The sequence below is a fragment of the Tricharina praecox genome (assembly GCF_024521635.1).
Source record: "Tricharina praecox strain CBS 144465 chromosome Unknown BZA05scaffold_33, whole genome shotgun sequence".
Classification (NCBI taxonomy): domain Eukaryota; kingdom Fungi; phylum Ascomycota; class Pezizomycetes; order Pezizales; family Pyronemataceae; genus Tricharina; species Tricharina praecox.
In genome coordinates this window covers 12,589-272,611 of record NW_026250435.1, presented here as the reverse complement: position 1 = coordinate 272,611, position 260,023 = coordinate 12,589, and the positions used below count along the sequence as shown (strand labels likewise).

At 54.1% G+C, this 260,023-nt stretch overlaps 69 protein-coding genes and 3 non-coding genes across 72 annotated transcripts in view; 35 read left to right on the top strand and 37 right to left on the bottom strand.

Annotated features, from left to right (window-relative positions):
* The window catches only part of BZA05DRAFT_183016 (armadillo-type protein), a 4,033-nt gene extending 1,122 nt beyond the window's left edge, over window positions 1-2,911 (top strand). Inside the window, exons 4-7 of the mRNA XM_051479328.1 lie at window positions 1-28; window positions 84-2,038; window positions 2,095-2,289; window positions 2,350-2,911. The exon at window positions 1-28 is cut by the window's left edge and continues 157 nt beyond it. Coding sequence (XP_051335580.1) covers window positions 1-28; window positions 84-2,038; window positions 2,095-2,289; window positions 2,350-2,519 — 2,348 coding nt within the window. The 3' untranslated portion in view covers window positions 2,520-2,911. The remainder of the gene's footprint in view (window positions 29-83; window positions 2,039-2,094; window positions 2,290-2,349) is intronic.
* Window positions 2,912-12,428: 9,517 nt separating this feature from the next.
* On the top strand, window positions 12,429-13,777 carry BZA05DRAFT_477207 (uncharacterized protein). Its single transcript, XM_051488295.1, has 4 exons — window positions 12,429-12,606; window positions 12,694-12,939; window positions 12,996-13,386; window positions 13,453-13,777. Exons 1-4 carry the CDS (start codon window positions 12,485-12,487, stop codon window positions 13,768-13,770), a joined length of 1,077 nt encoding a protein of 358 aa, XP_051335579.1. The 5' UTR covers window positions 12,429-12,484; the 3' UTR covers window positions 13,771-13,777.
* Window positions 13,778-14,446: 669 nt separating this feature from the next.
* Window positions 14,447-15,517, bottom strand: BZA05DRAFT_410806 (Snf7 family). Its single transcript, XM_051484939.1, has 5 exons — window positions 15,477-15,517; window positions 15,341-15,418; window positions 15,059-15,274; window positions 14,781-15,004; window positions 14,447-14,724 (listed from the first exon to the last, which is right to left on the bottom strand). Exons 1-5 carry the CDS (start codon window positions 15,510-15,512, stop codon window positions 14,691-14,693), a joined length of 588 nt encoding a protein of 195 aa, XP_051335578.1. The 5' UTR covers window positions 15,513-15,517; the 3' UTR covers window positions 14,447-14,690.
* Window positions 15,518-17,982: 2,465 nt separating this feature from the next.
* Window positions 17,983-18,808, top strand: BZA05DRAFT_182923 (zinc finger domain-containing protein). Its single transcript, XM_051479327.1, has one exon. It carries the CDS (start codon window positions 18,221-18,223, stop codon window positions 18,650-18,652), a length of 432 nt encoding a protein of 143 aa, XP_051335577.1. The 5' UTR covers window positions 17,983-18,220; the 3' UTR covers window positions 18,653-18,808.
* A 122-nt stretch (window positions 18,809-18,930) lies between these two features.
* Window positions 18,931-19,933, bottom strand: BZA05DRAFT_448758 (uncharacterized protein; the record flags this gene model as incomplete). Its single annotated transcript, XM_051487286.1, has 2 exons — window positions 18,931-19,628; window positions 19,708-19,933. The coding sequence occupies 2 exons, from the start codon at window positions 19,931-19,933 to the stop codon at window positions 18,931-18,933; spliced, it is 924 nt and encodes a 307-aa protein (XP_051335576.1).
* A 246-nt stretch (window positions 19,934-20,179) lies between these two features.
* BZA05DRAFT_410803 (uncharacterized protein) lies at window positions 20,180-21,497 on the top strand. The gene has a single exon (XM_051484938.1). The coding sequence runs from the start codon at window positions 20,235-20,237 to the stop codon at window positions 21,390-21,392; it is 1,158 nt and encodes a 385-aa protein (XP_051335575.1). The 5' UTR covers window positions 20,180-20,234; the 3' UTR covers window positions 21,393-21,497.
* Window positions 21,498-25,798: 4,301 nt separating this feature from the next.
* Window positions 25,799-26,324, bottom strand: BZA05DRAFT_182897 (uncharacterized protein). The gene has a single exon (XM_051479325.1). It carries the CDS (start codon window positions 26,212-26,214, stop codon window positions 25,948-25,950), a length of 267 nt encoding a protein of 88 aa, XP_051335574.1. The 5' UTR covers window positions 26,215-26,324; the 3' UTR covers window positions 25,799-25,947.
* Window position 26,325: 1 nt separating this feature from the next.
* BZA05DRAFT_182898 (uncharacterized protein) lies at window positions 26,326-27,182 on the top strand. Its single transcript, XM_051479326.1, has one exon. The coding sequence runs from the start codon at window positions 26,456-26,458 to the stop codon at window positions 26,972-26,974; it is 519 nt and encodes a 172-aa protein (XP_051335573.1). The 5' UTR covers window positions 26,326-26,455; the 3' UTR covers window positions 26,975-27,182.
* Window positions 27,183-28,603: 1,421 nt separating this feature from the next.
* BZA05DRAFT_182837 (uncharacterized protein) lies at window positions 28,604-29,342 on the bottom strand. Its single transcript, XM_051479324.1, has one exon. The coding sequence runs from the start codon at window positions 29,213-29,215 to the stop codon at window positions 28,769-28,771; it is 447 nt and encodes a 148-aa protein (XP_051335572.1). The 5' UTR covers window positions 29,216-29,342; the 3' UTR covers window positions 28,604-28,768.
* Window positions 29,343-29,828: 486 nt separating this feature from the next.
* On the bottom strand, window positions 29,829-30,802 carry BZA05DRAFT_343776 (uncharacterized protein; the record flags this gene model as incomplete). The annotated part of the gene is made up of 2 exons (XM_051481095.1): window positions 29,829-30,588; window positions 30,693-30,802. The coding sequence occupies 2 exons, from the start codon at window positions 30,800-30,802 to the stop codon at window positions 29,829-29,831; spliced, it is 870 nt and encodes a 289-aa protein (XP_051335571.1).
* Window positions 30,803-35,845: 5,043 nt separating this feature from the next.
* Window positions 35,846-36,447, bottom strand: BZA05DRAFT_410791 (uncharacterized protein). The gene has a single exon (XM_051484937.1). The coding sequence runs from the start codon at window positions 36,403-36,405 to the stop codon at window positions 36,094-36,096; it is 312 nt and encodes a 103-aa protein (XP_051335570.1). The 5' UTR covers window positions 36,406-36,447; the 3' UTR covers window positions 35,846-36,093.
* Window positions 36,448-38,398: 1,951 nt separating this feature from the next.
* Window positions 38,399-38,876, bottom strand: BZA05DRAFT_182808 (uncharacterized protein). Its single transcript, XM_051479323.1, has one exon. It carries the CDS (start codon window positions 38,730-38,732, stop codon window positions 38,433-38,435), a length of 300 nt encoding a protein of 99 aa, XP_051335569.1. The 5' UTR covers window positions 38,733-38,876; the 3' UTR covers window positions 38,399-38,432.
* An 8,296-nt stretch (window positions 38,877-47,172) lies between these two features.
* On the bottom strand, window positions 47,173-49,681 carry BZA05DRAFT_182681 (THO complex, subunit THOC1). Its single transcript, XM_051479322.1, has 5 exons — window positions 49,343-49,681; window positions 48,411-49,283; window positions 48,140-48,295; window positions 47,775-48,091; window positions 47,173-47,714 (listed from the first exon to the last, which is right to left on the bottom strand). The coding sequence occupies exons 1-5, from the start codon at window positions 49,583-49,585 to the stop codon at window positions 47,402-47,404; spliced, it is 1,902 nt and encodes a 633-aa protein (XP_051335568.1). The 5' UTR covers window positions 49,586-49,681; the 3' UTR covers window positions 47,173-47,401.
* A 330-nt stretch (window positions 49,682-50,011) lies between these two features.
* Window positions 50,012-54,730, top strand: BZA05DRAFT_359323 (P-loop containing nucleoside triphosphate hydrolase protein). Its single transcript, XM_051481467.1, has 8 exons — window positions 50,012-50,336; window positions 50,392-50,492; window positions 50,552-51,773; window positions 51,830-52,193; window positions 52,245-52,322; window positions 52,374-52,574; window positions 52,624-53,568; window positions 53,620-54,730. Exons 1-8 carry the CDS (start codon window positions 50,104-50,106, stop codon window positions 54,631-54,633), a joined length of 4,158 nt encoding a protein of 1,385 aa, XP_051335567.1. The 5' UTR covers window positions 50,012-50,103; the 3' UTR covers window positions 54,634-54,730.
* On the bottom strand, window positions 54,714-56,586 carry BZA05DRAFT_410780 (transcription factor Tfb2-domain-containing protein). The gene is made up of 5 exons (XM_051484936.1): window positions 56,447-56,586; window positions 56,369-56,387; window positions 56,213-56,297; window positions 56,073-56,160; window positions 54,714-56,020 (listed from the first exon to the last, which is right to left on the bottom strand). Exons 1-5 carry the CDS (start codon window positions 56,467-56,469, stop codon window positions 54,808-54,810), a joined length of 1,428 nt encoding a protein of 475 aa, XP_051335566.1. The 5' UTR covers window positions 56,470-56,586; the 3' UTR covers window positions 54,714-54,807.
* A 46-nt stretch (window positions 56,587-56,632) lies between these two features.
* Window positions 56,633-57,875, top strand: BZA05DRAFT_410777 (putative tRNA-specific adenosine deaminase subunit TAD2). The gene is made up of 2 exons (XM_051484935.1): window positions 56,633-57,030; window positions 57,103-57,875. Exons 1-2 carry the CDS (start codon window positions 56,794-56,796, stop codon window positions 57,583-57,585), a joined length of 720 nt encoding a protein of 239 aa, XP_051335565.1. The 5' UTR covers window positions 56,633-56,793; the 3' UTR covers window positions 57,586-57,875.
* A 163-nt stretch (window positions 57,876-58,038) lies between these two features.
* On the top strand, window positions 58,039-59,522 carry BZA05DRAFT_182604 (uncharacterized protein). The gene is made up of 2 exons (XM_051479321.1): window positions 58,039-58,878; window positions 58,930-59,522. Exons 1-2 carry the CDS (start codon window positions 58,139-58,141, stop codon window positions 59,321-59,323), a joined length of 1,134 nt encoding a protein of 377 aa, XP_051335564.1. The 5' UTR covers window positions 58,039-58,138; the 3' UTR covers window positions 59,324-59,522.
* A 71-nt stretch (window positions 59,523-59,593) lies between these two features.
* BZA05DRAFT_343738 (uncharacterized protein) lies at window positions 59,594-60,030 on the bottom strand (the record flags this gene model as incomplete). Its single annotated transcript, XM_051481093.1, has 2 exons — window positions 59,594-59,709; window positions 59,778-60,030. The coding sequence occupies 2 exons, from the start codon at window positions 60,028-60,030 to the stop codon at window positions 59,594-59,596; spliced, it is 369 nt and encodes a 122-aa protein (XP_051335563.1).
* Window positions 60,031-65,717: 5,687 nt separating this feature from the next.
* BZA05DRAFT_182583 (uncharacterized protein) lies at window positions 65,718-67,675 on the top strand. Its single transcript, XM_051479320.1, has 5 exons — window positions 65,718-66,154; window positions 66,237-66,341; window positions 66,433-66,821; window positions 66,881-66,954; window positions 67,019-67,675. The coding sequence occupies exons 1-5, from the start codon at window positions 65,897-65,899 to the stop codon at window positions 67,378-67,380; spliced, it is 1,188 nt and encodes a 395-aa protein (XP_051335562.1). The 5' UTR covers window positions 65,718-65,896; the 3' UTR covers window positions 67,381-67,675.
* Window positions 67,676-68,186: 511 nt separating this feature from the next.
* On the top strand, window positions 68,187-70,022 carry BZA05DRAFT_410770 (uncharacterized protein). The gene is made up of 3 exons (XM_051484934.1): window positions 68,187-68,729; window positions 68,821-68,969; window positions 69,035-70,022. Exons 1-3 carry the CDS (start codon window positions 68,560-68,562, stop codon window positions 69,652-69,654), a joined length of 939 nt encoding a protein of 312 aa, XP_051335561.1. The 5' UTR covers window positions 68,187-68,559; the 3' UTR covers window positions 69,655-70,022.
* A 213-nt stretch (window positions 70,023-70,235) lies between these two features.
* BZA05DRAFT_319736 (3-hydroxyacyl-CoA dehydrogenase) lies at window positions 70,236-71,151 on the bottom strand (the record flags this gene model as incomplete). The annotated part of the gene is made up of 2 exons (XM_051480426.1): window positions 70,236-71,045; window positions 71,110-71,151. Coding segments are annotated over 2 exons (852 nt in total), but the record flags the coding sequence as incomplete, so codon positions are not given.
* Window positions 71,152-71,638: 487 nt separating this feature from the next.
* BZA05DRAFT_343644 (glycosyl hydrolase family 76-domain-containing protein) lies at window positions 71,639-72,963 on the bottom strand (the record flags this gene model as incomplete). The annotated part of the gene is made up of 2 exons (XM_051481091.1): window positions 71,639-72,528; window positions 72,585-72,963. 2 exons carry the CDS (start codon window positions 72,961-72,963, stop codon window positions 71,639-71,641), a joined length of 1,269 nt encoding a protein of 422 aa, XP_051335559.1.
* Window positions 72,964-74,152: 1,189 nt separating this feature from the next.
* BZA05DRAFT_321457 (uncharacterized protein) lies at window positions 74,153-75,438 on the bottom strand (the record flags this gene model as incomplete). The annotated part of the gene is made up of 3 exons (XM_051480451.1): window positions 74,153-74,552; window positions 74,628-75,224; window positions 75,287-75,438. Coding segments are annotated over 3 exons (1,149 nt in total), but the record flags the coding sequence as incomplete, so codon positions are not given.
* An 819-nt stretch (window positions 75,439-76,257) lies between these two features.
* Window positions 76,258-77,469, top strand: BZA05DRAFT_477191 (uncharacterized protein). Its single transcript, XM_051488294.1, has one exon. The coding sequence runs from the start codon at window positions 76,545-76,547 to the stop codon at window positions 77,322-77,324; it is 780 nt and encodes a 259-aa protein (XP_051335557.1). The 5' UTR covers window positions 76,258-76,544; the 3' UTR covers window positions 77,325-77,469.
* A 788-nt stretch (window positions 77,470-78,257) lies between these two features.
* BZA05DRAFT_477190 (uncharacterized protein) lies at window positions 78,258-80,515 on the top strand. Its single transcript, XM_051488293.1, has 2 exons — window positions 78,258-78,563; window positions 78,614-80,515. Exons 1-2 carry the CDS (start codon window positions 78,408-78,410, stop codon window positions 80,138-80,140), a joined length of 1,683 nt encoding a protein of 560 aa, XP_051335556.1. The 5' UTR covers window positions 78,258-78,407; the 3' UTR covers window positions 80,141-80,515.
* A 2,178-nt stretch (window positions 80,516-82,693) lies between these two features.
* Window positions 82,694-90,692, bottom strand: BZA05DRAFT_182489 (armadillo-type protein). The gene is made up of 7 exons (XM_051479319.1): window positions 90,446-90,692; window positions 90,291-90,355; window positions 88,883-90,226; window positions 88,621-88,821; window positions 84,621-88,570; window positions 83,133-84,570; window positions 82,694-83,074 (listed from the first exon to the last, which is right to left on the bottom strand). The coding sequence occupies exons 1-7, from the start codon at window positions 90,487-90,489 to the stop codon at window positions 83,055-83,057; spliced, it is 7,062 nt and encodes a 2,353-aa protein (XP_051335555.1). The 5' UTR covers window positions 90,490-90,692; the 3' UTR covers window positions 82,694-83,054.
* Window positions 90,693-90,978: 286 nt separating this feature from the next.
* Window positions 90,979-92,356, bottom strand: BZA05DRAFT_448740 (uncharacterized protein; the record flags this gene model as incomplete). The annotated part of the gene is made up of 7 exons (XM_051487285.1): window positions 90,979-91,199; window positions 91,258-91,477; window positions 91,531-91,876; window positions 91,936-92,103; window positions 92,163-92,193; window positions 92,256-92,276; window positions 92,335-92,356. 7 exons carry the CDS (start codon window positions 92,354-92,356, stop codon window positions 90,979-90,981), a joined length of 1,029 nt encoding a protein of 342 aa, XP_051335554.1.
* A 547-nt stretch (window positions 92,357-92,903) lies between these two features.
* BZA05DRAFT_448739 (HotDog domain-containing protein) lies at window positions 92,904-93,538 on the bottom strand (the record flags this gene model as incomplete). The annotated part of the gene is made up of 3 exons (XM_051487284.1): window positions 92,904-93,339; window positions 93,404-93,444; window positions 93,503-93,538. The coding sequence occupies 3 exons, from the start codon at window positions 93,536-93,538 to the stop codon at window positions 92,904-92,906; spliced, it is 513 nt and encodes a 170-aa protein (XP_051335553.1).
* Window positions 93,539-93,940: 402 nt separating this feature from the next.
* Window positions 93,941-96,024, top strand: BZA05DRAFT_410748 (Glutamyl-tRNA amidotransferase subunit A, mitochondrial). Its single transcript, XM_051484933.1, has 5 exons — window positions 93,941-94,246; window positions 94,334-94,430; window positions 94,488-94,613; window positions 94,672-94,847; window positions 94,895-96,024. Exons 1-5 carry the CDS (start codon window positions 93,976-93,978, stop codon window positions 95,797-95,799), a joined length of 1,575 nt encoding a protein of 524 aa, XP_051335552.1. The 5' UTR covers window positions 93,941-93,975; the 3' UTR covers window positions 95,800-96,024.
* Window positions 96,025-96,344: 320 nt separating this feature from the next.
* Window positions 96,345-98,298, bottom strand: BZA05DRAFT_410747 (nucleoside hydrolase). Its single transcript, XM_051484932.1, has 4 exons — window positions 97,875-98,298; window positions 97,717-97,818; window positions 97,485-97,654; window positions 96,345-97,421 (listed from the first exon to the last, which is right to left on the bottom strand). Exons 1-4 carry the CDS (start codon window positions 97,910-97,912, stop codon window positions 96,475-96,477), a joined length of 1,257 nt encoding a protein of 418 aa, XP_051335551.1. The 5' UTR covers window positions 97,913-98,298; the 3' UTR covers window positions 96,345-96,474.
* Window positions 98,299-98,518: 220 nt separating this feature from the next.
* BZA05DRAFT_461439 (serine carboxypeptidase S28-domain-containing protein) lies at window positions 98,519-100,458 on the bottom strand (the record flags this gene model as incomplete). Its single annotated transcript, XM_051487680.1, has 6 exons — window positions 98,519-99,008; window positions 99,074-99,539; window positions 99,598-99,878; window positions 99,945-100,062; window positions 100,129-100,222; window positions 100,288-100,458. The coding sequence occupies 6 exons, from the start codon at window positions 100,456-100,458 to the stop codon at window positions 98,519-98,521; spliced, it is 1,620 nt and encodes a 539-aa protein (XP_051335550.1).
* Window positions 100,459-101,544: 1,086 nt separating this feature from the next.
* Window positions 101,545-101,631, top strand: BZA05DRAFT_t278. Its single transcript has one exon. It is a non-coding gene; the product is annotated as a tRNA-Glu (tRNA).
* A 97-nt stretch (window positions 101,632-101,728) lies between these two features.
* BZA05DRAFT_410743 (uncharacterized protein) lies at window positions 101,729-102,944 on the bottom strand. The gene has a single exon (XM_051484931.1). It carries the CDS (start codon window positions 102,798-102,800, stop codon window positions 101,955-101,957), a length of 846 nt encoding a protein of 281 aa, XP_051335549.1. The 5' UTR covers window positions 102,801-102,944; the 3' UTR covers window positions 101,729-101,954.
* Window positions 102,945-102,948: 4 nt separating this feature from the next.
* BZA05DRAFT_182235 (uncharacterized protein) lies at window positions 102,949-104,273 on the top strand. The gene is made up of 4 exons (XM_051479317.1): window positions 102,949-103,290; window positions 103,348-103,775; window positions 103,974-104,059; window positions 104,121-104,273. The coding sequence occupies exons 1-3, from the start codon at window positions 103,034-103,036 to the stop codon at window positions 104,018-104,020; spliced, it is 732 nt and encodes a 243-aa protein (XP_051335548.1). The 5' UTR covers window positions 102,949-103,033; the 3' UTR covers window positions 104,021-104,059; window positions 104,121-104,273.
* On the top strand, window positions 104,004-105,563 carry BZA05DRAFT_182311 (uncharacterized protein). The gene is made up of 4 exons (XM_051479318.1): window positions 104,004-104,059; window positions 104,121-104,298; window positions 104,353-104,863; window positions 104,933-105,563. Exons 2-4 carry the CDS (start codon window positions 104,168-104,170, stop codon window positions 105,161-105,163), a joined length of 873 nt encoding a protein of 290 aa, XP_051335547.1. The 5' UTR covers window positions 104,004-104,059; window positions 104,121-104,167; the 3' UTR covers window positions 105,164-105,563.
* On the top strand, window positions 105,047-107,222 carry BZA05DRAFT_182233 (uncharacterized protein). The gene is made up of 7 exons (XM_051479316.1): window positions 105,047-105,488; window positions 105,542-105,626; window positions 105,686-105,922; window positions 105,975-106,117; window positions 106,191-106,313; window positions 106,373-106,684; window positions 106,762-107,222. Exons 1-7 carry the CDS (start codon window positions 105,180-105,182, stop codon window positions 107,089-107,091), a joined length of 1,539 nt encoding a protein of 512 aa, XP_051335546.1. The 5' UTR covers window positions 105,047-105,179; the 3' UTR covers window positions 107,092-107,222.
* Window positions 107,223-108,729: 1,507 nt separating this feature from the next.
* Window positions 108,730-109,932, bottom strand: BZA05DRAFT_448733 (uncharacterized protein; the record flags this gene model as incomplete). The annotated part of the gene is made up of 1 exon (XM_051487283.1): window positions 108,730-109,932. The coding sequence occupies one exon, from the start codon at window positions 109,930-109,932 to the stop codon at window positions 108,730-108,732; it is 1,203 nt and encodes a 400-aa protein (XP_051335545.1).
* A 772-nt stretch (window positions 109,933-110,704) lies between these two features.
* BZA05DRAFT_410733 (uncharacterized protein) lies at window positions 110,705-112,140 on the bottom strand. Its single transcript, XM_051484930.1, has 2 exons — window positions 111,476-112,140; window positions 110,705-111,419 (listed from the first exon to the last, which is right to left on the bottom strand). The coding sequence occupies exons 1-2, from the start codon at window positions 111,702-111,704 to the stop codon at window positions 111,043-111,045; spliced, it is 606 nt and encodes a 201-aa protein (XP_051335544.1). The 5' UTR covers window positions 111,705-112,140; the 3' UTR covers window positions 110,705-111,042.
* A 336-nt stretch (window positions 112,141-112,476) lies between these two features.
* On the top strand, window positions 112,477-116,331 carry BZA05DRAFT_379293 (timeless protein-domain-containing protein). The gene is made up of 5 exons (XM_051481883.1): window positions 112,477-112,642; window positions 112,693-112,842; window positions 112,905-113,022; window positions 113,082-114,351; window positions 114,398-116,331. The coding sequence occupies exons 1-5, from the start codon at window positions 112,556-112,558 to the stop codon at window positions 116,268-116,270; spliced, it is 3,498 nt and encodes a 1,165-aa protein (XP_051335543.1). The 5' UTR covers window positions 112,477-112,555; the 3' UTR covers window positions 116,271-116,331.
* Window positions 116,332-117,033: 702 nt separating this feature from the next.
* Window positions 117,034-120,742, bottom strand: BZA05DRAFT_422129 (sexual differentiation process protein isp4; the record flags this gene model as incomplete). Its single annotated transcript, XM_051485775.1, has 6 exons — window positions 117,034-118,321; window positions 118,388-118,547; window positions 118,607-118,760; window positions 118,820-118,939; window positions 119,056-119,295; window positions 119,378-120,742. The coding sequence occupies 6 exons, from the start codon at window positions 120,740-120,742 to the stop codon at window positions 117,034-117,036; spliced, it is 3,327 nt and encodes a 1,108-aa protein (XP_051335542.1).
* A 1,054-nt stretch (window positions 120,743-121,796) lies between these two features.
* BZA05DRAFT_182114 (putative serine esterase-domain-containing protein) lies at window positions 121,797-125,732 on the bottom strand. The gene is made up of 2 exons (XM_051479315.1): window positions 125,258-125,732; window positions 121,797-125,188 (listed from the first exon to the last, which is right to left on the bottom strand). The coding sequence occupies exons 1-2, from the start codon at window positions 125,560-125,562 to the stop codon at window positions 121,993-121,995; spliced, it is 3,501 nt and encodes a 1,166-aa protein (XP_051335541.1). The 5' UTR covers window positions 125,563-125,732; the 3' UTR covers window positions 121,797-121,992.
* Window positions 125,733-127,276: 1,544 nt separating this feature from the next.
* Window positions 127,277-128,334, bottom strand: BZA05DRAFT_343734 (phosphatidylinositol transfer protein SFH5; the record flags this gene model as incomplete). The annotated part of the gene is made up of 4 exons (XM_051481092.1): window positions 127,277-127,348; window positions 127,408-127,480; window positions 127,541-128,055; window positions 128,110-128,334. Coding segments are annotated over 4 exons (885 nt in total), but the record flags the coding sequence as incomplete, so codon positions are not given.
* A 6,270-nt stretch (window positions 128,335-134,604) lies between these two features.
* Window positions 134,605-135,834, bottom strand: BZA05DRAFT_316440 (uncharacterized protein; the record flags this gene model as incomplete). Its single annotated transcript, XM_051480388.1, has 1 exon — window positions 134,605-135,834. A coding segment is annotated over one exon (1,230 nt), but the record flags the coding sequence as incomplete, so codon positions are not given.
* Window positions 135,835-137,501: 1,667 nt separating this feature from the next.
* Window positions 137,502-139,338, top strand: BZA05DRAFT_427382 (peptidase S8/S53 domain-containing protein; the record flags this gene model as incomplete). The annotated part of the gene is made up of 2 exons (XM_051486054.1): window positions 137,502-139,220; window positions 139,285-139,338. The coding sequence occupies 2 exons, from the start codon at window positions 137,502-137,504 to the stop codon at window positions 139,336-139,338; spliced, it is 1,773 nt and encodes a 590-aa protein (XP_051335538.1).
* A 1,268-nt stretch (window positions 139,339-140,606) lies between these two features.
* On the top strand, window positions 140,607-141,747 carry BZA05DRAFT_182028 (uncharacterized protein). The gene is made up of 2 exons (XM_051479314.1): window positions 140,607-140,988; window positions 141,050-141,747. Exons 1-2 carry the CDS (start codon window positions 140,803-140,805, stop codon window positions 141,593-141,595), a joined length of 732 nt encoding a protein of 243 aa, XP_051335537.1. The 5' UTR covers window positions 140,607-140,802; the 3' UTR covers window positions 141,596-141,747.
* Window positions 141,748-141,916: 169 nt separating this feature from the next.
* Window positions 141,917-143,786, bottom strand: BZA05DRAFT_359259 (tRNA modification GTPase GTPBP3; the record flags this gene model as incomplete). Its single annotated transcript, XM_051481466.1, has 1 exon — window positions 141,917-143,786. A coding segment is annotated over exon 1 (1,767 nt), but the record flags the coding sequence as incomplete, so codon positions are not given.
* A 326-nt stretch (window positions 143,787-144,112) lies between these two features.
* On the bottom strand, window positions 144,113-145,122 carry BZA05DRAFT_448722 (uncharacterized protein; the record flags this gene model as incomplete). The annotated part of the gene is made up of 3 exons (XM_051487282.1): window positions 144,113-144,427; window positions 144,482-144,994; window positions 145,054-145,122. 3 exons carry the CDS (start codon window positions 145,120-145,122, stop codon window positions 144,113-144,115), a joined length of 897 nt encoding a protein of 298 aa, XP_051335535.1.
* Window positions 145,123-146,242: 1,120 nt separating this feature from the next.
* On the bottom strand, window positions 146,243-149,414 carry BZA05DRAFT_427379 (glycosyl hydrolase family 65 central catalytic domain-containing protein; the record flags this gene model as incomplete). Its single annotated transcript, XM_051486053.1, has 3 exons — window positions 146,243-147,538; window positions 147,591-149,018; window positions 149,136-149,414. The coding sequence occupies 3 exons, from the start codon at window positions 149,412-149,414 to the stop codon at window positions 146,243-146,245; spliced, it is 3,003 nt and encodes a 1,000-aa protein (XP_051335534.1).
* Window positions 149,415-155,509: 6,095 nt separating this feature from the next.
* Window positions 155,510-156,970, top strand: BZA05DRAFT_410697 (uncharacterized protein). The gene has a single exon (XM_051484928.1). The coding sequence runs from the start codon at window positions 155,668-155,670 to the stop codon at window positions 156,556-156,558; it is 891 nt and encodes a 296-aa protein (XP_051335533.1). The 5' UTR covers window positions 155,510-155,667; the 3' UTR covers window positions 156,559-156,970.
* Window positions 156,971-157,803: 833 nt separating this feature from the next.
* On the top strand, window positions 157,804-159,983 carry BZA05DRAFT_439186 (uncharacterized protein; the record flags this gene model as incomplete). The annotated part of the gene is made up of 3 exons (XM_051486529.1): window positions 157,804-157,830; window positions 158,088-158,138; window positions 158,849-159,983. The coding sequence occupies 3 exons, from the start codon at window positions 157,804-157,806 to the stop codon at window positions 159,752-159,754; spliced, it is 984 nt and encodes a 327-aa protein (XP_051335532.1). The 3' UTR covers window positions 159,755-159,983.
* Window positions 159,984-160,541: 558 nt separating this feature from the next.
* BZA05DRAFT_359245 (uncharacterized protein) lies at window positions 160,542-161,886 on the bottom strand. The gene is made up of 2 exons (XM_051481465.1): window positions 161,770-161,886; window positions 160,542-161,720 (listed from the first exon to the last, which is right to left on the bottom strand). The coding sequence occupies exons 1-2, from the start codon at window positions 161,826-161,828 to the stop codon at window positions 160,688-160,690; spliced, it is 1,092 nt and encodes a 363-aa protein (XP_051335531.1). The 5' UTR covers window positions 161,829-161,886; the 3' UTR covers window positions 160,542-160,687.
* Window positions 161,887-163,475: 1,589 nt separating this feature from the next.
* Window positions 163,476-164,089, top strand: BZA05DRAFT_181961 (uncharacterized protein). Its single transcript, XM_051479313.1, has one exon. It carries the CDS (start codon window positions 163,559-163,561, stop codon window positions 163,952-163,954), a length of 396 nt encoding a protein of 131 aa, XP_051335530.1. The 5' UTR covers window positions 163,476-163,558; the 3' UTR covers window positions 163,955-164,089.
* A 135-nt stretch (window positions 164,090-164,224) lies between these two features.
* Window positions 164,225-165,259, top strand: BZA05DRAFT_422117 (uncharacterized protein; the record flags this gene model as incomplete). Its single annotated transcript, XM_051485774.1, has 1 exon — window positions 164,225-165,259. The coding sequence occupies one exon, from the start codon at window positions 164,225-164,227 to the stop codon at window positions 165,257-165,259; it is 1,035 nt and encodes a 344-aa protein (XP_051335529.1).
* Window positions 165,260-165,737: 478 nt separating this feature from the next.
* Window positions 165,738-168,121, top strand: BZA05DRAFT_379261 (actin-domain-containing protein). Its single transcript, XM_051481881.1, has 3 exons — window positions 165,738-165,882; window positions 165,981-166,435; window positions 166,505-168,121. The coding sequence occupies exons 1-3, from the start codon at window positions 165,853-165,855 to the stop codon at window positions 168,012-168,014; spliced, it is 1,995 nt and encodes a 664-aa protein (XP_051335528.1). The 5' UTR covers window positions 165,738-165,852; the 3' UTR covers window positions 168,015-168,121.
* Window positions 168,122-171,275: 3,154 nt separating this feature from the next.
* Window positions 171,276-172,186, bottom strand: BZA05DRAFT_422115 (uncharacterized protein; the record flags this gene model as incomplete). Its single annotated transcript, XM_051485773.1, has 2 exons — window positions 171,276-171,572; window positions 171,842-172,186. The coding sequence occupies 2 exons, from the start codon at window positions 172,184-172,186 to the stop codon at window positions 171,276-171,278; spliced, it is 642 nt and encodes a 213-aa protein (XP_051335527.1).
* Window positions 172,187-173,665: 1,479 nt separating this feature from the next.
* Window positions 173,666-173,737, bottom strand: BZA05DRAFT_t277. Its single transcript has one exon. It is a non-coding gene; the product is annotated as a tRNA-Gln (tRNA).
* A 1,919-nt stretch (window positions 173,738-175,656) lies between these two features.
* On the top strand, window positions 175,657-177,509 carry BZA05DRAFT_410685 (soluble quino protein glucose/sorbosone dehydrogenase). The gene is made up of 4 exons (XM_051484927.1): window positions 175,657-176,087; window positions 176,164-176,213; window positions 176,290-176,770; window positions 176,837-177,509. The coding sequence occupies exons 1-4, from the start codon at window positions 175,782-175,784 to the stop codon at window positions 177,401-177,403; spliced, it is 1,404 nt and encodes a 467-aa protein (XP_051335526.1). The 5' UTR covers window positions 175,657-175,781; the 3' UTR covers window positions 177,404-177,509.
* Window positions 177,510-179,535, bottom strand: BZA05DRAFT_439181 (uncharacterized protein; the record flags this gene model as incomplete). Its single annotated transcript, XM_051486528.1, has 3 exons — window positions 177,510-178,812; window positions 178,867-179,325; window positions 179,374-179,535. The coding sequence occupies 3 exons, from the start codon at window positions 179,533-179,535 to the stop codon at window positions 177,850-177,852; spliced, it is 1,584 nt and encodes a 527-aa protein (XP_051335525.1). The 3' UTR covers window positions 177,510-177,849.
* Window positions 179,536-181,792: 2,257 nt separating this feature from the next.
* On the top strand, window positions 181,793-183,554 carry BZA05DRAFT_181905 (uncharacterized protein). The gene is made up of 2 exons (XM_051479312.1): window positions 181,793-182,087; window positions 182,142-183,554. The coding sequence occupies exon 2, from the start codon at window positions 182,145-182,147 to the stop codon at window positions 183,456-183,458; it is 1,314 nt and encodes a 437-aa protein (XP_051335524.1). The 5' UTR covers window positions 181,793-182,087; window positions 182,142-182,144; the 3' UTR covers window positions 183,459-183,554.
* Window positions 183,555-203,584: 20,030 nt separating this feature from the next.
* BZA05DRAFT_181826 (uncharacterized protein) lies at window positions 203,585-204,230 on the bottom strand. The gene has a single exon (XM_051479310.1). The coding sequence runs from the start codon at window positions 204,111-204,113 to the stop codon at window positions 203,703-203,705; it is 411 nt and encodes a 136-aa protein (XP_051335523.1). The 5' UTR covers window positions 204,114-204,230; the 3' UTR covers window positions 203,585-203,702.
* Window positions 204,231-204,846: 616 nt separating this feature from the next.
* On the bottom strand, window positions 204,847-206,336 carry BZA05DRAFT_315718 (XPG domain containing-domain-containing protein; the record flags this gene model as incomplete). Its single annotated transcript, XM_051480373.1, has 2 exons — window positions 204,847-206,026; window positions 206,089-206,336. Coding segments are annotated over 2 exons (1,428 nt in total), but the record flags the coding sequence as incomplete, so codon positions are not given.
* Window positions 206,337-208,831: 2,495 nt separating this feature from the next.
* On the top strand, window positions 208,832-211,165 carry BZA05DRAFT_410668 (uncharacterized protein). The gene is made up of 2 exons (XM_051484926.1): window positions 208,832-209,098; window positions 209,177-211,165. Exons 1-2 carry the CDS (start codon window positions 208,961-208,963, stop codon window positions 210,731-210,733), a joined length of 1,695 nt encoding a protein of 564 aa, XP_051335521.1. The 5' UTR covers window positions 208,832-208,960; the 3' UTR covers window positions 210,734-211,165.
* Window positions 211,166-216,050: 4,885 nt separating this feature from the next.
* Window positions 216,051-217,594, top strand: BZA05DRAFT_410657 (chaperonin 10-like protein). The gene is made up of 2 exons (XM_051484925.1): window positions 216,051-216,224; window positions 216,285-217,594. Exons 1-2 carry the CDS (start codon window positions 216,147-216,149, stop codon window positions 217,383-217,385), a joined length of 1,179 nt encoding a protein of 392 aa, XP_051335520.1. The 5' UTR covers window positions 216,051-216,146; the 3' UTR covers window positions 217,386-217,594.
* A 343-nt stretch (window positions 217,595-217,937) lies between these two features.
* BZA05DRAFT_181744 (uncharacterized protein) lies at window positions 217,938-220,723 on the bottom strand. The gene is made up of 4 exons (XM_051479309.1): window positions 219,797-220,723; window positions 219,639-219,737; window positions 219,178-219,585; window positions 217,938-219,099 (listed from the first exon to the last, which is right to left on the bottom strand). Exons 1-4 carry the CDS (start codon window positions 220,606-220,608, stop codon window positions 218,040-218,042), a joined length of 2,379 nt encoding a protein of 792 aa, XP_051335519.1. The 5' UTR covers window positions 220,609-220,723; the 3' UTR covers window positions 217,938-218,039.
* Window positions 220,724-222,275: 1,552 nt separating this feature from the next.
* On the top strand, window positions 222,276-222,380 carry BZA05DRAFT_t279. The gene has a single exon. It is a non-coding gene; the product is annotated as a tRNA-Met (tRNA).
* A 253-nt stretch (window positions 222,381-222,633) lies between these two features.
* BZA05DRAFT_410650 (uncharacterized protein) lies at window positions 222,634-223,725 on the top strand. Its single transcript, XM_051484924.1, has 2 exons — window positions 222,634-222,894; window positions 222,953-223,725. The coding sequence occupies exons 1-2, from the start codon at window positions 222,775-222,777 to the stop codon at window positions 223,610-223,612; spliced, it is 780 nt and encodes a 259-aa protein (XP_051335518.1). The 5' UTR covers window positions 222,634-222,774; the 3' UTR covers window positions 223,613-223,725.
* Window positions 223,726-225,112: 1,387 nt separating this feature from the next.
* Window positions 225,113-225,567, top strand: BZA05DRAFT_448697 (uncharacterized protein; the record flags this gene model as incomplete). Its single annotated transcript, XM_051487281.1, has 3 exons — window positions 225,113-225,228; window positions 225,291-225,343; window positions 225,410-225,567. 3 exons carry the CDS (start codon window positions 225,113-225,115, stop codon window positions 225,565-225,567), a joined length of 327 nt encoding a protein of 108 aa, XP_051335517.1.
* Window positions 225,568-226,758: 1,191 nt separating this feature from the next.
* BZA05DRAFT_461387 (Carboxylesterase family-domain-containing protein) lies at window positions 226,759-228,458 on the top strand (the record flags this gene model as incomplete). Its single annotated transcript, XM_051487679.1, has 7 exons — window positions 226,759-226,888; window positions 226,947-227,325; window positions 227,395-227,524; window positions 227,581-228,130; window positions 228,178-228,239; window positions 228,307-228,342; window positions 228,402-228,458. The coding sequence occupies 7 exons, from the start codon at window positions 226,759-226,761 to the stop codon at window positions 228,456-228,458; spliced, it is 1,344 nt and encodes a 447-aa protein (XP_051335516.1).
* Window positions 228,459-228,711: 253 nt separating this feature from the next.
* On the bottom strand, window positions 228,712-229,396 carry BZA05DRAFT_448695 (uncharacterized protein; the record flags this gene model as incomplete). Its single annotated transcript, XM_051487280.1, has 2 exons — window positions 228,712-228,883; window positions 228,969-229,396. 2 exons carry the CDS (start codon window positions 229,394-229,396, stop codon window positions 228,712-228,714), a joined length of 600 nt encoding a protein of 199 aa, XP_051335515.1.
* A 10,049-nt stretch (window positions 229,397-239,445) lies between these two features.
* BZA05DRAFT_181681 (alpha carbonic anhydrase) lies at window positions 239,446-240,904 on the top strand. Its single transcript, XM_051479308.1, has 3 exons — window positions 239,446-240,323; window positions 240,395-240,527; window positions 240,588-240,904. The coding sequence occupies exons 1-3, from the start codon at window positions 239,888-239,890 to the stop codon at window positions 240,820-240,822; spliced, it is 804 nt and encodes a 267-aa protein (XP_051335514.1). The 5' UTR covers window positions 239,446-239,887; the 3' UTR covers window positions 240,823-240,904.
* Window positions 240,905-250,361: 9,457 nt separating this feature from the next.
* Window positions 250,362-251,501, top strand: BZA05DRAFT_181657 (uncharacterized protein). Its single transcript, XM_051479307.1, has one exon. It carries the CDS (start codon window positions 250,660-250,662, stop codon window positions 251,278-251,280), a length of 621 nt encoding a protein of 206 aa, XP_051335513.1. The 5' UTR covers window positions 250,362-250,659; the 3' UTR covers window positions 251,281-251,501.
* A 2,002-nt stretch (window positions 251,502-253,503) lies between these two features.
* On the bottom strand, window positions 253,504-254,991 carry BZA05DRAFT_181642 (uncharacterized protein). Its single transcript, XM_051479306.1, has 2 exons — window positions 254,387-254,991; window positions 253,504-254,325 (listed from the first exon to the last, which is right to left on the bottom strand). Exons 1-2 carry the CDS (start codon window positions 254,698-254,700, stop codon window positions 253,791-253,793), a joined length of 849 nt encoding a protein of 282 aa, XP_051335512.1. The 5' UTR covers window positions 254,701-254,991; the 3' UTR covers window positions 253,504-253,790.
* Window positions 254,992-260,023: the final 5,032 nt, after the last annotated feature.

Sequence of the window (260,023 nt, the reverse complement as noted above, 5' to 3'; positions counted from 1 at the left end):
TCGCGAATCTTAACAGGATATTCGTTCGGTATGGTGCGCAATTTCGGACAGTGGATTGCAACAGTAACTAATTTTGACTGCAGTTACGGAAACCCCCAAGGAGTCACTAGCAACGACTCCTACGAGGAGTTTGCCAAGCACTTCATCGACAACTTTGCGCCCGAAATCTTGAAGGCGTACCTTCAGCAGATCGAATTATGGGTGTCGAAGCAAAGGTGGTTGAGCAAAATCTGCCTGTCCAACATCCTCGCCTTCTTGGATGAATGCATTAAGCCCTCCGCCACATGGAAGCACCTTGGCCCCCACGTTGAGAACCTGATTGCGCACGTTCTCTTCCCGCTGCTGTGTCAGACCGACGAGGACCTCGAGATGTTCCATGAGGAGCCCGCCGAATACCTCCACCGCAAGATTAACTTCTATGAGGAGGTTTCGGCACCTGATGTGGCCGCTACAAATTTCCTGATGACCTTGACCAAGAGCCGGAAGAAGCAGACATTCACCGTCCTCAATTTCATCAATGGCGTGGTCAACCGCTACGAGACGGCTGCGGATGCGGACAAGAACCACAGGGAGAAGGAGGGTGCTTTGAGGATGATTGGTACTCTGTCCAGCATCATCCTTGGCAAGAAGAGCCCGATCGCCGATCAGGTTGAGTATTTCTTTGTGCGTCATGTGTTCCCCGAGTTCCGGAGTACCCAGGGCTACCTGAGGGCCCGAGCTTGCGATGTCCTTGAGAAGTTCGCCGATCTCGACTTCAAGGATGAGAATAATGTGGTTCTCATCTACCAGAACATTCTCCAGTGCTTGAATGATCCGGAACTTCCCGTTCGGGTCGAGGCGGCTTTGGCTCTTCAGCCTTTGATTCGCCACGACTACATCCGGACGTCGATGCAGCAGAACATTGCCGACATCATGCAGCAGCTTCTCAAGCTTGCGAATGAGGTCGATGTCGACGCTCTGGCGACCGTCATGGAGGAGTTCGTCGAAGTCTTCGCAGCCGAGCTTACGCCGTTCGCCGTGCAGCTTACGGAGCAGCTTCGGGACACCTACTTGCGCATCATCGGCGATGTTATCGAGAAGGGACAGGGCAGCACTGACGAAGATACGGAGACTTACCTCGACGACAAGAGCATCACGGCCCTCGGTGTGTTGCAGACCATTGGTACTCTGATCCTTACCCTAGAGAGTACTCCGAATGTGCTGCTCCACCTCGAACAAATCTTGATTCCTGTCATCACCATCACTCTTGAGCACAAGTTGGCGGATCTATACAACGAAGTGTTTGAGATTATCGACAGCTGCACATTCTCCGCCAAGGCTATCTCGCCGACCATGTGGCAGATTTTCAAGCTCATCCACCGGTCGTTCAAGGACCGATCGGAGATCTTTATCGAGGAGATGCTTCCTGCCCTGGACAACTACGTTTCGTACGGTCACGAGATGCTGAAGCAGCAACCAGAGTATATGGAGGCCATCTTCGACATCATTCAGACCATCTTTACGAACGAGCGTCTGGGTGCTATGGACCGCATCTGCGGTTGCAAGCTTGCCGAAGCTGTCCTTCTCAACATGCGCGGACATGCCGACAAGTACTTGAACCACTTTATCGAGATTTCCATGCAGTGTTTGTTGGCGGAATGCGAGGTCAAATCGTACCGTGTCCATCTTATGGAGATGGTTATCAACTGCATCTACTATAACCCTGCCGCGACACTCCAGGTTCTGGAAAGGCACGGCTGGACCAACAAGTTCTTCAGTCTATGGTTCTCCAACATCGAGAACTTCAACCGTGTACACGACAAGAAGCTCTCGATTGTTGCCATCGTGGCTTTGATTCAGCTGCCCCCGGACCAGGTGCCCCCAAGCATCCAGCCTGGATGGCCAAAGCTCATGTCGGGCATCGTCAGCTTGTTCCAGACTCTGCCATTGGCGATGAGGCACCGCGAGGATATCTCGAAGGATAGTTTGAACTTTGACGACTCGTACGAGAGTGACAGCGAGAACGAGTGGGATGGCGATGCCGGCTGGGATGGCGAAGGTAACACCCCGTATCCATGTGACCACCTGTAGGATGAGAAATGCTGACACGAAAAGAAGGGCTTGACGAGGCGGATGTTCCCGACGAGAGCGCGGCGTACATGGAGTTCTTGAACACCGAGGCGCAGGCCCGGGCCGCCATCGACTTCACTTACGATGAGGACGACGATGAGGCGTTGGAGGAGGAGACGCTGCTCGAGACCCCATTGGATCATATCGAACCATATCAGCTGTTCCGAGGAGCGCTGCTCGGTATGTAACCCGTAAGGGACAGTTCGAGAACAGATCAGATGCTAACGGTGGGAAATGTAGGAATACAACAAGTTCAGCCACAAGTATACGAGGCCCTCACCAAGGAGCTGACAGCTGACGAGAAATCGGTTATCACGAGCGTGTTCCACGAGGCGGAGCAGAAGAAGTTGGAGCAGGAGGCACAGATGGCTGCTGCCGCCGCTACCGTGGTACTGAGTAATGGGGCTTAAGTAACCGGTGGGGTGGTGGAGGTGGAGGGCACCGACCGACATACAGCTTGTGTGGGGGGGACCATGTGAGGTGAAAATAAAGGGCATTCTGGTGGAATGGAAACGATGGATGGATGGGTGGGATTTGTTTTTTTTTCTTCTTTCAGTTGTGCGATTCGTGTCAATTTCTAACTTAGTTTGGGTGTTGTGTTATGTTACTCTTCTCCTTTTCTTTATTTCACATTTTTCTTTCTTCCCTTTTCCTAAATGGTGGTGGTGGTGGTGGGGGTCGGGTGGATGTAGGTTGTCATAGTTGTTGCTGCAGATGGTGCAGATGTAGTGGTATGTAGTGGTTTATCGCGGTTGGTGCGGTTGGTGCTGTGCGGTTAGAATATTATTGGGAGTCTTACATTCTTTCATATCTCATCCGGGAAACTGAATACGGTACATCAGCGAGCTTGGTGAGGGTGACCATTCAAACTGGGGACACCAAAGTTGGAGTGTCATCACGCCCTGTAGTTACCAACGTCAGTAACAACCCAAGGGCGAGTAAACACCACCAGACGTGTGATGTCACATGACATGCCAGCACCTCGAGTGACACTATGTGAACCCTCCCGCATCCCCTATGCGGTGGGGAGGAAAGCTCCACCAGACCTGAAGGAGGAGGACGATGAGGAGGAGGCAAGCACCGCACCGGTGGTAGAGCAAGAGTACCCAGCAGGGGGGTACTGTGTCTGTGTCTGCGGCCGGTGCGAGGGAGTAGGAAATGAGGATATGTGGTGATATTTTCTAGGTGCGATTTCTTGTGTTATCTGTTTGGTAGGTAGGTAGCGGCGCCACATCGTGCTGGCTGGTGATCGGGTCCAAACCTTCGGCCGGCTAGAGTGGGCGGGAAAGGAGTGCGACGGTTCGACATAGTACAGATAGGCTGCATGCGAAATAAAACAGGAAGATCTAAGATCTCTCCCCTTGTGCGCATCGGCAGCACCCATCCGCAGCATCAAAACAAGCCCTATCTGCACAGATCGTAGAGATCAGTGCTGCCATCGATGATCTCTGGGAAGGGATGAGATGCAACCAACAGGGAGGGCTTGCGTACATCTCTTGCTCGACCCATCGGCGGACAGGAAGAGCCTGAACAGAGCTGAACAGGTTGATGGTCCTCGATCGAGAGGGGCTCACGCAGCTGGGGGGTCGAGGGGAGGTGGTTCTGGAAGTGCTCGCCCAGTGAGGGAGATGCATGCGGGTGGTTCCAAGGCATACCTGGCCTTTGGGCCGATGCGTACATACAAGCTGGTGTTTGCACAGATCGGAGGGCTGGCTGCTACACACAAGCAGCCTTGGGAAGAGGGAATGGATGGATGAGGCATGTATGCACGTTGAGCGGGACCAGGAATATGCTGGGCAGGGCAGAACCGATGGGTGCCGATGGGGCGAGGCTCGTGCATATTGGACGATCGGGGAAGAGGTGCGTTGCATGTTGCTATCATCTTTGTTTCTGTGTTGTGGTCCATGTCCTGTCTTCCTGCTTCTTCTCTCCCCCCTTCATCCACTATATAATCTTCGTTCCCCCCCACCTTTTTCCTTCCCTTCTCTCTCCTGTCATCGAGGACACTAGAAATATCATCATTTGTCATAGAAATCATCACTTTAATATGCTCCCCTGCTTCTTCTCTTTTCTATTATCACCTCTACTTCCATCTCCAATTCTATTTTGATTGCTCCCTCTTCCTCTGCTCCTCCCGGGCTTCATTCTCGTCCACTCTTTCTCTTTATCCATCTTCATCCATCTCACTTCACCTTCATCATCACTAATCCATCTATCTTCATCCCCTCATCTCTTACTTCTGCTCGGCCTTATGTCATGCAATCCGCTCCTCCTCCTCCAACCGCCCAATCATTCTCTTGCATGATTATGCTCACCATCTTCGCATACCCTTAACTAACATGCCAATAATGACCACTGCCATGATGCCGTTGCCGCTTTGATTAACTTCATTTTTCTCCTGGTTCAACACTGACAACTTAACGGACAGGTTCCCGCCACGACTCGCTCTCTCTCAGCCGTCGTGGTACATACAGTCGCCCTCCATAGTGTGGCCTTCGATGGCCGTCATTACTATCGTCTCGAGACATGACCTAAGATTCTCTCATCGCTCACATCCCCTCGATGGACGCCCTCTCGTCCTTCAACTCAACGCTAGCTACATGACAACAACCGACGATAGTAGCAACCAACAGCAGCAACAGGCAGCGGCAGAAAGAAAAAAAAAGTATCACGAGACAACGATTTGCATATATACCTGGAGCATGGTCCTCTCGGGACGATATTTAAGGTGGTACCTATTGCTTCCACCGATCTACCTTCTTATAAATTTCGTCGACTATTGCCGAGGTATTATCGTAAGCACCATGTAAGTATGAAAAGCTCCTCCCATATAAATGAGTAATGCTGACGTCCAACAGATTTTTGCCTTACTCTCTGGGAGCAGCGCGGTACCCTAAGGATCGTGCTCAAAGCATCGATGCTGTGTTTACAGGATAGCTCATCCAATCGAGCCGAGAAAAAAATAATTTTAATACAGAAAAATAAATCGACTAAAAACAAAAAAAAGGGAAAAGAACCCGAAAAGGGAGAAAACAAAAGCCGGAAAGGAAACCGAAAAGAAAGAAAAAAAGGAAAATTAAAACTGAAAAAAAAAAGGAAAATGAAAACGAAAACAAAAAGGAAAATGAAAACGAAAAAAAAATTGAAAAGAAAATGGAAAAGAAAATGGAAATGGGGAAGGAAAAGGAAAAGGGCGGGGAAATGGAAATGGAAATGGAAATGGAAATGGAAATGGAAATGGAAATGGAAATGGAAATGGAAATGGAAATGGAAATGGAAATGGAAATGGAAATGGAAATGGAAATGGAAATGGAAATGGAAATGGAAATGGAAATGGAAATGGAAATGGGAAAGGAAAAGGAAATGCGAAAGGAAAAGGAAAAGGGTGGGGAAATGAAAATGGAAATGGAAACGGAAAGGAAACGGAAAAGGAAAAGGTTGGGGGAATGGAATATATGCATGGAAGGGTAAGTACAAACCTTTGTTGGTCGTTTCGATGCACTGCTAATCTGTCCTAGATTTTCTTATGGAAAAGGAAAAGGGTGGGGGAATGGAAACTTCCCCGTGGGATGTACGATATATGCATGGAAGGGTAAGTACAAACCTTTGTTGGTCATTTCGATGCACTGCTAATCTGTTCTAGATATTATTATGGAAAAGCTGCCAGGTCGCGTCACGTTTTATCGACTATCTACGGTTCCAGCGGATTTTGATGGGACATTGGTGTTCTTTCCGTCTGGTTCCCAGTCACAGGCGCCGAATTCTACCGGCGGATCTGTTAGGTGTTTCTCGTCTATCCGCCCGATTCACCACTTTAGAAAAACGTTGTCGTTTTGGAGGAGGCCTCTTGCTATCAAGTGCTTGCTTGCCGTAAACGGGGATGATCCCAAGTTATGAGAAATGTAAGTTCCACCCCTTCTTCGCCTTTTATGTTTCATCTAGCAGTGGTCTGGCGTGTCCGGCAATAAAGAAGGTATGTTGTCTTGTTTTCTTTCTGTTTGATTTGAAGGAGAGGGGGAGAGTGGGTAGGTGATTCGGATAGGTGGCTTCGTACGGTGGTGAAGCTCTTTGGAAGTTGTGGAGGTAATTTTGGGAATTTGTCTTTTCGGGAATATATGAATACTGTTTTATTTTTTATAATCCGCCGCTTCAATGTGATTTCAAACTATAAGTCAATCAATTCTCCCCTCATGTTCGGCAAACTCCACGCCTTTCGACTTACACACAAGTCGTTGCTGGCCATAAAAGTTGAGAATATCAATTTCTTCCAATGCCTCGCAATCACTATCCAGCGCGGCAGCAGTCTCTTGGAAATCCGCACAATTGTCAAGATATATCCGAAATAGTCGTACACACTCGAGTTTTACGCCACTGTCCAACCAGACTTTCATCGAGCGGCCTGGTGGGGCTTTCCCTGCCCTCCGCCCCGGCCTGCCCCAGCAATCAAGGTAGAGCGCACCAAGGAAATGATACTAGGAAAATACAAAATCCGCCCCCTCTCCCTACCCCGCCTCGCCTCCTGCCTCTTCACCAGGGGATGCCGTGAAAGAAGGTATGTGTGTGTGGGGGGGGGGGGGGGGGGGGGGGACAGCGGGAGTGACCCCGGCCCCTCGACTTCAGCACCCTCCTCCTCTCACCCCAACTCCACCTCCCTTTCTTCCCGCCCCCCGAGCTTCCACTCAGAGACCTCACTTGCAGCATCTTCCTCGGCGGCCACTGGCATCCATCTGCCCACTTCAGTGGAGGAAAGGAAGTCCAGGATGACCTGACTACACCGCTCGTCTGCGAAGACGTCTCGGATCTTGAAGCGGTCTTTGCTCCTCCCCCTCCCCGTCTGCTTCCGCACCTGTATCCGCAGTGTTTTCCGTTGACTCTTCCATCCGGGGCAGTATTTCCAGGAACATGGAAACCAGCTCTCCGCTACGGCGGGTGGTTAAACATACCCGAGTGATCTCCGATGTACGCGTTTCAGGTTCACCTGAAGGCTGATATTGGACATTCCACAAGGGCCCGGGGGTTCCCCATTAATACCACTCTTTGCTTTCGTATCTTCCGTACGGCTACGATGCGTGTGGCGTGCCACGACGTTTGAGATTGGAGGCCGCCAGAACTTAGAAGCGCGGGATTGGATTTCGGTGATCGCTGCGGAATGGGAACCGGTGAGAACTGGTAGGTGATTGGGATGCTCCACAGGGATGGGGACGGGAACGGTGAAGGTGATTTGTTTTCGACGAAGAGTGGCGGAACTAAGGGTAAATGGGGGGGGGGAGTGATGATGTAGGTGGTATGGTATACAAGTCAGTCCGCTGGATACCTAGAGAAGAGCCGGCGGTCTCAGTGAGAAGCAGTTGGCCAGTTGGCCACCAGGCCGTACGTGACTCGCTGCTGAGTATCTCTGGCATAGGTAGCATAGGTATTTATTCTTGTCCACATGATCTCCTGGAAGCATCGAAGCCCGTGCCTCAGTGGCGTCTCACAGGCGACGCCGCAGCGTGCGATGGAATAATCATCCATCGCTTCGTCGTCGTCGTCTTCGTCGTTGTTGTTTTCAATCGCGGGGGCACTTACCAAGTTTCCAGCACGGAAAAAACCCCCGCGTGGTCTAGTGGTCTACTACCTAGGCAATGCAACCGGCGAGGGGAGTTGAGGGAATGCCCCCGGTTCAAACCTGGGTGAAAGCCCTGTCAGCTCTTGGGGTTTCCAAGCCACCCACCGGGGGTGGTGGTGGTTTTTTGTTTTGGGTGACGGATGGAGCACTATGTGTCACTCGGTATGGTTATGTCACGTGACATGCTTTTGCTGCCCGGTCGACGTGCCGAGTCACTTCCGCTGTTCTTCACCGCACTCTCCTTCTTGACATCTCCTGACTGAGAGGCAAGGGACGTGGGTCGGAGTGAGGAGCGGACTATATTTTTCGTAGCTTTGTTCTTTGGTGCGCTCTACAGTGGTTGCGGGTGAAGAAGAATACCAAATGGAGTTTTGTTGGTGCTTTCAGGACATCACTCGTTTTCTCCGTATTCCCAGCCTGTACACAGAGCATGGTATTCAACCTTGACTGTAGCACTGTATATAGTAGATTCTACCCTCCCCTGCCCTGCAACTTGGAGCATATACGAGCGAAGCCCAGGAAACCAATCACAGCCCAGTTTAGCCGCGACCTCAACGGCCGGGGGCGGGACACCTTCAAAGGCAGTATGATACAACGTGGAAAGTCTAAAGTCTCCTATTTCTTCACCGGTGCCAGTGCGCCGCCCACCTGTCACTCTGCAGTCGCAGTGGCATCAGCTCGCATCAGCTCGCATCAGCTCGGGCCGGGAGTGTTATGGCCGGGAGTGTTATGGCCGGGAGCGTTATGGCGCGCCTCCCGAAATCCCGTACCGCGCCGCATCCAATCTCGCTTCGGGGTCTCACCGCTGGTGACAGCCAGCTCGTAGAGTAGAGTACATACCGGTTATGGTGCGTGTGTGCGTGTGTGGGAGTGTGGGTGGGTGGGAGTGTGGGTTCGCCTAGGCGGGCAGATCCCCAGTTGCCTTCCTGCCTATCAGGGTACTCTACATGGTTGGTGGGGGTCAATCTACTGTAGAGTACTATATGCATACGCATAAACATAAGCATATCATATCATATGCTCGTCCGCTGGTCGGTCGGTGAGTAGAACGGACTGAGCCAGGCTAGGGGGGATAAGGGGGGAGACCGAGTGAGGAGTTTGTGGGGATCCGGTGGTGATCGGTCTCTCTGGCATTTTCAGAGGGCACACACGTTTTCCTCAGCTGGGTAGATGGAGATGGAGGGAAACGCCTTGTAAGTGACCTCGAAAGCGACTACAGTACACGAACGATTCGCCTAATTACCGCCCGACTCCGCCAGTTACTAAGTATCAACCATCACTCGCATCATTTACAAATGCCAATCCCGGCAAGGGTACTTTTGTAGATGCACCACCAGTGGTCCACCACCACCACCACAGTCCATCCAGATTCCAGCGGTCTATTCTATTTATATGCGTAGCGACTGCAGACAGACAGACTGGGTGTGTAGACATCTGCTCTATTAGAATTTGGCAGGATTGCCAAAACGAACGGATATTAGATACCCATGGCGACATCGCGTGGAGGGATCATCATGGATGTTCTTTGGCATGTGGCATGTGGGAGAGTGGGAGAGCCGGCGGATAGTTATGCCTGCGATGCTGCGGCCTGATATGTACTGCGATGCTGCGGCCTGATATGTACTGGTATGTACATGTGCCGACATGATGTGCGCGTGAGGCGAATTTGCCATGACCTGCCAGAGGCAGTGGTCGTTCGGGAACCGTTTCTGTGCCCGTTTCTTGCTCACTGGGGATGGGGATGGAGGATGGGGCCTTCTGAAATGATTCGAGAAGGAGGTGCAATTACATACACCGCCGAGTTGACACATGGGGGAAAGGGGTGCCCAGTCAGAATACAGGTGTGATTTGTAGCATCTGCCCGGTCAGGCCGGGCAGATGGCCGTGGCCGTGGCTGTGGCTTAAGTTTTAATCTTCCCCCGCGAGCTTGTAGGGAAGACATGTTTTCGTATCATCGTATTGATTCGCATGATACTACTAGTAGGCACATCACCTAAGTGCAAGTCCAAGTCTAAGTCTTGCACATCGATTCAGGCCGTGCGCCGAGTGCCGAGTGCAATCGTGAGGGATCGCAATCGGTGGCGCCGCGGTAGTTACGGTATTCTCGGTCTCCGGATCATATTTTCTTCTTTCTTTTCTTTCGCAACTTGGAAAACCCCGCGTAGTCTGCCGGGCCCCGGCAACTGAATTACTATACATCCAGCTATTCTTATTCCAGCTGGTAGTTAGAACTTACCGTATAGCGCACTTTGCAAGCCCTAGTTAGTAGCCAGTGAAAGCAGCTGCTGCAGAAGAGCTGCAGAGCTACAACCGAGCTGATGCTCGGCGTTCGGCCTACCTTTCGGTTCGGATTCTCCAAGGGCCCGCCGCGGTGTTTCCTCCCAAGCCGCGCTCTTATGCATACTTTCAACTAAGGCAAGCAGGCCCCAACTAGTGGCGCCCCGCTGCCACCGGAACTCCGGTTAACCATTATCGTCTCACCGCTGGAGACTGGAGCTCGCGGCTAGTTAGTTACTCGCTCAGGTGGCCTCTAGATATTCACACGCAATAAAAACGAGCTGCACCGGACGAGCCTCCAGGCTCCAGTGTTTAGTTAGCGTCGGCCACAATTCTCGCCGATGCTCGCTGCCTAGTTAGGTGACCAACTAGGGCTTACCGTGTCGACGGGCTCGGATAGGAACGTGGAGGAACCGTGGACCGTGGATTATGTTCCACTGGTCCACTGGAGATCTGGGGCACTGCTAGGCAGACGAGACGAGACGATCGTCTAAGTCAAGGCGTGCGTGCGACAACATGGTGGATCGTTGAACTACTAGTACTGGGTACCAAGTTACTTGCACATATAAACTCTATATCGACGTAGGTACTGAGGTACTGAGGCACTGGAGTACTGAGGTACTGAGATACAAAGATATATGGTACCTAATTACTAGGAATCACTACGGAAAACCTCGCCTTCTGGTTCGTGGTCACGACTCACGACTCATGATTCGCTTCAGTCATTCTGCCGGATGTTGAAATTGAGAGAAGAACTTGACTTGATTGGTGTAATAAGGATGATGAGAAAGAAGACTGCTTATAAAAGAAACGAGCTCGTGTAGACAAAGAGGAAGCCGGGCCTCAGATAGAGGATGCGACGATAGCCGTCGCCGGACTACCTAGGCTGGGGGCTTGAAGGCTTTAGCTAAAGAGGCTGACTCTGGTGAGAAGCCATGGACAATGCTAAGCAGCAAGAAGGAAATGAGGGTAGTATGCAAACGGGGTGTGGAAAGTAGCAGTGACGGTGGAAAGTAGTAGGGACAGTGGAAAGTAGTAGTGACAGTGGAAAGTGGCAGTGACACCGGAACAGGCAATAAGACGCATAATATCAGCACCGGAGTACTCAATAGTACATAGCTATTCAATCACAGTAACCCCCCGTAGGATGGAATATGAAGATTCGGAATGTGGACTGAAAACCTCGGAGCAACCCTGTGGCCCGGGGAGGGGCATGGTAGCTGTTAACCCGTCAAGCCCCAGGCCAATTTTAGGTACGTATCCACCACAATCCATACAGCAGTCACCACCACGCAGTATGAAAGAGATGGCAAGAGTAAGAGCAAGCGTGGCGACTAAAAGCATCATGACCCATGCCGGCTTTATCTGTATGATATGCATGATATGATGTATGATATGTGCACTATTGTAGTTACTACATATATCGACATTCCTACTGTAGACGCCTGACGCCACAGATCCTCACGCTAACTATGTCCATTAGTTATGACGTTCTTGGCCAGCCAGCCAGCCAGTCTCGACTGCAGAATTGTAAGTATGTACATACATAAGAATGCTACTGCCAGAAGAACCCAATCCCCTCTATCCTCTCCCGAGTGGGCCCGCTCGCCACCTAGAAAGCTGCCGGAGCGATTAACGCACGCGGCAGTGCTTGAGCGTGGGAAGCAGCCGCGGACCGGAGGACCTTCCCGACTGGCTGGCAAGGGGAAGTCTAAAAAGGTACTATTACTATGCAATGTACGCCACCTACTGTATGTATCTACGCCAAGGGCACACAATAAGTTCCCATGTGAAAAAGACGCCGAAACTTCAATCGCCTCCATAGTGCCCTAATACGGTACCGTAATAGGCCTTTTTTCTCTTTCCGCTACATGTCCGGTGTGTTTGATTGGTGATTGGTGATTTCAGCGGATTGCAATTGCAGTTGCAAGTGCAATATGCGGTTGCCATTGTGTCGTGCCGCGCATGTGTCGAGTACGAACGTACATACTGTCTTGTGATTGATGTTTCTAGCCACGAGATGGGATGTCGTTCGTGGCTTTCCGCCGCCACCGCCGTTGCCGCCGCTAGCTAATGGGATCGAAACCGGAAAATGGAGATATCGGCGGCGGCATGGCCTAGACTGAGTGTTCCGGACGCCAAATGTTCCACCGCAGCGTCAACTGCACCGGAAGTCTGGAAGAAGCAGAAGCAAAAGTTGAACAAGCTTCTTGAGGATGCAGTCCGTCCTCCCACGCGGTAGATAAGCCCCCACCTACATACCTGCAATGCATTGTCCAGCTCATTCGGCCCGGCCCCACTATGTACGAGACTTACGGGGAGAAAATCTCTCCGCCCCTAAAGCAAATACTGTGGGCTACCTATAGCATATTAGTATCTGCTTCGCCAACCACTGGATCGGATTGATGATGGGCTATATAGGTTGGATGGGTACCGCCCAAAAACGGGTTCGATACCGCATTCCATCCCGCCATACAACCGCCGTCCATCATGCATCTTCCCAGCTTCCTGACCACCCTCGTCCTGGGCTTCGCGGCTACTGCGTCTGCACGGCCATCGTCGACCTGTGTTGCGTCAAAGAAATGTACGAACCCCACCGTACGCAAGAGCTGGTACGTGAATCCAATCCGACCCAATCCAATCGAATTTTCCCCGGTCCCGGTCCGTCTCGAGGAACACTCGACTGACCACAAATACAGGGGATCACTCGCCACATCCGACAAGACCGCCTACATCAACGCCGTCAAGTGCATGATCAACACGCCACCGAAGCTGAACGAGTACGCCGCCGGCGTCACTAACCGCTGGGAGGACTTCATCTGGACACATCAGAGAGTCATGCCGACTATCCATGGAGTCGGCCACTTCCTGCCGTGGCACAGGCTGTTCCTTTTCGAGTACGAGCGGGTGTTGCGCGTTGAGTGTGGCTACGAGGGCACTATTCCGTGAGTTCCCCCTCCCGGAATGCCAACGGCGGAGTCTGATATGATATGTACAAAAGGTACTGGGACCAGAAGGCAGACAACGCCGACATCTTTGCGTCGCCCGTATTCGACACGGAGTTCGGCTTCGGCGGCAACGGCGCATTCGACCCGACCGCGTTGATCCCGTTCATCAACATCACCGCCGACGGCGGCGGGTGCATCCAGGACGGCCCGTTCAAGGACCTCACCATCCACCTCGGCTACAACAACGACAGCTCGTACCAGGAGCGCTGCATCACGCGCAACATCATCCAGGCGCCCGCGAGCCGCTGGTGGAACGCGCAGGAGGAGAACAACGCCCTCGCTCATCCCACCTACGAGATCTTTGCCGAGCTGCTGGAGGGGAACGGGAACTTTACGTTCGATCTGGGAATGCACAATGCCGGGCACATGGCCGTGGCCGGAGACGTAAGCTCCTCCCCTTTCCCCCCTCCCTCCCTCTTCGCTCACGACAACTAACGCCCCCCGGCTTAGATGCTCGACACGTGGGTCTCCCCCGGCGACCCAGTATTCTACCTGCTGCACGGCAACATCGACCGCATCTGGGCGAAGTGGCAGCAGTCCGCGAGCGCCAAGCTCTTTGCTGTCGGCAACCCGATCCGGCCGCGACTGCCCATTTCCGACGGCCTCCTGGCCACCATCCCCGAGGGCAACGTCACGCTGGATTATGTCATCGATCTTGGCCCGCTCGCCGGTGATCGCCTCAAGATCCCGGTCGCCCGCGTGATGGATCCGATGGGAACCGTGCCGAAGGGGTATAAGAAGGGGCTGCTGTGCTATGATTACGAGTAGTGGCGTGGCGTGGGGGGGGGGGGGGGGGAGGGGGAGCGGGATTCGATATGGCGATAGGTAGCCGATACTCCGGCTGTACACTGGGCTTTTATCTTTTAATATCTAATTGCAATGGACGTTCCGGCGGAAGAGACTCAGACTCAGACTCAAACTCAGACCCAGAGACGCATATTAGCAGCGTCCACTTCGCAAATCGTAAGTTGTATGTACGCATAACACGGTGAATGCTTCCGCACTGCGCGAAGAAAAAGAAGAAGAAGAAGAAGAAGAACCCCTGCGCCAACTCTTTCCGAGAAGCCATCCGGTCAGTGGTTGTGTCACTCGGAACTGGAACTCCCGCGTATTCACGACGCCGGCCGGCCGAGGGACCCAGCTCGGGATAGAGACGCTGTCGAGCCGAGCCGATATCGGGATCGCAAACAGGACTGAGGGGGGAAAGGAGGCGCCAGTTCAGTATTAGTAATTGCGATATGTAGTCGTGACAGGCGACACGCAGTTGATAACGGAACGTCCAGGGGGGTTGGCTCGGTCGCTGGGGTACCACAAGCAACAAGTAGAACGGAAGCGATCGAAGCTGCCATAATCATCCCCGAAGCGTGAGCGCATTCGAAGAGGACCAACACCATTCCCGGATTGCAGATCAGCAGAAGGAGGCGCCGACAAGTAGAACGGATGGTAGTGTATAAAAGAATTGACTGCTTTCAGATATAAACCCTATTCGTGAAAAGAAACTCCTTGAAATTTCCTGTCATCGCTCCCCGCTCTTGCTATAGTAGGTAGTAGGATAATCGAGACGAGTATGAGAAACGAGCACACAAGGGCAACCCCAAACGACCAAGCACCAACGCCTAAACGCCCGTAATCGACAACCTGGTGTTCCCAGATTTCCTTCGTAGCCTGCCAGGCTATCCATCATTGGTCTACCCCCTCAGAGCCCGCAGCCGCTCATTAAGCCTACATGTGTCCCGTTAGTCCAGAGAACCGTCCGCGCACGGAACACGAGTACATACCCATTCTCCTCCTGCTCAGTCGGCCCGACCTTGTGCTTGGTAGCCTCGGGCATGTCCTGCTCCATCTCGAGCCCGGCCTCATCCGCAATCTTCCCCATGAGGCGATCCACGTCCTCCTGAGGCGTCCCAACGGCCGTGGCAGAGCTAGTGGCATTCTCGTAGTATCCCACAGCAACATCCAAGTCCTCGAACTGCTGCTCGAATTTGTCCATCACGACCGAGATCTGTCACCGACATCAAGTCAGCATCTCACTTCCACCGTCGCACGCGTGGCTCACCCTCTCAAGATTCATCGTCTTCATGGCCGCATCCATGCCCTTGACCACGTTCGCCATGCTCCCGGAGACCTGTCTCATGGTGACAGCAGTCTGCACCCTACTCGCGACCGCATCGATGCGCGACGCGAGCCGGAGAAGGTTCAGCCGCTCGTTCTGTTTGCGGATTGCGTTCTGCGCGTAGAGTTTGGCGATGTCGTTGTTTCCCTGCTGCATCGCCTGTCGTCCCCCGCCCCACCATTAGCGCGGACGTCAAAAGTTACAAGAGGTATGTTAGAGGCGTGCCTTCTTGATCTTGGCTTTCTCGGCCGTCTCCTCTTTGCCGGCTTTCGCGGCTTGTCGGTTCAGTGACTTGGCCGTGAACTGTGCGTGGTGTTAGCCAGTGATGGCGGGGGTGGTGCACGCCCGAACGATGACGTACTTTGAGCTGGAAAAGGGCTTTCTCGAGGCCGGACATGGCTGTAGGAGTGTAGAGGTCAGTCGGACGGTAGGTTCGGTTATGTGTATGGGCGACGGATTCGTGGACGAAGTGGAAGACGAGTTGAGGTTGCTGTGGGCGGTAGACGGATTGGTAGGCTGAGTCGGAGCTGGGAGCTGCGGATGGCGGATGGCGGACTCGTGACACCGATAAGGTTAGATGAAGGAGATAAGGTCCGATGGAGCAGATATAATTAGATGAAAAACAGATGACAGATGCCGCTAGGCCGGTTATCAGATAAGATCGGACAATCACATCCTATGCCATGAAAGGCCGGGCTTCGTAGCCAAGCTACTTGAAGCGGCCGGCCGGGCTAGATATTTGCTTGGCTCAGCCGGCCACGCAGCCAGGCTTATCGGTTTGCGTGTGTGGATTTACTTGTAGAGTTATCCATACTGTGTAGTGAAGGGGGGGAGGGGGGGTAAAAAATACGCCAAAAAGCGTATTTTTTACCCTCCCCTTCACTATACAGTATTCAGTAAGTACTGCGAAGTCTCACTCGAGCTTTAGTCGTCATGACACCAGTACATACTTTGTTGTCAACTTCCGTATCACCCCAAGCTGTTTCAACCAGCCGAAGCAGCAGGCAGTCAATCCATCTTATCGACCAGGCCGGGCCACTCGCAGCTACCGATAGTCGGGCGGGGGCTGGCTGTGGACAACATGCACAGCTTCTACGTGCATATCGAACCCCCTCCGAGCCGATCTTAAAACGCCTTGAAATTGGCCCGTAAATGTCCTTAGAGTACTGGCTCCTGACTCGGGCGGAAAGCTGAAGTGAAATCCACATCACCAAAGACTCCCAAGTAACGTGGTCTTCAACCCGCAAATGCCGGGGGGAGGAAAATAATGCACTTCCCTCATCTACTGAGATACCTGCCACCGGGTATGTACGAGTTGAAAATTTAGAAAATGATTCAATTGAATAGAAAAGCAAAGAAAAGAAAAGGGGTCCATTAATGTCTGATGTGTTGAAAAAGAGACGGACCGACAAGACAAGACTTGGGATAGAAAAGCAAAATCAAAAACAGAAAAGAAAACATTTCCTGTTTAACGGCCGGACTGCATCGTGTCCGCCAGCCATAACACATACATGGCGCAACACAGAGGCGCCTTCCATAAAAGAACCCCAGAAAATAAACGCCAGCGAAAATGCCCCCAATCTCAGCGCTGAAATCCCAACAACCCTCTCCGCCCAAGTGAACCAAAATGTAAATATTCGCTGATAAACTTGATGTCGACGGCCAGCGACAAGGGCTCGGGATTCGGAATTATGCCGGTTGTCGTAAATTTGGTTCGTTTCGTAGGCGACGAGGGTGAGCGAGCGACTTTACATTATGATGCACATGAATACTATTTCACAGTAATCCTATCGTTAGCGTCCACAGCCAGAAACCGCAGAGCAGAAGGCGAAGCGGCGAGAGAAGAAGTATGGTACATACCCTGACCATTGCGCCGTCCCATATCGACCGGATCGGTGTCGATATCGTCGTCCCGCACGGCGGGTGAACTTGTCGTCGGGGCTGTAGCGATGGCGACTATGATCGTGGTGATGATGTTGTCGTTTGGCTGCATCGTGAAAACGTTCGTATCGAATGTGTGGAAGCTTTGTGGTGATGTTGTTCGATGGATGATGTGTGGAAGCTTTGTTATACTGTTCGATAGCTGATTTTGATGCTGGAGGTTATGAGTGGAGATGGAGAAGGGGGGGATGGCCCGAGATTTATAGATGTGCCCATGGTCTTCAGACGCAATCGTATGGACGGTCGGGACATTCCATGGCGTGATTGGGCTCCTGTCGATTTGGTCTGGGCTCCGATTGATTTGGCCTGGTCTCGGCGAAGACCTGCGCGCGATTGAATCTGTGGTATTATGAGATACACCAACCAGACCCACGCAATACCTAGAACGTGACGTCCCGCACACCCAGCAACTACAATTAGTTACATTCAACACCATGATCCTTTTAATTAGGTAGGTATCAGCCCTTTCTACCAGAGACTTCCTCAGTAAGTCCATAGTGGCCGTCTTGTTTCAATCTTCAGTCCCGGCTCGCTACGTGCGCAAATCAGATCGCTTCACGATATCTTCCTCGGCGAGTGATGCTCGGTGTAACTAGCGCCGTTGTTCAGACCACATGCAAACATAATCCTCCGAAATCTTCAGATCCCCGCATAGAAAACAGGACTTGGACTGGCGTCCGCTTTGCCTCCAATAAAACTCGACGGGCGAGCTGTTCTGACAATGAGAGATTGATTACAATGCATACCGTCGATAGAGTAGGTTGCGGCCGTAAGAAGTAGTAAATATAAAACCGAGTATTTATCTTTTTATTTCCCATCGGGAAATCTTCTTCAAAAACGAAAGAAAAAAGCAAACAATAGAGGGTGGCTTGTGAGGCTCGGGCGGCGGGAACTGGCGTTTACATACTCCACCTTATCGATCCAAGCTGACATGTGGCGGAGCGCCACTCAGGTCGACACCGGCCATGGGCACTAAACGCGGGGCCTAGCTCCTACTCTAATCCAACACCACACCGTCGTTACCACTGACCAGTATCATCCTACCAGCACCATCCTACCAGCACCATCCCACCACGACCACAACAACTACCACCACCCCCCTGGCCCACAACCACAACCACAACCACAACCACAACCACAACCACAACCACAACCACCCCCACAATGTCCCGCGCGACCCTCCCCCCGCCTCTAACCGCCTCCGCACGGGAAGCGCGCTTCGCGTTCTACTGCACTTTATGCAGCAAAGGGTACAGTCGAGTCCACGAATACGAAGCGCACGAGAACAGTTACGACCACCAGCACAAGAAGCGATTCCAAGAGATGAAGGCGTTACAGAAGCCGATTGCGCGGCCTCGGCGCGCGTCGCTGGAACACGGCGGGATAAAGCCCATTTCCCTCGGCGATGGCGCGGCAGGCGCGAAGAAGAAGGGTGGGTTCAGGAGTGCGTTTGGGGGTGGCGAGGTCAAGATTGATGGTGCGCCACCGGCCGCGAAGATGGAGGAGCGCGAGCGGGAGCATGAGGGCGTGGTGGAGAGTGAGAGTGAGGATGAGGGCTGGGAGAGGTATGATCCCGAGAGGCCGACGGGGGTCTGATGTGCGTTGCGTGGGGCGAACGTAGTTTATTGGGGTTTGGATCTACCCGGTTTGTTTGGGGATTGGTGTTTTATTCTTTGCCATCACGGTGCACTCGTATCCTTTAGATTGGTTCTATTACTGCTATTCTGCGCAAAGCATCAAGGCGGTCATCATCGTCATCATATCATTCGTAAAGCTTACAATGTAGGAAAGAGATCAAAAATTGACGCCGAAACCAAAAGCAAAACCCCTCCCCCCCCGCAGCCTGGATATCAAGTACATACACAACGCCATCCTCAGACTCTTCTAAAGAACACCTGGTAAAAGTGGTCATAATGTCTGCCCAGATATCCTCCAACGCGTCCACTTTGTACGACCACCCTCGACAGCCCGCCCAGCCACAGCGCCGCCGTCCCCACCGTTGCAGCACCAAGCAACTTTCTCTTCCGCTGCGGCGGTATTTTCCAGTAGGACGCGAGTCCATACACGAGATGATGACTCACGACACCCACAAAGCCAACATAGAAGACGCCACCGATCCACTTCCCCCACCGTCCCTGCCAGAACCCATGTGCCAGGTACTCCAATCCCACCTGACTACTGTCTCCATCAACGCACAGTGGGACCAGTCTCATCAACCCTGCATGAGCCGCCAGAAACGGCACTGCAATCCATCCCGTCTTCGAGACCGCGGAGAAATTTCTCCAGCGCCACGTTGACAAAGACAACGGAGCCCGGCCACCGTATCGTGCCCGCTGCGCAAAGTGGCGGTACACTCGAAGCGCAACGCTTGATGTGAGATGCAACAGCAATGTCCCCGGGATCAGCAGAAGCTCTGTGTAGGGAGTGGCTTGGTAGAAGTATGTGCGCGCGAGGAGGAGGGAGGAGTTGCCGCTGTCCACGCCGAGGAGAAGAGGCGTTAGCGCGGAGGTGCATCCGTGAATGCCGACGAATGAGAGGAAGGCGTAGGCGCTGTATTTTTGTGTTCGGACAACTACAGGGGATTGATTAGCTCGAGGTTCTGCGGAGGTGGGGAGTGGGGAGTGGGGAGTGGGTCTCCGGGGGGGACTAACGCCAGAATGCCAAACCACGTCCACCGCCAGTGCTGCCGCCGAGGTTGCTGAGATTGTGGGGGAGGGTCTGCGATTTGGACATTGTCGGCGTCGAGGGCGAAGAGTCGGTGATGTCAAACTCATCATCGTCGTCGTCATAGTCGATGGGCGAAGGTATCACCTCACGCATGGAGATGAGGGAGATTTCATCGTCATCGCGGGTACGCGGAAAGTAGAGGTCGGCCATGATTGTTGTCGATCTATGCGTCTGCCTAGAAGACAAAGGAAATGCGATACGATGGGCGATGCTGCTTCGAAGATGTGGGGAAAAGTGGAGAAGAAATGCCACCTGCTGGCTCTAATAATTTTTTTGCTGCGTTGGTCCTTGTACGTGATTCGTGGATCGGTTCTCGGCAGAAAGCGGGAGTGACATCACCGGCCAGGCCCTGGTCTTTTTCGGTCGCACGAACGGATTGGCCAACTGACGGCTTTCCCGAAAACGAGTGAAACCACCTTCTTCAACTCTAAATCCAACCACCTCCCCAAGAATGGCCTCAACACTTCGCCTCCTCCTACGGCCTACGCCAACACGACTCCACGCTACCGCTCTTCGCCGCCATGCCTCCACCTTCGGCTACACCCAAGCGAAAGCGCTGATCTTCAGTGACTACGGCCAGCCCAGCGACGTCCTGAAGCTCCACTCCCATTCGATTTCTCCCGTCTACGGTTCCGAGATCGTCATCAAATTCCTCGCCGCGCCGATCAATCCGGCAGACATCAACCAGATCGAGGGGGTCTACCCCACCAAGCCGGCAATGACCATCAACCTGGGGACTCCCACACCCGCGGCGGTCCCCGGAAACGAGGGCGTAGTTGAAGTTGTCTCCGTGGGCGCAAACGTGAAGGACTTTAAGCCCGGAGACCGTGCGATCATGAAGCACACGGCGTTCGGAACGTGGCGAACACATGCCCTCGCCTCGGATAAGAACCTTCTCAAGATCCCGGAGAAGTTCCGAGACCTGGGAGTCGTGTCCGCCGCGACGGTGAGCGTCAACCCGTGCACGGCGTACTGCATGTTGAAGAACTTCAAGCCGCTGGAGAAGGGTGACTGGTTCATCCAGAACGGCGGGAACTCGGGCGTGGGTAGGGCGGCGATCCAGCTGGGCAGGCTGTGGGGGCTGAAGAGTGTCAACGTTGTTCGCAAGCGGCCCGAGATCGACGCGCTAAAGGAGGAACTGAAGGCGCTGGGCGCGGACATGGTCATCACCGAGGAGGAGCTGGCGGACCGGACGTTCCGGAAGCAGATGAAGGAGTTGACTGGTGGGAAAGGGCTCCAGCTGGGCCTTAACTGCGTTGGCGGCAAGTCCGCAACGGAGCTGATTCGACACATGGGCGAGGGCGGGCATGTCGTTACGTATGGCGCTATGGCTAAACAGCCGCTCATGGTTTCGGCAAGCTCCCTGATCTTTAAGGACATTCATGCTCATGGATTCTGGGTGTCGAGATGGAGCGATGCCAACCCGGAGGCGAAGCGCGAAATGGTCGAGGAGATCTTTGGGATGATTCAGCGTGGAGAGTTCAAGGACGTGCCAGTCGAGAAGACGGTGTGGAACAGTGAGACCAAGGAGGATGTACTCAAGGCTGCGGTCGCGAAGAGTGGGCAGGCATATAGCGGAAAGAAGCAGGTGTTTGTATTTGAGGAGTAGGTCGTATGATTGTAGCATCGATGAATCCCACCTTAGCACAGACCTGACGGTAGTGATTCTATGACTGCAATGTGATTGTTTCTTTGATAGCTATTTGGCCAGCCCGCAATCGTCAATGACCCTTGACAAGTCCGCGAGAGCCGCACAAGAGGCAGCTTACCATATGCCAAACAGAGATGTGGATATACATCCAACACTAGGCCCGGCCCAAGGCTAGTCATAATCCATCACTTCAATTTGAAAATGGATGACAAGATTGGAAAAGCGGATGATGTATTATGAGCACGATATCTGCGTTTTGGTCGCAACCAATGCTCCGCCTAGGCAGATCTCCTGATACTCTGTTTCCCTTCTTTGTAGTGTCCAATCACCTCAGACTGTAGCTGCCAACAAGCTTATATCTGTTTCGTCGCCGGCATGTGGTACCGGTATGTACAGTGTTGGCCGAGTCTATGGAGTCCATCAGCGACCCAGCACTACGATCAAGCCGAGTGCTGCACGGGGGAAACGAACCACGGGGGCACTGAAGATTAAGCAAGGACAAGCCAAGTTCCGACATAGCTATTGAGAGACCTCCGACGGGTACAGGCAACTGGGGTGACCAATTGAATTGACTATATAGAGAGCAACAAGAAAAGAAAGCAGCCTGTGTTCTTCATGCCGAAAACCTCAAAGTATCTCCGGGATGTTGAAGCACTCCGCCTGTTACAATCCGCTCGCTCCCACTACTGCTCACTCCCTCCCATTGACACTACGGGCAGAGGTCTGAAAGAAGACAGGGAGGGGCAAAGACCGCTTCAAAATCCGGGACCTCTTCGCAGACGAGTGATGCAGCCAGGCTATCTTGGCTTTCATCTCTACCACTGATGTGGGCAGATGGATGCTATGGGCCGCTGAGGAAGATGTAGCGAGTGAGGTATCCGAGTGGGAGCTCAGGGAGCGGGAAGAAAGGGAGGCAGAGCTGAGGCGAGAGGAGGAGGAGGGTGCTGAGGTCGAGGAGCCGGGGTCACAATGTAGGTCGCATGCAACCAATGAATGAATAAAAACAAAGACACTCCCTCCCATCAAAGCCCGTCATCACAACATCCCATGCCATCATCACATCAACGACAATCGCCTCTGTCCGCCCAAGTCCGAACCCCTGGAAAAGCTGGTCCCACCAGGTCTCAACCCGGTCTCCACCTCTGGCCCGAGGGTCCCAATCAAATCCGCAGGTCAAGCATCTTGCGGCCTCGCCAAACCAACGTTCCCGCTGGGTCCCACACTATCCAACATCGCTCGGGTGCGGCAGCTGCGGAGGCTTCCCCTCGAAACCCCGTGATCGGAACGTCTACATACCCTACTGGCCATGGTGAGCGCACAAGTGACGGTCTCGTCGGGTACATACGCGGAACCTGTCTGTCTGTCGAAGCCATACAGCTGACAGCATGCTTTCCCGGGTTGCAAAGCTGGGCATGGCATTGCACTCGACATCCTCCAGAGCACGAAGGTGGATATGCAGGTGTAGTGAATGGGATATTGAATGGAACATTGCAGACAATCACGCTACGTGAGTGAAAGGGGCATTGAAAGGGGCATTGCAGACGATAGTGCCGCGTGCATGGAACAAGTAAAACGGGCCTTATTGTCCGGGCTCCATTGACGCAGAGTTGAACGGAACACGATGTAAGGTACTAAAGCGACTCGTCACACGATTCCAAGGTGTTATATTGCCTGTGAGACCCATTCAGGTTGCGACTCCCGGGCCCCATTCAGCTCTCCACCGAGGCGACAACCGTAAACAAACCAAGGAGCCAGCAGCTGCTTCTCTCACGATGATTGCCACTGTGGCAGAGCGATTGAGAAGCTGTCGGCGGGAGGAAACGAATGTGGTTAGTGGTGGGCATCAACGTTGGCGGCCATGGCGGGGTCGTCCGAATGGGTCCAGTGGGGCCGTTTCTTCTTCGTCTGCTTTTTCCTCTTCTCTCTTGATCAGCATCTATCGAATAGACGGCCAACCCCCCATCTCCTATCTCTCCTCTGTGTGCGCTTCCTTCCTCGTCGGGCCTAGAGATTCAATGGCAAAGAGCCCTCGAAAAACTGGTGCACTGACTCGGAAGGCCGCCAATACATCTTTTTCCACGCTACCTTATCGATCAGAAGTCCATTCGCTGGTGCTCCTCGAACGAGTGCGAGTGCTCGCCCGAGACATCTCCACGAAATACTTATCTCTCGTTATTTTAGGTCTCTCTCTCTCTCAGTACTCCCTTTATATTTCAAAGGAAAAGCCTTCGGACGATTGTCCTCGGGTGTGGGTGGCAAGAATAACGGGCTTCTCTCGAGATCAACCCGTGAGCTGTCTGCCCGCACCCGTTTCCCTGGGAAGTCCTACTTCCTACCCTACCTGAAAAGTAGCGTACTGACACATCGAGACTGTCACACCACCCATCTCCTTTGCGCCTGTAAGTATTATACCTCCACCGTCTTTTTTTCTTTTTTTCTTGGGGAGAATTTTGAGCCAACACGTGTGATCGCTCATGACGCTGGAAGGTCTTAGGGTTAAGGGCTTTTTTGGGAAGCCGAGTGCTGATGTGTGGATCTCAGTCGACGGCGAATGGGGTATTGAGTACGACTAGCGGGGCAGAATCGGCGGTCAACGCCCCATACATCCTCATTGTATGAAGGTGTCCGGCCGCAGCACTTTACCACTCGGGCGGGCAAAACATTGGTGGCGAAAGGGAGGTGGAAGCACTGAAAATCGAGGCACCATTACTCGCTGGATCAGCCTCCTCAACGTAGGCTCAAGTTCCTAATTGCCGAGCTTGATTCTTTACCATGAGACTACGATATACCTAGCCATACAACTGTGTGGAGATTGGTGTCACCTAAAGATAACCGAATCCTGTAATCTTGGAATCACGGGTATGAGTTTCGTTAGAGGTACCGGAGACTCCAGAGACCCATTGGTCGAGTACGTACTGACGAACCTTAGGATCACTGCTGTGCAACGCCGTCACCAAAACTCACCACCAGCCGCACCCCACCTCCGAGTGCAAACCTATGCACCGCCTTCCTCCACACCAAAACAAATCAAAATTGCGGGCATAGGCTCCGCCCGCAATCGCATGCGCCGGTCACCCCACGTCCAGCACACCGCACATTACCGAGGTTGGCTGATGTCTAGACCTTTGTCGACGTCCGTCCCCCACCCCGCAAACGTCCACGTACTTCTGCCGGCTTCCTCGACGCTTCGAATCATCAAAAAAACGTGCTCAGTCTAACGGCGGCGGGCGAAATAAAAGAAAACAACATACACATACGCCCCCCGGCACTCTTGCTGCTGCTGCTGCCGCAGACGTGTGGATCATCAACATCATCATCATCGTCATCATCAGATAACCGCATGCGCATACCATGCAGCCAGCTCACGGACGCAGCACGTACAGACGCACGCATGCCCGCCAGACGTTCGAACTCGTCTAGAAAAAGAAAAAAGTTTGGGCCCGGCCGGCCCCCAGACGATGTGCATAGACGTGCAGAAAACGAAGGCCGTATGATATTACGCACACACACACACTCAGACACTTGCACGCTCACACACCACACACCACACAAACTCCCACACACCACACACACAATCACACGCGCACCATGCCGGAGGAACAAAACACACGCAAGGAAAAAGCAAATTGAAACACAGCGATCGAACTGAGGAAGAAAAAACAACAATACTGGGACAGAAAGTATCACAAAAAAGAAAAACATGAAAGAAGCTTACAATATCTAAACGACTTTACCGAGCCTACGGGTACTATACTCTACTCCACTCTACTCTACCTACTCTACTCTACGGGCACGGCCCTGTCAACGCGACTTCTCTATCGATTATCATCACACCTGCATAACGCTGTCTATCTGGCCTATCTATCAATCTAAATGTCATGTCAATCCGGCCAGCCGACATCGACACGGACCACCCAATATCGCACGCTTGCATTGCCTGCCTGTCCCCTCATTCGTTCCCTCACTCGCGTTTTTCCTTCCTTCCTTCCTTCCTTCTCGCCTCGAGCTCGCACATCATCAAGCACACGCACGAGTGGTCCAATTCCGAATGCTTATCACAATCTGCGTCTCCGCCACTCGTGCTCAGCCACCCGCCATATCTTCTCGGGCAGGAGGTGGAGTCGGTGACGTATTGCCCGTCCCCCGCCGCCGCCCCCCCTCGCCGCCGGCCCCCCATTTCCCTCCCATTTCCTCCCGAAGACTCGATACGTTGACAGATATCGATGTTCGGTACATATATCCAGCTCCCTATGTACTCAACCACATAGGTAGCCCACATCGCTGATAGCTACAGTAGCTCTGGTCGCTGAAGTATCTCGAGCAGCGGTCGAGCTAGAGATGTGTGTGCGTGCAGGAGGCCGCGCCTCGTCTGCAACAGCGAAAGAAAAAAAAATAGGAAAAAGAAGAAAAAGAAAAAGAAAAAGAAAAAGAAAAAGAAAAAAGACCACACAGCTCGCTCCTGCACAACACCGCACATGCTGATGCTGTTCCCTGCAGCACATCCACCGACGTCCTAGCATGCTCTCGTCACGATTGCTGCGCAGACGTCGACGCAGCCGGAATCGGAATCTTCATATGAGCCACCGAGGACAGACGGAGCGGCGATTGGTCGCAGTGGGCGAGGGGGGGAGTGCGGCACTGCGGTGCATGGGCAGCAGTTGGGGCCCTGGAAAAGCAAGCTCGCTGCTCGGCCAAGTAGAGTGCACCGAGACACGCCGCCAACTGCCGGTACACAGCAGTCGAGCAGACAGATCACTGCTCGAAGACGCAATGATATCATAGTTAATTCCAGGCAGCTCACAGCTCGCAGCTCCGAGAGCTCTGCCTTCGCTTGCAGCAGCACAACGACAGCTCCAGCTCATCGCATCTCAAAGACCCCTCCTTCTGCCCCTCCTTCCCATTCCCATTCCCACTCCCTTACCCACTCTGCCCCACCACCTGAACAAAAAAAAAACAAATACAAAAAAAAAAAAAAAAAACAAAAGCAAAAAACACTCACTCGCCTACCTCGAGCTGATCTCATGCTCAGGCTCGGCCTCTGCCCGACGGATTATCCAGATTTTTTCCACAAGTCTAGAAGCATCTTGTCGCCCAGCTTTGACCATGACATCTTGACAACTCACGCAGCATCACATCAATCCTTTCGATCTCACCTCTTCCTCAACCATCTTCATTCTCACAGCCCTGGCCTACGTTCCGTTGTCTATCAGCAGAAGCGGCAGCACCACCACCATCACCACCACCACAATCATCATCGTCGTCATCATCATCGAAACACCCAGGTGTCGCGCGGCCCTTCCGACTTCTACCGTCTCATCCTGTCGACCAGCGTCTCGCCATCATCTTCTCACCGAGGGAGTTGGAGAAGGAACAGGCAGAAACCTAGGCCACCCCTCCCCAGCACCAGATCGAGCCGATTGCGAGCGTCAAACCACCACCACCACCACCACCCACCACCACCATCACCTCCACCTACACCACCTCCACCTCCACCACATCCCGCATTTCCCAGTCCCAGCGCAGAGAAAGAATCAGCGTGAAAACCGAAAAAGAAGAAAAGAAAAAAATAGCAGAAAGTGAAAGTGAAACGTGGACCCTCCAGACAGAACTGAGGAGGCCCCATCTCAATCGTCGTCATCCCGCATTTCCCTTTTCCCTCATACGATGTGCACGATACGATACGTAGCCGTGAGCGAGCGAGAGACGAGACGAGACGATACGGGGTCGTAGGGGAGTCGGGGGTTGAGGTGCGGAACTGGAACTGGAGGTAGGGAGTATCGTAGTAGAGTACCGTATGTACACACACACATATAGACTATCTATCTATCGTTGTAGAGCGACAGCCAACGTCCCTGCATCCACATCCCACATCCACCATGTCCACCACATCCGCACTCTATAGTATCACAGCCGTGCGCCTCGCCCGACGCCCGTAAGTAACCCTTCTCCCTTCTTCCTACTTCCTTCTTCCTTCGCCGCAATGCAGGGAACGAGGGTCAAGGTCGAGGGTCGAATGTGCGTGCATCAACCGCCCACCGCCCACTGCCCACTTCTCCAAGAGGATGGAGCGAGAGAAGAGTAAGAAAGATAGAAAGAGCAACGAAGCAGCTCGCGCCCGAAATAGAAGTTACCGTTCTACCTAGTAGTGTCGCCGTCGCGTAGTACTGTAGTACCGCTGTAGCACCGCTGTAGTACCCGCGACCGAGCGAGCGAGATACCCCCCCCTCCCCCCCCCCCCCCCACACACACACACCCCTTTCCCGTTATGTAGTACGTTATGTAGTACGTTATGTACGGACGCACGATATGTACGTTGCGATAGTTATGTACGGACGTACACAACGGGCAGGATGCTCCGTTTTGTCCGTTTTGTCCGTGCTGCCCGTACTGTCCGTGCTGCCCGTACTGTCCGTCCTGCGCAGACGAGACGAGACGAGAGGAGGTGGAATAATAAATAACAAAAAAACAAAACATGAGAAAAACGCAAGAGAAAAAGGCTGCCCGCCCGCCCGCCGGCTGGGAGGGAGCGATACTCCGGCCGCCTACTATTTTCTTCCTTCTTTGGGTTTTGGGTTTTGGTTTTTATCTATCACAAGCCAAAAAACGCGAGACATCTATTACTAGTACTCGATCATAGGAAAGAAAAAAAAGGAAAGAAAAAAACAAAACAACAGCCGTTTTCTTTTCGCACGTGGCGACGATGTGTTTTTGTTTTGTTTTTGTTTTGTTTTGTTTGTTTCACAGGCGCTGGCAAACACAGGCAAAAGCACGCAGTCAAGTGGCAGTGAATCTCGAATCTTGAATGTTTGATTTTTGAAAGGCTTCTTTCTTTCCCTTTGCATTTCCCTTTTCCCTTTTCCTATCCCCCTAGGTATCCCGTATCCCCAGCCCCGTGTCCGTGTCCATGGTAAGGAAAATGGCTGCGGTTGTCTATCTACACCCTCCCGAAGATTCCTGTTCCTCCCTCCCGCATAACCATAGCCATCCTTCATCCTTCCATCCATCCCCAGTCCTGTCTTGCCCCAGTCCTGTCCTGCCCCAGTCCAGTTCTGCCTTGCCTTGCCTCTAGTTCATGCCCTGTTCCTTCCATCCTTTCTCCCCACCTTGTCCAACCCCGTCCAACCATGTCCAACCATGTTCAACCTTTTCCAACCCACACCCAAGTAGAAGAAGCCCTCATGCCATATCAAATCGAATCGTAGAAAGAAAAAAAATCTGCGGTGCGAGAAGCGCAAAAAAAAAATAGACAAGAAAGAGAAAAAAAGCAAACACAAAAAAAAAGCACACACAAAGAAAAGAAAAAAAAGAACCTGCCTTTTTTCTTTTTTTCCACACTAAAAAAAAAACAGAAAAAGCAAAAACAACAAACACCATAAACACATAACATAAATACAGAAGAAGCAGACGGCAAGCAGCATAGCATAAGCATGTACTAGAAAAGTAAGAGGAAGGAAGATGAAAAAAGATGGGAAGAAAAAAAACAAAAAATAAAGTAACCTTCCCCCCAAGCTGCTCAATTCCCACACCACCACCACCACTCGCTTTTCCAAAGCTCTCAGAGTGTTGTGAAGGCGAGGGCGGCGGCGAGGTATTGAAGCTTTCGTCGTCGTCGTTCTCCGGTATGTCGATTCCCCCCGAATTTCCGAATTTTGAACGAATATGAACAGTTGAATGTCAGAAGGAAGGAAGCCGTTGAAAAGGCCGTTTTCGTGTCGTTGATTGGGGTGTAAACATGATGAGGTGCGATGGAGGAGGGGATATCTACAGCGCACAAGCGTCATCCGTCGGGCAGGATACAAACAAAACAAATGTAAAAAAAACAAAAAAGACAAACCGTAACCAACCCGCAAAAGGCCGTCCACGCCGTTAAAAAAATATAGGAAAAAAAAAGAAGGAAAAATGGCTCCCTAAAAACAAGACCCCCATTCCCTATGGCACAATGAAGTGTCTAGAACCCCACCACTTCACCGGATGAAAAAAAGAAAGAAAAAAAAACAGAAACAAGCCATGAAGTCAATTGATCTCTGTTTGACATCTCAAGGATCACGGCTTCCAATGAAGCTCGGGGGATGAGACGATGACCGTTTGCGCTGATGTCCAAACTCCCGTCCGCCCACTGATAACCTTGCCCGCTCCACCTCCTGCGGTGTCGAGCTAGGCGCATTCGGCGCTGTCGCCGATCCGAGCGAACCGCCCGAGGCCCGAGTCAAGTAAGACGAGCTGAAGGAGGTTGAATCTGCCGGCGCACTCATCTGCGGGATCTGGTACTCTTGCGGCGGAGCTAGAGGGGCAGTCGCGAAGCCCGACATGGTTCCCGAGTGAGGTGTCAATGGGGGCTGCGAGTACTTGAACTCCGACAGCGTCAGTGGAGGCGGAAAGCTTGGCCGACCATGGTTAGATGCCGGTGCCGGCGAGGGATACGGATGTGTGAAGCCACCTATTGCTATATGTCAGCACGATCGTATCGGGAGAGAGGGGCAAGGAAGGGAAGGAAGCCAACGTACCTGGATTGCTGTGCACATAAGGACTCGCTGGAGTATCCGGAGGTACACTGCGTGGCGGCTCGTTGTTGTTGCCGTTTTGGTTGTTGTACATCCCTTGGAGCGAGTATCCGCCAGGGCTGTGTTGATACTCATCGTGACCACCGTACGTGGTGCTGGTTGCCAACGGTGAACCCGAGTTCTCACTCAGACTGCGCGGAGTGTCGTGCAGCTGCAGGCGCGGTACACTTGAATGTGCCCGGTAAGGGTCGGCTGTACGGGAGAAGGGGTTCCCTCGCTGCTGGGGACCGAGCGGAGCAGTCATATATCCGAGGTAACCTGAGCGCTCGCCGCTGGTCGAGACAGGGGACAGCATATCGCCGGAGGATGGCGTGTTGGATGCGAAAGACATGCCATAAGCCGGTGTCGTCGGCGATACGGCCACATCGTCGTCGTTGCCCAGGTGCGACCTCCGCCGGAGCGGGTCCGGACGGTGGTATCCAATGCCGCCAGCCGTTGACGGGGAATAGTCGGTGGGCGAAGCTCCAGGGGTGCCCATCATCCTAGCTCCGTACGTGTGCAACGTCTGGAGGATGGGGAACTCCTCAGGCAATGCGCGGGACTTCATCATGCGCTCCCGATCATCGCTGCTCATTCGTTTCAGCTTGGCCCTCCTGAAACAAAGTACTGTTAGTCACCTCGGCACAATATAAAAAAAACGCCCCCCAGCGAAACCGGAAAAACCATGCAGATCTGTGGGAGGGATGTCATCACGCACCTATTTTGGAACCACACTTGGACCTGTCGCGGGCTCAGCCCAGGTATCTCCCTAGCCAACCGTTCCCGATGGGCTGCATCTGGATGTGCCTGTCGCGCAAACTCGCTCATGAGGAAACGTGTCTGGTTGTGCGTGAGTCTGTATACAATGAAACATCTAGAGTTAGCGAACCGTCATACAGTAGAGTAATGGAGAGGGAGAAGGAGTTGCGCCCAAAATCACTACCCCAACCCCCCCGAAGGTTGGACGGGAGGAGGAGGAGCAGTGAGGTGTGTGTGTGTGTGTTTGGGGGAAGCAACGCGGAGTGGGGTTACATACCGGAAACGCTTCATCTTTCGCTTCTCTTGTCTTCGTTCACTCAAGGACATGTGCTGTGAGTCGGAGTGGTTGGACTGGGTGGAGGCAGTCATGTCGACTGAACGGCGACTTTCAGAGTGCTGGGACCGTGGACTATCTATCATGGAGCCGGTGGAGGCTTGCGAGTGCGGCGAGCTGACCATACCATGCCCTTCGTGGGATGCCGAGGCAGACCACTCTTCGGTTTCAGAGACCGCCGGGGGCGTAGTGTAGTGGTCGTAAAGGTGCGACTGCGACGACCGATGGCCGGCCTGGTGCTCTTGTTCGGTGGAAACTCCAGACGAAGTGTCTCTCTCCATATGCTGGGAATCCCTCCAGGACAGGTGTGACGCAGTGTCGGTACCGAACTCGGACATCTCGGGAGAGGTTGACGATTTGAAATGCGAATCGTCCCCCCAAGTTCCTCCTACTCCTCCTCCTAAGCCTCTCCCTGACGGAGGCTGACTGGTCTGGAGTAAGGCAGGCACGGTGAAAGATTTCGAAGGTGAAGGGTTGAGGTTGAGTTGTGTAGCGGACACAGCAATCAATCTATGAGGTATGCAGGGTGCTATCAGTGTATGGGTGATGGCTGATGTGTGGTGGGTGATGGCTGATGGCTGATGGCTGTGCGGTGCTGTGTGGTTGGAGGGTGACTGTGCGAGATGTTCCTGATATGACGATCACACCACCGGAGCTGTTGGGTAACTTGATGGGTGGTATTGTGGTTGCTATCCGATCGAGTTATCGAGTTATTTGACGGTCAGATACATCCACAAAGGTGTTGAAGATATGTTTCTTTTTTTTCCTTCGTTTTTTTTTCCAGTTGGATTCCGGGACCGAGTTAATAGATGTAGTGAATCCTGACTTTGTGCGGGATTATATTGAGGTGGAAGGGTGGAGGGTGGAGGGGGGGTGGGTGGCTTGGTTTGGTAGTAGTAGTGGTGGTAGTGGAGGTGGAGGTGGTGTCGGGATGCGGTGTTCGACTAGCGGAAAAAGACCGCAAGCTGGCTGCAGGTGCAGTGCAGCGGATATTTAGAAGAACTCCGAAAACCTGTCGAGTCGAACAGGTGGGATCGGCAAGGTATGGGTATGGTGTTTGTCGTCCGTTCTGATGGCGGGGTATCGAAACGCGCGAAAGAGAGGAAGGGCGTGAGTGAGTGAGTGAGTGAGTGAGTGAGTGAGTGAGCGGAGTGTGTGTGGGTGTGTGTGAGGGAGTGTGTGTGGCAAAGAATCCGGTTATATATGCAAGTTGTAGTGGGTTTCCCGTATCGGTGGGGCGTGCTGTGTGTTGTTGACGCTGCTGCTGCTTCTGCTGCTGCTGCTTCTGCTGCTGCTGCTTCTGCTGCTGCTGCTTCTGCTGCTGCTGCTTCTGCTGCTGCTGATGGTGATGGGGGGGAGGGGACTTTGCTGCGGCAGTGCCTGTGCTGTGATATTGTACCGGGCCTGAAAGCGCGCTGCTGCGACTGCTGCTGCTGCTGAAAAGGCTTCCGAGGGCGAGCGAGAGAAAAATAGAGCTGCGGTGGTCCCGAAAAGCTGGCCAGGTAGGTCGGTAGACCGTAGGTAGCTAACGAGTGCGTGCTGCGTACTACGTGCTGCGTACTTTTGCTATGTATGTATGTAGCTCGAGAAGAAGCAGCTGCCGTACTATGCTGTAGGTATGGTACCTATGGGGATTGGCAGTATGTCCTGTCCTGTCCGTACTGGCCGCAGTCTTGCCGTGCGTTTCCCGTATACAATCCAGTCGGTCTGGCCGTCTGGGTCTGTCTGTCTGTCCGTCCGTCCAAATATCTGCCGAAGCCGTCGTTTTTTCTTTCGAAGGGCAAGCTATTCGGCTGGGGCTTTGGAATTCACCACCGTGCACACGAACAAAGAAGAAGAAAAAGTGAGAGTCGGGGGAAAGGGTCGTGGAAACGAAAGAACGACCAGTATGTAAGAAGGGCGAATATTTCTACTCTTTTTACTGATCCAGCAGCCAATGCGTCTAGCACAGCACAGCACGAGAAAATGCTCGGTCGGGTCGGTCGAAGATTCGGTCGGGCCTTGAAGGGAAGAAGGCTGACGGACGTACGGACGGACGAGCTATCCGGCCCCGTTGAATTCAATTCAAAAAGAAAGAAGAAGAAAAAAAGAGCGAAGGAACGACGAAACGCGCGCGGCGGTGGTGAAGAAGAGACGGACGTGGAAGGAAGAAGGCTAGGAGGGATTGATTGATTGAAGAGGGGGAGAGCCAATCAAGATATATGAAGGTATTGAAGGGCAGGCAGACCCTATGTCTGGCCCTGTCTCTTTTTTCCTTCTTTCTTCCCTTTTCTTTTTTTTTCCTGTTCTTTCTGTCTTTCTTTCCCGCTTCTAGAATATCGAAATGTATCGAATATTGAAATTATCGATCTAGGGGCAAAGAAATGCAAGGAAGCGAATGTTAAAAGACCGGCGGCCTAGGTAGTAGGTACTCTACGATAGTATGAAGAATCGCGCGCACGGTCGCTCCGAATTTCCGCAGGAAAAGCGCATGTATCTACGGGGTTTGACTTCCTTCAACTGACTGCGACTTCAATTCCGGGTCCGTTCTGGCTGTTATTGTTATTGTTTTTGGTGGCCCCCCTTCTGCGCGCGGGCGGGCAGGCAGGCAGGCAGGCACAGGCAACGTACGTACGCGGAAGGAAGCGGTAGGGGTGAGGGGGGATTGTGCGAGTGTGAAGGGTGGTTGTGGCTAGGCAGAATTCGCATGTATCATAGCGGACAGGACAGGACAGGAACCACTCGAGCTCGTTCCCGATAACTAACTGCACTACACGCCAGAGGCCAGAGCCAGAGCCAGACGGCCGGCCGGCGGATTCAACCACCGCAATTAGGCGGCATGTACGGGTACTTGTTTTGCGAACCGAGAAGACGGATGCCAAAGCGAAGGATGGATGGGATGAGAATGGGAGAGACGGACGCGATACCTTCCGGCGCGTGCGTGCTGGATTTTTCATTTGGTTTTGTTTTTGTTTTTATTCTTTTCCGTCTCAATTCACGATGGGGTCAAGCCACATTGTGACTAAAGCGAAAAGCGAAGCCAAAACGAAGCCTCAAAAACAAGGGCCGAATTGTGGGGGAAGGAAAGAAAGATAGAGTAAAAACTATCGCCTCGGACGATGGGCTTGGTGGGAGGGGTGGTGGTATGTAAGAAAAAAAAGAGCGTGGAGAATTGAAAATAGATGGGACGGGGATTCCCAGACCTGGCAGACCAGACCAACGAACGAACCATCGAACGAACGAACGAACGAACGAACGAACGGACGGAACGGTAAAGGACGGACGGCGTCAAGCTTGGGTAGCTTAACTAGCGGGCGCGCGAGAGTTTCGTCTCGTCGTCGACGACCGACCGACGGACCCCCTTCGGCATCAACCGTGGGTAGGAGATGGTTACTTTACCTAGGGTGCTCTAGTATTATCTACCGTACCATACCATACTCCAGGTGGAGAGGGAGAGGGAGGGAAGAGGGAGCGAGGGAGGGATGGATGGAGCGAGGGAGGGAGGGAGGGAAGGCTTCCGGTGTGCTGCGCCTATGCTAGGCAGTGCTACCGGGACTCTCCTACTACAAATCCACCTACGGCTCAACTACTACTACAGACTACTACTGCTCGCTACGACGTCCACGAGATGCCGACGATTAGAGTCAGCGCCAGCAGCTGTTGCTTAGCAGCCAGCCTACTCAAGTACGGTACTTACTCAAGGTACCATGCTTGGGTACTTGCGTAATCACCAAAACCACCAGCGCCGACGCGGACCCGCGCCTTACGATTGGTCGCGGTGGGTGGGCAGCGGTGGAGGAGACATGACATTGGGGGGATAGGGAAGGAAACTCCGATGGGTATCCGGAACCTCCATCATGTACTTACAATATCTACTTCTTCTTTCTTTTCGCGGCGGCAGCAATAATTATTGGGCCAAACACAGCGTCAATCCGACCAGCTAGGTAGCCGTCGCCTAAGCCCGAGATGGTAGTGATGCGAAGCCCGCCAACGACACTTGCGGGTAAAGTGCAGTGCGGTGCGGGCCACAGCAATCAAAGGGCCGCAGGCGAAGGGACGGTGTGGGGTTGGGGATTGGGAAGTACGAGTACCAGGACGCGTTTCAGGTTGAAGGCCGGTCGTGGTAGGTGCTGGTGGGTGGTAGTGGTGGTAGTGGTGGGTGGTGGTGGTATCCAAGTAACTAACACTGTGGCCTGAGTGTGCGACGGGGGGAGTGGTGGGGTGGGGAGGTCGTGAGGGGGAGGGGTGGGTGTGGCCATGAAGGGCGAGCGCAAAGCCACCGTCCACTACCTAGCATGTGGTGTACCATACATACCCTGACCCCGACCGAACAACGGCCGTCCGTTCGATTCGAGCCGGAGCGACCAAGTACCGTGGTAATTCGTGCAAGGACCCAAGCAAGTCAGTAAGGACTTACTTAGCAACCGTAGCAGTAGTAGCAGTAGCAGCAGTAGCAGCAGTAGCAGTAGCAGTAGTAATAATGGTAGTAGGACTACCGAGCAACAAACGAACGAACGTGCACCCGAACAAGGGGACACGATCGATGCGGTCTGATCTATGTATCTAGCGTATTCGTTCCGCGCAGCGCAGCTTACGATACCCCTCCGGAGTCCGCACGTAGAGTCGTAGAGTCGTAGACCCGGACGCAGTCACTTTGATCCGTCCATACATCCACTCGGCGGCATTCTCGCCATGGTCTCCACTCTACTCTCCACTCCACTCTCCACTGTGCGGAACAACCGCGACATGTGCCCGGCCGTGGGCCGTGCCGCCCCCCCCCCCCCCCCCCCCCCACCCACCCCCGCATCTCTCCGCCGCGGCCGCCGCGCGCCATCGACGACGAGGCGAGCGAAGCTCGCGAATGTTTCCGGTCCCGGATTCGGGACCGGACCGGAGTCCTGTCCTGTCCTGCCCTGCGGAGTGCGGAGTGCGGGCGATGCTTCCAATTGGCGACAGAGATATGAGCAACGGCATCATGTACGTGCGTGCGAGCGAGAGGGATTTGCGCTGCTGCTGCACTACGCTGCTGCTCCTGCTGGTGCCGGTGCTATTGTTGCTCGCTGTGATGTGATGCGATGTGAGTAAGAAATCTGTATGTGCGTACGTACGTTTGTAGATAGGGTGAATGTATGTATGTACAGTAATGCATGTTTGCTGTCGTTTCCCGGAGGAGGATGGATGGATGGATGGGCGGACGGGCGGACGGGCGGACCACGACGGAGGGGCAAGCAGATGTGTGCCGCTGCGCTGATTGACTCGATTGGATTGGACTCGACCTGCTGGAGGAGGAGAAGGAGGTGGAGCTGGAGGAGCCGGGCAGGTAGAGAAAGATGACAACACGCAAGATTACTTTGTACATATGCTACGCACCTTTGCACATACGGTATCGCATGTGTGTATGTGCATGCAACCTCCATCTGATCTTCACCACCACCACTATCTTGATGGCCACCTCCACTATCAACTCCGCACTCCATTTCCACCACCACCACTATCTCCGCCGCCACCACCACCTCCAACACTACCGCCACCACCACCATCACCAACGCCATCATCATCATCATCACCACCTCATCCTTCCATCACTGCATGAACCACTGAACCACTAAACACTCAATCTCCAATCTTCGGGCGCACAGAGGCCAGCATTGAGCGAGCAAGTGTCTTTACCGAGCGGCGGCGGGGGGGTCAGTGAGATTGAGAGTGAAAGTAAGAGTGAGACCGGGAGCAAGAGGGTATGAATGCATGCGCCTTGCTGTCGTCGATATCGACGTCGGTTCTCACCCTACACTACAACATACCTTATCCGTACCCGGGGCAAGACACTCAAAGATAGCAAACTTTAGTGCCGGGATGAGAACGAGTGGGAGGGCACGAATGAAGCTGATGCTGCAGAAATGCAGAAACGAGATAAAAAAAAAGTGAGCATCATCTCAGCAGCAGCAGCCGCGGCGGCGGCTTCAACTCCTCCCATACCGGTACATACCGTATCCCGCCAACGCCAACGCCAACACCAACGCTCTTCCCATCCTTCATCCTCCACTATCGACAAATTTGGTGAATCCTCCTAGGGCTTCAATATGGCAAGCGAAACGCCCGTCGCCCAAGTTCTAAATTCTCCCCCCTCATCGCCCAGACACCTACAGATACAGACAGCCTCTACTTTAGATAGTATCAATGTCGAGGTCTATATCTACTAGCAGTAACCTCACCTAACCTAACCTCGCCATACATGATACATGAAGAACTAGCATAGCAGCAAATGCAGTGGCGTTTCCCACGCGTGCATACATAACATGTACTTACATATGATCTAGGAGGTACATACACGACTAACGGCGGAGCCAAAAGTATGTACTCAATCCCAAGAACAGAAGAACATCTACATACATACATCTACAGCTGTGGTTTTCTGCGCGCGCGCAAAAGTCGTTTTTGTTTTTGTTTTGTTTGTAGGTGATGGTCGACGACCGTTTCGCAGGATGCAGCATGCAGAAGCTCCCTCGCTGGCTGGATGGCTGGATGGCTCGGTGGCTCGCTCATTCTTTCCCACGAGCTCCGAGCGAGGAGCCGTTGCGCGAGCGAGGATGAGGAGCCATTGAGCAGCCATTGCGCAAGCAAGCGAGCGAGCGAGCGAGGCGATGGAAAATCCTCCCCGGCCCTTACTGCCGCCGCCGCCGATGATGCTAGAGTTCTAGAGTAGGCAAGTGCGCACCCTGCCCCAATGATCTGAGATGATCTGATTTGACGGGAGCCGCCCGACGAGCCGCCCGACCAGGACGACGAGGACGACGAGGATGGGGGGAGCTTCGACGGTAACACCGGGAACTTGAAAGGGCGGGAAGGGAGGGAAGACGCTGAGGACTCGGGAAATTTGACGGAGTAGCAGACATAGCCGACCCTGGACGGAGGTGTCTCGAAGTTTTTTTCTTCTTCCCTTTCTCCTCGCTTTGGCAGCGGGTGTACTCTAGTAGTGGGTATGGCAGTGGGTGTGGCAGACTGGCAGACTGGCAGTGAGTGGGCCGGAAGGTGCTGTGCTGACTTGACGAGACGAGACACGAGACTGGTGCGATCCGAAAAGGCCGGGCGCTCCAGCGAGCAGAGCAGCGAGAGAGAGAAGCGCGCTGTGGAATCGGGTGTAATCTGGTAGGAACGCCCGCAACCGGTACGGTAATACTTATGCTGCCCGGGAAAGATCAAAGAAAAAGGAAGAAAAAGAAAAGAAAAGAAAGGAAAAAAAGCAGATGAGTTGTACAAAGTGCGGTAAATACCGGCAACTCTACTACGGTACTGCTACTACTACTACTACTATCACTACCAATCATTACTATGGTTACCACTACCAACCACCACCGGCCACCACCGCCGCCGCCCATGTACTCTACATCATTGAGTACCTAGACAGTCAGCCCTTCGAAGTCCCAAGTTCCTTTTCCTCTGGGCAGATACTCTAGTAGTAGCTTGTAGATGATTCACAATTTCAGCTGTCAGTGAAGTCAAACATAGCCAAACATAGCCAAACATAGCCAAACATAGCCAAACATAGCCAAACATAGCCAAACATAGCCAAACATAGCCAAACATAGCCAAACATACCCAAACATACCCAAACATACCCAAACATACCCAAACATACCCAAACATACCCAACCAAACATACCCAACCAAACATACCCAACCAAACATACCCAACCAACCAGTAGCCACCACTACTAACCACTACTAACTACTACACAGTACAACATCGCTGCACCTCGTGTGGCAGATTGGCAGTTCAACTCCGTCTTGCCCCGTCGTGCCCACAAGCGAGCCCAGTGGATGTGCGGAGATTTTCTTTTCTTTTCTTTTCTCTATCGACATCCACCCCCTCCCCAGTGCCCACTACATACTAGATAGGTAGGAGGGAGGAGGGGGGGAGGGGGGGAGGGTGGCTGAGATCGACGAATGGGTATGATAGACAAACGGCTACAGCCTTCATCGCTTGAGGCTTGAGGTGTTGAGGGTTGACATCCTGGCTGGACTCTGGACTCTGGACTCTGGACTCTGGAGCTGGGCTGAGTTGAGTTGAGTTGAGTTGAGTTGAGTTGAGCCGCTGCCGCCGCCGGCGTGGAGGGGTAATTGTAAGTGTAAGTGTGGGCGTGTAAGTGTGTGTGGGTCTGGGGGGGGGGGGGGGGGGTGAGAGAGTGTGGGTGTGGGTGGTTTGCGCCGCGAGGGCCGGGGAATGATTGATTGATTGCGTGTGGGTGGTTTGCGCCGGCGTGAGGGGAAGCTTAAGGATAGATTGCGTGTGGGTGGTTTGCGCCGCGAGCGAGGCGAAGGATGGCGTGCGTGTGTATGATTTACGGTATGTATGTAGATACAGTGTATGTACAGTGGATGTGCGGGTGTAGATACAGTGGGTGTTTATGGCGTATGTGTAGGGTTTACAGATAGGTATCACCGTGGGTTATCATATGGGCAAGTATATCGGTACCGGTACATATCACCACACTCAAGCCTCCTCAAGCCTCGAGCAACGTTAAGCGTGCCGGCAAGTCCCATCCCATCCCATACCGACTCTCTCTCTCTCTCGGTCCGCGTGGTATAGAGTAAGCAACAGCTTCCAGCCAGCAGCAGTAGCAGCAGTAGCAGCAGTAGCAGCAGCAGGGGAATTCCGGGACGCAAATGAAGACTTTCATATGCCATTTTCTGGAGCCGAGCACTGTTTAGCCCCGCGCTCGTGAAAGAAGGACGGGGCTAGTTGGTTGCTAGTAGTTGCTAGTAGTTACACATGCCGGATGAGGGACGACGGAGGAACTTCCCTACTCTGGAGTCTACATGTCGAGTATTTACGTTTAGGCGCCATGGACTCTGGCAGGACCGCTCCCTTCTCCCTCTCCCAGGGAAACCACGGTAGCTTTTTCAGCGAACTACCTTCTCTAGAGTATGCTACACAACGGCACGGGCCATGGAGTAAACGCAAGGCCATGGAGGGCAAGGCAAGGGAAGGACGCGAATCCATATCCCCAACGGCCGGCTGGCGGGCAGGCGCCACAGCCCATGGGCCATGGCACATTCCGGCGACTGGGGGCTTCTTCCTTCCACCAGGAAGGAAGAAGTCACTTTTACCTATAGTCAGTCAACAAGGCAGGGGCTCCAGCTTCCGATTTGCCCACAAATGCACCCGAGCGAGATCGGTAAAATTGGAGGCAAGCTCCGGCGCCCCCCTCCCTCTCTTCCCTCCTCCCTTCCCCTGACATGTATGTGTGCATGTAGGGCCGTTCACACTTCTGCAACGACGAGCACTTGCATCATCTTGTTCGTCACAAGCAGCTGGTGATTTTAGCCCGCTTTCTTATTTTTAACGCTCGTCGAGGTTTGACTCGAAGCTGCTGCCGGCGGTGCAGCAGGCTATTATGGCGAGTGTCGGGGGCCCGGGGGAGGGAGGGGAGGGGAGTGGGAGAGGTTCGCACGCAGGCGGCGGCGGATGCAGACCAGTTTGGACTTTGCGGAAAACCTAATGGCTGCTGCTGCAGCGCATGTAAGATCGGTAGCTACGGTACCTGGTCCCTATCTCACTCAAGACTCAAGAGTGTGTATGTCGGACCAAATGCCGGTGACGTCGGGCGAACCCGTTCGAGGCTGCCGCTGCTACTGCTGCCATGCACCGTACATAGCTGACTGGCTACTGGCCTTGGCTGGTTCAGTTGGGCCCCGTCGCCGAGTACCGGTAGATACTCTACTCTACCGTTGGTGAGATCGTGGTCATCTATCACGATCATTTAGATCGGGTTTCGCCTGGCGTCGCTCCTGCTCCTGCTCCTCCACCACCACTTTCTCCACCTTCTTCCTGCCCCTCGCCCTCTTCCTGCCTACCCTCCCTGCCCCTCGCCCACGCTGCCCTCCCTGCTGGGCACATCGGTCAGCTTCGGCGCGGAGCCTGTCTGTGAGCACTGTGCACTGTGTGTAACTAAGACACATAACGCCATCAGCCCCCCCGTCCACCCCGGGGGCCACCCATGCGCGCTTCTAGAAGCCTGCCCACCTCGGATCAAAAAAACGGTTGAAACTGGCGGAGATAGCAAGCCGGATGCCGAACAGACGCCCAGATACCATGATCCCCATCCGGCGCTCCCCCTCCCCCCCCCCCCCCAACCCAAACCCAAACCCAAACCCAAACCCAAACCCCAGCTAGAACTACAACCGCAACCGCAACGTACGAGTCAGTCGGTCGCGGCGCAGGGAATAATAATGAATGGCCGCCGCCGCCGGATCATCTTTATCCTGGCTGGCTTGGTGGGTGGGTTCGTGAGTTGGGGCGTTGGGGGGTTCGCACGCCGGAGGTGCGCTCGGAGGTCTGCCTCGAAGTTGGAAGGCCGTTGGGTAAGTTGCGACGTGAGCGCGCTCTTGTGGGCGAGTTCTCCTGGATCCCGAGAGAGAGAAAAATGATAAAAAGAAAAATGATAAAAAGACGCAAGAGAAAAAAGAGAAAAGAGAAAGAAAAAAAGTGAGAGAAAAAAAAAAGTGAGAGAAAAAGAAAAAGAGAAAAGAAAAAGAAAAAGAAAGAAAAAGAAAGAAAAATGAGGCAAGACATTTCAAAGTCCTCACCCACGGTACCCACGGTACCCCACGGTACATTTCTCCAACGCTCGAGCACGGCGCTACGTATCGGGAGATACACGTACCTACCACGTCTAGGGAAAGTGGCTGGCGGACAACTAGCACGAGATCCCGCCGGCCGCTCGGCTTCCAGGTAAGCAGGTACCGCTTCCTCCACCGGCTCTCGTACCTGACCTCGCCTGATCGGCCTGTTTCGAGGCGGCTGAAACCCCCTTAACGTCAGGGACGAGGTGAACAGTGAACCCACTGAATTGCCCCCATTGGTCTCTATTTGGTTTTCTTCGGCACTCGGCGGAATTCTACTCCCTCGCTACTACTCGCGTGAGCATCACCATCCACCAGGCCCGAATCCCATCGTCAGCCGAGTTTTGGCCCAGGGTGGGTTGCGCCGAGAATTGCCCAAACCTATGGCTGTGGCTCTGCCATCTGTCGTATCGTGTCGCAAGATCGAACCCCCGACCCTCCCTCCAGGGCGGAGCATCATGGTTGTGGACGACACCTCGGGCCAAGACCCGTCCTCCACGCTGCTATGCTAGTAATCACGATTACTCCAGTACTCCCCACCCCCGAGTGAGACACCTAGGCTGAACCCCCGCTGTACCTCAGATCCCGATGATGATGCCATTATTATTATTGTTATACACCGACGTACATATCGTTCAGCCTGGTACTGGGTTTTGGTACTTCGGTGTCTCAGATTGTTACCAGGAGGTCCGCCCCAGCGATCGGGTCGAAACCCATACCTACCTAGCATGCCTGCAGCCCTCACAGGCTACTACATACACATACTAGATTGATTGTTCGTTCAATCTATGTGTGATGGATCGAAACTCGCCGCCCATCCTGCCGGTGGGGCTGCATGTTGCGAATGCAAAGGTCGGTCGGCCACGCCTGATCCATCGTGAGGGGTTATTCCTCCCATCATAGCATCCGGTTTGCTCCTCGGGGGCCGCGGCTCCATGGGTGCGGGGCAGCGGCAGCTCGACCACGGGCGAAATCCCTCCGTCCGCCTTCCACTCCCCCACCTCACCATTCCTCCTCCGTCAACGTTCCCCAAACGAAAGTCAGTTCAGCTTACGGGGCGTTGTCGCCGTTCCCCCCGAAACCACCGCCCCCGCCCCCCTCCACCTGTCCCGGGTGAGCACGTACATCCCTCCTCCTACTCATACTCCTACTGCTCCTACTTCTCCGCTTGCTACGCCGGCATCGATCCCTCCATGCAACTTCCTCCTGGTGTGCCCGGCGTTTGTGCGCTGTTCCAGCTTGTCTTGATCCCGCGGCCGCCGGAGAAGTCGGCCGTCCGCCTCAAGTCCATTGCCATTCACCCGCCCACAAGGCAGGAAGAGGGGGGGTATCACACGTACAGCTGAGCTATTCCAGTAGCATCCACTGCACCCCCCCCCCCGTCCTCCGATCTTGGGGCTCCCACACAATCATCTTTTCTCCGTTTGTCGGGCACTACGGAATCAAAGTTGGAGTGCTGTATCACTGTGAATCACTCGCTAGACCTCCCCACTCCACTCCACCCCACCTTCCCTCCCCCTCCCGGACAAAATCAAACTAACTAAGGCCAGTATCATGTACTCTACCCGCCTATCTATCTATCTGTGGCTATGCGATGGTGGATTCACACCTACGAGGCCGCAGAGACGAACTCCCCATCGAAATTTACCGGGCTCACACTAATCTATCTTCCGTGTGCGCCACCACCACCACCACCAGCACCATCACCACGCCAACGTCGCCCTCTGGCATCTGTCTGCCTGGCTGGTGATGAGTGCTGCTACGGATCCTCCTAGCCACAGCACAACGTAGTAGGAGCACGACCTGTGCTTGTGTCTCCGCCAAATCATGGCACAACATGAAGGGCCGGGGGCAGAGTCAGATGCAACTGCGCCCGTCCACCTATCTCCAGCACAAACACCGAGTCGAGTCACTTCCCCATCCGGCGTTACGTGCACTGCACGCGGGATACGGTTCTGTACAACTTCGAGAGAAAAAAAAACTCATACCGTTCGCCGAGCCCTGCACACTTCCCGACACAGCAACAGCGGCAGCTTCGATGGCTCCCATACGTGTCCGCGGCACAGAAGGCACCACTCACTTACTCACTCACTACACTTGCATGAACATTTTCTACCCCCCCTCACACCACCACTACCATTACCACTACTACCACCACAATCACCGGTCAGCATTCCGGTCCTCGCCACACACTTAGCTAGGCCTGCCTGCCTGCCGGCTACAAACTGTCGACTCGACTCGGTGTCGCTTCCTGTAGGCTGGGGAATCATCTCCCGTCCCGTCCGATATCCCGCTACCACAAACAAGTCCACTCAATTCGCGCGGGGATGCTCGGATACATACTAGGGAGCAAAATGATGATGTGATATGCGGACCATCATGGAGCGAGCAGACAGACAACGAACGAACGGGGGGGGGAAGGGGGACATTGAGGGTGATCCAACGCAACGCAACGCACCTTGTATCTCGGCCAACCGCTAACTAGCAAGCAACATGTGCTGTGCCTTTACATCGGACCTGTTGGGTGCGGCGGAGTCATCGACGAGCAAGCAGCAACAGGGGGGAGGGCGAGGGGGAGGGGGAGGGGGGGAGGATCTACTGCACGAGCAGCAGAAAACATCGGCACAGGGCTGGTTGCTGCTGTGCTACTGTGCTGCACGGAGCAAACGGCGTGCACGTGCACGTGTCTGTCTGTCGTTCTGCGTTGCGTTATCCGCATCCATCCATCCATTCATCCCGGGAGGAGGAGTATGGGGGACAGGGGGTGGGTAGGATAGACAAAACTGCCCGATACCGACATGGCTAATGGTCCTCATAGGATAGGGTAGGTAGGATAGGCCATCACGCAACCCAACGCAACTGTCTTATTTTTTTTTCTCCTCCCCCTCCTCTCGAGTCTCGAGTCTCACCTTGCCAGCAATGCAGAATCATCATTCTCGGCACGCTGGAGCAGGAGATGCCGGCTCACAAAGGTCATTAAAGGATTGGGTGGAGAGGGAGGAGAGGGAGGAGAGCGAACCTAGGCAACACCTCCACCACTACCACCACCACCACCACCACCACTTCCTCCACGACCGCAAGAACGGTTATCCTGGCAATGGCGATTGTGTGTGTGAGCCAGTGTGTGTGTGTCAGTGTATGTGTGTGTGTGCACAGTGTGTGTCAAGATCCCTAGTGATGGGTGGCGGCTGGACCACCTTGCCTTGGAGGGAGGGGGGAGGTTACAGGGTTGGCCGGAAATATATTGGGGTTCATCCGAGGATGGGGAAGGGAGGGACAGTGAGAGGAGGGGGGGATGATTGCGGGTTGTCTGTACTGTACAGCACAGTACAGTGTAGTAGTGTACGCAGAGCTATAGATGATTGATAGATAGACAGATATTGAGAGGTACGTAGATATACTATAGACAGGGGGTAGTTAGTCGTAGCGGTGGTGGTGGTGCTGGTAGTGGTAGCGGTGCTGGTGGTGGTGGGCCGGCGGCCAATTCAATATATTGTCCGATCCACTCTGTCTACACCTGGGCACCTGGGGCGGGAGAAAACGGAGCTGATCAGAGCAGGGAGAAGAGGAAAGAAAAGAAAATCTCAAGCTTACCACCCCCCCCCCCCCCCCATTCTCGCCTCGCCTCCCCCTCCCCCCCTCCCTCCCCCGCCATGCTGGCTGGCTGGCTGGGGGCCAAAATCGACAATCACTCATCCACTGGTCGGCTTTCTCTCTCCTCTCAGGCACAGCTAGCTAGCCATACAGATACAGCCCACCATAGTCGTAATCTGAAGATCATCTGAGACTCGGCCCATACATCCAACACGCACACACACACATACACAGGCAGATGCTATGAATAGATGCAGATGTAGATAGTAGATGTAGATAACCACCCCGCAATTGTAAACCAAACCAGACCAAACCAGACAAAATTATGCACGTGGAATGCAGCACGCCGCACAGCACGGTGCGGAATAATGCGGGCGTTCATGGGTTGTCACTCGGTAATCACTGATACGACGAGGGTAGGAGAACGGGGGAGGTGGGGAAGGGGAGAGTGGGGCTTGGTAATCCGGCGGGCGGGGAGGCGAAGACGAGCAGCTTGGGCCGGGGGGCCGGGTGGATACGGGGTGCGGTGGGGCTGGGGGGGAATGACTAAACAGCGATCACCCCGTGAGCCGTCGTGGCGGAACGTTTAGTGGCGGACATCCAGTGGCTGGTGGCGGAACGTTGATCACGGCCGCTCGCTCGCTGGTTGAGGATGAGGACGAGTGAGATTCATCGCCATCTAGACAGACAGACTAACAGACAGGATAGCCAGTGCTAGGTAGAAAAGGTTGAAAAGGATATATAGGTGTTCTGCCATGATCTACTATGGTCGAATGCAATTATTGAACAAAAAGCCAGACAGGCAGGCAGACTGACAGACTGCAGACAACGCCCACCCCCGCCCGGTGCCCGGTGCCCGTAAGTCCTACATACATGCCTCATACCTCATACCTCATACCACTGGGCAGGTAGGCAGGTAGACAGGTATCCACTCCAACCGTCACCACCACCGTCACCGTCACCGTCACCACCGCCGCGCAGCGCTGCACAACCCCTTAATTCCCCTCCATCCAGAAAGCTTATTTCCCGCCTCGCCGTTGGCCGTTGGTTCGGGCCGACGGTTCCACTGCCACCACTACCAACACCACCACCAACACGACGCGCAGCGGCCATGGATGTGCGTATGCCTATATGTCTGTATCTGCGTGTATGTGTACCTATATGTTTGAGTGTGGGTGCCCAAACCCCCCGCGGCTGCAGATCATTCAGGTACCCGTCCGTGTAGTGTTTGACATTGGTCGTGAGGGGGGCCTCGGATGAGCTCGCGAGAGGGGGACGGCTGCACTTGCTCCCTCCTCGGGATGGCATTGTCCCCCCCTCTCCTCCACAGCCAGGGGAAGGGATGGGGATGGGGACGATAGAGTGCACACATGCAAGGTACGCAGCGGTTGAGTAGAGCACCTACCTGCCTGAGTACCTAGGCTGTTCCCCCGCGCGATGGGATCAGGTACCGGTGCCTACATACGCGCCCGCCGCCGCGGCGCCGCGAATGCTTCTTCTTCTTTCCCTTCTTCGCCAGCGAGTAAAAGAACGCGTATTGTATGTACATAGACTGAAGAACAAGGCGGGAAGAACCTTGAACCCACATAATAGCCCTCCACCCCCCAGGCAGGACTCCAGGAGCAGTTCAACCGTTCTCCCAGCATTAATTTCGGAATGTGAACCGTACGCCCCAAAATAACCATCTCCTTCCAAGTTCCCCATCCAAATCAGTCGGCGGCACTATATCTGCGACATCGATCCAACTGATCACACACGTAAGATAGAAAGAAAAGAGAATGATCACACACACGTAAGAGAGAGATATGGGAGAAAAAAAATCAAGAAAAAGAAAAAGAAAAGGGAAAAAGAAAAAGAAAAAAAGGAAAAAAAAGAAGAAAAACAGGTCTTCAGGCCAGACCAGCCGTCAGACCAACCGCCAGACCGGAACCAGACAGGAACCAGACCGACCGCCAGACGAAACGCGAGACGGGAACCAGAACAACCACCGGACGGGAAAAAGACCAACCGCCGGAAACCAGACCAACCGCCAGACCAACAACGAGGCGGGAACCAGACCCCAACCACCACACCCAGGATACGGGACACGTACCAGCTCGCCGGCCAGGCCAGGCCTAGACGCCGAAGTCATCCGCCTCCTACACGGATGTCTTCGCGCCCAGCACCTGGGCCTGAGCCTGCTGCTGGCTCGTGCGTGCCTTGACTTCCTCAAGGACCTTTGCTTCGACATCGGCGAGCATCTGAAGGTCATTCCGGGTCTCCTCTACCCTCTCGTCGAAACGATTGAATAGAGGAAACCTGGTATGACTGGCCAACCGCATAGCCTTCCAGGTTTTAGTCTGGATGCTGTTGTGGCCTTCTTCGATGTCCGCCGGGAGCATCGCGTCCTTGAGGTCCTCAAGGTCTTTGTCGACCCCCACCCGGAAGGACTCGAAGGTGGGAACGCGCCGCCTGTAGGCATTTGTGTCAGCAGGTGTATGATGTGCCAAGGATGTGTGGGGGTGTAATTACCGTTCCTCGTCCTCCAAGTCATCGAGGTGGAGGGTCTTTCCCGTATCTTGCCACAGCCGGTTCAGAGTGGGCGTGCCCATTGTGTACGGAAATGGGCGTTCTGGTCGGCAGTGGGTGGATGCCCTGGTCTTTGCACCCAGGACGTCATCCACTCCCAAAGCAGGGATGTCAAACTTGTGACATCCCTCCGCCTTCCAGAACACCCAGTTCTGCTCACGGGCGAGGACGGTGTTGATCAGTCTCATGAACAACTTGCCCGTCTGATCCGGCTGCAGGCTGGCTGAGATCTGGTTCCGTGTCTTTTGACACCACGTCTCCTAGTATTGTTAGAAGCAGCACTCGGAGTCAGAGAGTAAGGGTCATACGTCGTTGGCCTCAAGGCTAAATGCATACTGAACCGCCCTGTTGGGTGTCTTAAAGACTGCCCATTTCCCCTTGGCCGCTGGCGTCAAGCTCAGCAAGAAGTCAAGCAAGATCATTGCTTGCACCAGGACATTTCTGCGAAAGGTCAAATCGCTAATCTAATGGCCCACGTGGTCAGTAACATAGACTTCATAGATCGTCTGCCCTCAGAACGGCGAAGACTGAACACAAGCGAGCACTCGACCCGATCTTAGGGTGAAACGGAACACTTACTTCCAATTCGAATAGTTCCCTGCTTGTCAGGTACTTGGGGTTGAACCCCCCGCCTTTGACTTCGTCGGCGTCGTGGTCTCGCTTCCGCTTCGTACCTGCATGGACTGCTGGTACCGGCTTAGCGTCGGGCTTCTTTCCAGGTGCGCTACTGCCACCGTTGTTTGCGACACCCGTCGTCTTAAGGCTCTCATCATCCGCCTCTCTAAATTTCGCCATGGTAGCTTCCAGGCCCTTCTTGAAACGTTCGAAATTCTCGGGTACGAATAACCGTGTTGGATCCGCAAAATCATGCTGCATGGACCAAAACACCGTGTATAGCTTATCCATGCTCATCTGTGGTTCCGGTCGTGGTTTCTGCGAGTTGATCTGCGAATTGAAACTGACGGCTTTGCCGCCTTCTTTCGTCGTTGCTTCATTCTCGGCGAAAGCATTGACATCAATCTCCATCGAGTCTTCATCCTGCTCTGGCAACGTGTCGAAGATAGTGACGTTGTTGGTGTTGAAATCACCTCTCAGGTTCACAGCCGATCGCTCGGCGATGGGGAAACTCTTGCTCAGGAATATCAATATTCGGCCGCAGAAAATGGTGTCTTCAGCCTTCGATAGTCGACGGAGTAGCTCGTTGCATAATCGAAGTAGTATGAGAGCCTTTCCTTTCCCGCTCTCCATACCCACAGTTAGTCGCTCCACCCGGGACTCGAGGTAGTTGAATAGTCGTTCGCAAGTCGGAATGATCTGAGTATCGAACAGTTCTTCGAGCAGTGTAAATGGCATGTTGGAGTCTGCCATCTCCAATTCGGTAAAGATTAAGGCGCAATCGACGAGATTCCCGTAGGCAACTATCGTCGCATCGTCGTCTGGATCTTGTGAAACCTATGGATAGAAGTGTCAGTAGGAGTTTCGATGGTGGGCATGACTGAGGTTAGACTAACAGATATATCATAGAGGATTGCCTTGTGCGCTGTTTCTAGTGACGTCTTGTAGTAGTCATCGGCGGCGGTGGTGGACTTGATGCGCTTGAGTATTTCGGGGTCGAGGTCGGACACAGTGAGGGGCGGGTCGAGAGTAGACTTCTGAATCGAACTGAGAAGCTCTTGTAGATGCCTTTCGAGAAAAAACGGTGTCTTCAGGTCGTCCAATCCCGGCGTGGCTGCGAGCGCTATTATGGGAGACATTTAATTGAGTTGAGAATGCGTGCGAAGGAAGTTCTGGGCGGTGCGTCGTTAAGCTCGGGAAGCGGTTCGGTGAAGGAGGAGCGAACGAGTTGGGTGCGGCAACACGAGTGGAGGAGGAGCGAATGAGATGGATGCGACAACGCGAGTCGAGGAGGAGCGAATGAGTTGGGTGCGAAATGCGAGTAGAGAAGTGCTAATTGTATCGGAGCGAAGATTGTGGAGGAAGCTTCTGTCGATGGTGTCGTGAGGAGGAAGGAAGGAGGAAGGTGGTGTCGTTGGGGGAGTTTCTTAAAGCGCGAACTGAGAAGTGTAGTGTGGAGCGTGTCGCTTGTTAGTGCCCTAAGATCACGTGAAGCAGTAGCGTCATAGATGCCAAGACTTCGAGGAACACGCTAGCGCTTTTAACGACACGTCTAAGCATCAATCCACTGACGCCAAATCCATTAACCCTCGTCGCGCCTCGTTTTCCTCGATCACGGCCAATCCAGAACGAAAGAATACCTACGCAAGATATTATCATGAGCAAAGCGCCTACTCGGAATACCCTGGATACCGACGATGGACGACCGACAATGCAGGAACTTCACGGCGACGGCCATTTCGCGCAGGCTGCGCGACGTTGGTGGTTGCGGGAGAAGCCGGCAAAGTTCAATCCGGAGGTCCTGAAGACGGATTTCTACGATGTACTGGAGAAGGAAAACTTCGGACTGAAGGCGCTGTTGATTCTAGAGAACTTACAGATTTTGGAGAAGTAGGCGTGATCTCGCTAGAACATCCCCGGCAAAGCGCTGCTGACGGTTCTGTAGGTTTCTGTGGCCCAATTTCTCCGATGAAGCGTCCAATATACACATCATCTTGATCTCGTTGATGATCAATGTGAAGCGACGAGAGGGGATGCCAATATGGGGTAGGATCACTCTAGGCGAGTTTGTCGAAATCAAGCGCTATGTACTGACAACCGCGTAGAACACCTCGCATCGCCACCTGCGAACTTTTCGATCCTGTTCCGACGAGTTCTCTCAATGTGCATCGACCAGACGTTGCCGCTTTCGGTCCGCATTCACCTACTGAGCTTCGTCGTGATCGCCTTCCAGTCACTGGATAGCATTTTGGTGCGGAAAGAGTGCGCGTCGCTGGTTTCCATAGCAGTATGGAATCATCTGTCTTCCGAAGAAGTGAGGAATACACAGCTAGAAAAATATCCCCAGACAAGAAAGGCGTGGAGGGCGGCAGGAAAGCGCTTCGAAGCGGGGGATGATGCTACGAAGACACGGTTACGATTCGAGAGATCATGGCTATACCAGATGGCGCTAGACTTTCTCACCCTGCTGTACAAGCCGCTAAACCAACAGGACGACCCAAGAGAGGTCGTGATGTACTGCGAGCGCTTCGTTGAGCTGCTAACGGACCTTGAGTCTCAACTCCCGACAAGGCGTTACGTTAACTTCTTGCTGAAAGACCTCCACGTCTTGACTGTCATCAAGCTCTCTCCTCTCTACGTCAAATCGGAGGACGGTCTCCTGCGGGATCTGCACGGCCTGTTGGAACACTTTGTCCACTTCTCGATCGACGACATAACTGGGCTACAGCTGTCTCGCGAGGAAGTTCGACAGCTGCACAATGCTCAGTTGGCAAGACTGCAAAGGATTGCGTTCAAATATTTCAAAGAGAAGCTCTTGATCTTAGCGTTGGCCAACTTTGGCAACCTTGGACAGCGGGACGAGCTCGTTGGTCACCTGGCCGACCTTGCCGACGAAGAACTGATAGAATTGTGTAAGAAATTGGGATTGCGAACTTCGTATCCTAAATCTGTTGGATTCTCGGTAGACCGAGAGTTTCTGACAGAGGCGATCATTTGTGTTCATGAGCGTCGGCAGACCTTCCAAGAGCAGACCAAGTCTATGACTGTGTTGCCGAACGAGAGCACTCTGTTTGATGAATCATTCATTCGCGATAACAATTACGACGGCTCCAGGCCATTAGCTATTCCCAAGTTGAACCTGCAGTATCTCACGGTTGGAGACTTTCTGTGGAGGTCGTTTCTCTTGTATAGACATGAAGCATTCTACGGCATTCGCCAGAACATCGAAGACTCTCTGAAGAAGTTGGCTCCCAAGATTACGTATCCGTCAATGGAGACTTCTTTCCACGGCTTCTCGAAAATGGCTCTCACAATCACCCGTCCATCGTACGTATTTCCATCATTTTCTTTGGTACGTCTAGCAAAATACTCACAAGTAGCAGGATCCTAGAAGTCTTGCCCCCGAAGGTCGGAGAAGAGAAGCCGGCAGCCGTTCGTGCAGAAGTCAGCTTAGATCTCAGCCGGCTCTCTCCGGAGGTAAGGAAGGAATGGGAATCTTTACGGTCAGACGACGTAGTGTTTCTCCTGGGTGTCAAAGGTACGGACGAGAGTGATAAGATGATCACCAACGGCGGATCCGAGAAATTCAGCTTGGTCGAAAAATACGGTATCCGATGTCTTAGAGCGGCAGAGGTTGTGTCTGTGCTCGACGCTCAAGGCCGCCACCTTGGAACAGGAGAGGGCAGGGTCAGAAGTTCTGGTGGACAGTGCCGTTTGCACCTCAAGCTGGATACCGATATGTATCAGGTATGCTGTTTCGCCCTGCTACGAAGATGAGTGCTGATATGACCTTGGTAGATTGATAGTGATCACGTGAAGTCGGGAAAGCCAGACACCTACGAATCAGTCAATGTTATCATCCGTCGGAAAGGAAGGGTGGGTACTTGAATGCATCTCCTGCTGCCAGCGCGGTCTAACAGCGAATAGGAAAACAACTTCAAGCCAGTTCTCGAGTCGATCCAAGAATTAACCCAGACGGATGTACCGATGCCTATATGGCTACAGGAAGTCTTCCTAGGCTATGGAGATCCCGCTGGTGCTACCAATCTCCCCAACTGCCCCCGGAAAGTCGATTTCCGTGACACGTTCCTTGACTGGCAGCATCTGCTGGAGAGCTTTCCTGATCTGGTGAATACTATTTATTCCAACAATAGTGATTTAAACTAACAAATAATAGACAATACAGCCCGAAGACGACACGGTGGAGGGCTCAACTCCACCATACGTTCTTGCCCAGAAGTCTACCACCCCCGAACCTAAGTTGACCAAGAAGCGACGTCGTGACCAGGGTGATTCTTCACAGGCAAACAAGCCTCTCGGAGTTTCCACCTACAAGGTTCCAAACATGGGACCGTATCCAATTGATCAGCCGAAAATGAATATGACCCGATTCACACCGACACAGATCAAGGCCATCCAGTCTGGTACAAACCCGGGCCTGACGGTAATCGTTGGCCCTCCTGGAACCGGAAAAACGGATGTGGCGACTCAGATCATCAGTAATATCTACCACAACTATCCAAACCAGCGGACGTTGCTTATCGCGCACAGCAATCAGGCTTTGAATCAGCTGTTCGAGAAGATCACTGCCCTTGATATCGATGAGAGGCATCTCCTAAGACTGGGGCACGGCGAAGAGGGGCTCAATACAGCGTCTAGTTACAGCAAGCAAGGGAGGGTTGAATCATTCATGGACAACCGGACTCGCCTCTTGGCCGAGGTTGACCGACTAGCTGCTGCTCTTGGTGCTCCGGGTGCACATGGAGACTCCTGCGAAACTGCCGACTACTTCAATCAGGTTTATGTCCCTCCCGCCTGGAGCATATTTGAAGAGGCGTTGGCAAATGCTGGTGATGAAGCAACCGCCGAGATGGTTCGCGATGCATACCCATTCAGTCATTACTTCTCCAACACGTCGTCTCCCATGTTTCCCGATGGCATATCCTTCGATAAGGCGTTGGAGATTGCTCAAGGCGGCTACAGACACATCCAAAAGCTCTTCTCTGAGTTGGAAGATATCCGACCGTTTGAGCTCCTCCGGACTCCTCGTGATCGCCAAAATTACCTCCTCAAGAAAGAGGCCAGGATAATCGCTATGACTTCTACTCACGCCGCAATTAAGGTATGTTCATATCCCCCAAACAGCAATCCGCCCACGTTCTAACCCCAATAGCGTCAAGATATCACCAAGCTAGGATTCCACTACGACAATATAGTCATGGAAGAAGCAGCGCAGATCACCGAAATCGAAACCTTCATCCCTCTTGCGCTCCAAAAGCCGATCAACTCTGAGTTGCCCCTTCAACGAGTAGTCCTCTGCGGTGATCACCTCCAAAACTCGCCGATCCTTCAGAACCTCCCGTTAAAACAATACGCAAATCTGGATCAATCACTCTTCGCGCGCCTCGTCCGACTCGGCGTCCCTCAAATCAACCTCGACCAGCAGGGCCGTGCCCGCTCCTCAATAGCAAACCTCTACGCCTGGCGCTACAAAAACCTCACCAACCTTTCCATTCTCCAGCAATCCCCCGAATTTCAAACGGCCAACGCTGGCTTCGCCCACGAGTACCAATTCATCGATGTGCCGGATTACAAAGGCTCTGGCGAGATCGAGCCGACAAAACACTTTGTTCAGAATCTGGGCGAGGCAGAATATGCAGTCGCAATATACATGTATATGCGACTACTCGACTACCCGGCTGACAAGATTTCGATCCTTACACCCTATGTCGGGCAGCGCGCGCTTATTCGCGATGTCCTCGTTCGCAGGTGCAGGGACAGCCCGCTGTTTGGAATGCCACGCATCGTTACCACCGTCGATAAATACCAGGGCGAACAGAATGACTATGTCATCCTCTCGTTGGTGCGTACGAAGCGCGTAGGATACCTGAGGGATATCCGCCGTATGACGGTCGCGTTTTCGAGAGCTAGGTTGGGTCTGTATGTACTTGGCCGGAGGGAGGTGTTTGAGAGCTGCTTTGAACTACAAGAGGCGTTTAGGAGGTTGCAGGGCACCGGCGAAGGGAAGTTGGAGCTTGTCACCGGCGAAATGTGGCCGACTGAGAGGGCGGAGGGCGAGAAGTCGGAGGCGGCGACCGCAGTTATGGAAGGCGTCGAGCATCTGGGCAGGTATGTCTACGAGATGACGGTTACGAAGATGGAGAGTTTGAAGAAGGGGGCGCAGTAGATGTAGGATGGGCTTCTGTAGATAGCAAAATCAGGTGTTCGATGAAAGTGTCGCGGGTCTATGCAATAAAGCCAGTTGTTTTTCCGAACAAGAAAAAGTTTATTCAAGTGTGCTAATCTAGATACCACGAATCCGAACGCCATAACCCCAAAAACGAAATACACCCATCCAATGCTATCTCGTAGCCTGGCCCCTCTGCTTATCACGCCTGGTGAGGTAATCTACAATTTGCTCCGTACGCGTAACAAACATCAACCTCTTCTTCGCATCCTTCCACGTGAGGATCCCGTGATCCTCCGCATACTTTGCCGTATCCTCAAAGTCCCAAGCCGTCGCAAAATCCTTGAACAGAAAGCCCGTGGTAGTCTTCATCCTCTCGCCCTCGATTTGCCACAGTCTTATCTGGTCGACAACAGTGGGCGGGAGCACCAACGAGTTCTTGCGCATCACCGGGTGCGCGTGCGATTTCAGGTAGTCGATGATCTGGTCCGCCGTGATGCCGTTTGCAATTGCGCGCTGGATCGATGCGCGCGTGAGTTTTGCGGTGACAAGATTGGGGAAACGACCTCCGAGCTTGGAGAAGAGATCTAGGATCGCGATAGATAGCGGGGAATTGGTGTAGGCGTATACGCGGTAGTTGGTTTCGATCACTATGAAGCCCTGGTCCTCTGGGGCTGGTTCTGTAGGGGCTGCGCCGGGGACTGCTGCAAGGGCGTGAGCGAAGGAGGCGGCGGCGGTGCGCAGTCCGGTGACGTCGGAAGTTAATGTTGTTGCTAGCCGCGTGGGATAGAAGCGGTCAGGAGTACTTTTACGCTGATAGACCACGCCGTAGTCGCGGAGGTCTGCTAGAACTTTAATTTGCGTTTCTGTTAGGGTCTCGGTGCTGTAAGCTTGTCCCAGTTCCAGAGATCCAAGCATGAGAAGGAAATGAAGCACGTCGGTTTTCTCCATTGCCAGATTCTCACACATCTCGAGATACTGGATCAGTAGTACCCAAATTTGGGCATTTCCCTCTTGCAAGATGAACGAGAAGCCGGTTTGGGTGATCTTTGGTGGAAAACCCCTCGAGCCTGCGTTGTTGTTCATCAGACCACTGGTCGCAAGTAGCATCTTGACACCCTGATTCGGTTGCCGCGGCCCCGTTGGCTCTACCATGTAGTGCAAGATGCAGTCGAACTGGTTGGCGGCATAGCTGTCGAGGTGCGCGACGGTCACCTTCTTCTTATCCTCCGAGGTATCTACGGGTACACCGAACGAATAGTGGTTTCCGCCGCCCGTCAACGCCAGGCGAAAGTTCCGTTTGAAAACCGGGTCTAGGAAAATGTTGCCGCCGTCCTCTTGCGTCATGTGTAGTCGCCGTAGCTTCGAAAATGCATCTTCGCGTTCTCTGTCGCGGTTTTCAGCTTGGATATACAGCTCGGCGAGGAGATGGTAGCTACCGATAGCTCTCCGTCTTCACCCACGCTTGGAGTTCTGCGAGCGGGATCGGGAGTTCATTGTAGAGAAGGGTCGTCACGAAAATCTTGGCTATACCACATCAGAAATCACACCTGCCTTCAGGAAAGACGTAGGAGCCTACCGAGGCTAGGTAGCATTCGCCGAAATATTGCGAGCGCGGTGGCTGGCTGTTGATACAGCGTCTGGAAGGTTTTGGATGATAGGTTCTGGAGCGAGTTGGTCACTATTATTCGCCAGCAGAGGAAAAGCACGCGAGCAGTGGCGATAAGGTGGCTACCTGGAGATAATCATCAAAGCTATTATATGGTCAGTAAGGCGGGGAAAAAAGAGGACATGGGAGTGGCAATTATTATACCCTTTTATTGTTGTTGGTGCCATGGCGTGGTTTGTAGCTTGAAGCAAGTGTGACAGGAAGACGTGAGCTTTACTAGTCTCTGAGTCTTGAAACTGAAGCGCGGTCGCCGGGTAACTCTTCGTTGGTGCACGGACCACGAGCTTAATTTATGCCACTTCACTTTTGAAGGGTCACTCCCGCCGGTAGAGCACATTCTAGGCTTCACCTTGACCAACACCCACACCTTCCTTACACCACCATCAACCCGCCAACCACCTACCTTGAGAAGACTCCATACCATTTTGAGGGGCTCGCTCCGACGAATCTACCGTTACTCCAACACCTTCCCACTCAGTCCTTCGTTCACGATGTCTCCCGCCCAGCTCGTCGAGAGCTCTCAGATGGTCGACAGCCCTCAAGAGAAGTCCGAAGAGGATGCGATCCTCCCAGACCACGAGGACGACTTTCACCTCCAGTACATGCGTGCCGCTCTGGAAATGGCCGAGAATGCGCTACGCGGAGATGAGGTCCCTGTCGGCTGCGTGTTTGTGCGTAATGGAGAGATCATTGGTCGCGGAATGAACGATACAAACCGCTCGCTTTGTGTAACATCTTCTAGCCTCCTCCCTCTCGTAGCTTAACTTCCTGCATGTCTAACATTTATTTCTGTTCTTCAGGGCACCCGTCACGCCGAGTTTATCGCTATCGAATCGATCCTTCGCACCTCGCCCCCCGAGATCTTCGCCGACACCGACCTCTATGTGACTGTCGAGCCGTGCGTCATGTGCGCTTCTGCACTTCGCCAGCTCCACATCCGTCGTGTTTTCTTTGGATGCCTTAACGACCGCTTCGGTGGATGTGGTGGCGTCCTCCACATTCACGAAGGAAAGGGTGTCGATCCCAAGTATCCGATCCACGGCGGAATCAACCACGACGAGGCTATCATGCTTCTTCGCCGTTTCTACATCCAGGAGAATGAACGCGCCCCTCAACCCCTGGCAAAGAAGTCACGTACTCTGAAGACGGAGGTGGCCCCGTTTGGCGAAGGTATTCCCAGGGATCGCGATTGCCGCAGCAAGAAGCGTGAGATGGTCCGTGTTGTCGAGAACACGCCGCTGCCGCCTATGATCGAGGGCGAGGATGTCATCATGACGGAGTAGCACCTTTACCGAGCGAAACAGTAAATGGATGGCATGAGTGATGGGGTTGGATAGGCGTTTGGCTTCACATTTGCATTACTTGGATACTTACCTGTTTACTGCATTTTCATTTTCCTCTAGTGCTAAGTGGCCCGACGGGCTATTGCGGGGCGTGTTACGGTTTTGTTTTTTGTTTTCTTCGGGTTGTATAGGGTTGCACAGCGTTAGATGAGAGGTGTGCTGTTCGGAGGGCGTTTGGTTTTGTTTGCTTGAGTACTGCCCAATTCTAAATTGAATTGCCTCACTGCGTATCACCCAATTATCCATGATTACTCGCATCTTATTCTCACGTGAATGATTTTTTAGCTAAGCTGCATGCAACCCAAAAAACAACGTGAATGACAGCGGCGTTGTCAGCAAGAAGGCTAGAAGAGCAGGATCACCCAAAGCTTATGTTACCCGTTCTCCGCGTCACTGCCAATGCCACCCAACCGATCTTCAGTACGGAGGAAAGTCAACCAGACACAACACACATACACGAACCCTACACACCGAAACGACTACAACCCCAGCTATGCCTCCAAAAGCAGATGTCAACCGCTCCGGTCGCGAAACCGCCGACTTTCCGTCGGTCTGCGAAAACTGTCTCGGCACGAACCCTTACATCCAGATGATCAAAGAAGAGTCGGGGATGGAATGCAAGATCTGCACGCGTCCCTTCACCGTTTTCCGCTGGAGCGTCGACCGAACTGTCCGTAACAAGAAAACCAACATCTGTCTTACGTGTGCGCGATTGAAGAACTGCTGCCAGTGCTGCATGCTGGATCTGTCGTTCGGACTGCCGATCGCGATTCGAGACGCCGCGTTGAAGCTTGTCGCCCAGGGCCCCCAGAGCGATATCAACAAACAGTACTATGCCCAGAATCATGAGGGCGAACTGAAGGATGGGGATGTGCCGGAGGAGTACGAGAAGACCGATCGCGCGGCTAGGGACCTGTTGAAGAGACTGGCGAATAGTGAGCCCTACTACAAGCGACGAAAAGGGGATGATGGCGAGAGTTCGAGTGCCGGCTCTGGAGAGCAGAAAAGACTTACAGGCGGTCCGGGACCGGTGAGAAATCAGCGAGGAGGCGGTGCTGGCGGAGGAGGAGGAGGAGGAGGCGGTAGAGGCGGTGCAGGTGGACGTGGTGGTGCGAGAGGTGGTAGGGGAGGAGGAAGAGGCGGGAGATTCCCGAATGCCAATCAACTTCCGCCTGGACCTGGGGATATTGCACCACCTGAAGACCAGAGCATCACATCATTGTTCCTCATGGGGTAAGTCTCATCTCACCTAGGCGTCGAATCGGGCTGACAGTGAATTCGCAGAGTGGAAGATGATCTTGCCGAACACCACATCCGCACCTTCTTCTCCGCTTTCGGTCAGATCAAAAGCATCGTCTGTGTTCACCGTTCGCGATGTGCATTCGTCAACTTCGGTAGCCGCACCGGTGCCGAGGCTGCGGCGGAATCGTGTCAAGGCAAAGCCGTCATTGGTGGTTGTCCGCTCAGGATTCAATGGGGAAAGCCAAGACCGCTGGGCAACATCGACCGTTCGCAGGCGGCAAGTATTGGCAGGTCCTCAGGCAATAATGCGGCGCCGGTCGAGCGGGAGGCCGGGGAGAAGCCCCAGGAGAGACGCGTTCAATCATTGAATTTTGTCATTGCGAAGCCGCCAGGCGAGGAAGATGATGCCAAGTACCCGAGTCAAATCAATGCCTAGGGCGGGCGTTGAGAAGAGTTTACTATGCTGTTATATTGTATCGCGATGTTTCATGCCTGCCTGTTTGGTCTTTCATACGATAATGCTTTGGTCCGGTACATGCTTAGGTAGGGCGTTGGGGAATCGATGCATTGTCATTTAGCCATAATAGATGTAGGATACTGATGGATTCATGCAATGAAGGCTGCGCTTGATGATACCATCATATGGTACAAAATACGGTCTCCTATGACGCCAGGCAGCGTCTTATCTTACAATTCAATTTTCCCCTCATGCTGAGCAACACTTCCCAGGCCCAGGTGACCCGGGTGTCTTCCCCAATGACTGCTGTGCCTTCTTGATACTCTCATTATCCCCCTTCTCCGTAGCATCGTGTATCCTCAATTCTGAGAAACCCGTTAGCCCTCCGCAGGCGCATACCCATTGCCTCCCTTCCATAGTAGGTTGTACTCACTGTAAGCCTCCTCGCTTTCACTTATCCTCTCCCCCTGAACAACATTTGTTCTCAACACATCAGCGATTTCACGGGCATGCTTGAGATGCTCGTCCTGCTCGGCGCCGGAGACGTGACTGCGCGAGCGGAAGATGTCGCGAGACTCGGTCATTGCCGCGGTGAGCATCCGTGCATCGTTCGCGAACGTGAGCTTTATGCTCCGGAGTAGCGTGCGGTAGGCTGAAAGCGCGGCGGGCGTGGCGGCGGTCGTCATCGTGTGTCTGGATATGTAGACTCGAGCAGGGCGTGGTAAAGTAGGTGTACGGGAAGTTCCGCGGGCAGTGAGGACTGGTTAGTCATGGCTGGTTGGAAGGTTTTGTGTGGCTGGAGGTGGCGGTGGCGAAGGCGGTTGGCGCGACGAACGTGAGACGGTAAGATGATGGTTCATATGATATCATTCGCCTCTTGGGATCAAATCTCTGTCCATACAGCCGGTCTCGTTGAAGTCGCGCTGGCAAAGTCCGAAATTTCTCTCCACTGCTCTCTTCGGGCATTTGTTGAAGGTTACCAAAGCTGCAGCTGCAAACTTTCAACTCCCCTGATGACTAGTTCGGCAACCCAGATGTTCAACAGCACGTCACAATTTTTTCTGACTTCGGGGCTGCGGGGCTGCGGGGCTGCGGGGCTGCGGGGCTGCGGGGCTGCGGGGCTGCGGGGCTGCGGGGCTGCGGTGGTATTTACTGGTGGTTGTCCGTAGAGTTTATTTGTAAAGTTGTGCTCAGTCGACAATATGCAGTTTCCCGAGTTGAAGGTGGTGTGTCGAACAGTCACCCATTACCCGGAAACTCGGGATTTCAAACTGCTCCCCCTCTTCGTTTGGCCGACGCAGCATGGCCGACGCAGCATGGCCGACGCAGGGAAAAAGGGTGGCTTGGCGTGCCGGAGAGTGCCGGTTGACTGGAGCAAGTGCGGACAAGAGTGTGACTTTGTATGACCTAGGTGAGACCAGCTTTCGGGGCAATTGAGGACTGGATCGGTCTCAGCAGGGAATTGTGGGACTCAAGTGAGACTCATTACTTCGAGGCCGGATTTTGGCCGGACCTATCGAGACCAGCTGTTGCGGAGGTGATTGTTTTGATTGTTTTGATTGTTGTTGCGGCGACCTGATGCAGTGCTCCAAACGTTCTGTTCTCGCCGCTGTAACTATAAAGAGGGGCCCGCTCGCCTTCCTTTCTTCTGTTTCTCTGATCGCTACCTTTCGCCCTTTTAAGTTTTTCCTGGAATTGATCCTGATTTTGAACTATCACCTATTTTTGCGTCTCTCACCATCAACGTTGATGTCCACCACTAGCCAAATTCACCTTCTCCTCTCGCCCCTCCATCACTCCCTCCCCTCCATCACTTCATCCCCTCCACCACTTCCTCTTCATCCCCTCCACCACTTCCTCCCAATCCGATACTTCCTCAACATTCGCTACTTCCTCACAATCCATCACTTCCTCTCCTTCATCACTTCCTTTCATTCAACACTCCCTCCGCTCCACCACTTCCTCCTCTCCACCACTTCCTCCTCTCCACCACTTCCTCCCCTCCACCCACTTCCTCCCCTCGAGACAGCTTCCCCATCACTCCGCCACCCATTCCACCACAACAAGAGCATCATATTTACAGCAATGCCAATAGGCTACTCGTCGTCACACAGCTGACAAGTATCGTTGTCCTTCTCCAGCATGTAAGTATCCTTCTCCCATGCTGTCCTACAGTGTCAGGTCTGCTTCGCCGCGGAAAGTACTTCTCACTGACTTCGCCGCGGATAGCAGACTCTCTGTTACCACACACCGATCACGAGAGGGGCTTGAATCTTGAATTCCGGGCAATGGTTGTTTCTGGTTTCATTTTTTACTTCAATTTCAGAGCGTATGTTCAACTTTAACCCCCCAAATTTTGCGAGTGGTCTAATCTCTTCGCTAGATCAACAGCTCGAATTACTTAGCGAGAGAGGCTTGAATCTCGCATTTAGGGCAATGGTTGTTTCATATTAGCTCCTAAAAGCCATGTGTTATCTGTCAAACTTTGGACGCCCGGAGATGTTTGCTCGAATGAAGTTCCGCGACGGACAGTCACCGAGTCCGGCTGGTCCAATGGCCGCTTGGCCCGAGCAGCAGTCACGACCGGCAAGACAGCAAAGGCAGAACGCCAATACTGGCGGTCGTGGCCAAAACATGAATACAGCTGGTGGTGTGAACAGATATTCGAGAACTCGACTTGTCAGTGGTCCAGGAGAGCAGATGGTGGTACAATCGAGACCACCGGAGAGAACCGTCTCCCGCACGCAAGGTATTCCTCCCAGATCACTGGATTTACCGAGTTTACCAGGAACTAACAAGCTGCAGTGGGTGTGTTCATAGTCCCTCCGAACATATCACTCCCAAGGATCTGTTCAGAGATCCACGGTGGAGCTATTCACAGTGTGGTGATGAAGGTATTCCTCCTAAATCACTGTATCTGTCGGGTTTACTAGTAACTAACAAGCTGCAGTGGACGTGTTTATCGAAGGAGTCCCACCGAATATATCACTCCCCAGTATCTATTCAGAGATCAGTGGAGGGGTAATACATCGAGTTGTCAAGAGTCTGAAGTCTGTATATAAAGAGAGATCTCGGTGCTGATGATACTGCTGCTACATCGAATTGATTATCTCTACCCGTCCACCCAGATATTTCATCATTATCAGAGCCAGTTAAGCAACTGTGCCCTTTTAGAGCCTATTTAGATCCAGGAGAGATGGGAGTCGGAAGTCACCCTTCTTAGAAGAGTACAAGAAGATGCCCCAAGGCAATGCGTGACCGAAGAAATAAGTAAAAGAGATTTATCTCGCCATCCTCCCTACACTATCCAACCTCCCATCCCCATGCCGTAGATATGCCTCCTCCTCCTCCTCCTCAATTACCGCCGAGCTGTTCCGTCCACGTCCATCACCACCGGTAATTTCAGGGCTGCATTTCTACTCTCCTCTACTCTAGTTACACCCCTCGTTCGCAAAAAGCCGCACCATAAGAACACGGCTTTTCGGCGCGCCTGTTCTTCTCCTTGACCTCGACCTAAAGTGTTCTCTAGTGCCGACTTCCACTTCGCGCACTTCTCGAAACGGTGCTCTTGGGTTTGCGGTGTGTCGGACCGCTCCCACCACCGGCACTGCGCACTGGCCTGGTTTTTACGCCGCTATTGAAGATAATGGCCTGTGAGGGTGTGGCCAGACTCGAGGGAGAGATAGAGAGGGAGAACATCAATTTATTATCGCATACGACTTTTTCTAGACTATGGCGACCTCCGACCTGGTAACTAAGAGGTAGGCGTGCATTCTTTTTACGTGGTGCATCAGCGCGAGTGCTCTGCCATGAAGCGATGAAGCCTGAATGAAGATAGGTTGTCCATCACGGGTAAAACTAAAACCACTCGCGGCGCTTCTTCTCTTCGTTGCCAAGCGGGGAAGTGTCATTCGCCTCGCTTGTTCCCGCGTCGTCTGACAATAGCCTGACGATCTGCAGATTCTGCACGGGTTTGGCATCCGCGGAGAACCGAGAAGGATGCGAGATTGGGATCCACATCGATGCGGGTGCACTGTGGCGGGTCCTCCGCGGTCTGGTCTCCGACGGCCTGGCTGCGTCCCGAGTTTTGGGGCCCGATGGACTCTGCAGTCTGGAACAGTGTCGACTCTAGGTTCCTACGGTCGATCGAAGGGCTGGATTTGGGCTGTCACCTTTACTACCTACATAAGGCACTTTGGAACACTAAGCGAATGATTGGGGGCGGATTCTGAGGTTATACGGTACGTACTCTACCTACTCTGCAACAGACGGCGATGTGGATGTCTCATAGATTCCTCCACCAACGAGCGCCGTGAACAAAAGGTACTGTCAGTTGGGTTTCTAATGATATACCAGTATGTGGGGATTTATGTATGTTTATACCAATGAGACCTAATATTTGAGTCGTTCAGACCGAAGGACAACCGGAAGGGGCTTGAGCTATGTCGTCCACTTTGGGGGACTCGGATCATCTGTTTTCCGACAACCCACGCCAAAGACCAAAGCTGGAGTACCCATAAAAGTTCAAAGGCGTGGGCAACTCGGTCGAGCATCGATCGACGTGCGCTACCGGTACCTAATTCCCTCGTTGTCGTTCCACGGGATGATTTTCCGTGAACACGCTTTGTCACTCGTGATATGTTGGCCAAAACGAATTTCGCACTGTAACTTAGCGGGTCCCTCGACCCTCTGCGGAGCGGGCAGGAAAGGCTAGATAACTCGCTACTCCATAATCTACCAGTAGAAAGGCCGTATGCGGAATGAACTGATGTTCTCCCACCCCTTCTCACCGTTTCTAGGCGTCTCCAACTGCAAAGGTACTCAGACATGACTATGGTATGTAATCCAAAATCTTTAGCACAAGATTCTTGTTGATCAAGTTCGGATTAAACGGCTGTTGTTGAGTGCTTGAAACAGACATTAGGATGAACTGCTCATCCGCATCCACTACCTAGTTGGTCACATACGTCGGCCAGTCGAATCGGCATCCCGAGAACTCCGCTCCGCTACCCCAGTGCACTGCGGTTTTTCGACTGGCCTGGCCCTGCCTAAATATGTATGTATGCGGGCATGGCAGGTGGCTGACAGACAGCGGCCCCGAGAGATATCTATTAATCTGAGATGTGTACTGGCACCTTGCTCGACACTAGTACATACCACAGCCCGTATTTGACGCGTGTCTACTAGGGAAACCCTTCTGATAGGTAGAACTACTAGTTATTTACAAGGGGTAAACCCCAGAGGAAGTAGAGTATGAACCCATCGGCAAGGTACCGGTAACTAGAAATCACCGTGTGGAGTCAATAATCTGCGGTGACGAGTTGCTCCATAGTAGGTATTTGTTTTATTATGTAAGAGCTTCATACTTACATACCTATGTCTATGCACACTGCTAACTACCTGCTTCAGCCGGGCTTAAGGAAGGAATCATGCGTCGATTCGTCCGCCTTGTCGTCAAAATTTATGGTAATTATGAGTTACCGGGTGATTGCCCCTGCCCCCGCCACAAGTCATGGGAGGAAGGCTTTCTCCCTGATGATGCATACGTATCTGTCTCACCGTCAAACCACTTGACTGGATCCTGATGCATGTCCCGCCCCTGTCTTGGTGATGGATTACCGGTGCCCAAGTACCTATGTACCCGTGGGAGACGGTGTTATTGTGGGGGTATATATGAACACGCATTCCGGCACGCCGGAGTTCCGGAGGGATCTTTCTGGTTCTTTGGGGAATCACGCTGAGAGGGTCTCGGTCGGTGCGTTATGTAACCACAGCGCTATATACACTTGTAGTTATGGGCTTCTTTTACGTACCGGCAGCTCGGGCTTGCCCGTACCGTACTCGGACGTAAACAACCGAGCAGCGGGAACGGCAATTCCCGCGGCCATCAACTACTAGGTAGTACTATACATACGGTTCAGCAATGGACTCGGCTGAGTGGCTGGAAGCATTGATCGGTCGGAAGGGATGGTTCCGGTTTTCTTCGCTGATGGCAGGTAACGGACCTACCTAAAGTAATTATAGTAGTTATATCCGGGGTCCCCGTCACGTACGGGCTCGGGCTTGGGTCGGTAGCGAGAAGGATGGGCTCCCCGGAGTCCCTACTCAAGTCTCACAGTCCCACCCTTAACTATTTACAAACAGCCATTGCTTGCTCAGCGCACTCCGGCGTAAGTGTCCGCTCTACAGACTCGAATTTATACTACTCGACCGGTATACTGCTCTATACCGGAGTAGCCCGTCACTCAAAGACGAATACTATTCTACCTAGTTGGTGGGAATTAAAATCTGCAGGCGCGTGTGCCACGTCCATGGTTGGGATTTCGCTAACTACGGGGCCGTTCCGAATGTGGCGCCGATCCCACGCGAGAGACTTCGACAGGGGAAATACAAAAACGCAGCTACATAGAATAGTAACTATCACCATCCCACGAACAACCTCCAGCTCCATAGTAGTGCCTCCCTTTATATTACACCCCCATTGCCCCCCCTCCCCCCGCGTCACTTCCATGGTCCGGTTCCCATGAACGTTAATCTTCCTGACTGTCCGCCATGCACCGCTTTCCTCGCGCTGAGGATTTCAGGTTCGGTGCCGAGTCCCGGCCTGACGGAGGCCTCGGGAGACGCGACTTGGTTCCGAGATTTCCGCCCTACGATGAGCTTCCGCACGACAATATCGGTTACCGCTTGACCATCACGACGGCCGTGTTGACGTCGGTGGCTACGGTCAGTGTGATTGCGAGGATATACGGACGGACGTGCATCCTCAGGATCATAGGCTGGGATGATTACTGCATGATAATAGCAACTGTGTGTTTGCCCCATACCTATTGAACTGGTGCTTGCAAGTTGGAAAAGGGAGCTGACCGTTGATGTACCTACTCTACTATAGGTCTTCGGTATAGCAATGACTACGATCTGCTTTTTTTCCGTAAAGGCAGGAATTGGACAGCACATATGGGATCTCCCCGATTACGATCTCAAAACCATGTTGAAGGTATTTACATATGCTTGCAATCACTCGAGCACGCACACAGTTGAAACGCTGGGAAAAAAATGAAAATAATAACAATCTTGCAATATTATAGTTCTCCTACTCATGGACAGTAGCCCACATCATCGGACTCGGCTTCACGAAGGCTTCGCTACTCCTTCAGCTCCTCCGCCTTGCCCCGTCACCACGCATGCGCATCATAATCTGGTCCATCTTCTGCCTTTCCGGTTTCACCACCATTGCAACCTTCGTTGCCTGGACAGTCATGTGCGGGCCGGCCCCGGACGACTTGGACGGAAAAACCGTTCAAGAATTCTCCGGGGAACACTGCCAAGCGTTCGTGCCTCTGCAAGCCAGCATGACGAGCGTCAATATCTTTACTGATTTCGTTGTGTGGTTGGTGCCGATACGGATGGTGTGGCAGATCAAGCTGCCGCGGCCCGAGAAGACGGGATTGCTCATTGTGTTTTCGTTGGGTGCGCTGTGAGTTTGGTAGCCTTTGATGGGGACCTACATACGGTTTGCTGACACTATGTACGCAGGGTTTGGGGTGCTAGTATCATACGGCTCCTGCGCATCATAGGGACGTCGAAGGGCTTCCTGCGTGATCCACCATGTGAGTTGCTATGTACTACTTCTTCCCTGCAGGGTGCCTCGCCGCTGACAACGAGGCTCTACAGATCGAATCGTCACGGTAATCGTCTGGTCAGCGATAGAACTCCAAATGGCCATCATCTGCAGCTCGATACCCACGATACGTCCGACGCTAAGACTATTCTTCTCGGGAATTCTCGGTACCAATACCAGTGGGCACTACAGTGGGCAGTCGCGGCCCGTCCACGTTAGCATTTCGACGTACCATTCGCAGGCCGAAACGTCGCCGATGGAAATGAACGGGGCTACTGGTTCCCCGGGGAGAGAGCGGTACTGGGGCTCGGAGCCGAACTCCACAACGGATATCCTGACAGGCGCCGAAGCGGTCGGTGTGAGCGCAAAAGAAGACGAGTTGGTTGGTCAGAAGCCTGTAGTGGGGTTAGTATGATGGTTTAACGTGTATATAGTTGAACATGTACATAGTTGAGCGTGTATATAGGTAGTTTGCGATGGCTATGAAATTTCATGCCGAGGCTGCGGTGATACTCATTGAGGAGGGCGGACCTCCATAAGGAAACCAAACCATGTATCATACATACAACAAACACTCGGCCGATGGATCGGATGAACGGAAACATTCTGAAAATATGGGCAGAAAAGAATGAATGCAACCATGACAGGCGCAGCATCAAGCCTATATTCACGACATAAAGTTCGGCAATATGCTCCAGTATTGTATGTACACAAAATCCAGCATACCAAGAATATACGTCCTGGCGATCCAGGTAAGCGGGCCCACTCCCGCTACATACGAGTGTAAAGCCCAAGTAGCCAAGTAGGTAATACCTATGAGTACATACGCAATGTATCGTGATTACATGCTCCCAACAGAACAAGCCACATTCTCGAATCCAATCACGGTTCCAGACTCGTACTCTATGTACTCTATGCACATACCTGCTCGTATTTGAGGCCTGTCCAATCTGCCCTGGAACTTGACTACGGTACGCTACTTCTGTCTCGCCTATCTAGGTACACAACTCCATGGTGGCCTAGGCTCCGATTTTTTCGGTTCAGCCTTCAGGTGGCATGGAATCCTCTTTCGCGAAAGATCTCTGGATCTGCCGAGTTCTAGCGAATTGGACATCGAGGTGACTCACGCCCATAGTTAGAGTCACGAGACATCCAAGAGGACGCGCAACGGGACCTCCAGGCTCCAGCTGAAAGATCGATGATCATCCCTGGTTCGTGAAACTCATTGGTTGATTCACTGCAAGGTCTGCGGCTCTATGGTTGTACCACCAATGCTGCTCCCCGCCTTGCTATTGAGGTCGTGGATATAAACAGCCGCCCCGCTTCGAATTTTTCTTTCCCGAGTCCGTCCCCAGACATTGCCCACTTACATACCTACCACGATCATGCCGGTAACTTTCCAAGTCGCCTCTCACCCCGCGACCCCACGACCCCGTACAAAGCGGGGCACGGCCGCCCCCTCTCCGCCACCAGCTCCCTGCACCACCTGGCCCCCAAAGCCAGCTCTTCCCTGTCGGAGCTCCTCCAGACCTCCCTCACCGACTCGGACCTGCCGCAGCTCGTCGAGTCTCACAATGGCTTCGTTAACGCCTGCATGCAGGCGTACAACACGCATCAGCATTTGGTACTGCGGCCTGACGACATGTGGATCGCTATCATGTGCCAGTTCTCAAGCTTTGTGGAGGCGAATGCGGAGGGTCTGCGCGGGCATTTTGTTGCGCATGAGGGGCAGAAGGAGCTTACCATCCGGAAGAACGGGACTAGGTAAGTTTTTACCGGGGAGACAGAGAGAGAGAGTCGGTGAGGCCTTCCGTGCGTGGAAAAGCGGGAGTGGCTGATGCGGGTATCCTCGGAGGCATTTCGTGGACTGGGGAGATATCGCAGGGCAGTTTGGGGGACTGCTGGAAAAGAATGTCAAGGATCCCGAACTGAGGGAGTGGATCGTGCCCGGGTTCTCGACGACTACGGAGACCGATCGCATCGTGGGCGCGGTCGTGATGATGGGTGTGATGATTCCTGTCTCCTCCATGCATCCGAGGGTGCGAAGTTGCTGACTCGGCAGCGAACAGCGACGCTGAAAAGCTACTTCTCGTACAAATGCATGTTGATGCGCGGGATCCCATCGGTGACCCTCCTCGGCACCTGGGAGGACTGGCTCTCCCTGCAGCGCCGCCTCCAAAAACTCCAGACTTTCGTCACGGCCGATAAACACCCGCACCTGCACGCCTGGTGCTCCTTACTCACACCTCTCCTTGAGAACTTCGCGGGCGCCTTCTCCACCTTCTCCGCCGCCGCACCCAACCCGCAGCGACAAGCCGAGATCCGCGACTTCTTCGACCGCATCTGCCACCGCGAGTTTGGCGGGAGCGGGCCGAACTACATCTCGGGCTGGCTGATGTATTTCTGCGCGTTTGACATGGATGGGAAGTGGCAGCTAAAAGGCGCCGGTGGGCATAGCAAGCGGCGAAAGGTACCATTTGGAAACGATGCCGAGTGGATCCCGAGGGTGGATAGTGAGGAGATCCCAAATGCATACGTTGAGGTCGGCGTCAAGATTGACGATAACGGTGAGGTCTTGCAGAGTGTCATGGTGGCAGGGTTGGCAGGTTACAAGGTCCTGGGCGACGAGAGGGATGCGCTGCAGCCGCATGCCACGTGGTGGATCTTTACGAAGCAGGAGGGGGTGTAAGATGGAGAGCATTCAAACCGCTATATATATCCTCCCTCCTCCCAGGAAGTGGATGATCGTGGGGAGTGGGAGGTAGTTTATGAGCAAGATTCTGCTGGGGGAGGTGGGCCGGTTGATATACACGCTGTACAGGCCGGGGAAGACTGGGGGGATTTGATGGGAAATCTTCTGGTGGGAGGATTGGTTAATGTTGATATACACCCTGCACTGGTCGAGCAGGGTTAGGTTTATGAGTATGCGCCAGGCGAGGGAATACCTGATATATAGCCCCAAATGGTTTTACGAATTTGAATGAACTGTTTTTTGCTTTGCTTCGTCATTCTCGCATTCAGTCTATTTAGACTGTAGGTGGATTTGAATCACTATCCAACTCAACTTTAGTCAAGCGCTGAATTAGCTGGGTTGCCATATTTTGATTTGACAGCAGAGCTTCCGAGTGAGCGTGTGAGATTGTGAGATTGTAGATCAAGCTTAGATTGTACTTGCAAGCCCCAAAAATATCTGCCTCACCACGAAACACACCGCTTTGCTGATCCCGTCAATACTTCTACAACGACGCCCACTTCTCCCTCCCCTCACTTGTACTCGTAAAAGCCCTTCCCACTCTTCTTCCCCAGCCACCCAGCATCGACATACTTCTTCAGCAGCGTCGCCGGCCGATATTTACTATCGGCGGTGTCCTCGTACAGCACCTTCATGATTGCCAAGCACGTATCCAGCCCAATGAAATCCGCCAGCTGAAGCGGGCCCATAGGCACGTTTGTCCCGTTCTTCATGATGCTGTCGATATCATCCCTCTCGCCCACACCCGTCTCGAGGCACACGACCGCCTCGTTGATATACGGCATCAAGATGCGATTCGCGAGGAACCCTGGCGCGTCCTTGGAGACGGCGGGGATCTTGCCCATAGCACGGACGAACGCGACGGCGCGGGCAAGCGTGGCCGGCGAGGTCTGCAGGCCGGCGATGATCTCAACGCCCTTCTGCACCGGCACGGGGTTCATGAAGTGGGTGGCGACGACGCGGTCCTCGGCGCCGTGGGCGGCCGCGGCAATGCTGGTGATGGAGATGGAGCTGGTGTTCGTGGCTAGTGTGGCGTTGCTCCCCGCTAGCTCCGCGAGGCGGGAGAATAGGTCTTTCTTCAGCGCGGGGATCTCCGGCACCGCCTCGATGATGAAGTCCGCCTCCGCTGCGGCCGAGAGGTCGGTTGTTGTCGTGATCCGCGCCTGGATGGCCTCCGCCTCAGATGCCGTGAGTCGCGATTTGGAAATTTCTTTTTCGAGCAGCCGCGATAGGAAGGTTTGCGACTTTTGGAGCGAGGCGGGGTTGTTGTCGATTAGGGTTACAGGGACCTGGGCGGTGCGGGCGGCCACGAGCGCGATTCCTAGACCCTGCATTGGTTGTCATTAAAGGGTCCGTCGTCGTAGGAAGGGGAGGGGAGCGTAGGATAGGTACCATCTGTCCGGCGCCGATGACGGAGAGCTTGGATACATCGTGGGATGGCGTAGAGTAGAAACGGGCGCTGGCTGCGACCGCGGCGGGGGAAAGCCGCGGAAGAGTCGTGCGGATTGCGGGTAGAAGCATTGTGTGCGTGTAAGTGAAGATGGTGCGTTGACCGGCGGAGGAGGCAGTAGTTAGACAGCTCGGGTATGGAATGACGTCCGGTTCACATGTTGCACATGGGAGCTTGACAACCGGGTGTAGCCGACACACGCGAGATCACTCGCGCTTGACCATTATACCGGTATTTGACAGATAGGGAAACCCTAAGATCCGCAGGGACTGGGCGGAGGGCATTGGGGAACTCACGTCGAGTCAACCATGTGCAGGAAGGACAATCATGAGGAACCGGTCTTGTAACTGCCATGATTTACATAAATCAAATTTATTGATGATTAAAGAGCAAAAAAACCAGAGACCCGCATCGTCATGGTCCAGATAGGCTGGATACGCTTACAGATTAAGCAAAACTAAAACTAAAAACCTATGAGATCCTCCCGGCAATCAACAAACATCTCGCCATGCCACCGTTCCCGAGCAGCGTCTTAGCGACCCCCCTCTGCGCCACCGGCAGCTTGAGACTCTCCGCATCTTTCCACCTTTCACTCTCATCCAGTGCGGCCTGTCTGTTTGTATCCCCGGTCATCGTATGGAACATCTTCACATGCTCCATCGAGATGACATACAGCCTCAAGTTCCGCACGTACAACCCATCCTTGCCCTTTAGGTACTGGACCATGTACCTGGTGTGGCGCTTCACCTCCTCCCTCGCCTTCGCCGCGGTCTCGGGAAACTGGGATCCAAAAACCTCCACAAATTCGACGAGCCCCTCCATGAGCAGATGCACAAAGAACGTCGAATCCCACCAATACCGCACCTCCAACCTCGCCTTGGGCGTGGTCTGATCGAACAGGCTCTTTTGGCGATCGCACGCCGCCTCGGCGAGCACGAGTGCCTGCTGACTCCTGTCGTCCCCAAACGCACGCAGCTGGCAGATCGCATAGAGCACCGTGCCGGTGTTGTAAGTCCACGTGGGCCCGCCGCCAGCGCCGTCCTTGATCAGCCCGCTTTCGAGACTCAGCGTATTGACCGTCCAGTCGACACACTTTCTGGCGTACGCGAGGAGTGTCTCGGTGTTTAGACCACCCCCGCCCGCCTTCACGAGCTTTATTGCAGCGATGGCGGAGAGGTTCGTGGTGCAGGCGTTCCGTGCATCCGGTTTGGCGACGTGCCAGCGCATGCCGCCGCGCGCCGCATCCCAGCCGGTCTGCAGGAACGTCACTATCGTGGCGGCCCGAGTGAGGTATTCCCGCTTCCGCGTGGAGGGGAGCTCGTAAGCGCGGAGCAGTGCGATGGCGAGTTGCGCATCGTCGTCTACCCATTAAAAAATTAGCCTCAGGTCCCCCCACCTTCCCGAAGAAGAAACTCACCGTAGTAAACGTCATCGTTCCCCTCGAAATACACCCAAGCAGTGTACGCCCCGCTTCTCGCCGTGGATTTATACTTCTCGCACGCCTCTAGCGCTGTGTGTATCTCAGCGGTGAAGCGTCCTGGCGCCGCGGCCTCCCCCTCGAGTAGCGCCTCGATGCCGATCACGAACGGCCAGAGGGTGTAGCCGTTCCAGTCGCCGACCGTCTCGCTGCTAGCCTTGGCGGTGACGAAGTGGTTATGCCCAGGAGACCAGAAGTGGTCCCAAAAGGCGCGGCAGAGGCGGATGCCTTCGGTGGTAAATTCGTCGCCCTCGGCAGAGAAGGCAGAGACGAGCGGGGCTTGAGCTTGAGCTTGCGCTTGCGGGTTGGAGGTGGCCATGGTGGACTGAGCTTTACGTGAAATACGCGATCGAATGTTCTTGATCCAGCGGAAGGACATGGAAGATATATGTATAGGGTTTTCTTGTATTTTGAACCGCAGCAGCCAGGCCCCCACTGCCCATGCCAGGGAACCGACAGGTTTTATATTGGAATATGTATGTGCGCCGGCGCCCCGCGCTTTTTCGCATGACGCACGCACGCGGGCAGATCAGCCGAGCATGATTGGCCGCGCGCCTCAACTCAAAATATAGCACATTCCTCGTCGAGTCGTCGCCCGAAAGCTGAAAAATGTTTGGTGCCCCAGGTGATGATTGGAGCTGCGGGATACACGTAGCGTGACGGACCTCGTATCGATGTTTGGGAGCTGATGATCGCGGAAGCTGAAACCTGAGCGTCGACGCATCAGAACATACTCTAGGTTCGAGCCGGCTGATGTGTGGGCATGATTGGTCCTTGAGGCATGAAGTACATCCCTTTGCGTGAACTGTAGATCTTGGATGATATCTTTCTGTTTTTGTTTGATCATCTTTGGATTCGACCTCATTACCGTAGATCATGGCAGTTACATAACTGTTCCTCCCCACATTCCGCGACTGCTGGCCAGTGGCCGCCGGTTCCCCTGTGCCATCCGCCCGGCCCCGTCTTGATCTCACCAAGGGAAAGTACATGCAAAAAAAACGAGAGAACAGAGAATGGACTTCGATGATGTTGCCGTGATAGCTGACTTGAGAGGTAGTCTCATTTCTACTTTCTTGCGCTTGGTGAACAGGTTATTACCCAAACAGGAAATAAAACAAATGGATTTATAACTCTTGAGTGAGATGTTACAATTTACAGTTACACTCTACCACCACATTACCCCTGTAGTCAGATCCGGTATATCTGCATACATACATCAATCATACATGCCAATCCTAAATCATGACTCTATCTACTCTAACATACGATCCAATACAAACATCGCGATAATCATGGGTATAAACCAGCACAGAAACACACAACTAATCAATGCAATACCTCAGACAAAAGAAAGCTCCACAAGCCGTCGGGTCGTCGAATGACAAATGAAACTGACTAAACGAATGACCGGGACAAACCTCCACGTCCGAATCCTACACCACTGCCGGCGGCGGCACCCTGCCATCCTTATACCACCATAGCTTACTCAAGTCCCTGACAGTAGTTCCCCTCGCTCGTTCACTCTGCCGCTCCCCATCCCTTACTCCCTCCACGCCCTGGGCATCAGCCGCCCTTCCCACCACCACGCCCTCCTCCACGACGACCTCCTCATCCAAAAATGTCGCATGGTCGCCAAACATAGGATCGAGATAATGTTGACAGAAGAGATGGCCGCTCTCGCCCAGGCGCGTAAAGACCTTGCCCACAAACTCGTTCTCGCCCTGGCCCTTGACGAACCGGAGGACTCCTAGACGCGCAACGAATTCGTTGGAGTTGGCGTAGTGCTCTATTACCGAGATTTGCCGCTTGTTGCTGGGCGGGTGTCGCGGGAGCCCCGGGAGAGGGTTGCAGGAGCCGTTGTGGCATTGGATACATCGCGGTGGGTTGTTGAAGTGGTTTGCCGCGCAGCTGTGTCTCGTTAGTACCCATTCACTTTAAGTATGTACCTCAAGTATCTACATCTAAGGAGGGGGGTGAACCCACCCGAACGTGTAAATCTCCAACTTGTCAAACGCAGCCGGCGGGAGATCAGCGCACAGGGCATCCACCGCCGCGGCCACAATGATCCCGCCTTGCGAGTGCGTCACGAGAACTACCTTATCCACGTCCTCGTCCAGCAGCGTCTCCTTGAGAGTATTATACGCGATGCGAATATCATCGGTCATATACGAAAAATCCCTCTGTACCAGACACTCAAAAAGATCGAATATGAGTCCATATGTGCGGTTATGCACCCCCGTGACAGGCCGTCGGAAGATAGTGCTGATCATGTCCAGGTTCTCCTGTAGCCATCGGGTGCCCGCGCATATGCCGTTGACGAAGATCCAGCGCTCCCGTGGGTGTGTGGGATAGGCGGTGAGGTCGACGGCGCTGTGGAGGACCCGTGGGCCGTAGTTGAGGGGGCGGCAGAGTGCCATCAAAGCCAGCCAACAGACGAGGGCATAGAGGATCGTCACCCATCCCGGAAAGGCAAGAAGGATTCTAGCCCCCAGACTCAAGGCGGAGATGGTGAGGAAGAAGAGGGAGATGTGGAGGGAGATGTCTTGGAGATTTGCGCGGGTGGGGGAGGATTCGGCATAGCTGTCGGAGAGATCATATCAGCGCGGGAAGAGGTAGAGAAGGAGGAATACAGCCAAAGTTACCGGTTTTTAGAGCGGAGAGGAAGGAAGATTCCCGGAATCCAGCGAACCAACGACAAAACGAGCTTGGCATCGTCGAGTAGGAGTTTGAATGGTGAGGCCCGCAGCGTTAACGCAGCTGTAGCTGGCGCCTCCAATTGCGAGGGGATATACGAGACTGGCATGGCCGATACCGGTCCGTACGATGGGTTTGTGTGTAATAGTATAGCGAGCGTAAGTGTTTAGAGTCGTGGCCAAAGAGCGCGAGTCTTTCTGGGGGACAAAAGGTCTTTATTGTCCGGACAGGACCAGCTGCAGATGGCACTAGCCATAGGGCTGCCCAGTCATAACTTCCTACGTACCTACATCGAACGAGGCTTCTGACCGTTTCCAATAACTTTTTGGGGCAATAAAGCGTTTCTACGCCCAGAGTGACTGATTTTTTTTTTGCGCAGGTGATTGTGAGACTGGTCGTGATGAGTCCCGCTTTGTGCATGTGGTCATTCGTGACGACATCCCGTGATCAAGCCTTCCCTCGAATAAACGACAGAGCGCCGACGCAGAGAGCCTTGAGCCCTCCCCGACTACAACGTAATAACTCTGGATATCTAGTGGGCCTGTGAATAAGGAAAGGTGCAGGATGGGGAAATACTTCATCTCCGTCCCAGAGAAGCCTTAGATACCCATCATGTGATTGTCCGCATCATGAGATGTCACTCTACTTCAATCTTCTTGGACTTTCTAAGATGCCGGACCCGGAGGAAAACATGGACCGTCGCGTTCAACTCCAACGCTCCAAGTGTTCAAATAGGTTTGCGATAACTCAGTTCTCCTCAAGCCATACGGTAGAGTCTGTGACCTTTTCTCGAGATCCGAGCCGGGCGTTCGGAGTAAGCCTTAGTTACACCGGCTGAGACGGATATGTAGTGTCTTCTCGGATGGTGATCACTTATGAAGAAGCGCCTACCTTCCCCTTGCCCCATACATCCCTGTGCAGACTCGCTTGGATTCCTGAAAACAAGCGTATTCACGATCACTTTCTCCTGGAGACTAGCATCTCACAAAGATGGAAAGTGGGGGCGTCCATCATGGTATTTAAGGATCCCGAAAATCTGGTTCCCTTTCCTTTTCTCTTCTCAAAACCACACTCCTTCGTCGGTTGTAAGTCACTCATTCATTCGCTACCTGCTTCGAGCAACCCACATTCGTTCTTCATTCATCCACGAAATAATTACCATACCTAAAAAGTACGACCTTCCAGTAAACCAATATAATCAACACCATGAACCCTCTGTCCTTCCTCCTCTTCGCCGTCACGGTCACCGCGAGCGCAGTCGCCAACATGGGCCCCCCGAAGCCGGCCAAGACGCTCTCGCCCACGGTCCTCTCCGACTGCGGCTGCGATGCCGTCGTCAACATCGTCCAGAAGTGTCAAACGCTCGATCCGCTCTCGTTCGACGAGGCTACAGACTGCATCTGCGACCGCAGCGCCGGCTGGTACAGCGGTGGCATGGGCTGCCGAGACTGCCTGACCCTGGCGTCCGACGGCGATACGACCTCGGACGAGCAGCTGTTCTACGAGGCGTTCGGCAGCGCCATCACGAGCATCTTCGTTGCGTGCACCAACGCCGGCGCGAGCGTCAAGGTTGTCGATGAGGACAGCGGGAAGGGGGTCTGTGGATGGCACTCGGTGGGCGGGTGGGGATGTGTCGGATTCGATGCGGAGAAGGGGACGGGTTGGGCTAGTGAGGTTACGGTCAACACCAAGGAGGTGATAGTTGGAACTGCCGAGGTCGAGTTGGACGAGGTCGAGGGCGCGAAGTCGACCAAGACCTCGTCGGTTGCGAGCCCGAGCGGTGTTTCTGCCTCTGGCACTGCCGCTGCTTCGGCTTCGGCTTCCGGCACCGGTACCGCTGCCGCTTCTGCCGCTGCCAGCTCCGCCGCAGCGAATGCGACGGCATCTGGTGCTCCGCAGGAGACTAATGCTCCCAACGGTGCTGCCGGGCTGAAGAGTTCGCTTGCGCTTGTGGGAGTCGTTGCACTGCTCATTGCTGCTTTCTAGATAGGCCATATTGTACTTATATTTGGGAGGGTTAATCGTAAACGTAATCAAATGGTTGGATGCTTTCGTGGGATGCTGTTGCCATATTCTTTTGCGACGGTATCGAGTAACATCTCCTATCATCCCGTGAAAATTCAGGCGCCAGATTAGACTGCCAGACAACCGGGATTTGGAAGGTGAGCGAGCTCGCCTAATAAGTAATAAGTATATCCGAGCTGGGCCGCTAATGATTGTGACTCAGTCGCTAAGGAATAAGTAATCCTTGGATTAATCAATTTATGGAAGGAAATATGAAGTAGAGTACTCTACAATTGTCCACCACACCACGGCTTCTCGGTCCACAAGCCAGTAAACCACTCTTGGATAGATAATAATGCTGTCTGACTCACTCGAACGAACTATGTACCAAGCAGTCAAACGTCGCCCTGCGTCTCCAGCCAACAGCAGGTGTACTAGTATGTAGAGATTATGCCGAGTGATCTGGAATGTGAATTGTTCTTGGGTTCATCTTCTGTGTCCGACCATGTTCGGCCATGAAAGTAATCCATCACCCCTTTCTTAAGATAAAAAATTGTCTTTTCGATCCTATTTGAATTCAGAAGTACTTAACTATAATATTAGACTACGTCACATCCGATTATTTTTCTTGTTTAATCTTTGATTGCATGCGACCCATCTACCGTAGATTATAGCAATATACACGCTCCATTTCCATGCCACTATCCAACTCGACTCTCATCAGACAGCCCGGTGTGGCTTTCCTTGCCTTCCGCCCTGGCCTTTCCCGAAGATACAATATGAGCGCACCAACGAAATAATGCTAGGAAAAAGAAAAAAGAAAAAAGTCAAAGTCTGCCCCTCATGCTATCTCTACGTCATCTCCGATGGGCAAACTTTCGCCAACCGGCAGCGAGAGCAAGTGACATCCCATGCCTAAACTCTAAGTCGGGTGTAACCTCCTGATTGCATTGGCCGGCGACGCATTTCACAGGGTCGAGGAGCCGCATGCGGGGTGATGCTATCTTACCCCTCGTTTACAGTTGAACTTTAAATCCTTCATTGCGAACTCACGACATCGGTTCAATGGGGAAACTCGCCTGCAAACTATGTTCCCTTCACGCCGTCACCATGGAAGGGCTGATGCTGCATATCGCGTCGAAATCCGATCACTGTTCATTCGACGAAGATGTCTGTGATTGCGATGGCTGCAACCCATTAATGAGCCAATATGACGACAATGTGAGTGCTAAAAGCTCCTTACTTAAGCATCATCAAACCTGACCGGAAAGGACCCCCGACGGAGGTTTTCCTACAAGGAGGATCCACCCAGGAGCCGGGACTGCGCTCTCTGCGGGCCAGTATTCTGCTGCACTCTGGCATGGAAACGACTGCATACGAGAGACGACCCGCACAAGGAATTTGCGGAGCTGATAGGATATTATTGCTCAAGCTCAGAAAAGCACTTCTTCACCAAGGCTTCATGGGAATACCACTGCGAAACATTGCACCCGAGTAACGTCGATTACTATTGCATCGATTGCGATCAGGAATTCCCTACACAGTGTGCGCTCAATTACCATCCCAGAAACGACGCTGTCCATGGGAAGCGAGTCTCTACTGTTTCGTGCGAGCCCTGTGGTCAATTGTTCCAAACAACCGGAGCATTGGAGGTGCACAAAAAGTCTAAGTTGCATAAGAAGAATACGTATACAGTCGTATGCTTAGCTTTTCCAAAGTGCCAACGAAAATTCCTGAATAAGGGTAGCATGTTATCGCACCTCGAGAGCGGCGGTTGTGCCTCCAAAACCAATCGGTACAAAATCGACGACGTAATTCGACATCACGACACCAGTAGCGTGGTTCTCAAGGTCCAATATAGCGCCCCCCAAAGCCAGCAGATGAGACAGTCCGCCATCTCTACCCCCACTGGGAGTTGTGGAGAAATCCGGAGGGAATACGTTGCTCTTGAGCCCTGGGATGTGGATTCTGACGACGAACTAATCATCGCGACCCCGGCCACATGTCGTTCTCGCCGTGACAGCTTCAGTTCCGACATTCTTCCGATCCTAGTGGAATCGCTCTCGGAGTTACCCACGTCCAATATCTCTGGCTCCTCGACGCCGTCAGCAACACTCTCCGGACCATTCACCCTTGATTACTCCAACTTCTCGACGCCGTCTGAAACAATCTACGGACAGTCTACGTCCAAATCCTCCGGCTCCTTGACGCCGTCCGCAACACGCTCGGGACGATCCACGCCCCAGTTCTCCGGCTATTCCACCCCCCGTTCCGGCTCAGGCTTTTCCACCCCGTCTGCAACTGCCTCCGGACAGTCAATATCTGATTTCCCCGGCATCTTCACGCCACCGGCAACAGAAGCAACGTCCAGTTCCTCCGGCATCTGGACGCCGCCCGGAACACTATCGGGCCGATACACGCCCCCGCTCTCCGGCTTTTCCACACCGCGTTCCGGCTCTATATACGGCGGCCAGAGCATCAACGAGTTGGACTTCTCCATCTGTCTCGGCCAAGTGTGCCACATCTGCCACAAAAAGTTTCCATCGCCGAAAGCTCTGGAAACCCATCTCATGGGGCTTGCACACGCGCCGAGGATCTACAAGTGCCCTACGTCGCTGTTTTCATTGCTGGGGCAGGGAGGAGAGAATATGAGGGACTTCAAGTCTTTGAGTGGGCTGGTAATGCACCTGGAGAGCGGGGCGTGCAATGGTGGCTCGGAGAGGCTGAGCATGGCTATTGCGTATGTTGAGGAGAAGCTCAAGGGGAATGGGGCGGGGGGAGTAAGGCTCCTGATGTGAGCTATTTTGGACGGTGTGATGCCTTCATTTGTTGCCTCCGGTGATTGTTTTTTCTTGATTTATCATAGCGAGCGTATGTATTTAGTTAGGATCTCATAGCATGTTTTCATTTTGGCCTCATCTTTCAATGTTTTTTCTCATTACATTCATTTAGTTTTCGGTCCAGCATTCCCACTTCCCAAGGGGTTTCCATATAATTTTGGCGCAATTTCTTTTTACAAATCCTTCCTACACAGATAGAGAGGATGTCTTGCTAGCGCCGGTGTGGATTTTGCATACCAGGTATTATAGAAGGAGTCTGAAGGAGGCCGGTCATTGAAGATGGGATGTCGTGACTCGTGGGTTGGTCCTAAATGGATGATCATTTACTCTGCATTTTTGAAAAACGCCGTGTTCGCTCGTCGAACGGGCTTGACGAGAGCTAAAGAAAACCCGTCTCTTTTTCTCTCCTCATATCACGAGAATGGCTGGTATCGATTTATTCTTATGGGGGAGCTTCTGCCGCCCTGGCCAGCAGTTACCACAGAAACGTGAGCCTGTTCGGTGCTGCTTCCAGACCGACACAATGGGTCGGCAATAGTTAGGAACACATCGCCGAACCCCACAACGGGGTGTTGTCTGGCCGCCGCCGCACTGCAGCTTCGGCGGATTCGTTTCGTATGGCTGAGAGCGCAAAGGAGTACCTAGGTAACTATTGTCGGCGGGGCTTAAGGGTCTGTGAGAACTATTGTACATACGATGTAAACTTAGAATAGCAAAAGACATGTGGCGTGATTACAAATTTTATCTAGAAAGCTAGAGAAGAAAAAAAACCCTAGACATCCTTCAACTCCGAATCCACACTCTCCTCACCTACAATGAAAGTCCACCCAGCGGTCACGAAGCTCTCCAGAACCGATCCTCAGAAAGTGTGTGATTTTCGCCTCGTTCTCAAGGAGAAGTAAAAGGCGTAGCTGCTTCGGTACCGGGAGGTTTTTATACTCCTCAAGTACAATGTCCATCACAAGCTCGTTCTTGTCCTGATCGTTAAAGTCCACCCAGCCATCACGAAGCTCTCCAGGACCTATGGCTAGAAAGATTGTGGCTTTTGTGTTGTTCTCAAGGAGTCGCAAAAGGCGCATCTTCTTCCGTGCCGGGAGGTTTTTATAATCCTCGAGTGCAACTTCCACCGCACGGTCGCACGTGTCCTGACCGCTGAGAGCTGTCGCACTCTTGCCGAGCTCCAGTAATGCTTCTGCGATGGGCTGGCCAGCCGACTGTGGGCGGCGGAACCGTTTACGTTTATTGGCCCCTTGCACAGCGGAGAGGGAATGTTGTGTACCAAATGGCGGTGTTTCATCCTCAGAAGAAACGTCGATTGGCTCTTCATCACCAGAGCCATTGGGTAGCACGGTGGGCTGAGACGGAGGGGCTGCACCTGCACCAGTTGCACTCCTACCGGCGGCGAAGACATCCCGAAATTCCTTATAATACTTGAAGGGCTTGTAACGGAACTCCTTTGCTCTCGGGTTGGCTTCAATATACTTCTGGAAGACATCATCATCCGCTGTCGGCATACCCCGGGCTTCATCCCACCCAAAGCCACTGAATTTGAGCATTTCCGAAAAGATATCGAACTTCTTTTTCAGCTATAACCAGTCAGTATCCGCCGAACCCTATCGCCACTGGAATGCTTACTTGATGGTACTTGCTCTTGGCTTGTTGTGTGTCAACTTGCTTCTGGTCGTTCTTGAGGTTGACTGCTTGGGCCAGGCGTTCAAAGGTCTCCTTCTTGAAGCCACCCTCTGCACGCTTCCCCATTTGAACCTCAAGGATCACTGCACCGACTAGCGCACGCTCCATGGTTTCACTCCAGAATGCGCGTAGGAGTGGCGAGTGTAGTTGTGAAGCCCGTAAGGCAGCTCGCGATTCCGTAGTCAGTGGGGCATGTTGTGATGACGTCCGAGTGAACCGTTGTTCAAGCCGAGAGGGTGAAAAAGGAGCGTCCATGTCTGCCGGGCCGCTGAGTCGCCGCCGATGATTGCCGATAGGGGAAACCGCCCGCTGAGTTTCCGATCAGGATCCAATCAGGATTGTGGATACGTGAATTGTGGATAGAGCAGTTCTTCGCTGAAATGGTAGATACGTATGTGGATAGGGAAATCGTCCGCCTCAGGAGGTGTCTGTCTTCACGTCAGTAATGGTTCACTTGCGCTCGTTCCCCTTCAACGACTCCTACCGACTGGAACTTCTAGTAGTAATAGATGTGGCGTCGAGTTCCGAGATGTGGGAGCTGAAATATACGTGTTAGGGAACGTATGTCGCGAAATATCCTGGGCAGATACGCTATATACGTGTCACGGGGATTGTAATGATGATAACGGCTTGGCGGCTTGGTAAAGCCGACCCGAGAGCTCGGAGAGGGAGAGGGAGAGCTCACGATCATCATCTTGTCTTGTCTGTATCAGAAACCCTTCTTCTTCTCACGCTTCTTCTTCTCGCTCCGATGGCCCCAAGTAGGTATTTAGTTAATGCAGCTGGTTACTCCCATATTGACAACCATGAATAAATCTACCCGGAATCGTGACGAGTCATCTGTCCATTCTCTTGTAGAGTGAGTAGAGTAGAGTATCATACAAAGAATCATCATGCCCAAACAAGAAAAGAAAAGAAAAAAAGAGATGCGAAGAAACAAGAACCAAGATCACCAATCGCAGCGCATGAACAATCGCCAAACCAGTACTGCACCGCACCAACCGACCAACCACAACTACAAGCGAAGCATCCGCAGAAAACCAAATAAAACTCTTTAAGCCTAGACGCGTAAAACATATGGTAAAGTATAAAGCACATAATAAGCCGCTAGATGTAAACCTCGTCCGGTTTAATTCCTTGCCCTCCACCTCCTTCCCACACCCTGCACAAAGCAAATATTCTACCAGAACGAACACCATCCTATCACACGGAAGTTAGCATGAATTCAGAATAGAAAGGAATAGATGGGTGAACGAACCGATATAATGCTGACAGAGATTCTCCAAATTCGTTGCCTGATCAATCAACCTCGCCACCTGCTTCGGCACCTCCAACTCCTCATCGGGCTTAAAGTCCGTTCCGGTCAACTTCGCCTTAACCCTCTCCAGAACCTGGATAGCGCGTTGGTTCTGCAATTCCGGCTTCAACCTCGCCGCCGCTTCTTCTTCCCCGCTGCCGAGATGTCGCAGTCTCGCCAACTCCGCCGGATCAAGGGCGACAACACTGCGGCGCCGCTCGACGTTCATGTTGACGCCGCCGTTCGGGGCGAGTGCGATATCGACCACGGGACTCTCTTTCGTTCCGAGACGCCAGTGCATAAGTGGATCGTGCATGAACGCTTCGAGGACGGCCATCAGAGACTCCTTATTTTCTCTGAGTACCTTCATGACTGCTTCGCAGGTGGTGCGGAAGCTTCCCTCGATGTTTGAGACCTCCATTGCGTAGGTGAGCATGCGGGTAAGTCGGAAAGGTACCTTCTCCGGGTACTTCTCGCGGTGCATGGCAACTTCGAAACAATCGCCGAAATCGATATGGATCACCTTGCCGGTGATTCTGTGGAGCATCAAATTACTCGGGTGGCGATCTCCAAGTCCCAGAATGTAGCCGACCATGCTCATCACACCTAGAGATCGGGTGTAATTCGTCCGTCGGTCCAGCCACGCCTCGGATGATTTACTCTTGAGCCAGAGTACTCGGTAGAGATCCTGCCCAGTGGTGTTGTCGAGCGCATATCCGAACACCTCCACCTTCTGCATTAATGTCAAGTTGTCGTAGTCGGGCGCCATCTGCAACATAATCCGATGTTCTATATTCAGAAGGATCTTCCGGCTCTCCCGATACTCCCTGATGAGCACGTGTAGGGTATCACTGTCAGGAACCCATCCCAGCAGTCCGGAGTTCTGTGAAAGCGGAATGACAGGATACTGCTGGATGTTGAGGTGTCGCTTGAAACACTCCGAATCGACGCTGAGAAGGGTGTTGACCAAACCGAAAAGCTGCATGACACGTTCGTCCTGCCGAATATCCTCGTGTCCCTTGAGCAAGTACTGGTACGATGTTCCGTCGCTTCCCTTGATGGTCAATTTTCGAGGCCGCTGCTTAGATGTGATAACGTTGAATGTCGGCTCGAAGTTCATGATCCGGATAATGGGCTTGCCGGTTGCGTAGGTTCCGGGTACCGCCAAATCCAAATCGTGGATAGCCAAGAGTTTTGGAGAAACGTATTGAAGATCCAGAGTAGTAAGCTGGGGCAACTGTCTACTGATTTTTCTAAAAACTTGGTAGTACAAATCCCAAGCTTGGTTGAGATCGCCGACTTCCTTCGTTCGTTTGTATGTGACACACCACTCCTTCGCGTCATGGAGGTCCCGTCCGAATGCTTGGTGAAAGGATATTTCTCGCAGCGTCTCAGGTCCCTGTTTCAAGTTAGACTTGCAATTTCGGTAGTTAACAAAGGTGAATTTACCCTCTCCAACATCTCATGCAACGGCTCCAGCGTCTTGAACATCATGTCCGGATTGTGGTCTCCAAAGTACAGTCGACTCGCCTCTTCCAGACCCTCATGCCACAGCTCGTGCCACAAAACAGCAACCCGAATCAGCTCCTGACTGACAATCTCGGCCTGGTCCACAAGTCTCGACGAATGACTCTTCATGCTATCCATTATTTGCATCGCGGAAGTCTTGCGCCTCGACAGCTGAGATTTAGCCGCAACGGTAAGTGGGTACACCAGCGCCTGCGGATGCGCCCGTCCGACATCTGACAACAGTTGGTGAATAGTTTGGCGGACAATCGGGTCGGGTTGGTTGATTCTGGCGATAAGTTGGGGAATAACCTCGAGCCAGGTGTCAACGCTGATGGTATTGAAGCCTTCCGTGACTCGCGTGTTGACCTCCGCATTTCCACCATGAGTAAACCACAACGTTAGAAGTCGAAGCGTGTCCTGCAGAGAGCTTCCGGAAGATAGTGCAATGGACTTGAAGAATCCCTGAACAGCCGGAATGACGTGTTCCCGGATAACAGCCAGTGGAACATCGCTTGGTTCGCTTCCAGCAGCTGCCGTAACAACCTCAAAGTTGGCCAAAGCCCAAGCATGCCACGCTTTGTACCAGTCCTTATGATACTGTGTCGCCTGTTTGTACGAATCGAGAATCTTCGAGGCAGTTGCTGGTTCGGTCTGCCAATTCTTATGTAGCGAAACTTGCCACGCACCTTGCTTGAGGTAGCATCGTGACAGCAATCGCGTATTCTCGATGACGTGATGCGGAATCTGAGATGGTTGTGGGATACCGCCGTGCTGGGCCATGTTCATCCGGAGGTCATTCGACAGCGACTCGGTGAAGTCCAATAGGTGATTGATGGCGGCTTGTTGCGATCCGGTAGACCACATAAACTTCAACCGTGCATACGTTACCTGAGGGGGTACTGTAGCGGTACCAACATTGTCGATGGTCTGGTTCAGTGGAAGGAGTGAATTCAGTGATTTCTCGGCCAATCCAATTCTCCCGGATTTCCGGCACAGATTTGAGAACTTGATCCACATGTCCATGTTCTCCACCGGTGATATGACTAGAGCCCGGACCTTCAACATTCGCTGCCAGACTTCGACGTTGCGCTGACATCCCTTCAGACGTTTGGTCCAAGTCCTCCGCATGACCTCCTGCTTCTCGGGTTGATCGTGGCATTGCTTATACGTGATAATCTCCTCGAGCTCGGCCAACATCTGAACACGGACGATGACGCTGTAGGCACGGTTGTAACTCTCCCCGACGAGTGCACTAAGCTCCGTGTCGAGGCCCTCTCGTGCTTTCTCGATGTGCTTTGCCGCCTCCTCGAAATGATTTCTGTGCAGCGCCAGAATAGCACCGAAGAAACTGCGGTCAGGCGAGTGCTCCTTCATGACGCCGATGTATTCGTCCATCAGACTCCACTGACCGAGACCCCATGCAGCAGCAGCAGCCAAGGGGGCAATATGTCGCTGCACTTCCCGGTTGGCGGTCCTCCATTTCTCTTGCGCCAGAGACGATAGGTGGTCCCATTCTCCCAAGGCGTGCAGACAGCGCATCTTTCCCATCGTAATTTCAATCGAGTTTTGTTCCGTCACTTCCTTCTCTTGGTACGCCTTCAACGCCTCCTCCCAACGTTGCAACTTCTCGAACCACGACTCCCGCAAAGGTACATCACTGTAAACTTGCGCCCGACGCAGAATACCGATGGCGGCATCCGATTGCTGCAAGAGGTTATTGATACTAATAAGAGCCTCGATGGTGCTGGGCTGCGGTTCCTGTAAGAATTCCAATTCTTTGTAATGGAGAGCCTTGGCGTACGCATGGCACTTAGCAGCGTATACCCCCAACGTCCTAATGTCAATCGGTAGCGCTTTGTCGTCATGCTCCATGAATTCCGCCAGGTTCAACAAGATCTGTAAAATCTCGGGAGGAATGTTAGGCGAAATGAGGGCCGTTTCTATCGACCTCACAAGTTCTTCCTGGAATTGGTCATACAACTCTGTCCAACAAGAGACGAAGGCTGCATTGAAAAGGTCTCTCGCCAAGGGGTAGTAGGCACCGGCAAGACCGGCACATGCCCGCAGTGCGTGAGATGGACTCTGCTTCAACAGCTCGACACTGAATCTCCTGATCCACTCTTGCCAATCCTCTTTGGTCGATCGTTGCGACGCCTCCCATGCGGTCTTGAGATGTTGTTGATTAACCGGCAGCTTCTTGGGCCCGAAATCGGCAAATGACACCTCGTCCGGCTTGTCGGCAAACTTCTCGTCTGGGCTCAGATCCTGCGGAAGTGGCTCTCCCTTCAATAACTTGCTAACAAGCAGCTCGTAATTCGTGTGCTGAATCTTGTTCACCTGCAAAATCTTGTTGATCATGGGAATGAAGTGATTGTAGTCGTGTCCCAACTGGAAGACGAGAGCACAGAGTGTGTCGAGCGCAGCCACCCGAAGCTCAGGCGTGGAAGTGATCAGAACACGGGAGAGAGGGTGGATAATTCGAGAGGCATGGTCGGAGATGTTGACCTTCCGAGACAGTCGGGCGATCGTCTCCATGGCGGCCTTACGGGTGGTAACTCGTTGTCCAGGCTTCTCAATCAATCGAACGATCACTGGTATGATGAGGTGCATGTACTCCTCGCTACTCGATCCAAACACGACGAATGCATGCAGGACCTTCTCCGATATCGCCGGTGCCGAAGGACTCGTCGACTCCAATACCGAAAGCATTAGAGGGAGTAGTTGCGCCAAGTGTACCTTAAACTCGCCCTCCAAGGAATGCGCGATCGATTCTATCAGATTCAGGATTGTTCCTTGGAGGGTGGAATTAGGATTCCAGTAATCACGGACGAGCTGAAGGATTTCGGGAAGAAAATTTCGGATATGTTGCTTCACGATCGATACCAACAGGCTGAGGTTATTGAAGTATTGGTCAAGCATTCTGGGGGGGCAGCTCCGAGTAACCGCGATGAAACCGGGAATGATCTGTGGCAGGAAGGTGACACATTTCAAACCAAGAGTTTTGAAGATGTTCATGATTGCCTCGATGACCGACGAGTGATGCTGACCAAGCGACGGATCCTTGACCATATTCATGAGGGAGTTGATGACGACGGTAGGATAGTACTCCTCGCTAGAAGGAGTCAGGCCGTTCATGATCAGTGAAACATCGGTAACTGAGTGAGCCTGCTCCGACAGGTGCGCATCTGTGCTGTTTTCGACTGTTTGGTGCTTGTAAGGATCCAATGCACCCAAGATACCCATCAACTTGATTGTCTCCTTCCTCAGAGTCGTATTTTGCTCCGTCTTGACGATGTTGACCAGAATAGTGAGCAGCTGGGGGTACTCAAGGTACGGTTCGATAACATATCCGGAATTACTCGCCAATTGCCCAAGCGTCCTCAGGGCAGCATCCCGTTTCGCCGGCGAACTCTGATCTTGTAGCGTCTCGATGATAAGCGGCATCAATTCGGGAATGTATGGGATCATGCTCTCGCCCCCGACAGTAGCAAGCTCTCCGAGAGCGGTCATGATGCTCGACGCAACACCAGCACTGGGATCCCTGGCTTTCGGAAGCAAAACCGTGACCATGGGTTCCACGTAGGGCTGAATGAGCTTCTGCGATGCCGCAACAAGATGGCTGAGTAGCTTGGCGCTCTCTTCTTTGTTGCGAGAGACATTCGAATACTCGAGCTCAGTCAACAGCTGGATCAACGTCTTTCGCAGCGACGGCATAACATAGGCAGGGTTATGCAGCGTAAGGCGCCCGATAATGGTAATTGCTGCCTCTCGGATCGCAAAAACCTCGTCATTCAGAGCCAAGAACAGCGACCGGACGTTCTCAGCTTTAGCCAGGTGGCGGTCGAAACGGGCATCGAGTGAGAGAAGCACAATCTTGCGGATTTCCGGGTCTACCGAAAGAGTCAGCTTGGAAATTGCAGCTGAGAACTATGGATTGTACCTGGGTCGGCAATCGCGACAGTCAATAGCTTCTCCATCACCTCCCCAACGACTTGAATTGCATGGTTGCTGGTTTGGTAACAGATGGGATCCCGAACGAAAAGTTGACAACATGTCAAGGCTGCAGCCTTTCGGACTTCGGTGTGGTCATCTTCGACATATTTCATAGCGACATCTCGGACAAATTCATTCAACACGTGATCTGGAACACAAAATCAGACACGGTCACCGAATAATTGATATTTGTTTCAATTGGAACATACTCGTGAAATCAAAGCTGCCCAACGTGTGCAGCGCCAATGTAATCTCTGCATCTCTCTCTTCGGGCGATACACCATCCTTATGCTGTCTCGTCAACACTGGCGCCGCGAGTTGTGGGTTAGCTGGACTTCCCAGCGGCTTGAAAGGTCGCCCGCTCAGCACAATACTAATCATGTTGAGCAACCTCTCCTGGATGGTGGGTAACAGCGGGGGGATGTAATGTGAGAGATCAACGAGTGCTTGAGTGAGCTTGACGCTCAATCCACAGGCGAAGATGAGATCAAGCAGCTCATGCATGTACTTTGTGAGGGCCTGTCCAACAGCTGTAGCGAGCATACTGATACACTCGAATATCGGAGCCTCCTGTTCCGCTCGTTGAGCCCGGTTTCGGCCCTTGATAGACAGTCCCTCCTTGATACTCGCCAATATAGCATCAAGATACGGCCCCATGTTGCTCCCAACGGCCAACGCGACGTCCCCAATAGCCTTGTATGCAGCGCCCCGCTCCTCCGGGTCCTTCTTCTTCAGTTGTGCCTGCAGATGCATCATGAACTTGTGAAGGTAGCTGCTGACGAAATCGGAAGGACTGTATTTCGCGAGCGAGGGAATCATCTTGATTGTCAGTCGGCGGATTCCCGGGTCGCGGTGATCCTTAAGCCGGAGAACGACGTCGCATGAATCCCGGTAGCTGTCATACATAAACATCCCCGCCGAGTCCAGCAGCTGCAAGTATATCAACAAGCTTCCGTGGATGCCGTCCGTACTACCCATCCTGAGTCCTGACCGAGCCTCTTCCAGAATTTTCAAGTACCAAGTGTCCCTATTCTTTTGGTCGCGAAACTTCATGATCGTCAAGCAAGAAGCGAGTGCTTCCGCTGCCGTTTCTCGGATCAGAACCTTGGGGTCTCTGACCGCGACCCAGATGAGCTCCAGAATTTGTGGGATGAAGCCGTATATGAGAGTGGGCGAGCTCCGCGCAAGCTCCCGGAGTAACAACACCGACGCGAACCGTCGATTCTCCTGTCTGTCGATCTGTAGCCATTCTAGTGCTTGCTTCATCTCACTCTCCACCAGTTCGGACGTCAAGGTCCCTCCGGGTGCCGCGAGCTGGCCCAGAGTCTTCGCCGCCAGTACCATACAGTGGTTATCGTTCCCGCGCATGATCGATCGCAGGTAATTCGCATATCTTGTCGTCTTTTGGGTACTATCATCGTGATCAACGTCGATAAGAACCCCCAGTGAGAGGATGCCGCCGATCTTGTCTGCGCTGTCATTGCTGTGTATGAATTCGGAGACCTTGCGGTTGACCTCCGCATAGTAGTATGACAGTCGTTCCGGCGGTAGTTCTGTGCTCACCGTCGATTATCAGTATTTCCAGGCGAAGGCTGGAGGGATGGCGGTGGAGGTGACCTCTCGATGAGATTTCTAGGTGAACTTTAAGGTCGTTCACAGCCTTCTGCCGCACATCTTCATGCCTAGTCCAGAGTGAGAAGCATCAGTCTCTATCTTAAACAGACATTCCCAGTGATTTCCGCAAGTGTTTGGTGGCGAGGAAGACGACGTACTTGCTCCGGATATCGATGAATATCCTCTCTAGTTGAGCGGCCATAACCGGCCGGGGGTCTGGGGTGGTGGATCTCTATGAGGGGGTTGGTTGAGTGCCAGGTACCAAGGGTTGTGATACGGCAACGCGATTGAGTTCGGTGATGCTTCTGGCTCGGGAGGCAGGTTGACAGTGGCTTAGGTGCTTATTCGAATGAAGGTGTTGAGGAAGCTTCGTTGTGTGTCGTCGCGTGAATGCTAAACGGCGTGTGATTCCACTAGCGTCGATTGGGCGACCGACTCCCGCTTTAGGCACCTGCCTTGGCACCCATCACTCGGGGTCCCAGTACTAGCGCCAAGTGGAGGAGCCTGTACTACGGGCCCACGGCGATACAAGAAACAAATTTACTCATCCGGAGGATCGTGTATATTTGGTTGCAAGGTACTCTTCTCAAGCTGCGATAACAGAAGGTGAAATCAAATCGTTCGCCTGAACTATCTAGTAGCTATATCTATTCTACTACATGTGTGTTCGATTCCTCTACGGCAACATGATTTACAACCCCAGCTCCTTGAGACTTTTGACGGTGTTCACTACACAGTCCTCGAATGAGTGGTACTTGAGCCCGAGCACCTCCTTACTCCTCGAGTTATCGACGGTGTACAAGCCTCCCTCAAGGTAATCGAAGCCGTCGTTCTCCTCCCTCGTCGCCGGCAGCTTATCCTTGTATTCGGGGAAGTGCTTGAGGATGATATCGGCAGTTTGCTGGTTGGAGACTGTGCCGCCAGTTAGCTATGCTTTGGTAGATGTAAGGCATAATATGGAGAAACTTACAGTTGCTTCCCTCGACAACGAAGAAGCGCTTTCCAGCAGCCTCAGGCTTCTCGAACGCAGCTACATGTGCCGCGGCAACGTCCCGAACGTCAACCCAGACGAAACCACTGTTGGCCGGCAGCTTCTCCTTGTTCTTTCCGTTCAAAAAGTTGCAGAAGCGCTCATTTGACGTGTTAATCGATTCTAAAGCTTGCATGTATGGCTTCACTGGACCGAAAACCTGCGTCGATTAATACCGAGCCTATCGGTATTAGATTCTCAAGGTAAACCTACTAGCGGAGGGTTGATCGTCGATAGCGTGAAGTTGGGCTTTTCTTCCTCAAGGAACTTCCACGCAGCCTTCTCGGCCAGAGTCTTTGATGCACGGTATCCAGTGGTAGGATCACTATCCGCCTCCTCGATTGTAGTCGGATTCCAGTCGGCTTCGCTGTACACCTTTCCAGGCCATTTACCCTCTTTAGGGTGGATGATAGATGCGAAGCTAGAAGTCACAACCACGTGCTTGACAGTGGGCGCATACTTCTTGATCGCCTTGAGGATACCGGTGGTTCCGTTGATAGCCGGGTCCAGAAGATCCTTCTTCGTGTCCTTGACGTTGAAGTGGAAAGGCGATGCGGTACTGCCCACGAATCAAGTCAACACCGCCGCCTTTCGCACACGGTTAAGGGACAAACGTACTGAAGCACAACCTCGAAGGGAGGGTCGCTCTTTACCGCCTCGTCGAATGCACCAGCCTCGGCGATGTCCTTGACAATTACATAGTCGATCTGGTCTTTGTGCTCGGGGTGCGCGGCAATGAGCTTTTCAGCCTTGTCGGCGCTACGGACGGTGAGACGGACAGAGTGTCTGTTCAGATGACGGGTTAGCTCGTGTTCTCTCGAGACTCCGAGAAAATGGTTACCGACCCGTGTGCCAGAAGTATGTCAAGGATGTGGGCTGTGTCGGGTCATTGATTAGTGGGGCTCCTCGGGCCACTGCGGGGTAATTGGATCACGAACTAGCGATGAAGCCGGAGGCACCTGTTCATTCATCTATTATCAGTAAGGAATCAACCGTCAAGCTTCGGCCAGTTCTCACCGGTGAGCAAAACGCGAGTCATGTTGTATGTAGTTGGATGGAAGGTGTTTCTAGATAGGGTGGCAGGTTACTAGAGTTCTATGACAGCGGAAGCGCAAGAGGTTTAAATAGCTAGTCGATGGCGGAGATGGTGATGTTGATTATGAATCCAAGACTCTTCGATCTTCCTCTATGTACGGTAGAGTACACACAGGATGTTCCGTCCAGGAGATCCGGGTATGCAGCATTGGGGTTGGTACATAGTGGGGCTAACGAAGTGCCCCACCTTAATTCCGTCCCGAAGCCATGCCGTGTCGTCATTTCCCCACCATCTTGCGCGCGATTTATGGTGCGAAGAGCCGACATATGTATCGTGAGGGATACTGTTGATGATGAAGGTAATGAGGATGGAGATCATTCAAGTCCCTCATACGCATCCCTTATTCACCTGAGATCAACGCCGAAGAGCCGAGTAGTCCCACCTTACACCGCGATAGGTGAAATGTATCGTTAAAGGATGACGCCTCCCTAAATTGGTATCTATCCGAACCCATCCGTCTACACAGTTTATACATCCTCCTTCTCCTCCTCTAAACCTGAGCTTCACTTTTCCCCTCCAACGCCTTTGCCTCCTCTTTAATCTCTTCCACGATATTCTTCTCGTCCTTCCAAGCCTGCATAACGTACTTCGTATGGCTTCCACGTGCGAAAGTATCGCCCTTTTCATTTTTAAAGACAATACTGGTATACGCTAGGGTCTTTCCAAACTTATCGCACTGCACCTCAGCACTGATGACATCGCCGATCACCCCGCCAGACGACAGATAGGTAACATTAAGATCCGTCGAAACACCAGTGGAATATAATCCGCGCGACGCGACGGCAAGTGATCCACCCAGATCCACCATGGACGCGATCGTGCCACCGTGTAGGATGCTGAGTCGGTTCGTGTGATGCTTCTCTATCGGGAGTGAGAGCTTTACGCGACCGGGAGTGGCAGCCGTGATCGTGAGGTTGTGTAGGAGGCTGTGCGAAGTGTTAGGCGTGGCGGAAGTCGGCGGCGACTGGCCGTAGAAGCGGGGGGTGATACCGAGGTTCAAGACCGCTGGATTCAAGGAAAGATTTCCATACCTGTGGATTGTTGTTAGCAATTGTGGGTAAGGATAAGGAGAGGGTGTCGCTTCCGAACCGAGCGGACGAGATTGAGAGTCTTTGGGCTCGACATTGTGATGTAAAGTTGTGATGCAGGACTGAATCACGATTCACGGTGGCCACAATCACTCAATTGAAGACTTGCGGTATGTACGGTATGTACCAGGAGCTGCCAATAAGTGTGCCTCACCACCATTACGAATTATAAGCACTAGTCTATAATGGAGCGCACTAAGCCGCATACAATGAAATGAGTGAGTGGATGTGACTAAGTGGTATAGGGAAACAGCGCTAAGTTGTATGGGGGAAAACCTGGTGAGGCAGCACTTACCCTTACACCCGAGTACGACAACGAGCTGCTGACAAGTAGCCGAACCACATGACGTGCACTGCAAGCTGCCAATCTCAGTCCCGGTCGACGGGTAACTGGCCCATGACGTTATCCGAGACCTCGAATTTGCTTCACTGTCAGACACGGAAATCTCCGCCAAGAAACCCCACGCCTTCGAAATGCGAATACTGAACTCCTACTCCTTCCCGCTGGGTATCACCAATGCAGCGCAGGCGGCGCTCACAGTTGTGGATGCCAACAAACACCTCAACATCTTCACCGCCCTACATCCTGCCGAAAAAATACTGGCCGCGTCCGTGAACGCTGAAAAACGAGCGGTAGATGGCGGGGTGGGCAAACTCTCCGAACTGGACGGCCGGCTAGTCGCGATTAAAGACAATATCGTGACGACGGACCTTCCAACCAGCTGCGGCAGCGAGATGCTCCGAGGTTCGTTTCGACTTCCTCCGTCCAACAACCAATGCCATCCATCATGCGGATTTTCGCGGCGCAGAAGCTGAGCTGAGGGGAGATCAGAGTATGTTTCGCCCTTTGATGCGACTGTGGTGGCACGGCTAAGGAGTGCTGGCTGTACCATCATGGGAAAGACCAACATGGATGAGTTTGGCATGGGGTTTGTGGATTCTGTCTCCGTGGGGTGGAGATATTTGTTGACGGGTGGGCGTTGCAGATCACACTCAACCTTTTCGATTCATGGTGCCGTTCAGAGGCCGCGATACCCGTGGCGCGAGCCGCGCTCAGCTGGCGGGAGTTCTGGTGGTAGTGCAGCTGCCGTTGCCGCGGGGATGTGTCATGTGTTTGTGTTCCCAAACTGTCGTCGGATACTCATGTGGGCAGCCGTTGATATCTTCCAGCGCTCTAGGAACCGACACGGGGGGCTCTGTCCGATTGCCTGCCTCTTACTGCGGCGTTGTAGGTTTTAAGCCTTCATACGGTCTCCTCTCGCGATGGGGTGTGGTTGCATATGCAAACTCGCTTGACACCGTTAGCATACTGGCTCGAAACACGCTGGACGCGAAGATCGTCTTCAGTATGTTCTCGCTCTCATACTTCCCAGCACCGGCTGACACCGCCCAGAACTTCTAAACGCATACGACCCTAACGATCCCACCAGTGCCACCGTAGACACCCGCGAGCGCGTCGGCAAGAGCCTCGGCGCTCTCCACGAGAAAGCCCGGGTCCGGCGCTGCTTGCGCATCGGAGTCCCGGCGGAATACAATGTGGCAGAGCTCTCTCCGCTCGTTCGGCGGTCATGGGAGAAGACACTTCGTCTCCTTGCCCTGCGTGGCGCCGAAATTGTGCCCGTATCACTCCCCAACACCCGCGCCGCCCTCGCAGCATACTACATTCTCGCGCCTGCCGAGGCCTCCTCCAATCTCGCACGCTACGACGGCTTGCGCTATGGCCACCGTTCCTCCGCCGATCGCTCAGAGGAAGACAACATCCTCTTTGCGCCTACCCGTGCGGAGGGATTCGGTCCAGAGGTAAGACGCAGAATTCTCCTGGGCGCGTATACGCTCTCCTCCGAGGCAATCGGAAACTACTTTCTCAAGGCGCAGCGTGTGCGCCGACTAGTTCAGCGGGACTTCGACAAGGTTTTTGCGCAGCCCAACTTTCTGGTGCAGGCTGCAGACACCCAGGAGACTCCGGACGGCGTAGATGCCATCATTGCCCCCGCCGCTCTTGGAGTCGCACCAAAACTCGCGGATATTGAGAATCAGCGGCCCGTGGAGGCGTATGCTAATGATGTGTTGACCGTGCCGGCAAGTCTCGCGGGAATCCCGTGCATCAGTGTTCCTGTCGGTGAGGAGGCGAACGAAGAGAACGATGGTGAGGGTGGTATGGTCGGTATGCAGGTTATGTGTCAGTGGGGCGATGAAGAGAGGTTGTGGGAGGTTGCGCGCTTGATTGAGAATGACTCGGACGCTAAGATTGGTAAGGGTGCGAGGGATCTGGGGACTGTGTCGGTAGCCGCAGAATAGGCGGAAAGAATTGGGGAATAGTCAAGCCACGCTGGGTAATGGGTCATATCTCATGTCGGTAATATGATGACCGGACTTGTCGATACCCGTTAAATTCAATCGGCCTTCAATTAGGTTACCAGTTGCTTTTAGAGAGAAACTGAAATCTTCCGAGTTGTCTGCCTGGAATTGTTCCCCCGTTGTTCGAAGCATGCCACGGTCCTCGAGTGTGCCGCACATTAGGAAAGACCGTTGTGAGATTTCTGCCCAGGTGTGGCTCTCCTTCTTCCATCGTCTTCATTGCATGAACTGCGAACAGATTCTGAGTTCTGGGGGAGGTGAGGAGACATTTGAGGGAGAGAGAGAGATCTTCCTCTTTTATTTCGCATCCAGCCTATCTAGACTATGGCGAACCGTCACACTCCTTTCCTGCCCACTCTGGCCGGCCGGGGGTTAGGACCCCGTTACCAGCCAGCACGATGTGGCGCCAGGAGACATTCGATAGGTTTCACCGAATGACGAAGGGTGTTTTGCACGAGTGATATATCGTATGTGAAAAAGGAGTTAATGAAGATAAAGATGTGATTATCCACAAATACTCCTCCACAGGCTGTCCCTTCTGTCGAAAACACCTCCGAAAACACCACCATCGGCATCAACCCCCAGCGGCTTCCCAAGACGGCACAGACCCCATATTCAACCAAAAATCCTCCTCATCATCTCCTCGCCCAGGATTTCCCCCTTCCACCGACTATCCATCGCCACCCTAACCCTATTTCCATGGCCCTTATGCAACCACACGCCTCTATCATGCTTCCTAACCGGCAAGCTCAGATCCTCCTCCGCCTTCCAGCGGCGCCTATCCACGACGGACATACCCCTCGTCCAATGTCCCTGCGTCTCCACCCTGACATCGACGTCCTCGCGTATCACCCAGCCGTCAGGCTGCATCTCCCTGGTGAGCACATACCAAATCGTCATCGGATCATGCAGGGAGAGGTGCACGTCCTGCGGCCTCGTCTCCGCAAACAGCGTTTGCATGTGTTTAAACGTCGCGCCCAGGAACGTGCCGACCCACTCCGCGAGCGGCGATCCTTCTAGCACGCAATCCTTGGTTGCGGCGTGGAACGCATCGAACGATAGTAGGTGGAACGTCGTGATATCCAGCGGCAGCATGGTCAGGTTCAGTTTCCGCGAGAGCACCTCCGGGTACGCGGGGAGATCGATGCATTTCGGCATCGTGGAGGATGGCCGCGGTGAGGTCAGTGCGTAGATCCGGGCGGCGGAGACCGGGCACGCGTATTGGTTGAACTCGGCGGCCGGGGTCACGTTGCCTTCGATCTCGAGCGTTCCGCCCATTACTACTACTTCCTTGGCCTTCAGGAAGGTTTCTGGGTCTTCGGCGGCCGCAAGCGCGAGGTTACTCAACGGCCCCGTGGCGACGATGGTGATGGTATCGGCCGGATGTGCGCGTAGGATCGAGAGGATCTCTTTGTGCGCGGGCTGGGATGAGGGCGTGAAGTTCGGTGGCAGCTCTGGGATTGCTTCGCCGTGCTCCGTGGAGGTGAACAGATGCGACCACATCTCCTTTGGACTGAGGTGGGGTGCAGTTTCGTGGACACCTTGTAACCCGTCCATTCCGTCTGCACATATGTCAGCGAGCACTCGTGCAGAGCGACTGGATAGTAATGTGAGCAGGTAGTTACGGAAGTAATCGTATTCCAACACAGTGCCCTCAAGGGGTTCCGTAGCTCCCACGGCGACAACAGGACAACATGCCCCCAGCGCCCCGAATCCAGCAGGACGTCCATTGTCAATTCTCCACTTCCGCTCCAGATCCAGCACATGGAACAGCGCTACGACGTTACGAAGACAGCTGGGTCTTTCCGTTAGCCAAGCTCTATATATTCCCGGGCGAAGGGAGTCGTATGTACATACCACTCCACGTCGACATTGCCAAAACAAACAGATATCAGAAGAATCTCGAGTTCTTCGGGGTCGGCGGAGAGCGCAAGAAGGAGCGAAAGTATGTCGTCGCAGCTGGCAGCCGGTTAGCATCATGGATTTTTCATTGTTGGGCTGGGGGTGAGGGCTACCCAGGGTCAGTATCGATGATGATTTTTCTGGGCGCCATGATGAGTTGAGTATTCGGTACGAAATGGAACTCTCTTTGCCCGGGGGAGGGCCATGGTCTTTATGGGTGTGCCGGGCCCCGGTGAAGAGTGTTGGCGTATGTAGGATCGAGAGCCTTGGTCATCAACTGCCCGGACACCCGTATGACGGTATGAGTCGACTGCCGCCGGCACTAATGGATTCCCTATCGATTCCGACTTCTGATTTTATGTACATCTGTACAGAAGAAAGATCCGATGTTCGACCTGTCGCCGTCTGCCTGATTTCCCCGCATTCTAGCGTCCCCACTCCCGGTGGGAGGGGTGGCGGGGGTTCGGTCCCTGCATACCGACTCCCAAACTGCAATGCAGGAACTTGGTCTTGTAAGCGATGGGCTGAGGAGTCAGCGCCACTTGATATAAATAAAGAGACGGAAATCCACTATCTTTCGTTGAGCTAGCCTACTACTCTCTATGGTTTGGGCACTTGGATATAGCTACACGAAATTCAAAAACCAAGTACATAATTCCAAATACAACTCTGATTATTCGTACTTATGCAAAAGAAAAGCTATGAAGAAAACCCCCCGCATCAGGTGTACAATACATAGCCTTCAATTCCACGCATCTTAGTTTCCATCCGACATAGATCCTGCCCGGAAACACTTCAACCACTGTCTCAACGCGGCAGCAAACATTGCGTTCGGCTTCTTCGCCCGCTTTTCGCCCGTATAGAAGTCGTACGAGTGCTCCGAGTTCGGCAAGAGGTATCCGAACACCTCTTGGTTCCTCCCACTCTCCCGCCGATTGCACTCCCGCGACGGCCGGTCCGTGACTCGTATCGATGGTGCCCCCGGCTCGCTAGAGAAAATGGATAGTGCTGTCCAGGGATCCCACTGTCCGGCGGTCCAGAAGACTCGGCTCGGCCGCATGTTCCAGCCCCCTGTGACAGCGTTGAGCTTCTCCGTCTGCGGCTCGGCTGGTAGGAGTCCGGAGCTGCGGCCGTCTGGGAACTGTCGGTAGCAGTTGTCTTGGTGGTATTGCAGTGAGTTGTAGCGGGAGCTGAGGGCGTGCGGCCCAACATTGGTGGGATGGAAGAAGCCGAACTCTGTGCAAGACCTAAAGTGCTTGGGTTAGCGGATGCTTAGGAATGCGTTGTGTGTGTATGTGTGTCGGGTACGTACTGCCATGTCCAAGATATCATGGTTGGATGCGAGGTGCGGCCATCGAGACGGCAATTCGGCGTTTTATAATCATTGCGCACAGGGCCTTCGCAGTAATTCTTGCCGTCCCCGTTGTACCTGCTCACGAGCTCGGCATGCAGCGGCCAAGCAGCCCACCGGTCGGAATAGAATGCTCCCTGCTTGCTCTCTTCCCTCGGCGGCTTCACGGCGTCCATGTAGTTGCAGAATTGACGTAGAACCTCGTCCACGCCGTCCACTTGGAACATCTGGTAAGGCGCCGCAAAGGTCACGGCGAAGCCGGCATTGCTGTTTTCTTCGACCGTGCGGCCTAGATATTGGCGCTTGATGCCGGCGGCAGTGGTGGGATGGGAGAGTTGGATGTCGACGTAGTCAACTGCCTTCTTGATGTAGGATGTGCAGTTCTTGAGGCCGTAGTGGACCATTCCTCGGTAGACCTGTTCGTAGTCTGCAAAATCCGAGGTGAGCATCTCAACAAATTGTACCTAAGGGGGGCTGCGACTTACAGACGGACATGTCCTTCTGATGCTGGACTATAGCCGAAGAAGCGTAAGCAGCAAATACTGTCTCCGGATACAGCTCTCGCAGGGTAGCCGCCCGAGTTCCACCGTAGCTCGAGCCAATAACAATCCACGGCACCTGCTTCGGCGAGACGCCTAAACTCTTCCATTGAAACTGGTTGGCAAACACGACAAAATCCTTCAGAGAATTTTCGTTGGTCAAGTACTGCATTTGCTCGGCGGTGGTATCGAGATTGATTGGGAATGGTGAGCTCTCGCCGTAGTACCTGCTAGTGTTTAGAAAACATCCCAACGAGGTGGTATCTCAGTCCACGGAACGCTTGAAGACTTACCGATGCTCCCAGATAATCCCCATTCCGGAAAACTCCTCAAGATACTTGTTGAAGAAAGTTCTGCGCTCCGCCAAGTGGGCGAGAAACCACGCTCCATCCGCTTCGGCTGGATCATAGACTATCACATCGACGTATCAGTCTTTGTCTCCACGATCCCTAGTCTCTAGATATGCATTCAATTTACCGAAGATAGGTCCTCCGGGCTTGTAGTAGTGATCCTGAACCCAGTAACGATTTGAGAAATTGCCGGGGTGACTTCCGCTGTGATCAATTGGCAGCTGTCGCAGTTCATTCATCAGCATTTTGTAGGCAAATAGGAAGTTTGGAATGGTTCAGCGCTTACAGAAAAGCTCCCCGCATAAGGCACTGGCAATGGGACTACCGGAGGCGTTTCCACAATTGCAGCGGGGTTTTGTTCGATATGCTCGGGCTTCGGAATTCCTATGGTGCCATGGGACTTTGCGAATGCCAGGAGGGCCACCACCACCAGGGCCGAAAACTGGAGAACTCTCATCTGAAGACTTTGAGGGTGTGAAGGTGCTGTAGAACCCGGTGGAAAGGAATGAATGAATGTGAAGGATGGAACTGGAATGCTGAAGTATCGAAGACGTCGGGGGTTGTATTTATGTCGGATTGGATGTTGAGAAGTCTGTCGTGAAAAACACAGGTCCTGCCGCAAGTGTATTTTTGTACCGGGGAGTCCACAGGGTATTGAATCGAGAGACAATCGTAGTCCTTTGTATGTGCATATTTAGTGGGTTTTCGCGATTGATTCTGCGGGTGGGGGGGCGGAGGGTGTTGTGTTTTGATGCAGGTACGCAGCATTATAGTAGCGTACTCATTTCCTAATCCTAGGATCATTCAAAAGAACTTTTTGCAAAGAGATGATATAGGCCTCTGGTAGTGTACTTGATCACCATCCGACGACTCTGCTTCATTTCTGTCGATTGGACCCGGCAGCGACGCCACCCGGCTGCATCCCGTCTAAGTCCCCACCCTCCAGTTTGGGACCTGTGTTGCTGACTATCACCATAGCTTCGGGTTGCGGGGCATAGTTACAGCCGTACATACCGGATTGGATGTACTCTAGAGTAAGCGCGAGTGAAGGTGCATGTTTGACAGAACAGCCTCCTGTTGTTATGTTCGCCAACACCGTATGCGGTGAGCGGACTTGCACAGCAACAGCTTTGAAGGCGACGTCCATACCAGGACCTGGTCTGCTAAACGAGGGACCAAGCACTGCATCAATCGAGAATGTGGGCAGCGGATGAATCAGTACAGCGTGGAATGCTAAAGTAAGGAATAGCGGGCTCTTCCGAGCTCCTCTCCTGATCCCTACATACATGTGCTAGTTCTTTGTTCTCAACGGTTACCTACTCAGTTAGGTATGTTGGGTGTATAGCGATACTCACCTTGCGAGCGGAATTACTGTGCTCTGATAATTGCTGTGCATGCGGTTTGCCGTGCCTTGTGAGCAGTTGCCGCGTTGCTAAGATTTCAAAAACGAAGCCATTGTGATGTTCATGTGCTGGCCAAATGCAGTTCGAGTGTCATCACAATGTGCTACGTATATAGCTTGCTGTAAGATTCACCAACAATATCCGTTATGGTGTAGTGGCTAGCATCGGCCGCTCTCAAATAGAGCATTAAAACCGGCCAGACCGGGGTTCAATTCCCCGTAACGGAATTATTCTTTTGCTCCCCTTCTCCGCTGTGCCTGACAATCCGCAGTCCCCAGAATCATGTGGCAATTCATCTTAACTTTTCGTTCATGACCATATCGTGCCATCGTGTCCGAAATACGCAGATGTAGGACAGATGGGAACTTATTAAGCATTCAAGCTCCAAGGTACTATACACAGAAAAGAAGTCCATAATAAGATGTTATTGGATCCCGAAACACAAGGAAGCAAAACGAAGGACACACGAGTCCATCGAAACACCGAAATATATGCATCACAGAACCGTGTGACACCGCAACACCTCGAGAGAACACATCATTTGCACCATTCATTTCCCAGCCAGAAGCTTCTTCTCCTTCAGCCGCCTCACCCGCGCACTTCTCCTCACTCCTGCTTCTCCGAGCCCAAAAAACCTCCTCCTCCACATGTTACCAAACTCATCGGGTCCACGGCGACGTATGTCGGCAACAATCTTTTTGGTAGCTTTCATGATGGAGCTTGGGGCTGTTAAGCGGGGCTTCACAATCGGGACCTTCGCCGCCGCCTCAAACAGTCGGAAACGGAATCCCCGCCAATGCACCAAAGTCTGAACGGTGTCCCTCAGATCCTTATCGAGCACGGGGTTGTTCTCATCGAGCACCATCATCTTGGAGTTCGAGCTTTTCAGAACGATCGGTTTCACCGCAATCACGGCATCTCTCACGTCCTTCGTAGTCTTCCTCGCGGCCGCTTCCTGATCCATTGCGGCCATCACCGTGGCAGTGACCTCCTGCACTTCGTGCGCGCCCGCACTGGCTACGGCGGCCTGCGCGGCGACAACGGCCGCATCAGCGGCATTCGCCTTCACTGTGGAATCGGAGACGGCGCGCTCGAGACGGGAGATCAGGTCGTGCTCCAGCGAGGTGACGCGACGGGTCAGCGGGTAGGTGCCGTGAACCCCGAAGATGGAGAATGCGTCTGGATTGGCGGCGAGGAAACAGTAGAGACTGCGCGGCGAAGGTTGATTGATCAGCGAGAGGATGATTTCCCACAGGATGTCGAGATTGCGGTTCATGGTGGGGGTTCTGAAGTGGTGGGTGACTAGGAGCGATTCACAAGGCGGTTTGTTGCGGGATATGTAGAGTATGTACTGGTGGGAAATGTTGCAGGGTGGGCTTCGAGAAGTGTCGTACATAAATGCCGATGGTAGTGTGCAGGTTGTCGAGACTTGGCGGCACTAGGGCGAAGATCCGCGGATCCGGCGAGGCGGGGACGATGCGTGTTTAAATTCCGACTATTTACTTTGCATGTGATGTGGATGTGACTGCTGCTCGTAACATGGTCTGTAACAACCGAGAAAGGAGAAAACCCGGAGATTGTATGAAAGAGGCGGAGGCTATGTGACTTTATTTGTACACGTGACTGCAGATGACGTCAAGCTACAGGCTCTATACCACCTTCGCCTTGCGCCCAAACTCGAGACAATGCGGCGCGGGCTCGACAACATGCAACCCAACAACTGTGGCTGTCGGCCAAGCCCACGGACGGAGAGTGTCCGAGTACTCAGGAGAGGAGGGGTGGGTTACGAAGATGATGGCCTCTCGAGATTTCCGCCAGTTAACCCGACCCGAGTCAGCCAGGCTGACCACGCCCTGGTCTACCCAAAATTCCAGCACGGCTGTGAGGTACCTTAGCCACTCAACATAGCCTTTCTGGTACATAGGTAGCTCAATCCACACCAGAACCGCCGGTCCGACAGTGACGAAGCGGTTTTTACTTCATCCAGCTACAGAAAGCCATTGGAATATCAGGCTTATCCTAGTTATCGTACCTAATCAACTCTTCAAGCGAAGAGTGCACCGTCATTTGTCAGTTTTGCTGAAGGGCAGTTTGCTATCAACCGCGTCGATCGGTCCCACCTACGTCAGCCGTACCGACCGGCGACACACGCGGTCAATCCGACCTGCTTCAGTTGTACAGACCGGCGAGACACGGGCGTGCCCAGATACCCCGCACGATGAATGGTTTCGATTGTCAGCCTTTGCTGCGGCAACCTATGTACGCATCCATAGAGAACACACCAATCCTCTTCTACGTCGAAACCACACACATTCTGTATTACACAGCTTCCGAATACTTGACCTCACCGCGACAACACAGCTATGCACAGGTACTCACCCCTTGACCTCGTATCATGGTTCCTGTACTAGTCAAGTGACATCTTATCCGAAATCAAGGCAGCACAGTGTTTCTCGAACTCCGGTGACCAAGATGAGGAGACTCTTGCGAAAGCATTTGTGGTGCAGCTTTTGGCTATCGAGCTTCGGGCCACAGGCACCAAAAGCTAATATTTTGCCTGTTTTGACAGAGCCAGTGAGCTGTTCCTCAAGGCCAAGCGCGTTGACAAGGCGGTAGAATGCCAAATTGCCGCTGGGAATCATCTAGCAGCCTCAGGCGAGTTACCCACTTACAATCCTTATCACAGAGTGAGATCAACTGCTAACAAGCCTTGCAGAACTTTTGGCTAAGCATGGAAAATCACAACGCGCCGCTTGGGCTTTCATGGATGCGAATGCACCTAAACGGGTGCTGAGGGTATACGTTGATATTGCTGACCACGAAAAAGCTCTGGCTACCTACTTCCATTCCGGGCTCTTCGCCGATGTGGCTGAAATTGCTGCTCTGCTCGAAAGGTGCAGTAATTCGGAATCCGTCTTATTTTGCTCCCTCTGACTAATGATTCCAAGGCTTCCACCGAGCAAAGAGAATTGTCGGAGGCAGTATGCACGATTATTCTATCTGGTGTTCTCACAGAAAAAGATTGTCTTGACGAAAGAGCAACGCCACAAGATCTGGTTGTCCATTGGACCGATAGAGTCCGATTATCTGCTGAATACAGTCAGAAATTTCGAAATGCTGAACCATGTCGTCGAAATGGAGAAAATGAGGGGAAGGTATCAATATGCCTGTGAGCTTGCGGCGAGAATTGGGCTCGTGGATGAAGCGCTTTTACTACTCACGCTACATGACACCGTCCTGCCCGATTCCGAATTGGCAAATGTTATCAACTATGTGCACGCACGAGAGTTGTCAACTGGGTTGTGGATGGAGATGGCGACCTCGTCGAAAAGCGCCATTGAAAAGACTGCAGTCCTGGAGTCGCAATGGCAGAGTATTGCCAAAGCATTCGTTATCTTCATCCAGGAAGGAAAACTACCAAATACAGATTCCGTTCTGAACGACTTTCTGATTCTTCTGGTTCGTATACACCTAAACAAGCCTCACTGGGCGTGCCTATGTACTTGCTCGATCTGACTTCAACTATAGGCCGCGAAGCGTCTTCCAGATCTCATCTCCCAGTACCCGGAAATTGATCCCAAGGATATCCTTGACAAAACGGTCAGAATTCAACGAAGACTATCAACCGAACGTCCTGTGCAACTCTCGGTCCTGCTATCCCTAGGCATCTACCCTACCGCTGACGGAAAGCATATCGCCTTGCCTTACTCTCCCCCGGGAATCGTCCCGAAAATTGACTTTCCCTTGTCATGTCATTGAGAATATTCCAGCCAACATGAAGCGATATGTTCGCGGGATCCTAGATGCAGCGCAGACAGCCTTAGATGCAAGGCTAAGCAAAGAGGCCGAAGCGGAACCAACTGAAACCGCGGAGAAAACAACCGGAAAGGAGCAAAAGAAAGCTGGAATGGAACAGGAGAAAGCTAGAAGGCAGCGGGAGAAAACTGGAAAGGAGCAGGAGAAAGCCAAAAAGAAGCTGAAGAAGAAAGCTGAAAAAGAGCAGAGAAGAACGCGAAACAAGCAGAAGAAAGATGCCGCAGCCAGAAAAACGTTTCCTACTGGTGGCCAGTCTACAGCGATAAATGTGGGTCTACATGTGGGCAGGTTGTGGGATTCCCGGATGCTGATTTGTTAAAGAGTTCTTGGATACTTAGTCGGAAACTCGCTGAGATTGACGGAATATACTCGCCATTGTGGCGCATTGTACCAGCCGACTACCGCTGTATGAGCTCCACGGTCACTCTCAATTTTCAAGAAGCTTGTGCTAACAATAACGGCAAGGTTACTTCTGGAAGGAAGAACTGATTCGACGGCTGAGTTGTACTTCATCGCACACGCAGGATCCTACCGTTCTTCTTCAACTGCAAGAGAAACTGCGCACTCCCAAATTTGAGAGCCTCCGCCGCCCGCTTCAGGAGTTTTTACTATCCTCCCAGTGCATCGTGGCCTGCAAGAGAGCTGTCGCTTTCGACGTTCTATCAGACTTCCTCAAACGGATGAGGTCGTCAGAGCTCTTGAGTATGTGGCGGTCTGGTCTCCTGAAGAAACCTTGCGTGCTGAAACTTGATAGGCATCGAGGATCGCTGGTACACGTACTGGGGTCGGGAGATTCAGCATTCGAACCAGCCTTATTTCGCTATGTCCTACGAGATTGTAACCTGCGTCCGGAATGTGCGAAAGAATACGACTGCACGTGATTTTCCAGGGCCTTTCGTATGATCCGTTTTATTTGATCCCAATTACTCGTTGCATTATAGAAGGCTAAGCTGACCTGCTATTTCTATAGAGCGAGAGTCTCCACAAGCTTCTTTCTCGATTGGAGCATATTCAGGATATCTCTAACGAACCGGGAGAATTGGTTCACTCGGCATCGGTACTATCGGTTTACGAAGAGCTGGTTATCCTATTGGTATGTGTACCCAAGACCTTGATATGATTAGTACTCCCTTCGCTGACAGATCAACACAGCTATTTCTGTCGCGACCTGAGGAATTTGTGCTCCCCAAATCCTGGACCGTGCTGCACTCGTCCTTGCCTCTCCTTGCGAAGATCCCGAGATTTATGTCGGAGCGCGAGACGTTCTGGTACCAAAGCCTTTTGACCAGGGTGATCGCCCTGCTGTGCAGACTCATATGCCGTGTCGAAACAGAAGCACCTACTTTATCGGCAGATGGACTGGCTCACCGCGCCGTCTTGATCATCATAATCGCCATCATCAATCTGGGGGACTTGAAGCCACTTCCGATCGGTTACCGTCGAATGTGGGACGCCACACAAAAGGTAAAAGAACCTTACCCGTGACCTCCCCATGCAGAATTCACGAACGGAAGTATTCTAACCAGGTACACCCACAACAGGTGTTTGATCTCGGAAGTTTGCGTCCACACGCCAGCTTCTTCCAGAACTCTCCGCCAGGCCAGCTCCTGCAGGTATTGAGTGACGAGTTCGCAGCATCTACAGGATACGCCGGCAAAGACCACCTGCAGGTGGTCGTGACGGACGGCAGCACGTGTTCTATGCCGTTGCCGGCGGTCTACCTGGGCCTCTCGAAACCACTTGCAAAGCGCCCCGAGCCCAATCGGCGGGAATCGCATGCTTCGATCCTCGTGAGGGAAAGGATGAAGGCGGCGTACACGCATGTTGTCAATTATAATTGGCGGATGCAAAGCTGTGAGGAGCTTGGCTAGTGGGATGCAGATAATGATGAAATGAGTGGCGTCCTACGATGGGGAGGGGGGATTGTGTCGGAGCTCTACTGGGATTTGTTTCATTTCCATGCTGTATGAAATATCAAAGAGAAAGTTACGCAATAACCGTGCTCGTGCAACTGCTATCATGGTCCGGTAAGCTATCACTAGGCGACGGCGCAACAGCGATATCTGTGGCCATGGCTATGGAGATATAATTACATGCGAAGCCTTTCTCTGCACATAAACGGAACAGTGATATACATGGCCGTAGGGGTGCTGGCTCCAGCACTGTGATGCCCGTGCCAGAAAGTTTAATGCAAATCAGTGGACTCATGAGCCGTCACTCGTCCGACTAAAACTCAACAACAGAAAATAAATTCACATCTCGCCATCCGCTCCACCTGCCGCATCAACTCGATTCGCACCGCTCATCATAACCGCTCTTCCAAGCCCAACGCCTTCCAGGTTCCAAGTCCATCCCACTCGACCTTTCCCAGCCACCTATATCATCCAACCACCCGACCATCCAACCATCCGACCTACCTGCTTCTCAATCAGCCCATCTCAAGATGACCTTCCACCCGCGCCCGCTCATGCCCACCCCAATTACACGTAAATTTCTAGCCTCCATCTCCACCTTCACGACCCGCTTACCCCCCTCTACCTTTACCCGCAGTTCTCCACCACCACGCATCAAGGATAACCTCGCGGCTCTCGGAGCAGTGCTGATAGGGCTCACGATCGTGGCGTTCTTGATAATTATATTTAGCTGTGCGCATTACTGTATTCGACGCAGAAGGGCCAATACCGCGTCCGAGATGAGGGCGGAGAGGGTGAGTATGCAGGTGTGAATTTTGGATATCGCCCGTCTGGCTGTCTGGCTGTGGGGAGCTGGAATTGGTCGAGGGTGTGGAGCGGCGAGCCGGGAGGGATGGATCATGTATCATGGTATTTGTAAACAAATGTGGATTGTGGCAACTGACTATGTAGGTAGGAACTCGTTAGGTGGTATCGATGTTTCTGTACGTTGGGAGGAGGAGTGATTGTCGAGTACTGGGTGGAGACTTGGGATGGAGTGATACAGCTGTTTGCGTGGAGGGGATGGGCGCGGCCATCGTCTCTCACTGTTTATCACTCTTCCGCCCGGTCCAGGTACAGTGGATGATGTGGAAACGGAGGGTGTATGGGCGGATATTTCCACGATCTAGATAGGTCGTATGCAATCAATGCTTGGACAAAACCAAAAAACGGGATCTGGATGGTGAACACGAGTCAGAATCAACACCCACGAACTTGCAGATCCCCAACCCCCACTCGTAACAGAAAAACAGCACTACTCATGGCTGAGCTATGGAAAGATGTAGTGAGAGAGTACTATGGAGGCAGAAATTGGTATCTCGGTACACGTGCACGACACACCTAGGTAATGATCCTCGCCCGCCACAACTGATAGATGAGATGTCGCCTCTACATCACGGCAATCAAACACGCACACACACACACACACACAAAGATACACACGCACACGCACACGTCTACACTCTCATCAACTATCCTATCCTCGACTAGACTCGACTCCACTATCATCTCCAGATCTCCACATCACCTTCGCTGCCCAGGGGGGCAGCAAGACTTCTACTCTCCCAGGTTCCTGAACGCGTTGCCGCCCCGCTTCTGGCGGCCCCATACCAGTACAGCCTCGTGCATTCCACCGTCCTCCTCCCCCTCCTTGACCACCACCGAGGACCAATTGGTATCGGAGCGGGCGTCCACAGCTCTTTGGGCGTCCAGGTGGGTATGAAAGTGTATGTACGCGTAAGTGCCCCTCTCGTTGCCCAGCTTGATGAGCGTAGCGCCGCCGTACAGATCCGCCATGGCCGCGTACCCCGCCTCGGAGGTCTCCTTGCTGCGCGCGACTTTGACATTACGTTGGCGGGGGTGGAATGGGGGGCGTGCGGAGCGCGTCCGTGGAGCGGGCTCGACCACGTCTGGGTTGTCAAAATGTCGAGGACGCGTCGGCACGCCGTCTTGGTTTCTGCCATTGGGGCGCTCGGAGGAGTGGCTGCGGGTACGACTGTGAGACGATTGCTTGTGGAGTAGTGTGCGCGCAGTGAAGGGTGATACGCTGCGCTGGCGGTCGTCAATACGCTGTCGGTCGTCAATGCGCGGTCGATCGTCAATGCGCTGTCGGTCGTCACCGCGCAGTCGGTCCTCGATACGCTGTCGGTTGTCAATGCGCTGTCGGTCGTCGTCTCGCCCCGAGGGTGCCCTGCTGGGAACGACGGCACGGGAGTCCACTGCGCGCTCGTCGTGTCGCTGATCCAACGGCGGGTACATGTCGTGTTGGTCGAGATATGTGTCCTGCTGCCCGGGTCCGGCATACACGTCGTGCTGCTGTCCGCCGCGGTCCCGGTCACGGTGGTCCCTGCCTCCACCGTACCGCTGCTGCTCCTCGGGCTTTCCGTGCTCACGGCGGTCGCGATCACGATCACGCTCACGATCATGATGGGTTGGCGAGCGACTACGACTGCGGCTTGCAACATGGTACTCCGAGGCGATCTGGGGCGTAGAGGAATCCGGCCGGAATCCGTCGTTTCCCCGGGATCCACGGTCACGATGAAGCTCTCTCTCCCGCCCCCTATCCCGGCCGCCATGATGCCCATCGTCCGGTCTAGCACTCCTGCCGCCTCCGCCACCGGCGCTGGCACTGCTGTCGTGAGAGGGCTTGTAACTGTCGTAACCCGCCCGTCGCGGGAACGGAGGACCTCCTCTCCGCCTTCCGCCGCCTCCTCCTCCTCCTCCAAAGCCGCCTCTGGAAGGACCTTGGAAGCCGGACATTATTAGTCGCGATGGATGGGGTGTGGGGAGGGGCGTGATTGTTGGTGTTCTTTTTTTTTATGTGGGTTTGTGGTGGTGGTAAGGGGAGGATTGGGAATGAAAAAGATGGTTGGGTTGAGTGGTTGGTTAGTTGGGGCGTGGTGGTGTGTGTGGCGCGTGCCAACGCGTTTGACGCTACTTTTTGCGCTGAGGTGATGGGGAAAGAGTGAGTTAGCGCCTCGGCATGTGCCGTCACTGCGACGCTAGCGTGGATAGGGGTGACATCTCACTCTGCTTAATTACGGACGTCAGATACGCGATGTCGATATGAAACCTTAAGAGAGTCGATGGAACACATGGATGGGAAAGGCGAGCGTGTGAGTAGAAGGTATGCGGTGAATTTTACTATACGGATAGGGCCCGTGTGTACACACCTACAATGGCTCGTTCTGTGTGTATGGGCCGCGGTGGATTGGACCAAGCCTGGCTAGAGGTCGCGATCATTCATCAATCTCTGGATCGCCAGACTCCGCACAGCAGCAGCCGGCAACTGCGGACGATATGGTGTTGTACTAGGAAATGTGCGCAATTTGGCCCCGGTTGTTTGTCGGGCCTCCGAGTTCTGGGTTGTGGTGCACGTCTTGCGGCGTTCGGCGGCACCAGTAGCAAGGTACCTCGTCTCGGAATCCCTTCTACCGAGTGACTAATCGTTAACTGGACGGCATCTTGGACACTGTGTATGGCTCGAGGCTCTATGAGGAAACCCTAAGCGCCACTCGGAATACTACCACCCACCACGTCCGTCTTACGTCAAGCTCCTGGTGTGAAGCTTCAATAACGATCCACTGCACCCAATACACTCCGTCGACCTCTGCAGGCCACCGAAATTCCAAGCTTGCCCTCGGTTTCTCGGTTTCTCACGTCTCGCCCCACATCTCCTCATCCCACCTTTCGTCCCATCTAATACCCCGACCAGCAATTCAGGCCCACCATGCCAACCCATCGTGGAGTCAGAGCCGAGCTTTGCGACCTGGCGACCCGGGTACCGCTGCTCGAGTATCCATGCGACGAGCCCCCTGACGGCAGCGCCCAAGCTGTTGCGTCGGTTTACGTTGAGGCGGTCTCAGAAACTTATTTCGCGATCCTGGTTTCCATTGGCGCGGACCTTTTGTACCCCCCACACCCTGCGCACCCTCCGTACCCTCCGGGCGTAAAAAGACTTATGAACCAGCTGGAGGTTACTGCACCGGCTTCCGGATTGCTGACAACCAACGCTTGCCGTACTATTCCCGTGAAGTCCAGATGACTGAAGATAGTGATGGAATCCAACTGGGGAAGGAGGATGCCGCAGCTATCGGGGTAATCGAGTTGTCGGTGTATCGCGCCTACGTTAAACCGCACGATAGGGATCGGCCGAAAGTTTACCAGGACGAGCCCCGAACCCGGCATAGGCCGGAGATCTTGCACGAGAAAAATGCAAAAGGCAAAGACATATCGGCTATGGTCTGGTACACAGCCTCGTCTCTTCGTGAGGCGTCGTACGTACGAACTGACTGAACCATAGCTTCGGTGATCCGGTTGCGCTGCCCCCAACCCATCTGCATTGGGGCATCACCAGCTTCATCGACAGCCCTAAAGGACCGCCGTATGTCCGGTTTCGCTTTTACTACATGAAGAGAAGCAGTCTTCAATTGCATGGTATCATCGCGAAGGACCAGCCGCATGTCTCCGGCCACGTCACGCCCGATGTTCATCACTGCTTCCTGAGGTATGTACACATATCCGAGCCGCATCTAACGCTCTCCAGGTTTCTCAAGAATCAGAAGCGAAGCTAGAGCCTGAGCCGAAATCGGAAATCCATTCCCAGCCCTTTTCTGCTGCTGAACTCGCGGCGAAGAGGGTTAAAAGGCTCACGCCCAGAGCGAGGGCTGACGACGAATCCTTCACTCTCGAGGGGATCCCCATTGTTGACTTGACGGAGTTGCCAGGCGATTAGTGGGCTGTCTGCTCTACTCACTTGCTGCTTGGTACTGTTGGGGGTTTCCTTTTCTTTTGTGTACTTTCATATAAGTAGCCTTAGATATTGTTTCTCTGTGGGGTTTAATCAGTCTTCACATAACTAGGAACTCCGAACTCGTGCCTTTTACCTTCGAGTACCGAGTGTAGTTATCTTGGCCACTTTTACCATGTATCTTTTCCACGAATGAGAGCAGCAAGAAATGAGAACTTGGTGAAAAGAAGCCAGTACGAATCGATGGGGAATTGGCTTTAGTCGACGGAAGTTGTCGCCAGAGAAATTACTGGGAAGGCCAGTGCCGCCAGACCACACGATGCCAGCTCAATAGACACACCCCTCCTTCTTCTGCCTCTTTAAATCCTCTGGTTGTACTCTAAATAACTGAGAGCTCGAGTAATTTCCCCGCGTAACACCTTGATCTAAATCGTGATCTTGTAACTTTCCCTCATCCTTTGTGTAACCGACGTTTCCCGCACCATACAACCCGGTCCTTGCAGTAGCGTGGCATGGGCAGGAGGACAGGGGAATGCGGACATCTTTACGCGTCGCGTCTTCTCCGAACCTCCACGTAAACACAACTCCTCGACACTCCTCCCACCACCACCCACATACCCCACACACGATACCATGTCCCGAAACGAACCCGTATCCATCCCAGACCCCGAGGAAGCCGCAGTCCAAGCCCAAAACCGCGATGTCGTCGACCCGTTAATTGTCCGTCTCCCCGATCTATGCTGGCTGGTGGCGATCACTGACGGTTGCAGAGAGCTCATATCTACTCCATTTGTACAGCGCTCGGAGGCGCGTCCGTCGAAGAGGATGGGAGGTATACACTTGGCGACGACGCGCTTGCGTGTCTGAAGGATCTACGGAGATGGCTGAAGCTTTATGATGAGAAATTGAATCGATACGATGTTTGTGCCTCCCTGCCTGGGATAGGATGAGGACGGGGTAGGGCTGATATGATGGATGATAGGTGGCCAGATGTCTGAGCGAGATGAACCTGGTGGGAGGTGATCTGTTGCCGATTATTGCCATGTGGAAGGAGGAGGATACTATGGTGAAGCCAATACATCGGTTAACGGTAGCGTGCAGTATGTCTCTCTCTGGCCGGTGGACGCTCACAGCTCCGGGAATGCTGACGGCTTCACAGTTGAATTACTCACCCCATTGACATGGCCGTTCGAGAAACAAAACGAGCAGATGACGGTCAACCACCACCGCCACATCCCGGTGCTGCAGCACGCGCAGGCCCGCTACAAGACCGCAATCCTGCAACATAGTTCCAAAAAGATCCTCAAAGACATCATCCGCGCGGCACTCCCCGCAATGGCAATGCCGTCGTACGACCGGGGCGCTCGTGACGAAGGAATCATCAAGCTGGTACTCTACACACTGCGGAACATCGCGATCATCGAGCACCCAGAGCCGGGCGAGAATGAGGCGGGAGAGGAGATCAACAGGAGTGCGACTATAACGGCGTACGCAGAGCAGAATGTGCTGGACCTCTTGCTCACGATTGCGTCCGGCATTGCGGACGACTTCAGGGCGCACGATACAGTTGTTATGGAGGTGTTGTATCATCTTATCAAGGGCTTGGATGTTGAAGCCATCTTTCGGTCAGATGGCGAGGAGTCGGAGAAGCGCGGGAACGATCTTGCGCAGCTGTTGAAGCGGGAAGATGACCTGAAGCGGGCTGCCTCGAGGTCTTCGACACGACATAACCGCTTCGGCTCGACCATCTGGATGGAGAGGACCGATGGGACACGGTCGTTCGTGTCCGGCCAGGATGCCTTGTTGACCAAGGACACCGGCCTGGAAAAGCTCGACAAGGCGAAAAAGTGGAAAAAGGCTCGGGGTGCGGATAAAGCAGGCGTCTCCCTCAAGACGGAATTCGACATGACGGTAAGCTTGACCACCGGCGCAAAGAAGCATTTCCGCCGGTTTGTTGAGGATTTCATCGATTCCGGGTTCAACCCGCTATTTGAGTCTATCCGCCGAGCTATCGACCGTGATGTCGAACGCCTCCTCGATTCGCATGTAAGGCAATACTTCTCCCTCGTGGCGTGGCTCCTTGAAGCCGAAAGGGTCAGACGACGGATCGCTGCGAAGGACCGGAAAAAGAAAGGCCTCCCCGCAGAAGAGGATAGTTGGGCAGTCGTGTCGGCGGTCCTCAACCAGCAGTTCCTGATCACGCTCAACAGGAAAATGATAGAATGGTTTGAAATGAAGCAGTGGACGGCCTTGCAGGCAGGAATGAGGTGCTTTACCCAGATCCTCTATACAGTACAGGAGATGGCACTGTCGCCGATCGAGGACGACCAGGAGATTGCCGAGAATATACAGAACCGTCTATTCTACGAAGAGACGACTATGGATTTGATTTACAACATCTGCCGGTCGTATACAAAACAGCCGTTCAAGTACGTGGCTTCCATTGATCCGGTGTGGCAACAGCTGACCGTATAGATGGCTCGATGACTGCACAGAGATGGCATACGTCCACCTCAAGCTCCTCGAGAAGTACTCACAGCAGCACGAACACATGTTTGTTCGGTCACGCCGGCGCCAGTCCAAAAAAGCCAAAGAAAAGGCCGCCGCCCTCGGCGAAGCCGCCGAGCACGAAGAAGACGATTCTGAGCTGGTCGCCGCCAGCAAAAGTGCAGCTGCAGAGCGCGCCTTCGACTTCACAAAGTTCGAGGCCAAATACCTGAACCAGAACTGCATCAACACGTTTATCGCGTTTCTCACCTACTATCAGGAGCTCAATGCGACCCAGATCATGCGCGCCATCAAGATGTTTCATCGCATCTCGGAAAAGAGGAAGATGGAGGTGCTGCTGTACAGACTGGATCTGGTGAATCTGCTGCATCGCATGATGCAGGGCTCCGCGGCTCTGGACAGGAAGCATCCGGCATACAAGGAGGTCGACCAGTTCACAAAACATTTCCTGCGGAAGCTGTTCAAGAAATTGGAGGCCGAGCCGGCGATGTATGTGGAGCTCCTCTTCACGAAGCTCTCCAGTACGACGCACTACCTCCAGCACGGCTACACCAAGGAATTGCACGTCGCAAAACCGCGTGCCGCAGCGGAGCTCATGATCAAACCTGGCTCGGGGGTACAATCACACTCGGACCAGGTTGGCGTCGGAGTTGCCGCACTACTGGACGACAACAAGTCCAGCGACGTGGAGTGGCTCAAGGACGTCATCAGGAAAGCCGTAACGGAGCGCAAATCCTTCGAAGACGAATCCGCGGCGCGTCTCACGCTCGAAGCCCACGGTCCCTCATCAGAAGCCGCACCTTCCCCCACCACCGCCGGCACACCACCCGACATCCTCATTGACCCCAGAACCGACGAGCGCGCGCGGGCGCTATTCAAGGACGCAGTCCTGCGCTTCCTTCTCAAGCTCGTAGGCTGCGAACCCGTAGAACCAAACGAGACGCCAGAGACGAAATGGCTCATCCCGGCGCGCCACACCTCGCAAACCCTGGCCGAGAACCTAACACTCCTGCAGAAATTCGCCAACGACCCTCCAACGTTCGACAACACCGCCGCCGCTGACCTGCTAAAGCGCAAACTCCCCTCCACCACAGCGCGCACCCGCCGCCCCGTGCTGTCTTCCGACTCCTCAGGCTCCTCCGCCGACGAGGAGGACGAGGCCACAGGCTTATTCGAGCCCGGCGGTCCAACCAGCGTGCACGCGCCGCAGCGCAGCAAGGGCGCCAAACGCAAGCGGCGCCTGGTAGTCGAGGCGGAGGCGGCGAACGAAGAGCTCAGCGCGCTAGCCCTCGAGAAGCGCCGGAAGCGCGAGGAGGCGGAGAGACTAAAGCTGTCGAAGATCAAGAGCGACAAGTTTGTGCACGATAGTGATGACAACAGTGATGTCGAGGGTGACGAGATGTTTTATGCCCGCGAGAGGGAGATTAGAAGTCTCGGACCGCAGCCGGTGGTTAGGCCTGAGAAGCTGCCGCTGGTGAGGGGTGGTGGGAGTGATGGGGAGGAGGGGGACGGGGACGGGGAAAGGGAGGCGCCAACGAAACGGAGGAAGAAGGTGGACAAGCCGGAGAAGGAGAAGAAGAGTATCTTTAATGATGATGACTCGGACGACGAGGGGGGGAGGGAGAGGGAGAGGGAGAGGGAAAGCACCATCGAGCCGATCACGAGGAAAACTGGCGCGGTGATCATCTACTCCAGCTCCGATTCCGAAAAAGAGGATGTGGTTATGCGAGACGTTTCCGTCGTCGATGAAGCTGAAGACGCCGACAGTGAGAGCGAGGAGGATAAACCGGTAGCTGCTCGAAGGAGAAGAGCTGTCGTCGTGGATAGCGACGATGAGTAGATCGGAGTAGTGACATAGACATATACCCTGCGGCCTGGGTTTGATAGAATAATAGATAAACACTGCATAACCCGTGCACTGAAAGTCGAGATATCACATCACATCAAGCCCATGTAGTTCCCGATGTCCACGTACTACACCGTTCATTCATCCATCCATCCACCCCATAGCCATACTCTCCCATTTCCACAAAGTAGTCATCACGTACGCGCATCTCGGCCTTCTGCCTTCTGCCCATGAAATATTGATACACATGCGTTCATATCCACGTCCACGTCGACACAGTACCAGTACACAGTACATCTCACATCCTACATCACATCCTACAGACCTAAGCCACAGTCAAGTAACCGATAAAACATCTATGTAAACAAGCAAATAAGTCACTCTAGATTAGCACATCCAACGACCCGAAGCCGAAACAATCCAAGACGAAAAAACAATCCAAACCGAAACCGAAAAACGAAGCGAAGAACGAAGCGAAAGCGCAGTCGCAGTCGCAGTCGCATGCACGCCAAAACGCAGAACGAACGAACGAACGAAGTGGAGGAGGAGGAGGAGTGATAGGATAGCAGGCGAAAGCAGTTGCAGGCGAAAGCAGTCGTGAGTCAGACAGGAGCAAGCAGGCGAAACGCAGTGCAAATGAACACAACAATCAGCAGCAAAACCCCAAATCTACCACAAACGCAGTGTCAGTATTCATTATTATACCTACAACCCGCCTTCCAAAATATCTCCCCGGACAGAAAAAATAAACCCCCTCTTACCAGCTCCCAAACTTCGGCCCGAACGTTCCGCCCTCGGGTACTTCATTAAACGCACAGCCCCTCCAGTCGCAGCCCTGCGTATGCACTTTCGTACCCCACCACTGCAGATTCTCCAGCCATCCCCAGCCGGGATAGAGCAGCGCAAAGAACACGACGACCAGGCCGAAGGCCAAACTCGCGTCGAGCGCGGCACTGAGGGTCATGGTGTACTTCCCCCACCACTCTGTGCGGCGCCTACGGAGTACCCAATTGAAGACGTAGCACACAATCGCCCAAGCGGAGAAGTTGAGTCCCGTAGCGGGCGGGATCCACGACAGCGAGCCGAAGAGCACAGGCAACGAGATGGCCTTGAGGAAGGAGCGGCGCGGCTTCCCGCGCGCCCGCCAGATGAGCCAGATACTGACTGGCGCGATCGCACCGATCAGGAACGCCCAGATCAATGGCCGGTAAAGCTCTTTCGAGCCGAAGAAGCGGCCGGGTCCTACGACCCCCCACAGGATCGAGCCGTTGAAGTGCACGCGCGCGATGGGACACGTAAAGCCGTTCAGCGCCTCGGGCGTGCAGATCCCGGGGATGTTGTTGAACATCCAGTTCAGCACTCCGATCTGCGTCAGACAGCCGACTACCGTGGCGAAGAGCTGGATGTTGAACAGGAGGCGCGGCGGGATCTTCATGTAATGCCCCAGCTTTAGGTCCGCTGCGAATTTGAGCCCCTGTGTGGACGTGATGTACCCGTACATGACGAACACCATGTTGGCGACCGGGCGGCCGGGGAAGATGGTGCCGCAGATGAGCTGACACACGAGGAAGAGCGATGACTGCGTGTTGGTGATCGCCATGACGATCCCGATGGGAACGAAGAAGACGCCGCAAACGCCCAACGCCAGCAGAAGCCCGTACCACGGAAGGTGCACGGGATAATACTCGACGACGAAGATGCCGACCGCAACCATAACAACAAAGGTCGCAAGGTACCAGCTCGTGGGACACTCCTCGTACTTCTTCATCAGCCGTATGTGAACATCATCGCCATTGACCATCTCCTCCCACTCGCCGTCGCTGACAGTCGACAGACGACGGCTCCTACGCCGCCTGGCGCGCCTCCCCCCCGCCGAAGACGATGGTGTCGCGATCGGAGCATATTCGGCACCACCTGCAGGCCGTCGGGAGGGAGCCTGCATGACCTTCTTCCACTGGCGCCAGATGTCCTTCCCGTGCCAACAGGCCGTGTGTGTGACCAAAGCTGTCAGCGCGGCAAACTGCAGGCCGTACGAGAGTACATATCTGCAACGCCCCCCCCTCCTCATCAGCCGACGGCCGACGACAACGCACGATGATCAGGGGACCTACGTGATCGGCATAAACACCTTGCTGTAGTCTTTGTACGCCTCCTCGTCGAACAAGAACTGTGGCGTGAGAATGCGCGAAACGTTGTATGTCTGCGCCGTGTTGTCAAACACATCACTCGACAGTATTGGCATGTACGAACTGTAAAACACATTCGAGTAATCTGCGAAGCGGTCAGATAATTATCCTGCGACAGCAACAACAACGTGCACGGCAGCGTACACATGATTGGCGCGATGATCCACATCACGAGTATCAGCCCTCCAACCACATTTGCAGCAGCCCAGAACGGTGTCATTAGCGGCGATCCGATGTACGAAATCTGCGCCCAGTCAAAGGTCACCGGCAGCATTCCCAAGCCCGACCTGACACCAAACTGTGATCGCAGTTAGCGGGCGCATACGTTCCTGCAGGTGGGACGGCGATGTGGCATACCAAGTTCGAGATGACGACATTATCGGGAGCAAACCACGTCGCAGCGTTGAAGTAACTGAGCGCGGGCATCAGGAAGCCTGGAACGAAATACCATACGAAGCCTCCGGCGAAAACATAATTCTGTCATCACGGTTAGCGGACCTGTGGTTTCGAAACACACTTCTGCAGGCAGCTATCAAATGATCTGATAACGACGTGCAGATCACTAGAATACTGTTAGGTGCGAAAGGACTCACGAAAAACCTCCACCGCGAAACTTCCCACCCATCGGCTGGCTTATTTTCTTCGCCGTGCAATGTCGTGAACATCGCCGTGGACATCAAAGTTCCTGGCCAGATCATGCTACTTGGCCGTACCAGCCACTGCCGCGTCAACCCGGCAAACGTGTAGCCCAGAATTTGAGTCGACAACGTCAGGAGGATCTGGTAAACAACGCCAGGGTCCTGATGGTAGAAGTGCGTTTGCTCAACGATCACCTATGGGGAGAGAGGATCATCAGCCAAAAGTCATCCCTGGCGCCTGTCGAAACCACGGGCCGTCCAGACACAAGAGCCTTACGTCGGTAGCAAAGGCAAAGCCAAAGGAGACGTTGCTACTGATATATACGCAAGCGTGTTCCTTCCTATTCCACCGCCCCTGGCCCAGCCAACTTCTGAACCGACCCAGCGTCCCCGTCGGTTTGACTTCATTTTCAAGGTCATTGGGAAAGGCTTGGTCCCAGAGCTTTCCTAAAGGATGCGCGAGCAACAAGGCGATCACTGGGGTTATCGATATGGACGGGTAGCGCAGCGAAAAGAACAGGTTCGTCGACGACCCGACGAGCGTGAAGAGCAGTGACAGGGTCCACATTCTGGGCGTGTTGATCGACAGGGACTCGTCATCGGTCGCCAGGACGGATGCGCGCACTTCCGGGTAGGGTGAATTATCCTTTGGGTCATTTTCGTCTTCCTCCTCCTCTTCCTCGTTGTCCTCTTCGTCGTCAATATCCAGCACGGCTTCCGACTCACTCCCTGCTTCATTCGGGTCCATCTGATAGCCTTCTAGTCCTTCTCTTGTTTCCACACCCGTCCGTATGCCCTTCCATTTTCTGTTGCGAGTCCCACCACCACCCATCAGTCCGTCGGTAGCAGATGACAGCGGTCCCTCATCTTCCTCCGTGGTAGCACCGTGGTCCTCGTCCGAGGGGGTCTCCGAAGATGCACCGGATCCCTGGTAGCTCGTCGGAAGGGCTCCGTAGCTGCCGGTGCCTACTGCTGGCGACGAACGCAGCAGCGGAAAATGTGTCGCCTTCATGTGATTGTACCAGCCGGATAATTTGGCGCCAAAGCCCAAGCCGAAGTCGAAGCCGCTAGTATCAGTGTTTGGTCGGTGTTGTGAGTAGTGTGATTGTTTTGGCGGTGGTGGTGGTGGTCGGCGCGGTGGGCGGCGGTTGCGATCGAGCTCGTGGCCGGAGTCGTACGAGAGGTATGAAGCTGCGGCGACGGCAGCGGCGGCGGAGGGGGATGTCAACGGGCGGTCGCGGTCCGATAAGTAGCTGGCGGGAGAACGGGAGGGGTACGGGTCTGCGTCGTCTTCGGCGGTGGTGGGGAGAAAAGCAAGAGGGCTCCCGCGGTTAGCGCTGGCACGAGTAAGTCGCGGGGAAGGAAGCGACGACAACTCGAGTTCCGGCTCGTGGTCTAGCGGAGGAGAGTCGGTGTTGGCGTATGAGCCATGGGTGTGACTACTACTGGTGCTGCTACTGGGGTTCGGCGAGCGATCAGGTCGGTGAGACAGGGGCGGGGTGAGCCGGTGCGAGAGGCCTCGTCCTCCTCCCCCTCCTCCTCCTCCTCCCCCTCCTCCTCCTCCTCCTCCTCCTGGAGGGATTCGGCTGCTGCTGCTGCGCCGGCCACTGCCATGCGCGGACGGTGATGCAGGTGTCGACATGTAGAGGTTCTAGCAGGGGCTTTCCGTGCGGGGGCTTAATATGGTAAGCTCCGTTTCGTCGCGATCCGCCTCGTCGATCCGGTGTGGGGCGGGTGCGGCGGGGGCCTGCCTGCTGGTTGGCGGATGATGGGCGGTGAGTGGTGAGTGGTGAGTTGGTGGTGTGGGGGGGGATGACGACCTCCGGGAATGTTTCTGGGATGGGAGGGAGGGGGGGTGACTGGCCGGCAGAGTGTCGACGGACACGGATATTGTCCGGAGAGGATGATGATGATTCCTTTCGACAGCTGGCACGAAAGAAGGAAGTGCTATGCATACCGATGCGGATAACAACGGGTGCGCATGATGATATGTATGATCTCTGTGAAGACTTTCTATGACGGCTGGTGAGCGAATTGGTCGGGCTCATTCATCATCGAAGCATGCTGGCGAGACACGTGTGTGGCCAGGCATCCGTCGCCGTGTGGTCTCACGCACGCACGGAACCCTGGCCGGCCACTCCGCGCCGAAAAGATAGCAGCCGGCGAAGAAAGGCTGCAGATATCAGACCATCTGATAAATTGTGTGTCATGCCAAGAGGCTTATCAATGATTATCTGATCATCCGCCGCGCACCGCATGTCGTCGTGCGGCGTGCCTTAGATGTCTGCAAGTCAACCCGCTGCGGGCTAGCTGTGTGGATTTCTGCCTTTTGGCGGGTAGTTTACCCGGCGATGAGCAATTGTGTCACGTGACGAGCAGTGATGAGCGATGATACCAGTGGTTACCACGTGAAGAGCGAAGGTGATGGCCTGGATTCTAGTGGACGACAAAACCACATGCAAGCACCGCATCTCGGTGACACGACAATCAACTCGTTTATTAAACTCATAAACTCGTTGATGAACGGATAGAGTGGTGAATGTGGGGCTGGTAGCCAGAGATTTAAGGGGTACGTACTGTACAAACGCCCACGTATACTAGTAAGAGCATATGGTGCGTGGCAATATGCGTGGTGCCGAGTTTTGACGAGAGATGAGTGACTGAAATTCGAATGTACCAAGTAAAGGATGAATAAAGCCGCCTTACTATTACAATTTTCGATTCGCGTCCAGATTCCACCCCGACCTAGTGACTGATATAACCCTCAAATCCCATTCTAGGTATGCATACAGACATCCATACTATCCTCAACACACAAGACCAAGCAAGATGATATAGAGAAAAAGCCGCTCAAAAAAACACCAATATATGCAACTCCTCCGCACATCATCGCTATTCCGTGCCCGTCACAGTGCTTTGTACACGCTCCTCCGCCTGTTCCTCTTCCTGTTCCTGTCCCGCCAATAACCCCTCTTCTACTTGCTCCTGCCCCGCCAACAACCCCTCGCTCTCCGCCTCGACATGCGTCCCATTCCCACTCGCCGGCCCGCCAACGGCACTGATCCTTCTCACCTGCCTAACGGTATCATTACTTTTCGTGCCCCTTTCCTCCCCACGTTCCTCCCGTTCCTCGTGTTCCCCCTCAAGCAGCCCCTCCCTCTCGCCCTCCCTCCACACCTCCCCACCGCTGCCACTCGCCGGACTACCGCCGGAACTCCCAATACTAGTCTTCTGCGCCTGTCTCACGGTAGTAGTACTACTACAGCGCTCCAGCATCTTAACAGCCTCGCTGCGCCTCTCGCTCTCGCCGCTCCTCCTGCGTTCTCCCCAGCCCCCGCCAGGACCGCTTCCAAAGCTGAGATTCCTTAGTCCCAAGCCCACAGTTCCACCGGTGCCGACGCCACCCGCCGCCGCAGCTTCGGCAGAGACCTTGGAGACCTCTGTAGTCCCGCGCTCGAGCTGCTGCTTCTGCGGCGTAGGGGGCAGACCCAGGAACGCCTGCAGTGTTTCCTCCGCGTTCGCGTCCTCCTCGGAGTCGGTCGTCGACACGTCGTCGTCCGAGATGTTGAACGCGTCCGACGTCCACGAAGCAGTATCGACAGTGTCGCTGCGGCGGCGGGTCGGGGTGTCCGGGGGCGCTTTCGCGACGGTCGGGGAGGTGGCCTCGGTAAGTCCCTCGGGGGTATCTGCGCGCTCCTGGCGGCCCTCGAAGGCGTCCGGGGTGACCGCTTCGTAGCTCATGCCGAAGTGCGTTTCGACCAGGTGCTGGATTACCGGCCAGCCGTAGGCGTTGGCGAACATGCGCCGGACCACCATGTTGTTGTGCGCGTCGGGCTCGAGCCGCACAAGGACTTTGCGCCACGACATGCCTTTGTGGTAGGCACGCGCGATCTTTTCTTCCACGGGAATGTTGCTGGCCGCTGTGGATATGTTGGCGAGGCCGGTGCTGCGTTTGGAGGCGGGCAGCGGCGGGATTTCGTCCGCGTGGTAGACGCGGTCGTGGAAGATTGTTTGTGGGCGCGAGCCGGGGTCGATCAGGAATTCGGTGCTGGGGAGGGGTGGGTTGAGGACGTCGCCCGCGGCTTCCAAGATGGAGGTTTTGGGCGGCGCTTCGAGAGTGGTGGGCTCGTCGCTGGGCGAGGAGAGGGCCAAATCTGCGGATGATGATTCGGCCGAAGACACAGTGGAGTGGGTCTGGGAGCGGTGGTAGATCTTTCCTGCCGGTTTGGACTTAGTGCCAGCGTGTGGGCGAAGGAGAGTCATGAATGCACTGAACGGATTGGGCGTGGGTTTGATGCTGGGAGATGAGGGTTGGGAGGGTGGTGCAGAAATGGTGAGCTGCTGTTGCTGGCTGCGCTCCCTCGCCGAGGGCTCATTGGTGAGCGGTGCTTCAGTAACCGGATTGTTTTCTATAAGTCGCTGGGCCGCTGGCTCCTCTGCAGTGCCGTGAGCGACGATGGTAGGCGGCACCACTGTCGAAGAAGTGGCCGAGTCTCCACTCTTGCTCCAAAATGTATTCCCAAACCCACCCGGAAACCCAAATCCCGTCGGCGGCAGTGGTTTACTCGCAGAGGTTGCCGTACTGGTACTCACGAGTTGGCCCCAGCCCCACTCAACCAGGCCACCGACAGGACCATTCTCTCTCCTCGCCTTGTCAACCCTGCCGAGTCCCTTCCAATCTAGGAATAGCAAGCAACTAGTGCGGAGTGGAACGATTCCGTCGTTGACAACATTTGCGTACACCGTCCGATTACGGAACATCTTGAGAACTTCGTGCGCCGGTCCCGTGGGCAGGATTCTGAGAAGAGGCTTAGAACTTCCATCACCACCCGCAGACTTGGATGCTGTCCCATTGCCACCAAACGCCGCAAACGCGCCGGGAGCCCTCCACTTCAGGCCCAAATCTTGTCCAGTCTTTCCCACCAGCCCAAAGTCGAGTGCGAACCGAACGTAGAGCGGGTTCTCGTTGGACAATCCTAAAAATGGTGTTGCAAGCGCGACAAAATTGACCGGTTTGATCTCTTGAAAGAAGGTGGGCGAGTGTGCGTGGATGTAAGCAATCGCATACGTCTGCACCAGGCCTCCGAGGGAATGGCCGATAAATGAAATACTTGTAATCTTGTACGGTGGTACATCCCCAGCCCCGTCGTTCAGCCCTGGCAGTCCGTTATCCCTTGCTTCGGGAGTCAGATGCGGGTGATGATGCGGCTTCCTCGGTTTGTGCAACTTATTGCGGCCCGATTGCGGCAGCGGAGGATGGTTTGGACGTGCGGTGTGGAGGACGAATCTCGCGAGTCTCTTCCCGAGATACTTGATCCCTCGTTCGGTGCGACAGCTGTTGTCGTGGAACCCGCGCACAATCACCTGCTCGGCATTCTCCTCCTCGGCGGCAGACATCTTGCCCTCCTCGACGAGCTTCCTCCGCATCAGTGTCGCCTTCCTCTCCTCCTCATCGATCGACTCCTTCAAAAATAGCATATCCGCACCGGTATTACTATGCAAACCATGTGTGAGAATAACCAAATGCACATCCTTCGTCTTTCTCTTCACTTTCTGCTTTCTCCTTCTCTCCCGCGCCTCATCCTGCTCCTCTGGATCCCTCGCCATCTCCTCCCTCGTCAGCCCCTCCTGCCAACTCGGAAACGCAGGTGTCTCCCATAGCTCCTTCGTCCCCTGCAACTTCACTTGCACCGCACGAGACAACACGCCATTCTCTGCTCCCGTACCATCACTTCCCGAGCTCCCGGGCCGCGGCGTAGTATTCCCGCTGCCAAGCGGATACGCAAAGCTGAGGCACTTCTCGTCTCTCCCGAGCAGTATCTCGTAGCCGACCGTCGCCGTCGTCGAGAAGATCACCTGACTGATGACCTCGATGATCCACGTGACGCTGCGGCGTCGCTTCGGATCGCGCGAGAACGTGCGTTTCCCGTCCAGACTCATGCGCCCGCCGTGTTCGTACCCCTTCCGACAGCCGGGAGCATCTGGCGCGCCCGATTCGCGGAATATCCGCATCGAGTCCTCGATCAGCTCTGGCGGGATCGGCAGCGTCGCGTAGAACGAGGCGCCGGCTTTGAGGTGCGGATCGTAGCTGCCCTCCCCCCATCATCGTCAGCACAAGCGCCCCCTCCCCCCCTCCATCTGTTCCCGAGTGACCTACACCGGAATCCCGCCCTCCTGCTTCCCCTGGCCCCTATCGCGCTCTCCCTGCAGCTCCTCGTCGCGCTCCCTGGTGCCGGGCGTACTGCTCGTCCACGGCTCGAACTCCTGGCGCCGCACGGACACGTACAGCGTGTACGGGCCGTGCAGGTACGCGGCGCGGAACGGCAGCGGCGCGGTGTTCTTGATCCGTAGGTGCAGCGCGGCAGGCAATGGCAGCAGCCGGTCAGACGACGGCGTGTACGTTATTGTGTACCGGCGCACCTCGCCGATTCGAGTGCTGCCGGTGGTGTGCACGAGGAGCATTGTTGCGGTTGGAGCATGTGGTGTCGGGGGTGTGCGTGGTGTTGGTTTGTTGTGAACTTGTGATGATAATCCGCGAAGAGGCGGTGGTTGTGGTAGTGATAGTAGGGAGTGGTTGCGGGGCGGCTCAGAGCACTTCCGCTCTCATACCTTTCTTTCGGAGATGCTCCGCGTGCGTGCATGTGAGCTGTCCGTTTTCGAAGCAGGGATATTTACATAGCGCGTCATAGCCAAAACCTTTCAGTCAGGTCACGGGCTGTGTCCAACGAACCGCAACGAGTTTCCGTTCGAGTCAACTACAAATACAAGGTTTATGCTCTTACCCCCAGTCATATCGCCACTGAACTTTGAACATCCAGCCAGTACTCTACATATATATGACCATCCCGAAGGACGAAGGTTATTGGATAGATGGACTCGCTCGGCAGAAAGGTGACTGCATACACATTGTATTTGCACACGCCATGACTTTTGTTGGTCGAACTCAATGCACCGGGCGAAGCTGCAGGGCAAAAAAAAAAAGCTTGTTCTAACCTCAATCTTTGGTTCTCCTCTATGTAGGTAACTAGACGAATCCCCAACGTCGCTTTCCACCCCCTCCTCCCCCTCCTCCCCCATTCCTTGATCCTAAAGTACAGTGGGCAAACGAACAGTTGCAACAACGCATTAAACATTAGAAAACATCGTCAACGACAACAACAACCGCAGACAGAGAAAGACACAACACAGCAAAGAAGATCAACACAACAGACGGACGCAAAAGCAGAGCAGACGTGAAAATCACAAGACAATCGAAAGAAAGAGGAAGTGGGATATCAACATTGAAAACACCGCTTCTTTTCCCTCCAAACAAGACAGCAAAGTGAAGAAAAGAACACGCTCGCTTTTTTATATCCGCCTCAGAATCTCTTCACCGATTTGTTGTTTTTCCCAATGCACTCCCCCACCCATCCATCCATCACACGTCCCCGAGAGTCGATGACGACGAAAGAAAGGAAAAGAACAAAGCAGGACAATTGAAAAAAAAGAGAAGGGAATGAAATGAAACGGAAAAGAACGCCCGTACACAGCACTAGCCAAAATGCCAGAGAGAGAAAAAGGATGAAAAAACTAGTATCAATAGTGGAACATGTGCAAATGTTTACTCCTTCTTCTCCTCGACCTTGGGGGCCTCGGTGAGAGCGATGGGCGCAGGAATGGGGACCTCGGAGATGTCTTTGGGAGCCGCTGGAGCATCCTCGCGAACCTCGACCTCAGTGATTGGCTGCGTGGCGGCCTCGGCGACGACGACTTCGGCGGTGACGGGCTCGGTAAGGGGCAAGGGGGTGACCTCCTCCTCCTTCTTGGCAACCGGCGTCTCCTCGGCCTTAGGGGCCTCGATTTCGGCTACTGTAGCGGTCTCAGGGACAGCCACGACGGGAATCTCGGCGACCTTCGGTTCTTCCACGGTGGTCTCAGCGGGGGTGGTGACGCTCACGATTGGCGCGGCCTCCTCCTTAGGTGCCTCCTTGGGTGCCTCCTCGGTAGCCTTGACCTCCTCGACGACAGCCGGCTTAGTCTCCTGCTCATTCGCGGCGGCGGCGGCAGCGGTGGCTTCCTCGACAGCCTTAGCCTCCTTGGCCTCCTTCTCCTTGACGGCGGCCTCCTCGGCAGCCTCTCCGTCGACGTCCTTGGGGCTGTGGACCGAGTTGCTACCCGACTCCAAAGGCTCGGCGTTTCCACCGTACTGCTTAGGAATGTCCTCGCCCAACCAGGAGGCCAGCTCCTTGCTTGAACTCAACATCTCCAACTGAAGAGAAATTGCAATCAGCGATGAACTCCTCGACATATCCAATGGCAAAAACATACCTTTGACACCGTAGCGTTGCTCAACAGCCTCTTGATGAAGCTGTAGACCCAGCCCATGAGCGCGGGAACGTTCCTGCATCACGAAAGTCAGTTATGCAACCACATCGCATCGATCGGCGGAACGAGCACATACACGAAAAACTTCCTCTCCAACGTTTCGGGGTAGTATCTTGCGAACATCTCAATCGTCTTCTTGCTGGCCGCCTTGACCTCCGACGGAAGTCGCAAGAAAGAAACGTTCATGTAGTCATGGACCTGAAGACTCATGTAAGGATCCTCGCCCTGACCGTAGTCGGGGATCGGCTCGGTGGCCTCGCCCAACTTGAGACGCGTCAAGCTCTCCTCCATGAGATTGACCCTCCACCGGATGAACTCGTCGAGTCCGCCGAACGTAGCCTTGATATCCTTGGTGGCACCGTAGATGTTCCAAGAGACGACCTTCTCCACACCGCTCTTGTGCTTGATGGTGTTGACGTATCCGATTCCCTTGAACTTGGTCTCGCTCCATCCCTTGCTGCTCTCTCCGTCGGCGGAGAAGAACCCCTTGCGCCACACCATGGTGTCCTTCAGCTGCGAGAAGGCCTTGGCAACGTCGTTCGCGTTCGCGCGCAGGAACTTCTGCAGGATCAGCGCGGTGCCGAAGGTGGGCTGTGGGACGGGCTTCTTGTCGGCCGAGGCGACGGACGCGGTCTCGGCAGCGACGCCGGCTTCTGGTGTAGGGGCAGCGGCATCGGCGGGGGGAGGAGTGGAGGTGGTGGCAGGAGGGGTGGCGGAGATGGCGCTGGGCTCAGCGGCAGGAGGAGCGATAAGGGTGAGTCCCCAGATCGAGTTGTAGCCCTCAGAAGCAGTGAGAATCTCTGGAAGCTTCTGGTGGAGCTTGATGATGGGGTGGTCAGCCTTGAGTTCCGGCCATGTTTGGGACGACATTCTGTTCGTTTGTGCGGTTATCGTGCAACTTGACTGTTGTGTTCGTGTTCGTTTGAATTCGTTGGGAGAGAGTGGAGAGGGGGGGTTTGGTTATCGGTGGTAGAATATTAGGTGAAATGGTACGAGAAGAAGAGAGCGAGGGGGGTTCTTCACGTATGTATTGGAGGTGAGAGAGTGTTGGAACGAAGTGAAGGAGTGAGGAGTGTTGGAATGAAGAGAGGGTTGAAGGTGGAAAGGGGGAGAAGGTGGAACGGGGATTGGAGGGAGGAGGAGCAAGGCAAACAGAGAAGGGGTTTGAGGGTCCGTTGCTGCGTTGCCCGTTGCTCGGGAGATGCACGTCTTGTCTTGTAGAAGCACGAGCAGGGGTCGTCCAGACGCAGCTCGTGCGCTCGGACCACATGTAACTTGAACCATTTACGATTCTATCATTTTATATACATTTTCCAGACCATTCCAATTTCACTTCTCGCTCGCTAAGGGAAGTGGGTAGGATAAAGCCTGTATCTAGGGGTAGAGATGGGGAGCTACTGCAGGTGAGCTTTATGTTTAATCGAGGCAGAGAACTCAACGACGGGGAATAGCGACAGCGGGAAGAAGAAGAGAAAGAAAGAGAGTGCCGGATGATTCAATTCGGCGATTTATCAAGAGTGTATGGGATGTAGATAATAAATCCTGTCTTTCTCGGTTCTCCATCGCAAGATGAAACCAACAGCAACACGAGGATTTCGAGGGGGAACGAGCAGGGAGCTTTCCCTCTAGGCCGTTGCCGCCTAGCTCGAGTAGAGTATTTGCCAGTCCTGTACATCCCGACTGGCGTTCAGGGTTTGATGACCACCAACACCCAACAGGGATGATGCAGGAAAGGGATGCCACTCCGGCAATTAGGAGTGGTGAAACACCGGATGCGACTTATGATATGTTTCTTTCACCGTGGCATCACTCGCGATCGTTTGTGATCACCAGCCTCAATGCACCATCGAGCAAGATTAGGTGCTCTACCCACGCTGCATTTCGGTTGCGGTCGGAACGAGATCGCGGAGAGGACGCCGTGGCCATGTGGGCGTGTGGCACACGTTAAAAGGGAAAGTGCCGTGAACTAGAGTAGGTTCCGGTACAAAGAATTGTGCTATCGTTACACTCCCGGACCGAGCCGGCGACGTGGCCTTAAGTTGGCGTATGACAGGAGACCAAAAATACACGGGTGTCCATAGGTACAAACTGTAAACAGGCTCTGCTATCACACGATCTCACTCGGTAAACCGTCAAAACGACATGTGTTACACAACTGGATATATCTGCGAGGTTCGCGACGGTAGAACTTCCGTTGAAGTATTCCTGAATTGCGACCACGCACCTGCAAGTTGCTCGTTGACCGTTTACCTACCTAGATAAAATCCTTGGATGCTATCGTTTGTGCCTTACGGCGGGTCACGGCTGTGTATGCACTGAGCCCCCAATAGTATCAGATTTATGATTACCTGCCAGCGTGTAGAGATGCTGTATGCAAGTCTATAATATAGTAGCTACTCGATCTTAGCTTACTACCAAGAGCTCGACGTAGATAGGCGAGTCCTAGTTACGAGGCGGTTATATATATGGTACCGAAGCTATGATACCAGGGAAGAAGAACACACGGCATCGGGACTCGGGAGCCTATTGCTGCAAAGGAATGAGTTGGTGATCCGTTTACGAGTAACTACCACAGACCCTTTCCTTCCCGCCGTGTAGAGGGTCGAGTGAAGAACCCGCTACATACCATACAGTCCGCTGCGGCCAAAAGAAGTCCATCACTTCGAGGAGTACCGTATAGCCTTCAAACCGAGTGATTATCTGTGTAATTACGCAGGTAGCACTGTGAAGTACCGTGTCGGAACTTGTCTGCCGCTCTCAAAAGCTGTCGCTCAAGCTTGCTCTCATAGCGACCATATGGATACCTAGCACGACGACATCTGGCTTCCGCTGACTGCTGCTCCTATCATACATACAGCTATAGAAGAGCTGACCTCCTTGTACGATGATGGGTTGAAAGATCGATGAAATCTTGAAGCGATCCACAGCCCTCGTCGAGTATCATACATCCATATGCATCTGTAATCCCCATCTCCGCAGTGGGGAAGATACGAAGAGCGTGCACTCGATTCCTATTCGATTGTTCTAGTAGCAATTTCCACGCGATGCCTTTCCCCTAAATATCATCTTCGGTGATTCGGAGGGAGGTCATAGAGATAGAAGGCCTAAAGAGTAACCGCAATAGACACGAGTCTATGACCTAGACAGAGGGAGTAATTACTAGTACGCTGCTTCTGTTTTCGGCTCGGCCAAGGGAGAGAGGTCCGAGCAAATAGGTTAGAGCAGTCGGGTTCTTGGCACGGTCGTCGACGGCCTAGATACAGTTTAGTGGCTTATGTAAGAAGTAAGTAGAGTAAGTAAGCCACCCCCTCCAGCCCTTAGCCCTAACACCGGCCAAACGACACCCACAACTCCGCAACCGCAGAGCCTCAGAACCGCTATAAAACCCCCCCCCCCCCCCCCCCCCCCCTTCGCCTCCTCCCTTTCCCCCTTTTTCCTCAGCTCTCTTTGGTACGTCCTCCTTCCCCAACCTTCATCATCACTACAATACTAACTCCATCTACAGCCTTTTGGCTTAGATCAAGTGTAGTATCTGTTCTTTTCAGTTTAATATCTGAAATCCGATTACAACATCGGTTCTAATATTAACCTCATTTTTGCAAATTGGGGGCTGGCCGCTGTGCTTGCGCATGTTGGTCCCCATGGTGTCGCTGGTATTGCACTGTCTCCAGTTGATGCGAATATTGAAGCAGCTTTCATTGTTCTTCTGGCCGATGCGCGAGAGGATGAAGAAAGTTGGAGGATACCGACGGTACAGGGCAGATTGAGTTGGTGTGGTGTTCTATAGATGCGTGACTGGCGTTGCGCATGTTCACAGGGACGCCGAAGCCCATGTTCTGAAGATGAACCGCCGGTTGCGGCGGTTCTTCTTGAATTCCCGTGGAGTTCGCTCCCCCCACCCCAACACGACGTCTCCACACCAACCCCGTTCTTCCTGCCCACTTCCACACTTAGCTCCAGTGGCTCCACACTCCCTCTGTACCGGTAAGGTATCTGGGTCCTCGGCGTACCCGGAGCTAGGTACCTGATATACGACATTTTAGTGTTCACCAATGACCACCTCGCCAGCCAGTCGTCAATAGTCACGGCCGCAATCGTCCCCTTGGGCCCTTACTTTATCGCAGCCTGAATTTCAGATTCCGAACGCTTGGTGTAACGTATTCCGGCGTGCGCAAGCAGCTCTTCACCTAGGTAGATGCATACAATTAAGATTACCATTGCGTTCGGAGATTCCTTAGAGCTCCCTGCTAGGGAAAAACTATTACTCTACATACTTCATGGTGACCAGGTAGGTACTCTAACGAAGGGACGGTTGTCGAGACTCGACCCCGGGTATGTACTACGTGTACTATGTGCAACTTGGAGTATTTCTTTAATGATGTTCGGAGATAGAATCCTTTACTATTACTATAGGCCAATTCAAAACGGGACATGGGCAGGAACAAGGAGAGGAAATGACGAGCTTCAGTGCGAAGGTCGATACAAGGTAATTGTTGAGTTTTACGACCAAAGGAACGGGCCGTAGGAGGAGGAGGAGGAGGAGGAGGAGGGTGCATACGCGCTTGCATAGTATCTCCCGTGTTCTCCCGCGAGACCATTGCCGCTTCGCTCCCGTTCACTTGGTCGAGAAGCTTGCAGTCGGAGTTTGAGTTCCGGAGGGAGATTCAGCTCACGACCACCGTAAACATCAACGCTGTCACCCGGCACGGTTAAAGCCAGTATGCATAAATATTTTCGGATATTATATATGTAGGTTACCCACTCCAAGCCCTCAGCCCTAAAATCGGCCAAACCTCACCCCACAACCGCAACCGCAGAGCCTCAGAACCGCTATAAAAACCCCCCTCCCCCTTCTCCCTTTCCTCTTTTTCCCTAGCTCTCTTTGGTACGCCCCCCTCCCCCCAACCTTCCCCCCAACCCTTCCCCCCATCACCACCAGCATACTAACTCCATCCACAGCCTTTTGGCTTAGATCAAGTGTAGTATCTGTTCTTTTCAGTTTAATATCTGAAATCCGATTACAACATCGGTTCTAATATTAATCTTATTTTTGCAACTTGGGTGGCTGGCCGCTGTGCTTGCGCATGCTGGCCCCCAATGTGTCACTGGTATTGCACCGTCTCCAGTTGATGCGAATGTTGGAGTCCAGCTCTCATCGTTTTTCTGGCCGATGCGCGAGGGAATGAGGAAGGTTGGAGGTACGGGGCCGGGGGATTGGGCAGGTGTGGTGTTGACGTGGAAGCGAGTATGGCTGCGAAAGTGCTTCGAGTCACGCTGAAGGACATGTTCCGAAAAGGAACCGCAACCGGCGGCGCTTCTAGAATTCCTGTGTAGTTCGCTCCCTCCATTCTTTCCGCCCTCTTCACACCGCTCCAGCGGCTCCACTCTCCCTTTATACGGTACAGTATCTAGGTCTTCGACGACATCCTTTCCCCCCGGAAGCCGCTGTTTCGCACCCGGATATACAACACTCCAGTGTTCACAGATAACCGCCCAGCCAGGCGTCAATGGCCACGGACGCAATCGACCCCCTTGCTTCATCGGAGCCTGGAGGTCAGATTGGGAAAGCCTGGTTTTCCGGCGTCTGTGAGCAGCTCTTCACTTGGTCAAGAAAGTCAAAGCTTGAGTTCCGGCCGCTCCGCTGCTCACCGCAGCACAGAGGCGCCTCGACCCCGCGCTCCCACACTACTCACTCAATGTACTACCTGGTGCTGAAGTCACCCCCCCTCAAAGCTCCCAGCTCTAACACCGGCCAAATCTCACCCCACAACCGCAGAGCCGCAGAACCGCTATAAACCCCCCCCCTCACCCTCCCCCCTCACCCTCCCCCCTCACCCTTCTTTTCCCCAGCCCTCTTTGGTACGCCCCCCTCCCCCCACCCTTCCCTTCCCTTCCCCCCCAACTACCACCACCAAGCTAACTCCACCCACAGCCTTTTGGCTTAGATCAAGTGTAGTATCTGTTCTTTTCAGTTTAATATCTGAAATACGATTATATATCGGTCCTAATATTAATCTTATTTTTGCATTTCCGGGGGTCGGCCGCTGTGCTTGCGCATGCTGGTCTCCAATGTGTCACTGGTATTGCACTGTTTCCGGTTGATGCAAATATTGGAGCATTTCAATGGAATTTTCCAATTTCCAAAGGTTTTCATCGTTACTCTGGCTGATATACGAGGGGATGAGGAAAGTTACTGGGTACGGTACGGGGGATTGAGTGAGAGGGGTGTTTCAATGGAAGCGGGTCTGGCACTGCGCTGCAAAGAGTGATGCCGATGTCCATGTTCCGAGAAGGAACCGCCGCATCTAGCGGTGCTTCTATAGTTTCCGTGGAGCTCGCTCCAACCCGCGATTTTTCCCGCCCACTTCACACTCCGCTCTCTATATACTCCCTCTGCACCGTACGGCAGTTGTCTAGGTCCTCGGCGGCATCCTTTTTTGTTTCCCCCGGTCGGCCGCTGTTTCGTGCCTGCGCCTGCGGCGTACCCGGAGTTGGGTAGATACGACACTTCGGTGTTCACAGACGACCGCTCAGCTGAGCTGGCAGCCAGTCGCCACGGACGCAATCGACCTCCTTGCTTTACCGGAGCCTGGGCCGTGGAGGTCAGATTCAAATTTCGAACGCTTCGTGTAGAGTAACGTGTTTCTGCGTCCGCGAGCAGCTCTTCGCCTACCTACCTCGCCACTATGCAGCGCTTCGGTAATTCCTTTCTGCCATGGAAGAGCTATTACAAATGGTATGTACTTCGTGGCGGCTAGGTAGAGTACTCTATTGTATTGTATGGGCCGAACACGGCCAAAATGCAGAATTACCAAACAAAAACACCCGACATCACTCGCCACGCGAAGGCTTGAGGCAAACAGAGAACGCGACTGGTGTAAACCTATCTACTAGTAAGGCCGCATACGAAAATCAATTGATGTTCCCTCTGTCACCGGTCTGAACCCCACCATAAAGACAAAAAATTATCCCCGAACACTAACCAACACGAATTTTGACATCATTTGTGGATCATTATTGCCATTACCACTACGTGGAACTTGGCGTGCTCTGCTCGATCGCCGAGTCCCTCCTATCCCCATGCTGCTCCCCTCCCTCCCCCTCCCACTCCTTCCGATTCCTCGCCTCCAGACTCGTCGACGGCTGCCACACCAGATCCCACTGAAACATAACCGGCAGTGCGAGTCCGCGCTCTCTACAGATCTCGTAGTAGCTAGTGAGAAGGAACGGCTGCATGAGGCTCGGCATGAGGTCGCGACTGCTGAACACCACATCCTTGCTGCCCGTGAGCCGCTTCATATGCTGCAGATACGCCTTGACGCCGCGCTCGCTACGCTTCCACATCATCATCCCGGGGGCGAGCTGTCGGGCGGCGCCCTGCGGCGGCACAATCGTGAACGTCGTGTAATGGTACGGGATTGGCGGGGCAGGCGGCCCGGAAACGAGCGCCTGCGCCAGCAGCGGCGTGCCAGAGAACAGATGTATCCCGCTGGTGGCGCGGGGGTTGCACTCGAAAGCCATGACTTCGCCGCTGCGGGTCTCGACGAAGTCGAACGCGAGCTGCGCGCCGACTGTGGGGAGGTTCTTGGCGATGGCGACGACGTACTCCTCGATGGCCGGGTGCGCGATCGAGCGGAAGTACACGCAGCTGCTGCCGTCGATGGTGTCCTGTACGGGGTACAGGCTGAACGCTTGCACGCGCCCCCCGCGGATCACCATGTAGCTGCAGTACCGCTGCCCAGAGAGCCACTCCTGCGCGATGTACTCCGCGCCCTGCGACATGTCGTCCACGCACTCCTGCGGCACCTCGTCCCCGCGCCGCAGGTGGAACACGTTGCTCGCCGCGCGGCCGAACACGGGCTTGACGGCCCAGCCGTCGGCTTCCTCGCCGGTGTCGGTATCGGCGAGGAGGCGCAGCACGTCCTCGCGGGAGCGGCACAGGTGGGCCGCGGGACGGCGCAGCCCGATCGAGCCGAGCCACTCTGAGAACGACCACTTGTTGTGCAGCATCATAAGGGTTTCCCAGGGCGGGGCGAGCATGCGGGCGAGGAGCTCGGGGTGCTTCGATTCGGCCAGGTAGAAGATCTCCTCGTGCATCGGGATGATCAGGTCGATGTTTGCGTCCCGCACGGCGGCGACAATGCCAGAGATGAACCCCGGGGCGTCGATGTGCGGCGACGGGACGAAGTAGGATTTCTTCACCGCCCGAGAGAACTTGCATACGTGGTAGTGCATCGGGTCCGCCACGAAGACGGTGTGCGAGAGCAGGAAGAGCTGTCGTGCTAGGTCCACGGTCACAGGGAAGCGCCCGTTCGTCAGGAGGATCCGGAGCGGATGCGGATTCTTGCTGCGGCGCGAGAAGCACGGCATGGCGGCGGTGATGGTTTGTATCTCACGGGTATGTTGCGGTGTTCGGCGTGGACGGTATGTGATATTCGTGAGTTAGGTATTGCGTTGCGAGCCGGGAGCACAGACAGACCGGTGCGTGTGTGTGTCGATCCGCAAAGAGGGTGGCAGTAGCAGTCGGGGAAGGTATCGCTCGTTCTCTCTCTCCAAGCTCCAGCCACCGATGGAAGTTCTTATCCTCTTTCCCATCTGCTCGGCATTTCCAAATCCGCAGTCGAGAGAGCTTGACAAGTCACATACCGAGTGACAGCTGCATGACGTCATACGCACACCACAGCCACCACCAAACATCGGATGTGGCGTTCCGTCCTTGCAGACTGCTGTGACAGTGGAGAATACAGTACCTCATTCCCACGCGACGGGATGCGTCTACATACTCTAGGTACTTGTCCATTCCGGGACCTGGTTCTTGGCACTGTCCTTTGTCCCTTTCTCTCATTGCAGTGAGCAGCTTTTGTAGCTTCTCAGCAATGGGCATCGTCCCTGACTTGCAGCCCCCCTGTGGCCGAGTCCGACATTGTCTATCGTGGATAGCATTCTCTGTCCGAGGCTTCATACCTTGTCTCCACGAGCTCGTCGTTTGTCATCAAAAGCCGTCTCTTTTACCCATCTTTCTCATTCATATCATCCATCTCATTCAATCAAATCCAGTTCTTTTCTCAGTTTCAACAATGGCCGTGGGCAGACGAAGAAGAAGGGTGATCGGTAGTGAGCGGGAGATTTCCGGGTGCGAGGAGGAATGCAGCACTGCAGACGTGATGCGTGTCGACTCCGGATATAGCATGCGAGCGACGGTTGACGTCAAGGCGGGCGCGACTTTTGACGTTCGTGATCGTCGTTTTGGGAATATGGAGTGATCTTTCATGATCCTCCGGCCGTGCAGGAAGCAAGGGTAGGGACGATGAAGAAGAAGTCGCACGAGTTCGGAATTGGAGGCCAGGACCCAGAAGACGCGGCTGTCCTTGTTACATCCATATCTTCATATCAGACATGTGGATTGTAGACTTTTGGGCCATCGAAGCTCGCCGGTGTCTTGCTCTGCTCGAACGATGCCGTTATTCCAGCTGGAGAACTGCATAGGTGGGTTATGTCGGAAGGCATCTAATGTCCCTACCGTGGCTAGCTATCACCACAGAGATAGACGATAGGCAGATCGCCCTCCAACCATTCGCCACTCCAGGACACGACTGGATGCCAGAGTACCCCGATAGGAAGTTATCCGCGATATCAAAGAGAATGCACATAGTTTATCGCGCAGGAGCAGAATTCCCCACCGTCAGTTCCCCGCGCATTGCGTGCAAACAAGCATTACGGCTCAACCGTCGCGCACGATGAATACTGCTTATAATACCTATGCTACAGAACCCTGGGAGCACCATACATAACTGCAGGGGGTGGCGGCGAGTGCGATATCGAGATAGACAGGCACGGGAAAATATGGAGATGCGGAATGGAGACGGAAAGAGCCGCGCACTTTCAAAGAGGACGGTGGGACTAGAGTGCCCGGTTGGGGGCAGCTGGAGAAATGCACGGCAATGGGCAAGGCGTGTATATATCTGTCGTATCCCGCTCGAGGGAATGACTCCAGCCAGCCCGCAATTCTCATTACTGCCAGCAATCGTCACACAGCCATGCGGTTCTCTCTTGCTCTCCTCTCGCTGCTTCTGGCGCCGTCCCTCGTCCTGGCAGCTCCCGTAGAGCACGACGATTACATCATCTTCGAATCACACCCTGCACCGGAAGGATGGCGAACCCTTCCCACCGCACCCGCCCCTTCCACGCACCTGACCCTTCGCATTCACCTCACCACGGCCCACTCCCTCCTCGAGGACGAGCTCCTCGCCGTCTCCGACCCCACTCACGCCCGTTACGGCGACCATCACACGCAAACCTCCCTCCGCGCCTTCACCGCCGCAGCGCCGGAAGCGGTCTCGGCGGTCACTTCGTGGCTCTCCGCCCACGACCTCGAGTCTTCACTCTCCGCCTCCGGGGATGTGATCAAAACTCGCGTGACGCTGGAACAGGCTCAGTCCCTGTTGAGGACGACATACCACAAGTACCATAACACGGATGGCCGGACGATAGTGCGTACGACCGAATACTCGGTCCCTGTGGCGGTAAAGCGGTTCATCGAGATGGTGCAGCCAACGACCATGTTTGGGCTGCAGCGGATGGGCGCCACGCATGAGCCTTTAGGTATGACTGCGCCTGCCAGGACTGCAACGCAGACGGCTGCGGCTTGTAATTCCTCCATCACGCTGAAGTGTCTCGCCAACTTGTATGGATACGGGGGATATCGATCGAAAGGAAAGGCTAGTGTAGGGGTGTCGGGTTTCTTGGAACAATATGCGCAGTTCGATGATTTCACAACGTTCCTCGAAAAATACAGGCCTGCTGCTGCTGGAGCCAATTTCTCGGTGGTATCCGTCAACGGCGGTCTGAACCTGCAGAACGTTACCGACATCAACGCCTTCGTGGAAGCAAACCTGGATATCCAGTACACTGTCGGCATCAGCTACCCCGCGGAGAACACCTACTTCAGCACTGCCGGCCGTCCCCCATTCGTCTCCGACCTCGACGTAACAGAAAACAACTCCGAGCCATACCTCGAATACCTCGAGTACCTGCTATCGCAGCGCACTTTGCCCAGCGTTCTCAGCACGTCCTACGGCGAAAGCGAGCAAACCGTGCCTCTCTCCTACCGGCTCTCGGTATGCAACCAATTCGCACGTCTCGGTGCACGCGGCGTGTCCGTAATCTTCGCTAGCGGCGACTCGGGCACCGGCTGGTCGTGCAAAACCAACGACGGCACGAACAGCACCCGCTTCCAGCCGGTCTTCCCCGCCGCCTGCCCGTGGGTCACCTCCGTCGGCGGCACGGAAGGCGTCGCCCCAGAGCACGCGGTCGACTTCTCCAGCGGCGGGTTCTCGGAAACCTGGGAGGCGCCCGCCTACCAGCGCTCCACGATCGCCCGGTACTTCCGCACGCAGCCCGCCGCATGGCGCCCGTACGTGAAGTACTTCAACACGACCGGCCGCGGCTTCCCCGACGTCGCCGCGCAGGCGAGCAACTACGAAGTGGTCCTAGGCGGCTCGGCGCGGCAGGTCAGCGGCACGTCGGCGGCGGCACCGGTGTTCGCGGGGATCATCGCGCTGGTCAACGATTACAGACAGCGCAGGGGGAAGAAGTGTCTCGGGTTCCTCAATCCCGCGCTGTACAGGAACCCCAAGGCGTTCACTGATGTCACCACCGGAAGGAGCACCGGCTGTGATGGGATTTGGGGTGGAGAGCCCATCGAGGGAGGGCCGGGAATTGTCCCCGGTGCTGGGTGGAATGCGACGGTTGGTTGGGTACGTCTCCGGAGTCTGGATTGCATGCACGGCGGAGAAGATGCTGACTGACGGGAATATACAGGATCCCGTGACGGGTCTGGGGACTCCGAAGTTTGGGGCTTTGAAGGATATCTAGGTGCATATATGTGCGAAGTGCATGGTCGCTGGGAATCACGACAGAACAACGTTTATTCGTGTGATGTAGATCGGATTGTATCATGCAGGGGCCGTTTTAATCTACTCTAGGTACCCTAGATTCATAGTAGAGCACGCCGAAGACAATTGTGAAGTTCGTAAATATAGTAAACAATTACACAGAGAATCGGTGATGTTAGCGGCGGTGGTGGTCGTGAGCTGGATCTCACTCCGGAACTCAAGCTATGGTACGGTATGACTGTCAAGCTGCTTGGCTACCTATATAAGTGAATGGGAGGCTGGAGTGAAGAGGCACTACAAATAGCGAGTGACTGATAGACAGATTCAGAGCGCATCACTCATCTTCACTAGGTATCCACACAACTTCTCGGTTCCAAGAAGTTAGAACATCCAAGAAATGTGAACGGAAAGAAGAACAAAAAGAATTCAGGAAAGTTTCTCTCTGACGAGTCGTGTGAATGGAGCATTCCAGTCCCATTGAGAGATAACAGAGTCACGTGCCCACCTCCTATCCACTACCACCATCCAGGTTTCGTCCAACTTGAGTACATACTCTACACGGCCGGGTGTCTCCGGCGAATCTCCCGCTGCGCCTCCTTCGACGTGGGGAGCTTTTGCAGTTTTGTCGCTTGGCGTCCGTCCATGTGGGAAATGCATTACAAGTTTGCAAGGCTGAAACTGGGCGGGTCTGAAATTAGATAGCAGTCACTACTCTACGCGCGGATAGCAGGATTTCATACTTCAGACTTCAGTTGGGATTTTGCCCTATGGCTTCTTGCCAGCTTGGACCGTGGGGTGTTGGTAGAACGGTGTTCCGCTGAGGCAGGCACGCAGGTTTGATTTCGTCCGCCGGTCTGTCGGTCGGTCGGTGAGCGTGCGGTGGCGGCCAGGAGGCGACGGCGGCAGGCCCGTGCGCTTTGATCGCTATTACTATTGCTTTGCTTTGCTTCCTTTCGCTGCCGAAGTTTGCCCCCCATCCCGCACCCCTGAGGCGTTGGGCTTGGCTTGGCGGGCCAGTATGGACGGTACACTCCTTTCCCGTTTCCGTCATGTGGCAGATGCCCCCTAGAGCAGAACACTCTACTCTACATACCCCCCCTTGTTGTCGATTCGAATCGCATCGCCTTTAGGTCGTCGCTATTGCTCCCACTACACTCCATACACTCACACTCAAACACACACGCTCCTTCCAGCTTTCTTTCGTTCTCTACAACTACCACCACTGCTGCTTTCGAGGACTTCGCGATAACTCACACTGCTGGACGGATAACTTTGATGTATTGAATCCGCTTTTGCTTGACGCACGACACTCGTACAGACACAGACACAAGCAGAGCATAGCGAAGCAACGCAGAGCAACGCAGAGCAACGCAAAACAGAAACAGAAACAGAAACAAAGCAAGGGACTCGAATCGCTCCACCGCACAGCACGACAGCAGCAACCATGATCCTCCCGCGCTCCGACATCCCCTACGGCGCGACGCACCCCCACTTCGGGCACACGACGCACCCGCCATACGGCGCGACACACCCACACTTCGGCGGACACAAGGACAAAGGGCTCTCTGCCGGCGCGATCGCCGGGATCGTGATCGCCTGCGTCTTCGTAGTCGGGGTGATAGCCTGGGTGGTGAGCCTTCCCTTTCCCCCCCCCCTCTCCCCCCCCCTTGAGCTCCACTGACCCACCCCAGACGCGAACCTTCCTTCGTCACCGCTCACTCGGGCTTCCGCCGCCAACGCTGCACACGTTCTTCCCGTGCCTCCCGGGGAAGCCTCGCGGCGGCAGCTACGAGCCGACGCGGCCGGCGGCGTCCGGCGGCACGCGCGGGCTGTTCGGCTTCTTGAAGCCGTCGCGCGGCGGGTATACCGGCGCGAATGAGCGCTCGGCGCGCACCCGCGGCGCATTCGACGAGGGCGCGTGGGATAGCCGCATGGACCACGAGGAGACGACGGAGTACACGGGGGCGTCGCAGGGCGTCAAGGAGGCTGTGATTGGTGCGTTGGCGCCACGCAGTAGAGAGCAGGATCTGGGCGTCGGGAGAGAGGAGGACCGTGGACGCAGTAGGAACCGTGGCGCTGAGGTCTATGTCGATTATGGCGATGAGCCCACCGCTGCCGGGAAGAACCCGTTCGATCAGGATGTGACCAGGAAGGATGGCTTTGGCGATGTTAGGATTCAGGGGGGACGCCCGAGTATCGATAGCTCAAGGAGGAGTGCGTTCAGGGAGGCGATGTGAGGAGGGTTACCGGGTTTGAAAATACCGTCCGTCGCGTTTGTGTTTTCCTTGCGTTTTGTTTCCTTGTGTTGGTTTGATTCTTCGTTTTCTTTGCATTCCTGCAGCTGTTGGTTTCGGCTTGTTCCTTCTTCTGTCCCTGCGTGTGTATGTGTGTGTATAGGTGTTTTTGTACTTCACCTTAGTGTCTCATTCCTTTCTTGCTACATACTGCGTGTGAATATAGAGTTACTATGTGTCCCATAGTCAGAGCTTCTTTTTGTTTGCACGGTCGAAAAATATAAGTGCGAATACCTATCTCAATCTCTACTTGCCAACGCAAAACTTCTCAAAGACAACCCCCAGAACCTCCTCGACATCCCCAGCCATTTCCCCCCTCCCAGTGATCCGGCCCAGACACTCGGCCGCGCCTCGGAGCTCTTCGGCAGCAACGACCACATCCACGTCCTCGCCGTCCTCAACCATCTCCAAAAAGTCATCCAGAAACGAAATGCACGCCTCGACGAGCACGCGCTGGCGCTCGGTGGCGCCAATGCTCTCGTACATTTCCGCGGCGGAGGCGCCCGCGGTCGGACTGAGCGGACTGGTCATGTGCTGGAAGATCCCCGTGAGCCCGTTCAGCAGCCGCTGGATGCCGTGCTCGGTCCGCTTGCGGCAGGAGACGCCAAATATGCGGTCATCCCTGATGTTCGGGAACGCATCGTTGACCTGGCGGACGACGTCCATCGGCAGGGCGTCCGCAGCGGCCGGGTGCAGATCGGTCTTGTTCACCACCGCGACCACCTCCTTCCCCGCCTCCTCCGCCTCGTTGACGAGTTTTTCCAGCTCGGGGGATACGCGCAATCCGACGGAGTGGTCGTCGTTAACGACGATGTCGACGACCGCGACGACGACGTCGGCGGACATGGCGCGGGCACGGGCGCGCTTTATTCCCTCCTCCTCGACCATGCCGACGCCCACGTCGTCCACCCGCAGCCCGGCAGTGTCCCCGAGCACGACCATGAACCCGCCCACGTCGACGGCTAGATCCACCACGTCCCGCGTGGTCCCCGCCTCGGGACTGACAATCACCGCCTCCCGCCCGACGACGGTATTGAGCAGCGAGCTCTTCCCCACATTCGGCGCGCCGACGAGCGACAGCGAGATGCCATTCTTGAGCAACTCCCCCCTGACAGCATTGCCCACATGGACCCTTAGCCTCTCCCTTAACTGCCTGACCCTCAACTCAACCCCCGCCACCAACTCGCGGTTACTCTCCTCAAAATGCTGATCCTCCGCAAAATCTATGAGCGCCTCCAGCTCCCCCCGTGCCAGCACCAACTGCCGTCTCCAGCGCTCATACCTATCCGCCAGCCCCCCAGCAGCACCGCGGACCGCGCGCCGCCTCTGCTCCTCAGTCGTAGCATCCAGCGTCTCCCCGAGCGCTTCGATCTCCGGCAGCGACAGCCGGTCGTTATAGAACGCGCGCCGCGTGAACTCGCCAGGCTCCGCATACCTCGTCCCCCCAGCTGCTCCCCCTACCCCTCCCGCTCCCTGAGCAGCAACAGGCACAGCCGCCAACACCGCGCGAATAATCGCCACCCCGCCGTGCACGTGAAGCTCCAGCACGTCCTCACCTGTATGGCTGCGCGGCCCGGGGAAGAACAGGCATAACGCGCCGGGGTCGAGGACCTCACGTGTCTGTGGGTGGTGCAGCGTGCGGAGGAGCGCGTGCCGTGGGGTTGGCGCGGCGGTGGGGGAGGTGGTGGTGGGTGAGGTCAGCGAGCGGTAGATCGTGAGCGCGGAGGGGCCCGAAATGCGGATTACGGCGATCGCGGATTTGCCCGGGGGTGTCGAGAGCGCGTAGATCGTTGGTTGATGGGGGTGGGGGTTGGAGTGCGTGCTGCTGATGGGAGGGGTGCTGCTGGTGGGAGCGGCGGCGGCGGTGGGGAGTATGTAGCCTTTTGGACGGTGACGGTGCTGGTGCGCGGGATGCGCGGCTGGGCGCGAGAACTGGCGATGGATGGGATTGCGGCCGGCAGCGGCGGCGGGGGCAGCGAGTCGTACCCGCGTTCGCGGAATGGAGGGCGGTTTTCGTAGGCGGAGAGGCATGGTGGGCAATTAAAACTGAAACTGAAACTGTGAAACTGTGAAACCGTAAAGGTGGGATGGGTTGGGATGGGATGCTGCGAGATGTATGACGTCTGTGCGGAGGTTGCCGAATGGGCTTGGAGCTAACGACTGGGGGGTAATCGCATCGCATCGCATCTCATCGCATCTCATCTCATCTCATCTCATCTTATCGAATCTCGAGGATCTCGCGACGCATGGCCATGGGCGCGGGTGATTGTACGTGAATCAACGGAGCAATCAACATGGTATGGCGAAGGCGGTATCGATGCCTTCGATTCTTGTTGCCGCCATCGTGTGAGAAATCGGCATCACGTCATCACCGTCACCAATATTATTCCCCTCTCCACTACATCAACTGCGACCTTCCACATACATTAAACATTACCCCCTCACCCCCCAATCCCCCACCTACCAAGCTCTATGCCCCCCATCGACCATCAAATCCGCGCCGGTCATGAAGCTGCTCGCCTCACTCATGAGAAACACCGCGACACCCTTATACTCATCGGGCGAGCTGATGCGTCCCAGCATGTTCTGCTGGCTCCACAGCTGTCTGCGCTCGGGGTACCGCTCAAACAGGTTCTCGACCATCTTTGTTGCTATGTACCCCGGCGACAAAGTGTTCACGCGGATACCGTGCGGAACGCCCCATTCTGCCGCGAGGTTGCGCGATAGCTGGTGCACCGCCGATTTCGACGTGTTGTAGGCCGCCATGGGGACGCCCTGCTGCTGTGTTAGCACTGAGAAGAAGAAGGGGAGGTGGGCTGGGAGACAAACGCGATTCGCCACGACACCGCTCATGCTAGCGACAAGTACAATACTCCCACCAGCCTTCTCCTCGCCTCTTTGTTCCGCGAGCCTAACCATCTCCCTTGCACACGCCTGAGCGGACAAAAACACGCCGGTAACATTAATCCCCATGATACGATCAAACTGCTCCTTGGTGCAGCGGAGGGCATCGACCTCCTCGAGCACGCCCGCAGCCGCAATTAACCCGTCGATCCTCCCCTCAGCATCCGCTACCCCCCGCACCGCGGCTGTCAGCGCCAAGTTGTCCCGTACGTCTAGGGGAAGGTAGTGCAGCTGCCCCCCGCCCGCTGGCAGCAGGGAGGCGGCACGTGTGAACTCGGTGGGCGCAGCGGAGTGCACGTCCAGGGCGTACACTGTTGCGCCGGCGGCGGCGAGGGCTTCCCCCTGTGTTAACCCGAGTCCCCGACCGCCACCCGTGATGAGGATCACTTTGGAGGAGATCGAGAGGTCCGCCGGGAGCCGCGGGGCGGAGACGGTGGCCTGTATGGGTGAGAGTCAGTGCTGCGAGGTTGGAGGTGGGCGGGAAAGGGAGGATGCACCAGAGAGCGGATCGGCGATGGCTGTAGACGGCACAGCAGCGAGCTGGTGGGGCGGAGGAGGCGAGACATCATACTGGCTCAACTGGCTCAACTGGCTCAACTGGCTTAACTGGCTTACTCGTTCGTGGGGGTGAACCGTTGGGGGGCTGCTGCTGTGCTGTGCTTTTGCTGTCTGATTAGCTACTATCCGGCGGGCGATTGAATGCTGTCCGGTTGGCTGGCTGGCTGGAGGATTGAATGCTGTCCGGTGGGATGGTTGGATTGTTTCTTGGAGGAGTGGGGAAAAAACTCGAGATATATACGAACCCTCCGCCTTGTTGCGCGGAGAAAAACGCGGACGGAGAACACGGACGGAATCACGGACGGATGAGGTAGCCCAGTATGTCATATCTGCTCCGTGCGACTGGCCTGTGCACGCTGTATACTCTATACACGCGTATGTACGCAATCGGACCGGACATGTATGGCCTATGGGAGAGGACTAAGAGGTATATAGCTGGAAGTAGTACCTAGGGGGGTGAGTTTCTGACAACTGTCTGCGGAGCAGACTCGGTAGAGTGGTTACTGTTAATGCCGTGGTAAACGAGACGGAGATGTACGTAGACGCGGACATACATCATCACACTTTCACTCTGCGCACGCAATCAGATCAGACATGTATGGCCCATGGAAGAGGTACATAGCTGGAAATAGTAGGGATTGAGTTGTCTGCGGAATACAGTGGTCAATACCATGGCAGACGAGACGGAGATGTACCAGTAGACGCGGGCATACATCATCACTTTCACTCTTTCACTCTTTCACTCTTCCACTCTTTTACTCTTTAGCCATTTATTTTCCCTAAAAAATAACCAAAAACAATAGACGAGCAGACAGACAGACGAGCAGACAGACAGACGAGCAAACAGACAGACGAGCAGACTACTACAATACGTTTATCCGTTGTAACTATACTATATCGTACCGGATTCAAAAAAGGACGTCTTAACTCCTTCAAACAAGCAATCCAACAATCAAACAAGCAATCCAATAAGCAAGCAATCCAGCAATCAGTCATTTAATCAATCAATCAATCCATCAATCCCCCATTTAGCATCGTACTCACCTCCAGTATCATACTCCCCCATGTATAGTAGTACCATGTACCATAACGCCCACATCCACCGCACGGGGTATAGCTAAAGTGTACTCACAAAATCCCCAACTGCGCCACCGTACCACCATGGCCCTCACCGCTCCTATCGCCCTCAATCGTAAGCTTAACATATCTCGCCTTTTTCCTCTGCCCCTCCTCCAGCTGTACAACGGTAGTATTCCCGGTCTGCATAACGACCTTAAGCGCGTCCTCGGCCCTCCAAGGCGCCGAGATCTCCACGGTATCTGCCTTAAACACCATTTGCCACACCTTCTCCTGCGCGGTATCGTTGCTCGCGAACAGCGCCCACCTGATCGGCGGCCACTTTGCCCAGTTGAGGCTGATGGCGTTGATATCCGTCAGCGCGCCGAGGTCGACGGTCAGGTCAGCGGGCGCAGCGGAGTGCGGCCGCCACTGCGTGTGGTTGCTGCCGTCGACGGCGCCGATCGGGAATTGCCCTGGGACGTAGGCGTCGAGGGTTGTGGCGAGCTTGCACTCGGCCTTGTTGCCGGGGATGTCGGTACCGTTCAGGTCTGGGCGCCGCGTGGGGACGACGAGCGACTCGCCGGGGAGCAGTGGGTAGTCGCCGCCCATAGAGTTGCGGGAGCCGATGCGCACAGTGACCGGGCCCGAGGGCTGCTTGCGCGTGGTGATGCGGCGACGGGTGATCGTCGTGTTCTCGGGGGTCACACGCACGTTGAAGCTAGCGCCGTGGTGCTTCATTCCCTTGATGGTCACACCTTCCTCGAGCTGTGGAGGCACGGACGGGTCGAGGTAGAAGGCGTCGAGGCGGGGACGGTAGCCGGTGAAGCCGTGGGTTGGGATCTGCAGGAAGCCGCCGTGGCCCGTCAGGAACGGGAAGGCGGGATTGGTGTTGCCGTTGGCGTAGATGTCGTCGAGGATCTGCTCCGAGAACTGGTAGTACGGCTCGCGCAGGTACGGCTGCGAGGCGTAGAGGAAGTACGTCCAGCTGGCACATCCGCGCGGGGACAGATCCAGAGCGCTGATGGCAAATATCGCCCAGGTCATGGCCGGGCCATCGGGGGATTGCGCGCGCGCGTAAAAGTCGAGGTCGTTCAGCGCCTGGCTCTCGTTCAGCCGGAATTCGAGCGGGTAGTTGATCAACACCACGTCCGCCTGCTTGATCTCGACACTGCCGTTCATCTGCGCGTATTCGGGGATGATTTGTGCTTCGGTGTTGTACGGGATGAACATGTTCGTCTCGACGTCGGCCCACTTCGGCGGGGTATTGAGTCCCATGATCGCCGCTGCCTGTTGGGCGATGCCCATGATGACCTTGACACCGGAAGTGGTGAAGGCACCATTGTCGATGTGGTTGGCATATTCATCCTGCGACCCGATTAGTCTCATGGGTAGCGAGTCATGTGGGGGAGAAACATACAGGATCAGTCATATTGTTAACAGTGTACATCCCCTTCTTCAAGCCGTCGGCGTCGTCGGTCAAGGCTTTATCCACGAGACCCGACCACATCTGAGCCACCGCTTCGATCACAGGCCAGCCCTTCTCCCGGAACCAGTCCATATCTCCGGTAGTCAAGAACTGGTGCCAATGGACCAGGGCGATATCGGTGTTGAGGTGGTACTGGTAGTCAGCACAGGGACCCGTGCCAGTGCAGTTTCCGTATCTGGAGCTGGTCCATGGGTACAGGGCACCCTCGAGCCCGTACTCCTTCGCGTTCTCACGCGCCTGTGGCAACATCTTGGTGCGGTAGTTGTTGATGGAAGCGGCATGCTCGGGATGGAGCACCAGGAGCCCAGGAAGCATCCACAGCTCCGCGTCCCAGAACACCAGGCCCGCGTACGAGTCGCTGCTCAAGCCACCGACGGAGATGGAGTTGTCACCGATGCCCTCGCCTTCGGTCTCGGAGCGAACGTTGGACAGCAGGTGGAACAACGACGCGCGAACCGAGATCTGCAGTTCCTCGAGCTCCTTTCCGGGAATCTCGATGTCGGCGTCCTCCCACAGGGCCTCCCAGCAAGCCCTGTGCTCGGCGAGCAGCTTCTTCCATCCCGTCTTCTTGGCGGCGAACGCTGCGTCGCGGGCAGTCTTCTTGGGATCGGGGAACGCATCGGTCGACGCGATCCCGACGTACTTCAGGATGGTCATTGTCTGGCCCTTGCGAGGCTCGACGGTGTACTCCTGCGCGATGGTGCTATCGTTGCGAGTGACCCACGGACGTGCCTCGGCATTCCTGCGGCTGCCCTTGACGACGGAGGCGCGAGCACCATACGCAAAGTCGAGCGTCGAGAACTCGTAGGCGGTGACATTGCTGATGCCGTCCGGGTGCACGGCAGTCCAGATGAGATCGTCGTTCTTCTCGACCGCCTTGCCGGCGGCATCGGTCCTCTGCGCGCCCTGGCCGTCGAGCACGTCGGTGACGATCAGCTGCGAGCCGTCGGAGGAGACGATGTCGATCTTCATCATGCCAAGGTTGAGCCTGCCGCGGTGGGCGAGGACGGTGAATCCCAGATCGTACACTGGGCCGTCCTCGACGGGCCTCCACTTGACCGCGGTGGTGACGATGCCATCCTTCAGCGACAATGTCTGGTGATAGTACTCGACGGTTTTTTGGTCGACGCCAGGCCCATAGGTGTGCTTCCCGTCCGCTGTAGCGATGACGAAGGAGGTCCAGGTGGGAATTCCGGAGATGACGCTCTCGCCGCCCTTGCGGAGAAGCTCGGGGAAGTTTGTTCGGGTAGTGTTTCTTTGCGAGTCCCAGAACCCGGCGATCGTCGCGAAGGTTTGGCGAGGGTTGTCGAGGGGCCAGCCATTTATGGGCCAGGTGTCACCAGTAACGTTATGAATACGCTGTGTACCCCTCATCGTCCGCGTCAGCAAAAAGGTTACTCAGTTCGTCCGCAACACGAGACCCAGGCAATCCCCCCCCCCCTTCCCCGCAGCTGGAAAAGGACACGAATCACATACCCAGTATCCAAGGCCCTCCGCCGTCAATCTGCTGCCGTGATATCCATTGGCGACGTAAGGCTGCACCTGCCATTCGTTCTGGACGAGAGAGTGAGTGCCCAACGTCCAGGTGTCGGGATCGTACTCGGCCATGTTCGCGGGCCGCGAGACATTGCGGAAGTCGTTTATCGGCGGAGCGCCGAGCTGTCGCTCCTCGAGCGGGAAGGCGGGCATGCTCCATGCGAGCGTTGCCAGAAAGACCAACAGGACGGCCGGAGCGAGTAGGAGTAGCCGTGCCATGTTTCTGCGTCCCCACAACCAGTCCCAGTGCGAGACTTCAGCGGCTTCGTGGCAGTCGTCGATGTAGCGGTTGCTGGCGATGTAGTCGCTGGTGCTGCTGTACGGGGGAACAGCGAGCGATTGAGGAGAGCGACGGCGTTGCGATGCAGGAGGATTGGGTTCTGTCAGAGAAGGCGGTGGGAAGGTATTATAGCCACCATGTCGCCTGGCGTCATTGCGACCTCCAAGGTTCACCGAGCCAGCTTCACCCACGGCCTCGACGCCGGCCGGCCGCATGTCCCCCGCATTCGAGTTCCCCACGCCAAAAGTGGCCGCGCTTTCCCGTTCCATTCACCAAGGCGACGATCGGTGGAGTAGAGTCTTTCGAACTTGGACTTCTGTTCTCCGGATGTGGTAGAGTACGCTGCGCCGTGTTTGGAAAGTGGCACAGGTTTTTCTTTTTTATTATTTGTTTTTTTATTATTAATAGGTTTACCTTCGCTCCCGGCGTTCTTCACGACCTGGCTCGGAAGGGCATAAACCTGCTTCGGCAACGCGTCTCTGAATGCTTCCGGGGTAGTTAGCATATGCACGAGTATGATTCCGTAAGGTAAGCCCATCTTGACGACGACGGCCGCCGCGGCCGGCGTGCCCGCGACATTCAAGGATGATGAGCTTGTTGCCCCGCCGTTCGAGCCCAAGCCCGAGCCCGAAGCTGCAGTGGCGACTGGCGACTGCAGGAAACGGATTTTGGGGCGGTGATGGGTGTGCAGACGATACGGTAGCGGGGACTTCATGTACGAGCCGAACGGCCCGGCAACACAACGACGACGCGAAGGAAACAGGGGCAGCGAGGTAAACCTACAGTGGCAGGTACGGTGGGTACGTACCAGTAGTTGGGCACTTTGCGGTGACGACGGAGGCTTTTCTGTCGGTCTGTCGGCCTGTCGGTCTGTCGGCGGGACGGGGCTGGCGGATGGAGGCTCGAGAGTCGAAGCGGATCGCGATGTGGGTCTAGAGTATTCCAGCGGCGCGCGCGGTCTTCCTTATCCTTTCAGCGGGGAGAGGCGCGGGTATGCGTAGAGGCGTATGAGTAACGATAGTAGAGAGAGAGGGGTGCACGCGAGTGGGTCTGAGTATGAGTACGAGTGTGAGGCTGGGTATGATGAGTATGGGGGGTATCATTCGGATCGGTTCACGGGGCTGATGTGGCACGGGTATGTCTGGATTGGGAGTATCGCGACGGCGGGACGCCACACGTGTCGCTTTGGTGCGGCCAACCACCACCAACCAGGCGGCCGGTATGACCTATGACCTGGGACGGAACGGAAGGCGAACGCGAATATGGGGCCAGGCACCAGGGCAAAATGTGGTGGTGGTGGTGGTGGTGGTGGTGGTGGTGGTGCTGGTGGTGGTGCTGGTGGTGGTGCTGGTGGTTGCAAGGAGTGACGGGGGGCTGAACAGGAGGGTGTGCACTGTGCAGTGTGCTGAATTCGGTGTTCAGCATGTTCATCATGTTCATGTGCCGTGGTTGCTGGTGCGCGGTCTCACCGTCAGTCCAAAGCTGGGAATCGCAGCGGACGCGCTTGGAATGCCGACGTCAGCCAAGCTCCGGTTAAACGGTCCGGGCAGTGCAGGCCGCGTGCGTACTGGGAATCTTGGATGCAAGCGTGAATGAATCTTCGGACTTGCCGCCGCTGGGCTGGATGAGACATGATCTGCGCTGACAACAGCTGCTAAATAGAGTGGAAGGTGGAGGGAAGGCGTGCGGGGAAACGCGGGACTGTGCAGCGTGAGGGAATTCCATGGTTGGCTGTGGTGGGAATCAAGCAAGTACGGTACGGCACCGGTAGGTAATCCGACGGTTTTCTATGCGACGGGTTTTTCTTTTTCTCTGTTTCTTCTTCTTTTTCTCCCCTCTTTCTTTTTCGCGATGCAGCAGTCTGCAGAAGGAACCCAGCACCAACGCGACAGCCATGCGATATGCACGATTGAGTCTTGACTCTCGACGCCGTCTCCGAAAATACGCTTAGTCGCACAGATGGCTTTTCTGGCGGCGCGGCTGTTGATGCCGATGATGAATCATGACGGTGGCCGAGCACGAGTATCGTACATGCCGTACCTAGAGTAAGTGCATACCTACCGCCATATCGTCCGAACGCTGCCTATCCTATGGGGCTCCAGCAGTGCACTCGGCAGAGCGAATCATCCGCTCATCCGCCTGCCTAGGCCTCCATCGCCGTCACGGAGCGACTCCGCTCGTCCGAATTGTGGGGGAAACCACTCGGATCATCTTTTCTCTTCCCGCATGTACCTACTCACGCCATCACTCGTTCGCGGCAAACGCCGCCTGGAGGTGGAGGTGTCGGCGTCGTCCGTTAGCCTGTCATGACTAAGCGGGGGAAAATAAGGAAAATCCGTCGGCCCGTCCGAGCTCCCCGGTCCGCAAGTGACGGAACCGTGGAAGCCTGCATAAAGAGTGCGTGAATGGATAGCGGATTGTTGTTTGGTGATTCGTCTCGATACTAGTAGGTAATAGTAGTAATAGTAGCGTATCCGCTAGAGAGCAAAGCTCTCTATATACTTTGCTATGTAGTACGTAGAAAAGAATACCTAAATAAGCATTCTGCGCATGTCGGAACACTGCCATCCTAGGAAATCGAAATACTCCCCGCACCTCGCGGGGCTTGCTTTGGCTCGAGTCTCTATCTAAGCTAGAGTACGCACCATCTGTCGTTGCGTCTGACTGCAGGCTTCAAACTTCCATTTCAAACTTCCATGTCAAACGTTCCATGTCGAACGTTCCCTGTCAACAACGTTCCATGTTAACCTTAATAGCATCCGTGGGCATGTATGTATAATAGAGGGCCTCGGCTTTCAGTGTATCCCTTGGCCGTTCAGCGGGGTACAGACTTTACCAGGCAGATCGTCGGACCACTCCAGTCCTTTAAGACCCCCGTCTTCAGCTTTCAGGGAAGCTTGGATACGTATGCTAAAATGTTAAACGTATGCTGAAAGGTTAAGACTTGTAGCCTGTAGGTACATATCACGCGGGCTGGTCTCTCGTGAAAGGACACGCTTCGTGTCCAATTGCTCCCTTCAGAGTTCAGAGTTCAACTCCTTCGAAACCTTTTCCTCGTTCTCCTTGTATGTACTACGTACCTCTTATCTGGTAGTACATAGAGGACTACCTTTTTTTTTGTCCTCGTGCTCTATTTTGATTCGTCAGTGGCTCGTCTCCCTGGGAGGCTGGGACGAAGCGAATGTTGCGGAAATCGTGTTCGAGTCGGAAGTTACTCGTCCGCAAGCCTCCATGCCCATTACCACCGCGAAGGGCCATTCTACTAGTATATCGGTGGTGAGTCCTCCGTTGAGATAAAACCGTCGTCAACGCTTCAATTCTCGCCCTGGCACCATGAACTCTTCGGGATCTAACACGTAGAGTCTTCACAGAGGACGCGATTCGGATGTGACATGTCCAATGCAGCGAATCCGACGGCTCCATCTCACTCTTCCCCAAGACGTTGCATAGAGTATCACTCACCGCTGAGTGATGCACGATGAATTGTGATCACTGTCTTCCACCGAAAAACCATGAAACAAGAAAATCCAAGACAGCGGACCGGCCGCCGGGCACATCCACGTTTTACTCCATACATATATAGCAGCCCGGTTGCGGGTTATCACGGCGGAGCGGAGAATATATGGCGCCACCCGACGCTAAGTCACAGCCGGCAGCACCCCTGTCCTCGCGAGTCGCGACCACACCTCACATCGAAGATCCGAAGGAATATTCCGGTGGAGAACTAGCTGGTAGCAGGTGGCACATCAACGAACCCGGCGAGGCTACAGCCTCCTCCGCCTCCTATGGCTGACACAGTTTTCACTAGTGAGCAGGTCATGGTTCCGCACTCGGCATACGAGTGAGAACGTGTGCCGCACTGAACATATGTCGCTCGACTGCTCTTCTATCTCAATACACTATTAACTACAAGGGGGTATAAAATGTAGTAGTGCTATTGTGCTATGTACCATATGTTAGGCAAAATGTTGGTAACATATCCAGTATGATGTAGTATCAGCACGGTTGGCAGAATACACGTTTTTCACCTCCTGATACATCCAATAGCAATATCCGTCCAGCAGGAAACACCGTTTTTTTTACTGGAGAATGCCCCCTATCCTGCCACAAGCTCTAGCCTAGACCGGGGTTGCGACTTAACTCTTGAGAGGAGGTAGATGCATATGTGGCTACTGGCCAATGGCAGCTTGCGGGCTACCGAAGAGGCTCCGGCGTGCACTCGTGCGAGTGAGTGCGAGTGAGTGCGGGGAGAGGGTGGAGGGCAGTGTTGGCGGTGCTGTGCTGGCGCTGCCCGGGTTTAAAGCGGTAGGATTTCTGGTACTTGGTACTTATTGCTCTAATTCCCACGAGAGAGTCGCTCCGCTGCTGTTGGTAAAATAATTTTGGAACAGTATGTACCAATTTACCAATGTACCCGTGTACCAATGTTCCCACCTAGGTACTTACGGCAACCAAATAGGGGGTGAAAACCGAACCCGCAGCCTCAATGGCACATCCAGATCGGGATTCCGAAAAGATTTTTTTTCTAGCATCAACCGCATTGTTACGGCATATGAATTATTGACGCAGGCCAGAGGCGTAAGATGTCTGAGTTCTGAGGCGCAGGAGAACTGAGGCGCAGCTGGATCATTCGTTAGGTCAATAATGAGGACTACTATACATATCAACATATTAGTAAAGGGTCGATCGGCGAGGAGTTAGGACATTCCCAATGTGCTCACTGCAACTGCCAATATTCTGCTTGCATCCCAGCTAGCCCGCCTATGATCGATTCTGCGAACACTTCATCTCCGGTATTTACATCTGCGAGTCTGCGACACCACGCTTGGCAGAGCCTGCAGACCTGAGTCTCGTACCTACCTCCTTCCCGGGAGTCCCGAGAAATAAGTGGCAGCAAGTTTAGCTTTTCATCTGCTTGCTCAAGGCCTTGGGCAGCCTGTAGGGTTGTAGATAGGGTAGGGTTGTGGATAGGCCCGAGTGACGACGGATGCACGGAGGTAGATAGACTTCGGGTCCTCGACCCTCTCTTCCCAATCAACCAACCTTTCCCCACCTACACAGCCACCCCTGAGCAGCCCTGAAATATTACTAAAACTCTGCTAGTTCTAGAGGCACTACCTACTTAGGCAGTCACTACTTAAACCATACTATGCACAGTGCACAGTGCACACACCAATACCGTGTTGAGCTCAACCGTATCCCTTTTGGTTAGGGGGCCGGGCGAGGGATTGCCCCTTAACGGGTTACGGCGAAGGGAGGCTGCTGTTCGCAGCAGATCAGGCTCCGGAAGTCCCGGCGAGGGGGTTGCTTGATCGAGCTGCATGAGCATCCGGCTTCGAATACAGGGACGTTTGGTTGGTTGCCTCAACGTCAATTCAGTGGGATAGGATTTGCAACAGGACGGGATATGGGGTATGGGGTATGGGGTATGGGTTATGGGTTATTTGCATGGCTAAGCCCGATAGGTACTAGGGAGCGAGGAAGGGAGTAATGCGACCCGCGTCGTCCTTTCCTATCAGTTCACCTGCTTCTGCAAGCTGCTAGTTGCGGAGTTTATATTTGCACTGCTAAGCCTAGCAGGGGAGGGAGGGAGGAATGCTGAGAGGAAGAATCAATACCAATGCTTCCTCCTCGTCCTTTCCCGTCAGTTCGCCTGCTTCTGCCCGCTGTCAGTTACGGAGCTTATATTTGCAACCTTCTAAGCCCGGCAGGGGATGGAGGGAGGAATGGAGTGAGGGAGCTTCAATTACCAATGCTTCTTCCTCGTCCTTTCCCTTCCGTTTGCCCTCTTATGCAGTGCTCGCTGTTGGTGACGTGGGGTCGTGGACTGGTGAGGCTGAACGCACAAATCTAACTATAGGCCGTCGTACATACCTCCTTCATACATTATGCATTTCACCTAGGTAGCCACTACGCGTGCGCAGTAGAGCGGTGGGACGAATGGGATTAGAACATACGGCCCGGAAAAGGATATACCCACGGGGAACGGGCGGAGCTGACTCACTGTGCGCACAACAAGTCAACTCACGATGTCTGCTTAGTTAAGGCGTTCCTCCAGGTTGATGAATACGAGAGATCGAGATCAGCCCTGCTAATTCGGTACCGAGTAGGATTTGCCGTGGACACAACGGTGCCTGGATATCGCCTTTAAAGTCGTCTTGCCGCCACCTCTGACGGTAGACATCACCAGCAATGATGTCGTCGAATCCACCAAAGCTCCTGTCGAGTACACTCTTCATCTTCATCTTCCTCCTCCTCCTCGGGACCGCCTCGTCCCTCCCATCGACCAACACCGCCGACACAGGCCACGGCATTCCGGGCTGGGTCAGCGATGCAGTTCCAGACCGGGGCAATGACACGTCGCATCACTCTGAGATCTCGTGCTACGCGCTGCAATACGGGCTGATCGGCAGCATCTCGCACGTGCTGACATGGTACACGATCGGCGCATTGATCATGGGGCGGTCTCCGCTGCGTCCGTGGCGGGAACTGAAGTCTCCGCGGGTCGACATGCTGCTCGCGGGGACGGGGCTGCTCGCCGCCTCGCTAATCACCGTCTTCACCATGGTCCGCTGCTGGCAGTTCGTGCTCGTCGCTGCGTGGAAGGTGTGCCTGAGCATTTCCCTCAGCGCGCTGAGTATGCACGTGGCTGTGCTGTTCGCGCGGGAGAAGCAGGGCGGCGGTGGAGCGAGCATCCCGCAGGAGGAGCTTAGCGCCGCGAGGTGGTGGCTGCTGATGTATATCCTCGGGATGCTGGTGGGATTGTTCGGCCTGCTCTCGCTGGTGCGCGAGGCGTGGCCGGATAATCGGGCTGTACAGCGCACGACGTTCATCTGCGGCAGGGCGGCCGTGCTCGTGGGAGGACTATGGGCGGCATCGAGATGGTGCCCCAAACTTCGCGACATGCCAAGGGACCCGAGGAATTTGATCTTCCAGCTGGCGCTGGGCCTGGTCGCCGCTGTGTACAGCGACTGGGCGCTGGCGGCGCTGGCGGATAATCCTACCGGCCAGCCTAGTGGGGATGTGGCATGGTTCTATTTTCTGTATTTTGCTGTCAAGAGGTTGCCAACCCTTTCGTTTTGAGTTTTTCTTTGTCGTTTTCGTTTTCGTTGCCTGGTGGATAAGAAGTGAGTGAGTACTGGAATTCGTGCGTTCTCTGGGTTTTGCGGATGGAAGCAGTCGGTTGGCTGGAGTGCTTTTCTTTTCTTTCACCTTATTTTCTTTTCTTTTGGTATCGATTTGCACTCGAGGCTATCGGAGAGCAGGAAGCGGTAATGGGTATTCATGCCATCGATACAGTACCGCACCGTATCCACGTACGCTACGATCGGTGTTTCTGTGTAGTAAATAGATTATAGGGCTGCCGACGAGACGGGACGGGACGAGGCGGGACGGGAGTCCCATGCGCCATCCTAGGCTGAATGCTACGGGACGAAATATCTCAGGGGCCAGGCCTGGGTAAGTAGGGCTGGTGGGCTACGCTACTAGATATGAGGTTATATGATATCTTGGTTGCTTGGTATCCCGGCCCGAGACTCGAGAGTTGTTGATAAGTCAGCGGTGACCGATCGGGCAGTACCTCTGCCATCAGTGATCACCGAGTACGGTATTCATCCACAAAATTGAGGTGCAGTTTGAGCCCCTCAGATGGGTGGGCGTTCGGCACACCACCTAAAGTTAACGATTTGAGAAACTGCATATTGTCGACTGAGCCACAATTCACATAAAAAGTGTGGCGTGCTGTTGAACATCTAGGTTGCCGAACGGGTCATCGGGGGCCCGGAAAAGCGAGTTTACAGCTGCAGCTTTGGTAACCTCCAACTGGTCCGAACCCCAGGTTTGAGAAATGTAGCTGGCACCCGAACACGCCCCAAGTGCAAGTCGGTACCTATTGCCAGTTTCGATGCGGCATCGGGGCGACCGGCGATAAAATACCGTATTCCAAATACCCCGAATACCGCCTTACTGCATCATAGTAAATTCCGAGATATGCTGCAACAGCTTCGCCTGCTTTTCTGTCACATACTTGATACTCTCATCTCCCATATGTAAGGGTTTCTCGAGTGAGTGCAGAACACACCGTCGAGGATCATTCCGGATCAGATATGTTTTGGGATAGTAGGTAGCTCGCTTGGTCGGCGAGAATGTTCCCGCATTACTTCAGCAGGCGTTCATGCGGTCGCCATTCGCGTTTCGTCAGCCGCCTACTGTGACGTTGCGAACCCAGACATTGTACCACCCGTAGCATCATAACTCCGAGAGTCGCAGCCCACTGCTAGGTGCTCTGGTAACAGCCCCCCATACTATCCCCCGCATCTCCCCGAGACCATGGTAAAGCCTTCGACTACGACCCAAGTAAGCAGTGAGTTGAGTAAGCACTCAAGGCAACAACCTTAAAGTACGCCTGACATGCAGTTACCTCCTGGGATCATATGTAGATCCCGCCTTTTGTAATCTAGAGGTATGACGTGTATTCGTCAGTTACTATCATAGTATCGTGCCCAACTCTTGCGTCAGTCTTTTCAATACTGTGCGCACAATCCACTGTAAGAAGAACGAAAGAGTACGATGGCTTTGCGGACAGCGATACGTAACTACCGGTACTTCGGTAGCTATCCATCCACGAGGCATCCATCGGCATCGGCATCGGCATCTTGAAGCTGGTGCGAAGCGACGAACAATTGACTAGCGGGGTCTCTTACTGTGTTAAGCTGTACAACCTACACCCCGCTTCCGCGGCATTGGTTGCCCCGACTTCTAGCGCCTCAGGTTACCCACCACCACCACCACCACCACCACCACCACCACCACCGCCTCATTCTCGTCTCTGCTTGCACTCGCTCTTGCTCCCGTCCGCAAGCACTCAGTTGGTCACTGGTGATAGTGAGGCTGATGATGGGGCTGGATGCAGGATTCTCCTGTATGTATCATAGTAGACGTCCTGCCTCCTGCATTGCGCATTGTCTCGGAACGGACGCCACACGCGCGTGCGCACTGTGCAGTGACTACGCCCGTGATGTGAAGAATTGAACGGGGCGGATGCGATGTGATGCGATTTGACGGCACGCCGCGGAAAAAGGAGATAAGAAAAAGGAAAAAACGGAATCGGTCGCTGCGGGAAACAGTGCGGCTGAGTTCCCACCAAGACACTTTGTTGCCTGTTCGGCTAGGCTGTGCTTCAGCCCAATGGTTGATGCATATGAAGAGATTCGAGGACGGCGGAGCCTGGGAATTCGGGTTGGTTTTGATTCATCGATCGCAGGTTCAGATGCATATGTGCTCCATGCTGGACGTGAACTTAAGAACTGGTCGCAGCCCTCCCTCACCGAACGGTTGGGATCCATCAATAATAATTTCGTGCAACCCGCCACAGCTCACTTCGATCTCCTTCTTCCTCCTCTTCTTCCTCTTCTCGCGAACCACCTCATCGTTCCCAACAACCAATGCAGCACCAGCGGACACCGGCCACGGCATTCCAGACTGGCTCTGGGACATGGCCCCCGACCGGGGCAACGACATGTCCCATAACTCGGAGATCGCCTGCTACGCCCTTCCGTACGGCCTGATCGGCACCATCTCGCACGTCCTGACGTGGTACACGATCGGTATCCTCACGTTCGGGCGGTCTCCGCTACGTCCATGGCGAATACTTCAGTCTCCAAAGGTCGACATCCTCCTCGCGGCGTCGGCGCTGCTCGGCGGCGTGGTCCTGACGGTATTCACCATGATCCGCTGTCAGCAGCGATGGCAGTTCCTTTTGATCGCGGGGTGGAAAGCGCTGCTGAGCATTTCCCTGGGCGCGTTCAGCCTGCACGTTTCCGTGCTAGTCGCGCAGTGGCACTCCTCGGAGAAGCAGCGGCCGGCGGACGGCCAACGCTCCGTCCACGAGTACTCGCAGAAGGAGCTGTGCGGCGCCATCTGGTGGCTGGTGCTGTACATTCTCGGGATGGTCGTGGGGCTGGCGGGGCTGATCTCGCTGGTGCGCGAGGCGTGGCTCGAGAGCTGGACGGTGCGTATCACGACGTATGTGTGCGGCGGCGCCGCTGTCGTCATGCTCGCCGTCTGGGCCCTGTATAGCTGCTGCTATATCGACCGCGGCCAGAAGGCTGGCTTCAGGCTGTTTGTTGTCCCGCTCACCCTGGGACTCATCGCCGCGCTGTATAGCGACTGGATTCTCGCTGGCCTGGCGGAGAATCTCATCGGTGTGCCGAGTGGGGATGTGGCCCCGCTGTATTTTGCGTATTTTGCGGCGAAGAGGTTGCCGATATTTTCGTTTTGAGTGCTCGTCTGGGTTTTGTTTTCTTCGCTTTTTCTTTGGGTGGCATATAATTCTACGGGTTTCGTCCGTGTCCTGGATTTCGGGAATGGCAGCATTCGGCCAGCTGGGATGCTTTGCTTTTGCTTTTGGTGTTGGTTTTGTAAATACTGTGAATTGGGAAGGGGGTGTGGGTAAAAACTTTGGTCTGTCGGGGGCAGGAGTCAGGGCGAATTGGGTGGTTACTTCTTGTTGTGTTTTCTTTTTCTGATTGTTTCTTTTGTTTTCTCAACGAAAAGCTGTGGTTGTTGTACCTACTCTACTTCATAATATCTCAAGAAGCTTCCCCGTGGTCCATGCATTGCATGTCTTGAACACTCGTTACTCGTTACATGACTTGCCCGCTCATTGCTGGGTTTTATCCGATCGACTTGCGCAGGGGTTATGCCGCTCCTGGGTCATAACTACCGGTATGTAATAGCCGTAGTCATGAGCTCGGCTTCCCGGCGTTCCCCCCACAGAGACAAGGCTCCGGGCTATGCACGACGGCTCAGCCTCACCCACGATCACTCGTGCCGAGCACCCGTCAGGCTGAAGGTCCTCCTGCGTTTAATGACGGATACTTCGAGTGATCGATGCCCAAATGCAGCAGGAACATTGTTGAAGTTACAAATCAAGCAATAAAAACAATATTACCGCATTTATATAAGGCTCGCGGGTTTTCTTCAGACCCTAGTACGGTACCCACATTACTACTCCGGATCAATGTCCATCACTCCGTGTCTCGAGCTAGCCGGATTATCTGTCATGTCTTCCATCATCCCCTACTGTACTGTGTTTATGCATTCTTCTTCGGTCGGGTCTACCATCAATGAGGTGTCAATGCCTGTTGCTTAATATTCCTACTCTACCCATTCATAAATCTCGTGGATATCGTTATTTGTACTGCTCATATGCTCACAGCCTACCCCTCTCCTCCGCCTCAGCATCCTCGGCCACTCTGATAACCAATTTCCCAAACTGCCGTCCCTTCTCCATATCTTCCCACAGACTTTCGAGCTGTTGTTCATCCAAGCCCTTCACAACCCTGCTGATGACCGGTCTGAGCCTCTTCTCCGCTACAAACTCGACCATCTCAAAGAACTCTTGTCGGCTGCCCATGGTGCTCCCAAGCAGCTCGAGGTTCTTCAGCACCGCGCCCATCGTAAACGGCATCTTGGGACCCAACGTCATCCCATAGCTCACCACGCGTCCGCCGTCCCTCATGATCCGCGTGACCTTGTTGACCACATCGCCACCAGCTCCATCAACCACCGCATCGAGCCAGGGCCTATCCTTCGGCAGCAGCGCGGCCAACTCCTTCTCCCACGCGGCGCCAGTATACAGGACACCTCCCTCAGCGCCCAGCGCGACCGCCTTCTCGATCTTCTCCTTGGAGCTGCTGGTAACCCAGACCTTGGCACCCCTCTTGACCGCAAACAGCAGCGCCATCAGTGCGACCCCGCCTCCAATGCCCGGGATGAGCACATTCTCGCCGGCAGCCACCTGGGCTTTACTCGCGACGGCCCTCCAAGCGGTCAGACCGCACAGCGGCAGGGCAGCCGCCTCCTCGGGCGACAGGTGTCCCGGCGCCTTAACCAGCTCCTCCTCGCTAATCGCTACGAACTCCTGCAGCGTCCCGCTGCGGTAGTGCTTTGTCCCGCCGAGGATTGCGAACCCGCCCGCACCGCCGCTACCGCCGATCTCCGGCCCCCGTGGATCGGAGGCCCAGCCCCGCGCCGGATTGATGATCACCGCCTTTTGGTAGAACTTCGATGTGGGCGTTACGACTACTCCGTACCCGTCTGCGAGAAGTGGGATTGAGGGCGCGGTACCCGGGTATAGCCCCCGCCGCTGGAAGAGGTCGCGGTGGTTCAGCGATGCGGCGACGATACGGACTACGGCTTCGCCGGGACCGGCGGTCGGCGTGGGAGTGGTGATCGTCTGTAGACTGCGGATGTCAGCATGCGCGGAACGGGCGGGCGTAGGGGATTAATTACGGGTAGAAGATCTCGCCGGGCTTGCCGGGCGCGATGGGTTGGAGGACTATGGCTTTCATTGTTGCTGCTACTGCTGCTTCTGTCAGTCGGTTCGTCTGGCTGTCTGGCTGTCTGGCTGTCTGTGTCTGGCCGTTGGGAAATATGTCGGGATATCTAGGTGGGCCACATATGCCCAGCGGGCTTATATGTAGAGTATGCTGCTACTCTAGCGAGTGTGGGGTGCCGGGTGTGGGGTAAGTCCGCTCGTGCGGGCGGATCGCCCCCGACTCCGGACTCCGAGGCCCGCCGGCTATTTCGGCTGGCTGGCTGGCTGGCTGGCTGGCTTCGTTAACGTCATGGCTAAGACGCGATGCATACAGGTATTGGGCAAGTACACAAGTAACTATCAAGGAAGGCAATGCAATGGATTACTTGTTACAATGAGATATCGGTAAGCATTTGGAGTAGCTGCTTGGGTGCTGCTACTCAGGTGGCGCATGGAGGGCAGTTGAGCGGCGCGCGCTGTGGGCTCCGTGGCAGCTCACTGGAAAATACCTGAAGCGTGGCATGATGGGCGCCATTCGGACCATCGCTATCCAAGCACATGTACAGTCCTTCATCACCAATTAATCAACAATTAATCGACACCGCCGCCTGCAAGGACCGAGAAGAAGAAATCTGATTAATGGCATTTACTTATGTAATAAATCGAAGAAGTATCGTTTAATTGATTGAGCTTTGGCAGGGATTGAGTGCCACTGTGCCAGCCGCCAGCGAATGTATCGTTACTAGTACCGAAGCTCGTACATGAGAGGTCTACGTCGCTTTCGCGCCTATGTACTATGTACTGTACAATTAACTGCCGCCGATAATTGGCCCGATCCGCCTGCGGCCTGCCGGCCTGACTGCCTGGTTCAAAGCCGACGAATTCTTCACGGCCACTACATATCATAGTACTCTATGTAGAGTCTGGGTGGTCTTGTAAGGCTGCACCCACGTGTCGTCCATCCACGCCCTGTAGCCGTTATTACCTAACTACCAATCGATCACGGATGAGAACCAGCGACCAATAACCCACGGCCAGCGTCTCAGGCTCACAGCAGCATGCAGTTTTCCGATCGCGATCGCGCACTCGCAGAGCCGACCGAGTGATGTGCGATGCGTGATGTCGTTTCAACTTTCCACCGGTCGCCCGTGTAGCGTGTGCTCCGGATCAATACTCGTAGTTGCGTCCCTTTTCTGCCCTGTGCGGCCTGCCTGTTTCGATTCTGTCTGTCGCAATCTATCGCCAATGACGAGGCGCGGCGGCGTAGATATCTACTTGAGATAGATAGACAGAGATCGGCACGATAGGTAATAGCAATGGCCATTGGCCACACAAACCAAGGAAGAGCTTAGAAGACGGTCGGACAGGCCCCGGCCATTCTCTGGAGATTTGGCATGTGAGAGAAAGAGGAGTGGAGCAAGCATTGGAACAAGGTACACACAGATTCCCGGAAGGGCTACTTATAGCTGGCCAATTCGAAGCTCCCGGAACTGCCGGCTTACCTCCGATTGTCCGGTATGAAGATACTCTAGATACCTATCCTCTCCCTCCCTCCCGTGCTAGGCCAATCCCTTCTCCGACAAATCTTACGGGTTGACAGTCATTTGCGCACCGACCTACCACGTTTCAGAATCGCAGGTGTCGATAGAAGTGAGGGGGAGGAGGAGGAAGAGGGGGAAAAGGAAGGGAAAGGGGAACGGGGAGTTGCTCGATAACGGTCCGCCGCACATTGGTTGGCTCGCTTGGGCCACCGAGTGATCTTGGATGTCCGCTTATCAGCCACGTCAATGCAGCCAGCCGGCTAGCCAACGTTACATAGAGTGGTTAACGCTTACTCTGCCAACCACCATCACCATCAGCACTGCAGCCCCACCCATAATCCACCACACCCCTCCCACCGAACAGGGGATCTTAACACACGTTTCTCCGAAGCCGGCCTCTGCATCCGAAGCACAGAAACAGCGCACAGCGGCGGCGGTGGTTGTGTCGGTATCGGTGGTGGTGGTGCTGGTGTTGGTGGTGGTGGTGGTGGCTGTCAGGAAACACGTCTATTCGCTTCGTTCCTTGCCACGCCTATCTGCATCTAACCATCATCTCCAACATTCCAGAAAAAAACGAAGAATTCTTCGTGCATGTGTTAGAGTGTATCGTATCTGCTAGGCCCCGCCGCCATACCTATCTAAATACCGCTCCTCCCCCCCGCCCCACTATTGGGTGTTGGATTCTGCTTTGCTGCTTGACACAGGACACCCGATATATAACTCAACGACGCCGCCCCGCTAGCTCCTCGCCATCAACCGCAACCTCGACTTGAATCTTCTCCGCCGCCAACAACCACTACCGACTCCTCACTTCACCGGAAAAATTACAACTCTTGACATCACTCCTCGGATTCCCACATTACTAGCTCCCCCCAAGTCAACGCAAAAAATGTTTTTCGACAGCAGCTCCACCCCGCCAAACACGGATTCCCCTCCACCGCAATCGCCATCGGGACTGCCGCTATCGAGATCCTACAAGACCACTGCCGCCGCTGTCATCGCTCTCGCAAACTCGAATAACGCGGCTGCAGCAGCCACATCAGCATCGACAGCCTCATCTGCCACTCCAACTGAGACCAACCCCTCGTCCGTCTCCGAAATGGCCGACGTGAAAGAGGACGACACCCCGACGCGGGACTTCCTGACCAAACAGGCCCTTGCGAACACGGCCGTCCTCCATCCGCTCTCGGCACCGACCATCGTCACCTCCCTCGACCCGACCACCAATGAATCCCGCACCACCATCCTCTCCACAAACCCCGCAAAGGTGCTTTTCCAGCAAGTCGGCACGACCACGGCCGCCTACGAGGCCCTCCTCGCCCAGACCGAGCTCGCAATGCACGAGCGCCTCCAAATGTTGAACGAAGACGTCGAGGGCCTTCGTAGCGCTGTCGATACCGCCCGCCTGCAGAAGGAGAACTCAGAGATGCTCGAAGCCCTCGAACGCAGCCGCGGCGCTTTTCAGCTGCATATTCCGAACCGACAGGCACAGATTCTCGCCGAGCCCGCGCCTTCGAAGTCGCTCACCCCCGCACAGCTCTACGTGCAGGAATCAAAGACGCAGCAGGAGGGCCTCCCCAAGTCCCGTGCGATGAGGATGAAGCCCACTATTCCGCAATCACCCGCGTCCGCGCCGTCCACCAAGAAGACGGAGTTGCTTTTGCCCGAACAGGATGTCATGGAGATGGTATCTCCGCGCACCGTCCCCACCAAGGAGCGGCATCCGGGGGTCGTGGGCTTGCGGCTCGATGCCGCGGCTACTTCGCGGTGGGGCACGGGCCCCGAGGCCGAAGATGTCGCTGCTTGGATCAAGGAGGTGTCGGAGGCAGAAGTGGAAACGGGCTCGGCTTCGTTGACGCCGCCGCTGACGCCGCCGATCAAGTCTACTGGTCTGCCGAGGAGCCGGACGTTCGAGGGCCGGTAGATCGCGACTCTTCTTCTTGGCAGGGACAAGATTAACCTGGCGTTTGCTTTTTTTTGGCTTTGGCTTTGGCTTTGGGGGCTGGGGTGTGCTGATCGGGTGTTAATTTAACGGATTATAAGTGTCTGGTGGATGGCGTTTATTTATTTATTTCCAATTTTTTTTATTCATTTTATGTGTGCGCCCGGTGCTCTATATAGAGAGGAGATGCTCGTCATAGACGTACGACATTTACTCTAATACAATTGCCGTTCAATTCAGTCCTGCATGCTGCTGAAGCTTCCGAGCAGGTTCCGTCGATGCGGGCCGGTAGTTAAATTTGCGTTCCTTTTTTTTCCCAGTTTTCTGCTGGCTTGCAGCAGCCATATTCAGTTGGGTGTGGCGACAACTGTCTCCATCCGAGTGACACCTTCTTTCTTAGCGCATTGTCTCCGTTGCCGCCAAGCCACTGTGTGGCCCTTTCCACCCACCAAACGCGTCAACTCACCAGTCGCAACAACATCTAGCAATCCACTTGACCGCGAATCCCCGAACTTCACACGAATAACGCCCTTGCCTCTCCAATCACTCCAGCAGCCAGAGCCGCATCTAGCGCAATGCCACTCTTCCGCGATGAACACATTCTCGTCCGTGCACCCCTCAGCACCGCCGCTCCCCCTCCCCCTCCCCCTCCTCCCCCTCCTTCCCGGCGCCACTAACACGACCGTCACTCGCACGCATGTAGATAATCGCACCCGGCTCACAAACCACACTTGCGCAACTGGGCCTGCCGGAATCGTTCACGCCGCCGAAGTTCCGCTTCCCGTCGCGGATGTTCCCCGGCATCGACGAGGGCACGTGGATATTCACGAAGGTGCGCGAGGCGCGCGACGGCGAGAAGGAGGATCTGCTGGCGCAGGCGAAGGGGCTGCAGAGTGGCGAGGACGATGCGGAGCAGGGCGATGATGACGATGACGACGATGAGGAGGAGGGCGAGGCGAAGGAGGGCGGGACGCCCGCGACCGCGGGGCAGGGTGCCGATAAGAAAGATGAGCCCGCGGCCCAGGAGGATATGGATGAGGATATGGGTGAGGATATGGGTGACGGGATCTATGTCGAGGATGAGGGCGATGAGGAGGGCGCTGTCTGGTGCATGAAGGAGGGAAGGGTCATAGATTGGGGTTGTTTCTTTGCCCTACTGTATGTAACCATCTCTACTCCCCCCCTCCCCCTCTCCCCCCGTTCCCGATAAGAACTGACAGTGGATAGAACCTACGTGCACGAAATGGTCAATCCCACATTCCACACGCCGATCCTACTCGTCCATCCTCCCGAGTTCACACTGGAAGATAAGCAGCTCCTTACGCAGTTCATGTTTGAGAAGCTCAAGACTCCCGGGTTCGCGCTGATGGACTCGGCGGTCACATCGTTGTGGGCGTACGGCCTGGCAACATCTACCATCATCGACGTTGGCTTCGAGAAGACCGATGTCACACCGGTAGTCGACTTCCTGATTCAACGCCGTGCGAGGAAAACAGTCTACGGGTGTGGCGGAGAGACCATGACGAAGCACTTGTGCTCCCTGCTTCCAGATATGAAGCCCGAGCATGTCGAAGCACTCAAGAAGTCGCCGATATGTGAAATCCTTCCCCTCGGTACGCCGATTCCTGGGTGCAAGGACGGAGAGACATCCCTGGGCATCCGTATGCCACATATTGCCATCACAAAGAGTACGGTGGATGAAACCGACGCACTGGTCAGCGAAGAAGACGGAACTGTCAACGTCGCCGCGATTGTTGCGTCCGGCAAGACCCACGAGTTCCTGGCGAAGCGGGAACAGGCACTCCAAGGAGAGGCGGAACGGAAGCTCCCCAACCGGGACAGAGAAGTTAGTACCTTCTGGGTTATGGATAAGAAGCTTCCCGGCGAAGAGGACGAAACGCTAGCGCCTAGCGCCAGCGCCCTATCCTCTCCCACAACCACCAAAGCCCCAGAGTTGCCCTCTCCCACCACCGCCGCAGCCGTCCCTGAGCCACCACAACCCTCTGCGGCGTCCGACTCGGACGAAGTTGACCCGGAGGCCGAAAAACGTTTCCAAGAAACCTCTAAGCAAGCACAGGAAACGCGAGCACGGGCCGAAGGCGTAGTACTCCGCTCGGACGAAATCTGGCGCGAGCTTTCCGTTGGTCACCAACGATTCCGAGCTGCCGAATGCGGCATCCTCAGTCGTATAGCCGACGCAGTGTACGACTCCATTTCCCGGGTCGAAGAGGTCTCCAAGCGTGCCGACCTCTGGGACTCCCTCATCATCGTCGGCAACGGCGCGAAGCTCCGCGGCTTCAAGGACGCGCTTCTACAGAGCATCTCGGCCAAATACCTGATCCCGCCGAGCTCCGGCACCATCTTTTCCTCGGAGCTGCCGACCCCCACCGCCACCGGCGCTAGTACGCCGATGGCCCCTGGCCCCAGCGCGCCGCCTGCCAGCGGCCCCAATCCGCTCCTGGTCGCTGCCACCACCCACCACCAGCAAGTGCAGCACCACTACCACCCCGAGCGCCACAGCTCCCATGGTCAAACCCCGCTGAGCATCAAGTTGGCGAAGATGCCGGATTACTTCCCGGAGTGGAAGGAGGCGGGCTTCGATGAGGCAGCGTTTCTGGGCGCCCAGGTCGCTGCTAAGGTCGTCTTTGTCGTCGATCAGGGCGCCAATAGGGGGTTCATGAGTAGAGTCGAGTATAATGAGCTGGGGCCCGAGGGCGTCACGGATGTGTTTATGTAGTGTAGATTGCGTTTTGCGGTGGGGGTTTCGAGGGGTTGTAGGTTGGGAAGGGGCGATGTTGGATACCAGAATAGAGTGTTGACGTTGAAGTACCTATTCACGCGGACCGATGGCTGTGCAGTGTGTGCGGGTGTAATAGGTTTTGGCTGATTTGAATTTAGCTGAATTCTACGAGACGATGAAACGCTATTATTGCAGCCCAAATGCGGCAGGTTTCAAGCAGATGGGGTACATCGAATAGGTAATGCGTTGGTAAAAAAGCAGCTTACATAAGTGACGAACCATTGGTGAATTACACGCGCGCATGGAGTATCGCTCGTAGTAGAAGTTCGCGCGTCGGTTTGGGGAGGTCAATTTCTAGTCTTCGTCTGAACACGACTGTGTAGAGTGACCCACTCGCCCGATATACTTTGAGCGATTGATTTGGTTCCATCACTGCATAGTGCCTGAAAGTGCTGGGCCGGGAGGGTTCACACTTCCGGGCTTCCGCCACCCAGGCTATAGCTGCGGCCGGAGGGGACAGGTGGTGGTGGTGGTGGTGGTGAAAAGTGCAACAGTGCAACAATGCAATGGGGTCTGGAAAGTAGTAGTGACCTATATACCCAGTGCAGAAGCTCAATGGCAGTCAGTGCCTCCGATAGTCCAGTCCAGTCCGTCTTTCGGCAAACGCCGGACAGGACTGAGAGGTTCAGTCCGGCTGGAGGCGTGGACTGGACTGGATAGTCTGCGCAACTGTTAGGGCTGGACAGACTGCGGTCGACTGGATGGACTGGTACTTTGAATGGAATATTTTTGAAATCAGTAATGAAAGTTTTGTACACGTCTACAGCTAGATATTGTAGATCCTCCTCGCACATATAGTGCAATGAGATTAGTCTCTATCTCCTTGATATCGCCCTTTTTAGCAGCTACAAGACCATCTCGTTGCTAGCTTTTGAACTCGTTGCGGCTCTGCTCTCATGGCGGGAATGCTCAAATACTCGAGGGCCATTCTAGCGAAATCTTTCCAGTGAGGTTCATGTGATTTACTCGCCAAGTATTGTACGACATTCTCGATGGAGTCGCATGGAGGCGGTTCCTGCTGGAAAACCTCCATCATACATACCTTTATTCAGACGACGGTGGGGTAAAATCGACAGAGAGCTGGCATGGCACCAAAAGAGAACATGTGATAGGTTGAAAGAGTGATGCCTGCTAGCCACATAGTTCGATCTAAAAAATTCAGGAAGTGGCAGTCTGTCACTCGACTGCAGTCGACTGCAGTCCGAGGCGGCAAATCTTTGGGACGGACTGACCGTCCTCTAATTTTATGGACTGGACTGAACTGATGCAGTCTGTCTAGTCTAGACTGCCGTCCGGACGGGACTATCGGGAGCACTGATGGCAGTCGGCAATAAACCGCACTTTCGAGTTTTTACATACAAGGTAGGCGCATCGTCATCCTCTTGCTAACAGCTCCTCCTCTCGCTGCCAGTGCAGTATCCACGGCGAGGAGCAGTAGCAGGACACCGTATGGTGAGTAGAGGAGGGTATGAGAATTGGGAGCGGCGGACTCGGGAGCGGGGAAGGAGAGTAGTGTAGGTACATACATCAGGGGGCGGAGGAACAGCATCGGTAAGTGAAGACCATCAATAAGTGATAAGCATTGCATGAGATAAATACAGAGGACTTGTCGCGGAAGAATTCATTCGGATTTTAAGAATCCTCATGAGCGTATAAGCCTCACTAGCCTTTATTTATCAAAATTGCTGATAGCATCCTTATGACCCTTATGAGCTCATAAGACTTGTCATAGAAGAAGTCATTAGGATTTCAAGAATCCTTATGAGCGTATAAGCCCTACTTCTAGTAACCCTTATTTGTCAAAATTCCTTATAGCATCCTTACGAACCCCCTATGAGCTTCTAAGGCGTGACGGCTGGTAGGCGCTGCAGAAGGCTTACGAGCCGCAAACAATTTTCACAGCACTCAGGATTGAGCAAGCTTTATTCAACAATATGACTTGGGATTTGAAAACCTTGACTAAGCCATATTTACGAAAAGACTAACAAAAAAAATACAAATATAACTAAAAAATTCTCATCAGGGCTGTGTCAAAATCGCCCTCATACAAGGCTGCCATGAGGCCTATCACTTTATTAAATGGCTCAACATGGTAGGTACATAGGTACATTATACTCCAGCACGAGTGATAGTACGTGCACGTATGCGCACGACCTCGCACGCGTTCGCAGTGGGCGAGTCCATGACACCCGATTGCATTGTCCACCGGGACACCTATTCGATGTCTCTCGGAGAGTTGTCGTCGTCAGGATGAGCGGAACGCAATGGGACGCACTGGGACGCACTGGGACGCACTGGTTCCGCGAGAACGGAGGAAGCCCCACCTCCAGCGGTTGCTCGCACTTCCCGTAACGCTGTTGGACGGTTGCCGGTTTTTTTTTTTTGCTTGCGTGTAGTCCACTAGGTAGCAGAGTGTCTTGGCCGCGGCGGTGATTGGTTCCCACGGCGAATCGATCCTCCAAGTGATGAGTGCAGGCTGCGTCGTGGCGTATCGTTGGGTTGTGCGGCCAACCCTTCGTCGTTTGCGGACAAGAGGAAAAAAAACCCCCACCGGCGTTTGCGGAGGTCTGTTGAAGCATGCCTGTGTATATTCATTGGCCAGGAGGATCAGTCATTCGTCACATTGCGGTTGGCGGGGCTCATGCGCTGCAGGTTGACCAGTAATCACCGCCGGACAGTAAGCAGAACGTGTGGCAGCGATTCGAAACGTGATCGTGATAGTCAAGGTTGACTCATTGTGCCAGTGCTTTCATTCAACCTTGTCCCAATCCTTTCTGCCACCTCCCCAGCTGTGTACTTGCGCTCTGTAGACATATGTAAAACCCAACACTGCCCAGTCCTAGACACCCATCATCCAGCCTCGTGCGATCGAACATGTTCGAGAAAAAGAAACCGACTCAGATATGCGGCCAAAAATCCGTCCAGACAACGGAAGCATAAGAACCAACGGGGAGACTGCGAACACTAATAAAAGATTCCACCACTATGAAGATTCTAAGAAAAAAAATCAGAGGCAGGGCCGCGAGAAGTATAAGGAAAGGAAATATAGCACGAAGAAAAAAACACCAATCGACAACTCCAAAGTGTAATACCAGTCTTCTTGTCAACGGCTTGCCGTCCGCATTTTTCATCAGGCGCCTATGAATCGATTCGTTCCAAAAAAAAACATGATAATCACCGTTGGAAACAACGCCATAATCACGACACTTGATATTCTCTGCTGCGGTCAAGGATTTCTGGCTCGAGGCTCAGTTTGTGCACGTCGATGAGCCTCAGTCTCGCCATCTTGAGGAATCCATTAGGTGACAACGCGATCCACTCGATTTCCCGTAGCTTGTCATCCTCCTTCGTCAGGCTCCCAACGTCGACGGAAACCCCACCCATGAGAATAAAGAAGGCGGTAGTTATGGAGTAGGGACAGTCCTTCCTGGGCTTCCATGTGTCTTTAATGAATTTCCGAAGGTAATGGAATTTTGGGTAATCCAAATTCGTCTCCTTCAGTAGAGTATATAGGGCCCTAAGCGGCCGATTGACGTTGGCGTTTACCGGGGTTTCTGAAATTGCACATTCCGCCTGGTGCTTCTCGAGGTCGGGTGTTGATAACAAGGGGCCAGCGGTTGGTCAAGATCTATCAGGTGCCGTAGTTTCCGAGAGGTTGATCTCGTGCTGCTCGGGGTGTGACTGTGACGAGGCGGTATTCGTGGTTGCTAAAGATTTTTTGTTGCCTGCTCGTGTATATTTCGCAGCTCCTCGCGTAGCCATACCGCATTTACGAACTGATCCCAGGCTTTGATCACGACATACTCCGGCCCGCACAACGTGAGAAACACCCAATTGACTTTGTAGACAAAGGTGTTTGGAATGAACGCGCAGTAGTACTTCTCAGGCGCAATGTTGAGATGGATCGAGGTGTAGCAGCAAAGCGTTAAGGTGATGACGGCGGTTAAGAGAAGGCCGATGGTTCCACGGCCCGAAGGATTCGGAACATAGCCCGGCTCGGTTTCGATGGTTCCTGAGCCGGTGACGGAGGAGTCGGGAATGGTACCGACAGGACTTCCAAAAGCGGGAGTGAGAGTAACAGAGAGTACAAAGAGGATAGTAGAATCCATGATGGTATGCTCGGTATCGCAGCAGTTGGTTGGAGAATTTTTGACGGACCTGAATTGTCGAAAGGGCTGGATCCGATGCTCCACCGGGGACCATTTATTATAGCTATCACCGGTTCCTACGTCGGTTTCTTTTTCTTCCGAATCAGCACACGGCAACAGTTCAGAACATCATTTGTGGCGATCGGAAGTTAGCTGAAAAATACATAGAGTTGAAATCACTAGTATGTAGGCAGGGGAATCACCCAAGGCTCAATTCGCCAGCGTCAGCGATAGGTAGTCGTTCAGTCTCACGCAAAGCGGTAGCTAAGAAGTTGAAAGACCAGCGTGCAGCAACGTGAGACAGTTGGGAGGCTGCGCTTGATTGCAGTAAGCAACATGTACGCGTTGGAATGAAACCTAGTAAACGGTCTCTGAACGCAAAGATATTCGCTGGCCGTATGCACATAGATATCTAGAAGCACATCTGATGCAGTAGAACGCCAGGCTTTGTCGACGACTAACAAAGCCGTCCCCATCGCGGTGTTTGAACTATCGATTATTAGTGGATGGGGAAAGATGCGACGACAGGACATAATCTTGGAGCCATACGTACGGAAGAATGCTCTCCAGGTGCGAATTGGGCTAAAGGTGATCTGGATGAAATGGGTGGTTTCTGGTGCTGAACAATTGTGCCGATATAATAAACCGTTGTTTGGTGTTCCGGTAAATTGGCCAACGAGGCCAAAGGGGCGGCCAGGTGCTTGTCGGCGATGTGGCAAGTGTATCTGGAATGCTTTGTAGTGTCTCTTCAGCTGAATATGGGAATGTGCTTTTACCAATCCACGGCGATGGGCTACTGAAACATCTGCAACCCTCATGATGAATTAACCGCTGCACGAACATAGCAGCTACCGACACGAATAAAGGCCTTCGGATTGAAATTCCAGTTGAACAGTCGTGCTGGCCTTCCATACAGACGATACGATGTAAATAAGCAGCCTCCCTTACCTTACCCACGGGCCAGCTTGAGTTTAGTTGGAAGGCTTCCTAACTCGAGTGGCACCGGCTTAACTATGTCCTTGATGCTCAGGAAAAACCACAATCTTGGGCTTCAGTACTTCTATCTAGTATCGCGTTTCGGGAGTACCAGTAGGCGGTCTCAACACCTTCTCTTCCTTTCGAGGCACCCCAATTTGCCTAGAGGATACCTGACGTACTCCACACTGGTGAGATCAGAGAATATATACCTATACAAACGCAGATTGAGATCGTTTCCGATTCGAGTGCGGTGCCATTCGGCATGCACGCAAGCAAGCTTCTTTTCGAAGAAAGTTATCTCCAATAAATTAGCCAGATTCTATGGTGTCTCCCACCCGGGAACAGTAACGCAGGGGTTACATTGCAAGTCTTAGTATCAATCACTACTGGATTTACGGAGCGGTAGCACTTGATAACAAAAACAACAGGAAGGACCGATGCACAATAAATAAGAAAAAAACAAGGTCCTACCCGGAGTCGAACCGGGATTGCCGGAATCAGAATCCGACGTGCTAACCATTACACTATAGAACCATTGGTTAAGTGCTCTGTGCTACGCTGCGGTCCTGATGCCAAGCGTTTTGATGCCACTCCGCATGAGGTCCATGGCGGTGGTCTTCTACACTTGCAAGCTGAGTCCCCCACCAGTGCCTTCCGGATTCTGTGTGGCTGCTGGCCTCAGCGAATCAGCCGTCACCGATGCAACCCTTCTAGGTCAGTTGTTGCTGCAACAGCCACAACGCAAACCAACCATGCACACTGGATGGAGACACCTGGCCCGGCTGACGTGGACCGACCACCAACCGGCAAGGTCCCTGTATAAACGAGATGCACCGCAGCAGCACTATTACACCTTGTCCGACCACACTGCCACCCATCTCACATTCTCTGGGGCGCAATGAACGTTTTTGCGAATAAATAGCAGGAGGATCCCCTGCCGACTCTGCGTGTGCACTGTGCAGCTAAAAGTCTTCGACTCATCAACGCAAAGAAAACGGAGTGGAAATATTATTGAGCGCAGCGACAACACCGGTAACTTGTCTACCATACCGGACGGAAACGAAGCGCAACAATTGCGATGGACGAGACCAAGTCGCTGTCTACCGGTACACTAGAGGCGTGCGAGAGCGGGATACAGGAGAAAGGCGGAGTGACGGAGGACTCGCCAGGGCTTCTCAATCTGGCTCTGATCTTAACGACCGGTGCCGCGGCGGTTACGAATCTGGGCTGCTTGAGCTGGGTGGCCGGGCAATGCCTGCTCGACGTTCAGTGCCCGTCGTTGGCGTCTTGGGTGGTTCCGCTGCACACCCTGCTTCTCTTGTTGAACGGAAAAACGTTTACGGGAGAGCTGAAGAGAAGAAGAGCGGGCAGTGGCCGTGGCTTCTAGTAGGCTGCGGATCGATGTGGTGTTTGGACGCGGAACGGGTACGCCCACGATAGCGCTGTGAGATCGAATAGCAGTGTTTGCTGACAGAAGGGTTTATTATAGTCTGCATGCTTCAGCGTGGGAATAGACATTGCGTCTTCAGAGGACCTCCGGGGGAATTAAAAGATGGGTTGGACGGAGGTCTCTGACGGATTCGCGTCATCGGAGCGATACTTTTTCCATTGTTGACTTTGTGCTTTACTATGTCCTTTTGTTGACGTAGTCGATGTTATGCTTATTGATATGTAGTCATCTCGCCTCCAATGACTGTGCCTTTCATTTTCGGGCAATAGTCATTGACTGCTCTTGAGTTTACCTGAAGAGAGGTACCAGAACGTCACGGAACTGATCTGTGCATGACCCACCCAGGGCCCACACCGATAGGAAACCGATAATCCAGTTCACCCTCGCAACCGTCGTCTTACTCGTTTCGGCAGTTTTGGCAATCCCAATGACTAGGTACTTAGATATTGAACTCTCGTCAAGCGGCTCGATGTGGCTCCCCTTGGCTTGTCCACTCAATGCATGTAGAGCGCACTAAGCAAATAACACTATAAAACGACAAACTCCGCTCCTGACTCCACCTGGCCCCGTGATGAAGAGTTAGGAGATTCCATGAAGGAGGTGTGCGGAAGAACAGCGGGAGTGATCCCAGCTCCTCAACCTGAGTGCTCTCCTCCCCTCCGCCTGCCTTGTTTAGATTCTCGCATCGTGTGCAATCACCGATCGAGCGAGTGATATAGTGTGCCAGATCCCCGCCAAAAAACCGTACCGACTTTCGTCACTGCTTTAATATACCGGTGTTTTCTCCATCTTGATTTATCTGTCCGAGACGCCTCAGTGGCACATCATAATAACAGAATCTGGCTCTCCAGCCTCCACACACCCATGTGCCGACTGAAGTAAGCACCACAAGCGAGTGCTCAATGTTTTACAAAACCGAGTGCTATGGTGGGAATGGTGATCGCAGCACGTATCCCGGCTAAATACTGGCTACCGTACTCCACGAATCAGGTTGTAATGCGATTGGAGTAGAGTACCAAGACAAGACGAGACAAAGCTGCATGCGCTTTCACAGCATGACGAATGCCACGGCCTGGCCTGGCAGCGGTATGATTGCTACATGCCACGCTCCACATCGCGACGGGATTCATGGCTCTTTCACCACTCCCCCTCCTCCTGCTGCTGCTTCTTTTCGGCACGGCACTCTGCGCTGCACAGCGGTCTGCTTGTCCGTCGGCGAATACGGCACCATTGGCGTACGCTACGCCCGCCGTCGCTGCGGGATACACTGCTCATCGTATCGCATCAGGCCTGTCGCGTCCGAGGAGCGTAGTCATCGACGACCGTGGACAGCTGCTGGTTTCGGGGTCAGAGCAAGGCGTGGTGGGGTTGGTCCTTGACGCGGCGGGGTGCGGCGTCGAGAGGACGGTTGTGGTCGTGGCGAGTGATGGGACGGTTAGTTAGCTCTCCTCCCCCCCTAGCGAGAGTGGGGTAATCGGAGGCGCTGACGAGCGGCGTCCTTTCTCTACAGGGCGATCATTTCAACCACGGACTGGCGCTCTCGCCGGACGGGAAAACACTGTATGTACATACCGTATCCGATCGGCTGCCGCAGTGCAGAGTGCAAGTGTGGACTGACCCAGTTCCATAACTACAGCTATGCGTCCACTTCCGGCTCCGCCTTCTCCTGGAGCTATGACAGCTCGCGCCTTGCCGCCACGAACCGTCGGGAGCTAGTCTCGGGCATGTCCTCCGCGGGGCACATAACCCGAACGCTGCTCGTTCCCTCTCGGCACGCCGACCTTCTGCTCATCTCGCGGGGGTCCAACAGCAACCTCGACGCGGGCACGACGTCGCTCGCCAGCGGGCGGTCGATGATAAAGGTGTTCAACACCACGGCGATTGGCACGGGGAAGCCGGCGGACTATACGCGCGATGGCGTCGTGCTCGGATGGGGCCTGCGGAACTCGGTCGGCGTGGCGGAGAATCCGGCCGACGGCGGGATTTGGAGCGTGGAGAACTCGGCGGACCAGGTAACCAGGTACGGAGTGGATTTTCATAGGGATAATCCTGGCGAGGAGTTGAACTACCATGGAGGTCTGGATGGGATTCCTGAGGAGGCGGCGAATTACGGTTATGTATGTGTGCCCGGTTTGAACGTTTGCGGTACCGTAACCAACTGTACATCGCTAAACTGTATCCAGCCCTCGTGCGTGGCCGTGTACGACCCCACCGCGATCCCGCGCGCCGGCTCACTCAGCATCGGCTCGCAATTCGCGCTCGCGCCGAACGAGACATCCACGGACGCCACGTGCAATTCCGACCTGTTCCGCTCTCCGCGCCTCACGTTTGCCGCGCACACGGCGCCGCTGTCGCTGGCGTTCAACGGGAGCACCTCGGCGTTCGTGGCGTTCCACGGCTCGTGGAACCGCGACGACCCCGTGGGATACCACGTTGCCGTGCTCGATTTTAGCGACGATGGGCAGCCGAGGAAGACGAGCGGCGAGAAGGATCCTGAGACTAGGGTCATGTGGAATGAGGACTTGGGGAGCTGCCCGGATGCGTGCTTTCGGCCCGCGGGTGTGGCGGTCGGTAGGGAGGGGCAGGTATTTGTCACTGCGGATTCGACGGGGGATTTGTGGGTTCTTACGCGGGAGCGGGAGTCGGCAACGGGACGGGATCAGAGTGCGGTGTCGAAAAGATGTACCGCGCGCTCGGAGGTGGTGTTGGCGGTGGTGCTGGGTATGGCAGTCTGGAACGGTTTGCTCTAGCAGTACATTTCATGATGATTGATTTTGCGCTACGGGTGGTAGATGGCGCATTCCCGGCGCATTCGACATGGTATATACAAGGACAAGTAGAAGCCCCCAGGCATCTATTCTATAGAATTACATACCGCACGTTTTCTATCATACATCCAGGTCACCTTGAAAGAAAGGCCACTGGTTCCTGTCCGCCGTGTCCACTCGGGGGACCTGTATCTATGTGCCATCGTGCCCAGCTGACTTCCCGGTGGTCAGTTCTGGGTCCCCCCGAGTTCCTTATAATCACCAACGCCGGAATGTGCCTGCGCTCCGAACCTCACGCTCCTCCGTCTAGGCGGTTGCCGTAAATATGTACATACATCTATAATCTGACCACATTCGCAGGACCAGTTTCTCCTAATACCTATGGACCGCATCTCTCTCCCTCAGAGAACTTGGCTGTAGGTGTATCATTACTCCACGACCTTGCACTCCAAAAACGCCAGATCATCGTCGGTAACCTTTACGGCGAACACCAACTCTGGCAGGACAGCATTATCGAGTTTCCTCGCCCAATCGGGGGTCAGCCCCCAATCGCCGCGCCACTGACTCATCTTCCTGCCGTTCTTGAACTCAGCGGCGACATGTTTCTTCCTCATAGCCCAGCTATCGAAGCACTCTCCGCAGAAGCCACATCTCGAGCGCACCGGCAATCCAGTATCGACGAACCAGCGATTAAACGGCGAACTCCAGCGGACGCGGTGGACAGTCATCAGATGCTGCTTAAGGTGGTCTTTCCTCGCGAACGTGCGCTGGTCCTCCCCCTTCTCCGCGCAGCGGCTGCGACAGGAATACTCGCACTTCGCCGTATCGCAGGGCCCGCACCGGCAGTAGACGCAGTTCCCCTGCCGCGTTCGCGCCCCGTCCGGCGCGCAGATCCACTTCTTGAGGATCAGGTGCACCACCTCCTCGTGCCGCGTCCAGTTCCCCACCGTTGGGAACGATACCCGGCTGCAGAACGTGCAGGTGAAGCGTGGCGCGCCGTCGGCGACGGCGTCGCCGGGGTGCGAGGGAACCGGCGTGTGTGTGAACGTGCATGAGGGCTTCCGTCGGCGTGCGCGACGCCGGCTCGCGAGAGTCTTGCGCGAGCCGACGGAACGCATGCCGCTGCTGCTCGGAGAGGAGAGCACCGAGGAACCGGAGATGGCGCCGCTGGAGCCGCCGATGCTGCTGCGCGCGTCGGCTTCGCGGTCGGGGTATGGCGAGAGGTAGGGTGAGGGGACGTAGCCGGGAGGTGGCGGAGGCGTGCCGTAGCTAGAACTGGCGGCTGAGGCTATGGCGTCGAGATCGGCGTCTTCCTGGGAGGGCGTGTCGAGCCAGCGGCCCAGCGGCGGGGATTCGGAGCGGGAACCCCGAGAGCTCTCTTCACCCTGGCACTGTGGGGATGTCAGATTGATTTCGCGCCTTCATTGCAGTGTGAGCTCACTCACTCTCAGCGTGTGCGCTTGCCACGCTCGCACGATCTCTGATGATATGCACGGTCCGACGGAGATGTAGCAGACGCCGCATATCGCCACATAGCACAGGGTATTGCCGGCCGTCGCAATCGCGTGGATCGCCGACGGGGGACCTACGGTGGTCTCGGCGGTACCGCAGCCGTCGGCCGAGAGCGCCGACGACGACGGACCGAAGGATGCCTTCGTCCTCTGGATGTCTTCCCTACTGCTCTGGCACAGCGCGGCTCCGTCGCCGAGGTACAGCACTGTGCACGATTCTGCGGGAGCACCCGCTCGGGCGCCGGCCGTCATTGCCTCGCTTATCCCGGCGGCGGACGGGACCGGGTCGGCTGCTTCGACGGTGATCCCTACCTGGTGATCATGCACGTCTCGCGGTATTTCCGGCTGATCATCGGATTCGGCCAATCCGGCGCGCAGCGCGAGAGCGGGAACCTTCAGGATCAGCAAGTGTGCGGTCGGCACGTGACACATAGGACTCACAGTTTGGTGGCGGGCCGCAGCTGCGTGCGGCATCTCGTGCTCGTGCTCGGGCGCACAGAAGCATGATTCGCGGCGCGACATCATGCGGTCGGCTTCGAGGAAGCCCTCGAGCCCCTCTGAGACCAAGTACTGGCTGGCGACGTGATAGGTGATCGGTTCCATCGTTCTGCCAGTTGTTTCGTCGTCGTTGAATGGCCGCCACAACTCGTCAACATGCCCGCCCTATATAGCTGGGATATTTTTCCCTAGAAAAATGACGTTCGATTGGCTGCCTTCTCGCGGCCTCGTATGTCGGCAGCATCTCCACCGAGATGCATAATTGTTCAGGGGAAGGCGCTTGCCTCGCCTTTGCGCTCAGTGATCCTCCTCCTGGGTCCTCCTCCTCCTCTGAAGTATCGTGATGTACCGTACTGTATGCCCTAACGAGCTGCACGTCTAGTCGCGAAGATTCACGGAGATCGTTGCATAAGCTGCAGCCAATAACCGGCCAGAGACAAGGATGCCACCAACGCGGCAGTTTTTCCCTGCGACGGAAGGGCGTCTTGACCGTCGGAGGAAATTATCGGAGGCGTACATATAGATACTGGTATGGACATACCATACCATAGCTGTCAACCCGCCCAGATCTTCACCAAGGTCTTGAAAGTTTGAAACGTACTATTCTAGTGTCCGCGAAACAGTCAGCGCGTCCACGGAGCCAGGTGCGGGATTATGTTTGTTTTCTCCGCGTGGACGCAATCACACTCACACACTCAAACACGGTGACACAGACTACCACCACAAGGCTCCAGCCCTGAAGATGACAGGGCCGCACAGACGCGAGATAAGAGGATTCTGTTTGTGGAATTCTAGAAGCTCCGTGAAAGCAACAAGCATCGCTCAGACAGTTCGAAACAAAGAGCCCGATGTAACTATTGCCCCCCTTTCGCGACCATACGAGCTCACGTGAGCTTTATTTACATACCATCTGCTTCTACGATCCGAACGTCGCGACCAAACGCCGGACCGCGGAAGATACTCTATCCCTCAAAGAGCCATGATGCCAGAGACCCTCCCATCCGTCGAGACGGAACCCCGTTCCACTCAAAGTTTAAACTCATGCCTCACCGTTGCCACTAAAAGTACATCATAATAGATTAGACGTTGCCGATCTCTGCGCACACCCTACCATAAGCTTTAAGGTATAACCCTTGTGAGTCTTCTCACATCATCCTCCCCTCACCGGGATCTAGATTCTAGCTCCATAGATATTCCACCCACGAATCGACCGTGGACACCATTTTCCTTAGTTTAAGTTTGTTTCCCACGCGGATCATCTCACCACTCGGCGCTCGCCGCCCGCCCTATGTAATCCACCGCACCCATACCGCCGAGGGTGTCAGCATTACATCCTCGTCAACGCCGCAAGAATCCCATCAGGCTCCCCGCTATGTAGCGTATTGTGGGATGTGGCCAGGACTGACGTCTGGGCGCTTCTATCCGACCCTTGGCTGCGGACCTTGGGAAGGTTTTAGCGCCAAGACGTTGGTCTGGTTGGCGGATCAGGGTGCTGCTGGGATGAGCCTCTTCTTTTTTGCGCGTCGGTTTTGTTTTGTTTTGCTCCTTTCTATCAACTTTGGCGATGGCGTGACGGCCTAGGGTCGGTGAAATCAATATTATCTCCCGACGACGTCTAGCGGGGTCGGCTAATTTTCGCCGCTTGGTTGTATTTAATCGGGGGAGTGCCCACTTTTCTTGGGAGGAAGGCCGCTTGTTAATTATCTTTCTCTGACCGCCACCTTCTCGAGACAAGTTCTCCCCTGATTTCTCTAAGTGTGCCACTTATTCTATCGGGTCTTTTGACTCGCTTCATTACTTTAAATAATAATTGATTTCTTCGTCTGACCTGTGACTCGCTCTACACACCCTGACTACAACTCTTCCGCACAAATTGGCTGTGGGCCATCTGCGGCCCCGGTCCCCTTCAGTATCCGCCCAGTGGGCTAAGCAAAGACCCATTCCCCGTGGCCTGTGTATAGATGGGTCGGGTTTAACACCTGGCCGGGGTGGAGGGGACGAGGAGCGGAGCTGGGGGACTCTCTTGTTTACCTTCTTCTGGACCGAGACCAAGATCATCACCATCAACCAATCGTTCGCCCACCATCAACCCCACTTTTCATCTCCCCCATCGTCCCGATCTACAAACAAGCCGTGCACCGGGCCATGGGCGAAAGCCCAAGCTTTAGAGTGTTAGTCGCACTGGCTCAGAACCTTCGAAGGTCCACATGCTCTTTCCTACTGCTCAATAGAAGAACACTATCCTAGCACCTTCACAACCTCAACCATCAACCTCCAACCAACATGTTGTAATATTTGGGTAGACGGACAGAGGAAATCCATTCCATACAGCAATAATATCATCGGCGGCGAAGTCTCCGTTTACCATACAGGTGCCGCCGAAAGTTCCCCGCCCCTGACAGCACTAGGTCTCGACCGCCCGCCGTGGAACCTTATTCGTGACAACATCTCCCGGGGGCCAGCATACAAAGCTTGACACAACACAGTCACCGACGACTATTTAAACTGTGAATCCCGATTGTTGAACGCGTGAACACCTCGCCTGTCGATCCGCGCCAACAAGCCTACCCATCATCTCCGTGTCTTCCGGCTGCTGCTCTCCTCCCCCCAGCTCTTCCTACATCCGCTGGGCAGGATTCGCTAGTATACTGGAAGTGGTAAGATATTCTTTCTCCAAATCTCTCTTCATGCTGACACTGTTATCCACAAAGAAGATGAAGTACGTGATCGTCGTCAACGGCGGACGTTCCGCGGATGTCGCCATGACAACCGACATCATCGCTCTGATGCGGCATTACCTCGCTCAGCGAAACACTCGCGTCGCAGGCGTACATTCGAGTGAGCGAAACTTACAATCCCAGCGGGGGGTGCTCAAAAAGGAATTTTTGGAGCAGATGGTGGAGAGCGTGCGCATGCTTAAGAGTGGGGACTCGCTGCTTGTGTGCATTCTTACCCACGGTGCCGCAGACGGTTACGCGATGCTTGACGACGAATATGTTACCAAGTTGGAAATATACAATGCTCTGAAGGGCATCCCCCGAGATTCCAGGGTTTCTATCGTGACTACCGCCTGCTACGCAGGTATGTGGCCTGGCATTACTAGACAGATTCCTCCGGACAAAAACGCCATTCACATCATGGCTTGCGGACCGAAGGAGAAGAGCCAGGTGTACCGCACGTTTTCGAACTTCTACAGATGTAGTTTGCACGCCGCTGAATTTCTGACCGAGATTCGTCCTGATCCGGACCGCACCTTGCGGGTGCATCATAAGCGGGTTGCGGCGAGAATGGCGTTCGTCGATGCCAATAGCCACGAGGGACAATCAAAGCCCATGTTGGAAGGTGGCAGGCAAACACTATGGAATCACTGTATCGACGACTGGATTCCCGTAGCAGCACCTGTCGCTCAGTCTTTCATACGCCATATGGATGCTGCGGAAAAGCCCGACTTTCTGCGCCAGGTCGAGAACTGGTTGATAAAAAACGTGCTGGCTACTTTCGGTGATATCCCGCCGTACAAGGCCGATCATATCCGCGGGCTTCTAGAACAGGAGTTGAAACAGCTACAGTGTGGCCCGGTGGTTCGATTTGAGGTGATTTTAGTGGAGTGCACCAAGTACGCACTAAAGGCACACAAAAATCCCCCTTTTCAGCTGGAACTCATCCGCGTGTATGAGTACATTGGGTTGCTCAAAGAACGGGCGGCTGCGGCGGTGAGGTTCCTCATCGCTGATGGTGCGCTTCCGAGCAACGTCTATCGCGACGCTTACGACTTGGGGCAACTGTTCACGATACACCATGGCTGGATGCGCCACTTGTCCACCGTCGTGAACATCTCCGAGTCGGCGAAGATTCCCTCGACGATATTTGGTGGCGTCTACGATCGCCACGTCGAATGGCTCGCTTGTGTTTTTGCGGCGGGTTCGGCAAAGTCCTCCAACGTCGATCTGGAAGTTTGTGTACCGGTTTTCAATCGGGCATTCTTTTTACCCGCCGGGGACTGGAAGGCGGCTCCGGCGATGGTGTGATTGAAGCGGAGGTGCGCGTGGCAGACGCTATGTGCTCTGACTAGGCGGTGTTTGATGCCGTCATGATGTGTTCTGCTCCGGAGCTGTGTTTCCACATGGGGTGCGTGCAATAATTGTTTGGGTTCATTCAGCAAGGGGTGAAGGGGTTGGGAGCGGTCGTGCATCTTGGCCACGTCGCATCTCTTAATAGCCTACCCGGGGCCCTGAAGCTGTGTTTTAGCTTGTGTTATTTCCCATGTTGTTTGACTTACTTCGTTAGGCGGGATGGGAGAAGTGAGGTGTCGGAATGGGAGCTGAGGGAGCGGGAAGAGCGAGCGGAGCTGAGGCGACTCGAGGAGGAGGAGGAGCCAGGCGACGTAGAATAGCGGACCAGAGAAGTGCGGCGAGGTGGGAAGACTCGAGGGCGCGAGGGTAAGTGCGGTCGGGGGGTCGAGTGCGGGCGGGGGTTTGAGTTCGGTGCCGATCAAGTGCGGGCGCGGGGTAAATGGCGGAGATATACTTTTGGGAACTGCCAGGGCGGAGGGCAGGGAAAGCCACATCGGGCCGCTCAGTGAAAGCTGGGTTGGACAGTGGCGTGGAAACGGGGGGGGGGGTGAACGGGGCGATATTGCCATGATCTAGATAGGTCGCATGCAATTACTGATTAAACAGAAGAAAAAAAAAGGGGGGGGGGGGGGGGGGGGATGGGAGAGATGTTGCGGCCGGGATTGGTCACTTTTTATTTGTTAATGACGGGCCGGGTGCTGAATTATGTACTACATGAACTGCTGTTGTTTTTTGGTTGCTTGGTCGAGACTCAGTGGGAATTGCTGTCGGGGCCGAGGACCCTCCGGCGGCACCTCAGTCTGTATGTATAATGTATCTAAAGATAGACCTCACCGCTGATGTTATTGCTGAATCGAATGGATTATCTCTTCTCATCTACCTAAATGTTCCAACATTCTCCTTGGTGAAGACCGCAGACGCTCCGCCACGCGTAGTCTGCACTATTGGAGATATCATCTTCCTCGTCTTCCTCGCTGAGTTTAGCCCTCATCGTCCTCCTCTCCTCCTCGTCATCGCCGATATGTTCATTCCCGGCCCAGCTCACGGCACCACTGCTGTCGGTCCCTAGGCGTCTCCGAGCGCGCGTACGAGCAGTGTTCTCCATAGTCTGGACGGGACGGACTGCCAAGATCCAGTCCCGACTGTGCCTTTTGGAGGACGGGATAAAAGTAGTCCGTCCCGTCCGCCAATTTGTTCAACGGGGTTTGGACTGCAGTCGACTGCAGTCCGTCCCGTCCGGCCTTACCGGTGGACTAGTCAGTCCGACAGACACCTCCGGACGGACTGGATGTATCTAGTCCAATCCCGTCCATGCGTCTGGACGGACTGGAGCGTACGAGTACAGGATTCGCTTCTAGGCCGAGCTCGCTGGCTGCATCGTGGGCAGTAGGTCGAGCGGGGCGAGGAGCAGGGTGGGGAGCAGGGATGCTGAATCCACTGTAGCGAGAGGGCATTTCCCTGGCGAATCCAGTCCTGAATCCACGGCAATTCCAGGGCACTTCCAGGGCGAGCCACGGACGGATCGCAGGTTTCGCTGGACGGTTTCCTGTCACTCGTCAGTGTTCGACATAGTCCGGTCCGTCCGTCCTTGGCCTCGGACTGGACTGGGCTGAATCTTTTCAGTCCGTATAGTCCAGACTGCAGTTCCGACCGGACTGTGTCGAACACTGTCACTCGTTATATGGTCTCGCCTTTCTGCTTTACCGGTACCCTGTTGTTATGCATACGTGCATTATCGTCCACAGAGGCGGCAATCCTGCCGTTTTTCCCGACCACTCTGTGACGAATTGATCGGTACTGTATGTATCGGCGTGAGGTCGGTGGAGGAATAGGTTTGATCCTCATCATCAAGATACCAATTCAGATGTAATCAGAGTCTGGTCCACATTGCGAATTCTATATATGCGGGAGGTATCATACGTACCAGGAAAAAAACAGCAGATAATGTGAGGTACCTACTTCGGGTGATATCTATGATAGCCCCTACATGTTTGGCAGTAGTATATTTGTTGCATCTCCTAGCTTGGCCCAATTTGGGCTGACGCAAAAAGGTTGGCAACGAGTGATATAAAAGGCATTCAGCGAGTGCGCTCTTCCACAAAGCAACATGTGTAAATTAGTACAAACAGGCTCTGAAACATGATTTATCAAACAGCTTATATTCCCACTTCCCTTCTCATGAAGCTTTCCCAAACATTCAAGACAGAAAAATAAGTTGCAATCCTCACAAGACCAACTTCCCTGTAGTGCCAAATGTGACACCCCGATAGGTATCGGAGGTCACGACACACGCAAGAGATGTGATTAGATAGTTCGGGTGATCAGAATAGTGTCACCGCTCAGGTCGGAACGTTCGAGGACGAGTCAGAACAGGGGTCGGAAGGTAGCGCGGGGGCAGCGCGGGCGGCAATGCGGGAATGAGCCATAGGGGATTGGGGCTGTGTGCCGGTAACGAGGGTAGCGCGGCTGCGCAGGGTTTGAGTCACCGGAGCGGGTATCGGCGAGGAGGATTTCTCAGGGTCTAGCACACGCCCACGGTTATTGTCAGGTTGCAGGAAGGAGTGAAGGATTTCCTATATAAACGGGCCGACGCCCCTCTGTGTCACGACTCGCGACGGAATGACGAAGAGAGGGTCAGCGCAAGGATCAGGAGAGTTGGGAGGCTGTGCACAGGCAGCGCATGTCAGGGCTCGCGACAGAATGACGAAGGGAGGGTCGGCGCAAGGATCGGGAGAGTGTGGAGGCTGTAATAAAGTACACTGGGAAAGTACTATACCACTCGACCAAAAGGTATTTTGATGGCTGATGGCCATCATCCCAGTAGCTACTTAAGGCCAGGATTTCTGAACTGTGACAGAGGCAGTGCACAGGCAATGCACCGGCAGTGCAAGGATGAGTTGCAGAGGATTAGGGGCTGTGTGCAGGGAGCAGGGATAGCGCAGTAATGAGTCGCAGGAGATTGGGGCTGTGTGCAGGAAGCAGGGGTAGTGCGGCTGCGCAGGGTATGGGTCACGGAAGTGAGGTACTGGCAAGGTGGATTTCTCAGGGTCTGGCACACGCCCACGGTCATTGTCAGGTTGCGGGAAGAAGTGGAGGATTTTCTATATAAACGGGCCGTTGCCCCTCTGTATTTAGTTCTTCACGCAACAACTTGTTAATTCAATCACTGTTACCTCTGTCCTTGCCTCGGCTGCCGTCTGCGCCGTAGTCCTTGTCCCTGCCTCTGTTCTCAGTTGCCGTCTGCACTGAGCCCTGCCTCACCTTGTCCCCTGAACCCGTCTTGCCTCTGCCGAACCCAGAACCCGGTCCCCAGCCCGACTTCGCTACCTGGAGCCTTGCCCGACCGTGCCGTTACACTTTGTTGCGTCCCCTATCTCTCCACCTAGCGAACTACCATGGCCACCAACACTCAGTTACCCAACGTCCCCCAGCAGGACGAAATACCAGTGGCACCCACCTTCTACCGAGAAATTGCCGCCGCCATCTACGAACAACTCGAAATCATCGTTAATCATGATGCACCCGCCCATGATGCAACCCTGATGGGGTTGTACAACGAATTCAGAATCCTCGCCCGCGCAATCACCCTGTCCCCAATAGCCGTACCAACCTGGCGATTCGACGACCTCGAAGAACAACTTGCTGACGCCCGCCGCATCGCCAACCGCCTCGCCACCGTCGAAACCCAACCTCAAAGCCGTGCTGAGCGTGTCCCAGACCCAGCCATGTTCGACAGAACACGCGAGAAACTGGAAGGGTTCGTTGCGCAACTTTCACTCAAGCTGTACAGCGGCCCAGCCCGTTTCCCAACTCCAGCACTCTGAATGGCCTATGCCTTCAACCGCTTGGAAGGCCGCGCCCAAGCCCAGATCCTGCCGTACATCGAGAATCACAACATCACCCTCACCGACGCTGATGCGATCATCACACTCCTGAACAACGCATTTGGTGACCCTGACCCAGCGGCCACAGCTCGAGCCAAGCTACACCACCTGAAACAAGGCAATAAGGAGTTCACCTCCTACTTTGCGGAATTCCAGATGCTTGTCTCCAAGCTCAATTGGGACGAGCATGCGAAACTTGACGCGCTGCGAGAAGGAGTATCCATCGAACTCCACCGGCAACCTGTGGGCCGTACTCAGGGCCTCAACTACGATGAGTCTGTGGCCCTCTGTCAACGCCTTGACTCCGAGCTGCGTGCCCTCCAACTCCGTGAGGGACGCCGCACCACCAACCCCCCTTGGCAGAGTAGCGCCCCACACCCCACGGCGCCGCCCAGGCACACCACCCACAACACCATGCCCGCGACGACCACTGCCACAGGAACGGCCCCCGGAGCTATGGGCTTGAGTGCCAATAGCCGCAGGATCCCAGACCAAGAGCGTGTTGCCCGGCTCCGCGAAGGCCGCTGCCTGTACTGTGGGGGAAGTGGCCACATGGCCAGGCACTGCCCCAACAAGAACCGAAATCCGTTCCGAGCAGCCGTTGCCCCGACTCACACCTATCACAACTGCAACCAGGATTGCGGCGAGACCTCCCAGCAGTCGGGAAAAGCCTAAACCAACAACCGCTTGATGGCACTGTTGTTGGTCGTACCCAGGATAAGTCTTTGTCTCCTATGTCCCCTATTTTTTGTTTGTCTAGTCTCTCAGTGTCAGGAATGGTTGTGGAAGAATCATCAATGGAAGGAAAACATCTTGTTGTATTGTGTAACCTTTCGTTTGGTGACAAAATCATTGCCACGCATGCGCTGATCGATTGTGGGGCAACCAGAATTGCATTTGTAGACAAAGACTTCGCCCGCCATCACCACCTACCCCTCGTACCCCTGAAATCCCCGCGAAGTCTCGAAGTCATCGATGGCCGTCCCATCGAGTCAGGTGACATCACACATGTTGCCACCACCACCCTGTCCATACAGGAACACCAGAAGGAAATCCCTATGTTTGTCACCAAACTAGGCCACTACCCCGTTGTACTCAGAATCCCCTGGATGGACCTCCACGGTGTGGCCATCCGGTTCAGCTCCCAGTGTCACAGTTCAGAACTCCTGGCCTTAAGTAGCTACTGGGATGATGGCCATCAGCCATCAAAATACCTTTTGGTCGAGTGGTATAGTACTTTCCCAGTGTACTTTATTACAGTTTGATGACTGCAAAGGTCATGAGTTCAATTCCCACTGCGAACAGTTACATTCCTCTGCTGCAGTGTTGTTCAGGAATTGCATGGCTTACAGTGAGTGACGGTTCATGATTCTTATCATGAATTATCACTCATTGGGGGTTAACTACTTGAAGGCTTCCTGGAGTAAGCCCCTAAAGAGGGGATACTGTCACAGTTCAGAAATCCTAGCCTTAAGTAGCTACTGGGATGATGGCCATCAGCCATCAAAATACCTTTTGGTCGAGTGGTATAGTACTTTCCCAGTGTACTTTATTACACCCAGACCCTCACCTTCAGCTCCCAATACTGCACAGCCAACTGCAATGCGGTACCCACAGTTGCACATGGAATCACCACCGACCCACCTGACGTATCTACCTATGCTCTCGCGTCAAAAGCAGCTCAGCAAGAGCCAGCGGTAAGCGCGGGCGCCGGCGACATCGTGGCCCGCTACATTACGTCTCCCCCAAGGAAGAATCACCAAGAATGCACTAACCTTTCAAGGGAAAGCACAGTCAGAATTTCAGCCTTACAGATGGAGTCTTTCCAAGAACTGGTCAACAAGGAAAGCCTCATGATTTTCAACACCACGCTTGCCGAGGTCAACAGCGCACTGGAAGGAAACAAGGACCCCACGGCACATATCCCTCACGGATACCACGGATTCCTACCGCTGTTCTCTGAAGCCCTTGCTCAGAACTTGCCCCCGCACCGACACTACGGCCATAATATTCCACTCAAGGAGGGATTTACGCCCCCATACGGACCACTGTACTCACTTTCGAAAACGGAGCTTGTTGCACTGAAGGAATGGCTTGACGAAAACCTCAGCAAAGGTTTCATCCGTGCCTCTTCCTCTCCAGCAGCATCGCCAATCCTGTTTGTCAAGAAATCGGATGGCTCCCTACGCCTGTGTGTGGATTACAGGGGCCTGAACGAAGGAACAATCGAGAACAGGTACCCACTCCCACTTCTCCAAGAAACTCTGATGCGGATATCCGGGGCAAAATACTTCACCACCCTGGATATTCGCGGTGTCACGGCTCACGACGGAATGACGAAGGGAGGGTCGGCACAAGGATCGGGAGAATTGGGGGGCAGTGCAGAGGCAGTGCACCGGCAGTGCAAGGATGAGTCGCAGAGGATTTGGGGCTGTGTGCAGGGAGCAGGGATAGCGCAGTAATGAGTCGCAGGATATTGGGGCTGTGTGCAGGAAGCAGGGGTAGTGCGGCTGCGCAGGGTGTGAGTCACGGAAGTGGGGTACTGGCAAGGTGGATTTCTCAGGGTCTGGCACACGCCCACGGTCATTGTCAGGTTGCGGGAAGAAGTGGAGGATTTTCTATATAAACGGGCCGTTGCCCCTCTGTATTTAGTTCTTCACGCAACAACTTGTTAATTCAATCACTGTTACCTCTGTCCTTGCCTCGGCTGCCGTCTGCGCCGTAGTCCTTGTCCCTGCCTCTGTTCTCAGTTGCCGTCTGCACTGAGCCCTGCCTCACCTTGTCTCCTGTACCCGTCTTGCCCCTACCGAACCCAGAACTCGATCCCCAGCCCGACTTCGCTACCTGGAGCCTTGCCCGACCGTGCCGTTACACTTTGTTGCGTCCCCCATCTCTCCACCTAGCGGACTACCATGGCCACTAACACTCAGGTACTCGACGTCCCCCAGCAGGACGAAGTACCGGTGGCTCCCCCCTTCTACCGAGAAATTCCCGCCGCCATCTACGAACAACTCGAAATCATCGTGAATCACGATGCACCCGCCGACGATGCAACCCTGATGGGGTTGTACAACGAATTCAGAATCCTTGCCCGCGCAATCACCCTGTCCCCGACAGCGATACCAACCTGGCGATTCGACGACCTCGAAGAACAACTTGCCGATGCCCGCCGGATCGCCAACCGCCTCGCCACCGTCGAAGCCCACCCTCAAAGCCGCGCTGAGTGTGTCCCAGAGCCCGCCATGTTCGACGGAACACGCGACAAACTCGAAGGGTTCGTTGCGCAACTTCGACTCAAGCTATACAGCGACCCAGCCCGTTTCCCCACTCCAGCACTCCGAATGGCCTACGCCTTCAACCGCTTGGAAGGCCGCCCCCAAGCCCAGATCCTGCCATACATCGAGAATCACAACATCACCCTCACTGATGCTGATGCGATAATCACACTCCTGAACAATGCGTTTGGTGACCCCGACCCAGCGGCCACCGCTCGAGCCAAGCTGCACCACCTGAAACAAGGCAATAAGGAGTTCACCTCCTACTTTGCGGAATTCCAGATGCTCGTCTCCAAGCTCAATTGGGACGAGCATGCGAAACCTGACGCACTGCGAAAAGGAGTATCCATCGAACTCCACCGGCAACTTGTGGGCCGTACTCAGGGTCTCAACTACGACGGGTTTGTGGCCCTCTGCCAACGCCTCGACTCCGAGCTGCGTGCCCTCCAACTTCGTGAGGGACGCCGTACCATCAACCCCCCTCGGCAGAGTAGCGCCCCACAACCCACGGCGCCACTCAGGCACACCACCCAGAACACCATGCCCGTGACGACCACTGCCACAGGAACGGCCCCCGGAGCTATGGACTTGAGTGCCAACAGCCGCAGGATCTCAGATCAAGAGCGTGCCGCTCGGCTCCGCGAAGGCCGCTGTCTGTACTGTGGAGGAAGTGGCCACATGGCGAGGCACTGCCCCAACAAGAACCGAAATCCGTTCCGAGCAGCCGTTGCCCGGCTGGAGACAACTCAGCCGACCAACACCACCCCGGCTCACACCTATCACAACTGCAACCAGGATTGCGGCGAGACCTCCCAGCAGTCGGGAAAAGCCTAGACCAACAACCGCTTGATGGCACTGTTGTTGGTCGTACCCGGGATAAGTCTTTGTCTCCTATGTCCCCTGTTTTTCGTTTGTCTAGTCTCTCAGTGTCAGGAATGGTTGTGGAGGAATCATCAATGGAAGGAAAACATCTTGTTGTATTGTGTAACCTTTCGTTTGGTGACAAAACCATTGCCACGCATGCGCTGATCGACTGTGGGGCAACCGGAATTGCATTTGTAGACAAAGACTTCGCCCGCCATCACCACCTACCCCTCGTACCCCTGAAATCCCCGCGCACCCTCGAAGTCATCGATGGCCGTCCCATCGAGTCAGGCGACATCACACATGTTGCCACCACCACCCTGTCCATACAGGAACACCACGAAGAAATCCCTATGTTTGTCACCAAACTAGGCCACTACCCGGTTGTACTCGGAATCCCCTGGATGGACCTCCACGATGTGGCCATCCGGTTCAGCTCCCGAACCCTCACCTTTGGCTCCCAATACTGTACAGCCAACTGCAATGCAGTGCCCACAGTTGCACATGGAATCACCACCGACCCACCTGACGTATCTACCTATGCTCTCGCGTCAAAAGCAGCTCAGGAAGAGCCAGCGGTAAGCGCGGGCGCCGGCGACATCGTGGCCCGCTGCATTACGTCTCCCCCAAGGATGAATCACCAAGAATGCACTAACCTTTCAAGGGAAACCACAGTCAGAATCTCAGCCTTACGGATGGAGTTATTCCAAGAACTGGTCAGCAAGGAAAGCCTTACGATTTTCAACACCACTCTTGCCGAAGTCAACAGCGCACTGGAAGGAAACAAGGACCCCACGGCACATATCCCTCACGAATATCACGAGTTCCTACCGCTGTTCTCTGAAGCCCTCGCCCAGAACTTGCCACCGCACCGACACTACGACCATAAGATCCCACTCAAGGAGGGATTTACGCCCCCATACGGACCACTGTACTCACTTTCGAAAACGGAGCTTGTCGCATTGAAGGAATGGCTTGATGTGACACCCCGATAGGTATCGGAGGTCACGACGGTCGCAAGAGATGTGATTAGATAGTTCGGGTGATTAGAATAGAGTTGCGAGCCGAAAGGATAGTTAGAAGCGATCAAGGACAAGATAGGAAGGAGGGAGCAAACGGATTCCAGAGTCTAGACAGTGATCGGAGATGCGGGAGATCGGGATAACAGTCCAGAGGACTTTGAGATCTCCGATCATAGGGCCCCGCAGTAGGAACTCCGATCCAGGAAAAAACTGTTATGACGAGAGAATCGAACATCGACCGATGGGGGCAGACAACTTCGAGCGAAGAACTCTGCCGGCGCATGAGGGAGATAATTGCTCGGAAACTCCGATCTATCTTGGGCGCGTGGTGTTTACCACCTGCCTAGTCGAGAAGACTATCCGAAGAGAGCTGACGACGACTCGAGGCTAGGCCGCGGAACTCCGATGCAAAGGAAGCAACGGAGCTACGTTAGGCCGCACTCTAGAGGAATCACGTGCTGAGGATCGGAACGACTATAAGTCAAACCGAGCAGGCAAACCGAACCAAACTACAATCATCGCACCGAACAAACCATCAAAGAAACACCCTTAAGATTATTCCGTTGTGAATTATCGAAATCCCTGACTTTTATTCTATCCTCGATTTTACTATAGACTCCGACGACACAAACCCGTCCCAGTCTCACACTATAATCTTAAGGTTACAGTCACCGATTTCTATCGAAAATGTCCTCCTCAAACCTCGACATGCTCCGCCTCGAACTTCCTCAGACCCTGAGCAATGCGCTCGTTAGCATCCCGCAAGCATCCGAAACCGTCGAAGTACGAAACCCGGCAGCCTGGCTCAGGCTGATGAACCACCAATACCAAACGGCACAAAGAGACCTGCGCCAGCTTTACCAAGCATGCGATCAGAAGTTCAACGAAGAGGACTCCCGAATGCAGGAAATCAGAAGGAACTACGAACAACTCTGCGATGGGGTCAAGTATGTGTACAACCTCTACGCTCTCAATGCCGAAATGAATACAGAATGGCTTCGAACCGAGCTGTCAACGGTAGCGAACGCGACGCACGCCCTGAGCAGCGACGTATGGGCAGTCATTCGAGAACGTAACCAGAAAGACGAAGACAACCGCGAGTTGCAAAGCGTCGCAAACGCTCGGCTACAAGACGCCATCGTGTTCCTCGAAACGGCGCAAGTCGAACAACGCAGGGAGCAAGCGGTGTACAACCGCAACGTGGAAATTTGGGCAGGGAAACAGGAAGAGAAGGCAGAATACCTCTACAAGGAGCAACAGCGAATCAAAGAAAAAATCGCTCGAGCAGAGAAAAAATTGAAGGCTGTAGAGGTAAGGACAGGGAAGGCGAAGGAAAAGGCCCCGGAGTGGGTAAACACTACCCCAAGAGGAGGATCGCGGGCAGAAAGGTCAGCAACAAGGGAAACTCCGGCAGGTGCAGGAATGTCCCCTCCTCCTCCACCCCCAAGACGTCCGGTGACTAACCTTGGAGGTGATCCCTCGGATGAGGAACCATCGGATGATGACGATTCCATCCCCTTGCCGCGTCGTTCGCCGCCCCGTCACCGACACGCTCCGCTACCAAGAGAAGACGACGAAGACGAAGAGAGTCGCTTCGCTCGGATCATCGCTGCTGCCGTCTCCGCATCGAACCCGAGGGCCATCAAGCTTAAAATGAAAGAGCCCAAGCCGTTCGATGGCAAGCAAAGAACAGCCTTCCGTCCATGGTGGGACTCAGTTAAGGAATATCTTGAGTTCCACCCAGAGACAAACGAGCAGCAGAAGATAGCGTGGGTGGGATCCCGACTGGAAGGGACAGCGGCAGAATGGCATCAGGCCCGTCGAAAAAGCCTGAGGGAGCTACACTTGGAAGATACCTGGCAGGCGTACCAAGAGGCACTCAAGGAGGCGTACCGCGACACGCAGGAAGGAGCGAACGCATTAAGAAGGATGTGGGCCCTCGAATACAAAGAAGACATTCAGGCTTACATGACCTCCTTCCGATCGCTCAACATGATCGCTCGCGCCACCGGCGAACCGCTACAAGACATAGTCAACCAGGCCATGACTACCGACATCGTTGATATGTGCTTCAACCAGCACACCGAACCCTACGAAGATGATGAAGACTTGCTGGAAACGGTGCTCAGGGCTGGCAACCATGTGGAACGACGGGACGCGCTGAAAAAGGCAAGGGCAATGAGGAAAGGGGGATCGGGTAGCCAGGGTTCCGGCGGCGACCGGAAGGGACCTGGCAACGGCCAGCAGGGCCAAGGAAAGGGAAGAGACCCCGGGGGCCGCAAGGAAAGCGGGGAGTCCCCGGAGGGCCGAAAGGCCAAGGAAGCAACAGGAGTCAGGAAGGGAAGGACAAGGGAAGGGGACATCTACGCAGGAGCAAAGGAGGCTCTGGTAGGGGTTCCCCAGAAGGAGATCGATGCCCACAAAGGATCCAAGTGCGACTGTTGGCGTTGCGGACGAGACGGCCACCGAACCTTCCAATGCTACGCCAGAAAAACAGTCGCGGGTACCGAACTCCCCGAGAGTCCAAAGGTGTCATCCGTGACAAAGAGAAAGCGGGACACCCAGGATGCCGAACCCACTCGACCGAGGTCCAAGCAACACAAGGCTGCGGCGGTTGTGGTGGAGGATGAAGCAATGACGGAGGCCCCTCCATTCTGGGAAAGGAATGAGAGTGAGCCGGAGGATTTTTGAGCGGCCCCAGCACTCCGCAGACTGGACGGCCAAGTGTATATGTTTGCGGAACGAAGAGACCACGGCCTCAGGATATCGACAGCGGATCCAGAGATAAGCGAAGACGAACGGACCAACCTATTTCTACGAGTCCAACCGCGCCGAGCGCCTCAGGGTGTGAGCCCCCAAAACCTGTCAGCGGACCACGACCAATCATAGAAATGATGCTCCTCTGGTCTGAGCACAAGCGACGACGGATCCGAGTACTCCTTGACACAGGATGTGCCATTCCGATCATCAAACGAAGCCTTGCACGAGAACTTGGGTTGCCCCTCATTCAACGACCCAAGCCGGTGGAAATCAAGGACTTCCACGGAACCATAGTGGAAGGAGCCGGGGCATATTATACAATGCCGATGCTCCTTCAACACCGGAGCCACTACACCAACGAAACCTTCGAAGTGGCTCCCTTGGACGACTGCGATGCCTACCTCCCGTATTGGTGGATGGCTAAGCATGAACCGACAGGGTTGTGGAAGAATGAAGCACAGAAAATTCGCTTCACCAGCACCCGATGCAAGGAACAATGCACCTTGCAACAAGCAACCAGCTTTCCGATGGAACTTGACACGTCTGTCATTCACAATTCGGAGGCTCGCATTATTGGATACGTCTCAGCTGGCCCGGAATCAGATCCACCCATGAATCTGCTTCCGGAGAAGTTCAGACGATATGCCAACATCATGAGCAAGGAAGCAGCCGATAAGCTTCCCGACCACAAGTCCTACGACCACGCTGTGAGACTGGGACGGGTTTGTGTCGTCGGAGTCTATAGTAAAATCGAGGATAGAATAAAAGTCAGGGATTTCGATAATTCACAACGGAATAATCTTAAGGGTGTTTGTTCGATGGTTTGTTCGGTGCGATGATTGTAGTTTTGTTCGGTTGCCCGCTCGGTTCGACTTATAGTCGTCCCGATCCTCAGCACGTGATTCCTCTAGAGTGCGGCCTAACGTAGCTCCGTTGCTTCCTTTGCATCGGAGTTCCGCGGCCTAGCCTTGAGTCGTCGTCAGCTCTCTTCGGATAGTCTTCTCGACTAGGCAGGTGGTGAACACCACGCGCCCAAGATAGATCGGAGTTTCCGAGCAATTATCTCCCTCATGCGCCGGCAGAGTTCTTCGCTCGAAGTTGTCTGCCCCCATCGGTCGATGTTCGATTCTCTCGTCATAACAGTTTTTCCTGGATCGGAGCTCCTACTGCGGGGCCCTATGATCGGAGATCTCAAAGTCCTCTGGACTGTTATCCCGATCTCCCGCATCTCCGATCACTGTCTAGACTCTGGAATCCGTTTGCTCCCTCCTTCCTATCTTGTCCTTGATCGCTTCTAACTATCCTTTCGGCTCGCAACTCTATTCTAATCACCCGAACTATCTAATCACATCTCTTGCGACCGTCGTGACCTCCGATACCTATCGGGGTGTCACACACGCAATCGATCTCAAGGAAGGAGAGACTCCTCCATGGGGTCCTATCTATGCCCTGTCAGAGAAAGAACTTGAGGCCCTCAGGGAGTGGCTCAAGGAGATGCTCCAGACAGGCAAGATTCGAAGATCCAAATCACCAGCCGGGGCGCCGATATTATTTGTACCAAAGGCGCACGGCAGGGGTCTCCGATTGTGTGTCGACTATCGCGGTATCAACAAGATTACCGTAGCCAATCGCTACCCACTCCCGATCATGGCAAAGTTGCAAGACCGAGTCAGGGGTGCGAAAGTCTTCACCAAGATTGATCTGAAGAATGGCTATCACCTTATCCGCATCAAAGAAGGTGACGAGTGGAAGACGGCTTTCCGCTGTCGATACGGACTGTTTGAGTTTTTGGTCATGCCGTTTGGGCTGACCAACGCTCCAGCGACGTTCCAGGACATGATTAACCACATATTTCGGGATATGTTGGACCTGGGACTGGTCGCATACATCGATGACCTCCTCATCTATGCTAAGACGCACGAGGAGCATGACAAGATAGTCATCGAGGTACTAAAGAGGTTGGAAGAAAATAAGTTGGCAATCTCACCAGAGAAGTGTGTCTGGTCGACAAGGAGAGTCGAGTTCCTAGGATACGTGATATCCCAAGATGGAATTGAGATGGCTAAGGACAAGGTGGAATCTGTGCTCTCGTGGGAGGCGCCGCGGTCCCTGAAGGAAGTACAAGCCTTTCTTGGGTTCGCCAATTTTTACAGGCGCTTCATCAAGGATTTCTCAAAGATCACGAGACCCTTGACCGAGAGCACAAAAGAAAAAGGGAAGGATTGGAGATGGACAGCGGAGATGGAACTGGCCTTCGAGGAGCTGAAGTCTAGGTTCACCACGGCACCGATTCTCGGGCACTTCAACCCAGAATTACCTGTCGTGGTGGAATCCGACGCTTCCGACTTCGCGTTGGGCGCGGTCCTGTCTCAAAGGACAGAGGAGGGGAAGTTACACCCAGTTGCGTTCCACTCAAGAAAGTTTACCCCAGCCGAAATCAACTTTGAGATTCACGATAAGGAACTACTCGCGATAGTAGACTCTTTCAAACGCTGGCGGCAATACCTTGAGGGAGCAAAACACCAGATCCAGGTGTACAGCGACCACCAGAACCTTGAGTACTTCACAACCACGAAAGTACTCAATCGACGGCAGGCGAGATGGGCACAAGAACTCGCTGGCATCGACTTCAAAATCTACTACGGGCCCGGCAGCCAGAACGGCAAGCCTGACGCATTATCCAGGCGCCCGGAGTACCGCCCTGAAAAAGGGGGGGGTGAAGATCAGCCGATTACGACGATCCTGCATAAATCACACTTTGCAGGCGACGATTCGAGAGTTTCATCAATCAGCACCGGAGGCGAAAGCACCGTGTTCCTGGTTTCGTCAACTCGGCTACAATCAATCCCCGTGCCAAAGTGGAATGAAGAATTTCTGGGTTGGGTCAGGAAGGCAGGAAAGGAAGATGCTGGGTATCAGGAGGCTCTGAGCAGCATCAAGGACACGAACGGGGACGCGGCTCAGACGGACACTGAGTCGGAGGGCCGAAAGGCCTGGGAACTGGCCGCCGAGAGTAGGGACTCCGGCAGGATGGGCCGAAAGGCCAGGATTTTGAGGATGGAAGAGGGGTGCCTGTATAGGAAAGAAAGGCTATGGGTACCAGACGATAAGGAACTCGTCAGACACATCCTCGAGTCGGAACACAATACGAAAGTCGCGGGGCATATGGGCCAGGACAAGACTATCGAACTTATCCGACGCAATTTCTGGTGGCCAAAGATGGACGAGCAGATTATAGACTTCGTCCGGAGTTGCGCGCAGTGTCAGAAGGACAAAGCAACAAGGCACCAGCCGTATGGACTACTCAATCCCCTCGAGTTACCATACACCCCATGGCAATCAATAGCCATGGACTTCATTACCGACCTACCGGAATCCAACGGATGCGACCAGCTATGGGTGGTCGTCGACCGCTTCACCAAGATGGCGCATTTCATCCCCCTACCTAAGGATGGAAAGATAGCCGAGGATCTCGCGAAGATTTTTGCCCGCGAGATATGGCGCTTTCACGGATTACCAGCAGACATAGTGTCGGACCGAGACTCACGGTTTACCTCGGGTACATGGAAAGAATTCATCCGGCTGCTAGGCATTAGGCCCCGGATGTCAACAGCGTTCCAGCCACAGACGGATGGACAAACCGAACGCCTCAACCAGACGATCGAAGCATACCTCCGCTCCTTCGTCAACTACGAACAGAACGATTGGGTGAATCTCCTACCGATGGCTGAGCTTGCCTACAACAACTCGGTTACATCGGCAACCGGAATGTCGCCCTTCTATGCGAATTTCGGATACCACCCGTCGGCGACAAACCCTGCTGCGGCAAATTCTCTCAACCCCGCCAGCAGGGTCTACGCTCACTGGATGCATACAGTCCACGAGGAAAACATCAAGACCCTCGAACGAACGCGCGAACGAATGCGCAAGTATGCAGATCAACATCGTCAGGAGGCACCGGCTTATCAAGTAGGAGACTTGGTAATGCTCAATGGGCGGAACATTCAAACCCGCCGACCCTCGCGGAAGTTGGACCACAAGAACCATGGTCCCTTCCAAATCGAGAAGATCGTATCGCCGCTCGCTGTCAAGCTCACTCTGCCAAGGAAGTGGAAGATTCATAATGTCTTTCACGTCTCGCTCGTTGAACCGTTCCGAGCCGGCACCCGAGCACCACCGGATCCCTCTCAAATCTTACGAGAGGCCGATGATGTGGAAGGCAACGAAGAATACGACGTCGATGAGGTTATGGGCAGCTCGAAGAAAGGTCGACGAGTGCTCTACCTCGTCAAATGGCTCACCTACCCCGAACGACGGGACTGGACGAACGAGCCATTCGACAACTTCTCAGTAGGCGGTCGGGAAAAGCTACGCGAGTTTCATCGCAAAAATCCCAATGCGCCGAGGGACTACCGGCTCACAGATGAGTAAGAGTTTTTTCCCATGTGGTTTTTCTCGAACTCGGGCAGGTAGTAGGATGAAGGGGTTGGAGGACTTCATCCACAGTTATCAAGTTAGGATAAAGGCGAGGACTTGGGTGCTTCGGGCCGAAGCCTCGTGGGAGGGGAGATGGTGTGACACCCCGATAGGTATCGGAGGTCACGACGGTCGCAAGAGATGTGATTAGATAGTCCGGGTGATTAGAATGGAGTTGCGAGCCGAAAGGATAGTTAGAAGCGATCAAGGACAAGATAGGAAGGAGGGAGCAAACGGATTCCAGAGTCTAGACAGTGATCGGAGATACGGGAGATCGGGATAACAGTCCAGAGGACTTTGCGATCTCCGTTCATAGGGCCCCGCAGTAGGAACTCCGATCCAGGAAAAAACTGTTATGACGAGAGAATCGAACATCGACCGATGGGGGCAGACAACTTCGAGCGAAGAACTCTGCCGGCGCATGAGGGAGATAATTGCTTGGAAACTCCGATCTATCTTGGGCGCGTGGTGTTTACCACCTGCCTAGTCGAGAAGACTATCCGAAGAGAGCTGACGACGACTCGAGGCTAGGCCGCGGAACTCCGATGCAAAGGAAGCAACGGAGCTACGTTAGGCCGCACTCTAGAGGAATCACGTGCTGAGGATCGGAACGACTATAAGTCAAACCGAGCAGGCAAACCGAACCAAACTACAATCATCGCACCGAACAAACCATCAAAGAAACACCCTTAAGATTATTCCGTTGTGAATTATCGAAATCCCTGACTTTTATTCTATCCTCGACTTTACTATAGATTCCGACGACACAAACCCGTCCCAGTCTCACAGTTGCCCAGCGAAGAGATAGCTGAAACCGGACTATGCTCGGGTAAGGATTGGTGCGCCATACCTGCCTAGTTTGTATAAACTATCCTGAAGGCTTACGGCGACTCTGATGACATGGCGGAGAAAGTCTTCGCACCAAGTGCAGAGATTTCACGCCAGGGTTTCCATCCGGCAACAAGCTACGGCAACGGCTGGCACGTGACTCGACCAAATCACCCAACTATATAGACTTCCGACGACACGGCGAAAGATTCATCATCAGAATCAGCAACCAGAAAACCATCAACACTACCCCTTAATATTATTCCGTTTGTGAAAGAAAGAATACTATCTATTTTCATCTTTATTTTATTCTATCAATTGACTCCGACGACCATAATCGTTCCAGTCTCACACTGCCTCCCAACTCTCTCGGTCCTTGCACCGACCCTCCCTTCGCCATTCCGTCGCGAGCCGTGACATAATCCACACACAGGCGTAGGGAGCCGTCCAATTTTTTGACAAACAGGATTGGCGATGCTGCTGGAGAGGAAGAGGCACAGATGAAACCTTTGCTGAGGTTGTCGTCAAGCCATTCTTTCAGTGCGATGAGTTCCGTTTTCGAGAGTGAATACAGTGGTCCGTATGGGGGCATAAATCCCTCCTTGAGTGGAATCTTATGGCCGTAGTGTCGGTGCGGGGGCAGGTTCTGGGCAAGGGCTTCAGAGAGCAGCGGTAGGAACTGGTGGTATCCGTGAGGAATATGCGCCGTGGGGTCCTTGTTTCCCTGCAGTGCGCCATTGACCCTAGCAAGCGTGGTGTTGAAGATCGTGAGTGTAACGGCACGGTCGGGCAGGGCTCCAGGTAGCGAAGCCGGGCTGGGGATAGGGTTCTGGGTTCGGTAGAGGCAAGACGGGTTCAGGGGACAAGGTGAGGCAGGGCTCAGTGCAGACGGCAACTGAGAACAGAGGCAGGGACAAGGACTACGGCGCAGACGGCAGCCGAGGCAAGGACAGAGGTAACAGTGGTTGAATTAATAAGTTGTTGCGTGAAGAACTAGATACACAGGGGCAATGGCCCGTTTATATAGAAAATCCTCCACTTCTTCCCGCAACCTGACAGTGACCGTGGGCGTGTGCCAGACCCTGAGAAATCCACCTTGCCAGTACCCCGCTTCCGTGACTCATACCCTGCGCAGCCGCACTACCCCTCCTTCCAGCACACAGCCCCAATCCCCTGCGGCTCATTACTGCGCTATCCCTGCTCCCTGCACACAGCCCCCAATCCTCTGCGACTCATCCTTGCACTGCCGGTGCACTGCCTGTGCACTGCCTCTCAACTCTCTCGATCCTTGCACCGACCCTCCCTTCGTCATTCCGTCGCGAGCCGTGACAGTGAGGCTTTCCTTGTTGACCAGTTCTTGGAATGACTCCATCCGTAAAGCTGAGATTCTGACTGTGGTTTCCCTTGAAAGGTTAGTGCATTCTTGGTGATTCTTCCTTGGGGGAGACGTAATGCAGCGGGCCACGATGTCGCTGGCCGCTATTTTTTCGATCTACAGTTTGTTCTATCAAATTAGTGTTCACTGGATTTTCTGTTGAAGTTCAAGCTTGCAGATTTACTTTGTACCTTTTTTTGAAGTACTCAACAAACCTGACAATACAGCTGTTGGATTCTAGCTCTATTTTCACTTTGGTAAATTTCCAGAAGTCTTCCCTGATGTTTTTGCAGTCTTCCCTGATGTTTTTGTAGTCTTCACTGATGTCTTTGCACTCTTCCCTAACCTTCTTCTCTCTAACCAGACTAATGTGGTGCTGGTAGGAAAACAAATGCCTCACTCTATTGTTAGTGGCATTGCCGGTAACGCTAGTGGATACGCTATTCCTTCCGCACACCACGGCCCCTTAGTGAACAGCGGCAGCGGCGCTCTCGCTAGCTCGAGCGTCTATCCGACTACCATCACACCGATTCTCGCCGCGCGCTGGATATTGGTACAACAGCAACGTCTCGAAAGTGTCGCTGCGTCCCTCGAGAACCGGAACCCGGGAATCCTCGCCGCCGCTGCCAGCGGGCCACAGCAGACCGACCAAGACGTCGATGTTGATATCGAGATGCCGGATGTTGGCAGCGAGTTCGCTATCAATCGCGAGGCGGCGCAGTTCCTGCACGACATCGGAATTGACCCGCGACGCCTCGCTGCTGGAACAGTGGTGGCCCGCTTTCTGGAATGGGCGGCTGCGCTCTGGCTTTCCGGCGGTGGCCCTATGGAAGGAGTCACTGTCCATCAATGAGCCCGATCCGAAGTATTAGCTTGGCGCACGACATCCCTCTACTTGGGTGCTCTCGATTTCTTTAGGAGTGGCGGCAGTGTTGTGAAATTTCTCTTCATGTTTTCGCTCTCACAATCACTCGGTTCGGTATTTTCACTCAGCTGTCGCGATGTTTTTCTGTCATACGTTTCCTTTTCTTTCGCCGTGCAGTCTGTAGTGTATCCATTTAGCCTCTCATCTTCCGTCTTTACCGTTTATACCTCGGCTTTCTTATCATTCATTGTCTTTCCTTTGACCAGCACGGAAAACACCATACATTATTATTACGGTCTGATTGACTTGCCATCCGCTTACTTAGTTCTGGGTTATTGACATAAGATATCAGCAGTCGGTTGCGCTTCTGGCTGCATGGATGTACGGTAGATTGATCGAGGTTCAGGGGTTGTTTGATAAAATCTGGCGGAAATCTCGTCTCCAAAGATCTGGGTCTCACACAGCCGAGTCGCAAGGGATCACAGGCCACGTGAAAGCATCCAGCGCATCACTCGTATCATTACGGGGCGGTGACCGTGAAGCGCACATCAGGCCAATCCTCAACTAAGAACCACTCGATTTTCCACACATCCTCCTGCAGTAGCGAACTATAATTATACCAAGGTGCAACTTCCCGCAGATTCCGCCAAATGATTTTGCCATCGAGTGACCAGCTATTAACAAGAAATCTCACTCCATCCATTATCCTGCTTCCCAAAAGTCCTCCCAGATCCTCGCCAACACCGCCTACCAAAAGTCCAACTCCGCGCCGTAAGCACCCACCAAAACCCCCGGTATGATCGCCGCCATACACAGACCGATAAAGATGATCCTCCACTCCCAGCAACCCTTATCGCTCCAAATGTTCGACGGTTTCCCGTCGAATGTTCGTTTGCAAACGAAGCGGGTTCTTGTGGGTCGCGGTCCAATGGCGACGGCGGTCGGAGACGGAGAGGTGACGGCGGGTAACGTAATGCACATGCGTCTCTCGTGGGTGTGGGGTGATTTGTGGTGTTGCCGCAGTGAGGGTATGAGGGAAAGTTGGGGTGGTGTCCTCTGAATTGCCCAAAAGGGTCGTAATCGTTTTTTGGGGAACTATGATGAGTACGGTGGTCGTAACCGTAGGCTGCGCTTTGGGAATTATAGGGTGGATATGAACAGGGGTAGAAGTTACAGTAAGACCCCCCGACGAGAGCGGAGACAGTGCGACGACGTTCATTCGTGACATTCGGAATGGTTGCGAAGGTGGTAGGGTCGGCATTGGGGGATGAAGGAGCAGTTAGAATTGCTGGTGGTGATGTAGCGGTAAGAGTCGCTAGTGGTGATGAAGCGGTAAGAGTCGCTGGTGGTGATGGAGCAGTCAGAGTCGGCGGTGATGTTTGAACGGGGTGAGTTTGATTTGAAGATGCCAAGGCGGGGTTTCCAAGACGTTCTAGGTGTCCGTCCGCCTTTTCAACGACACACGATAGCTCTCAGATAGATTTCCCTATAAATTTCTAACTATCAGCCGCCAAGGCGGCAAATTTATTTGATTTGGATAGCGAGGAAGCTGAGCCCACCCCTCTCCTCCTCTTCTCCTTTTTGGCCTTCTTTGATTCCACAACCGCCCACTCGCCCCCATCAGCTTGTTCAACCGCATCATCACTTGGTCGCTTGCCATTCCCGTTGACTGGCGATTTTGCCACCGAAGACTCTGCCACCGAAGACTCTGCCACCGAAGACTCTACCACCGAAGACTCTGCCATCGGAGACTCTGCCACCAGAGACTCTGCCGCCGGAGACTCGTCACCTTCAACAGCCTTGACAGCACGCCAGTGACGCTCTAACGCGCTCCTGCCCACTGCTTTCATTTTATCCGTCGGTTTCTCGAAGCTGAACAAGAACACACGGCCATCGAAAAGATCAAGAATGTCGGGCAACAGCAGCAGACTCGTTTGCAAAACCTCCAGATTTTGCGCATCTCCGGAGATTGGCGTGCCGCGGGCAGCCAGAAATCGCAGCACCTCGCGCAGCAATAACAAGGAATACCATCCAGCCTGCGCCATGGCAAAGATGTGTATCAGCCCCCAGCTCCATTTCTGCTTTGTCTTCTTCGGTGGCGTCACACATGGGTCTGGGAGCAATATTCCTGCAATAGCGGTGAGCTCGTCGCACGATGGTACGGGCTGGCCCCGCTCCCTCATCACGGCGGAGATACTATCAAGTATGGCAGAGGCCCACCAGAAAGTGCTCGTATCGTCCTTGATGGCTTTAACAAACTCATCCAACCTTTCCGGTGCGTTGTCACACAGTACGGGCGATTCGGTGATCCTGGGTCCGCGCCGATACACCTCTTTCACTTCTCCGCCGCCAAACAGCAGAGTGTATGCAAGCGCTCTGACCGAACCGCCGATTTCCCATGCCGGTGCGCGCTGTGGATCCTCGTTCAGGAACGGAAAGTACATCGTCCGATCCGCCTTCCCCTTCGCCGCGAGATACAGCAATTCTCCAATCCTTGGTTCCTCCACCATCCGGATGACACCGCCCTCAGCCGGTAATGAATATTCTCTTGCAAACGCGGCCGGAATAGGTTCTACGCCTGCGCCCTGTTTCCTTCGCGTCTCGATCCTCCCCAGCCGGTCCAGGATCTGGCTAAATGATGCGGTCGCATCGAGCGAAGTCTGGTATGCGACATGCAACAGGGGATGTTTCAGCACTCGTGCTATGTCCGCGGGTCGCGATACGCGGGCAGCCACTCCCGACTCCGTGAACGACAGATCCTGCATCATGACGACGCCCCAATTGTCGACATCGTCTCCAAACACCAGGAGGTCCGAATCCCCAGTCAACACTATTCCGCCGTTCCGGATCGCTGCCGCCGCAAGGAAAGGGTCCGCCTCCCCTGGCACCGTTTTCGTCAGCCCCCTGTAGCTGTCGTGTGAACTCAACCACGACAGCGCAGCAGCAACAATAAATGGCGGTGCGGAGAGCGGTTGTGAACTCGATGTTACGGCGGCATTCGATTTTTCGGCCGCGAAAAAAGTCTCTGGCGATTCAATTAGGGACTGAGCGCCATGTCGAACTGTGGAGTTCAACGACCGATAGCGTGTGAGTTTTCTCAGCGATTCGTCAAGGCGCGATAGCCGTGTCGCGGTTTTCGACGACGGGAGAGCCGAATCGAACAGAATCTCTGCACTGGATGCAACACGTCAGCGGTGACGAGCCGGGCTGGGGGACAGCGGATAGGAGATAGAAACATTCGAAATCCAGAGGCTTCGAGGCGAGTGAGGTACGAGTTGTAGGCGAGGGCAAACGTTCGGTAGGAGAGCGTGGTCTCGAATGGGTTGCCACCCACGGCGCTGCCCGCACAGAAGATGAGGTGATAGATGTGGTGACACAGTGCTGGACCATCGATGTAAATAGGTGTTTTGGAACCGCTGGTAGAAGAAAAGGTCTCCGGGCGAGCAAAAGGAGTGAGGTGCGAGTAGAGGTTGCGGATCCCCATAGTTGTGGGACCGGCCCCAGTGCGGGGTTACGGATAGAAATTGTTGGTTGACAAAACGCCGGGTAAAGCCTACTCTACATACAAGCGTGACGGCTAGGATTAACGACACGAATACATGGAATTCCTGCGCCGTGAGGAACATGCAGTCAGTAGTGACGACCAAGTAGGGTTGTCGAATTACATGAAGTCTGAGGTCATGCGGTAAAGTGTCATGCATAGGTGTAAAGTGCTACCTGCCGCGGTCACGTGACCTCACATGGTATCACATGACATCAATGACTGCCATAGAAAGGTTGAAATCCGTAGAGGAGCCTAATCCGACAGTTGCAAGACGAAGGCGCAGCAGAGTAGAGTGGCAGGCGTGAATATTTGGGCAATGGTGCACAGTTGGATTGAGGTGGAGGTGGTGGACGAGCCGGTGGAAATCCACGAGTGGGGGAGCGAGGCTGCAAAGTCCGGCGCTTGCGAGGAGGTCGCCAACTGCGAGGAGCGGGAAAAGACGGACGAGCAGACTCAACCTGAGGAAAAGTTTCCCTCCGGAAAGAGTTGCCACAATATTGTGTTGAATCTATCTAAGCATGGGCTTCTCGGCCATCACGGTTCTATAGCAAATCGAATCTTGCTTGCGTCGCTCAACCGTGGCCCAATATTCGCTCTCGGATGTTTTTGCTAGAACACCGGGTCGGTCCAATGTAGTCGGCGTGTGGGTGAAAAGATTGTGTCGGGTCTCATTTTTTCCGTTCTCAAGTACGAATTGGCGGAGTGGCGGAGTCTAACCATGAGCGGGGGGACTTCACTCAGCCGACGACAAATGCTGTCCACCCATGGCCTTAGATGTGCCCCCGTTGCCTGGGTCAACCCGACGGAAGAGTAGGTTTGACTCAATACGCATCAGTAAGACCTGACTCCGCGCTGAGTGACTCTAGTACGCTCGCCATGTTCGCCGGTCGGTGCGTAGGTAGGAAGCGGAGTCAGTGGTCCCGGGAGACCAGCGCGTATCACTGGAAGTATCGAAGTGGTTGGACGGTCCCAGCGTGAACGTATCCTCTCATTTCTTTGCCATTCCTGAACTGAAAAGGTCTAGAGTAGACGGCAATTATATAGACCCAAGTCTTCGAGATAGGGCGGTCGAAAGAGACAGCCCTAGAATCTGCCGTCCCGAGCCTTGGTGCATATGTTATGTACAATACGCTGCTAGTTCGGCCAGCTAATCGGTTCCACCTCTCCAGATATATACTAGGCGAACAGCCTGCAGCACCCGTACTGAACGACTGACGGAACCACTGGGGAGATATAGGCGGCTCGGCGGAAATGAAAGAAGCATCACCACTCTGATATCATAGCAAACCATCCTGTGCAAGAAGGATTATTTACTACTAAAAGATCTTCAATACCTCACGTATGGTCAGCCAGGGTTTAGAACTACCCACAGAAAGCGAAATTCTGGTAAACTAAGCTTCTTTCCCTTGGCCTATCTATACACACACTCCCGTCGCCTTTGTTTTACTCGCAAATGTGCGATCGTTTCGGCATGTACATGATGCAGGATTACCAATCGCTCTGGCGGCGGTGAACAATAAGTCTTTCCGGCGATCTTCAGAGACCTTGCATACAAATTGCTGCCGCTCTGCATGTATATGCGTGCGAGGGGGTTGAAACGAAAGTATCCACATTACATAATATCACTCGGTAGGTGCAAAATCACATGCCCGGTCGAACACCGAACAAAAAGTCTAAAAGCACACCTATTCATGTATGGATGTACTCAGACTACGAAGCCGTGACGTGCCCTCGTACACAGGTGGGCCAAGATCCTAGTTTATGAAGCTGCGCCGTAGTAGGCACATCTTATGTGCGTCAGTCTGGCTGCGCGTTTCGTTCGAACTGTTTGGGGATTACAAAACAGTGTTCTGCTCTATAGGCGGGCCAGAACGTGGGGTGGGATGGAGCATTTGGTCAAAGTTGGATTAGCATACATCTTCCCCTCAGCTAACAGCTATCCGCCAAGAAATGTACCACCACCCCATGTCCAACTTTTCAGCTCCGCCCGTGCATTCAGAATCTTCAACCAGGCATTCACACGCGTAGAAAGCCTGTGCACCGTGCAAATTTGCGTTCTCGATCATAAATGGCATCAAGACAGACTTCAAGCACGAGCGATGGAGTGAATTGATGTACCCCAGACCTCCTTTGATCGAGAAGGCTCCGAGAGAGTGCGGTGCCGGCGTGCCGCTGCTACCGCCAGCGGGTAAATACCGAGAAGCCCTTGCTTCGCCGAACCCGTGAGCACCGATATCGATCGGGGTCGAAAGAACACTTCCGATTATAGGGCTGGAGAAAGGTTCAAACATAGACGTTCAGTACAGGTATACGAGAGACTGAGTCTCAGCAAACAAAACGACGCGCCGCGAACTTGGTTGGAGTTTTGCTGCCGCTTCCCTGCTTGCAACCCTGTGTTCTTCTCACCTGCAGATAGCCAATCGGGCTATGGCATGAGGAGAGGAAAATATGTGTGCTATGGTAAGGAGTTGGAGCGGCTGGCCGCCCGTCTGCAGTTTGCTTTTAAGCTAAGTAGCTGCAATCGGGAAACCTCGCAGTAAGATCGACCAGCTTCACAAGAAACGATGAGCCACTATTCCGACTTCCGCTTCCAAATATCCTCACACCGAGAGGTAGTGAAGGGGATTTGGGAGACTCCTCCATTCCCGTATGTAGATCCACAACTTCTATACCGCACCCCGATACCGAATGAGCTTCAGCAGGTGGATTCTCCTATACCTCCCATGTCCACTGTGGTGCTTCAACCGAGCTAACCGCGCTATGCGCTTGCTATCCTCTAGAATTCGCCGGCATATTCAGCAGCCATACCTCAGCAATGGACAGCACAGTTATTACCGAGCGGAGAGAGCAGGTTACCCGAGAATGTGCCAGGACCGCCTAGCAGTTCGGATCGGATGAATGCCGTTCAGCCATTAGCACATACCAATGGATTGGACCTCCCCGATGAGCCTTGCATGGACCGCAGGATGGAAAGCCCGAAGCTTGAGGACCTGGAAGATTATGCCCAAGAACCGCAGGATATGCCAGTGGTGCCGAATTCCCCTTCTTCCAAGGCGTTGCTTAAACCTAGTGCGATGCGTCCAACAGGCTCGAAGGATTCTTCATTATCTGCCACTGCTAAATGGAATAGCCGCAGAGGGGCCGTAGTAGGAACCACTGTGCCGCTTGCGGAGAGAAAAAGAAACGGGACCGAGGCCGCCAGGGATCCCCTAGCCCCGGTAAAGAACAAAGTCATGAAGAAGAAGCACACACCCCGCCAGGACTCTCCCGTTCCCAAGAAGACCAAAGCTCCGTATATCTTCCACTGCCCGTGGCCGAAATGTGGTAAGAGCTACAACAGGCCTGGCAACATGTTTCGCCATGAAGAATCGAGCCACATAGAACTGACCAGATGGATATGCGCCCTCAACGGACCAACCGATCAAATGACCGGAGAATGTGTGTACTGCCCGTATAGACATGATGAACCACTCCTGGATACCGCGGATGTTGCGGATTCCCCCACGTTGGCCCAGGATTCCTCATCGGACCAAGACGCAAAGGAAAAGGACATCCACAAGCCTACCTGGGATTGCCAATTCGAGGAAGAAACATCCCAACCCGCCTGGCGAGATGGCTGCGCGCGGCCAACTCCTCTCTTGGACCATGTCCGGAGACTGGATTCCACACCGGACGAAGCAAGTGGCCGTTTATCATCTGTTCCCGTCATGCCCAAGGATGGAGATTCTCAAGTTCAGGGATTGCCAGGAGTCCAGGATAAGCCTTATGGAGCGTGTCCGACTTTTACCACTCAGCCTACAGCCCATACCTTAGCGACCACCAGCTCCAATCGTATGTATACTCATACGCACCCCGGGATATTAACCCCTTCTGGACGTTCAAGGATAACATGTTCCGAAAAAGATGAAAGCCTTGTTGATGCTAGCCCCTCGCACGGCATGGAGAAGCCAAAGAAGCCAAGGAAGCCGTGTGGACGTGGGTGTGCGGATAAGCCGGAGGAGGTTCGTTCGTTTGGCCGGAAGGATAACTTTCAACAGCACATAAACCACTGCCATCCATATGTCAAGTGGGATCCAGCTGACAAGAGCTGGACGCGGGATGTCCCCCCGCCGGCGAAGTCGCGCTGTGGATTTTGCAAGAGTGTGTTTACCGACTGGGCCGAACGGAAGCGCCATCTCGCCGAGGAATTTGTGAACAGGCGGAAAATAGAGGAGTGGGAAGGGAATGGGTTGGGCTTCGAGGAGAATGAGGAGGAGAAGGGAGGTAACTTATCAAACGGCCTCGAATCACAGTGCCTCCCGTTTAATGACAGTGCTACAGGAATAACACGACAGTAAGACCTTTTCGGATGACAGTCTTCTCCCAGATACTTTGAGCACACAAAAACCCTGGTGGAGTTTGGCGGTGTTTATTTTGCCAGGTCCAATCTCGATGGAGATATTTTCTTGTTTCTTATTTCTCATTACTTTCTTATTTCTGTTGCTTTTTTTTCCCTTTTTCGTTTTCTTTTTCTTAGAACGGGACTACGTTTATCGGCAAGCCTTCGGTATGTTTGCGACGGGTTTTATGGGTGAGTTTTGGGCGGAGAGGGCGTCAGGCCAGATGTAATTGGAGGTGGCACGGTCATACATACTAATTTTGAACGATGGACCTTTCCAACGTTGGAATAGAAGCGATCGTCCTCTGAATTCTGAATTCAAATCGCCGCGTATCCACCGGACTACCGGAACAGTCGAGGAGGAATCCTTCTCCAACTCCAGTCACCCAAGAGCTGTGCTCCACAACCTCCACTGCCTACTCCACAAGTGGCGCCGATCAAATTCCCACTGTTCCCGTCATGTGGGGCTAGGAAACTGGCTGCCTAGCACCAATATCCTCCCGCCTCGAAAGGCAGAGGCGAGGCAACTCCCGTCCCTCAGCCGCACTACCCCGCATCACGATACCGGCTTGCAAATGCACCATCAAAGTTCAATATGCGCACTGCGCACCAGAGCGATCAGACAGCCAACGATTGACTGACATATATTCACGCGAACATCGGAGGAGTCGCCGGGGACGCAGAGTCGAGTACGTACGTGCAGAAAGCAGGAGTAGACGTACATAATGACTGTAAACCTGAGGTGTTCGACTGTGCGCGTGCGTGTGCGCACACGGGACTCCTAGAGGTGGACGGCACTTACCGCCCCTGGTTCGAACGCGTCTGCCTGGGTATGATGCTTCTACGCCGTGGAACGTATACCATTCCTATGTTCGGTCCATCCGCTGCTTGGGCCCCGCATACCGACTCACCCGAAAATGTGCTTACGATTAAATATAGCCTTGCACACACACTGGCGACGACAATCAGCACCGAGACCATTACTTACCAGATCCGCATGTTATGACACCTCGAGTACGCTCCCCACAGCCAGCTCCGAGATTAGGACCATCATGTGCGCCATTCTAGTTGAATTTATTACCACTCTGACAAAGGAACCGGCCGTATGGCCACGGGTGAACTTTTTCCACTGACCTCCGTGGCGAGAGCGAGCAGTTGTTTCGACCATTCGGCTTTGGCCTTCGGTACATATCTTGGTAGCCCTTGGTCATTTCGCTCTCCGTACCATAGTGAACTCGACCGCTGTGATTACTGCCATGAGGTGGAGTCGCATCCGTCGCGGTCCGAGTGCTAGTGAGAAGGTTATGTACATTTATACATAAGCTATCGCTCATCGAGCGTGGGTACTGGGGCGCGCGGGCGCGCACGCAAAAAAAAACTCCGTTTGGCGCCGGACGTGTGGGGTCCAAGATCCAATGGCAGGATGAATCAAGAATCCATCGGTGGCCTATGATTGATTGGTTCGTAATCTGCTGGTGGACCTGTGTGGTCCTGTCTAGACCTGTGTAGACCTCATCCTTCATCCAGGCGATTCGCGAAAACCGCTTCGATCAAAATAGGTATCAGATATCCCGCAATTTCGGCTACGCACGTTGACGTCCCTGCCGTCCAGAGGTCTATGCCGCCAGCCAGCCTTTGAGGTGATTGGACCACAGAGAACATGAAAGAGCTATCATAGCGCAGTGAATATCATGCTGGATCCGCTGCGGATAGTGTCTTCTCCTGCTGCTGCTCTCCACGGATACCATGCTGATCTTGCTATGGATAGCTCGCAGGCGTCGCTGTGGATATGGCGCTCTCCTTGCGGTGGTTCTCGCGCTGTCTTTATCGTTCGTCCAACGCAGATAGCTTTGTGGCGGAGCGTGTCTGTCGCGGGTGCACCAAGCACCTACTTTATGAGGTTCGAATTCTTGTCTCTAGCACGGAAAAAACCCCCGCGTAGTCTAGTGGTCTAAGACATGCAATCAGCGAGGGGAGTTGAGGGAAAGTCCTCGGTTCAGAACCGGGTGAATGCCTTTTTAGCTCTTGGGGTTTCTAAGCCATCCACCGGGGGTGGTGATAGTTTTTGTTTTTGTTTTTGCCGTGGAGCACTAGTGAGATATCACTCGGCGGCATCACGTGACACGCCTTTTGCTACCGGCTGTGAAGGCGAGAATACAGCCATGAGAGAGAACACCAATTTACTGTCGCATGCGGCCCGTTCGGACTATGGCGAACCCTTACCCGAATCAGTACAGCCCTGCACTATTCAAACCCGATTGCCCGTAGGAAACGGCGGAGGTGGGACGGCATATACTAGCCAGAGAAGCTTAAATCCGAGGGTCCAACTTGTGCACTGCTCTCATGGCCGATTCTCACTGTGATCGTGAGCCCTGCACCAGTGTTATCCAAGCGGCTTCGCAGATCAAGGAAGGGTTTATCAATAGCGAGATGAGCAGGGACGCGGTTGTGCGTATGTACTAAAAGTTTCGAAAGCCAACAAGACCAGGGACTCCTTACATTCACCGCCCGGCCAGCTTCGTGACTCGTCCCATGGTTATGGTTGCGCCTGCTGTGGCTAAATTTTTCGTTGAATGATACACCGCCGTGAACGGCGCAGCTTTTTCAAATAGTTTTCGTTTCTCTCGAGTCTCGTATTACATAATATGATCAAAGTTGAATCTATAAATAATTTCACCGACGCCGAAACAATAACCCAGTCCAAAACAAGACCAACAGCGCCCCATCTATATGCAGAAACCCAAAAAGTTGCACCAATAAAATAACTCCCTCAGATCGCCGTACCCAGTGACGCTCCTGTATCGATCTGCACTGACGGCGGCCGTTCCCACATAGTCACTCCGCCCCCCACGGCAAGAAACGTCGAACTCCGTGCCACACCCGTCTCCACATCCGCATCGGGAATCAGATTCTCCGTGCTTGCACATCTGCTCACCGACCTGCTCGCAGCCGCAGACCGACTGACCGCCACGAACTCCTCCACCGTGACCTTCTGCTGCAGTGCTTTCTGTTCTTTCTGTTCGGTACGGCGACTGCGGAAAACAAAGAACGCGATCACCCCAACAACGGTCATGAGGAGGAGCGTGCCGACGACTATGCCTGCTATTGCACTGGCGGGGAGTGTAGAAGAGGAGTTGATGGCTTCGCTATCAGATCGTTAGTGGTGGTGAAATCAAGGGCAGGTTGACAGCGACATACTTTGACGGGGTTGCGGATGGTGATGATAGCGTACCGACCGGTACGGTGCTGTTTGTCTGGCGGATATTGATGGTGTGCATTTTCTCTCGGTATGTAGTATGATATCTATCGAAGTTCTAGCCGTCTCGAGGGTGCTCTTTCTTTGAAATCTGTTATGAAGCTCTCGGATGCAGATCGGCGGAGACAACCATGACAGCTTATATCTTTCCCAAGGGCGGCTTTGACGGTTGTTCCGCTCCAGCAGCGGATGGTCTTCTGCGAATCCACAACCACTCACTCGTCTTCAACCCCCAGGAATCACTATTCTGAGGAAACGAAAGTGGCCCGGGCGACGTCAGTCACTCTTAGGTTCAAGATGAGCCTCTCTATTGCGCTTGTTGTCAAGAAAAAGCACTGCCTAGAAGAAACTAGCCAGCAAACGCACCAGTATAGAGTTGGTACCCTACTATATTCACTATTTGTAATGTGGGTATTAACGACGGAGAGGTGAAGTCATCACTTCCTTGTCAGACGTTACCGTGGCACATGGAATGGCGGTCCCAGGGTATCGGTTAATGCGGGCGGGGGGCCGAATATAGACCCCCGTGCTCGAGCCTCAATCAATCGGACACCGGGTATCAATCGGGTGGTGATGTGGCTCAGCCTTACGGTAGTGGTGCCTGGTGCTAGTACACGTACATAAGAGGTAAGTACCAGCGATAGAGATGGAGATCTACTGGTACCCGCTCACAAAAACGCATCCAGAAACGAGATTGCCGAAGGGCAACAATCTAGGTACCTAGGCCAAGTTGGCCGCTAGTGAAAGGGGCCATCACAGAGTGGAGTGGATAGCCTTTGTACACCAGCAAGTACGGCAAACGCCCGATATATACGTAGCGATCCCGGCTTCCCGAACAAACCTCGAGCGGAGGGTCCTGGAGCAACAAGTGGGATGAGGAGCCATCGTGGTGCGAACGAAGACAGCGAAGCAGCGGCTACTATACTGGTCGGATGGAAAGCAAGCCGGTTTCTACCTCGGCTATAGTACATATATAGGGCGGGAAATCGTATGATATCGCGGGTTTACTAGCGTAAGTCGGCGCATGCAGTCACCGGAAAGCGCGCATACGGTCACCGGAAAGCATCCGCAAGGGAAGATGAGTCAGCCGGTCGACAAGTGCTAGATAGTGGCTCATATACCTACAGGGGGTTCCCGGTGTCGCGGAAACCCGTTCAAATATTGCAGCAAGTGGTGGGCGGAGCAGAAGACGCGCTGGCAACAATTGGAACGAGATGCAACAGATAATCGACCGCGGCTCCGACACCACACGCAGGTGTGCGCACTGTCCGTAGACTCACGTTGCAGTGCAGCTGTCCTGAGCTTCCTCTCAGCCGCGATCTCGCTTGTGCGCCTTTCCATCTATGTGCGAGCTGCCATCGCGGAAGGCGAGCCACTCTACCGGGTTACGCAGTCATACTGGATCTATATATGTACCTATTTTTCTGGCTGGTCGTTACCAGGCTCGGCAGATAGACTATAATACCCAAGAATACACTTTCACTGGTACAGTGAGCTGATTAGAATAGAGTGTGGTTGCCCAGTGATGTAGCACGCAACTGGCAGTTTTGTGCCGAGTGACAGAGTGTGCCGTCTCGCTAAAGTTCACACTGTCTGTCAATGGGATGTGATGGATGGAAATGAATGTTCGACTTCGATATACGGCTTATTACTAGATTTTCTCAATTAGAGCCGGATTAAAAAGAAGGAACTGCGATCACCAGAGATTGAACTACCAGAGTACTGGTTTACCAGCCACGCGATGGCGGTGCACAAGCTACCAACGACTCAAAACAGAAGGAACTACCGTTGCTAATAACCTTACTCTTCGATAATTTTACGTGAGGATACTTCAAAATAACAGTAATTACTCTCACGCACGTTCGAAATCCTTACGAAGTTTCCTTACGGAGATGGAGTGGCCCAACTTGAAACTAGGCTATGTTACATGAGCTGCGATGGAGACGCGTTGAATTGACCCGAAGCTGCGGGATAGGTACTCATCTACTAGGATTCATAGTGCGCATATATGCATGCACATGTCCGAGTTCCCGTCTGCTTCGACCCCGCAGTCTCGAATATTACACCTTACTACCCCACAGCATCGTCCCTGTGATTGTCATCCATCTCCTCGACAATGCAATCCTCAACCTCCCCGAAGACGGAGGATCTGATTCTGTCTTCGGTCCTACATGGGCCCAAAGATCTCCGCATAGTATATACCGCCTCACTCATCCCGCTCACTCCAGCTCCTCCCTAATCGCTAAATTCGTAGCAAAAAATCGATCTCCCGCCACCAAAGCCGGATGAGCTACAGATCCAAATCCGCTCGACGACTCTCTGCGGCTCTGACCTACACTACTACAACCACTACCGCAACGGTGACATCATAGTCAAGCACCCGCTGAGTCTGGGCCACGAATCCTCCGGCTGTGTCGTCAGCGTCGGCACCTCGGCGTGGGGCCAAGGCTGGAGACCCGGCGATCGCGTCGCGCTGGAAGTTGGAATCCCCTGCGGCGACTGTGCACGCTGTCTGGAAGGCCGCTACAACATCTGCTCGACGCTCAGCTTCCGCAGCAGCGCAAAATCTACCCCGCACCACTGGGGAACTTTGCAGGAGCGCATCAACCATCCCGCGAAATGGTGCCATCGGATTCCCGACGAGGTGAGCTTTACGCAAGCGGCGCTGTTGGAGCCGCTCGGCGTTGCACTGCACTGCACCCGACGCACCATCAAGAACGGGTCTCTGGTTCCCGGGGCGTCGGTGCTGGTTATCGGTGCTGGAGCGGTGGGAATGCTAATCGCTGCGGCGGCGGGCCTGGCGGGAGCGTCCACGGTGGTGATCACAGATATCAATGCGGGCAGAGTGGAGTTCGCGCGGCAGCACGGATGGTGCACGCACAGCCACGTGTCGCAACGATCGCCGCCAGCGAATGCCGCCGACGACGACAAGCTCGCACCGGCGAAAGCCGCTGCCGCCGAGATCTTGGCGGTAGCTGCGCGGCCGGGCGGTGTAGATGTGGTCTACGAATGCACGGGGATGGAGAGCTGCGCACAGACGGCGATCTTTGCGGCGCGGCCGGGAGGAGCGGTGATGCTCGTGGGCATGGGAACGCCCGTGATGACCCTGCCAATCTCGGCAGCCGCGCACAAGGAAATCGATATTCTCGGCGGGTTCAGATACGCCAATATGTACCCGCTTGGCATTGTGCTGTTGGGGTCGGGGAAACTCCCGGGATTGGAGGAGCTGGTGACGCATACCTACGAGGGTCTGGATAGAGTCGAAGAAGGGTTCAAGATGGCGGGAAGAGTGGCCAGTGATGATGGAACTCTTGTAGTCAAGGTGGAGGTGCAGTTTAACAGCACGTCTTCTTAAGGCTGATGTTGCCGAGTGCCGGGAGAGTAGTGGCTGCGGCTTCATAGCGGCTTTAAACCATGCTCCGAATGCGCACATACGGTACGATACGGCAACACCAGCTGTTGCTCGGGAAGACTTTCAAGTTGATTCTTGAATATTGGCTTGAATCGACTTTGATGTAAGACCAGTGTGTGACGGTTAATACGAGAAGATGTTATGAGATGACTACCGCTCGGCGGCGGTTTTGCGGGCGTGGCTGAGCCCCCGGACCAGTTCCCATGATTGGTCAGCCAATCATTATATCCCCGCAATCGTGATCACAAAATCCGCAGAAGGTAAGTGGATGCACAGCGAATCAAACAAAAAACCATACCCAGGCTGGCGTCAGGCAGACAGATCGTCAGGCATTGAGAGTATGTGGGACCACGGGTCTTTCCCCCCGTGTAGCTAACCATCCGCTGTGTTGCCTGCAGTATGGTGCCATTACTTCTGGGCATACGCTGCTATGATGCTACCTCCTAGGTTTTGTAATTTCACTTCACGTGACTGATAGGTGCTCAAGTCTGGGTGCTGGGTTGCACTGAAAGCGGCCATTGGCACCCGATGTTTCGCTTCCAATAATATTTACATACTTGATATTTACACGGAATTGAGGCACTGCCCCGTGGTACGTTACGAAGCTGCCATCCTCACCCTAACCGCATCCTGCTCCTCGCCCATTCGAGCTGCCAGTAGACTCGTTCTCTCCTTCTCCGCTAGAGCTACCCAATTCATCTCAGCCACCCAGATCTTTGCTACCCGCATCCGCTGACTCTTGCCGACATCCCTTTCCAACTCCGCCTTCCTCCGTTCAGCCTGCCTCAGTGTTTCCACAGCGTCCGCCGCAAGCCTTCTTCGCGCAGCGTTTGCTTCTTGGCTATGCCTTGAGAGCAGCTCCTCCAGCTCCAGCACATTGGCGGCCCTAAACCGGTCTACCAGAACTTGCTCTCGTTCCGCTCGATCGGGCTTTCCCTTGAGATATCGCTGCAGCGAAAACCAATAGTCGTCTTCTTCCTTTTCGTGGCGATCCTGCATAGACGATGTCTCTTCTTCGTGGCGGGTCTGCATGGTCTCGATACTCGCTGCCAGTGCCCCCTCCATCTCTAGAATCTTGATATCCAGAAAACTGATCATATTGTCCATTTCCACTTTCCACCGCGTCGTGAGGCTATCTTTGAGGTCCTGGTGTCGATCCTCGATCTTGGCGCGTTGCTCGGCGCACAGAACCTTCACCGCCCCAATGAGCCCGTCGTATCTCTCTTTGGTTTCCTGCAACGCCGCATCGATCTCCTTCCGTCTCTTGGCCGCCTCACGCTCTTTCCTCACCTGCGCTATCTCCGAAGTCCGTTTGTTCGCTCGCCTCGCCTCATGCATTTCTGCTGTGACTCGTAGCCCGCGAACCTGTGCATCAGCCTGGGGGATAAAACGTTCCTGTGCCGCTTCAACCCGTCGCCGCTCAGCCTCATCCGAGCTGTCTACCTCGGGCTCCTCTATTCCATGTATTGGGCGCAGCTCCGCAGCGTCGGCCGAGTCGGCCGCCTCAATTGCCGAAAGAATCAACCGTCGCTCCTCCACCGCCGCTGGGTCCATCGTAACCACTGGTCGCGTGTACACGGGTTCGGTGCCGGTGCACTCGCACGTGCGCCAGCGTGCCCCGCAGATGTAGCAGAACTCGGCTTTGCAGCGGCAGCGCCTAAGGAGAGATCGGATACGTTAGCGGCAGGTTAAGCGACACTGGGGTTGACGGGGGAGGGTTGACGGGGGTCCGTACATGTGTCTACACCCGCTAGAGAGCTCAACCATCGCATGGCACTTGTAGCATCTCCTCCAACCGCATCTCTGCGCCACATCCATCACCGCGACCAATCCCGCGTCCTCCGGACACTCTGTGCCAGCCGGGTGCATGGGGCCCTTGCAGTAGCGACACAGTCTGTGGTGGCATTTTTTGCAGCGAAATACGTACGCCGTGCCGATCGATTCGATCAGCGCCGGCGGGATCCATGCGCCACAGCTGGGCCGGGGGCAGAAGTGCCGCTGCTCCCACGGCACTTCGTACTCGGGGGCTTTATTCTTGTAGAGGGACCGCTCGGCGCGCGTCAGGACCGAGTTGATGGTTGCCGCCGGGATCTCGTTCAGACAGCATTTCGGGGGGAAGAGGGCTTCGTCGTTCAGGGCGGTTCTATAACGCTGTCAGTAAATAGTTAGGTGAGGGGGACTGAAAGGGGCGGGTACGTGATCAACGTTCGAAGACATGTACTGCAGTATTTGTGTTGGCATGGAAGAGTTGTCAGAGTCTTCACACGGTGATCTTCGAGACATGAGACGCATTCACTATTGATGTCAGTTGACTGATCAGGATACTATGGGATGAGGAAACCGGTATCCCTCACCTTTGTTCTTTCCGACTCTTGAGGTAGTTCTTGATAGCCTCCCCACGAGGACTCACGGGCTTCAGTATCTCCGGCCGCGCACTTTTGGGCAATAGACTGAAGTAGGCCGAGTAAGCCAGGTCTTCTGTGGTCGCGCCTGAATGGTCAAACGTTCGCTGTTTCCGCACCACGGTCCCCCCGCTCGTTATATTCGTAGACGCCAAAGATGCTGAATCCCCGGAGGTGGAGGAGATCGAACTCGCAACCGCAGCGCGGCGAACGTGAATACTCGAGAGCTTACTTCGGATGCTGCGTATGCCGCTTGATCCGGTGGCAGCCGTTATATTGTCGCCGCTGGAGTCGCCGGATGACGAGTATACTGATACGGTAGGGCTGGTGGGTGCCCCCGACGAGATTTCCGGCTCCGGCACCTCCGGCGTGAGGTAGTATTTTTGCTGTTCGCACTGCACGTCCATCTGGATCTCCTCCGGCTCATTGCCGCTGAGAAACAATAGTTCGGGAGGCCGTGGGAATGCCATCCATTCTTCGACGCCCATCTCTTCGACGGCGTCAAAGAAGAGCTCGCCATCGACTGCTTCCTGGAGCTTACGACGAAGTCCTTTCAGCTGAGCGAGAGCCATTTCACCATCAGACACTTTTGATTGCGTCATGGCTGCATTCAGCCCCACCTGTGGCTCCTCCGCCGATTCCTTCGCTGTCACAGCCGCCAACGCTGCTGCTGCCGCCGCCGCCACTGCCGCAGGAAATCCCCAATTGATGCTGTTCCCGCTTGAGTCGCCAGTAGTCGATGTCGCGAGTGCCGTAGTCGCCATAGCCGTAAGAGGGTGCTTCGATGTTTGAGCTGTTTGTGTCGAACCGTAACCTGAGCTACGACGTTAGCCAGCGAGAAGTGGGTACCACAGTCCTCTTTAATAGTGTGCTGCTCATCCCTTACCGCATCCTCCGGCGCAGGTATTCCTGTGCACCTGATTTTCGATCGCCAAACGAGCTCCACCAGTTACCTACCCATGGCACTTCTTGCTGCGGGACATGCCGCGAGTTGAATGAGTGCATCGACAACTATGGGGGGCAGTGCAAGAAGCTGTTCGTCACGCGAAATGCAAAACGATTGGCTGGGACGCCGTCCAAGCAAGAGCTGGGCTGTTCAGCAACTTCACCCCTCTCTGCCGATGGAAGTCTCCTGTTCACTCTCCGCCAAGGCTAACTCGGGCGCTCGACCAGGCAGATGCGATTCTTCGTGTTGGCATCGAGTGGGCAGATCAGCTACCTACTACCTACTCGGCGAAGAGTTGATCCCAGTGGGGCGGGGCGGGGGGCTCTTGCTGCATGGAAGTGGGGCGCAGTTTGAAGATCGCATACACGATACGAGGGCTGGGCAGCCTCAGGTTGAGGTTATCGCCGGCTAAGTATGAAACTTAGCGGCGCGCAGTGAACCTTCAGCTCCATCACTCGTCGGCTGACTCGGCAATGCGCGTGCGCATTCCCATCCAATCGCCCCGGCGACCAGTGTCAGCCACCACTCGTTGTGCCATCATGTGGGCACTAGGAACAGCATTGGACGGCTCGTTCGGCCCTAAGTATTTATTTCGCCTGGTACGGTCCTAGATATATTCAACAGTGCCCGTCCACGGTTTATGCCATATAGCCCATCCAGAATTCAAAGAAAGCTGCCCTCCACGAACCACGTCATCACCACCACTGGAGTCCCGGATAATCCGGCATTGCTTTGCGTCTGCGCAATGCGCATGCGCAGAACCATTCCGGTCCTAAACTCCATCGAAATTGGAGTGTAAGGAAGATACGCGAGATGCACGTTGCATTCCGACAGCAGCACTGCCATCGACTCTCTCGACATAAAATGTACATACATACATTTTCCATGTGGGAGTCTTCAGGGTTCGTGGCAGCTTCAGTGGAGACACGTTATGTAGCGGTGGGTGACTTTCGATAGTACCTCCATGCAGGTTAAGCGAAACCGGGCGCACCGGGCAGTTTTTTTATCTCATTTATTCAATCATCTCTGCATTCGACATTATTAGATCATGGCAGTTATGTAGAGCACATATCCGTTTTCTCCCGACTCTCTCCGATCGCGGGCCAGGAGCTCGAACTTTGTGGGGGAACCCATTGCCCTCCGTCCAATCCCATGCCGATTGTCCCAAGGAAAAGTACGAGCAGAAGCAAAGAAAAGGAAGAAGGAAAAAAAGACAGAACCAGCCCCGTCCATGCCCCGCTCTGCGCCACCAAATCGTCCAGTCCTCGTCTCTCGAGTCCGTGTCCGTTTCTGGTTCTGTCGTTTGCTGTGCCCCGGCTATCAACGCATCCCAACGGGCGTACCCAGGTGAGTGCAAGGGCTAGGGGCAGTGCGCGTGCGTGTGCGAGTGATGTCTTCATATGTTCAGATTGAGTGGGGCCGGATATTCTAGCTACAGCCGCTAGAATTTTTATTAGTAATGAGACCAAAGATGACATGAAACCAGTCTGGTTGGCTCAGTTGGTAGAGCGTCGGTCTCATATTCTTCAGTGTGACTCCCACTCAGTGGTGGTAATCCGAAGATCGCGAGTTCGATCCTCGCACCGGACATCCCTTTTGCTGAAAGAGCGAACGATGCATGCCACCATCTCCCTCGCGCCTCGCTGCAGTACATGCCGAAGTGACGGGCTTCCCTGCGTGTCCCGCACGACTCTGAGCACCCTTGGGTCATGGGCGACTCTCAGACAACTGTCATGCAGCATAGGCTCAGAGGTGGAGAAACACTTGTGACTCAAGAAAGACCATACCTAGAGTTGTTCGGCAGAAAGTTTTGCCCAACATCCTTTGGTGACTGGTCAAGGTGAGGTCGGTAATTTATGGCCGAAAATAGACAGGTTGCCGACATCCGGGATCTAGCGGGGAAGCTCACATATCAAGAGCTATGTATCAAGGATAAAACCCCTCATCTCCACACTTCACCATCACGAACTCGATACCATCCACAATGACCTCCGCTTTCGACCTTACCGGTAAGACTACCCTCGTTACCGGTGGAACCCGTGGCATCGGCAAAGCCATGGCGATGGCACTCGCCGAAGCCGGGGCAGACATCATCTTGGTCCAGGTCCTCCCTCGAGCTCCACCCTAAATATTTATAACCGCTAACTCCTACGCACCTACAGCGTGACGGACTCAATACCTCAACCTGCGAAGCCATCCAAGCGCTGGGCCGGCAATGCGCCATCGTAACCGCTGACCTTTCCGACGCCGCTTCGGTCTCCTCGATCGTTCCGGATCTCCTCTCGAGACTCTCCTCACTACCCAACGGCGGGATCCACATTCTGCTCAATGCGGCGGGCATCCAGCGTCGCCGCGCAGCACATGAGTTCCTGCAGGAAGACTGGGACGAAGTGCTGCAAACGAATCTCTCCAGCGTGTTCACACTATGCCGCACCGTCGGCAATTACTGGCTCGCGCACAAGATCCACGGCAGACTCATCAACGTCGCGAGCCTGCTCAGCTTCCAGGGCGGGTTCTCGGTCGCGGCCTATACCGCGTCGAAACATGGTGTTGCGGGAATCACGAAGGCGCTGAGTAATGAGTGGGCTGGGAGCGGCATCGGCGTTAATGCTATCGCTCCTGGGTATATCGCAACGGATATGAATGCCGAGTTGCAGAAAGACGAGGTCAGGAATCGCCAGATTCTGGAAAGGATACCCGCACAGAGGTGGGGGAAACCCGAAGACTTTAAGGGCCCAGTAGTGTTTTTGGCGAGTGAGAGGGCGAGTGGATATGTCACCGGTGAGACGCTGGTGGTGGATGGTGGGTGGATGGCGCGGTGAGGCGAGTAACTGCAGCAATAGAAGAACAATGCAGTTCACATAATATTTTTCGGGTTGTGGTGCTCGGAAATTCACACATATCTGAACAACCAGTTACTAAGTGAGCAATGGAGAGACTTCAATCAAGATAACTCTACTTGAAGATATTCTTGAGCCATAAAATCGTCACTCCGATAGCCGCTACCGACCTCCATACCGAAGACACTAGGTTATCCCCGCGGACTCTGGATCTATCCTAACCATTACCTCTTCGAGGCCGTCGGTAATGGATACCGCGGTCGCGCAAATCCCTTTCCTGTATCTCCACAGAATCAAGAAGGCCTGACGGTTTCCCTGCTAAGATTTGTCAATAGCCAGGCCTAAGCAGACTCTAGTTTCTATGGTGCAGCTTCAAGCAGCTAATGGGTTGGTATCCTCCACCAAACCTGGCTCTTGAGACGATACCGGCCAACTGTGAAAGTGATAATCTATGAAGCAAGCGGTTTGGTTCTTCCAAAAATCCCACTAGTGACGAGACCTAGTAATACTAGGAGAGCTATTCTTGCCGCCCTTTGGAACCGAACCTCCGTGGGTTATCAGCGGTTCCTCCCAGAGCAGATGCTTCCGTGGCTCACTACCGGAAGTCCAAGGACGCGCTCTGAGCTCGCTGGGAGGCAAATCAACATAGTGGAAGCGGTTGCTGATCAACCATTAGCACCCATGTGCCAGATAAAGACTATATCCTTCTCTTGGGACAAAGTTCAGTGTATGTACTGTCTTGGAACCAAGCGATCTTTGCGTAGGATAAAGCGATCATACAAGCCTGTCCACACACTTCGGCTCGCCCACGTAACAATTGAATCCAGCTAGCTAGATGGAGCAGCCTCGGAGCCGAGTTGATCTTACCAATATTTCGGTTTTAAGCCGTCGGGTTTGCGGGGATCCGCAAAACGTATCGCGTGCCAGGTTGATTAAACGGACTTGGCGGAGTACTGCTTTCGCGCCTTCTTCCCCAGAAGCTGAAACCCGAGGATTTAAGCCATACTTTCGAGATTATGGCTTTGATTGTGTGGCATATGTACCCCAGATTCTCGGTTGTCGATCTACATCACGGAGTGTCACTCTTGCTGCCGACGGTGATCCTAGTTTTTTGATCCGTGAAGGCCCAGCCAGCGGTTAGGTCGAGCCGATGGATGAAGAATGTGTTAATTGGTTTCAGCCAAGCTGCGAAATCTATGACGGAAAAATGTTTCCCGGCTTGGGAGGAATAATGATGATCACGATGGATACCGATAAGCATCTCCATTATGGTCCCTCGCGGCGAGATCACCGGCAAGCAAATTCGGGGACACCTACTTTAGAGCATGAAGCAGCATATAAATACGACCTCACGCTCCCGTCCTTCAAACTTCTCATCAAGCCTTCACACCACACCGACTACTCCATTCACTCATAAATTCACTCGCACTCCCTCACTCCCTCACTTCTACTTCTTTTTCAACCAGTCAACCAACCTTCACAATGATTCACTTCCAGATCATCCTCGTTGCCCTCGCCGCTGCCGTAGCCACTGCTCTTCCGCAAACCGCTCCTCCGTCTGATGGTGCCCCCGCTAGCATGCCTGAGATCCCGCAGTGGTAGGGAAACATAATCAATCCAAACATCCTCCCACATCCCCCACCGTTAACCCCCTTCATAGCGTGATCGACTGCATCATCCCGGCCGTCAAGGAGACCGGCTGCAAGATCGGAGGTAAATCAATCTCCCCCAACCCTTTTCGTTCCACTGTGATAAGCACGCCACTAACGGAAAATACAGACGGCCCCGAGTGCCTCTGCAAGAACGAGACGTTCACCAGCAGCGTGCTGGCGTGTGTCACCGCCGGGTGCGAGGACCCATCCATCGTCGCCACCTTCACCGAGATGTCCGGCAAGGGATGCGAGCAGTACGGAGGTGGTGTGCCCACCGGGTACTAAGCAAGAGATCTAGACCCAGGAAGGGCGGAGAGGGTAAGGACTGCTGGTTGATCACTTGCGCCGGCGGATGGATGAAGCTAGCTACAGAAGATGATGGAAGATTGGAACGATAAAAGAACCCCTTGTGGGCCTCGTTTGTTGCTCCAAACATTTGTGCTTTGTGTTTTGCTCGTGCGATGTGAAAATCCATATAACTGGGTCTATCGAAGCATGGCTCTGGCTAGTGGGTGATTTATACCGGTAATCTCCTCACGATGCAACTAAAATGACGATGTTTTTCAGCCTATTTAGCCGTCTGGGTTTTTGTGACCACCGTTTTGCTTCCTTTGCACGTAATCTCACTCGACCGCTGCTTCGCCGCGCAAAACATTTAAGACTGTTTCGCTGCACATGGCCTCGCCCTGCAGCCACGTAACTCACAGTTGAACCATATCAGTAGGTCGAAGTTGGTTTTGATGAGTTGATGCGCCCCCGGATCTACATGCACGCGCATGAACGATTGCCGATCTTGATTGATTGCGTGCTCAGTCATTGCCTCGACGTATCGGCTGCAGCCTGTCACGGTTCGTTCGCAGTCGATCGCACCTCTGTATGAACTTTTAAGGCCGTGTTCTGGCCAGTAAGGTACCCCATTGGCCCACTTTATTCCTACTATAATACAGGAACCCGGTGAGAGTTCGAAGATCATTTCTAGCAATGACAATAGGTGCCAGCTGCATGCTTTTCGTGGCCAATCCCCGTAGAGGGACAAAAGGCTTGTTTCCCCATCCTTAATCTACATGCAACACCGGCTGCCACTACATATTCTCCGCGGATTCCACGGAAGCTCGCCCGACGCTCGTATTGCTGCCGAATACCGGGGTATGTGTGTACCTGCATACATAATCTGAGCCTCTTTGTCGTAACACTTAAAAAGTATATAACCACATCATACCACACGCAGATATATGTACCAAGCCACTTCCCTCAACTTAGATCTGACACTGTAAGTCACTTCTACGGCTCCAGCCTCGGAAACTCGGCCAAGCAAGGTATCTCAGTAGATTACGCCTCATCAATCTTAGATCACCTCTGTTGGCCGTCGGATCTGGCATCTGGACATTGATCAACCTTGCCCCGCCATGTCTCCTGCTACATAGCCCGTCCCAGCAACCAGACACAAGGTTCACAGCCCAATACCACTAGTAACTAATGCTCCTCACGCTCTTTTTCCTCCTGCCCCTGCAGTTGCTTAGCGTCGCCGATGCGCAACAAGGCTTCAACACATCGGAGTTACTGGTGAACATTCTCGACGGCCCGGTGCTCGGCCACTGGGCGCCGCGTGCTCCGGGCACGGTTCGCGAATTCCTCGGGAATACCGTATGCCGCGCCGCCGATAGACAACCTTCGGTGGAGCCCGCCCGACAAGCCGGACGCGTGGACGGCGGCCAGGAATGCGAGTCGCTTCGGCCCGGCGTGCTACAACGCCCCGCTCTTTGACTTTGAGAACTTTACTCCGCCGGCGGAAGAATCCGAAGGTTGCGTACGCTACGTGGCTATCCCTTTGCGTTTCGGCAAAAGACCGCTGACGAGTGCGGAGGTTGTCCGTCAATGTGTGGGTGCCCTCCACATCGCGCCTGAAGAAGGGGGATCCGAGGCCGCGGTGATGTTGTGGGTTTACGGCGGCGGGTTTTCGTTCGGAGGTTCCTATCTACCCCTATACAACGGAGCATCCTTCGTAAGGGACCAAGATGACGTTATTTTGGTAACCTTTAATTAGTATTTTCCCCGCACCACTGAGCTTTCCGTATCTGCGGTTGACAGATAGCTAACGCTCTCCGACGCAAGTCGACTCGGCCTCTTCGGCTTTCCGGGTGTACCCGGTGACGGCATCTACTCCGACGAAAAAAATCTAGGCCTCCACGACGTCCGCGCAGCGATAGAGTGGACATACGACAACATCCGTGCTTTTGGCGGCGTATGTTCCCCACCCTCCCCCCACCCCGCCCAGTCATCACCAGCTCACTCCCCCAGGACCCCAAGAAGATCACCCTCTTCGGCGAATCCTCGGGCAGCGCCGCAACCGACGCCTACCTCTTCTCATCAGCCTCCGGCCCCCTGACAAGCGGGGCAATCCTCCAATCGGGCACTATCTCCATCGTCGACTCGGCGGCAGGCAATCACTCCGCGTGGGCAAACCTGACCGAAGCGCTGGTGTGCAACTCGCCGATGGCGTCGTACGCGGAGGTGATGTGCTTGCGGGCGTACCCGGAATTGCAGCTGCGCGATACCGTCGTGAAGGTGCAGCTCACGTTCGGGCCAGTCGTGGATGACAGCACGGTGTTCAGCGATGCGCGGGAGCGGCTGGAAGAGGGACGGTTCACGCGCGTGCCGATACTCATTGGCAGTAATGACGAGGAGATCCTGGAAGGGAGTTTGGCTACGAGGAACAGCTTCACGTGTCCGGCGGCTAGGAGCGCGAGGTTTCATGCGATGTATGGCAGCGAGGTCGCGCAGATCTTTGGGACTTTTGAGCAAGAGAGTGCGTTGCCGGAACAGAAGGATAGCAGTAGATACATTCAGGGTGGGTTGTGGAGGTCTCTCGGCCGGTGCAAGACTAATCGTGGACAGGTGCGTGGGCGGCATTTGCGAAGGATGCGCTCAATGGGCTGGGGAAATATTGGCCTAGCTGGGTAGGCCCCCTCCCTTGTTCAACCGTAGGTGCGCGGTGCTGACAGAAGGATAGCCAACATATAATAGGATGGGGAGGTCATTGGTGAGGCTTGCATACAACAAGTAAGTCAGTCTCACCAGCCGGCGCCGAGGAAATCACCGATACTGATGCGGTTTTGTAGCCACCCGGGGCCACATTCACAACTCCGTGGAATTACGAGTCCGGCTGTAATTTCTGATGGATGGCGTTCGTGAGGAACATGAATGGCAGGAGTTATTGCTGGATTCAACGAGTAACTGCACATTGACTATCAAACTACCAGCTACGATCACCCATGTTGTGAACGAAAGGCCGCCCCAATTATAAACAAGTCATAAATACTCAATTACAACACATTACACCACATACGCGGCTCCTTAAGCACTCCCAGACTCCCCCGGCCCTCCCGGCCCTCCCATCCGACTCTCCACAAGCACGATCATGTCGTATATTCAAAAACAAGCATTAGGATTGTCTTTCTGGAAACAGATCTTAATACCTAGTTGGTAGAGCATGTTGAGGGCTTCGAACGCCGAGTACGCTTTCGTGACGCGGTTGCGTTTGGTGTCAACTTCCATCAAGTCGATACCGTTGTAGCTGATTAGGTCACCGGGCTTGTTTGTTCTGAATAGTGGTAGAAGTAAGCGTCAGTCAACGCCGTAAACACCAAAATCGAATGCCAGTGAGAAACAGAGAGAGGGGAACATACGAGGTCGGATCGACACCGGCACTTTTCCCCACGAATCTCCACCGGAACGAGATGGAATCGCAATCATGCAGCATAGTGATGACCTCGAACTTAGCGTCGTAGTGCGGCTTGGGGCTGGACGCCACCTGGACCATGCCTGGAGGAGCAGTAGTAGACCCCCCGTTGTCTATGCCCTTGATGTACGGCGTGTCGATCGTCATGTTGAAGAGGAAGTTGACGGTGTTGTCGTACACCTCGATATTCTCTGCCGCCACCTTGCGGGCTGCCTCGACGCTGCCGCCGAAGGCGGCGCTCCACAGCTTGACGATTCCGGTAGCTTCTTCGTCGGTCAGGCACTTCTTGCCATAGCCGCGATTCTCGACGGGGGTGCCGAGAATGGGAGCGGCCAGGGCGGCGATGACGAGAGATGCAGTGGAGAGGAACTTCATCGTGAAAGTGGATATCTGGATTGATTTGAAGAGACACGAAAAGAAGCAGGAGGTGGTGTAGGAGGTAGTAGTGCTGGCCTAGGAAGTGACTTGATATCGACCGGGAGCGAGGGAGATAGTGCTGGCTTATAAGGCGCACCGGCGGAAGAGCCGAGATCCTCAGGTCCCACAGCCAGATGGATTTCCATGCCACCCGCGCCAGCCTCCCGATCGTAGAGATCCAACTCTAGCGAGCGGGGGCCTTGCAGAGATGCACAGTAAGTTGCTCGGCTTGCCATTGCTCCACCAATTGGGCTTCGGTGTGTGACGAAGGCACGCACGTTCTACCAACCAGTGGATTGGGTTTCGGTGTGCGACCATCAATGTGGTTTCACAACCGTGGGCCGTGGCTTGCTGTCTCGTCACACGAGCAGGACCAGTGGCGAGAACTGCTGCAATCGCGAGGCTAATGTACGGCCTTGCAGCCAACTCGGGGAGTGCACGTTCAGGTACTAGCTGATTGGTGCGACTTAGCGAATGATTCAGCCTGGGTATGCAAAGCCAGCCCTGTGCCACCGTGTACGATACACAACCAACTGTATTGTACAGTGTGGAGATTCGGTGTGCGACCACCAGCGCGTGCATAGCAGACTGTTTAGCCGGTGAAGCGGCGTCGACGAGCGTGGAGATTCATTGCCGCAAGAGGCTCGCCTCTAAACATGGCTATTTCCACAAAGCAAAGGCCGCATTCCAAACAGCACTTCCGACTACCGCCTGTGGACTGTAAAAGTTGGTAGGAGGCGAACGATCGATGATCCACCGACAGATTTCAAGAAAGGCCAAACCACAAGTTCCTACATAGCTCTGGTCGGTCGTGATCCCCTAGGGTACAAGGAATACGGCACTGCCGTATTAACTAAATGGGCACGCGTTATTACGGCCTGGGAGGATGACAGTCAAACGGCTCTAAAAGGGCTCCTAAAAGGGCTCTATTCCGGCTATTAAAGGGCTCCATAGTCTAAAAAGGCTGTATAGTCTAAAAAGGCTCTACATACAAGGGCTATAAGGGCATAGTTTATAATATGGCTGACCTCAACAATTACACGAGCGCAAACTGCTGCTTGAAATTGCTGTGGTTGTATGTATGATAGCTACTGCTACTCACCCCATATATATCCTCCCGTCCGCGCCTATGCAAAGCAAAACCCGCTTCTCCTCGCCTCTCCGCGCCTCTCCCCGCCTCCCATTGCTCCTACCACTCTTCCCGTTCTCCGGTCTTCATCCGGGTACCTTACCACAGATTCAACATGACCGGCGTGCTGAATAGTCAGTCTGTTGGTACCGGCGATGACAGTGGGGGTATCCGCAGCGAGGTAGGTCTGATACTTGTGTAGGATAGATAGCATAGGAGCACAATACGTACCTGCTGAAGGAATACCAGAGACTGAGAGAGCGAAGACGGTGAGGGAGGTGTTATTGAGGACAGAAGGAAGCGAGAGGAGGAGTTGCGGCGACAGGAGGAGCTGTGAGCGAGAGGTAGAGTGAGGAGATGTCAGCGAGAGGAGTACTCGCACGGCTGGGAATTAGCCCCCCCCCCACCCTCCATCCCCCATCTCCCCGCCCTTTGAATAGTTGCTGATGAACGAGGTTTCCTCAGTGCCGTAAGATAGGGTAACTGTTCATCCTCAGCCACCGATCCAATCTCAGATAATAACCTGCAGGAAGGTGGAGGTGGGGGGGGGGGGGGGGGGTGGGGCGGGTAAATTTCCGGCCGTGTGACTAGTTGTGTCGAGAGGAGGAGCTGTCGGCGTATGGGGAAAGTGAAGGAGGAGATGTTTGTGAGAGGAGGAAGAACAGTCGGCAATAGGAGGAGAGCGGAATCTGAGAGCGAGAGGAGCAGAGGAGGAGCCGTTGGCGACGGGAGGAGTGGGGGAGCTGCTGGCGAGAAGAGAAGCTGTTAGCCAGAGAAGGAACGAGAAGAGGAGCTGTCAGAAAGAGGAGGAAGTGATGGAGGAGCTGTAGGCGAGATGAAGAAGTGATGGGGAGCCATCAGCGAGGAGAGGAAGTGATGGAGGGGTGGAGGAGATGTATGTAGGAGCTGTCGGCGAGAGGATGACGTAGTGATGGAGTGCAGCGATGGAGGGGCGGTCAGCGAGAGGAAACGAACGTGGTTAGTAGTGAGCAACAGCATTTCTGGGAATAGCCGTTCGTGGCCATGGCTGCGTCGGCCAAATGAGGAGAGGGAGGCAGTTTTGCAGACCCGACGCATTCATAAATAACACCTTATTAATCAGGAATAGTGGATTTATTGAGTACAAAAATGGTCTATTTAGTGAAAAATGCTGCGTTTATAAATCGAAGCCCATTCTCACTCCCTCCGAAAGGCTAGGCCGAAGAAGGGAGGAACAGCGGGAGTGATCGTCCCCGGCTCCTCAACCTCAGAACCCTCCTCTTCCTCCAGCTCATCCTCTCGCCTGCTCTCTACCTGCCACGTCTCTGTTTAATCACCATTGCATTTGACCTTAGTAGATCATGGCAGATTACATATCCTTTTCCACCCGGCTGTCACTAACCGCTGGCCGCGAGCTCGACGCCGGTTCCCAATTGATCTCCGCGCAGCCCTCCCCGCTCGTCAACCCCCCCGCCCGTCAACCCCCCCGCCCTGCTCCATCTCCGCTCCACCCCTCCCGTCCAACACCGGCAAGAAAGAGAGAATGAATGAAGGTATTCGTTAGTCCATACCTCGTCCCTACCACCCGTGTGTTCAACTATGCCCTCCGGCCCCCCTCCCCGGTCGTCCTGTACCCTCTTTCTCGCCCTACTTCTCACGCTCTCCCGGTCTATTGCAGATAAGGTTGATGTCTAGGTGACTAGTCCAAGCAGAGTAGGGAGGAAGAGGGGTGGGGTCTCTTTGCCAGCTCTTGATTCTTCCGCCCTCTTCCGCCCTTTCCGCCCTTTCCGCTGCCGCCATTCTTGGCCCTACCATCTCCAGCCCTGCTGAAGGATATGTGGGGTCTACCGCGGCTATTTAGGCCGTCCGCTTCAGCCGCCGCTATCTCCGAGAGAATGTGCCGACGGGAGAGAGAGAGAGGTCTTTAGTTTACTTCGCATGCAGCCTATCTAGACTATGGCGAACCGTCACACTCTTTTCCTGCCCACTCTGGCTGGCCGGGGGCTGGTACCCCGCTACCGGCCAGCACGATGTGGCGCCGGATGTGCCGACGCGACTGTGTAGCCCTCCGGCCCCTCCCTGCAAAACCGCTGCCGCGAGTGATCCCGCGTGCTGGGCTGTCATCCGCGGAGAACAGGGTCCGACTCGTGCATGCACTGCGAATCTGCGAGAGGTGCACAATATCGATCCGAGGGAGAGAGAGAAAGTTAGCTGATAGCCGCAACCAGAGCTAGAATGTAGGAAACAACCTCCCTGTTGATGTTATGCGGTTTATTTCCTGTTCCGGTTTCACTGCTCCTTTTAAAATGTATGTTTGCATACTGCCCTCATTTTCTTCGTGGCTGCTCAGCATTTTCCATGGCTTCTCATCAGAATCAGCCTCGTTAGCTAAAGCCTTCAAGCCTTGTCTGAGGATGCGGCGATAGCCGTCGCCGTCGCCGGACTGGGCCGGGGGCTTGAAGGCTGAAGGCTGAAGGCTGAAGGCTAACGAGGCTGAATCTGGTGAGATGCCATAGCTAACGAGGCTGACTGGTGAGAAGCCATGGAAAATGCTGAGCAGCCACGAAAGAAATCAGCGCAGTATGCAAACAGACAGTGGAAAGTGGCAGTGACACCGAAACAGGAAATAAGACGCATAATATCAACACTCCAGACGAACGAGGCGTCGAGTGTGCATTCATGACGGACGGGTTCTCCCAGTACCGCGGATGCGCCTTTGGACCTGTGATCCACATAGCACCCCGTGGGGATATCGATGGAAGCCCCCGGACGAGGAAGCGGTAAACTATCTGCCTGGATAGCAGGGAAAGTCTGGTTCTAATGCTTCGGACCTTTGGTGAGTTGGGTCAGGAGAGCCGGGCCCCGGCCCCCGAGACTGGCGGACGAGGAATAGTCCTATAGACTACCGCGCCCAGCGCCCAGCCGAATAGCTGTGTATTTAGCTCTAGCTCTACCACCTCCTCTCGGGATGAGACCTGCCCGGGTTAGGACGATCGACAGGTACCGTAGTCAGGCCTAAAAACCCAGACTAGACTGGCGGGCTGGGCGAACCATTGCCGTCTCGAGTCTTGAGTCTTGACTCCCCGCTTCTGAGTAGAAGCCACGCGGCGCCCAATGAGCGAGTGGGTGGAACGAATGGAAGAACGTGCTCGCTGCATTGCGGCCAACTCCACCGAGATGCCTCCGTTGGTCAACGATTCTCTCGGCGGCAATTATTATTTTCCCTGACGGGCTGAATGTGCCATGGCACTGTCCTTCTCATCGCAGCTAATAGTACTGGTACCTAGCAACAACATCGTGGCATTTGGCGGTCACGGCTCATGTCGAAGCACTCAACTAACTGCGGCAACAGGCGGATTCTTGTTGACGCAACGCGGGGGTGATTGAAGCCTGATCAGTGATTGGATACCGTATGTACCAGTATAGAATGAATAGCAGCGAGTTTCAAGGACCGATGACAGTCTAGCAGAGTCTGGACTCTCGGGAGCCGGGAGTCGAAAGTGCACTGGAATGCGGGTGGAGAATCGAGATGAATGTTCAATAGGAGACTCGGAAACGTCTCCGAGCCTGCTCAATGCTCTCTCGTTGCCGCCAAGTTTGCCAAGAGCCGCGGGACCGGAGACGAAACTTTCGGAATGTCTTCGCCAGCCGTCACCTGGAGGCTGGAACTTGCATTCCGAGCGGTCTTTGAAGTTAGCTGTCTCTTGCCGCTGGCGGGTATCTGCGCCCCTCCATTCCGACAGCTGCACTTTCGCATTCAAATTTCTCATCCGTTGCCAAGCATTCCTGAGCTCTGTCATTCACATCAGCTGCGTCCTGTCATCTATGTAGACCATGACGGAGCGGTTCCGAAAATATGTACTTGCGGATGAATCGTGAATGCTAGGGCCGCCCAAGTTCCGCCGGCCCGTAGACTCCCGTTTCGAAGTTATTGGTTGATGGAGCGTTTCGCATTCAGATCGAGTAGATATATAAGTATGTTTACAAGGTGTTTTTGTGCATGAATTTCCCACCAATAATCGCTCGCATTACTGTCTCTCCGGAGTCTGGCGATCGGAAGAGTTGGGAGTGGGAGCAAGCAAGCCAAGGAAGCTTCCGCGGAATATGTAAACTCATGAGAAATCACTCATCTTGGCTGCCCGAAGCAGTGCGGTCGAGGGCTTTATAAGTTTACTCTACTCTTGAGTCTAGATTACGGTATATGGGTTTCGGGTTTGCCGCTCGAAATAGCGAGCCGAACGACCGACAGACCCCTTAAACTTTTGGCTGAATGGCCCGAGCCCAGTGATGAAAAGCCCGACGCTCTCATACATAACGGGTGCTGTCTCGCACTGTCGGCTGTGTTCTCCTCGAGCTTATACCAACTATGGGTAGCCCGGGGGGCGTCCGACATTAACCGCCGCCACAAACCAACACGCACGCACTCCAACAGCGATTCAACCGCCGTGAGGGCAGTGAGGCAGTGAGGCAGTGAGGCGTAGAACCCACCCAGCGTCAATGTGAACGGTCGCCGAGCAATCTTCACCGGTGCCCCTTTTCAATGCGATCGCGATAACTATGGTAGGTTGAAATCACCGGGCCGGCGCTCATGCTTCCGACGAGTGGGAGGCCTAGAGTACTCTAGAGTACCTAGAGTACCTAGAGTAAAGTATGTAGAATGTCTTGGTCCGGCGCGTGAAGCCCAACACTCCTACTCATCAGCCATCTCCTATTCGCAAAAGCCCAGATTACTATAAACGTCCGTGTCGAACGAACCAAAAAGTCAAGACTTTTGGAAATCCATAGTTATGTATCCACAGCAAAGAAATATCCGACAATCCACCGGTATCTGCAGGTAGTTCTAACTTCTCGCGCAACCACCCGATGCCAATACTCGTAGTTATATAGCAGAGTAGAGCATAGTCGATCCCACATCGTCCGAAGTTCGAACCAACGGCTGGCAGCGGCAAACCCGCACAGGCCCGCAGGCAGGCACGCGGAGAGTCCCGTCCGCCAAGCCGCGCGCGACGATGGATTCCCGCGGAGTGCGAGCCAAGGGACGTAAAGTACCAGGTCAAAAGTTCTCGTGCACCTCCCCAAAACCGCCACCACACCACAGACATATATCTCTATAACATAACAACCACACTTAAGAGAGTACTAATAATTGGCATATATCATGAATATATACTAATAAAGCTTCAATGAGATTTCCAGCTCGCCAGGAGGAATATTTATGCGAAGTACGGTGGCTTGGCGGATTTCCCTTTCACCGAGGCAGGTCATTTCCCGCCATAGATACAGCAACCATAAGGTGGTATAAAAATGTGTGGGCCATTAGAAGGTCTTCTAAATCAGATAGAGAACCTCGATTAAAATCGGCACATAATTCTAACTGGTGGTGGTTGAGTAATGCCGTATGGGAGAGAAGTTGGTGTTGATACTGGTTGTCACGCAATAATTTTGTATGGGGGCCCCACACAAAATCCGAAATCACTCTCCAACCCGTGCACAACACCGTACCATGCGCCACCAATCCGAAGCAAAACTCGTCAAACCTCTTATATGTGATGCATCTTGCGATTTTAAAGCTTCTATGAAAGACTCGATTTTTTTCGCCACGTGAAGGGTGGGTTTTGGTTACTTAAAAATGGGCATTTTTGCTGTAAAACGGCCATCGTACGAAAACTTTTGACCTAGTACTTTAGTTATGTGGCCATCCGTCAGCGCAACCCGCGAAAACGCCGCCGCTCGGCGATCCGGCAATCCTGGAATCCGGGAATCTGGGATCAGCTACTAATTCCTCAACCGACGACGACCCGCTGCCCGTTGCCAAGCCAGGGCGGCTCGCAGAACGCGAAAATGTGAAACTGCGAGGAAAAACTATCCGAGAAAGTGTGTATGTAGGATCCACCGTGGGGGCCCGTGGGGAAGAAACGTGATGCGGTTGGGCGGCTGTACTCTGTTTGGTACCTCCGCGGGCATGTCGATGAAGAGGATTCAAGAGTAGAGTAGGAAGTGTACCGGTACCTGTATCCGGATAGAGGAGATGGGTACGCTATGTGGTAGGTATTGATAGACCCACGACCGGGTACGAGAAATGTAGAACGTGATTCAATTGGAGACAGAAAAGAGATTTACCTATGGAATTTTAGGAATGTCTGTTGTGTCATGCGTCTGTTGGACTCTATTGAACAAGAGACGGACCGGCAAGATGAACAGAAAATCGACAGAAAACAATTCAACGTTCAACGTTCAATAACCGCATCGGGTCTGCATAAGGTCCACCTCCATAACATATAGGTCCCATCAGGTCCCTATGTACGAGGTCTCTTCTCTCCGGTGCTCACTGATGTCGCCAAGCAGCCTTTTCCTTCGCGCCCCTCAGTAGGCACTATCTACTTGCCTACGTACGTACGTCATACCAGAGCTTTTGCTCGTCCATCCAATGTAGCGGCACGGAACATTCCGTCGTGAAGCGTCGTGGACCGTGGTACAGAAGAGAAGAGAAGTGGTACAGAAGAAAAGTGCGCAGAGACGACGCACGCCACGACGACGGCTGAAAGGGCGGATTCCGAATGTCCGAATCGATGCTGCATCGCCACAGTGCCGTGCCACAGCCACATACATACTGTAAGTATCGTAGAACCGCGCACAAAGGGGAGTGACGAAGAAGATGAAGAAGAAAAGGGGAAAGAAATATAAGAGCCGTGGGTGAGTGAGTACGTATGCCCCCCCAAAGCCCGACTTGCTGATAGCCGCGGCTCACGATGCTCGGCGGAGTCTGCTGTGGGCGTCACGACTACCTCTGCCCAGAACGAACGGACGAATGCTGGTTTGAAACCAACCTTCTTTTGCACAGAGTCGGCGATCGATCCGGGGCTGAAAGAGGAGTCGACTTCGCTATTTGCAGCAGAGTGGCCGCCTTCGCCGCCGCCGCCGCCGCGATGTATGTATAATACCATATCATATATGTGCGGGGAAAGCTCTAGATGCGGAGCTGGGTTGACCGTTGCGGAGTCGACAATACGATCTATGCTATAGAGTATGGACGCGTACCGGTCATAGGTAGTATATGTTGGAAGCACAATGCAAGTTAAAAGTTCGAGATTGAGCGCGTCGTGAAGTTGGAACAGTTGCCTGGAAGCCTGGAACAGTTGCCTGAAATTAAAAAAAGCACTGACACCAACTAGGTCGACTCTGGCCAATCACGCAGAGTCGAAGAAGAAGAACAGGGCGGATGGCTGTGCGAATTGCGAACACTGTACGTACCGTACTTATAGGTAGGTGTAGGAATGTATAAGAGGAGTGTGCATGTTCCATCGAAAGTCATCGCGAGACCGCAGACTGGCTGTGTGGCTTATGTACGAAGCAAGTGGGTGGGTAGGCAGGCGCCGGTGGGTATAGGGCAGCGAGTCGTGTCGACGCCGACATTGACGGAAATACCTATCGTCACGGAAGGCGGATTCGCATTTCGGCTGGCGGAATTGCCATTACATCACCGGCGACCGCAACCAACAGTCAACTCCGAAGTCCTTACGCGGCCGCTATGTACTCTATAGTGCTAGTAGTTATAGGTTTCCGTGAGAATACATAGAGTACTTGCGAGATGGGATAGGTGGGTATGGCATATCGGTTGGAGTTCAGCTCGGAATAGAGTGGTGTTTTCGGAAGAGTTTTCCCGACAGAGAGGGGGCGATCCGATGCGATAGCCTCTTCAACTGACTCGGCCGAGCATTATTGGGTTCGAGTCGAACAGGCACCGGACGCCGCGCGCCCAATGCTCCCTATGATCTATCTCAGGATACGTGACCTATGCATATTCGTTTCCAATGTTTTGTTGATCGGATTTTTTCCATCTCTTTTTTCCATCTCTATTTCATCTTTATTTTTCCTTTTTCCTTTTTCCTTTTTCCTTTTTCCTTTTTCCTTTTTCCTTTATCTTTTATCTTTTTCATCATTTTAAATCCTTATTATTAAATTTATTTATGTCACACATCAAGGAACCACCCCGTCCTCGCGTCCAAATCACAAGATGCTCGGGCGACCTGCCCCTCGGGGGAACGGGATTTCCGCGTGCTTTGCTTTTTTTGGAGGAAAAAAAGGAGGACGCCGGGCAGTCAACTTGGTCGCCTCCCTTCTCATCTTGCTCGCATTGCCCCTTCCCCCCTCCGATAGCGCAGCGCCGCTCCCGTTCGTGCGAAGTCACGGCCGCGCCTATTGAGAATGCAATACGTAACATCTCCAGAGCTCCGAATAATTATCTTTCCCACACTTCGGGGTTCCGCGCGGTGATCGTCGTTTCGCTTGGTGGCTTGGTGAAGAACAAAAGTCTTGGAGTTGCGCCCGTTGACAGCGCGCGACCTCACTTGACAGATGTCCAAAAGCTTGGGCTGTCGGCCAAGCTGGCTAAGACGTACCGCAGGTACGCCCGCCCCCCTTCTGCGACGGCGCTGAGGTTTTGGCGGCGGCCTCGTTCCCTTCTTCGGACCATTCGGTCGCTTGGGGGGGCCCGTCGCAGGTCGGAGGATGGGCAGAGCGTCATGCCGCTTATCCTAACGGGGGTCCCATCTCCTGCGGACCCTGCACAGCCCAGCCCACTAAGAGGTTACCGCGGTGGATGCCGTGCTCGAGCTGAGAAACCCACCCAATAACGCGGCTCGCCCGCGCTGGATCCTCCACGGGGGAGGGGACGGCGAGGAGAGAGGGGGAGAGGGGCTCCCTTGCGTAGCTTGCCCGCCCGGCCAAGGACGGTCAAGTCGATCGACAGCAATATTATCCTCCTTGCAAATCCTTGGCGCTAAATAATCGGCCATAGTGCACGTCTGGTTACCGGTACTAGGGAACTAGTGCAGTTATGCTATGGGGAAACACCCGCCGCAGGTCGGCCGGACTTGATATATCAGGGGAAAGTCTCCTTGTCCCTTCGGTCCACAACCCCGCCTTCTTTCAACTCCATACCCACATTCTCTAAATTCCGGCTATTTGTTTATTCTTCGGCGAGTTCTTTTTTTTTACTTCTTGGCTCGTGAAAAAAGGCGCTTCAACGATTTGCTTCACCACATTCTTTTTAGGTCCCGGGTCCTACACTACATACATACTTCGCCAGCGGGGATAGCACGAATAGAAGCCTCTAGCTTTCAAAACCCTACGCAGCCAGCTATAATATCAAAGCGGATCGTCTATCACTGGCGCTGACTTGCTTTATATCCATCTCGAATCCCCCCACACTCTTTTGGATTCCGTCCCAGAAACCTCCGACCACGAGCATTCATTATCCACCAGGCAAGTAAGTATTTAGCCACTGCCCTTACGCACGCACAAGTCCCACCTCGACAATCACCACCGTAATCCAACCAGCCATGCGTTCTCAACTCTCCGTCCTCCTCCTGTGCGCTTCCAGCCTCGTCTCCGCATGTCTGTACAAGCGTGATGGCGAGCAGGCACCCTGGTCCTACGAAGGGCACAACGGGCCGGTGCTCTGGCACAACCTGACGCCGGACAACGGGTTGTGCGGCACGGGTACCAATCAGTCGCCGATCAACATCGACAGCACCATCACGACGGTGGACGGGTCTTCCTTCAACTACCCCGCTGAGGCAGACTTCATCTTGGAGAACAACGGCCACACCGTCGACTGCAAGCCCTCCGAGGACGAGGACGCAACCGCGTTCCGCTCCACCCTCGGCGGCGCTGAGTACCAGCTCCTCGGCTTCCACTTCCATGCCCCCAGTGAGCACAGGGTCAATGGCCTCGGGTACCCGCTTGAGGTTCACTTCGTGCACAAACACGTCAGGAGTAAGTCATAGCAATCCCCTTTTCCCTCAATCCACCTTTTTTGTCCTCCCCATGCTCATGCAATGATTTAGCCGGTGATCTCGGAGTTTTCGGCATCTTCTTCGACATCGAGGCGAGCGAAGGCGACGACTTCTTCCACCAGATGCCATTCCGGCAGCTGCAGGCGAAGGGCGACGTTATGCACGCTGAGGACATCAGTCTCCGGTAAGTTCCTTCTCCTTCCCCGCCCCGTTCGCAGCCGCTGATTGAGCTTGCCCATCGCAGTACCATCATGGCGCACGTCCGCACCTCGCGTGTGTTCAACTACTCGGGCTCCCTGACCACCCCGCCGTGCTCCGAGAAGGTCAACTGGTTCGTCGCCGAGCAGCCGCTGCTCATCTCCGTCGACCAGTATGACGCCCTCAAGCATGCCGTCGGATTCAACTCCCGCTTCACCCAGGGCATGCCCGGAGAGAAGAACTTGTTGCAGCAGTCGGAGCATTGCGAGGAGACCGTGTAAGGCGGCGGAATGGCGTGTTATGGACACGGCTGGCTAGCTGTAGGCGGTTTTTTGGGCTTGTAATGTATATATGTGCATGAGCAGCCAGGCGTGGGGGTTTGGATAGAAAGGGCGTCGCGGGGAAACATCTGGAGGGATGGGGGATATTATCTTTTGGGGATTTGTTTGTTTATTTTAACTTAATGTGTATCTACTTATGGACCGTATCTGTTTATTGCTTTGCTTGCTATGTAGCATACCACTGTTTTTTGTTCGCTTTTTTGGATATTTCCGGTTGTGGCGGAAATACAAATACCTACTTTACCTATTCTTCGAGACTCGATAGTGTCGGGGATCAAAAGAAGGCTCGGATTCGAAGCTGAACTGAACGGATAACTTTTATGTATGTAGGCAGTATGGAGGTACTCTATCACGAACCAGGGTGACCTCGCTACCAGCATCTTGGCTTTCTAGGCCTGGTTGGCTGGATGGCAATCACGAATTCCCGGATGGTCCGTTCGTTCTGGAATATAGCATATACGGACCACGGCAGGTGCTATGGCAGTACTAAATTTTATACATACATAGCCAGACCCCATATATGACAATAATGATAGGCCTAACCGTTTTTCCAGCGGCGCAAGCTATTATAACTAGCTGACCAACTCGCTGACCCTCAGAGGGATAGTACACCGGTGGTACAGTAGTATTACTATTCACGACACGATACCCATCCTATGGTACCTATGGTACCTATAAATGTTGGCGGCGTGGCCTCCGAGTCCAAGACAACACGAAACCCGCTCAGTCCATGTCCATGCCTTACATATTACGGCTGTTCGATACAGCGCGCAGCGGGCTGCGCTCTAGAGTATGTCCGACCGGCCGATGTCGGATCGGCCGTGTTCATTGACCATCACTCGGGGCCCGTGAGTACATGCATGCCCGAATCCATGCGCGCATCCTTGCCTGCACATGCGGAGAAGGTAATTGCGAATACTATAAAGCGCGCATGCGGCACGAGCCGTATACACACACCGGAGTAGTCGGAGGGCATCATTCGGACATCTCCCCACCGGCCACGGATGTAGGTAGGTAGTTGGCGATACCATACACGTATGCACGCACGCTCGGCGCCGTCGCCGTCGTGACGTGGTGTCGTCCGAGTGTCATTCAGGAGCTCTCGCACTGCGCAAGTGTCAGAAGTCAGGACCTTCTGGTCCGTGCGGGTACTGTATACCTCCTCTACCGTAGTCTCTAGCCCATCGGTGTCCGGCGGGCCCGCCTCCGCGCCGAATCGATATCGGATACCGGTACATAGTAGCACAACCCAAGCTACCCGCCGACCCGCCGACCCCCCGGCCCTAGAGCACAAATCCCGAAAATCGGTTCCAGATCCACTTCTTCTACCCACCCACCCACCCATCCACCCACAGCCTACGGCCACACGGCGGCCCGGCCGACTCTCGCCGACTCTCGCCGACGCCCGCAGATCAGAATTCAGGACCATACTTACATAGTGGCAATATAAATATGATCTCCAAAGCAAATCATAAATGCAACGCACCTCAGGCCTTGAGGATCTCCAGGCAATTACAACGCATCTCCTCAGGCCTTGAGAGTTTCTGGAAGATGACGATAGACGCTCACACGACTGACTAGGTACTCGAATGGTCAACTGCAAGATGATCACTGCAGCAGCGGAAGATATTTACCAGACTACCAGTGTCTGAGTTTTTAATTCCCCGTCCTACATACCAGTACACACTTGTTTGACCCCATCATTCTCAGAACTCGTTCTCAGCACTTGCCGAGCGCCGTCGCTACCTGGTAGTATGATACGCTCGCTAATCTCTCGTATACTCTATACGCGAGCAAGGCGATATATCAGACGGTGGTACAATGGTACGTGATATCTGGTTTCGGCCGCCCACCCCCCGATAAATATCCCGGCATGGGAGAAGTCAAGAAGTCAAGAAGGAAAAAAGGCAAGATACAGATTGTGCCTCACCTAGCTTCGGCGGAACATTTTCTCCAGAAACGCCGGCTCGAGCCTCGGACTCGGTGGGCTCCAGGACAATACGAAGCACGACGGAAAATTGAGAATCCGTGTGTACTATGTACTATGTAAGCAGCTTTCGTTTCCGTTCTCGTTTCTCCGGAGTCTCTCCAGAGACTAGAGTCGGCCGTGCGCGATGATGATGATGGCAGTATAGGTGTTATCAAGTCCTCGTCCGACATGAGAACGGATACAAGAGAAATCGTATGTACGGCATCGGTCTTCGGCTCCCAACTACGGTAACCGCTCGCCCTCGCCTCCTGTTACCTACGCCTCGCCATCTCATGGGGGAAGTGTGCCCCTGCATGTCTCCACTTGTGTGCAGGCCCGAGAGGCTCCGCCGATCTCTACTGGCGAAGTCCTGCTCTCCCCGGGGAAGATATCCTCTGCCCTTCACACACCCAATTCGCTCCGTGCGTATGTACTGCTTATTTGGAGGGGGCTGGACTGTGGAGTCCCTCGCCCACCACGTGACCGACTCGGCACTCGTCTAAATCCGACCTCCACGCCTAAGGCGTCCGGCTCACAGCCAGCAGGAGAGCTTGTATGTACTATGTAGTATGTGCTATTGCCTGGTTCGGTAGTTCGGATTCATCATTCAAGCTTTTGAGTAGCACAAACGCCTCCGTAAAGATAGTGACGCGATCGCTCGTCAGGCGCTCACTCGTCAGGCGCAGCGCGCCGCCGGTGGTAATCTGACCTGTAGCCTACTCGGTTTCGAAGATGGCCTGGGCCTTCCCCATGATTTCCTCCGCAGTGGTGGGCTGTGTACCGCAGTCTGCTACACACACCCCGCTTTTCCGTCACTGAATCCTTGATGCGGATCTGTTTTGCCTTGCCTTGATCATAAATACATGCTCGCATCCAACGAGGTTTACATGGCAGCATACATAAGTTTCCAAGTCCGGTCTGGCACAGTCCAGCTCACGGCAGTGGTCCTATGGGGGCAGCCACATCTCCCGCCTGAGCTAGATAAACGAGGCGCCGAACCAAACAGGCGCACCTGGAGGCTGGCTTCCCCCGCAGTGGTGTTGGCTGTGTACCGGCACACACACACCCCGCTCTTCCGTCCTTGAATCCTTGATGCGGATCTGTCTTGCCTTGCCGTGATCATACATGCTCGCATTCGACCTGGAGGTCACGGCGGCATACAGTTAGTTCTCCGAGTCCTGTTCACACTGCACAGTCCAGCTCTGTGGTTCGATGTAGCAATCCCTTCTTCCGTCTAGGCTAGATGAACGAGGCGGGGAACCAAAGAGGTCACTCCGGCCCCCAGGCAGATCTAGCAATAGTTTGCAGTCTAACCAGTTTGTCCAGTTCGAACCAGTTCCTTAGTCAGCTGGTTCTAAACAGTGCAATTGGCTTCGTGGATTCTGTCACTGCCTTATCCGGTTAGTTGGAAATTGGAAATTCTGAGTGCAAGCGGATCACTGCGGTTACCGATGACCGTCACTCTCTACACTTCGATACCATTGATGCCTCGGAGTGTCTATCCCAAATTTTACCACCGCGAATAACTACTAGTACGTGCTAGTTGGTACTAGGTACTGTCCTTCCGCCCCGAAGGCCGAGTCCTCTTCCCGAATGTCGGAGTTCGGATATCATATGATCGCCCCAGCTTTTGCCAGTATTAGTTTCGACCGGTTCTAACTCGTCATCTAAACTAAGTGCTCCCATAGCCGGTTCAGTGCAGTTCTAACAAATTCTCGAACCAGTTTGGGGGCCGAATTCGCGTGATCCGCCATGATCGCATTGTGGGGCTGACGTGTGGCGTGGCACGTGTGGCAACCCTAGCTCGACATGAAGATTCCGGGTGAGACTGTGAGAGAGACGTGCATATGCACCATGACCTGCCACGAGCTGCGATGGGCAATGTTACCATGAGCAAAGGGTGTTATTTTGATTTCATTTGCGAGCGGGCAGGGTCGATGTACGAGCGGCGAAAATCAATCCCATCGAATCTGATATGTATAGCCAGGTCGGCTAAAATTGGTCGAACTCATGCATGTATATTTTGGCGGGTCTGTCTGTCTGTTTCATCGTTCTTCTCATCTGTTCGTTATCGGGTCGTTCATCTGTGTGCTTTTCGTTGTCATTTGTCCTAACCTCAACTCGCGAGGTTCTAGGATTTCCTGAATAACACAGGAGGTCTATTGATTTCTTACTTATTGATTCTCTCTCATGAAAAATAGATCCTCTCTATTCTGTTATCAAAGTTGCCAAATAGTCTCCCCGGTCCTAGTGCTTTCAATAGGTGAAGGATCAGATAAGATAGGTGGAAAGGCTAGTCGGATCGGTGGATCATCAGCCGAATGGTGGTGATAGCAGGACTAGCCGGATCGGGTGTCACCGAACGTTGTAGGCAGCGGAGGAGAGCCATATGACATGGCTCTTCGCAGTAGAACCTCAACTTCTCCATCATCCTTCAAATACCAACTTATTTCACTTTCCAGGGCGACGTCACGCAAGGCCGCTTCCTCTTTGAACCTTCCAGGCTCTCATTCGAGAGTGACCCTAATAGTTCGTTCCGAAAAAGTGGCATCCGAACAAACAAAGACTTAAATCGATAGTTCCCGATCGCGCATCCGCATCATTGACATCGCCTCTCGCACCATATCCGTCAGCGCGCCCGAGTGGGTGACGATGAAACTCCCAGCATGAGCTGAAAACGGGGAGATGAGTGTGATAAATCTTGGGTTCCTTCCATCACGCAGCTTATAGCGCCGGTCTGTAGGAACATTGGTTATACTCCGTTTTGGACAGCTGCATTGGTCGAGCAGCCGGCGTCAAGAAGTATTCACACACGAGCCTGGGTCGAAGGGACGGATCTAGAAGCCACGGCCGAATGCCGGCGGCCGTCGAGATACCGCAAAGGCCGAATCCGGGATTTAGATTGAGTGCACTTGCTGATGCTCGAGAAGTGAGATACCGTAGAGTATGTACCCACCGGACGCGAGTTGCTGACGAACCTACAAGTGAAAATGTAATGCGCGTGTCCGAGCTCCGCTTATTGGTGGACGCGTGTCTCAACGTCAGTCAGCCCTAGGTAGCCTACCGAACGACTTGTTTTTTTCCCCTCTTTCTTTTTTCCGTCGTCATCGTCCATTTGGATATATCGTTCTTTTGCCCCAAAGATAGCACGTCTTTCCGGTCATCATTCTCGAGTGGGACCCACTCACAATCCGTTTTTTTGTTTCAATAGCCCTACTACCCCGTATATCTCACACTAGTTCACCGGCCAAGCAGAGCATGAGAAAGAGCTTACGACGCCCGCAGGCCCGCACTGCGCATATTCTAGGATTGGCCGACCGGCCATTCACCGACCACCACGAGATATGATATGATGGAGAATCCAACTCCCCCCATTCTCTGAACTCACCCGCGACCGTTTCCCCCAGCATTCACCGAAATCATCATGTTGTTCACCGCCCCGTCCGTGGTCGCGGTCACTCGGGGGCCTTTGACGTCTACCTGAAAACCGCCGCCGCCACCTCGAACTTTCTCCGTACCCGGCACAGCTCACACTTTGATATCGCCCAGGAATCGTTCTACCGGATGTATGGACCGATCACTCTTCAACTACAGCCTTCGTCCATCCACCTCCTTCGGTTTCTCTCGGCTCCGGAACAGCTTCACCGATTGAGCAACCGTTCAGACCTTTCCTTCCCTTCCGCTACTGATGCATTACGGGATCTGCATTGTTTCTCATACCTCTCGGATTATCTAACTTCCGGAGGACCTTCTGCCATGATTTCGTATTTGTCGCTTCCCAGACGAGCGGATGGCCGGGATCGACACGGACGTGCGCTTATCTGTTCTTGTATTGCTCGATCCTGCGATCCGATTGAGCTCCGTGATGTTATCCTATTAGGATCGCCAACATTCAACTAGTTTTGGGCCCGAACGTAAGGACGATGTATGGAAGAGAAGCGCCACTTGGTGCGACCCACGCGGATCATCGGGAGGAAGGGGAAATATGATCGACACTATCCCGCCCACCGAGCCGGGCGGGATTCGTCGCCTCTATCCGGCCCATATTGGCCTACGGTAGACGAATAAACATCACGCGGCATGCGGAGATTGTCAACTCAGCAAGGCCCTACTGTTAAACTCGGGGCGGAGGGTGGATCATGTGCGGACACTACCGACCATTGCTCACTCGTCCCTTTACTACATAATAGAATAAGCGGGCAACGTTAGACTAGGACATAGCGAGACAACAACCGAATTTATATCAGGATCCGTATAATGTCTTTCCCGCAAATGCCGGATTTCTTGTGGAGGTACACATCCGGTAGCGCTCCACCGGGCACCGTGTCGGGACGGACAGGAGCATCGGATGAGAGCACCGACAGGCACGCTGAGCATGATCACCACACGGAAGCACCGACCACGGATTACAGCACATTCGGATTTTTACCTTGGCGAAACCGCGTTGTCACCATGTCCTCCCAATTTACGCCAAGCAGACTCCGGGAGCCCACATCTTCCGTGGATGGCTTGCAATTGAGAGGGAGACGGAAGGGTTCACTAGGTATGGTCGGGGAGAACATCTATGGACGGATCGATGCGATGATAAATAGAATCTCGCTTCATTTCTTCGTGGTTTTCAAGACTAACGGTCAGCAGCGGATGCAACTCACACACGGACGATCACTCGGATACGGATTCCCATCCTCCTTTTTACAGACTTCACCGTACACGGGTAATCTACGGTTACACCGCGACGATTTTGCGATCCAACTAGGCATGTGCCACGGTGCTCTCGGAAGGTTACTGATCACAATAATCCACGATTACACCGCGACGATTTTGCGATCCAACTGGGCATGTGCCACGGTGCTCTCGGAAGGTTACTGATCACAATGCCTCCGCCAAGACGTCTCATTCATCATATGGATTCCGTCGACACCGATTTCGTCGTTGTGAAAGAATTGGCTTACCGCGATCTATTCTCACCGCTTATTTCCATGTCCGGATATGTCGGGAAGCATTGCGGAGTATCACAGCACAGGCGGGTCCCGGGGTTGGAGTCTGGATTGCCAGTATAGGTGGCAATTATCCCTCCGGGCCTCTGGACTACATATAAGGCAAATGGGGTGCAAGACACCATCTTCTGGAGAAATCTTTTTTGGTGCCGGACAAAGGGAACGACGGGCGACGCGAACTACCCCATCTTTGAAACATGTTAGCAGCACGGAAGTCAACTGTACATACATCCAGCTCGTTTTGTCGTCGGCCCGAGACTGGACGGGCTGCCCGTAGGCTTCTCGTGGACGGATCCAACTGCCGGGGCCGGAATAGACATGCCAAACATAAGGGTTTTACCGCCAGACGGAGTCAGGTGATGCTCGCGGGGCTCTCGCTCGAAGATTTCCATCGAGCCCCCGTACCGGTAGTCCGCCTTGCCGGACTGCAGTCTTTACGCTGCGGCGGCTTAAAGCCGAGACATCAGTGACGCCGTGGGTGAGCAGCATCCGGACCCGGACGATTTTAATTCGCTAGGCAAAGGAAGCGGCACTTTACCCGGAACCCACAATCGGTTCGGCGCCGATATCCCGAAAGGTCACTGCACGGCACTCAGCATGTGCATGCGTGTCATGTGCACAGACGATTCACGAAGCACAACTCGTGTCGCGCAATCCTTGGCAACGACGCGTTTCAGCTCATCAATGATACACCATGACGGGCGGGCGTTCGCCGTACTTATTTACTATTGAGCACAAACTAGTCCTAGCCGGATTGCGTCTTTCTAGACCACCTTACGCTGCTAGAGTGATACTGTCCTTCGACACCCCCCCCCCTCCCCACCCCACGAGCTTAATGAGCTGTCTCGGAGCAGATCTGTGGAGTGGAGCGATTGCCCATCGAAAGCGGAAGACTTTCGGTCTCCCTGATCTCCGACTCTTCGGTCATGATCTATACGTGCTTCTGAGTTTACGACACCATTCTCCCAGGCCGCAAGACGAAATGTGGATCGAAAGACGTATGGCTGTAGGATTTCCGTCGGATATAGCGCACGAAAATCTCGTTGACGTTTCCTCTCTGCCAGCAACGAAGTACGGTGTGCTTCTGACTTGGGCGATTGTTGCTACAGCGACTATCGAGCGAGGGTGATCCGGGAAAGATGAATTGATCGGGAACAGTGACAGAAAGCGGGGCCTGCCTCTGAAGGTTCAACGTATCCGGCCCTTGCGATCGATAGCCCAGTTGGATGCAAGCGGAGGGAGGGAGGGAAACAAAAATGGAAGACTGGCAGACCCCATACAGACGGAAGGACGGACAGACTTGCTTGTCGTCGTTCAGCTCGCCACCTGCGTGTCGGCCACAGCTGCAATCACCCCATGCCCAACTGCTTCACGATTGGTCCTATCGTCCAAGGCCATTCAACCTGACTGCAGCCCCTGCGCTGTCCACTCGGTTACAAATCACCTTATCGTCTCCACACACATGAGAGCGATATACGCAAACGCTGTCGATGGGTGGAGCATTAACTATGTGGTGTGCCTATGTTATGTATGCATGTCCCTACCTGATCCGGCCAGCCATCGAGCGAAGCACTCGTCGCCAGCCAGCTAGCCAGCATGACGCTAATGATGTAAGTATCAGCTACAACTGAGCAACAACAAAACGGGGCGTTCGGCTCGGCTACATGTGCTCAGCTATGTGTGGGCATGCGCCACTCACGCTTGTGACTGGCCTAGGCGGATCCGATCGCCGTGCTGAAAGTATGGAAGCGGTCACCGATACATACCTCCGGCACTTCGATTCGGGCTGCTCGAGTGAGAGCATGTGCGCCGCTGTGCGGCGTACATACAATCACGTCTTTCTCGGGAAGTTGTCGTGCCAATCGAGTGGGGGCAACCGTGCACCATATGCGCTCTACAGTACATGGCGAATAGGTATCGGCAGCCATCAGCCATCTTACCTGCAGCGCGCGACGGTTGTTTCCTTCTTTCTCTTGATTTGTTTGTTCTTTGACATTCGAATCCGATCTGCAGTTGAGGACGGGGGGCGTGTCCGGCATGATACCTGAGTAGTAGGTGCTCTAGCCCACGATCCTGTCAATGGCATTTCGCTCTCGCAGACCCACACATCCAATTGAATGCGCAGCTGTACGCTACGACGGCACGACCTACATAGCACATACGCCCCGCGACCGTCTATTTTTGGCGACGTCGGTAGTTACCGTTGTTTCTTCATTCGATTTCCCGGTAAACACGAGAAGATGGTCCAGCAGCCAGCCAGCCAGGTTCTCCGGCTTGCACAGCGAGGTATTTACTGAGCCATCCCCCAAGACCGTCCAGAATGGCTGTATGCATACTGACACTCTGCAATCGAAGCACCGCAACTAACCAGAGAGGTGGCAAGCCTGTGGAATTGGCCTACCTGTCGAACCCGCTCAGACGCTAACGAATCATCCATAAACTCCTCTCCTGAAGTCTGAGCGGGTTCGACAGGCAGGCCAATTCCACAGGCATACCACCTCTCCAACTGCATCCATGCCGCTCCACAGTCGAGTATCCCCACAAATCGCTGTCCGCACGGCGCACACATCGCCAACTAGTTGCTGCGGCTGCGTGGATCCGTCCGGTTCCGGCCCCTGCGAGCGAGGCCAAGTCACCATCCCCCCACCATCACCAAATACGCCACTTACCTACTCGAGCTACCTCCCGGTCGTGGGTAGTTGGCACTTAAGGCTGAATCCTGCGCTGCTGCGCATGCAGTTGATCGAACCATGCCCCATCGAGTACATACACTAAACACTGCGTGTCGTACTCGGTTACAAGCGCATCCGTATGCCAGCTATGTATGTAGACTTCCACAGGAACGATACTAGTAACTTCTGCTTGCAAGGCACCTACTCTAGTTACATACGGTACCCGACAACTCGACACGACCTCGTTTTCGCGAAAGACCCTCATCATCATCCGCGCTTGTCGCCAGTTCGCGACCATCGTGGAAGATCCATGATCCCCCGATCACTTGGCGTGGAATCCGTGGAGGCCAGATCCGGAGGAGGAGGAGGAGGAGGGGTGTGTCGATCAACGAGACAACTTGTCGAGAGTCGGCCTGACACTCACATATCGCAGCGACGAAAGCCTGACACTCACACATCGCAGCGTCGGCGTCTTACGTACATATGGACACAGAATACCCAGCCAGCTCCTTCGCCAGGCTCCAGGCAGCACGCGAAGGAAGAAAGGAAGCAAGCACTACTCTATGTACAGGCTACAGCCCAGATTCAAAATTTGGGGGATAGTGTCAGCCAACGGATAGTGCGGCAGAGGCGGTATTCGACGGAGGAGTGGAGAGGAGGGGCCAGTGCAGGGAGATTCCTTGAATCCAGGCGGCTGCCTATTGTATATCCCCAGAATCCCCAATTCGAACTGCGGGGAATTTTCCAAAATCTTACATAGATAATATGGAAACCAATCCCCCTCCCCGCCCTCCGCGGTTGGACAAGTTCGGGGCACACAGGTCCTGTCCTGTCCGATCATGACTGCATACCTACCCAGGTATTATTCCGACGACGGCGTACGGTAGCTACATAGCTAGAAACAAATAAATCGAGAGTCCTATAGATACAGGTGCCCATCTGTCGGCAGTGACGGAAACCTTTTTCCCATGATCACATCGACGTGGTGACAGATTATTGAATCCGGCCACCAATCCGCCTGCTCATTGCACCCTACCAAACCATAGGTATCACAGTGCGGAGGACCGATCACCGGTGGCTTTCGACTGTCGACTCTCGACAGAGGCCAAGCCGCTCCATCCGTCCCCGCTATTCAATTTGCGGACCCGATCCAGCTCCGATCATCGTCCCGGAAGACGATCTGTCCCGCGCGATGCCGGTGCTAGGCAGTAGGTATCGTTCGCATTCGCAGTGGTGGAAGTGATTGAAGTGGTGGAAGTGGTGGAAGTGGTGGAACTTGGAAATGGTGGAAGCGATGGTGGCTCGATGGTACGGTACAAGGGGCAAATTGTGGAGACCGTGAAGTGCGGGATCGTGAAGTATTGAAGTCGACGGAAGTAGAGCACATCCGGTACCTACACTTTCCCGTGTGTATGTGAGTGGTTATCTATCAATCCAGCAGCCAGCAGCCAACTTCCCAAAACGCGCGCAAGTTGCAACTATTGTCCGCGCCGCAGCCACCAACGACCATGGTCCATCATGGCATCATCTATGTACCGGAAATAGAACGCCCCCAAAGATCAATCAACCGCCCCCACTACTCTACATAAGCACATCTCTAGAATACGGTAGATAGTAGAACCCCTACCCAGTATCCACGATCACGCGCCCCCGGCCTTCATCGGAACGCCCACACGGCGCAGCCCGCTTGTTGGCAGCCAGCCAGCCTCGTATCCTCTAGTCTCTACATAAAGTGCAGATTCCACCCGAACCGAACGTCCGCCGCCCGAAGTATAGTATGTACACATGTACCCGTACTCGGAAGGATGAACCAGGACGCCACCGCGTCACCGCTCCGTAGATAGATAATAGTAGAAGTGCGCTTCCTCGGCTTGTTCGGATGAACTGGGAGGGCGCCGCCGCAGGAGGAGGAAAAGCGCCGAGCGGGGTCCGTGGGTGAGGGGTAGATGTGCGCAAACTTCGCAAAATTTCTTTCTCCAGTGTCCAGAGCCCAGTGTCTGCAGGATTTTTTCGGTTGCCAGCTTGCCTTGTCTTGCCTTGCCGACGGGGGGTTTGTCCCATACCGTATTCCGGCACAGCAGTGCAGATGTCACCCGAAGTTCGAACGGTTTGGGCGAAATAAAGCGAGACCATGTACGGTATGTATGTATGTATGACACCCAGGCTCGCCGCTCGTTCCTGCGCGTTCCTGAGTTTCTCTCCAGGAATCTGCAGCGCGGTGCGGTGCAGGCGGGACCCGGGTGCGTGGTGCGTGGTTGGTGGTGTGTGGTTAGTGAGGGGTGAGGGATGGGGCGTGCAGGTTTGTTTTCCTGTCTGTCGTGCGCGAGGTTCTTATTGGTGCGAGGAATTACTATTGATGCGAGTGTGTGTGAGGGTGTGTGTCAGCTCTTCCACCCCACGACCCCGGACGGCGCGCTGCCGGGTGGCTAAGCTGGGTTCAGTGGGCTGGGCTGGGCTGGGCTGGGATGTTTTGCACGACATATCTACAGCGTGCGGACGAGATGATTGGTTGGCTCGACGACGTGATTTGGTTTTTGAATTTCGACATGTGTGCGGCTATACTTACTACCTATCAAACTATCTAGATACATTCTATCTGTCATACAGTCAGTCTGTCATACTGTCATACGTATGTATATACCGCGAGTATGGTTTGCACGGGGACACGGGGACACGGCTGGGGGATGGATAGAGTAGGGCATAGGGATTGCAGCTCAGCCTCGTAATGAGCAAACATGAACACGAACGTGTCATATCATGGGAAGTGAAGTGAAGTGAATGAGAAAACACCACCCGGCCAGGACAATAATAGCTGACAGCTAGCTGCTGCGATAATTTTCCTCTTCTTCTTCCTCCTCGGGGCTTCTGGACAGTTGACAGTGGCGGAACCTATGTGGAATATGTATCATACCTATTTCCGAACCATGAAGAAAAGAAATAAGAAAGAGTGAAAGCAGTCCTGTTCAGCCAGGCAAATACTAAATAAGTAATGGTATGGTTTGTCACAAGCAATGTGTCACGGGAATCAGAAGTTTGTAGAAAGGCCCCAATGTATTAAAATTATCGCAGATTTTCCAGTTTTCCCCCCTTCCGTTCGTATCCTCCGCCTGTGTGCAGCAGCTGCAGCTTTCACCAGAGCGCGCGCCCAACCAGAAAGTACCCGAAACCAAAGAAAAATCCTGCCTGCCTCATGACCATAGAGATACCCCTCTCCTCCCCTCACTACTCCCTGCACCCCACGAACACGTAAAAACGAACCAGACATTAAGACTAGAAAAGGAAAAACGTCGTCGTAAAAAAGGAAACTCGCGAAATTATCCGTGCCCCCCGAAAGAAAAACCAGAAACCCAAATGTCCTAGGGGGGAAAAAAACCCTCCGAGTGAAACTTGACTCGAGATGGGAGAGGAAACACTAAAAGAAGGCCGAATGATGATGCATATGCAGACGGCTACCCTCAGGATTTCACTCCCACCAAGAACGAAGGGAAGGAATGGGCTCGGATCTCGCCGGAAGAGGGCGAGATACATGCACTTAGTAGTGCTTGTTCTCGGCGGTGACGGTGACGGTCTTGTAGTCGGTCTCGGTCTTGGTCTTGGTGACGGTGACGGGGTAGGAGTCCTTGGTCTTGGTGACGGTGACGGTGACGGGGTAGGCGTCCTTGGTCTTGGTGACGGTGACGGTGACGGGGTAGGCGTCCTTGGTCTTGGTGACGGTGACTGTGACGGGGTAGGCGTCCTTGGTCTTGGTGACGGTGACGGTGACGGGGTAAGAGTCCTTGGTCTTGTACTCGGTGACGGTCTTGTACTTGGGCTTGTACTCGGTGACGGTGACGGGGTACTTCTTGTAGACGGTGGTGTACTTGTACTTGTAGTCGGTGACGGTGACGGGGTACTTCTTGTACACGGTGGTGTACTTGTACTTGTACTTGTAGTCTGTGACGGTGACAGGGTACTTCTTGTACACGGTGGTGTACTTGTACTTGTAGTCGGTGACAGTGGCGGTCTTGTACTTGTACTTGTACTCGGTCACGGTCTTGACCTTGTACTTGGGCTCGTAGTAGTCGGCGGCGGCCTCGGCGTCAGGAGCGCGCTGGACGATCTCGGCATCGGCAGCGGGGACCGCGGTGGCAGCGGCCTGGAGGATGAAGATAGCAGCGACGGAAGCGATAGTGAACTTCATGATTGCGGTGGTGGTTGTTTGGGGGGGGAGCTGGTATTAGGCGGGAGAGTTTATTAGAGTAGATGAAGTCGTAAGAGGAGGAGGCAGGAGGATGTATTAGCGATGGTGAGCGGGGTGAGGAAAGAAGATTGAGTTGGGGGGAGTGAGGTCTGTCTTTATACGATATCCAACTCTCTAGATGCACATACAATCCACGCCGCTATCGCCAGCTGTCGGTGGATAGTAGCTAATTGCACTACCACCACTGCCAGCCCACCGCCACAGCTAACCCACATGCCGAGATACTGGGCTGGGCTGAGTGGAGGTGGGGGCTACCTCTGGGTGGTTACTGAGATGAGCGGCCGGCATCATTCTGTCTGCGGGAGGAAAGAATTCTTCCACTTCGCCGCCCCCCTCGTCCGTCAGCAGTGATTCTCACCTGCCTAGCCTCCAGGCAGTCCAAGTGGCCTGCATGTTCTTCGCCCTCCCATGTCGATTGATGATGATTGCCAGAATTAGATGCACATATCTCTGCAGTTTGCTCCCCTGAGAACCAAGACACGGGAAAGCTGATTATTGATTGTGTCTCGGCTGCTGGGAGCCCTAAATCGTTCCCCGATGCCTGCCTGCCCACGCCGCGATTGGTAGAATCAATGCCCCCCTCCCGCTACCGGAAGCTAACGACTCATCAGTACTGCGATCAAAGGTGACAACAGAAACGTCCATCACAGGTCTCGTTCGTTCGTGCGTTATGTAGAAGCAGAAGCACAGCCTTTGTTGTTGTTGACGGTTCATGAATCATGATTCTCAGCCATCCGGCAGAGTGGCCGGCCAGACGCTTGGTAGTCACTGGTGGTGGGGGGATGTGTGGTGGCACGGCCGTAGCTGGGCTGGTCGATCACCCACCCACCCACCCACCCACCCAGCGCGTGTCGATCAACGCTTGTGCTTTTTTCTCCCGCGCAATTTCAACACATTTGGTATTGGCCGGCCATGCCGTGCGCAGTGCACTTGGCGAACACGGTTGACTCTGATAGTGCTCCTGGCATAAATAGTAACCGTAGAAGAAAAGAAGAAAAGCAAAAGCAAAAGCAAAGCAAAGCAAACCGAGAGAATCCTCGAGGCTGGTTATCCGGCTACTTACCGCACTCGACTATACCTATCTGCCATTAGTTAGGTACTTGGTCACTTATTTTCACGTTTCTCGATTACTTACCCACCGACTGTACCTAGATGATGCCATCGGACGGAAAAAGCAGCACTCGAATGACCATCATAGCAGGTGGAGAACAAACACCCCCCATCCACTGTTCTGGAACCCCTTTTCAATTCACACTCGCTTCTCTATAGTACCCACTAGGATACTATTAGAATAAGGTCTCTCGTAATCTTCAGGTGGAATGTAGTAATATGTACCTATGTACGGTGCAGTAGGTACCTACTATCCAGTTCGGCTTGCGGCGGCAAATCCACGCCCCCAGCTTGCTCTGTAATAGAGTGGTTTATTTGAATCTGGGAAGCGAGGTATCAGGAACAGTGCCTTCTCGTTGTGGCTGGGGAACAGTCAGTCCGTCAGTCAGTCGCCGTCAGCCTTCTCCATCCGCATCCCGGTTCCTGGCCTGCGATACGGTATCTTACTGCGGTACCTACATACCTGGGTACTAGGTTTATACTACCCAGTAGATGACTAGGCCTCCAGGCTTCAACCAACCAGTCACTCTGCTAGATGCTATGCTAAGCGAAATATCCACTCGTAGCAGGCCTAAGCCTTAAGGCCACTCTAACTACTGCTGGGGGTATCCGTATAGTAGTAGTATGTACCTCTCGCTCTCTCGCTCTCGCGAGCCACTCGCGCCCACTGCCCAGCCCAAGGCCCCCCCCGCTGCCCACAGAGAAAGAACTAGCCATAGGATTTCCGGTGTCAATGCCGATTCCGCACGGGTGGGATCGGTATGTAGAGTAGAGTACTAGTAGGTACTCGATACCTACTCCCGCCAGAGCACTCCAGAGACCCTCCAGAGAGCTCCCCACCTCCCCCTTCGGGACCACTCGACTCTTTCATTCGTCCCCGGGAAATTCGAGTGGGGTCTACGTCTGGTTGGTGAGCTTTCTCGGCGGGAATGCTTTGAAGTCTCGACCAATACGGCCAATACGTCACACACGCAACCAATCGCAACGGACAACCAGAGCCAGACCTCCGGGCATTCTCGGGCCAAGCCGAGCTCAGGCAACAACAACGACAAGTTGTACTCTGGTGAGTGGTGATGTGTCGTGGCATCGGTTCTCGAGCTGTGGACATGTGGTGGTGCCGGCATCGTCACGCTCGCTCCGTCCGCATGCGGATCCGCTCGGATCCGCTCGTGCAATGCTAGTACGGTACCTAGAGCAGTCAGAAGGTGCTGGGTGCCTGGGGAGAAACTGCGTGCTGAACGTACTACTAGTAGCAACCACTTACTCTTCAGTCGTTGGTTCATGTCTGCACGCTGCGGGGGAGAGGACATCGTGGTGTGTAGAGTAGGTACTCTAGTGGATGTGGGGGGAAGCTGGGGCTGTGCAATTGGTTGGGCAGGGCTGCTGCGGGTACTTTAGTAGTGGGCGGGTAACTAGTGCGGCGTGCAGCTGTTCCTGGTCCAGCTCAGGTCTCTCTCGCGTTCGTATTGGAACTTGCACCTGAGCTGGTCGTGTCCAACCAACTCTAAATACCGACGCTGCAATGGTTGCACCGTAGCACCATAGTATTCTTGAGTCCATGGCCGTGGTCGCACACATGGGCACCACCGAATCCCGCGCCATCGGATCTCGCACCACCGAACCACACACACACAACCACCACCACCACCATGATCCACCCACACACCCACCACTTCGAGAGAACCAGTACGGGAGCGAACGCGAAGTGCGAACCGTGGAAGCCTTTCCAGATCCTGAAAATCAACTCAATTCGCTCCGAGCCTGTTATTCTGCTTCGGGCATTCGCACGCTGATTCCTTATTCCCCTTCGAGTTTACACACACATGCAAGACTGAACCATGGAAAGACACCAACCGACTCGACAACTCGCCGATTTCTCACCCGGAAAACTCGGCAGCAAACTAGAGCTGCAAGGTACTAGTACCCATACCATCAGCCTACCTACATACTGCAGAGGTCTCTCCAGCACGATGCGTTGTATGATATGATACATATCCGAGACCGCAGAAGGTCACGTTATGTTACGTTACGTTGGGCCGAGCCAGAGTACCAGACTGTGTGCCGTAACCGATCAAACCCAAGCGAAGGAAGGCACGGCACCGACAGTCGTGCCGTGCGACCATCGCTCGCTCCCACGGCGAGAGACACTTTGACTGAAGTCCGACTCGCTGAGGTGGTTGGCTTTGGGTCGAGAACGCAGGCCAAAGATACTCTACATATGCGCGGCCCGGATGTGCCGGGAGCTGGAGGGAAGATAATAACCATCTGAGTCTCCTGCAAAGATGTCGTGATCATCTCGCCAGGCACCTATTGGCCTCACCCTTATGTGTGCGTGCGTGCGACGGGTGCGAGTCAGTGCAACGTCCAGCCTTTCCAGCGTGTGTGTGCCGGTCATTCACTTCCAAGTTCCTTCCTTCCCGTGTGAACGTACAGGGAATGGAAAGGAAAGGAAGAGAAAAAAACGAGAAGAGAAAAAGAAAACACAGAAAAGAAAAGAGGAAATGCACTCGCGGTGACGCCTATCATAGCATACGGTATCAGCATCGATGTGCACGACGATGGTGGAAACCTCGGGGAGTTCATGTTGCGTCCCAAAGCGGAATCCGGAAGTGCTGGGTATGTATGTGAGTACCTTCTCCAGAGTCCATTGTGGCAGGTGCAATTCCGCCTTGCGTATATATCCGCCAACCGGAACTGCTCACGGGCGCCACCAAAGCTCCAACACGGTTGCAACAATGCAATGTCCGTGATGTGTACCAGAATAGCATCATCAAATTTCCGCTATCGTGACGACTCACGACTGACGAGAGAATTCTGAAAGACACGCCAGCTCAGAACTCAGAGGGAAAGACATGATCATCATGTACATAGATATGTATGTACCGGTACTCGCCTCATGCGCGCCGTACGAGAGGGGGAGGGGCGAGAACACGACAGCAGGATGTGATTGCAGACTAAAGCACTCGACCTATACGGGTAGTGGGGGGGAAAGGTGGCTGGCGAGCTGAACTGATATCAACGTCGGATCCCACATCTCGAGTTTGTTATTCTGGATCAGGGGCTGAACGAAGGCTTCGCCGTTGAAGAAAACCAGAGGCCAAAAGAAAAGCAGAAGCCAACAGGGAAGCAAAGGCCAAAAGAAAAGCGACGATGGCATCATCGTTGCCAACGGTGGTTGGATCCGGACTCCCACTACCCACCTCTCCCCTCTCCCTCCCCCCTCAATCACCCGAGAAAAGCGAGTGCGAGCCTGAGCCTGAGCTCCCCGAAGTGAAAGGATACCCTATGGTGTGCTTCTCACGCAAATTTATGAATCCTCCCTCAGGCCCCCCATCCCATCCTGTAAAAAGAAGGTCAATCGTCGGCGTCGGCGTTGGGAGAGATGGTGAGTCTTCGAGGAACTTAGATTCTAAGACCCAGCCCAGCCCCCTTCACCATAACTCGCTCACTCTTCCTCCCCCTCCGGCCTCGCCGGAGACTACCTATTGTTCCTCCTCTCCTCCCCTCCCCCTCCCCAACCCCAAGTTACATCTGAATTGACCTGATCGAAGGCTGTTGTCGTCGTTGTCATAACCGGTGCTGATTGAATCGAAAGAAAGGAAATCATCCCGCTCGTGCGTACGGTTCTCGAAGGCAATCGTTCCGCTGAAGTCGGTTGTATCGAAGTCGAAAACGTGCAGATCGAAAGGCAATTCCCTAGGCCCCAACCGCGATGTACGATTGATTGCAAGGCGACGTCGCGAACTCAAAATACTGTTTTGTCAACTCGCTATTGTTGCTCTCGTATGGTCGTGCCTCCATGCCGGACTCTCTTCCTCTTCCTCCTCTTCTTCGTCCTCTTCCCCTCCACCAGATACACTCAGCAGACGTCGCGACGATAGCTATCGCAGTGATGAAACGAGCAACAATCGAGATCCGTTCAATGACTAGTTATCGGCAGCTATGGCCTGCCTAGAAGTAATTCCCCTCCCCTCTCCTCTCCTCCCGTCACTAACTCCTGAGCCCCCATCGTTGTCGTCACGATCATCTAGGATTGCGTGTTGCGTTGTTGGTTATCTCGGTGTTGATTGGCGAGATGTTGGAACTGCAGAGAAATCTGAAACGCGCCGTGACCCCGTATGTATAGCATACCCCGCTCTCCCCTCCCCGCTCT

Excerpts from the sequence above, each read along its gene's own strand:
- BZA05DRAFT_477207 (XM_051488295.1), top strand. The coding sequence starts at position 12,485 with ATGCATCTTCCCAGCTTCCTGACCACCCTCGTCCTGGGCTTCGCGGCT. Across the intron at positions 12,940-12,995 it reads GGCTACGAGGGCACTATTCC|GTACTGGGACCAGAAGGCAG; the intron begins GTGAGTTCCCCC and ends TATGTACAAAAG. Across the intron at positions 13,387-13,452 it reads ACATGGCCGTGGCCGGAGAC|ATGCTCGACACGTGGGTCTC; the intron begins GTAAGCTCCTCC and ends CCCCCGGCTTAG.
- BZA05DRAFT_410806 (XM_051484939.1), bottom strand. The coding sequence starts at position 15,512 with ATGTCCGGCCTCGAGAAAGCCCTTTTCCAGCTCAAA. Across the intron at positions 15,419-15,476 it reads AAGCCCTTTTCCAGCTCAAA|TTCACGGCCAAGTCACTGAA; the intron begins GTACGTCATCGT and ends CACCACGCACAG. Across the intron at positions 15,275-15,340 it reads AGAAAGCCAAGATCAAGAAG|GCGATGCAGCAGGGAAACAA; the intron begins GCACGCCTCTAA and ends GGGGGACGACAG.
- BZA05DRAFT_182923 (XM_051479327.1), top strand. The coding sequence starts at position 18,221 with ATGTCCCGCGCGACCCTCCCCCCGCCTCTAACCGCCTCCGCACGGGAA.
- BZA05DRAFT_410803 (XM_051484938.1), top strand. The coding sequence starts at position 20,235 with ATGGCCTCAACACTTCGCCTCCTCCTACGGCCTACGCCAACACGACTC.
- BZA05DRAFT_182897 (XM_051479325.1), bottom strand. The coding sequence starts at position 26,214 with ATGATATCATTGCGTCTTCGAGCAGTGATCTGTCTGCTCGACTGCTGT.
- BZA05DRAFT_182898 (XM_051479326.1), top strand. The coding sequence starts at position 26,456 with ATGCTCAGGCTCGGCCTCTGCCCGACGGATTATCCAGATTTTTTCCAC.
- BZA05DRAFT_182837 (XM_051479324.1), bottom strand. The coding sequence starts at position 29,215 with ATGACGCTTGTGCGCTGTAGATATCCCCTCCTCCATCGCACCTCATCA.
- BZA05DRAFT_410791 (XM_051484937.1), bottom strand. The coding sequence starts at position 36,405 with ATGTACAAAGTAATCTTGCGTGTTGTCATCTTTCTCTACCTGCCCGGC.
- BZA05DRAFT_182808 (XM_051479323.1), bottom strand. The coding sequence starts at position 38,732 with ATGTTTGGTTGGGTATGTTTGGTTGGGTATGTTTGGTTGGGTATGTTT.
- BZA05DRAFT_182681 (XM_051479322.1), bottom strand. The coding sequence starts at position 49,585 with ATGTCTCCCATAATAGCGCTCGCAGCCACGCCGGGATTGGACGACCTG. Across the intron at positions 48,092-48,139 it reads TTAGCCTTGAGGCCAACGAC|GAGACGTGGTGTCAAAAGAC; the intron begins GTATGACCCTTA and ends TAACAATACTAG. Across the intron at positions 47,715-47,774 it reads GACTTGGAGGACGAGGAACG|GCGGCGCGTTCCCACCTTCG; the intron begins GTAATTACACCC and ends AAATGCCTACAG.
- BZA05DRAFT_359323 (XM_051481467.1), top strand. The coding sequence starts at position 50,104 with ATGAGCAAAGCGCCTACTCGGAATACCCTGGATACCGACGATGGACGA. Across the intron at positions 50,493-50,551 it reads AGAGGGGATGCCAATATGGG|AACACCTCGCATCGCCACCT; the intron begins GTAGGATCACTC and ends ACAACCGCGTAG. Across the intron at positions 52,323-52,373 it reads TCATCCGTCGGAAAGGAAGG|GAAAACAACTTCAAGCCAGT; the intron begins GTGGGTACTTGA and ends AACAGCGAATAG.
- BZA05DRAFT_410780 (XM_051484936.1), bottom strand. The coding sequence starts at position 56,469 with ATGGCACCAACAACAATAAAAGG. Across the intron at positions 56,161-56,212 it reads GCGAATGCTACCTAGCCTCG|CCAAGATTTTCGTGACGACC; the intron begins GTAGGCTCCTAC and ends GATGTGGTATAG. Across the intron at positions 56,021-56,072 it reads GTGAAGACGGAGAGCTATCG|AGAACGCGAAGATGCATTTT; the intron begins GTAGCTACCATC and ends AAACCGCGACAG.
- BZA05DRAFT_410777 (XM_051484935.1), top strand. The coding sequence starts at position 56,794 with ATGTCTCCCGCCCAGCTCGTCGAGAGCTCTCAGATGGTCGACAGCCCT. Across the intron at positions 57,031-57,102 it reads ATACAAACCGCTCGCTTTGT|GGCACCCGTCACGCCGAGTT; the intron begins GTAACATCTTCT and ends TCTGTTCTTCAG.
- BZA05DRAFT_182604 (XM_051479321.1), top strand. The coding sequence starts at position 58,139 with ATGCCTCCAAAAGCAGATGTCAACCGCTCCGGTCGCGAAACCGCCGAC. Across the intron at positions 58,879-58,929 it reads ACATCATTGTTCCTCATGGG|AGTGGAAGATGATCTTGCCG; the intron begins GTAAGTCTCATC and ends GTGAATTCGCAG.
- BZA05DRAFT_182583 (XM_051479320.1), top strand. The coding sequence starts at position 65,897 with ATGCACCGCTTTCCTCGCGCTGAGGATTTCAGGTTCGGTGCCGAGTCC. Across the intron at positions 66,342-66,432 it reads ATCTCAAAACCATGTTGAAG|TTCTCCTACTCATGGACAGT; the intron begins GTATTTACATAT and ends GCAATATTATAG. Across the intron at positions 66,822-66,880 it reads GTGTTTTCGTTGGGTGCGCT|GGTTTGGGGTGCTAGTATCA; the intron begins GTGAGTTTGGTA and ends CTATGTACGCAG.
- BZA05DRAFT_410770 (XM_051484934.1), top strand. The coding sequence starts at position 68,560 with ATGCAGGCGTACAACACGCATCAGCATTTGGTACTGCGGCCTGACGAC. Across the intron at positions 68,730-68,820 it reads ATCCGGAAGAACGGGACTAG|GCATTTCGTGGACTGGGGAG; the intron begins GTAAGTTTTTAC and ends GTATCCTCGGAG. Across the intron at positions 68,970-69,034 it reads GGGCGCGGTCGTGATGATGG|CGACGCTGAAAAGCTACTTC; the intron begins GTGTGATGATTC and ends GGCAGCGAACAG.
- BZA05DRAFT_477191 (XM_051488294.1), top strand. The coding sequence starts at position 76,545 with ATGAACCCTCTGTCCTTCCTCCTCTTCGCCGTCACGGTCACCGCGAGC.
- BZA05DRAFT_477190 (XM_051488293.1), top strand. The coding sequence starts at position 78,408 with ATGGGGAAACTCGCCTGCAAACTATGTTCCCTTCACGCCGTCACCATG. Across the intron at positions 78,564-78,613 it reads TGAGCCAATATGACGACAAT|GACCCCCGACGGAGGTTTTC; the intron begins GTGAGTGCTAAA and ends CTGACCGGAAAG.
- BZA05DRAFT_182489 (XM_051479319.1), bottom strand. The coding sequence starts at position 90,489 with ATGGCCGCTCAACTAGAGAGGATATTCATCGATATCCGGAGCAA. Across the intron at positions 88,822-88,882 it reads GGGCAGCTTTGATTTCACGA|ATCACGTGTTGAATGAATTT; the intron begins GTATGTTCCAAT and ends TTTGTGTTCCAG. Across the intron at positions 88,571-88,620 it reads TGTCGCGATTGCCGACCCAG|ACCCGGAAATCCGCAAGATT; the intron begins GTACAATCCATA and ends CTCTTTCGGTAG.
- BZA05DRAFT_410748 (XM_051484933.1), top strand. The coding sequence starts at position 93,976 with ATGCGAATACTGAACTCCTACTCCTTCCCGCTGGGTATCACCAATGCA. Across the intron at positions 94,614-94,671 it reads GCCGCGGGGATGTGTCATGT|CGCTCTAGGAACCGACACGG; the intron begins GTTTGTGTTCCC and ends GATATCTTCCAG. Across the intron at positions 94,848-94,894 it reads GGACGCGAAGATCGTCTTCA|AACTTCTAAACGCATACGAC; the intron begins GTATGTTCTCGC and ends GACACCGCCCAG.
- BZA05DRAFT_410747 (XM_051484932.1), bottom strand. The coding sequence starts at position 97,912 with ATGGCGCCCAGAAAAATCATCATCGATACTGACCCTGG. Across the intron at positions 97,819-97,874 it reads ATCATCGATACTGACCCTGG|CTGCGACGACATACTTTCGC; the intron begins GTAGCCCTCACC and ends ACCGGCTGCCAG. Across the intron at positions 97,655-97,716 it reads GGCAATGTCGACGTGGAGTG|CTGTCTTCGTAACGTCGTAG; the intron begins GTATGTACATAC and ends GGAAAGACCCAG.
- BZA05DRAFT_410743 (XM_051484931.1), bottom strand. The coding sequence starts at position 102,800 with ATGTACGACACTTCTCGAAGCCCACCCTGCAACATTTCCCACCAGTAC.
- BZA05DRAFT_182235 (XM_051479317.1), top strand. The coding sequence starts at position 103,034 with ATGACGTCAAGCTACAGGCTCTATACCACCTTCGCCTTGCGCCCAAAC. Across the intron at positions 103,291-103,347 it reads AATTCCAGCACGGCTGTGAG|AACCGCCGGTCCGACAGTGA; the intron begins GTACCTTAGCCA and ends AATCCACACCAG. Across the intron at positions 103,776-103,973 it reads GACAACACAGCTATGCACAG|AGCCAGTGAGCTGTTCCTCA; the intron begins GTACTCACCCCT and ends CTGTTTTGACAG.
- BZA05DRAFT_182311 (XM_051479318.1), top strand. The coding sequence starts at position 104,168 with ATGGATGCGAATGCACCTAAACGGGTGCTGAGGGTATACGTTGATATT. Across the intron at positions 104,299-104,352 it reads ATTGCTGCTCTGCTCGAAAG|GCTTCCACCGAGCAAAGAGA; the intron begins GTGCAGTAATTC and ends AATGATTCCAAG. Across the intron at positions 104,864-104,932 it reads ACGACTTTCTGATTCTTCTG|GCCGCGAAGCGTCTTCCAGA; the intron begins GTTCGTATACAC and ends CTTCAACTATAG.
- BZA05DRAFT_182233 (XM_051479316.1), top strand. The coding sequence starts at position 105,180 with ATGAAGCGATATGTTCGCGGGATCCTAGATGCAGCGCAGACAGCCTTA. Across the intron at positions 105,489-105,541 it reads GCCAGTCTACAGCGATAAAT|AGTTCTTGGATACTTAGTCG; the intron begins GTGGGTCTACAT and ends GATTTGTTAAAG. Across the intron at positions 106,118-106,190 it reads GTGATTTTCCAGGGCCTTTC|AGCGAGAGTCTCCACAAGCT; the intron begins GTATGATCCGTT and ends CTATTTCTATAG.
- BZA05DRAFT_410733 (XM_051484930.1), bottom strand. The coding sequence starts at position 111,704 with ATGCGGCTCGGATATGTGTACATACCTCAGGAAGCAGTGATGAACATC. Across the intron at positions 111,420-111,475 it reads GCGCAACCGGATCACCGAAG|CAGACCATAGCCGATATGTC; the intron begins CTATGGTTCAGT and ends GAGGCTGTGTAC.
- BZA05DRAFT_379293 (XM_051481883.1), top strand. The coding sequence starts at position 112,556 with ATGTCCCGAAACGAACCCGTATCCATCCCAGACCCCGAGGAAGCCGCA. Across the intron at positions 112,843-112,904 it reads AGAAATTGAATCGATACGAT|GTGGCCAGATGTCTGAGCGA; the intron begins GTTTGTGCCTCC and ends GATGGATGATAG. Across the intron at positions 114,352-114,397 it reads TATACAAAACAGCCGTTCAA|ATGGCTCGATGACTGCACAG; the intron begins GTACGTGGCTTC and ends CTGACCGTATAG.
- BZA05DRAFT_182114 (XM_051479315.1), bottom strand. The coding sequence starts at position 125,562 with ATGCTCCTCGTGCACACCACCGGCAGCACTCGAATCGGCGAGGTGCGC. Across the intron at positions 125,189-125,257 it reads CAGGAGGGCGGGATTCCGGT|CTACGATCCGCACCTCAAAG; the intron begins GTAGGTCACTCG and ends GGGGGAGGGCAG.
- BZA05DRAFT_182028 (XM_051479314.1), top strand. The coding sequence starts at position 140,803 with ATGATCCTCCCGCGCTCCGACATCCCCTACGGCGCGACGCACCCCCAC. Across the intron at positions 140,989-141,049 it reads TCGGGGTGATAGCCTGGGTG|ACGCGAACCTTCCTTCGTCA; the intron begins GTGAGCCTTCCC and ends GACCCACCCCAG.
- BZA05DRAFT_410697 (XM_051484928.1), top strand. The coding sequence starts at position 155,668 with ATGATGTCGTCGAATCCACCAAAGCTCCTGTCGAGTACACTCTTCATC.
- BZA05DRAFT_359245 (XM_051481465.1), bottom strand. The coding sequence starts at position 161,828 with ATGAAAGCCATAGTCCTCCAACCCATCGCGCCCGGCAAGCCCGGCGAG. Across the intron at positions 161,721-161,769 it reads CCCGGCGAGATCTTCTACCC|TCTACAGACGATCACCACTC; the intron begins GTAATTAATCCC and ends TGACATCCGCAG.
- BZA05DRAFT_181961 (XM_051479313.1), top strand. The coding sequence starts at position 163,559 with ATGTCCGCTTATCAGCCACGTCAATGCAGCCAGCCGGCTAGCCAACGT.
- BZA05DRAFT_379261 (XM_051481881.1), top strand. The coding sequence starts at position 165,853 with ATGCCACTCTTCCGCGATGAACACATTCTC. Across the intron at positions 165,883-165,980 it reads TCCGCGATGAACACATTCTC|ATAATCGCACCCGGCTCACA; the intron begins GTCCGTGCACCC and ends GCACGCATGTAG. Across the intron at positions 166,436-166,504 it reads GGTTGTTTCTTTGCCCTACT|AACCTACGTGCACGAAATGG; the intron begins GTATGTAACCAT and ends GACAGTGGATAG.
- BZA05DRAFT_410685 (XM_051484927.1), top strand. The coding sequence starts at position 175,782 with ATGGCTCTTTCACCACTCCCCCTCCTCCTGCTGCTGCTTCTTTTCGGC. Across the intron at positions 176,214-176,289 it reads TCGCCGGACGGGAAAACACT|CTATGCGTCCACTTCCGGCT; the intron begins GTATGTACATAC and ends CCATAACTACAG. Across the intron at positions 176,771-176,836 it reads AGGCGGCGAATTACGGTTAT|CCCTCGTGCGTGGCCGTGTA; the intron begins GTATGTGTGCCC and ends AACTGTATCCAG.
- BZA05DRAFT_181905 (XM_051479312.1), top strand. The coding sequence starts at position 182,145 with ATGAAGTACGTGATCGTCGTCAACGGCGGACGTTCCGCGGATGTCGCC.
- BZA05DRAFT_181826 (XM_051479310.1), bottom strand. The coding sequence starts at position 204,113 with ATGCCGACCCTACCACCTTCGCAACCATTCCGAATGTCACGAATGAAC.
- BZA05DRAFT_410668 (XM_051484926.1), top strand. The coding sequence starts at position 208,961 with ATGAGCCACTATTCCGACTTCCGCTTCCAAATATCCTCACACCGAGAG. Across the intron at positions 209,099-209,176 it reads TACCGAATGAGCTTCAGCAG|AATTCGCCGGCATATTCAGC; the intron begins GTGGATTCTCCT and ends GCTATCCTCTAG.
- BZA05DRAFT_410657 (XM_051484925.1), top strand. The coding sequence starts at position 216,147 with ATGCAATCCTCAACCTCCCCGAAGACGGAGGATCTGATTCTGTCTTCG. Across the intron at positions 216,225-216,284 it reads GGCCCAAAGATCTCCGCATA|CAAAAAATCGATCTCCCGCC; the intron begins GTATATACCGCC and ends CTAAATTCGTAG.
- BZA05DRAFT_181744 (XM_051479309.1), bottom strand. The coding sequence starts at position 220,608 with ATGGCGACTACGGCACTCGCGACATCGACTACTGGCGACTCAAGCGGG. Across the intron at positions 219,586-219,638 it reads TGTCTTCGAACGTTGATCAC|AACCGCCCTGAACGACGAAG; the intron begins GTACCCGCCCCT and ends ACAGCGTTATAG. Across the intron at positions 219,100-219,177 it reads TCTAGCGGGTGTAGACACAT|GCGCTGCCGCTGCAAAGCCG; the intron begins GTACGGACCCCC and ends ATCTCTCCTTAG.
- BZA05DRAFT_410650 (XM_051484924.1), top strand. The coding sequence starts at position 222,775 with ATGACCTCCGCTTTCGACCTTACCGGTAAGACTACCCTCGTTACCGGT. Across the intron at positions 222,895-222,952 it reads CAGACATCATCTTGGTCCAG|CGTGACGGACTCAATACCTC; the intron begins GTCCTCCCTCGA and ends ACGCACCTACAG.
- BZA05DRAFT_181681 (XM_051479308.1), top strand. The coding sequence starts at position 239,888 with ATGCGTTCTCAACTCTCCGTCCTCCTCCTGTGCGCTTCCAGCCTCGTC. Across the intron at positions 240,324-240,394 it reads CGTGCACAAACACGTCAGGA|CCGGTGATCTCGGAGTTTTC; the intron begins GTAAGTCATAGC and ends GCAATGATTTAG. Across the intron at positions 240,528-240,587 it reads GCTGAGGACATCAGTCTCCG|TACCATCATGGCGCACGTCC; the intron begins GTAAGTTCCTTC and ends TGCCCATCGCAG.
- BZA05DRAFT_181657 (XM_051479307.1), top strand. The coding sequence starts at position 250,660 with ATGCCAGCTATGTATGTAGACTTCCACAGGAACGATACTAGTAACTTC.
- BZA05DRAFT_181642 (XM_051479306.1), bottom strand. The coding sequence starts at position 254,700 with ATGAAGTTCACTATCGCTTCCGTCGCTGCTATCTTCATCCTCCAGGCC. Across the intron at positions 254,326-254,386 it reads GTCACCGTCACCGACTACAA|TACAAGACCGTCACCGAGTA; the intron begins GTACAAGTACAC and ends TACAAGCCCAAG.